Source organism: Cydia fagiglandana, chromosome 22 (genome assembly GCF_963556715.1).
Source record: "Cydia fagiglandana chromosome 22, ilCydFagi1.1, whole genome shotgun sequence".
NCBI classification, from domain to species: domain Eukaryota; kingdom Metazoa; phylum Arthropoda; class Insecta; order Lepidoptera; family Tortricidae; genus Cydia; species Cydia fagiglandana.
The window spans coordinates 10,644,542-10,904,188 of record NC_085953.1 but is presented as its reverse complement, the minus strand read 5'-3'; the positions used below and the strand labels follow the sequence as shown (position 1 = coordinate 10,904,188).

At 38.7% G+C, this 259,647-nt stretch overlaps 4 protein-coding genes across 4 annotated transcripts; 3 read left to right on the top strand and 1 right to left on the bottom strand.

Annotated features, from left to right (window-relative positions):
* The first annotated feature begins 31,036 nt into the window (after positions 1 to 31,036).
* LOC134675466 (lysine-specific demethylase phf2-like) lies at positions 31,037 to 87,934 on the top strand. The gene is made up of 24 exons (XM_063533736.1): positions 31,037 to 31,150; positions 33,264 to 33,349; positions 34,869 to 35,051; positions 36,252 to 36,364; positions 36,811 to 36,947; positions 38,042 to 38,237; positions 38,731 to 38,826; positions 55,256 to 55,401; positions 56,036 to 56,162; positions 57,156 to 57,275; positions 58,268 to 58,390; positions 60,947 to 61,148; positions 62,788 to 62,938; positions 63,323 to 63,546; positions 64,165 to 64,298; positions 65,372 to 65,473; positions 66,198 to 66,363; positions 68,841 to 68,952; positions 70,494 to 70,604; positions 78,614 to 78,720; positions 79,533 to 79,638; positions 80,039 to 80,216; positions 82,070 to 82,145; positions 83,192 to 87,934. The coding sequence occupies exons 1-24, from the start codon at positions 31,050 to 31,052 to the stop codon at positions 83,269 to 83,271; spliced, it is 3,177 nt and encodes a 1,058-aa protein (XP_063389806.1). The 5' UTR covers positions 31,037 to 31,049; the 3' UTR covers positions 83,272 to 87,934.
* A 7,326-nt stretch (positions 87,935 to 95,260) lies between these two features.
* LOC134675639 (facilitated trehalose transporter Tret1-like) lies at positions 95,261 to 97,277 on the top strand. The gene is made up of 3 exons (XM_063533968.1): positions 95,261 to 95,393; positions 95,620 to 95,765; positions 96,045 to 97,277. Exons 1-3 carry the CDS (start codon positions 95,288 to 95,290, stop codon positions 97,275 to 97,277), a joined length of 1,485 nt encoding a protein of 494 aa, XP_063390038.1. The 5' UTR covers positions 95,261 to 95,287.
* Positions 97,278 to 98,488: 1,211 nt separating this feature from the next.
* Positions 98,489 to 105,501, top strand: LOC134675668 (cathepsin K-like). The gene is made up of 8 exons (XM_063533998.1): positions 98,489 to 99,083; positions 100,292 to 100,444; positions 101,143 to 101,265; positions 101,861 to 101,994; positions 102,405 to 102,537; positions 103,399 to 103,559; positions 104,838 to 104,972; positions 105,441 to 105,501. Exons 1-8 carry the CDS (start codon positions 98,625 to 98,627, stop codon positions 105,499 to 105,501), a joined length of 1,359 nt encoding a protein of 452 aa, XP_063390068.1. The 5' UTR covers positions 98,489 to 98,624.
* Positions 105,502 to 109,829: 4,328 nt separating this feature from the next.
* On the bottom strand, positions 109,830 to 157,266 carry LOC134675506 (uncharacterized). Its single transcript, XM_063533770.1, has 6 exons — positions 156,712 to 157,266; positions 134,532 to 134,667; positions 117,349 to 117,494; positions 116,829 to 116,929; positions 116,246 to 116,350; positions 109,830 to 115,741 (listed from the first exon to the last, which is right to left on the bottom strand). Exons 1-6 carry the CDS (start codon positions 156,752 to 156,754, stop codon positions 113,237 to 113,239), a joined length of 3,036 nt encoding a protein of 1,011 aa, XP_063389840.1. The 5' UTR covers positions 156,755 to 157,266; the 3' UTR covers positions 109,830 to 113,236.
* Positions 157,267 to 259,647: the final 102,381 nt, after the last annotated feature.

Here is a 259,647-nt window from a genome sequence, read left to right as displayed (position 1 = left end):
TAAAAAGTTTTGCAATTTGCTTTTTCTACTAATATGATAATTATTTATTTTTTAAGGTACCTATGTACTTACTTCGAAAATTTTAGTGTAATACAGTAATTAATAAAAAAACCGGAAATATTGCTCATGATAATTTTCCTAAGACCGGGAATATTGCCAAACCTTATAACCTCAAAATAAATAACTCGATCACTCACAAATTGTCTCATCTGATTCACTTCCCTCACTGGAAACCACTGCACTACTAAACCAGAACAAACGGCTCGTTTCTGTTATAAACTTCTTCAGCCGAACTTGACCTTGGACGCTAGTCAAAACCACCTTGTCGTGACCTTTGTCTACCAATTATTCGCACGTAATTATAGCTCTAGTTAACCTGGTGGTAGACTGATAAGTTCAACAACCGTGACAATGATATCTTAGCCTTTCTTCGCTAATAGTTTGAACTCGTAGAAGGACCTAGATTTCCTGGTTGTTGTCTACAAAATAACATCACGTCGTGATTATGGGAAATGGACAAAACCTTTTATGTTTTTAAGGAAATAATTATTATAAGAGCAGGAAAGGTTTTGTTGCAAAAAGGTGGCAATTAATTAGATTTGCTTGGACTAATTTATTTTTTTGTATAAAGTTGTGCTCATGTATTAGGTATTTCCAATTTAAAAGGAGTTAACGATATAGTTAAGGCGTAGAAATTTCATTCCACGGGCTGTCCCGTACAAACGCATTGTATTTTCTGTGTTGCGACTTTTTTCTCGGCCTTTAAAGCAGGCGATTATTTTTCTGTGCATATTATTGTCATAGAAAAGGAAACTCTTATACCTTTAAATCTTCAGAAACTTCGCGTTTGTACGGGACGGTAGACAATTTCATGGAATGCTCCAGTAACACCAACCAAGCAATTGATTAAATATTATTTTAATAAATAATATGTAGAGAAGTGAGTATACGTCACAATGCTGTACAAAGTTGACGTTATCAAAAATAATTAGCTCTTAACTCTCTCCAGCACTAGGCAAATACATAATATACGTATATGCCTGTCTGTTAAACACAGACGCATCTGTTAACTGTGAAGAAAATTAGCGGTTTTAATTTCTTAGGCACTTGCACCATTCCACTAACCTGGAGTTAATCGGTTCAACCGTTAACCCAGTGTCAGATTGCACTGGTAACCATGGTAACTCCATGATTTAACCGGTTAACCCCGGGTTAGTGAATGGTGCAAGTGGCCCTTAGTGGGGCATAGGCATAGCACACTGCCGCCACTGCGAAGTGCGAAGCGACGCATTCGCATGTGGCGACGACGGTACGATGGTGCGATTTTCTCCGTACTTTCGTCCGAGGCTGCGACTGCGATGCGCGATGAATCGCGTCTACGTACAAAAATGCATACGGTACTATGGAGCTCAGTGTGGCATACCCTGCGGCGCACACCGCATCTTTGTACGAAAGCAGTGGGGAGACACTCCTGACTTCTGTTGAACTCGGCTCCGTTCGGCTCAGCATTGCTCCGAGCAATTATTAGGGTTGGCGCCACTTGACTTCCATGTGCATGCTCGACCACAGATAAGATAATCACTTGAATTTTGACAACCCTAAATAGCCGAAAGGGATAGTGCTATATATTACAAAGGGATAGCACGATTCGACCCTGAATCGCTGTCAAACTTCGGGTTTCTAGGAAGTGTCCTTTCTGCCGGCCTAGCCAAGGTTACAATCGCTATCGCTTCGACAGCGAAAAGCATTATGTCTCTCTATCACTCTTCCATACTAGCGCGACAGTGACAGTTGCGTTTCGATCGCTACGGAGCGTAAGCGATTGGCATCTTGGCTACGCGGCCTGTACAGTAGTACTATTATTTCTTCTGAGACGAAAGCACGAATCGTCACGCGATTCGCATCTTCGCACGGAGAGGCGGAGCCAATGTGTTAGTGTTAGACCTATGTTAGACTATGCGGTTATTGCATACAAATCGAGGTTCTACAGTACAAAGCTAAAAATCGCAGCACCTGACGTGCAGGGCAGTGTGATAAGGGTCATTACTTCTTCTCAGTCGTTAAGGCTTCTACAAACGTCGCCGATAATCGCATGCGATTTGCTATACAGGGAGAATCATAAGTCGTGAATTTTTTTGTCATTTATTTTACTTTTATAAGTGGATTTAGGATATTACAACGGCTTATTAAGATGTTTAAATTAGTAAATTGAATCGCCTCTTTGAATCGGAACTGTCATTGATATCAATTTTGTCATTTGTCCCAGTTAGAAAAAAAGTTTACTTAATTTTTTTTGAAATATCTTACAAAGCTGTTTAAATACCACATTGCCACTTGTAAAAGTAAAATAATTGACAAAAAATAAACAAAAAAAATTAAAAATCTTGTCTGATTTTAGTAAGAGTAGGGGCATTAAATTGCTCGTGTTTTATGGAGTTAGAAAAACATATTTCTATTCACGACTTTTGATTCACCCTGTATATTGCGGCATTTCACCAATGTCATTAAAAACAAATGAAGAAAAAGCCAAGTACATAACAAACTTGAAAGATAAATTGCAAAAGGAAATGATACAAGATTGTTATGACATACAGAGTTACTACGACAAGTTGGAAAATGTTATAACAAATAGTCTAAAAACCAACAACAGTGCGAGAAATGAACATCAAATACTAAAGAAATCAACAATTAACCTTATAAACAGCCGCACACAACTAATTCGAACTCCAAACAAAACAAAAGAAATGAAAGAAGAACTAAAAGCACTATTCAAACTATGTAACAAAGCTATAAAGAGAGACTACAACGAGCATAGGAAAAAAATTATTGAAAATAACCTAATAAAATATAGAAGCAGCAAAAGGGCTCAAAAAGAACTAACTACAAATAAAGAATGGATACAGAAACTCAAAAAAGGACAGACCGAAACCAAGACAAGAGATGACATCATAAATGTAGCTACGAAATTTTACAAGGAACTTTATAGTGACTATCCGGATATTAGACACAACGAAGAAGATGATTCCTGGGAAAATATACAAAGCAGTGACTTACAATCAATAAGTGAACAAGAAATAAGTGCACATATTAAAAAACTAAAAATGGAAAAAAGTCCTGGGCCCGATAACATCAGTAACGAAGTGTTAAAAATAGGTGCACCACTATTGCTTCCTTACCTGACACAAATGTTCAATGCGATATTTAGAGCAGAACAAGTTCCCAAACAATGGTGTATATCAGATATAGTTCTTCTCTATAAGAAAGGAGACCCACTAGACATTGGCAATTATAGGCCAATCAGCTTACTGTCTAGCATATACAAACTCTTCACATCAATACTGCTAAATCGCATAACACAGCAAATAGACAAAAATCAACCAGTTGAACAAGCCGGCTTCCGCAGTAGTTACTCCACTATAGACCATATACATACGCTACAACAAATTTTTGAAAAATACAGTGAGTTCAACCTTCCTCTGTATGTAGCCTTTGTTGACTATAAAAAGGCTTTTGATAGCATAACGCACAAGTCAATCTGGAAAGCACTTACATCCTGCGGAGTACACAAAACCTACATAAACATAATCAGAAACATCTACAATCAAAGCGTCAGCAGAGTAAGGTTGGAAAAAACTGGAGAGGAAATACCAATAAGAAAGGGAGTAAGACAAGGAGACCCCTTATCACCCAAACTTTTCATAGCAGTACTGGAAGAAGTCTTCAAAAAAATCGACTGGAGTAACCAAGGACTGTGGATACGGGGCAAATATCTCAGTCATCTCAGATTTGCAGACGACATTGTCATCTTTGCCGAGTCATCAAAGAAACTAGAAGAAATGATGCAATCTCTGGCAAATGAGAGCATGCGCGTCGGACTGTACATGAACATAGAAAAGACTAAAGTAATGACCAACTCTAAAACTTGGATAATAAAAGTGAATGGAAGCGAAGTGGAGTACGTAAATGACTATATTTATCTAGGCAAACAAGTGTCCTTCAATAAAAAACAAAATGAAGAAGAAGTCGACAGAAGAATAAACAACACATGGAGAAAATACTGGTCACAAAAAGAAGTACTTAAAGGCGACTACCATCCAAAGTTAAAAAAGATAATAATGGACACTTGCATACTACCTTGTCTGACATATGGTTGTCAAACATGGACATACACAAATACAATAAAAAATAAAATTTCCACATGTCAGCATGCCATGGAAAGGAGTATGTTGAAGTTAAGACGAATACATAAAGTCAGAAATGAAGAGATCAGGAAAAGAACTAAACTTGTGGATGCCCTAAAACAAACACTGCGTCTAAAATGGCAATGGGCTGGTCATGTGTCAAGATATACAGACAAAAGATGGACTAAGACTGTGACTGAATGGACAGGACCACCTGGAAAAAGACATCAAGGAAGGCCACAGAAGCGCTGGTCAGACGACATAGTTCAAATAGTTGGAAAAACAGGAATAAATTGGATGAAATTAGCTACAGATAGAGAACAATGGAAGGGACTCGAGGAGGCTTTTACCCAATAGGGATCAGTGAAAAGAATTAACAAATAATACAACAACATATAAACAAACATTATATTCGCTGAAATAAATAAAGCTGTAATAATAATAATAATAAATTGCGGCATTTCATCGATAGATTGAATTATTTGCACCTACTACTAGTCGGCAATTATCTAAAACTGGATACCATTCGTTGCAACGTTTGTAAATATTAAATACAACTAAGGTCCATAGGTACCTTCCAAACTAACATACTTACATACAATAATAAATATCTTAAAAGCTATTATTAGTAAATGTTTGCAGAGTACCTACTTTGTTATTGTACTTTATTTTAATTTTTTTATCAATGTTTTATATAAACTTATTTTATTTCGTAAATGTAATATGGATTTTTTAGACCTGATGACATGTTTTTTTATTATAAATAAAAATAATTTTGGCGACACATTCGACGCATGTTCAGGTGTAGGATTCGTGATAATAATTTTTGTGGAATATATTAATTAAGCTACATCCACGCTACATCTAAAAATTTTTGCCCCCGGACTATATTTATGTATATACAGGGTGTCCCAAGACTATGGGACATCAAGGGAAAGTACCTTAAATATCGTAGATAGGATATTTTGCTAAAAGACATTATTTTAATTTAAAAAAACAATTTAAATTGCATTCATAGATTTTTAAATAATTACATGGTTGAACCGGGAATCGAACCCGCTACACGAGAAAAAAAAATCATCCTGTAGTTTTATCATACCAATCGAAAGGCTTCATCATAAGGATTATTATTTTCTAAATAACATAGTGTCAGAAATAAAAGGAAGACCATTGGTTAAATACGTAGTATGTTGATAATGTGTTTACTATAGTTCGGTTTTTTTAGCATTAGAAATTAGGTAAACAATCTTGATGTGTCTTTTAATTGAAAAACACATTTTAAAAATAAGTTACGGCAAATATGTAAAAGTTATGAATCTAATACTATCATTTATATTCTTCTGCTTTCATATGTAATAGTTTTTGTATTTTAAAAAGCATTTTTCAATTAAAAGACTTGTCAAGATCGCTTACCTTCTTGCAAGTTCTTTCTAATGCTAAAAAAAACGAACTATAGCTGCAAAGATGCATTTTAATGGAACTTGTATATTTATCTTTCTTAAAAAATTAATTTCTTTCGTTTTAAGTACTTAATTATAAACCTTTTGCTCATATATCGTATAAAACCAAGGCTTTTTCTTATCAATTACTCAAACTCCTGTCAAACAAACGAATGATTAGATTGTTATTGCATTGGGCAACCAATATAATTTTAAAATAAAATCCAATCGTTGGTCCCATTTTCGTCACCAACGCTACGTACGTTTTTTTTTTAAATATAGGGTCATTGTGCTAGTTTTCGTCCGGTGTCAGTTTCCGTCCACTTGACGAAATTTGAGTATAAACCTTCATTGCTGCACACATTTGGACTTATTGCATCCTTAATATCTAAACAATTTATCTATCCACATAAAAAATATATTTCGCAAGTAGCAAATTATAAATCAAATGTGTTATTTACCAATCCGTCAAGTGGACGGAAACTGACACCGGACGGAAAACTGACGCAATTACCCTATATAAGTACCTAGTATAGTATTAGAGGACAATCCAATCCAACAATAAGTAATTCATATTAAAAGGGACTTTTGGTTCCAATAGCCGTTTGCAAAAACGTAAAAAAACGGCCAAAATAAGAATATTTCCGGTAATACTGCCTATGAAAATATTACCGAAAGGAAAAAATATGAAAATAGACCACCACTGCTTTTTATTCTTACTCTATTAGAAAAAAAGGTCTTATTAGGATGACATCTAGCAACATATCCCCTTTCTTCTTTCTATTTTGTATTTAAATAAAAATCATGCTTACAGTTAAAATCACGTAGTAATATAATCCATTGTTTGCGCGACACTACGAGCACTTTCAAAATTAATTATACAATAAAATTGGTCACTGAATCGATTTATTTTGATTCGCGACCACAGACAATCTTCGAATTCGCGCCAAAATAGTGAGGGGAAAGTAATCGAGTCGGTCGATTTCTCCCCGGCGTACTGACGACTGAGTCGGTGCATCGATGGTGGTTACGTAAAGCTAGTGATGTGACTTACGCGGTCATTTGTTCACGTGCTCTTTCTTCGTTCACTTTCCATTTTCTTCAAGGTCATTTTACTTACGGGTTTATAAGGGACGCAGTGGAGTTATTAAAGTATTATTTATTAATGTTAAGAATGACTGAGTAAAAAAATTCTGAAACAGGTTTACAGAGAACTGTAAAAAGTGGAGTAATGTGAGGTATCTTTAACAAGTAGGCAATGGATACGAAAACAAAAAAGTTTACGTACCAAATTAACGCCTTTCTTCTGTCAGATATATGCATAGTTAAGCGTTAAGAGGATTTAAATACATTTAGAAAATCTACTGAATATTTCGTTGTTACCCTAGCACTATCCTTATTTGACCATCAAAAACCCACTTGAAAAAAGTAAATACACGGAGACAGGTATTGTACAGTCGCCATCAGATATATCGGAGCGGCCAAGGTGCTCAAAAATATCTGAACACGCACTCTAACGCCTTGACAATAAAGGCGTGTTCAAATATTTGTGGACTCCTTGACCGCTTCGATATATCTGATGGCGACTGTACATCAAATTCGCATTTCTTGCGCAAACATTATGTCACCGTAACGCTGTTGTCACACTGATGCCTATCCGTATCCAGTTTAGGTGTAAGCAAGATAGAGCTATGCACGTATATAGAGTTGACCCGCTCGCACACCGGACCGGCGTACGGATCCGCATCCAGTGTGAAGTTCGCCTTAGTTGTTATGGCAATGTCTTCAACTTTGTTTGCTCTGTTGCCTCGAGGCGATGATTTCTAGCGGTCTGATCAATTATAACATACTCAATGTGCTCATAAAATATGGAGTATATTAAGCCTTACATCTTCTGTAGCCTTAGGCAGTGTTACAATAGACGTTTAAGTTACAGTGAAGTTACAACAGTACATAAAATCACTAATTTCATTAGGTACTTGGTCAGACAGTAAAGTTATTAAATTACCTACGATTTTTTTTTCCTGACGCATAAAACACAGGGATCGTTTTTATTTCATTGTATTTCTTATCATTTATTCATACAGTTTTGTCAGCCAATGCGTAAAACTACGAAACTATTGTATTTTGTAAGATTTTTCTAGCGAATAAGAAGTTAGTCGTATTCAATTTAGAGTAAGCTGTATATTTACAAAATTGTTAATTATCGATTACATGCAATTAATCCATTTTCCCATCACTACGGCTCTATTATGCACATTTTGTTTATCCGGCACGTCACGTCATTGCATTGTGCAACTAGCAGCGTCATATTTTTGCAACGACACTAGTGATATAACAGAACTATGAAATACTGCCTCTTTAGATGCGCAAACTTATAAAAAACTGTGGGTAAATCTGGAACTACACTAGCTTAACCTACTGGAGTAAAGTTACAAGTTATTTTCTAAATCTAAAATATCAATTACCCATTTGATACCTTGATCAAATACATAAGGTTTTTTTTTCATTATTTAATGAAACCCATTTGGGTTAAATTCATGAAACAAAATTACCAACTACGGTAAACCGCGCCAATTTTAACAGAAAATACAACTTTGTCTATGGATGGGCCGAGACATGTATTGACTGCTTTATGGGCGCGTCAGTCAAAATGTCGGTCAAGAACAAGACTGGTAAAGAATTAAAAATACCGGTTTACGTTTCCGCAGTTTGCAACTGTTGCTATCTGCGAAATCAATCGAATTTAAACCCTCGCGACTCTTGTGAGTCATATTAACAACATAATCATTTGACTGATTTAAAAATATGTGAGTAAAACCTGCAAAATTAAGTTTAAATAAACAGCTTGAGCTTGATCAATTACAATACGATAAACCTAGAGTCTGGCTAATGAAAGGTGAACCTGGAAAAAGCGCATCAAGTAAAAAAAACTGTTGCAGGCATTATTAAAAAAAATATTTAATCCTTGTAAGCAAAGAGATAGCTATATATTTTTTAAATTGCCGCGTTTTTGCAGGTTCAACTTTCATTAGCCAAACTCTACGAATGTTTACAACAACAATGGATGTTTGCCACAATCAAAATATTGTTCGGCAAAATTGATATTTTAGGAACAAACAAAAGGTTTCTCCCGGAAATATTGCCCGTGGGAATATTACCGAAAATTGGTAACGGTACGTCCCTAGAAGGACAGCAAAAGTCAAAAACCGAATGTCGTTATCTCCCTCTCTATCACTCTTGTGTATTCGAACAATCTTGTGTAATAGAGAGGCAAATAGCAAAAATCGATTTACGTCGTAAGCCTTCGGTTCGGGTCCTACTACCGACGAGTACTACTGAGAAACGCAAAAATTATCTGCCCCCTATACTTAACGCTGGCCTGCACATTGGAGCAAGAAGAAAATTACCAAATGAAGAATCACCATAGCCATGGTATAATAATATACTCCGCCTGGTACTCTCTTCCCGTCTTTTCTAGGTCACCTGACTGACACAAGCCTACGTCATCATGCGACAGCGCTATATATAGCGGCCATGTTATTGTGACGTAGGCTTGCGTCACTCTGGGAAGAGAAGACCATGTTTTATTAGACTATGACCATAGCCCTGGATGGAATCTAATTACCTAACTCGTGACCTAATTAAAAAACGGAAGCAAAGATATATTTCCGAATTTACAAGCTAAATGGTACGAAGGCCAAAGTCGGTCGTAGTCCGCGTCGCTTGACCGCCCGTGCTTGGCCCGTGCGTCTCCGATTGTGCCATTTACGGAAGTACCTTAAGGATGACTCACGCTAGACCGGGCCGGGGCCGGCAGCTTCCGTTTTCTATGGAAAGCACCACGTGATTACCGATCAGTCATAGAAAATGACATATCGGACGCCTCGGGCCGGTTTGTTGTGAGTCACCCTTAAAGTTGCCGTCCACTGAGGCAGAGTATAGCGGAGATTAGATAAATCTACCAAAACGCATTCTCTACCAGCCAACTAGTTATTGTACCGGGTTCAAACCCCGGCTCGTACCAATGAGTTTTTCGGAACATATGCACGAAATATCATTTGATATTTACCAGTCGCTTCGCAGAAAACATCGTGAGGAAACTGGACTAATCCCCATAAGACCTAGTTTCTCCTCTGGGTTGGAGGGTCAGATGGCATCAGTCGCTTTTGTAAACACTAGTGCCTACGTCAATTCTTGGGATTAGTTCTCAAGCGGACGCCAGTCTGCCATGAGCCGTGGGAAAATACCGGGATAACGCGGGGAAGAAGAAGATGAAGAAAGCTGTGTAAGTAATGCAGCGTATCATTTGGGCAGCCCTGAAGATCCAGCCGGCCTAGCCGATGTTACAATCGCTATCGCTTCGACAACGAAAACCATTATGTCTCTCTATCACACTTCCGTATTAGTGCGACAGTGACAGTTGCGTTTCGATCGCTACGGAGCGTAAGCGATCGGCATCTTGGCTACGCGGCCTGGTGATGACGCCGCCTCGCAGCAAGCCAGTTAATTCTCTCTCTGAGTTTCAGTGTTGCCAACTCGGATTTAAAAAAAATGCTAGACTAATGTCTATATTATGCCAAAATTATGCCAAAGTTTTTTGAAATTTATGCTGAAAAAGATGCTAAAATGTCACTTGAAATTAGACACTTAAAACACATACATTTTTCAAATTTGCTCTACTTTTTTCTACTGACAAGATTTGCTTGACCAACTTTATATAGTCCGTCGACGTCCATCCACAAAAGTCGAAATTCATATGAAATATGAACCACAAGGCGATGGCGCATATTGTTGCTGCCAAGTCGGTGCAAACTTGGCTTCGACTATATTATGCTAAAAAATATGCCAGATGCTAAATGGAAAATTTTGGTGCCAAAGCGAGTGAAAATATGCCAGATCTGGCATCATTTATGCCAAGTTGGCAACACTGCTGAGTTTGCCACCCCTGACTGCAGCAAGAAAGTGCAGCGCCATACTAGAAACCAGCGGTCGGCCAGCCAAGGGCCACATAGCCACAAAACAGATAAGTACAGAAGTCAATCACATGTATGTACTTCAGTTTTCATACCTACGCTCAGCGGTCGCTCTAGCTAGGGTAGTCAACTATGGCTTATGCACAAAAAACTATCGTGGTTGTGGCACTCATATCTATCGTGTCGAATCTCGTTCTAGTTGTTTGATTTATTGTTGAGGATTAAACGGGAATAATGGAAATATAAATTAATAATAACTAAAATATTTTTATTTTAATGTCATTGTTATATTTTTGTGCGTGTATTTTTGTGTTGTTAGGTACTTGTTATTTTATAATTTAATTTTATTTTTATTTTTATGTGCTCTTTCTCTCCTTACAAATAGACTAACATAGTTGTTAAGTTAAGAGTTACTAACCATATTATGGAACCTCTGTTATCTGAAATAAATGATTTTTTTTTATTATTATTTATTTATATTACAAATTTGTCACAGAATAATATCTTGCGACGATTTCGACATTGGCGAAATGCACCTCCCTACCTACCTGGAAAGTTATCAACGAAATAAAATAACCGATGTCAAGGTTATCACATTACTTAGTTACGATTACAATAAAATTCTTATAATGGTAAACGCTTGCGGTTGGTATGCGAATATTTGATCGATAACTCATACATTTACTTAGGTAAGTATGTTGGAATTCATCTCGCCATACTTCATATTTCGTACAAGATTTTTATTTGTATCAATGGTTATTTGTGCTAGCAAATATATGATTATAGATAGTATTTTCACGCACGTTAACGAAGTGGTCGCGGACCGCACTTTGTTAATATTTATGACTTTATCAGACATTGTCATTTGTCAATATTACATACAAAATAGCCAGGGAGCTCGCGGGCCGCAAGTGAGAGGTTCGCGGGCCGCTGGTTGCCGACCGCTGCTATAAACCTCACATTTTCATAATAACCCCACCACCCCACCCCACTATTAGCGTATTTTGAGCGTTGGCGTCTATACACGGTGGCCAAAAAATAAGTGCATTCCCGTTGCCATGGAGGTTTTGTTGGGATTATACTGAGCAACTATGGGACCAACCCCGAAATCGCAGAAAAAAATTTGGCTGTTTCATACATTTTGGCTGGTCCATTTTCTATGGGACGGTATTTCGGGGTTGCTCCCATAGTAAAAGTTGCTCAGTATAATCCCAAAACCTTCCTGGCAACGGGAATGCACTTACTTTTTGGCCATCCTGTATATTTAGGCCCCCCCCCCCACATCTAGCGTCTTTCGAGCGTCGGCGTCTACAACTCTATGGCCGCTGCTCGACGCAACGTCGACGCAACTGCGCAGCGACGTCATTTTCCATAGCGCTGACCAGACGCCGACGCTCGAAAGGCGCTAGATGTGGGGGGACCTTAGTCAGCGCTATGAAAATGGCGTCGCTGCGCAATTGCGCCAACAACGTTGCGTCGAGCAGCAGCCATAGAGTTGACTATACTTATAGACGCCGACGCTCAGGAGACGCTATAGTTCGTTTTTTTTAGCATTAGAAAGAACTTGCAAGAAGGTAAGCGATCTTGACAAGTCTTTTAATTGAAAAATGCTTTTTAAAATACAAAAACTATTACATATGAAAGCAGAAGAATATAAATGATAGTATTAGATTCATAACTTTTACATATTTGCCGTAACTTATTTTTAAAATGTGTTTTTCAATTAAAAGACACATCAAGATTGTTTACCTAATTTCTAATGCTAAAAAAACCGAACTATAGTGTGGGGTGGCCCATCCTCTCTTGCCAAATCATTGCATAGTATACTTATTCGCTTTTTAAGACGAAACAGGAGCTGAGTTTTAAATATTTTAGGTAAATATACCCGTCTCGCTAACGGAAGCGGCACTTAAAAGTAGTGCGATAAGGACAAGGCGAAAAATCCTGCGTAAAAATCTCAAAAATCGAGGTTTCGTACTCCTCAGTTTCCTCCTCCAAAACTTAACCAATCGTAACCAAATTTGGAAATCTAAATGATTATGAAATTATCTATGTCGGACCGTTTTGCTTTTTTGGCTAATTGATATAAGTTTTGAATGCCATGCCTCTCATTGCGGCATAGTCAATTAGGCCATTTTGGCCATTTTTGAAGGGCTCTAGCGCCTTAAAAAACAAAAATATCAAAAAAGCAAAACGGTCCGACACAGATATTGACAATATTAATCTGTGTTGAAAAAATCATTGCTCTAGCTTCAAAACCCACGAAGGAAAACGAGGAGTACGTTTGTATGGAGAAATGACCACTCCTGTTGGCTCTTAACGATATTTTAATAGGCTATTAGTCCAATTAGGTTAATTACTAATTAGTGCAGTCGGCTTTCTTATCCAGGTTAAACATGTGATTACCAACCTAGACCTACCTATACCATACCTAGAATTATGCTAGTTTGTACAGTCGCCATCAGATATATCGGAGCGGCCAAGGTGCTCACAAATATCTGAACACACCTCTATTGTCAAGGCGTTATGAGTGTGTGTTCAATGATTGTTCCAATAATATCTGTTCGCTTGTATCTATATCGCTTGTACTGTATTTTCCGGAAATTGCTTTTTGCAATCGATATCTGCCATTCGCAATTTTACCACTTTTTAGGGTTCCGTACCCAAAGGGTGAAACGGGACCCTATTACTAAGACTTCGCTGTCCGTCCGTCCGTCCGTCTGTCACCAGGCTGTACCTCACGAACCGTGATAGCTAGACAGTTGAAATTTTCACAGATGATGTATTTCTGTTGCCGCTATAACAACAAATAGTAAAAACAGAATAAAATAAAGATTTAAATGGGGCTCCCATACAGCAAACGTGATTTTTGACCAAAGTTAAGCAACGTCGGGAGTGGTCAGTACTTGGATGGGTGACCGTTTTTTTTTGCTTTTTATTTTGTATTTTTTTTTGCATTATGGTACGGAACCCTTCGTGCGCGAGTCCGACTCGCACTTGACCGGTTTTTTTCTCAATAGCTAAAGCATTTCTACATATAGCCACGTTTTTAACCATCATCTTCATCGCGTTATCCCGGCATTTTGCCACGGCCCATCTCGACAATTGGCGTAGGTACTAGTTTATACTAAAGCGACTGCACTGCCATCTGACCTTCCAACCCAGAGGGTAAACTAGACCTTGTTATTGGGATTAGTCCGGTTTCCTCACGATGTTTTCCTTTACCGAAAAGCGACTACTATTTAAATATGAAATTATACAGGGTGGTCCATACCTTGACGTCCAAAAATTTATTTTAGATTCCCCACGTCGTAGGCTATCAGAATATACCACATGTATGATAGCCTATTTTTCGTAGTTTTTCGAGTTATGATTTTTTTTAACTTTTAAATTTTGTTAAGACATTCCGGGGTGAAACAAAAACCTAATTTAATTTAAAAAAACAACGGGTTGCACTCCGGGAGTGCCGATAGAAGTGAAAACTCAATGACTATAGTCCCAAATGTCTGCATCACTATGTATAATTGACCCATCCTCCTTTCTTTTGAAAAACTTTAGTTCCGAAATTGCTGGCCAGTGAGCTTAAATTTGTAGCGTTAATTGTTTAAAATTCGAATAGAAATTGTAAAGTTACCTTGCAGACCTCGCGTCTAAATATATTTGATCATGATATTTTGAGTTTCATTCACCAGTACTAGTTCACTTTCATTAGTGATTTCATCAAGATGTAGCTTTATTGAATTATATTTGAGTGATATAAAGTTAAAATGTAACTGTGAGATCCTCCTAATTTCAGCCCTTGCAAGATTAGAACATCGAACTTTATTGCTTAGGGGTCATCCATTAATTACGTCACACGTTTAGGGGGAGGGAGGGGTTCAAGAAAATGTGACATATTGTGACATGGGGGAGGGGGGAGACACAAACTTTGTGACGTCACTTTAACTTCATCAGTAACCGAAAATTTATTTAAATTATTTAGTTCGCTGTACATTTAAATAACAAGTTTTTAAAACGAAAATAGTTTTTAATCGTTTAATTTTCTTTCCTAAGCAGTTTTGGGTTATAAAATTACTAATATTTATATCGTCAAAAATATTTTGATAAAATATTAATAATACTTAGGTACTTACTTAATTCGATTTGGCGATTTCGTAGAAAAAATGTGACGTCACACTAGGGGGCGAGGGGTTTGCCAAATGTGACCAAGTGTGACAAGGGGGGGGGAGGGGTCAAAAAACCTAGAAATTGGTGTGACGTAATTAATGGATGACCCCTTAATATAAAAGTCCAGTCCAAATAATTGACCTGATTATGATACGTTATGACTAAAGTTCTTTGGTGAATGACATTGTCCGTGACACATGACGTCAGCGTTACGTTACGCGTTACGCTGAATCGAGTTTATTAGTACATTGTGTATTAAGGGCGGGAAATAAGAAATTACGAACGAGTGTCAATTTTAAGCCCGACGCGAAGCGAGGGCTTAAAATGTTCACGAGTTCGGAATTTCTTTACCGCCCGTGGCACACACAATGTTTTTCATCACACTTGTAAGGAAAAAAAGGAGAATTAATAAAAACAAACTTCTGTATAAAACACTTTTCCGCCCTAGGGCGAAAATTTCAATTTCCCGCCCGCAAGCCCTACGTGTAAATAAGTGTTTTTCATCACACTTGCTCGGAAAAGATTTTTTCCGCCCTAGGGCGAAAATTTCAATTTCCCGCCCGCAAGCCCTACGTGTAAATACATCTTTTCCGAGCAAGTGTGATGAAAAACACTTATTTACACGTAGGGCTTGCGGGCGGGAAATTGAAATTTTCGCCCTAGGGCGGAAAAGTGTTTTATACAGAAGTTTGTTTTTATTAATTCTCCTTTTTTTCCTTACAAGTGTGATGAAAAACATTGTGTGTGCCACGGGCGGTAAAGAAATTCCGAACTCGTGAACATTTTAAGCCCTCGCTTCGCGTCGGGCTTAAAATTGACACTCGTTCGTAATTTCTTATTTCCCGCCCTTAATACACAATGTACTATTCCCCACTTCAAAAAGTGCTCAGTCAGCGCCGCTAAAGAAGTTTTCACTTCAAAAACTAGGTATTGAACTTTTATGAATGTTTCTTTTTGTAACATAATCTTTGACAAACGGCGCAGTTGCTAGAATATTATCAGTCTAATACAGCCATTCTCAAAGTGTGTTCAGCGGAACCCTAGGGTTCCGCAAAGCCTCTGTTGGGGTTCCGCGAAAATACTTCTAATAATAAGAAAAAAACAATAGGTATATCTGGTCAACAGTGACGGACGAAAATATTTAATTTGGGGTTCCATCTAATATTTCGTTTTCCAGAAGGGTTCCGTCACCAAAAAAGTTTGAGAACCGCTGGTCTAATATGACAGAGTCGCCGGTCAAACTTTCCACCTCGTTCCTTTGCAAAGGAACGAGGTGGAAAGTTTTCAAATTAGTAATTTCATTATAAAAAAAATCCTATTTTGTTATTCCTAACGTTAAACTAACAGAAATTATCACGAGAATTCAACATTGTGACATGTGATTGACCAAGCATCATTTTTCTTAACTTATTCAATTATTCATTATCTTAACTGGACCCGTGTCGCCGTCGCGGCGGGTTGTTATCTACAAAGGGTTCATTTTTACTTGCTCCTAATACCTACTGTTATATATTTTATGGGGTCACTTCCCCATCGCTATTTCGTTTTATCAGTGCGAATATCACAAACAATTAGGTATTAGTAGGTATAGGCATAAAAGCAAAGCAATGCTTCACCCCGGAATATCTTAACACAAGTTAAAAGTAAAAAAAATCGTAACTCAAAAACTACGAAAAATCGGCTAACATATATGGGGTATATTCTGATGATTCTGATAGCCCAAGACGTGAGTAATCTAAAAAAAATTTTTGGACATCAAGGTTTGGAGCACCCTGTATTTCGTACATAAGTGCCGAAAAAGTCATTGGTACGAACCGGGGTTCGAACCCTCAACCTCCGGATTGAAAGTCGCACGCTAGCACAGAAGAAATAATACCTACTAATAATAGTTAGGTACTACCGTACAGAAAGGACACTTCCTACAAACCCGAACTTTGACAGCGATTCAGGGTCGAATCATGCTATCCCTTTCTAACTTATGGCAGTATCCCTTTCGGGTATTTACATTTAGGGTTGTCAAAATTCATGTGATTATCATTTGGATATATGTAATTATAATTTTATAATAAATAGAGTTAGAGCACTTTATGGATTACAGGGAGGCCGAGTACACGAGAAAAAGAGCCCTAGAAATACTAACTAAAGTTGTATCCAGACGAGACAATTTTTCGCCAATCGGATAAATTCTCCGATCGAACAGGGCCGTACCAATACAGGTAGGGCAGGGCAGGGCAAATACCAATTTGATTCCCCGATCACATCAGCAGGTGCGCACAAAAATGCCAATTTTCATAGTAGAGTGCAAATTGGTGATTTAATTTGTGTACGTGTGGACGCTAGATGAGATTGACCAATTATTTTCCTGAACAAATCGACTGATTTCGTCAGTCCCGTTTGGATACCCCTTAACACGGATTTATAAAAGGACCCTTAATCTATCAACGCAAAACGAAACAAAGATAATATGTATGCGGAAACATCATATTATTGATACCTCAAGGTCATGTCAATCATTGGTGCAGATTGATTGTTTTTTTTTTTGTCATTCTGCTCTAACCGCGTGTTTTTTTAAATGCCTATTAATTTAATTGGCAATGTGAAGGGTTCAGTTTCAACCTGACATGCTATAACTAAACTGTAAGTCCCCGCGTACTTACAAATTAAATTCGAGTTTTGATTGTAAAACAATAGATCAACAATATGTTTCCCTTAGTGCAGTTTCAAATGGAATCCCGCCATGGTATATGAAATTAGGTATAGCCGGTATAGTCGCGGACGGTCTAGAACGCAAAATGACTAAAGTGTAATATTTTGCCTATATCGCTTTTAGACTACATCGCGAACGGTTTAAAACGCAAAATGACCACTTTTATATATCACACAGGTAGGTTAGGTTCGTTAGTTATCTTCAAATGGCCGAAGCTCAAACCGCACAGAATAGGAGCCCCGTGGTAGCGGCGCCCCGTCGACATCTTTAACGTAATATAAAGATAAAACGACGGAAAATGATGTTAGGTATTTTGCGTTCTGGACTGTTCGCGATGTAGACTATAAGAGCGATATAGGCAAAATGTTACACTAGTAATTTGGCGTTCTAATTTGGCGCGAATAACCCATATAGCCTATATAGTTCGTTTTTTTTAGCATTAGAAAGAACTTGCAAGAAGGTAAGCGATTTTGACATGACTTTTAATTGAAAAACGCTTTTTAAAAATCAATAACTATTACTCATGAAAGCAGAAGAATATAAATGATCATATTAGATTCATAATCGTTACATATTTGCCGTAACTTATTTTTAAAAATGAGAGAGGCTGTATCAGGGACACAGCCGCTATGGCTGACGTGAAACGTGGTGTGGACCGCCAATGCGAAGGCCGAAGGCTGAAGGCCCGAAGCGTCCAGGATTTAAGTGCTTAAACACATAACAATATTACAAGTGTCTAAATGCGAAGGCCGAAGGCCGAGCTCCGCGTAGGGCCGAAGGCCCGAAGCGTCCAGAATGTTAGTGCTTTAACACAGAACAATAGTACAAGTGTCTAAATGCGAAGGCCGAAGGCCGAGCTCTGCGTAGGGCCGAAGGCCCGAAGCGTCCAGGATTTAAGTGCTATAACACAGAACAATTGTACAAGTGTCTAAATGCGAAGGCCGAAGGCCGAGCTCCGCGTAGGGCCGAAGGCCCGAAGCGTCCAAGATGTCATTGCTTTAGCACAGAAAAATAGGCCGACTGCCCGAAGCGTCCAGGATTTAAGTGCTATAACACAGAACAATTGTACAAGTGTTTAAATGCGAAGGCCGAAGGCCGAGCTCCGCGTAGGGCCGAAGATCCGAAGCGTCCAGAATGTTAGTGCTTTAACACAGAACAATAGTACAAGTGTCTAAATGCGAAGGCCGAAGGCCGAGCTCCGCGTAGGGCCGAAGGCCCGAAGCATCCAGGATTTAAGTACTATAACACAAAACAATAGTACAAGTGTCTAAATGCGAGGCCGAACTCCGCGTAGGGCCGAAGGTCTGAAGCGTCCAGGACATCAGTGTTTTAGCACAGAACAATAATACAAGTGTCTAAATGCGGAGGTCGAAGGCCGAGCTCCGCGTAGGGCTGAAGACCCGAAGCGTCCAGGATGTTAGTGCTTTAACACAGAACAATAGTACAAGTGTCTAAATGCGAAGGCCGAAGGCCGAACTCCGCGTAGGGCCGACGGACCGAAGCGTCCAGTATTTAAGGGCTTTAACACAGAACAATAATACAAGTGTCTAAAAGTAAAGGCCGAAGGCCGAGCTCCGCGTAGGGCCGAAGGCCCGAAGCGTCCAGGACATTAGTGCTTTAGCAGAGAACAATAGTAAAAGTGTCAATGCGAAGGCCGAAGGCTGAACTCCGCGTAGGGCCGAAGGCCCGAAGCTTCCAGGATGTCAGTGGTTAAACACAGAACTGACAGACTGGACGCTTCGGGCCTTCGGCCCTACGCGGAGCTCGGCCTTCGGCCTTCGCATTTAGACACTTGTAATATTGTTCTGTGTTAAAAGCACTGACATCCTGGACGCTTCTTGCCTTCGGCCTTACGTAGAGCGCAGCCTTCGACCTTCGCATTTAGTTAGACTCTTGTACTATTGTTTTGTGTTTGAATACCGAAGTCGCGCATCTCGCGAATGCGTGATGTATTATAATAATTTTGAGTAATATCTAAATTTTATCTGTAAAGATTATTTGGGGTCATAATGATTCACTGTATCTAGATGAACTTCAATACAGCATTTGATGGGTAATTTTAAAATAATTAATTACAGCGTCACACCTATTTAAATAATTAAATGATCAATTTATTTTGGAGTAATGAATGTAACGATTAGGTACAATTTTTTTGTAAATAACACACCAAAATTACGAGAATAGATATTTTATACGGGTAATACACGTTTTATAGCAAACTCGTTCGTGTTTTTCCTGTAGCCATCGCATTCAAGGGAATCTAAAAGCAATTTTTTACGCAGCACCTTTACATGCAGAATATTTCATTCAGTACTTGAGACTCAAATGAGAAAAACGGGATATATGAACCACAGTCGTTACCTTTTATGGTACCTATTGTCCACAGAAGTGACCTTTTCTAAATTATGTTTTACCCATTACATCAGAAAGTACCTAACTAAGATTACTATATATATACTTACTAGCATTAGGAACTCGGGATTGTCAAGCAGCCGTCATACGACGTTATATGTGTTCTATCAAAGTAACTCGCGCCGCCGCGCCGCCATAGATTCCAATGCATTATTTGAGGAGATGAGCATGTATTACTGTGTTGAATGTGGCATTAAAAGAACCGTTATTGCTTTAACTTACTATTTCAGGTATATTTTGTCAGTTTTGCGCCCTTTTTTCGCACACGGTGGCCTCAAACAAGAGCAGTGATAAAAATTCTGTAAAAACTGACACATTTTTATTTTTGAACAGCTTATTATAATTCCACGTACTTTATTTTACTCATATTTCAATAAAATAAAGTAAGATCTATCAAATGACATGAATTTTACCGAAATCGGTTAATGGGCTGATGAGTCATTACTAAATGAACACTGAAAATAGGGGTCATTTTTGCTCCAAATACGTCGTGTCTAGCGCAGAATCAGCGCCATCTATGTCAGCGGCACGTGCTGTTCCGAGTAATGGCTACTTTCTTCTACACATCTGTATCAAAACTATGATCATAGGTATTATAGTTTCGGAGATATAAGCCGCCGCGCCATAACACTTTTTCGTTACATCGGTTTTTGATCCGAGCCCCTCTACGGGTTTTTAAAGACGTTTACCTACGTTTCACGTCAAAATGTGTTTTTAAATTAAAACACACATCAAGATTGTTTACCTTATTTCTAATGCTAAAAAAAAGAACTATAGGTAGGTACTTGAATATGAATGGGTCAGGCGCTGGTTTTATTATGTTATATGAAGATCCCTAAAAAATAAAAACATCTCCTATGAACATTTATGACATAATAGTATAAATATTACGTCGATCACGATCTATTCCTGTTAGTAATTAAATTATATTCAATGTTATTTAACAATTTATTGATATTCATATTTATAATCATCTAGACTAGATATGGCGGGCGTTAATTGTTTAAATCCCCCTCTCTACTACTCTACTACTACTACTCTGTTACTTCTCTACTCTTCTGGTACTTCTCTGTTGTGTCTACGCCTCGGCTAGTCTGTGGCCATGAGTAAACCCATGCATAATAAAAAAATAAAAAAAAATTCTAACTTAATTATAAAAACCAGTCTTGATTTTTATTAAATATTATTTATGTTACTTAAAGTAGGTATATACCTAGGTAAGAATAATAATAATAAAGAGAAGAGTCTCGACCAACACCTAGAGAGACTCTCGCTAGGTGGTTGGATCAAGGGTCAGATGCAGAAGGCGGTAATTTTGGACACGGCGCGTATAGTACGTCGATTCCTCTCTCTGCGGCCCTGACCACCGGCAGCTTGGGCCCTGCCCCACTGCCGGCGGCACCCTAGGTTAGGTTTTTTATAATGTGTTTATAAATTTTTTTTTATTGTTTGTAAGTGTTTTTATATTTTACTTTTATATACATATTATAATTAACCTAACTTAAGAAGAAAAATAAATAAAGAAGATAATAATAATACACTCTATTTTCTCTTCGCGCTACCATGCGCCTACATTTTTTCTATGCCGCCTTTTTCTATTGATGGAAATTGCTTGCCAAAGAATGATTGCTATAATTTATCAACAGGCAACATTATTAACGTTTTCTATTTTAACTCCATTACGTTGAAATAATATTTACTGCCTGTTCTTCGCCTAAGTAAATAAACAATAATTTTTATTGTAATAAATAACTATATCAACACACGTTCTTTCTATTTTTTTTCATTTAAGGTGGATGTCTAGGGATGGGATGCCGATTATCAGCCAAAAGATGGCGTCACTGTGCACGAATTGTGGATTTTCACTATTTCTCCCAAAATACAAAGTTTCATAAGATGTGTTGATATGTGCGAAAACTATAAAAAATACTACATCCAAATCGAGACATGTTCAACTCAACATTGTCTCATTTCGTTATTACCGGAATCCAACTGCAAAATATTGCAATTTCTTGCATTCACGCACACTTACGTACTTAAAGTCACCTTAAAGTCAGTGTCAAATGTCAGCAGATTCGTAATGTTACAGTAAAGTAACCTAGAGGGCGCAGCGGAGAAATGTTTATTGTTGAAAAAAGATTGGAAATTAAATAATAAATTCTTGTTTGAGCAACGATTAAGAATTACAAGGCATTCAGAAGCAACTAATGTTTTCGACCATCAACTGTCATGTGCTCGTGGCACCCGTAGCCTCTATTTTGAAAAAAATCAGATTGTAGCTAAGATACATGGTTCAAACCCCGACAATGCCAGTTTTTTTTTATTTTATAATTTTAGCATTCTCTTTTGAATTATTTTAAGCGTATGTTATTCTTCGAAACTAAACTTACGTGAGTAAAATATTTTCAGTATTTTAATTATTTTTTAATAATATTATGGGAAGATTTATAAAAGTATTTTTATTTTCCGGTTTTCAAAGGATATAAATAATGATTCATCATCATCATCAGCCTACTCTCGTCCACTGCTGGACATAGGCCTCTCCTATTGCACGCCATTGAGCACGATTTGCGGCAACTCTGATCCAGCTCTTGCCAGCCGCCTTGCGAAGGTCATCGCTCCATCTAGTCTGAGGGCGTCCTACGCTACGCTTTCCGATGCGCGGTCTCCACTCGAGAACTCGTCTACCCCAACGGTTATCGGTTCTACGGCTAATATGACCGGCCCACTGCCACTTCAGCTTGCTAATCCGGTGGGCTATGTCGACGACTTTAGTTCTCTGACGGATGACTTCATTTCGAATACGATCCCTCAGAGAGACTCCGAGCATAGCCCTTTCCATAGCTCGCTGAGCGACTTTGAATTTATGAACCAGTCCTACCGTGAGTGTCCACGTTTCGGCTCCGTATGTCATCACGGGCAGGACGCACTGATTGAAGACTTTTGTCTTCAGACTCTGTGGGATTGACGACGTGAAGACTCGACGCAGCTTCCCATATGCTGCCCAGCCCAGCTGTATCCTTCTATTCGACTCTTTCTCGAAGTTGTTCCGTCCTAACTGCAGTATTTGCCCGAGGTAGACGTATTCCTGAACAACCTCGAGAACAGCCCCTTGTACTGCAATAGGTCCCGGAGCAACACGTTCGTTGAACATAACTTTCGTTTTGTCCAAATTCATCCGGAGACCTATGCGTTGAGAAGAATCAGCTAGACCGGTCAGCATATGCTCTAAATCCTGCAACGTCTCAGCCATTATAACGATGTCGTCGGCAAATCGCAAGTGTGAGATGTATTCGCCATTAATGTTAATACCATGTTCCTTCCAGTCGAGCGTTTTAAACATATCCTCCAAAGCATTTGTGAACAATTTGGGGGATATCACATCCCCTTGTCTCACACCACGATGCATGGGGATAGGCTTAGTCTGCTGGTTTTGGACTTGGACGGCCATGGTAGCTGCGTTGTACAGACATCTCAACACTTGGATATATCGCCAGTCGACTTGGCATCGCTGCAGGGAATCCAGAACAGCCCAGATTTCAATGGAGTCAAAGGCTTTCTCATAGTCCACAAATGCTAAGCACAGGGGCCGATTATACTCTTCAGTCTTCTGTATGATCTGCCGCACTGTGAAGATGTGGTCTATGGTGCCGTATCCTCCTCGAAATCCGGCCTGCTCCGGTGGCTGAAATTCGTCGAGTCTTCGTGCTAGGCGGTTCGTGATGACCCTCGAAAACAGCTTGTAGATGTGGCTTAGGAGCGAAATAGGTCGGTAGTTCTTCAATAGGGACTTATTTCCCTTTTTGAAGAACAGCACGACAACACTCCTACTCCACACCTCTGGAGTTCTCCCATCGAAGAGAACGGCGTTAAAGATGTTCTGGAGCTCCTTCAGTGCAGGTTTGCCTCCCGCTTTCAGAAGCTCAGTTGTGACGCCGTCCTCGCCTGGGGCTCTTCCATTTTTAAGCTGTCTGAGGGCCATCTCGATTTCGTCAGTGCTGATTTCTGGCAAGTCTTCGGTAAAGTGGCGGATTAATGTGGCTCTCGAATCCTCATTTTCGGAATCTGGTTGAGATGCATGCGAAGCGTATAGCTGGCCATAGAAGGATTCGATTTCAGAGAGAATCCCCGACCGGGACGATACAACAGCCCCACCGGTTGTGGTCAGCTTCGTCAGGTGGCTTCTTCCAAGGGACTGGACAAAAACTTTTGACCCCCGATTCTGCTCAATCGCTTGCTCAATGAAGCGTGTATTGGCGCACCGGAGGTCACGTCGTACTAGTTTGCCAATCCTCTTGTTTAGAGCCCGTCGCTGTGACGAAGTGGCAGGTGGGTCTTCCCGTCGTACCTTCATAAGCCTGAGGGTTTCCTCCGAAAGCTTCGACCTCCCGGCTTTACGCCGTACTTCGCAAAATCTCGTACCTTCATCCCTGAGGATTCCAACCACATTTTTGAGGGTCTGGTTTATATCAACGGCATTTGTGCTTTCCACGGCAGCGAATCGGTTCTCCAGGTTTGACTGGAATGCTTCAGATCCTACCATGGTTTGGAGCAGGCTAGGTCGGAGCCTGGACTTCATCAAACGGACACGTTCGAGCTTATAATTGATATTCAGAGAGCCTCTAACAAGTCGGTGATCACTACCGGTGTTAAACCTGTTGATCACTGAGACGTCTCTGAATATATGCTTTTTGTCGGTTATGATGAAGTCGATCTCGTTTTTTGTCATAGTATCGGGGCTCCGCCATGTCCACTTCCTTTGGGACTTTTTCTTGAAGAACGAATTCATCAAGAAAAGCCCCTCTCTCTCGAGGAAGTTGACAAGCATTTGCCCCCTATGATTCCGGCTACCAAAACCATGGGATCCTACTACCGACTCGCTGCAATTCTGTACTCCCACTTTAGCGTTGAAATCACCCATGACAACGTTGAAGTGGGCCTTGGTGGTGCGATGTAGGGCCTTCGATATGTCATCGTACATATCTTCCACTTCTTCGTCCGTGTGTGTCGAGGTCGGTGCGTAAACCTGTACCACCTTGAGGCTGTATCTCTCATTGAGCTTAATTACGAGGTACGCAACCCTGCTCGACACACTCGACATTTCCACGACGTTGTCACAGAGGGCTTTGTTTACCAGAAACCCTACGCCACCTTGGGATAGCTGGTCTCCCTCTCGAAAGTACATAAGGTGACCCGATTCGAGGGTTACTGTGTCCTCCCCCTGTCTTCGGACTTCGCATAATCCCAGAATGTGCCACCTTATCCTTCCGAGTTCTTCTTCGAGTTGTGCCAGGTGCTCATCCAGCCGTAGCGTGCGTCCGTTGTACGTCGCCAAGGTCAGTTGTTTGTGGCGGCCTTCCGTCACCCGGCGATTCTTCGCACCCCCTACCCTACCGTTACCGAGACCGCCGCCGTGGTCCCGGACGACAGGGCGACCGGGAACTGGGGGCCGTGGTTTTTGGTGTGCTTCCATGGAGGCTTTGCCCATAATCGCCACGCTGGGCAGGCGGGTTGGCGATCGCAGAGCGTAACATATCGCACCAGTGTCGCTGCTGCCCGACACTGGTCTGTTGGATTTTGCTACGCTTGTTTACAAATGGTTATACCGCCATCAGTCGGTCCAGAGCCTCGTCTGTTGTCCGGCAGGATGCACCACGAGCAGGTGAGGTTGGTGGGAGCTCTGAGGTGATATTTGTTCTCCCTTACATCCCATAAATAATGATTAAAATAATTAAAAAAAAGTCATGCATGAGGCTAATTAGGATCGCGGAATAGGTACATAAGAAGTCAACTATCGACGAAGTATAGCTGGTCAAGCAGATCTTGTCAGTAGAAAAAGGCGGCAAATTTGAAAAATGTAGGCGCGAAGCCCGCGAAGGGATATCGTTCATAGAACATTTGGATTTCGCGCCTTTTTAGGGTTCCGTACCCAAAGGGTAAAACGGGACCCTATTACTAAGACTTCGCTGTCCGTCCGTCCGTCCGTCCGTCCGTCTGTCACCAGGCTGTATCTCACGAACCGTGATAGCTAGACAGTTGAAATTTTCACAGATGATGTATTTCTGTTGCCGCTATAACAACAAATACTAAAAACAGAATAAAATAAAGATTTAAATGGGGCTCCCATACAACAAACGTGATTTTTGACCAAAGTTTAGCAACGTCGGGAGTGGTCAGTACTTGGATGGGTGACCGTTTTTTTTTTGCATTATGGTACGGAACCCTTCGTGCGCGAGTCCGACTCGCACTTGCCCGGTTTTTTACTGACAAGATTTGCTTGACCAGGTATAAAATAAAAGTTTCCAAAATTTTATTGAAATGATATACCTACATGAAATAATCAAATACAACACATTTACTTAAAATAAATTTTAAAATAAGGCATATAAAATTACCAAAAAGATGAAACAAATTAAATAAATAAATACAAAAAGAAATGAGTCTTTGTTCGTGGTTTGAACCCTGTCATGCTATTCAACTTGTTAGACTTATACTCAGTAGCTAAAAGCCACTAGACCATTTGACCATAGTAGACTCGGGCGAAAAATGCCTTCTTATTTAAGTAACCCATTACTGTCAAAAATATCAAGTTTGAATTGATTTGAAATATAATTTTTCATTGTCGACTCATTGACATCCAAACGTTGCGAGCATGTTGTACTTTAAACCATTTGGCAACGTCGCACGGGGAATTCTTCTGAAAATGTATGTCCTTTTATATTTTGATATTTATGGATATATGAGGATTCTTCTACTTATGTTGCAAATTGATTAAATTTACTGGAATCAGTTATGTATCGCTGCCATACATGACCCAAAAATTTTTTATTAAGCTATGAGCTTCATCACATCTGATATTTGAGTAATTCTAAGCATTTCTAGCCTGGAGTGGGGGGGAGGGTGGGGTACAATGACGGCCGCCACCCGTCATCTTTAAAAAAAATCTATTCTGATCCTGGTCGGTACTAGGGCAAGTTTGGTATCATTTTCGTATAAACCAAAGACGTAGAATTCATTGCTGATATTTGTTTTTTTTTCAGTTTCATAGTAATTTTACAAGAAAAACGTAAAAAGGTGAAAAATTCGGTTGGAGATTTTTGCTACGCGGAGCCGAAACTACAAAAGATAGAAAGTTGAAATTTGCACACTAGATTACATTTATAAAGTGTACAAGAGATAAGAAGCGATTTTGAGAAATTCAACCCCTAAGGGGGTTAAAAAGGGGATGAAAGTTTGTATGGGGTTCAAGTTTTTTTTTAAGCTAGGAATTTGAAACTTCGTAAAACGATATATTATTAAAATACAAGAAAACTAATTTCAGCGTTTTTGAAAATTCATCCCCTAAGGTGGTGAAAAACGGGTTGTAAGTTTGTATGGTTATCAAAAAATTTTTCGAACGCGTGACTTGAATCTTTGTATTTGGGGATATTAAAAGACAGGAAAAGTAATTTCAGCGTTTTGTAAAATTCATCCCCTAACAGGGTTAAAAAGGGGTTGAAAGTTTGAATCCATTACAAATCCGAGTAGACACACATTTCTTATTGCCTCCCAGGCTTGAAATGCTTAGAATTACTCAAGGAACATATGTGATGAAGCTCATAGCTTAATAAAAAAATTTTGGGTCAACTTTATAACTGCTTCCGCTAAATTATCGAGAGAAAAATGCTAATGCAAAGAAAACAAGTAATATCCGTTTCATTTCTCATGCTATTGATTCGGTTAAATTGTGTTCTAATGTATGGGGAAGACAAACTAATTATAGCCAGCCTTTTATGAATGTAGTATGATACCATAGGGTATGGTGCTTTACGCACACTAGCGTCCCTTCCCCTCCCCCTGACGCAACCCCCCTTTTTTGCATGAAATATGTCCCGGTTCACAGTTTTTTACATTTTTTGAGGAAAGAATATATTTTAGGAAAAAAGTGTCAATGAAAGAAATAATCCTTAATAAATTCTTAATAAAAAAGGTCATATTGATTTTTTTACATGATGCACATTCATGTATTAGCTTGTTAAAATTCGAAATAACATAGTTTTTACTTAGGATTCCAAACTCATTTATTATACACGGTGTAACACGAGGAAACCGAATAATTTTGACAGCGTATTCCTGATCATATTTAGAGACAAAAATGTCCTATAAACTTTTTTGAAATGCGGCTAGTTTCAGAGTTAATACCAATTTAAAAAAATAAAACAAGTTTTTATTGTTACATAGTTCAAAACGCCTTTTTGATGGCGATGTTGTTACTATGGGATTTAGTCTAAATATCCTTATTGATATGTCAAAAAATGACAATTAAGTAACACGTTGCAAAAACTATGTTTTACGAAAAAAAAGTAAAAATCCATGTTAACTGACAAGTTTACCAATAACATTTACTTTTTATGTACATACATATATATTCAAAAAATTAAAAAATGGCGGCCAAGTGCGAGTCGGACTCGCGTTCCAAGGATTCCGTATATTACACAATTTTTAACAATGTATTTTTTATTTTATTTATTTATTTATTTAGATATTTAATTCAGGGAACAAGGCCCATATTACAAATTCCTTACAGACTAACATACATATGTATTTTATAAACTTAAAACTAAACATTATTTATGCGAAACGTGAGTGAAATCTTTAAAAAATCCGTAGGAGTCGGATCAAAAACTGTAATTAAGTCCGACTCACGCTTGACTGTACATTTGTAATAGGTTTTCCTGTCATCTATAGGTATAGACCTATTTTATGTATTTTTTCAAAATTTTAAACCTAGTAGTTTCGGAGATAAAGGGGGAGGGGGGAATAGTCATTTTTTGCCTACTTTCTTGAATAACTTCTAAACTGTTTATTCGAAAATTATAAAAAAATATATATTTGAGATCCTTACAATAAGCTCTTTCATTTGATATGTAACATGATATAGTTTGAAATTTTTTATTTTTTTATTTTTTCATTTACCCCCCAAAAGTGGCCCCCATGTTTAAAATTCATTTGTTTACAAACTTACATATGTGTACCAGATTTCAACTTGATTGGTCCAGTAGTTCCGGAGAAAATCGGCTGTGACAGACGGACAGACAGACAGACGCATGAGTGATCCTATAAGGGTTCCGCTTTTTCGTTTTGAGGTACGGAACCCTAAAAACAATAAAAAAAATTGTTTTCGGCGAAATTGACCTATACTCATACAAACATTTTTTCCTCCTTTTAATTTGACCTCAGAAATAAAATCTTTCGCATTTCTTATATAAAATGAATATAACCTTTTTTACTAAGAATTTAATAAGGAACTATTTCTTTCATTGACACTTTTATCCTAAAATGTATACATGAGGTCAAAAAAAAGGAAAAGATGTAATATGTGTTTAGGTCAATTTCGCCAAAAAAAAAATTTTCTTTGGTTTTTTTTTAATTTTATGAATGAATTTGTATATAAAAATTAAATGCTATTGGTAAACTTGTCACTTAAAATGGTTTTTTTTTCGTAAAACTTAGTTTTTGCAAAGTGTTACTTGTCACTTTTTGACATATCAATAAGGATATTTAGACTAAATCCCATAGTAGCAACATCGCCATCAAAAAGGCGTTTTGAACTATGTAACAATAGAAACTTGTTTTTTTTTATTGGTATTAACTCTGAAACTAGGCGAATTTCAAAAAAGTTTATAGGATATTTTTGTCTCTAAATGTGATTAGGAATACGCTGTTAAAATTATTCGGTTTCCTCATGTTACACCGTGTATAATAAATGAGTTTCGAACCCTAAGTAAAAACTATGTTATTTCGAATTTTGACAAGCTAATACATGATTTAGGTGCATCATATTAAAAAAATGAATATGACCTTTTTTATTAAGAATTTATTAAGGATTATTTCTTTCATTGACACTTTTTTCCTAAAATGTATACTTTCCTCAAAAAATGTAAAAAACTGTGAACCGGGACATATTTCATGCAAAAAGGGTGGGTTGTGTCAGGGGGAGGGGAAGGGACGCTAGTGTGCGTAAAGCACCATACCCTAAGGTATCATACTACATTCATAAAAGGCTGGCTATAATTAGTTTTTCAAAAAGCACAATTTGACCGAATATATGAAAGAGGGTCATTGTTGTTGTAAAAGGTGTGCAGGAAATGATACGTTTCTGCACTAGAGCAGTTTAGGTTCCAATTCCAAGTACGATTTTATTATTCTTTTTACAATAAGCAATTGAAATTTGGGTATAAATGGATTTGTTTCGGCGGCGGCGTGGAAACATCGTCGGCGGCGGCGGCGCGGCGGCGCGGCGCACATGTCTAGTCCCGTTTTACCCTTTGGGTACGGAACCCTAAAAATATCATCTACTAATGTTATTGTTATGCACAAGCAGAAGATATTATAGAATCTTGTTTATTTACAAGAAGATGAAATTTTTCTCCACATACCTATATATTTTTGAGAAAAATATAGCTAGGTATTTTAGTTTAAAAATCATTGTTACAATAAATATAGGCTTTTCCAGAGAACATTTACCGAAACGAAAGCAGAATTCACAAGGGTTTTCGGTGGGCGACCGTAACGCGAATGATTGTTTGGACTGACCTTTCTATAAATATATAAATGTATTTTATTGTGTAATAATCATAATAATTATTAAGTTATATTAAATCTGGGAATGAAATTTTATCAGAAAGGAGGTATACTCGTAACATGCTTTGTGCATTAAATATACCTCCCTCTATTGAGTGAAAATAAAACAAAATACACAGGTAATCTGTGTTGCGGTTTTAAAGTGCCATCTGTTACACCTTTGACAAATTAAAAATGATTACTTGTCAAATGAAGTCGCCATGTTAGAATTACACCGATACTATAAGCATCACTCACACAAACAAGCAATAAGGCAAAATTTTACCAATATTCAAAGGCTTTTTTCTTAATAATTTTAATCAAAATCTAGTATTTTTTTACGTTAAGCGAAGATAGAAATGTATATACTACCCAAACATTACATATACAAGTGAAGAAACCCTATATAATAGGAGCTAGGGTGCCAAGAAAGTTGTATGAAAATCGAGCAAGGAGAACCACCTTAAAGTATTGTCTATGGTTTAGATAGACTTATGTTTTGTATCATGGTCACCCGAAAGCGACGTGGAGAAAAAATTGCAATTCTTGTCTATTCGCCATCAAGATGGCGTCATCGAAGGAAACCTATTGTTTGTGTGGTCAACCATATAATATTGGACAATTTATGATAGAATGTGACTGCTGTCGTGAGTGGTTTCACGGCAGGTAATGTGAAAAAAATATAAATATCCTAGTGAAAACGTGCATGTGTGTTAAAAAAATTGTGTTTCGTTTGACAGTGCACCACAGTTCGGCCATCACACTTGTGATGTTTTAGTGAATTTTTCATGTTTAATTCGGCTTCACTAACTCCTTTGGTATTGGATGAACGATATACTGCACTAAGCTAAATATTCCGAGTTGTTTTTGCCCTGAACGTAGTGCATAACATTTGTTTACATGGCCCGTCGTCATGGGGCCTGCGTTCAGTGGAAGCTCTAGAGCCCGCATCGTATTCTTTGTGTTCAAATTAAGGCTTATTATTGACCTATGTTAGGTGCTCTGTTAGCCAGAAGTATTGTAGTCCTCAATAGTCGCTTTAATAGTTTTTTACAATTGAATCTGCCTTGTGATTTAAATGTAATCACCTGTTGAGACAGATAAATATTGTGATGAACATCCTATTCTCTTCTGCATACCGTATTCAAACTGTAATGCAAGGAAATGTCCACGAAAATCATTATTTTTTTTGTAGCAGTAACATATACTAAAAGTTCTGTCGAGATCAAAGTCTTTCAAATAAATATGAAGTTATCAGTACCAAAACTACCTATACTAATTGAATTCCTAATTTTAATTTGTTACTTAATTTGACTTTAGAAATAACTGTATATCTTGACATATTGCACAATCATTGAATTTAGTGTGATTAAGGCATTTTTTCTGTGGTAAAAAACTTGGAAACTAATGATGACCTTGGTCTAATGTGGAGGCAGTTTTTATGGTTGAAACATTGATTAACTAGTGGTTATTTTTTAGATATACCTGTGTCTTAATGTTACTAATACAGTGACTAACACAGTGACTAAAACTTGTCTAAAATTGTCTATTTGAAAAATGACTTGTGTTTGCAGAACTATGTCAACAAAAACTGTTGTACCTGTGAGAAACTGGCATTGCCTTGCTAAGACATTTACAATGCATCTTCAGCCATTTTAATATTTTTAATGCTTTAATCCTTTTTTCTTTTTAAGCATTTCCCATGCTTTACGCATACCACCCTGGTGCGGGGATGGGCCGGGATGATTATGTGGGACTCCCTGTTGTATATTAACTGCAAAAAACCTATGGCAAAGCCATGACGAGTGGCAAAAGACAGGGGACGCCTTTACCCAGCAGAGGGACAATATAGGCTCCTGTTCCCAGGAACAAAAATCCAATATTGTCAAATTATTATCAGCGGTGGATTTGCAGTCTTGGCCACCCTAGGCTCCAGGCCCTATAGAAACTACGAGCCGCTCCTGTTCTCAGCAACCATCATATAAAAACCTGCCTTGCTGCTGCCCCTAGTATCTTGCCACCCTATAGTCTGTATCTTTAGGTATTTAAATAAAAGTAAACAAACAATTTGTACATTTTCGGGTAGTTATAACATTTATTGGTTAACCGACTAATTACAAAACCGCCTGGATCAGTCACTGAACGACATGACTTTAACCTACATTATTTGATCATGTAATGTTTTCTTCTACCCTCAACTGGCTTAAGGAGCCATTTGAGGGTAGATTTTGTTTACTTTTATTTAAATTCCTAAAGATACAGAGTATAGGCCCGGGCTTACTGGGCCTTAAGGCAAATCCACCACTGATTATTATAGCATACTGATTTTCAGCAAAGGTTTCAAATTTATTAGGTGTGTTCTGCATAACTTGGTCATTGCTATATTAATTATAATGTGGGCCCTTCTTTCTTGTGATGGCCAACTTGAAGGCACTTTACCTCAAAGTTTATGTAAATCTGATTAAATGAGTTCACAAATGTAGTGCATAATTGTTTTCCGTCATATTTTCTCGGAAAGGTTCATATTTGTCATGCTACTTCAGTCAACCTCAGTACTTATTGTACCGACACTAACTGAAATAGTAAGACACGTTCGTACGTTTCCGTGAAAATACGAAGGAAAATAATTAAGCACTACATATCTGCCCTCCTAAGCTGAATAGCGCTATCTCAAAAACAAATGATTTTGAAAATGGAATTCTCTGTTATAGAAACTAAAGTATAAGTTAGCAATGAATTTTCTTTTGAGAAGTAAATAATTTGTTGTTTCTTGTTACAGCTGCGTTGACGTTAAGATATACCAATCAGATGACATAGACAAGTACCACTGTCCAAAATGTGCACAAACTTATGGACCGTCAGTTTGTAAGTACATTTTTTACAGTTAAACATTTAATCCATTCCAATCGGAACAAAGAAATTGTTGTTGGTCATATTTTAATATAGTGGAACCTGCTAAATATGATTTCCCATGAAATTTACAATTGCAACTAGTTTTTTTCTTATTCTTATAATACATTGTTTCACAGTCAATATAAATTCACATTTAAAGCACTTTTGTATTGTTAAATAAATTAATAAATCTTTCCTTTAGAATAATCTTAACCCTTTGTATGCCTTTGTGAATAATTTGCTACTGAATTAATAACTTTGATACTGTAAATCAGCAGTCGGCAACCTTTTAGCAGCCAAGGGCCACATAGCAGTTAACGAAGTGGACGCGGCCCGCACTTTGTTAATATTTATGATTTTATCAGACATTGTCATTTGTCAATATTACATACAAAACAGCCAGGGAGGCTCGCGGGCCGCAAGTGAAAGGGTCGCGGGCCGCTGGTTGCCGACCGCTGCTGTAAATTAAGTCCAAATTGTGTGGTACTTATATGGGACAAGGTTTTACTGTATATGATATGCATAGAAAATTTTAAACTACAGTTACTTCCAAACATGTTCAATACTTACCCAAATCTCCTTAGTAAGTAGTAACTCTACTGCATATGTTTAACCTTTGGTTACTTTTACTTGTCAACAATGTACTTCATGTTATTCTTTGAAGAAAACTGAATAAATTTCCATAATGTATAATTTGCTCTGAATGAGTGCATGACTAAACAGTTTCTATTTTTATTTGTGGGTAAGATGGTAGGAAATACATCATTATACTTTGCATAAGTCCCTACCAGGGGTGCGAAACTCCTGACTTCGGTCAAACTCGGCTCCGCTCGGCTCAGCATTGCTCCGAGCAATTATTAGGGTTGGCACCACTTGACTTCCTTTTGCGTGCACGACCACAGATAAGATAATCACTTGATTTTTGACAACCCTAAATAGCCGAAAGGGATAGTGCCATATATTAGAAAGGGACAGCATGATTCGACCCTGAACCGCTGTCAAACTTCGGTTTTGTAGGAAGTTTCCTTTCTGTACGGTAGTACTATTAATTATTCTGTGTCCTTACTATACGCTGATTTTCATTTGTATGTTTGGGAACCGAGGTGCTCCTTACCTACTCAATACTACTACATACTTCAATATTTTATTCCTTTTTACATACTGTCTAAGTAACTAAGAGTAGGTAAAAATTACTTTGGATAGTATAACTCTGTCCAATAATCGGTCTTGTAGATTTTTCATTCAGAACACCTTAAATGTGTATGATTAACATACATTGTCCTATGCAGAGACATTGTCATAAGCAGAGTCTAACCAATGTATTATGCTAATCACCAGTTTGTCACTATTAAGGTTCCGTCACACAGGCGCGTTTTCTGGGCGGGGCGTGAGCGTTTTATATGTAAAAGCAAGCAAAACGCGCCTGTATGACGGAGCCTTTACTACTCAGAAACCATACACAACAGCACCTAAAAACCAATTTAATTTCCAGTGAAAATCCCCACAAACAACCATCGAGCGGATCGCTACGAGCTCGGGGCCGAGACTCGGCCCTCGCAGACCGGGTCCCCGGCCTGGGTGCGCGCGCTGGCCGCGAGGCCGCTGCGGCCCGCCCCGCCGGCGCTGGCCCGGCTGCAACCCAGGCAGTTCACTGAGGAGTTCGTCCGCGATAATGGTGAGATTTTCTTTTCATCCTGTTACCACCACTGATCGGGTTTGAATCATATTCTTCCACTGATTCTGGTCCTGGGCAGCTTCGGTAACCTGCCACCCATCCCGATACAACCAACTCTTGCTGATATTGCTCCGTGAAACGGCGCTAGGCCTGCCCTAAATTTGGCAATCAGCCGAACATGTTTCCGTTGGCTAGACAATATAATCTCTAACATTGAGCAATCGAAATATATCTAAAGAAAGATTGGAAATTATTTTTAGGGTTGCCAGTGAAAACCTTTTTAATCCCTATGAGTTCCATACCTAACAAGAGAAATTCGAAAGATCCGACATGTTAGTCACGGTCAGTTTCAAGCTTCGAGCAACACCGGCTTCCGACACGTCGGAAGGGAGGGGCCCAAGCGATATCTCACCGCACAAATCTTTCTGCCATTTTTCGCGGGGGGAAGGTGCACACAGTCGCACGTCTCACACACTTACATACAAAATCCAATCAGAGGCCCTACCGCGAACCACGTTCGACGTGTTGCCTCTCTATGGCACTTGTAAATTCATACGTAAGTGTGACAGGGAGGCAACACGTCAAACGTGGTTCGCGGTAGGCCCTCTGTAATGACGACACGAATACATAGAAAATGACACACGTCAAAGACAAATCTTGCAAACCTCGTTCTCTTTTTGTGTACGGACGAGTGACTAGTGTCACAACACGCACACTAACACATTTTCGTTGAAGTATGTCATTGTATTCTGAGAGATGAGAAGTCGGATTTGTCGCTCGACCGATCCGCAATTTGTACTGAGCGAGCAAAATCGATAAATCCAACAATTACTTGAGACTAAAATATAATAATTGTATTTAAATGTAATTAAACGTATGATATGTAAAAAAAATATTACATGTGAAATGTAACACTTTCTTTTTGTAAATTTGATGTCCCCGACCTCTTTTTATAGCAAAAAACCGATCAAACAGGCATTTTTGTGCAGCAGTGTTCACGCGCGCGTCTGGACTCGGTCTAGTGAAAAATCCAAGTGCAACTACTTTTATTACCCGCGCTAGATTAGATTGACGCGCTAATCTTGTACCTCGGCAGAGGGGAAATAGTGCGAATGCCGCCTCCCTTCCGTGTTGCTCGAAGGTTTCAAGGAATCCTTGTATTTTTTTAAGCAGAGAATAAAACGTTTCTTTTGTTCACAGGCTTCACCCGGCCGATCTTGTTCACCACGTCCGAGGGTCTGGAGATGGAAACCCCCAACCCCGCTACGTTCAGCGCCCGTTCCGTGCTCCGGTTCTGCGGGAAGAACCATGAGGTAACACATTACGGCCGGCAGAGGCGTAGCTTGAACTAACTATCTGTGTGCGAAATCGCATCTGAGAGGCCCTTTTCTTTCAATTCACAATAAATTGAGAATTTCTTTCAATCCAATCAATCCAATATCGCCGACATAGCCCACCGGATTAGCAAGCGGCAGTGGGCCGATCATATTAGCCGTAGAACCGATAACCCTTGGGGTAGACTAGTTCTCGAGTGGAGACCGCGCATCGGCAAACGTAGCGTAGGACGCCCTCAGACTAAATGGAGCGATGACCTTCGCAAGGCGGCTGGCAAGAGCTGGATCATAGTTGCCGCAAATCGTGCTCACTGGCGTACAATAGGAGAGGCCTATGTCCAGCAGTGGTCGAGAGTAGGCTGATGATGATGATGGGAATCCAATTCACAATTTCCAAAGGTAAATAATCTTATCTTTTTTTATAGGTGGAAGTGATAGATGTCCGTCGGCAGACCACACTGAGGATGCCTTTGGGCGACTTCGTTGAGTATTTCGAGACCCCCCCGGACTTGAGGGGGGAGAGGGTGCTCAATGTACTCAGCCTAGAATTTAGTGATACCAAGTAAGTGGGAGTTATTTTAAATTCTTTATTTACTTTTGCCTCGAAGCGCCATTATCACCATTCCACTAACCTGGGGTTAGCCGGTTAAACCTGGAGCTATCATGGTTACCAGTACAATTTCACACTGGGTTAACGGTTTATTTATTAAATTATTATATAACGGTTTAACCGCTTAACCCCTGGTTAGTGGAATGGTGCAAGTGGCGTTAAGTGACTTCAGAGTTTATTTCGAGTTGCTGAACCCTTTAAAAAACCTAGAAAACCTCGAAACTTACTCGAAATTACCAAAATCACGAGTTGAGACATATAGAAAATGTAGAATTTGTCTTAGGGTGGTATTCCACCTATTCAATTTCTGTGTCCAATATTCATTGCGTCTCACATTTTGCTTAATGAGAGAGTGAGACGCAATGACATTGCACAAAGAAATTAGATCTGAATTATAGTAGTGTCCAATGTGTCCATATCAAGTTTAAGTATTTTCTCAAAAATGGACGGCAAAGTCGACTTTGTCGTCTAAAAAATAGGTCGCGAAGCGCGTAGTTTATGGTCAGTCAAAAATTAAAAAATTAAAAACATTGCAGTCTCGATTTTGGGACTGCAATGTTGCATACAAATTCCATTATTTGTCGTGTTCCAAACTTTTTTATATGCCTTCATTTGATATGGCCATATCAAATGAAGGCACAGGCCCATTAAACAGCCAAACAGATGATTAGTACCGCGACTATTTAGCTGTCTCAAACAGGTTGGCGTATTTTCGGCAGAAAAATACACTTCTATTTTATTTATTTTTTAAATAAAAAGGCGGCAAGTGCTTTTTTTCTGTGAAAATATATACGTAAGAACGTTGCTTTTGTAAAATATTTCCATGATATTTATATTTCTTGCACCATTTTTGAGAAAAGCACTATATATGACTCGGCTGGAAGGCTACTTGCTGGCTTCGGATTCAATTAAACGGACTCCCAAGGTCGTCCGTTTAAAACGAATCCTCAGCCTGCAAGTAGCTACTTCCGAGCCTCGACAATAATGTACTATTGATTTATTGCCATGAGACTGGGCAGACCTATAAACAATTAATGTTTTGACAGTATGGCGCCGCTAGTGGAGCCCCCCGCCACGATCCGCCGCCTGGACTGGGCGAGCAGCGTGTGGCCGTCAGCGGAGTCCCCGCCCCGCCCGGCCGTGCAGAAGTACTGTCTCATGTCGGCCGCCGGCTCCTATACAGACTTTCATGTGGATTTCGGAGGCACCGCCGTGTGGTACCACGTCATGCACGGGGGGAAGGTGCGTGTTATATCACACAAAAGTAAAGTTGTATAGGCTGTATCTTTAGGTATTTAAATAAAAGTAAACAAAATCTACCTTCAAATGGCTCATTAAGCCAGTTGAGGGTAGATGAAAACATTACATGATCAAATAATGTAGGTTAAAGTGAAGTCGTTCAGTGACTGATCCAGGTGGTTTTGTATTTGGTTGGTTAACCAATAAATCTTATTGGTTAACCCGAAAATGTACAAATTGTTTGTTTACTTTTATTTAAGTACCTAAAGATTAGAATTATCTCGTTGAGTATTCCAATGTCAGCGCGTCTCACTCTTTCATTAAACCAAAATGTGAGACGCAAGACGCAATACACATTGGACAAAGATATTCGATCGGTGCAACGCCACCCTTAGTTGCCTGTGGAAAAAAAAGTACTGTCAGCGATAAAAGCTTGTATCAAAAATGTACTTCTATTTCGGTATTACGATATTTTAACATGCCGTTTCTTTTTCAGATATTCTACCTAATACCTCCTACATCCACAAATCTGGCTCTCTATCAGCAGTGGAGCGCTTCCAACAATCAGAACGAAAGATTCTTTGGTGACATGGTAAGATTCATTTATGTCCAAATAAATACTTGTTAAAAGACGACCAATCTGGCCTAGTACCCACTAGCAGTAGTGACCCTACCTGTGAAGCCGATGATCCTGAGTTCAAACCCCGGTAAGGGCATTTATTTGTGTGATGAGCAAACATATTTCGTCAGGTGACAAGCAAAAGTCACTAACTAACACCATTGAAATTATTTGACAATAAACCGTGTTACAAGTGTAATAAAGTGCACTGTCACTTTAATTTTTTGATAGTACTTAGTGACTTTTACTTGTCACCCGACGATTTGTTCCTGAGTCATGGATGTTTTCTATGTATTTAAGTATTTGTATAAGTATTATACATATATAATCATTGTCTAGACCCACTTCCCAACTTCCAATGAAGCTGAAAATTTGCATTCATATATAAGTTGGGTGACAATGCAATATTATGGTACCGTCGAGCTGATCTGACGATGGAGACACGAGGTGGTCATAGGAACTCTGTGATTAAACAACGTTGCCTAATTGTGTTTAGGGTTTTAACAATTTTGAATTAAGAAAAGAAAAGTACAGTCAGCAATAAGTAAATCAAAAAATTTTTATTTTGTGAAAAACTTATTTTCTATAAGTTATAATATGTGACGTTATCTATGAAAAGGGACCTTATTGTCGATGCCCCTTACGCCATTATTAACGATGCTCCGATATAAATACAATGCCGCGCGACGCTAGTAGTGTGTTTATGCCGCTCCGAGATCAAAACTTTTCCGCCAGAGGGCGCCAGTATGTATGCGTAAGGTAGTGACAATTTAGTTCACCCTACTCCCCGCTAGATGGCGCCACTGTCTATGCGCAACGTTAGTTCCAAAGGTCTCCGCTAGATGGCGCCACTGGTTAGTTCACCCTACTCCCCGCTAGAGGCGCCACTGTCTATGCGCAACGTTAGTTCCGAAAATATCCGCCAGCCCCGCCGGAGGGCGACAGTATGTATGCGCCGCTGGTTAGTTCACTCTACTCCCCGCTAGAGGCGCCACTGTGTATGCGCAACGTTAGTTCCAAAAATCCCCACCAGCCCCGCTGGAGGGCGACAGTATGTATGCGCAAGGTTAGTTCTAAAAATCCCCGCCAGCCCTGCCTGGGGGCGACAGTATGTATGCGCAACGTTAGTTCCAAAAATCCCCACCAGCCCTGCCTGGGGGCGACAGTATGTATGCGCAAGGTTAGTTCTAAAAATCCCCACCAGCCCTGCCTGGGGGCGACAGTATGTATGCGCAACGTTAGTTCTAAAATTCTCCCGCCAGAGGGCGACAGTATGTATGCGCAACGTTAGTTCCAAAAATCCTCACCAGCCCTGCCTGGGGGCGACAGTATGTATGCGCAACGTTAGTTCCAAAAATCCCCACCAGCCCTGCCTGGGGGCGACAGTATGTATGAACAACGTTAGTTCCAAAATTATCCGCCAGCCCTGCCTGGGGGCGACAGTATGTATGCGCAACGTTAGTTCCAAAAATCCTCACCAGCCCTGCCTGGGGGCGACAGTATGTATGCGCAACGTTAGTTCCAAAAATCCCCACCAGCCCCGCCTGGGGGCGACAGTATGTATGCGCAACGTTAGTTCCTAAAATCCCCACCAGCCCTGCCTGGGGGCGACAGTATGTATGCGCAACGTTAGTTCCTAAAATTTCCGCCAGCCCGGCCAGAGGGCGACAGTATGTATGTACAACGTTAGTTCCAAAAATCCCCGCTAGCCCCGCCTGAGGGCGACAGTATGTATGCGCAACGTTAGTTCACTCTACTCCCCGCTAGAGGCGCCACTGTGTATGCGCAACGTTAGTTCCAAAAATATCCGCCAGCCCCGCCGGAGGGCGACAGTATGTATGCGCAACGTTAGTTTCAAAACCATCCGCTATGAAATGAATAGATGTCTCCACTTTGTATATGAGTTGTTGAATCGCTTAAATGAATAGATATCCCTAGTGGCGCCTTCGTCGGTGGACACCGCTAGTTAGTTCCAAAAATCCCCGCCAGGCCCGCCAGAGGGCGACAGTATGTATGCGCAACGTTAGTTCCAAAAATCCCCGCTAGCCCCGCCTGAGGGCGACAGTATGTATGCGCAACGTTAGTTCTAAACTTTCCCCGCCAGAGGGCGACTGTATGTATGCGCAACGTTAGTTCTAAAACCATCCGCTATGATATGTATAGATGAGCAGCCGTCTGAGTATTTCTAAAAAAGTCCGCAGAGTCAGAGGGGGTTCATGGTAAGTTAATTAATCTTGGTCAAGCAAATCTAGTCAGTAGAAAAAGGCGGCAAATTTGAAAAATCGTGGGCTAGCAACACTACGTTTGAATAGTTCGAAAATCGTGTGTCATTTATATCTTATCTGTGGAACTGTTTTGTTTACATTTCATCGCTGTTCGATGTACATTCCTTTGTTCGTTTCCTAGGGATACCATACTTTAGTTTGCTTTACATTGCTTCTGACATATCCGGCTTGACAGACTATCGATTCGCTTAACAATATAGATGTCGCTAGTGGCGCCTCGTCAGTGGACACCGCTAGTTAGTTCCAAAAACATCCGCTATGAAATTGCAAAAAGGCCCATCATGTTTGTTTTAAAATATGAGACATATATCGGCGTTTTTTGTTAATACCACGTCAGTGGCAAACAAGCAGACGACCCCGCCTGGCAGTAAGCAGTCACCGTAGCCTATGAACGCCTGCGAATTCTATAGTTTACACGGATGCACTTTTATTTGCGGTTGGTTTTGTCGCTTGTGCTTATCAAATGTATGGAGTTTGTAGTTTACCAACCGTAAAGGGGTTTTTCTTTTATTATACCACATTGGTGGCAAATAAGCATACAGTCCGTCTGATGGTAAGTTGTTACCGTAGCCTTTGGACGCCTGCAACTCCAGGGTGGATACAAGCGCGCTGCCGACTGCCCAAAGATTCAATAACTTTGTTTTAAAATATGAGGCTTATATCGGCGTTTTTTTTAATACCACGTCGGTGGCAAATAAGCAGACGACCTCGCCTGACAGTAAGCAGTCACCGTAGCCCATGGACGCCTACGAATTCAATAGTTTACACGGATGCACTTTTATTTGCGGTTGGTTTTGTCGCTTGTGCTTATCAAATGTATGGAGTTTCTAGTTTACCAACCGTAAAGGGGTTTTTCTTTTATTATACCACATTGGTGGCAAATAAGCATACAGTCCGTCTGATGGTAAGTTGTTACCGTAGCCTTTGGACGCCTGCAACTCCAGGGTGGATACAAGCGCGCTGCCGACTGCCCAAAGATTCAATAACTTTGTTTTAAAATATGAGGCTTATATCGGCGTTTTTTTTAATACCACGTCGGTGGCACATAAGCAGACGACCTCGCCTGACAGTAAGCAGTCACCGTAGCCCATGGACGCCTGCGAATTCTATTGTTACCACGGATGCATTTTTATTTGCGGTTGGTTTTGTCGCTTGTGCTTATCAAATGTATGGAGTTTGTAGTTTACCGACCGCAAAAAGATCCAGATTTTTTTTTTATATACTACGTCGGTGGCAAACAAGCATCCGGCTCACCTGATGGTAAGCAGCCACCGTAGCCTTTGGACGCTTGCAAGTTCAGACTTTTGAAACCTATACATCATCATCATCATCATCATCATTATTATCATTAGACCCTCAGGAAAACCTCGACAGGGGACACCTCCGGCCCCCCTGCTCATGTAGTATTTAGGGTTTCTAGCACACTTATTTACGGTTGATTTTGTCTCTTTTGGTTATCAAATGTAGTTTGTAGTTTGCAGACTGCAAAAAGGCCCAGACTTTTTTTTTTTTAATAATACGTCGGTGGCAAACAAGCATCCGGCTCACATGATGGTAAGCAGTCAACGTAGCCTATGGATGCCTGCAACTTTAGAGTTGTTACATGCGCGTTGCCGACTGCAAAAAGGTTCAATAAGTTTTTTTCTTTTTTTATATACCACGTCGGTGGCAAACAAGCACACGGCCCGTCTGGTAGTGAGCAGTCACCGTAGCCTATGGACGCCTGCAATTTCGAGATGTTACATGCGCGTTGCCGATCGTTGAGATGTAGACCGTGACGTTCGAAAACAAAAAGTCGTATGTGACTGTAAACTTCCATTCACCGTAGAATTTGACAGATAGAGAGAGTTTGATGTATTTGTATGAAATTATAAGCAAATATCAGCCGTCATGAATTAAGTATTGTAACCTTAGTCAGATAATGAAGCTTATTTGAAAGATTATTAAATCTAAGTACTAGAAATAAAGTAGATTTTACTAATGCTGTAATTCTGTAATGCGACATGGTCATGAAACTCGTGCGATGTTCTTCAATCTTTTCAATCGGAATGGTCAGAGGTCAGAGTTCAGAGGTCAGAAAGTCCGTGAGGGACAGAACATACGCAAAGTGAAGAAATTGAAAACACGTTTTAATATACCTGACAACATATCAAGCATAACCTACGTAACTTGGTCGGGTTATTTGTTACCTAACATAAACCATACTAAATTCACTGTGGGGAATTAAAAAAAAAATGTGAGAATGTGACAAGGACAAACAATAATAACGCTTTCTCTGCTACTCCTACTGAAAGATTACATAAGACTATCTCGTTTGGTCATTTCCCCCTCCCCCTCCCCCTCCCCCCACCAGTTCCAATTATAATATCATAAATGAGATCACAATACCTGCAACCTGTAACTGACGCATACGCTTTCTAAAATTAATTAAAAAATCAGAAAATAACAATGGAGTACGTCATTGAACTCGTTGCGAGGCTGTGGTTTAGTAACAAGGGGTTAGGGTACAATTATAAATGTGGAGATAGCGAAGAAACAAATATTGCATTCATCTCATCAATCGAGGCGCTGGCACCTGACGTGGACATTTACAAGTGGGAGGCGGCCCGGATCGATCTCAAGAAGCTGATCAAAGAACTTCTGGAGGAGAGGAGCATCCTTCAGTTACACTCGGGATACCATGCGGAGGGACTTTTGCTGGAGGTGCTAAGAAAACACAACATTAGATCATTCCTCTCCGTGCCTCTTAAACAGAAAACTTTAATCTGGAAAGACGCGGGGGTGTGGTTCGTAGAGGTGACCAACCCGAAAATCATCAAGAGAACTTATGTGTTTTTTGACTTCGAATAAGTGTACGTCTGTGTATGTCTGAAATAAAAAAATGTTTAAAAGTGAATGACTATTTATTTATTTACCAATCATTTAGGTATTTTATAATGTTCCCAATGCGAGTACAAAAAAAATGCAAAAGCTGGTTTTTCAAAATTCGTTGTTAAGGGGCTCCTTGGCGCTAATGACATTCGATCTGAATCCTTTAGTTTTCTAATGTTTTTAAAGTGAGAACTTCTTTAGCGGCGTTGGGCACTTTCTGAGACAGCGATCACGTGATCGTAACGTTTAGATGGCCACTCAAATAGATGGCAATTAAATCAATAAAGAAAAACTCAATGACATTACATGAAAAAGGTTCTAATCTTGTACGGGTTGAAATACGAGGATCTCACAGTTACATTCAAACTTTATATCACTCAAATATAATTCAATAAAGCTACATCTTGATGAAATCGCTAATAAAAGTGAACTCTAGTAATGGTGAATAAAACTCAAAATATCATGATCAAATATATTTAGATGCGAGATCTGCAAGGTAACTTTACAATTTCTATTCGAATTTTAAAGAATTAACTGTACAAATTTGAATTTTAAACAAGCTCACTGACCAGCAATTTCGGACTAAAGTTTTTCAATTGAAAGGAGGATACATAGTGCTGCAGACATTTTGGCCTAGTCATTGAGTTTTCACTTCTGTCGGCACTCCCGGAGTGCAATCCGTTGTTTTTTTGTAGCTATAATAGCAACGACTTTTAGCAATATAGTATGCCATATTTACTTCAAAGTTCATTGTCTTCGAGATATTCGACATCAAGTTGAACAATTTTAGGCCAATAACCTGGTTTTCTGGCCATAGCTTTTGTGTTAATTATTTTAAAATTGACATTTCTGACCAGTTTTTAGAGACGTCAAAGACGAACCCAAATATGCAGATTTCGTTCATGTAAGATCCTTCACAGCAATCCAGTTACGAAAAAAGTGTTATTTTTAGACAATGTTTAAAAAAATCATAAAAAAAATAGTATTCATTAGTTTCAAAATCCGGTAGACAAGAATGGAGATTAAAGATTGAAGAACAGATAGCCATTTGTCTTATAATTCTATCTGTAGTGTAAATGTAGAAGTAAAGGCTTAAAACTTGTCAAATATCGATGAAAACCGCGGGGAGCCCCTTAAGGTGAGGTTGTGTACTGGTAAAAGCTGATTACTGTGGATAATAGTATGTAGAGCAATGTCTCAGAGTTACTAAGCGTGTGTCATCATCGTCGTTAAAAATATATCAAGTCTCGATTTCAAACAAAAACAAGACCTAACCTAATCAAAGCAAGTGCTATACCATCTACATATTATGCATAGTAGGTTCTGCCATCTTGTGGGTCCCATTGGAAGCATAAACGTCACATTTACGTCTCACGCCAAAAATCAGATGGCTCCTATGCTGTATAGTTCATGCATGCTCCCTATTGTCAGTTCAGTACGGTGGCGCTTAAGCAATGTCAATGTGAAAACAAATCCGTTTAAAATTACAAGGAGGGATTTCATATCATCGCTAAGTAGGCGAAAGTGTGTCTGTCTGTCTGTCTGTCTGTCTGTTACCTCTTCACGCTTAAGCCGCTGAACCGATTTAGTTGAAATTTGGTATAGAGATAGTTCGAGTCCTGGAGAAAATCAGGGAAATCATTCCTGAAGAGAGTGCAAAGGCGGGTGGAATTGAAAGAGTTAATGAATTGCCTAATGATTGAAGTAAGCAATGAGCATATTGAATGATTGCTATTAGCATTATCCAGGCGCTATACCTACTTTAGCTGCTGTCACTAATTCCACGCAGACGAAGTCGCGGACAAAAGCTAGTATTTCAATATTTTCGCTAGGATTTTTTTTTATTGTTTAGTACAAAAATCAACTTTACTTAAATGTAATAAGGTTGACATCTATGTTGCGGGGTAGCAGAACTTCTGTGATTGTAGATCAACTATGCAACGCTGATGGGCTACTCGTATCTTCAAAAATAAAAATCGTAGATGCAATTTCGACATAATTTCCTTTACTGTAAAGTTCAAATTATTGTAATGGGCTAGGGCTCATAGGATAATCTCTTTCGAAATAAGAAAATATGGTCAATCATCCTTTAGATAGCGTTGCGTTTGTAGTAGTGTGCATGTTGACGACATAGGTTTCCAGACCGCAGGGAAGCATCATATATTTGTTAATGCCTGGAAGATTGAGGCCTGTCTGCCCATGCTGATGCTCTGAGCTTATTGAATTGCCTTTCTTGGAACTCTTCAACGTGCTTTCGGTCATTGGTTCATTTGTCTTAGAGTTTGGTAAAATGACATTCGGTGTATATGTTCAGTGGGCATGCTAAGGGTTATATTTGCAAAAACCCAGGCGTTGACTTTGGTTAATGCTTGAGAGCTCCATGCGCATTTGGCCTGTTTAGTGTCCATATTATACAGACGCACTGCTTGCCACCATTTGAATATTGTCTTTAGAGCTCTTTGCATTAGGTTGGATATCGTGTGGAAGAAGAAGTTTTGGGTAGAAACGATGTTAGACTAATAATGGACTGACGGATATAGGCTGTCAGTAGTCCTTTTTCCCTGCTTTTGCTATGCAGTTTACCTTGACCCGAGTCCAATTATCTGGTACGATTCACCACGTGAAACTTGCTCTGAATATTATGGCCAGATGCAGATTGCTGTAAAAGCGCCGCTGATTTAAATCAAAAAGTTTGGTCTAAAGATGTTTGTTGCTATATTCCAGTCGATATTGCGTGCCACTGTGGATTCGAGGATTCCTATGGGCGCAAAGCTGTGTTTATTACTGGTTGAGTATGAACCGGGGAAGTGGGTGTCTCTGAGCAAGTTCCTCTTCCGTGTTCATAAATGTGCCATCTAGTGTTTAAGGAGACCGAGATAGTTGGTTGGTGTCTTGGAGAGTATTATGTAAGTTCATGCTCCTTTATGAGTTTGGGCAATATCAGGAGGCACCCCGTACGATTGCCCTGTCTAGACGGAACCTTCTCCATTATCTTATTTTTGCCTCCCATATTTGTTTATTATATTCAGTCAATGCTCTATGATACGCGTAGTACCATACCCATTCTGTTAACAATTAAAACAGATCAATTCCAAAACCTGTTCTGTTGTGATCTGTTCTGTTCTATCTTGTTCTGTTCTGTTCTATCTTTTTCTGTTCTAACCTGTTCTGTTGAGAGCTGTTCTGTTGTGATCTGTTCTGTTCTAACCTGATCTGTTCTGTTGTGACCTGTTCTGTTGTGACTTGTTCTGTTGCCGCGCGCACCCGAGTTGCATACATTGCCATTGTTAGTAGCTCGGTACCACTTACAGGGCTAGCGGGTCTTATTTGAAATGTTCTTTGTCTTATGGGCAGTTGTGTTAAAGTCTGTCACAACCCTACTGTGTTCTTATGCGGTGTCTGCATTAACGCATATATCAAAGGCGTCGGTTCACTGTTACTTTTTATACTGTGGTTCCGTCTAGACAGGGCAATCGTACGGGGTGCCTCCTGATATTGCCCAAACTCATAAAGGAGCATGAACTTACATAATACTCTCCAAGACACCAACCAACTATCTCGGTCTCCTTAAACACTAGATGGCACATTTATGAACACGGAAGAGGAACTTGCTCAGAGACACCCACTTCCCCGGTTCATACTCAACCAGTAATAAACACAGCTTTGCGCCCATAGGAATCCTCGAATCCACAGTGGCACGCAATATCGACTGGAATATAGCAAGAAACATCTTTAGACCAAACTTTTTGATTTAAATCAGCGGCGCTTTTACAGCAATCTGCATCTGGCCATAATATTCAGAGCAAGTTTCGCGTGGTGAATCGTACCAGATAATTGGACTCGGGTCAAGGTAAACTTCATAGCAAAAGCAGGGAAAAAGGACTACTAACAGCCTATATCCGTCAGTCCATTATTAGTCTAACATCGTTTCTACCCAAAACTTCTTCTTCCACACGATATCCAACCTAATGCAAAGAGCTCTAAAGACAATATTCAAATGGTGGCAAGCAGTGCGTCTGCATAATATGGACACTAAACAGGCCAAATGCACATGGAGCTCTCAAGCATTAACCAAACTCAACACCTGGGTTTTTGCAAATATAACCCTTAGCATGCCCACTGAACATATACACCGAATGTCATTTTACCAAACTCTAAGACAAATGAACCAATGACCGAAAGTACGTTGAAGAGTTCCAAGAAAGGCAATTCAATAAGCTCAGAGCTAGCATCAGCATGGGCAGACAGGCCTCAATCTTCCAGGCATTAACAAATATATGATGCTTCCCTGCGGTCTGGAAACCTATGTCGTCAACATGCACACTACTACAAACGCAACGCTATCTAAAGGATGATTGACCATATTTTCTTATTTCGAAAGAGATTATCCTATGAGCCCTAGCCCATTACAATAATTTGAACTTTACAGTAAAGGAAATTATGTCGAAATTGCATCTACGATTTTTATTTTTGAAGATACGAGTAGCCCATCTAGCGTCGCATAGTTGAGCTACAATCACAGAAGTTCTGCTACCCCGCAACAGATGTCAACCTTATTACATTTAAGTAAAGTTGATTTTTGTACTAAACAATCAAAAAATCCTAGCGAAAATATTGAAATACTAGCTTTTGCCCGCGACTTCGTCTGCGTGGAATTAGTGACAGCAGCTAAAGTAGGTATAGCGCCTGGATAATGCTAATAGCAATCATTCAATATGCTCATTGCTTCCTTCAATTATTAGGCAATGCCATTAACCCTTTCAATTCCACCCGCCTTTGCACTCTCTTCAGGAATGATATCCCTGATTTTCCCCAGGACTCGAACTATCTCTATACCAAATTTCAACTAAATCGGTTCAGCGGCTTAAGCGTGAAGAGGTAACAGACAAACAGACAGACAGACACACTTTCGCCTACTTAGCGATGATATGAAATCCCTCCTTGTAATTTTAAACGGATTTGTTTTCACATTGACATTGCTTAAGCGCCACCGTACTGAACTGACAATAGGGAGCATGCATGAACTATACAGCATAGGAGCCATCTGATTTTTGGCGCGAGACGTAAATGTGACGTTTATACTTCCAATGGGACCCACAAGATGGCAGAACCTACTATGCATAATATGTAGATGGTATAGCACTTGCTTTGATTAGGTTAGGTCTTGTTTTTGTTTGAAATCGAACTTGATATATTTTTAACGACGATGATGATACACGCTTAGTAACTCTGAAACATTGCTCTACACAACCTCACCTTAAGGGGCTCCCCGCGGTTTTCATCGATATTTGACAAGGTTTGAGCCGTTACTTCTACATTTACACTTCAGATAGAATTATAAGACAAATGGCTACCGATTCTTCAATCTTTAATCTCCATTCTTGTCTACCGGATTTTGAAACTAATGAATACTTATTTTTTTATGATTTTTTTAAACATTGTCTAAAAATAACACTTTTTTCGTAGCTGGATTGCTGTGAAGGATCTTACATGTACGAAATCTGCATATTTGGGTTTGTCTTTGACGTCTCTAAAAACTGGTCAGAGATGTAAATTTTAAAATAATTAACACAAAAGCTATGGCCTGAAAACCAGGTTGTTGGCCTAAAATTGTTCAACTTGATGTCGAATATCTCGAAGACAATGAACTTTGAAGTAAATATGGCATACTATATTGCTAAAAGTCGTTGCTATTATAGCTACAAAAAAACAACGGATTGCACTCCGGGAGTGCCGACAGAAGTGAAAACTCAATGACTAGGCCAAAATGTCTGCAGCACTATGTATCCTCCTTTCTATTGAAAAACTTTAGTCCGAAATTGCTGGTCAGTGAGCTTGTTTAAAATTCAAATTTGTACAGTTAATTCTTTAAAATTCGAATAGAAATTGTAAAGTTACCTTGCAGATCTCGCATCTAAATATATTTGATCATGATATTTTGAGTTTTATTCACCATTACTAGAGTTCACTTTTATTAGCGATTTCATCAAGATGTAGCTTTATTGAATTATATTTGAGTGATATAAAGTTTGAATGTAACTGTGAGATCCTCGTATTTCAACCCGTACAAGATTAGAATCTTTTTCATGTAATGTCATTGAGTTTTTCTTTATTGATTTAATTGCCATCTATTTGAGTGGCCATCTAAACGTTACGATCACGTGATCGCTGTCTCAGAAAGTGCCCAACGCCGCTAAAGAAGTTCTCACTTTAAAAACATTAGAAAACTAAAGGATTCAGATCGAATGTCATTAGCGCCAAGGAGCCCCTTAACAACGAATTTTGAAAAACCAGCTTTTGCATTTTTTTTGTACTCGCATTTGGAACATTATAAAATACCTAAATGATTGGTAAATAAATAAATAGTCATTCACTTTTAAACATTTTTTTATTTCAGACATACACAGACGTACACTTATTCGAAGTCAAAAAACACATAAGTTCTCTTGATGATTTTCGGGTTGGTCACCTCTACGAACCACACCCCCGCGTCTTTCCAGATTAAAGTTTTCTGTTTAAGAGGCACGGAGAGGAATGATCTAATGTTGTGTTTTCTTAGCACCTCCAGCAAAAGCCCCTCCGCATGGTATCCCGAGTGTAACTGAAGGATGCTCCTCTCCTCCAGAAGTTCTTTGATCAGCTTCTTGAGATCGATCCGGGCCGCCTCCCACTTGTAAATGTCCACGTCAGGTGCCAGCGCCTCGATTGATGAGATGAATGCAATATTTGTTTCTTCGCTATCTCCACATTTATAATTGTACCCTAACCCCTTGTTACTAAACCACAGCCTCGCAACGAGTTCAATGACGTACTCCATTGTTATTTTCTGATTTTTTAATTAATTTTAGAAAGCGTATGCGTCAGTTACAGGTTGCAGGTATTGTGATCTCATTTATGATATTATAATTGGAACTGGTGGGGGGAGGGGGAGGGGGAGGGGGAAATGACCAAACGAGATAGTCTTATGTAATCTTTCAGTAGGAGTAGCAGAGAAAGCGTTATTATTGTTTGTCCTTGTCACATTCTCACATTTTTTTTTTAATTCCCCACAGTGAATTTAGTATGGTTTATGTTAGGTAACAAATAACCCGACCAAGTTACGTAGGTTATGCTTGATATGTTGTCAGGTATATTAAAACGTGTTTTCAATTTCTTCACTTTGCGTATGTTCTGTCCCTCACGGACTTTCTGACCTCTGAACTCTGACCTCTGACCATTCCGATTGAAAAGATTGAAGAGTATACCCCCAACATCGCACGAGTTTCATGACCATGTCGCATTACAGAATTACAGCATTAGTAAAATCTACTTTATTTCTAGTACTTAGATTTAATAATCTTTCAAATAAGCTTCATTATCTGACTAAGGTTACAATACTTAATTCATGACGGCTGATATTTGCTTATAATTTCATACAAATACATCAAACTCTCTCTATCTGTCAAATTCTACGGTGAATGGAAGTTTACAGTCACATACGACTTTTTGTTTTCGAACGTCACGGTCTACATCTCAACGATCGGCAACGCGCATGTAACATCTCGAAATTGCAGGCGTCCATAGGCTACGGTGACTGCTCACTACCAGACGGGCCGTGTGCTTGTTTGCCACCGACGTGGTATATAAAAAAAGAAAAAAACTTATTGAACCTTTTTGCAGTCGGCAACGCGCATGTAACAACTCTAAAGTTGCAGGCATCCATAGGCTACGTTGACTGCTTACCATCATGTGAGCCGGATGCTTGTTTGCCACCGACGTATTATTAAAAAAAAAAAAAGTCGGCCTTTTTGCAGTCTGCAAACTACAAACTACATTTGATAACCAAAAGAGACAAAATCAACCGTAAATAAGTGTGCTAGAAACCCTAAATACTACATGAGCAGGGGGGCCGGAGGTGTCCCCTGTCGAGGTTTTCCTGAGGGTCTAATGATAATAATGATGATGATGATGATGATGATGTATAGGTTTCAAAAGTCTGAACTTGCAAGCGTCCAAAGGCTACGGTGGCTGCTTACCATCAGGTGAGCCGGATGCTTGTTTGCCACCGACGTAGTATATAAAAAAAAAAATCTGGATCTTTTTGCGGTCGGTAAACTACAAACTCCATACATTTGATAAGCACAAGCGACAAAACCAACCGCAAATAAAAATGCATCCGTGGTAACAATAGAATTCGCAGGCGTCCATGGGCTACGGTGACTGCTTACTGTCAGGCGAGGTCGTCTGCTTATGTGCCACCGACGTGGTATTAAAAAAAACGCCGATATAAGCCTCATATTTTAAAACAAAGTTATTGAATCTTTGGGCAGTCGGCAGCGCGCTTGTATCCACCCTGGAGTTGCAGGCGTCCAAAGGCTACGGTAACAACTTACCATCAGACGGACTGTATGCTTATTTGCCACCAATGTGGTATAATAAAAGAAAAACCCCTTTACGGTTGGTAAACTACAAACTCCATACATTTGATAAGCACAAGCGACAAAACCAACCGCAAATAAAAGTGCATCCGTGTAAACTATTGAATTCGCAGGCGTCCATGGGCTACGGTGACTGCTTACTGTCAGGTGGGGTCGTTTGCTTGTTTGCCACTGACGTGGTATTAAAAAAAACGCCGATATAAGCCTCATATTTTAAAACAAAGTTATTGAATCTTTGGGCAGTCGGCAGCGCGCTTGTATCCACCCTGGAGTTGCAGGCGTCCAAAGGCTACGGTAACAACTTACCATCAGACGGACTGTATGCTTATTTGCCACCAATGTGGTATAATAAAAGAAAAACCCCTTTACGGTTGGTAAACTACAAACTCCATACATTTGATAAGCACAAGCGACAAAACCAACCGCAAATAAAAGTGCATCCGTGTAAACTATAGAATTCGCAGGCGTTCATAGGCTACGGTGACTGCTTACTGCCAGGCGGGGTCGTCTGCTTGTTTGCCACTGACGTGGTATTAACAAAAAACGCCGATATATGTCTCATATTTTAAAACAAACATGTTGGGCCTTTTTGCAATTTCATAGCGGATGTTTTTGGAACTAACTAGCGGTGTCCACTGACGAGGCGCCACTAGCGACATCTATATTGTTAAGCGAATCGATAGTCTGTCAAGCCGGATATGTCAGAAGCAATGTAAAGCAAACTAAAGTATGGTAACCCTAGGAAACGAACAAAAGGCAGGAATGTACATCGAACAGCGATGAAATGTAAACAAAACAGTTCCACAGATAAGATATAAATGACACACGATTTTCGAACTATTCAAACGTAGTGTTGGTAGCCCACGATTTTTCAAATTTGCCGCCTTTTTCTACTGACTAGATTTGCTTGACCAAGATTAATTAACTTACCATGAACCCCCTCTGACTCTGCGGACTTTTTTAGAAATACTCAGACGGCTGCTCATCTATACATATCATAGCGGATGGTTTTAGAACTAACGTTGCGCATACATACAGTCGCCCTCTGGCGGGGAAAGTTTAGAACTAACGTTGCGCATACATACTGTCGCCCTCAGGCGGGGCTAGCGGGGATTTTTGGAACTAACGTTGCGCATACATACTGTCGCCCTCTGGCGGGCCTGGCGGGGATTTTTGGAACTAACTAGCGGTGTCCACCGACGAAGGCGCCACTAGGGATATCTATTCATTTAAGCGATTCAACAACTCACATACAAAGTGGAGACATCTATTCATTTCATAGCGGATGGTTTTGAAACTAACGTTGCGCATACATACTGTCGCCCTCTGGCAGGAGAATTTTAGAACTAACGTTGCGCATACACAGTGGCGCCTCTAGCGGGGAGTAGAGTGAACTAACCTTGCGCATACATACTGTAGCCCTCCAGCGGGGCTGGCGGAAATTTTAGGAACTAACGTTGCGCTTACATACTGTCGCCCCCAGGCAGGGCTGGTGGGGATTTTTGGAACTAACGTTGCGCATACATACTGTCGCCCTCAGGCAGGGCTGGTGGGGATTTTTAGAACTAACTAGCGGTGTCCACCGACGAAGGCGCCACTAGGGATATCTATTCATTTAAGCGATTCAACAACTCACATACAAAGTGGAGACATCTATTCATTTCATAGCGGATGGTTTTGAAACTAACGTTGCGCATACATACTGTCGCCCTCAGGCAGGGCTGGTGGGGATTTTTGGAACTAACGTTGCGCATACATACTGTCGCCCTCTGGCGGGGGCTTTTTAGAACTAACCTTGCGCATACATACTGTCGCCCTCCAGCGGGGCTGGCGGAAATTTTAGGAACTAACGTTGCGCATACATACTGTCGCCCCCAGGCAGGGCTGGTGGGGATTTTTGGAACTAACGTTGCGCATACATACTGTCGCCCTCAGGCAGGGCTGGCGGGGATTTTTAGAACTAACGTTGCGCATACATACTGTCGCCCCCAGGCAGGGCTGGCGGATAATTTTGGAACTAACGTTACGCATACATACTGTCGCCCTCAGGCAGGGCTGGCGGGGATTTTTGGAACTAACGTTGTGCATACATACTGTCGCCCCCAGGCAGGGCTGGTGAGGATTTTTGGAACTAACGTTGCGCATACATACTGTCGCCCTCTGGCGGGAGAATTTTAGAACTAACGTTGCGCATACATACTGTCGCCCCCAGGCAGGGCTGGCGGATAATTTTGGAACTAACGTTACGCAAACATACTGTCGCCCCCAGGCAGGGCTGGTGGGGATTTTAGGAACTAACCTTGCGCATACATACTGTCGCCCCCAGGCAGGGCTGGTGGAGATTTTTAGAACTAACGTTGCGCATACATACTGTCGCCCCCAGGCAGGGCTGGTGGGGATTTTTGGAACTAACGTTACGCATACACAGTGGCGCCTCTAGCGGGGAGTAGAGTGAACTAACCAGCGGCGCATACATACTGTCGCCCTCCGGCGGGGCTGGCGGATATTTTCGGAACTAACGTTGCGCATAGACAGTGGCGCCTCTAGCGGGGAGTAGAGTGAACTAACCAGTGGCGCCATCTAGCGGCGACCTTTGGAACTAACGTTGCGCATACACAGTGGCGCCATCTAGCGGGGAGTAGGGTGAACTAAATTGTCACTACCTTGCGCATACATACTGGCGCCCTCTGGCGGAAAAGTTTTGATCTCGGAGCGGCATAAACACACTACTGACGCTGTGCGGCGTAAGCGCCATCGACAATAAGGTCCCTTTTCATAAATAATGCCCCACATTACAAGAGATAATATAGTAGGACATGTTGTTCTCAGGTGGAATGGTACGGCACGGCGGAGCTGTGCGCCGGGCAGACGCTCTGCATCCCCGGCGGGTGGATCCACGCCGTTCTGACCCCGCAGGACACCTTAGTGTTTGGGGGCAATATGCTCCACTCTTACAGCATCGAGATGCAGCTGCAGTGAGTACAAAAAACCGGACAAGTGCGAGTCGGACTCGCGCACGAAGGGTTACTTACTATTTACGCAAAAAAACGGCTAAAAACATTACGTTTGTACGACAGACAGACAGACGGACAGCGGAGTCTTAGTAATAGGGTCCCGTATTTACTCTTTGGGTACGGAACCCTTAAAATCAAGTTATTGCCGTGGAATATCCTAATAAAATAAAAGTACGCTAGTAGCCTACTTTTTTTATTTCAAACGGACCATACATTTTGGGGACATGTTTTTCCTTAGTAACAATGGAATAAGCTCGTGATTCCGAGTAGAAATAATATAAAAATTCCCAATTCTAACACAAAAAATGTCGGTACAACTTTAAATAGAACTAACAAGTCAAGTTGACCCGGACCCGGGTATGTCCTTAAACTACGTCCAAGACCACCGGTGGACGGGCAGCAGCGTCCCTCAAATTCGGTGTACTCGACTGCGATCGCCAACCCGCTTGCCAAGCGTGGCGATTATGGCATTCACCCCCCAAAAAAGGGGGAGGCCTATGTTCAGCAGTGGACGTCTTATGGCTGAGATGATGATGATGAACAAGTCAAGTTTAGTACAACAATCAATTCAATCTCAACTTATATTTGTGTTCAGGATATACGAGATCGAGAGGCGAGTGGAGACGCCGATAATGCTCCGGTATCCATTATTCGAGGCGATGCATTGGTACGCGGGAGCGCATCTTCTCACCATGTTACGGAGACACAATGAGGAGACGCAGGTATTTACTTTATCAACTTTACCTGGGTCTAAATTATTGTCTTGTTTTTTGACCCCAAAATATGTGACGGAGTGTAGGTTTTTGTATGAGATGAAATTTAGTTTTTAATTTTTCTCATGTAAAATATAATCTACAGAAAGACATGCGATAGCACTCGACTTTTTTATTTCTTTGATAGAAGAAAATACAAGCGTGACAGAGTGGTGGTGGAATGGTTTTTATCTCTGTGATGAAGCAACGCAAGCTGATTGTGTTTGGGATTGTTAGAATTGTCTCGATGACTATTAGTTGCCTGTGGAAAGAAATACAGTCAGCGATAAAAGCTTGTACCACAATAAATAATAGTACTACCGTACAGAAAAGACATTTCCTACAAAACCGAAGTTTGCCAGCGATTCAGGGACGAATTATGCTGTCCCTTTCTAATGTATGGCACTATCTCTTTCGGCTATATAGGACAGTTAAGTCATTATCATTACCTTGCCTGTGGTTGTGCACGCAAAGGGAAGTCAAGTTGTGCCAACCCTAATAATTGCTCGGAGCAATGCTGAGCCGAGCGGAGCTGAGGATGCTCGAAAGGAGAAAAAAGACATTTTTGCCACAGACTTTTATTATGAATAAAAATAATTATGAATTAGGGCGTTTTCTAAAATAAATATTGAAAACCTGATTCTTTCAGATCTGGTCGTTCTTATGCTCATTCTACTCAGAATCGACAGCATTCTCCATCCACCATTAGAAAAAACGTCCCAAAATGTCCATTCCATTACGTCACGTTTTAGTATGAAAAAGTTTTTCACTTGTATGTGCGTGACGTAGTGGAACGTACAATTTTCATACAAATTTTGGGACATTTTATTTTATCATAAAATTGAATATGCTAGTGATTCTGAGTTGAAAGAACTCAAAAAAACAACGATCTGTGAGAATCATGTTTTCGATATTTATTTTAGAAAACGCCCATTAATGAAATATTAATGAATTGTCCGTCAGGATGAAGATTTCACTCTCCACGAGGTGGGTGCGCGCACGCCGGCCCCCCTCCCCCCGCTGCTGCTGCGCGGGGTGAGGATCCTCGCCACCGCGCTCAAGGAGTGGCACGCGCTTAAGAGCGTAAGTATCATGACATGACATGTATATGACTTGACGCCCCGTCTGGCCTAGTGGTGGCCTTTAACTAGTTAGGGTTCCGTACCCAAAGGGTAAAACGGGACCCTATTACTAAGACTCTGCTGTCCGTCCGTCCGTCCGTCCGTCTGTCTGTCACCAGGCTGTATCTCACGAACCGTGATAGCTAGACAGTTGAAATTTTCACAGATGATGTAATTCGGTTGCCGCTATAACAACAAATACTAAAAACAGAAAAAAATAAAGATTTAACACATTCAACACCAAGAACCCGACTGTCGGGTACACTGTTCGTAGCGACTACGCGCTACATACGGCGAACCCGTGGCTACGCGCTACGAGCGTAACCCGTAGCACTTAGTGGTAATGAATGTGTTAAGTGGGGCTCCCATACAACAAACGTGATTTTTGACCGAAGTTAAGCAACGTCGGGCGGGGTCAGTACTTGGATGGGTGACCGCTTTTTTTTTGTATTATGGTACGGAACCCTTCGTGCGCGAGTCCGACTCGCACTTGCCCGGTTTTTAAGTTTGCCCAGACAAACAAACAAACATCAACATTTATTCAGCAAATAGGCCACAAGGGCACTTTTACACGTCAACATTGAATTTACATACAAGCAAAAATAATAACATCAACAATTTTATAAAATACAACTAACAATTCAAATTAACGTATTACAATTACTTAGAGATGTATATGGTCTCTTAATGTCGAATTACATAAAAAATACAGATACAAAACACAAAAAACATCTATAATATTTAGTACGTTCGTACCAATAGTGAGACACTAAGGGCCACTTGCACCATTCACTAACCCGGAGTTAACCGGTTAAACCTGGAGTTACCATGGTTACCAGTACAATTTGACACTGGGTTAACGGTTTAACCGGTTAACTCCGGGTTAGTGGAATGGTGCAAGTGGCGCTTAGTGTGTTAAAAAACTAGTTGAATCAAAAATTAATTTACTTTCAGACCGACTCCGCGAAGCGCGACAACGTGCCCAAGTGCCTCAATTCCGGTCAACTGGTTAGAGAGCTGTGCAAAGAACTACGGACTCTAGAGAAACGGTCAGCCAGCGCGGCCAACAAAGATAAGGTACTACCTAGTATTCAGTCTGTATATTACAAACCCAATAAAAGAAAATAAAGGCACACTCCACAACACATACCCATCATTAGCGATATACTAGGGGTGTGAATAAACGTACCCAAGTGCCTCTATTCCGGTCAGCTGGTTAGAGAGCTGTGCAAAGAACTACGGACTCTAGAGAAACGGTCAGCCAGCGTGGCTAACAAAGATAAGGTAAGGATAATGAAATAATAACTACATGTTTGTTAGAATCAACATCATTTCTGCCAATTTTCAAAAGAGCGTAAATTGGTATTTTGAAGAAACAACTCATAATGCAAAATGTCTGTGACGAAGACGTTTGTTACGATGAAATATCGTGTCACGTGTCACTCACACGTGTAACATTATCTGTCACGTGTCACTCACACGTGTAACATTATCTAAGGGTGGTATTTCATCTGTCCGTTGTCCAATGTGTATCGCGTCACATTTTGCTTAATGAGAGAGTGAGACACAATGACATTGAACAAAGAAATTGGGCAGGTGGACCCTAACACACAGCTTTAGACAATATTGAGTATACGGTAATAGTCTCTTAACTCTATAGATTCATGATATATACCATAGACTGTTTGCTTCCTTTCAAAAAAGATTCCGTCTGCTGCTCCTGAAATACTTAATAAAGTTAAAAAAACTCATTGAATGATCCCGTCTGTTTTTAACCTCCCAAACTTCGCTTCCCATTATAAAAATGTATCAATTTAAAAGTAGAAAAATTACTGCCTTGCGTGAGAGTTGAACTCACGGCCTCTAGGTCGATGGGCGTTTTCACAAATCGTTGTTCATACGAAAAAGTCGTGTCCCATGACTTCCTTAGCTATTTTCTTGAATATTACCCAGACGTATGATAAAATGTTATACTTTTCAATTAAACAACTCATTAGGCTTTTTATTGGTCCTAAAATAACGCATTTAGTATTGCAAAATTTTAAATAAAACCGAAAAACCTTAAAAAAGTAGTCCAATTTTGACGTGTCCCATACTACCCAGGCAAAGATCAGAGTAAGAAAAAAAATATTATTCCAAGACTATTTCAAAGTAACGGCTATTTTTCTGATCAACAATAAACTAATCCTCAATTCTAAACCTTAAACTCGAGTAGTACAGTACAAATTTAATTAAAAACAACGTATTTTGTCCTGTCCTGCAGAATAGCGTACAGCGGAATTTCCATACTACGCCACCGCAGTTTTAAAGGATTGGCAACATTTTGTTAAACAAATACGATGTGATTTTGAATTAAGGCAACATTTCAAGGCAATAGCAGCCGCCATTTTGTTGAAAACTACGGCAGTTGATGCGCATTATGAGTTTAGAGTGGTCGCGTGGCATTCAGTCAAAAACAAAACTTCCAATACGACGCCTGATTTTAATAAGGTAAGATAATCCTCTACTTAAAACTTTTTAATTTGTTGAACTTGTTATTTATTCGTTATTCCGAATAAATAACACATTCAATTGAAGATCTAATAGATAATTTGCAATTTACATTTTAATATTGCGTTGTCGTTAATACGTTACCTCCATTACGCCACCATAGCGTGAACGGAAATAAAAAGTGACGTAATGGAATTCTTAGGGTCGTTTCATAACGAAGCTAATTTGCTAAAGGTAATAAATTTATATATTGTGTGCGTATTATAACCTCGTCAGACCCACTGTACAATGTAAAATTACAAGATGTACAGTCACCATCATAACATCGGAGCTGTGGAGGTGGTCACAAATAAAATAATTCTGGTAGTTTACTTTATTTTTTGAAAATGCAAAGCAGTATGAACATTGCCTTATAGTTCCTAAACGCCATTTTGTGTTCTAGCTTACGCCACTGGGCCGACTGGCCTAATATGTCCTGCTATGGCTGTGATGTATTTCTTAAGATATTATATACAATATTCTAACGATTTTAAGATGTTAATTTGTAAAAGTTATTTAACTTTATTATGTATCAGAGATTTATTAATATTTCATTAAAATATTAGTCATTTGTCAAGCTGTAGACAATAATATATAGTAAAAAGTACTGAAAAGTAGCGTAAGGGAAAGTTTTTTGATAAAAACGGGGTTGTTTTGTTTTATTTAGAAGACGTTTATATTTTTTTTTTAAAGATTCTTTTGTTTATATTTTGATGAATAAAAATTAAAACACTTTAACCCTTCCTGTATTTTTTTTATCAATCGCAAAATCAGTGACGTAATGGAACCTTTACCTAGCCTGACACGAGATTAATTGCGATTATTTACTGGAATTGTTAATATATCTCAATAAATTTAGTATTTTTATGCACCTCAAACAATAAACTATCTAATTAGCTACACCACTAAATAATTTAAAATATTTCCCAAAGTGGAATTCCACATACGTCACCAACAACGATTTGTGAAAACGCTCCGATACTCTAGCGCTCTGCCATCTGAGCCACCAAGACCTCATTTTCAAGGCAGTAATTAAGGTAAAAAATAAAAATTAAGAATTTATCATTTATAAAACATAGGTAGTAATGGAAACTTATTTTTCAGGACTTCAAAATGAAGAACCACATTTCGCCCAACAAAGCGATGGCCAAAAAGCAGCCGGCGCCGAAGAAATCGCTGAAACTGACACTGCCCAAACCGATCATGCACATGACACAGCCAGACGAGTTTGTCGAGGAGAAGATATACGCGGACAAGTTCTATATAGAGAATAAAGAAGTTGTCTATGATAGCAGGTACCCGCAAGGTAAGCAGAATTATCACTACAGCTTATAAAACAAAGTCGACACAAACCCAAAAAAAGTAATTAACTTTAGATATTGTGTTGTAAGTACCTGAATAAATAAATAAGTCCCCCGCCGCGTCTGTCTGTTTGTACAGTCAACAACAGAGCTATGAATACAGGCAAAGTGTCAAAAATATGTATACAGTACTTTATTGCCTGTACATTAAGGTCGTGTATACATATTTTTGGCACTTTGCCTGTATTCATAGCTCTGTCGTTGACTGTATGTACGCGATAAACTCAAACTGGACTGACCCCAATAAGGCCTAGTTTCCCCTCTGGGTTGGAAGGTCAGATGATCATGCACTGGCATAGCCAGACGAGTTTGTGGAAGAGATAGAGAAATACGCGGACAAGTTCTATATAGAGAGTAAAGAAGTTGTCTATGATAGCAGGTATCCACAAGGTGAGCAGATTAACCATATTACGTTTATGCGAATCAAACATGTAATAAGTAGCTTATTAATCGCTTTATTATTACTTAGGTACTTAATTTTACAGTGCGTTGTTGTTAGCTGTAATGCTGTAAAATTTGATTTCAATAAATATCAATATCAATATGTTGCAATGGGGTTGGCAACTGTCAAAGGTTTGCATAGATGGCGCCACCACAGCTTGCCCCTTTTTCTGAGATTTGGCTTAAAGGGCAGGCATCCAGGGTGTTAAAAAAACAAAAAAATGACAGGGCAAGCTATGATGGCGCCATCTGCTAAAAACTTCGATCGGCCAACCCCATTATAGTACAAAATATTGTGTAAAGTATTCATCTTTACTTGTCCTATGTAAAATTGTAAACGAACACTTCTCGAAGACATTATCACACTTTTCTCTGGAATTACACAATAATCATCACTTAAGATGTTGTTGTATACTTAAAGAAACTCGCAAAGTATTGAAATCAACCAAATAACCACTGAAAAATATCATTTGTAATAAGATTTTCATCAATAATCGCAGTAACGCACGGATCACCTCAAAAACATCCGACGTTACGATGTCTAGATTGTCTATGTATCGTATTGTTGGAATGACACTTTGAAGTTACGTACGTTTACACACACACACACACACACACACAACACAAAGATGAATTCAGTTTTCTCATTTAAACTAAATGGCATCGTATGCGCCATAACTTTGATAACTGAATTTGCCAAAAAGCTTGAGAAGTGACAGCATATATTACGTAAGAAGGACCTTGTATTTATGACACCTCTTTTAAAGTAAAAGCTTGAAGTCCTAGTAATATTGTTAATAGACTTTGCAAGACGAAGTCTTTTTTAACTAAAATAAACAACGGGTTGCAGTCCGGGAGTGTCGGCAGAAGTGAAAACTCAATGACATTGTAACAGTTTTTCGATCCGGTCACGTGTCCGTCTTACGTCTTACGAATCTTACGGTTACGTGACCTGTCGCAAGTTTAACATTTTTTCCCCATCACAAAAAGTGCACAGCGCCGCTAAAGAAGTTTTTACTTCAAAAACGTAAATGTTTTAATAAGGAAATAATTAAAATAATAAACTTTTTGGTTTTTCCAATGGTATATCTATTGTTTTGGTTCTATTTTCTTATGTAGTTGAAAAAAAAAAATATTTCTCAGGTATAAAATACGCCAACGGTCTCCAAGACACGAAGTACATCGTGGAGAGCAAGGAACCCCTGCCCGAGAAATACACCTTCCAACACTATGAGGAACCCGTTTACCACGACCCGGCTTACGACAGGCAAGATAAGAAGATGATGAAGATCAGGTACCAGTCCTACTCCACATTTGATTCTCTTAGTGTAAGGCCTGAGTGGACGCTCAGAGCGGAGCGTTCGGCGGGGCGTGCAGCGTGGTGTCGGGCTCACAAGTGATGTGAGCAGCGTGCACTAAGGCCGCTCCTATACGTTTGCATTTAACATGCACGACGCACGCCCCGCCCCACTGCACGCCCAACTCGAGCGTCCGAATAATATATTAATACTTAAATACATAGAAAACAACCATGACGCAGGAACTAATATCTGGATCATCACAAATAAATGCCCTTACTGGGATTCGAACCCAGGTCCATCGGCTTCTCAGGCAGGGTCACTACCCACTAGGCCAGATCGGTCGTCCAAAATAAACTTAACAAATTTAAATTTTACAGTGCCTCCCCACCCCGCGAGGAGCAGCCCCCTCCCCCCTACAGCCTCCCTGAACACTCCATCCTCAAGTCACACCTTGTACGGACGGACAGACCGGCGCTCAAGCCCATACACCAGTGGACCATCTCCAAGAAGGACCTGGGCTACCAGGAGGAGCAGATACTCTTCACTAACGAGAACCTGCAGGCTAATATGAGGGTTGAGCAGGATATCAATTATGGACCTGGTAAGTTATACCAACACCTTGTAAATCGAAGTGGAACAAACGTTAGCGCGATGTACTCGTAGGATTCTCGCTGGTTGTAACAGCGCCATCCAACGGGATATCGGGTAAATCAATCAAGTCACGTACGGACGGACCGACCCGCGCTCAAACCCATACACCAGTGGACCATCTCCAAGAAGGACCTGAGCTATCAGGAGGAGCAGACATCTTTCCCTGTCACTCTAATTACGCCTTAATTGTAGTGAATGAGAAAGATGCCCGAACGGGCGAACTTCGCTGTTCGCGGTAGCTCAGCAGAGCACTCCATACAAGTCCTCAAAAAATACAAAAGGCTTTAAAACCTGACGTTTACCTACACAAATTGGACTTGGCCGTTTTTTGCAAATTATTCTGTGTTCCCATAGAACCTTATCACAAATAAATAAAGTTCACTGCTCATGAAAGGGGCCCATTTGTGGCTTTCCATCACAGAAAGGTCCTTATGGTTCAAATGCAATAATGACCTTTTTATATGAAATCCCAACAGAAATTCTGACAGAATGTTCCTTATTGCACATGAAGCATAAGGAACCTTCTCTAATGGAAAGCCACATTTGTGAACTAAACCATTGTTCACAGGCATGTATTCTGCAGAGGACATCCAACAAGACTACCAATACTCGGAGGCGGCTAAACCAGGGTCTTACCAGCCGGAGTATGGATACCCCACCGCGGCTTATTCAAGGCTCGAAGCTCCTATGCAGACAGTGCAGGTACGTTCATATCTAGAAGCTGAATTGTATATTTAAATTCTTAAGAGCTTTTGTCATTTATAGTTAGTTTTTTTAGCATTAGAAATAAGGTAAACAATCTTGATGTGTCTTTTAATTGAAAAACACATTTAAAAAATAAGTTACGGCAAATATGTAACAATTATGAATCTAATACGATCATTTATATTCTTCTGCTTTCATAAGTAATAGTTTTTGATTTTTAAAAAGCGAAGATCGCTTAGCTTCTTTCAAGTTCTTTCTAATGCTAAAAAAACGAACTATAGTATTTAGAGTATGCCAAACTTCGATAAATGTTGATGTTTAACTAGTATCAACGTGCTACGGGTAAAAACTAAGTTAAAATTAAAAACATTGTAGAATCCGACTAACTTTGTTTCCAGTACTCTTATGTAGTACGTCAGTATTTATGTTAAATTGATTGACTATACCTAATAGTCAATCAATTTAACATAAATACTGTAACATAAGTACGTCAGTATTTATGTTAAATTGATTGACTATACCTAATAGTCAATCAATTTAACATAAATACTGACGGTCAGGTAAGTTTCACTATAATCCTTTTCAAATAGCTTGAGTTCTGTGACAGCTGTCGTCTCCATACATTTTATAACCTTAAAACGAAAAATTGTATTGAGGTCACAGAACTCAAGCTATCTGAAAAGGATTATAGTGGCCAACATAATTAGTGGATTACCGCAAATGTTCACAATTGAACCAAAGAACAAAACCGGGGAAAAAACTACCGGTTTTTCTCCATTTTGTGTTGTGTATAATCATTATAATTAATCATAGACTAGGAATCCTCTAGACCGAGTTTAGAGCAATTATTTCATGCAACCGATGATGCCGAAAATGCGGGGGTGCGTGGGACGAGGTGAGCGAAGTCCCGTGCCGTGATTGGCCCGTTCAAAAACAGGGACGTCACACAAAAGCACTTTCGACTCAAACATGGAGTAAAATTACCGTATGCGTGGCAGAGGGGATAGCGCAACTATGCTCAGTATGGAAGATTTGTCTGTGTAATTAATTAACGAAATATAAATTTCTAGCAGGCGGCGAGCTACGCGCCCATGGTACCTGACATGAATGGGTACCACGCGCTACCCTCATACGACGCAGCTATAGCGCAGCAGTATCCCGCCAATAACTATGTAAGTGAAGTCTTACTTATTTTTTCTACTCCCGTAGATTTATTTGTCATTTAAAGGGTCGTGCACACACCTTTAAAATCCTACCTTATAGTTGTCAAGACAAGTCTTTAGTCTATTCCCCAAAAAAGAATTTGTGCATACACGCATTATCTTTTTGGCGATGTACTTAAAATAAACAATGATACAATGGTTCATAATTATTGATGAAACTATATATTATACAGTGTGGAAAGATAAGTCGGGCCCTGGAGAGAAACTACCTTAAATCCTTAAGCTGGCTCATTTTACTTTAAGGAGACATTCCTTTATTTTTTAAAAAGAAACAAAACTGCATTTAATTTATTTTCTTTTTTTCTTCAATTTGGCTTGTCTAAAAAAATCTTGAGTACTAAATATTATATATATTTTATGAATATTTTATACGACAGACGAGTGTAAAACCTTATGTTTCTTGGAGAAATGTTATCATTAACATTAACTGTATCGACTAGTAGAATAAAATAGCGAGTGTTTATTTTTTGGCACTTTTAGTCGGTTCGAGTCCCAGGCGAGGCAAGCGAGTTTTAGAAAACCTTTGAATGCAGTTTTGTTTCTTTTTAAAAATAAAGGAATGTCTCCTTTACGTAAAATGAGCTAGCTTAAGGATTTAAGGTAGTTTCCCACCAGGGCCCGACTTATCTTTCCACACTGTATTTTTTTTTTTTCAATTGACATCCATGTGCAGGTGATAGAAGAGCAAAAGCCCGCCGCCCCGACGCCCGTGCGGCGCTCGGAGCGGCCCGTGCGGCGCCGCGTGTCGCACACGTACGACTACGAGGACGGCGACCTGTACGTCGACGAGACGCCCGCGCCGCGCCGCCGCAAGCACCGCCCCAAACCTTACAACCAACGTGAGTTTATACTATGAATAATCCCAGGTGATTATTTCGGGCTCGGACCCTAATCTGTTAAACAAAATATATTGTTTCCTTTATGCAGTGGTACTGCTAATAGCCCCGACGTAAGTAACGGGAACAAACCCATTTAAAAAGCAATTTTACCATTCTATTTATATGGTTCAAATTCTTGAATCACGTAGACATGTGTAAGTAATGCTCGTAATATCACAAATGAGATATCTCTCGAACACGTAATATGGCATTACGTATCTCTCCGCGAAATCAACCAGTACTTCAAACATCACGCATCACGCGAGCCGCACCGAGCGCGCGAGCGCCAACGACCGGCCGAGGCGCGCGAAATGGATTCAATTCCAAATACATTGACTCGCCGATATGAACGGTCAGTTCAAGTCTACGCACGGAGCGCGTCATGTGTAATGTCACTTGTGATAGTGTCATGTTTGTTCGCCATGCCATGCCATCATTGCTTTGTTGTCTCGCTCGCACTCGCACTCAGTGCTCGCTCGCTCTCACTCTGCGATGCTTTCGGCTATCTTCGGAACCACTCGGATAGGTCCGCTCGGCCGATCGCCGCGGTTTAAGTTGTCACTCACTAATATTTTTACGAATATGATTTTCTGCAATAGATTTAAAACTCTAATGCGTCCGCGTAGAGCTTAAAATGTTTTCTTATAATACAAGAAGGACGCGGTCAAATGGAGTAATTTATTTGCGATTTTGAATTTGACGAAAAGAAAACCGTTTATTTATATTGTTGTGAAATGTTTGATAGTTCGCTTGACTTTCGCGGTTCGCGGCAAACTAAGTACGAGTTAATACTTGTTGATCCTTTAATTTAATTGTGAATTAGTGCATATCGAGACTGACTGTATAGAAATTCGAGTTGTTTAAGTATAAAGACTGATTGAACTAAATTGCAAATACTAGTATAGTTAAATTAAATTGTGAAAAGTGTAAATAATAGTTTCGTTATGGCAATATTCTGATAATGTATTAGTGCTGGTGAGTAATCGCTTTATTACGGACTATTGGTGACTTTAACGTGATTGACCTATTAAAAAAAAATGGCTATAAACGAACCACTTTACGGAGACAGAACCAAAGCGAGCAAAATGTACGCATTGTTATAGAATACTCGCACTATCGGGAAGCTCCATAGGCAATTATCTACCTCCGAAACTTACATACATATTACATAATTACATTATTTTATATTTTATAAGAACTAACAAAAAATCTTTCACATAAAGGTGACAAAACGCAACGCGTAATAAATAGATCGATCGCCGATACGGATCCGAGACGCCCTAGAATCACTAGAGTGCTGTATGCGCTGCGTAATTGTAAGAGATAGCTGTAACGTGGCCGTCTCGCGCGCGCCCGAGCGCTGTTTCACGTTCGGGTCATGTTTCGAGTGATGAGTGATGTGATATCTCAGTGTACCATTACGTGTTCGGAAAAGTGATGTGATATAGCATCACTTTTCGAAGCACTGTTTCGCGCATCGCAGAGTGAGAGCGAGCGAGCACTGAGTGCGAGTGCGAGCGAGATAACAAAGCAATGATGGCATGGCATGGCGAACAAACATGACACTATCACAAGTGACATTACACATGACGCGCTCCGTGCGTAGACTTGAACTGACCGTTCATATCGGCGAGTCAATGTATTTGGAATTGAATCCATTTCGCGCGCCTCGGCCGGTCGTTGGCGCTCGCGCGCTCGGTGCGGCTCGCGTGATGCGTGATGTTTGAAGTACTGGTTGATTTCGCGGAGAGATACGTAATGCCATATTACGTGTTCGAGAGATATCTCATTTGTGATATTACGAGCATTACTTACACATGTCTAGTTATTATTATTGTACTTTTAGGATTTATTTTCAGACTTGTAGCATAAGATCTGATTCTATGCTAAAAATCAAGGCTTTAGGTCTTTTGGAAGTACCCAGGAATTTTGATGACTACAGTTAGTGAGTCAGGATAAAATTATCGCCCCAAACCGTACCAACGTAAGTATAGTAAGGACAGCAGCGCTGCACATGGGTAGGATACTGGCGAATTTCTCACTTATAGTTCGTTTTTTTAGCATTAGAAAGAACTTGCAAGAAGGTAAGCGATCTTGACATGTCTTTTAATTGAAAAAGGCTTTTTAAAAATCAAAAACTGTTACTTATGAAAGCAGAAGAATATAAAAGATCGTATTAGATTCATTATTGTTACATATTTTCCGTAACTTATTTTTAAAATGTGTTTTTCAATTAAAAGACACATCAAGATTGTTTACCCTATTTCTAATGCTAAAAAAAACGAACTACAGGTTGTGTGCTAAATAGATGTCATGTTTATGGGTGATATTCCACCTTTCCAATGTGTATTTTGTCTCATTTTGCTTAATGAGGACGCAAAGACATTAGAAAAAGATGGACAAATGGAATACCACCCTAAAATAACTTTTATTTACAGAATCCAACTCATACCGAGCACCAGCCGTAGCGCCTCCACGGCCCGCCAACGGCATCGAGTCTCTCATCCAGGCCTCCGTACTAGCTGAAGAGGACCCTCCCGACCACACTACGTAAGTTTTAGCAGGCGTGGCTCACTCTGCGATTTCGTGCCGCGCTACAAGTACATGCGGGCCACACCAATTTTGTTGTTTAGCAGTAGTAGTTTAACACTTTAAACTAGTGATGTACCGACTATTGATTTGGCCGACTAGCCGACTAATCGGCGCTCGGATGGCCGATTAGTCGGCCGACTAGTCGGCTAGTCGGCCGTATCATTAGTTTCGTCTAAGTTCGGTTCAGATGCACTTAAAAACAACCGTTTTATCCCTTTCTATTCGTCATATTATAAATATACATATAGTAACGCTGAAAAATGAAATGAATAAAAAAATCCTAAGGCTGTCATGCGACAATTCGAACAAAAGTTTTCGTAAGCACCCTAAATAGGAATGTGGGTAAAATAGGTGAAAAGCTTATGGTAAATATTTGCTGTTTATATCTTTTTTCCCTGTTTTTCTGTCATTTATAAAGTGCCGACTAATCGGCCATTTTTGCCGACTAGTCGCCGACTAATCGCCGACTACAAATGAGGCCGGATAGTCTGCTTTCCCGACTAGTCGGCGACTAGTCGGTACATCCTTACTTTAAACTCTCGCGTTTTGTACACATATTCAATTACACAAACGGGTCTACCGCGATATAATTTCATTGTTTTTACCTTTAATTCCGACGTTTCAGCTGAGTTGCACCAGCTGTGGTCACACAATGAAAACAATGAAATTATATCGTGGTAGACCCGTTTGTGTAATTGAATACGTAGCAGTAGTAGTTGCCGCGCACCGCTACGGAACGGAAGCCTGCTCGCGCTTGCACCACCTTGCGGTCATGTTTGTCGTAATAGACGCGTTTTGTTAGAGTGAAACTTCTGTACCTAATACTATAATATTATTTATTCTGTGGTATTAGTAGAAATAACGTAACATCTTCCAAATTTAACAGGGGTTGGATATAAAATGTTATCCTGCTGAGAGCTGAGAGTCTTAAGTGATTGACACATTTTTATCAGGTCGATTCACAAGAACTGGCACGAATGGAATGAACGAGTGAATGAAAATATTTGTGTGTATCACATTAATCAATAATACCCTGCCAAGTGCGAGTCGGACTCGCGCACGAAAGGTTCCGTACCATTGCGCAAAACACGGCAAAAAATTTACCCTCCCATAGAAAATGTACCAGCCAAAATGTATGAAACAGCCAAATTTTTTTACGCGATTTGGGATTGGCCCCATAGTAAAAGTTGCTCAGTATAAGGGCTCATTTAGACGATGCGAGAACTCGCATGTCAGTTTCATTACATTGCGGGTTTTGATTGGTCGGTTGAATTGGACGTCATCAACAGTCCGCAATGTAACTAAAATCGTATGCGAGTTCGCGCGTCGTCTAAATCAGCCTTAATCCTAAAACCTCCTTGGCAACGGGAATGCACTTATTTTTTGGCCACCCTGTGTAGATTAATAACTATGTACATCTTTAAGTCGCCGACACTTGACTTTTTTGAAAGTCTCATTAATCAATATAGTTTCAGTATGACAAAAACAATATGTTTCAGGGAGGACGCGGCAGTAGCAGTAGCGGGGATGCTAAGTATTAGCGAGCGATACGAAGCGCCGCCTCGGACGTTCGGGCTGGCCAGTGACGAACCGGAGGCACCCACGGAGAGGTACTCATAATAACGTAACCTATACTCTGTATCTTTAAGACTGCATCGAGCAAAATCAGCGAAAAAGGCAGTCACCGTTTAGTCGCTAGCGTCCACATCTCTTGATAAAAAAAATTATAATAAATATCATTATTATCCCAAAGAGTGTGTTTACAACGAATCACCCTTGAAAATTTGAAATCTTTTACAATATAATAAATACACTCATGCAAAGTTGTACCTAAAACGTGATGAACGAGTGTCAGCGTTTAGTAAAATTTGTATAAAAAAATCGATGCTCATGTTATAAAATCGAGTGATTTCGAAAGCCAGATAACTGGACTACAACGAATCAGGCTTTTCCTATTTTTCCTCTTAAAGGATACAGAGAAATTCAATCGTAAACGTAAACTTTCGTAAAATTTCCATACATCCGCCATATCTGTCAAATTCTCCTTCTCGTCAGATGCCCGCTGTGGGCCGTTGGAAGCGGACGCGTACTTGCTCTTCCCAAGTTGACAGTTCAATTTGGCATATATATTGACAGAAATTCATGTCTGTATACGAATGATGATACCAGTGAAAAACTGTGTTCAAAATAAATAGGGTAAATGAATAATGTCACACGGAGATCCAGAGTCATTAAAATTTTGATTTGTTTTTATTCATAAGTCATAATACTTTAAAAATATAACAAATTATTTAAAAAATATCCGAACACAACCAAATCAGTGTAATTAGTTTCTTCCTAATTCACTAAAAATGAAAAAAGTTTGAAGATTTGTTTTATCTTATTGGAATAAATTTTCATTGTGCTGGCATTCATATTACGTCATTTTAAAAACATATATGACATAATGTCAATATACTAGATAGACAATTTATCAACAAATTTCTTCACATTTTAACGTAAACAATATAAATTATTAAAATTTTATTTATGAAGACGAAGCAATGTTGTTCACATAATATTAGCAATAAAATTCTTAGTTTCAACCAGTTTTGTTGCTATTCTGAGAGCTATCACGTGCTTTGAAAGTTAATTTAATGATATATCATCAAGAAATTGAAATCAAGACTCGACCTGCAGTCTCAGCGAGTTTTTGTGGCTATATTATCAGTTGAAAGAACGATATTTCCATCGCAATGGTCTGGTTTACGAGTACCTATATTGGTTTCATGTGACGATGTTTATATAAATGTATCTATCAAATAACAACGTGCTTTTATTTCATTGATATTCGTTGCAAAACGATAACTCAGTTAAAATTATCAGAAATGCCTTTGGTTTTTTTCAGTGAACGTTTATATTTATGAGGTCTTGTCTTACGGCGCGATTCGGAAAATGAATTAGAGACTAACTAGATACGATATAGTAAAGATATGTGACGTCCCACGGAAAAAGGTACCTTATGGTGGTTGGCGCTTACGCTATTATTAACGCCGCTCCAATATTATTGCTGCGCTATGCGTAAGCGCCAACCGCCATAAGGTACCTTTTCCCGTGGAACGTCAGAACGTCACATATCTTCACTATTTCATATCTAGTGAATCTCTAATTCATTTCTCGAATCGCGGCGCCAGCCACCATAAGGTACCTTTTGCAGTGGAACGTCACATATCTTTACTATTTCATATCTAGTGAGTTTCTAATTCATTTCCCGAATCGAGCCGTTATTCAGTACAAATTGGGTGAGATATTTCCGACATAAAACCTAAAGGTAAAAATACAATTTGCTAAGTAAACTGTCAATCTACATTAATTATAATAGATAGACTCTTAGAGGTCAACTTACTGAAGATTATGAACAACATATAGGTACTTTCTAAATAAAAAACAATTTGTTTTTCCATGACTCATGTAGGCCTAATTTTACTATAGACCATTTTAAATTGAAGATGAAATTAATTCATGATAAAAGGTAATAAGGCCCGGTAATATTTTCTGTTATTCTTGAACTTGTACTATAACTAAGAAGGCCCACTGACAGTGCAAGTAACAATGCCCGGTTCCGAACCAACATGGTATGGTTTATTTATAAAACGTGTATTTTTCAAAAGCGACGGAATATTTTTATAACTATTTTGGTATATGAAGAAACATGAACAAATGAGAAATCTATATTGAATTGAATTGGTAATAATATCCTGATTTTATTTTAGTTAAAATAAAGGTGGGCCTTATATGCTCACCTGACCTTATTCGTTCACATTTAGATTCTATAGCTATATTTGGTCACTTTGGCCGTCACTATCTATTTGATGCCGATTGTACTAACAATTAAAAGTACAGCTCATATGTACTTTTTCCTGTACTGAAACTTAAGCATTTGAGCGTAATTAATGATGTTCACTGATTATTAACATTACGTGTTAAAGAACCGAGTCCCGATTTGGGCCATGGTGCGTCCATTAATGAATTGCATACTAACGGATAGAGGTTTACGAGTATATTCACGGAAAAATAGTTTCATTATTAATTGAAGTGGGCATATGATTTATATGCAACTCAATACTGGTGGCTTAATTGCCGTTTATAAATCTGAAGATTCTTCATGGATACCATATCATCATCATCATCATTTCAGCCTATGTACGTCCCACTGCTGAGCACAGGCCTCCTCTCATGCGCGAGAGGGCTTGGGCTATAGTCACCACGCTAGCCCAATGCGGATTGGGGACTTCACACACACCTACGAATTTCTTCGCAGATGTATGCAGGTTTCCTCACGATGTTTTCCTTCACCGAAAAGCTAGTGGTAAATATTAAATGATATTTCGTACATAAGTTCCGAAAAACTCATTGGTACGAGCCAGGATTTGAACCCGCGACCTCCGGATTGAAAGTCGGGCGTCATATCCACTCGGCCACCACTGCTTCCATATAGATACCATATAGATACTGTCAAATCTTATAAAATATATAAATATGTCTCCCATTTCTGTTCATAAAATAAAATAAATATTAAAAAAATAAATAAATATTATAGGACAATTTTTACACAAATCAATCTAGTCCCACGGTAAGCTCAACAAGCTTGTGTTGTGGGTACTAGACGACGATATATATAATATATAAATACTTATATACATAGAAAACATCCATAACTCAGGAACAAATATTTGTGATAAACACACAAATAAATGCCCTTACCAGGATTCAAACCCGGGACCTCCTGCTTCGTAGGCAGGGTCACTACCGACTAGGCTAGGAGGCCGTTAAATGAGGCCGTTCATGGAGGTTTTATTAGTTGTGTTAGATGCCTTGCGTGTCTTTATTAGCAAATAATGGGCTGATTTGGCCCGGTAGCAACGTGATCGTACCGTGTACCAAAAAGAAGGGAAGAGGGGAAATGGTCGGCTCCCCAGGTCCAATCTATGCTATATTTCTTCATGCTCTTAGCAACTAGGGCAAGTTGTATATTATTTTTGTATAATTTAGGGACGGGGAATCCAGTTTTTAAATAATCATTATACCTTTTCATACAAACAAACTGATTTTTGCACAGTAAATGAAAATTATATGTATCTTTTTAGGACAATTTTGGTCTTTACAATCACAGTGTGGCGATTTGTACTAAATAAAAAATTGTAAAAAGTTGCTCATTTATTTCTCATTCTAAAAAGTATCAGTTAAAAATAGGCACTCATATATTTTTTGTGAATAATAATTAATAGCGCGTGGCGTTGATGAATGTGATGATTTCTATTTAAATTGAATTATGGGCAAAGTCAAACATTAAAAATGTTGAAAAAAAACTGAATCTGGCATTTGAAAAGTGTGAATATAATGTTTTAATATTTTACAGATAAATTACAGGCGATAATTTTACAAATGAAATGGGTTTCTGCCAGCAGTGCCAGCCTATTATAAAGCGGTATATTTTTTTGCTAACAAGGTATGCCCACCAAATACGCTCATAAGAACGATATATTCTATCGATATAGGCTATGAACTATCTAATGATATACAGGAAAGTTGTTAATGTAATTTTACTCATTGGGTAACGCACTTTCGATATCAATTTGAAGTTTTCTGATATCAGTTGTATTTACGGAATTATAGCCTGGCTACACTTAACGATTACACCCTGTATAAGTTACTACGGGACGCGTCATGGTCATGGCCCAGAACCCATACTATCCGGGACACAGTTCTTTAATATTATGTAGGGCTAAAAAGGCCCTCTGTCAGTGCAGGTGACAAGGCCCGGTCCCGGGCCTTATTGAACGCATGAGATGGAATAGTAAATTTAAATATTTTAGTATAGGTATGGGTTTATGAGTTCTTTGATTTCCCAATAAGTTTTAAGTAAGCATCACTTACTGACTTACAAAAGTATAAGCGTAGTACCTGAATTTTATTAGATGTTTTTAAAGTCTTATTATCAATAGAGCTTTAAAAATTAATTTATAAGTAAAATATAATAAGCGTCTTTAGTTGTAAAAAACATGTTACAAGACCTATAACTAATGAAGGGATAATTTTAGATATAGTCCACTTTTTTCGAGTAGGTAAAATAGACGATTTATTATATCTTTAATAAAAAAACTCCTAGGTTTAATTCGGTCTATGTTTACAAACCGCATACCATCGCCCACCACCACACTGTTAACTGACAGTTCGTAAACCTTATTAAAAAAGGCATAAGGTCCACCGATGGACAGTTAAAAGCGCCGCCGTTTGTACCAATCTTAATACAAAAGTCAACAACTAAAATAAATAATTACCTAATACGTCACATACCTATGACATGGCATGAACAAACAAGGAAAGCTATATATAAAAAATGTTATTTCTCTGTCTTCTCACAAAGGAAAGCTTTGACAGTTTAAATTCCTCAAAGAAGGTCAGTAGTTAACACTAAACTCGAAACAGCACCTTTAAAAAAACATTAGGGGTCACTGACCTGTCCCAGTAAATTGAAGTAGTGTGCGTGAGCTGCGTTTGTGTGTGAAATGGGGTAATTTGACAGAATCTGAAAATTTACCCTCCTCTACGCCCTCTTAAGTATTTAAATAAAAGTAAACATATAAGTATATAAGCGCTGGTGGCCTAGCGGTAAGAGCGTGCGACTTTCAATCCGGAGGTCGCGGGTTCAAACCCCGGCTCGTACCAATGCGTTTTTCGGAACGACGTACGAAACGTTATGTACGAAATATCATTTCATATTTGCCAGTCGCTTTTCGGTGATGGAAAACATCGTGAGGAAACCGGACTAATCCCAATAAGGCCTAGTTTCCCCTTTGGGTTGGAAGGTCAGATGGCAGTCGCTTTCGTAAAAACTAGTGCCTACGTCAAATCATGGGATTAGTTGTCAAGCGGACCCCAGGTTCCCATGAGCCGTGGCAAAATGCCGGGATAACGCCAGGAAGAAGATATAAGTATATAAGTATTGGCTTAAAGCGCTGGCATCCAGGGCATACAATTCCATTTAAAAAAATTATTGACACAATAATTCTAGGGATCGACAGGGCAAGTAATCATAATTTGTTGCGAAACAGAATCAGTATGTTGTTAAGGTGCTTGAGGGGATGGGATTGCTCGCTCCGGCGCCGAGGACGAGCGTATTAGACGCCAGTGAGGGCGGCGCACTTTCATTCTCTTTGGACACTTGGACACGTTTCTCGACGTGGAGATGTATCCATAGAGCGACTGGTGGTGCAGGGCAGAGTAGAAGGTACCCGAGCGCGAGGAAGGTCGCCCATGAGGTGGACGGACCAAATAAAGGCACCAATGGACGGCCCCTTGCACGAATGCGCTAAACGCGCAGTCGTCAGGGAGCAGTGGAGGCGAGCCGTCAAACGTGTCACAAAGGGAGACCTCCAATGATGACCACGACCGCTCTGTCAAGAGTGACGGGACTCCCTTTGGTCGCATAACAACTTTTGTCATATTTTTAATTGTCATAACACTTTATGCATAAAATTGTAAGTCATAAAAATCTTTAGTCAGAATTATTCCTGAGCATAACTGGGTTTTTGTCATAAATGAGTTGTGTCATAATTTTTATAGTCATTAATTTAATTCGCATACAATTTTAAGTCATCCGCTTGATATCGATAACTGTTTTTCGTTCGAAGTATTGCAGTGCATAGTATTAATATAGACATAAAAAATTAAGTCATATATTTAGTGGTCATAATACCACACAAAAACCGTATAAAAGAGGAGATCGAAGGAGAGGAGCCCCTCCAGTAGGAAAAACGGTTTTATAAAAGAAACTAATCATAATAGGTAGGTTAGGTTCGTTAGGTTTCTTTAGATGCCCGAAGGGCAAACTACGCAGAAATAGGAGCCCCGCGTGAGCGGGGCTCCGTCGAATTAAGTGTTTGTACGAAGATTAGGGAAAAAGGTTTTTTTCGAGGAGTTGCTGAGAGGCTAAAATTAGTTTCTTAAATTATGTATGTAAACCATTATGGTTGAAAATTATTATGCTACAAAACGTTATACGTAAAAACATTAGAAGTATCGATAAATATGCTTTTAGCTGGTATGACATTTGATTAATTATAATCAAAACCTATATGCACAAAAAAAAAAAAATATATTTTTATTGACAAAAACAAGTTACAGGTAGGTGTTGAAGTCCCTGACTTCTGAGCTAGGTAAAGACCTGTGTTACAGTGTCCTCTCCCAGACAATAGAAACAGAATGAAGATTATCAAATCTTATTATTAACTACTAAATTTATGTTTTTAATTTTATATTTAAAGAAATTAATTATATTTATTTATAGGGCTTGTTTTGATACCAGAAAACAATGCCATTCTAGTAAGATTACATAGCAATTACATTATATATATATGTATATATTTATTTATTGTGTGTGTGTGTGTGTGTGTGTGTGTGTGTGTGTGTGTGTGTATGTGTGTGTGTGTGTGTGTGTATATGAGTATATTAATGTAGGATGCTTTCAGTTTGATCATAATCTAATGACAGCAACCAAGACTTAAGTTTTCTGTTACACTCATATTTAGTTAGGGGATAGATATTTAGAGTTTTGTTAATTTTATTATATATAAAGATGCTCATAAAACCCTGTTGCCGTCTGGCAGTAGCCAGTCTGCATTTATATGGTGCACATACATTTGTCATTGTTCGCTTACTTGTAATTTTATTTTGATCATAGGGGGTAAGCTTATGCTGTTTTAACGTTAACAGTAATAAATATAGTTGCTGACAGATAGCAATTGACATTGTTTATATAATAGAGTCGTTGGATATCTATATGGTCTACATGTCATGACCTTCAACAGGGATCTCTGAGCTCTTTCTAATTTTATCATATGGGTTTTACAAGCGCCACCCCATACAACATTGCAATAACCAATGACTGGCTGCGCCAAAGCAACATACACAGTTTTTAATAAATCTAGTTCAGATACAGATCTTAATTTCTTAAAAATATAAACTAGTTTTCTTATTCGTGTTGAGGTTAGTTCTAAATGTGGCTGCCAACTCAGTCTATCATCAAGCAGTACTCCTAGATACTTAATGCAATCAGATTTAGCAATGACAGTACAAGTACAATCAGTTCCTGTCTGAAAACTACATGTGTGAACCTTAAGTTCTCTATTTTGCATAAATGATTTATTTAAAGAAAATTGTAAATATGTGGTCTTACTTAAGTTTAGGGTAAGTAGATTTAGAAAAATATATGACAACTGCTGAGTATGTCATCAAATATTATGGCTAAAAATGTATGACACAATATAATATGACTTTTCATTTGTATGCGCAATGATGATTATGACACAAGTTGATATGCGCATCAAAGATATGTCCTAAACTTGTATGCAACCCAATATGGACCCAAGAGTGACCCGATCAAGAAAAGGGCGGCGCTCTGCCGCCTCGACGTCTCACCAGGCTTGTTTTCCACAGCTCTATATGTGTTTTTAAGTGATTGTACCTAGTTTATGAATAAATAATAAACAAATAATAAGTAATGCTGGCGCCATCTGCTAAATATTTCGACCGGCCCCCATTTTGCAAACCCAAAAAATAAAACCTTCATTGTCAGCAGTGCAAGCGCGCGTGGCAACAAGCGAGTCCGCAAGCCCGCGCCGCGCGTCGAAGACCCCCTGGAGGACGAAGACGTCATCAAGGAGGTGCATCGAGACGAGGAATACGGTAAGCGTATTGGCTCTTTAGAGTTCCGGACCCGAAGGGTAACAACGGGACCCAATTACTAAGACTGGCAACAAGCGAGTCCGCAAGCCCCCCCTGTCGAAGACCCCCTGGACGTCGAAGACGTCATCAAGGAGGTGCATCGAGACGAGGAATATTGAGTGGGAGGGATATTGCCTCTTTTATTTGCAGTGCCGTCATAATATATCAGTATCACCTTCAGATGTCTGCGCCACACCATTTTTGGGTTCCTTACTTGACTACGAAACCTGAAAGAAAGCTTGAAATTATATAAAGTGTATTCATCCTTACTTGTCCTTGTGTTGTGTGTTGTAATGTAAACAAACACTTCTCGAAGACATTATTGCACTTTTCTCTCGAATTACTCAATAATCATCACTAAAATGTTGTATACTTAAAGAAACTCACAAAGTATTGAAATCAACCAAATAACCACTATAAAATATCATTTCTATTAAGATTTTCATCAATAATCGCAGTAACGAACGGGTCACCTTAAAAACATCAGACATTACGATGTCTAGATTGTCTATGAATCGTATTGTTGGAATGACACTTGGACGTCACGTTTGTTTACTAGATAGACAGGTAAGGATGAATACACTTTAGTTGTTGACATGACTGATACTGACATTTTATTTGACTATACATGACGTACGTATATTACTGCCATATGCACGCTGTTTCTAGCGACATTATTCCCTACTTACTTCAGGGCCAAATATAATTTTGTAAGGCTTATAAATTAGTGAAATAATTAGGAAACTTTGATCAAACGTGTGTATTGTTTGCAGTGTACCCATCGTTGGAGATGAGTTCCGACGAAGACGAGGACTGGACGTCGTCTCGGCGGCGGCGGAACTCCAGGAACAGGGTGGATTCTAGGTCTAAGGGGGATAAGTGAGTACATAAGATAAGATTCATTACACGCAAGATAAATATTACGATCCAGGATCTAGGATCAGATCACAAGGATTTCCAGAAATCTAGCGAAATATTGCGATCCGTCAATACACTACCCTACACGTCAATAAATATCGTAATCTGACAGTTTATATTGACGGATCACAATATGGATCTTGCGTGTAGGGTTCTTCTAATAAGTGTAAGGCCCGAGTGGGCGCTCGAGTTGGGCGTGCAGCGGGGCGGGGCGTGCGGCGTGCATGTTAAACAAATGCAAACGTATAGGAGCGGCCTCAGTGCACGCTGCTCACATCACTCGTGAGCCGGACGCCACGCTGCACGCCCCGCCGAACGTTTCGTTCCGAGGGTTACACTAAACGCTTTCTTGTTTATACAGGGACGAGTCGTGGTCACCACGTGCGCGGCTCGGGCGGCTGGTGCCGCGCCTGCGCGGGCCGGCGCGCGCGGGCGTGCGGCGCGAGTGCGTGCGCGCCGCGCTGCACGCCGCCGCGCACCAGCCCGCGCCCGCCCCCGCCCAGCAGCGGAGAGACCAGGTACACTCAACAATATCCCAGGCACGGGTCGTGGTCGCTGGGGCGGCTGGTGCCGCGCCTGCGCGGGCCGGCGCGCGCGGGCGTGCGGCGCGAGTGCGTGCGCGCCGCGCTGCACGCCGCCGCGCACCAGCCCGCGCCCGCCCCCGCCCAGCAGCGGAGAGACCAGGTACACTCAACAATATCCCAGGCACGGGTCGTGGTCGCTGGGGCGGCTGGTGCCGCGCCTGCGCGGGCCGGCGCGCGCGGGCGTGCGGCGCGAGTGCGTGCGCGCCGCGCTGCACGCCGCCGCGCACCAGCCCGCGCCCGCCCCCGCCCAGCAGCGGAGAGACCAGGTACACTCAACAATATCCCAGGCACGGGTCGTGGTCGCTGGGGCGGCTGGTGCCGCGCCTGCGCGGGCCGGCGCGCGCGGGCGTGCGGCGCGAGTGCGTGCGCGCCGCGCTGCACGCCGCCGCGCACCAGCCCGCGCCCGCCCCCGCCCAGCAGCGGAGAGACCAGGTACACTCAACAATATCCCAGGCACGGGTCGTGGTCGCTGGGGCGGCTGGTGCCGCGCCTGCGCGGGCCGGCGCGCGCGGGCGTGCGGCGCGAGTGCGTGCGCGCCGCGCTGCACGCCGCCGCGCACCAGCCCGCGCCCGCCCCCGCCCAGCAGCGGAGAGACCAGGTACACTCAACAATATCCCAGGCACGGGTCGTGGTCGCTGGGGCGGCTGGTGCCGCGCCTGCGCGGGCCGGCGCGCGCGGGCGTGCGGCGCGAGTGCGTGCGCGCCGCGCTGCACGCCGCCGCGCACCAGCCCGCGCCCGCCCCCGCCCAGCAGCGGAGAGACCAGGTACACTCAACAATATCCCAGGCACGGGTCGTGGTCGCTGGGGCGGCTGGTGCCGCGCCTGCGCGGGCCGGCGCGCGCGGGCGTGCGGCGCGAGTGCGTGCGCGCCGCGCTGCACGCCGCCGCGCACCAGCCCGCGCCCGCCCCCGCCCAGCAGCGGAGAGACCAGGTACACTCAACAATATCCCAGGCACGGGTCGTGGTCGCTGGGGCGGCTGGTGCCGCGCCTGCGCGGGCCGGCGCGCGCGGGCGTGCGGCGCGAGTGCGTGCGCGCCGCGCTGCACGCCGCCGCGCACCAGCCCGCGCCCGCCCCCGCCCAGCAGCGGAGAGACCAGGTACACTCAACAATATCCCAGGCACGGGTCGTGGTCGCTGGGGCGGCTGGTGCCGCGCCTGCGCGGGCCGGCGCGCGCGGGCGTGCGGCGCGAGTGCGTGCGCGCCGCGCTGCACGCCGCCGCGCACCAGCCCGCGCCCGCCCCCGCCCAGCAGCGGAGAGACCAGGTACACTCAACAATATCCCAGGCACGGGTCGTGGTCGCTGGGGCGGCTGGTGCCGCGCCTGCGCGGGCCGGCGCGCGCGGGCGTGCGGCGCGAGTGCGTGCGCGCCGCGCTGCACGCCGCCGCGCACCAGCCCGCGCCCGCCCCCGCCCAGCAGCGGAGAGACCAGGTACAGACACCCCTACTACTCGCTTAGAACCATTGCATACAAACTTCAATGCACACAGGGTACAATCAGCTGCTGAGAAAAGTGGGGGGGGGGGGAATAATACAAATATTTAATCTAGAGTAATTCGCCAGTAACTGGCCACCTGTTAGTAACTGGCCACCCTAAACTAAAAATGAATTCTATTCATCTATAAACAGAATTCATTTTAGTATAACGTAGCTAGTTATTGAAGGCTGGCCAGTTATTGAAACCTTATACTAAAATTAATTCTGTTTATAGTTGAATATAATTCATTTTTAATTTAGGGTGGCCAGTTTTTGGACGGTGACCAGTTACTGACGAATTACCCTAAATTGAATTTCACCGAATTATTGTTTCAGAACGCGAAACGAGCGGTGCTCGCCACAAAAAGTAGGCGGCCCCCGCCGCCAGTACACAATACGCCAAATAACAAGAGTAAGTAATTAAGTACTTATATCATTTTTAGGGTTCCGTACCCAAAGGGTAAAACGGGACCCTATTACTAAGACTTCGCTGTCCGTCCGTCCGTCCGTCTGTCACCAGGCTGTATCTCACGAACCGTGATAGACAGTTGAAATTTTCACAGATGATGTATTTCTGTTGCCGCTATAACAACAAATACTAAAAACAGAATAAAATAAAGATTTAAATGGGACTCCCATACAACAAACGTGATTTTTGACCAAAGTTAAGCAACGTCGGGAGTGGTCAGTACTTGGATGGGTGACCGATTTTTTTTTTTGCTTTTTTTTGTTTTTTTTTTGCATTATGGTACGGAACCCTTCGTGCGCGAGTCCGACTCGCACTTGCCCGGTTTTTTGACGTGATAACGTCTTATAAATCGATGAACACCGGTAGCATGCACGAAAAAGTGTCACGTTGTGGACGGATCTCCATGGTAACGTTGTGGACAGATCTCCATGGTAACGTTGTGGATAGATCTCCATGGTAACGTTACGTAATGTAATGGTAATGTAAACAGACAACCATATTTTTTTCGTAATCATGAATAAATACGCTGAAGGTAGGTATTGAATATTTTGAACTACCGACCCCCTTTAGTCGTTCCTTTGATTAGAATATTATAAATGCATAACCACGCTTTTGTCCCGGTTGACTAAGTACTACAAATAATTGTTTAAATTTATAGTCACTCACAATTATCATCATCATCTCAGCCATAAGACGTCCACTGCTGAACATAGGCCTCCCCCTTTTTTGGGGGGTGAATGCCATAATCGCCACGCTTGGCAGGCGGGTTGGCGATCGCAGTTGCGTACACCGAATTTGAGGGACGCTGCTGCCCGTCCACCGGTGGTCTTGGACGTGGTTTAAGGACATACCCGGGTCCTGGACGTAGTTTAAGGACATACCCGGGCTCACAATTATAGATGGATTTATATTTGGGTTAGACCCGTCTGTGTATATGTGTTCAAAACGCGGAGGTTTAAAATATTAAATTTATATTGTTTTTTTTATAGATTCAAGACTGAAAAAGGGTATGAAGACGGCGAAGCAGCGCCTAGGCAAGATCCTCAAGATACACAAAATGATATATTAGCTTATAGCTCTAGCCACAGCGACGTCGGCGATCGGTATGATGCACAAATATATATACCGGTTTTCATTTCATGCCAATCTTACAAGTTTTCGTACTTTTTGTGTCAACTTTGCCTATGTCTATAATGTATGAAAGTCGAACCAAATTAACTCACAGACTTTGCAGTAACAGAATGTAGGAGTATCATGATTCGTCAAATTTATAACCATGAAAATATGACGGTTATAATGGCACTCACATTTTGTTTTTCGGTGTAAAGTTAGCTAAGATTGATTGTAATCATTAAATTTTTTGTTATTTTTTTTCTATGTTAAATGTTAATATTTGTCGTCAGCTCTGCCCACCAAAGTGCCAGATGGAGTGCATAATTATTTTTCATCATATTTTCACGAACGTGTTTTGCTATTTCAGTCAATTCAAACTAAAATATTACTTTGCTAATCCGCGAAAAGATAACGTGCTAGTCAATCAGTTCTAACCCGTTATACTTACTTGCGTATTTTTACATGCAATTAATATTCCCACCCTCCCACCGCAAAAATAAATACGCAAATAAATATAACAAACCACCACCAAAAGAATAATACTCGACACGTGTTTCGCCTCTCTACGAGGCATCCTCAGGAGTTGTTGATTTCAGTCAGTTTTAGACAAAAAGTAGGTACTGAGTTTGACTGAACTAGCATTCTGACAAATACGAAGGTTTCCGATAAAATACGATGGATAACAATTATGCCATACAATTCACTACATCGTATACGGTTTAGAAAGAATGACTATAATTATATCGTAACCCCATTATGACAGACGTACAAAGCATCTCTCTTTCTAATATAGAATTTTCTATCTCGTTGACACATTTATGTTAAAATTGTATTTTATTAAAGTTTGAGTGGGCAAAGTTAAAACAAGTGAGCAATGTTGTCGGTGACGTACGAGTACGTACATTTATTTTTACATTTTTTATAAACTTAATTTAAAAATAAGTCTGGCCGGGACAATGCAAAACCGCATAATAAATAAACTCCATCCACCAATTTTGATGTATTCATTTCGAAAAGTATTTTTTTTTCTATGATACGTAATACATTTTTCGTATTTCCGCTTATGCAAGGCATAATATTATTTTTTACAAAACTTTACAATTGAAATTAGATTTAGTAAGTAGGGTACTTCGCCAGTAACTGGCCACTGTTAGTAATTGGCCACCCTAAACTAAAAACGATGTCTATTCACCTATAAACAGCATTTTAGTATAAGGTTTCAATAACTGGCCAGCCTTCAATAACTAGCCCCCTTATACTAAAATGAATTCTGTTTAGAGGTGAATATAATTCATTTTTAGTTTAGGGTGGCCAATTACTAACAGTGGCCAGGTACTGGCGAATTACCCTATACTGATAAACTAGAATACATCATCAAAATATATTTGTGCAATATACTGTGGTAGACGGACTATTAGATGTATATTTTATATATAAAGTATGTAGCACGGACCAATATGTGTTGTGGGTGTGTGGGTTTCTGTCTTGTCTATGTGATACCACACTATAGTATTTTTCATATAGCTTGGATACGGTGACAGCCGTCGTTTCCATACAATTTACAACCTTAATACTTAAATATGGCTAAAATATGTTGTCTGGAAGAGATCGCTTTTTAAGTTTTTAGCGATAAGGTCGCCTATTGTCTGCCCCTATCTTTAATGTTTTTCATTAAGCTGTGCCTTTTTCTGAGGTGTGGCACAGAAGAGTATTCTATCTATCTATCTGCAAAATATGTATTGAGTTGAGAGCTGACACAGTGCTCAAGCTATTTGAAAAATCCTATAAAGTTAGACAAGAAAAGTCTGCAACGATTTTGACGGCATATACAGTGCAAGTGTTATTTATACGTCATATTTCATAGAAGTTTTACGTTTAAAATAACACTTGCACTGCGTGTGCTATTAAAATCGTTGCACACTTGTCTTGGTCTAACTATATCATTCTTCTTATACTTTTAAGGATATTTTTGACTTTAATACTTAATTATGCAGCGTTTCTGTTATTGGTTGTTCCAGAATAGTATTAATGTGTGGAATTAAATGTTCTAGGGTAACTCGCCAGTAACTGTACCTGTTAGTAACTGGCCACCCTAAACTAAAAATCACTTCTATTGACCTATAAACAGAATTCATTTTAGTATGTTTCAATAACTGGCCAGCCTTCAATAATTAGCCACGTTATACTAATATGAATTATGTTTATAGGTGAATAGAATTTATTTTTAGTATGGGGTGGCCAGTTACTAACAGGTGGCCAGTTACTGGCGAATTGCCCTATTCGCAATTTTTATGTTTTGAATCTATAAGGACCTTGTGGCCTTTATGTAGGTATATTTCGCTGTGGTACGATTATAAAATTATGTTGATAAACTAATATAATTATAGCTTATTCTTTAATTACCTGTCATTAAATAGGTATATCAGACTACATTAATTATAATATAATAGGGCAATTTGCCAGTAACTGGCCACTGTTAGTAATTGGCCACCCTAAACTAAAAATGAATTCTATTCACCTATAAACAAAATTCATTTTATTATAAGGTTTCAATAGCTGGCCAGCCTTCAATAACTAACCGCTTTATACTAAAATGAATTATATTTATAGGTGAAAAGAATTCATTTTTAGTTTAGGGTGGCCAATTACTAACAGTGGCCAGTTACTGGCGAATTGCCCTAGTCATTTGTGTCGTTTCCAAGCAAACATCTTACTTTTTCGTTTGCCATAAGGACGCTTTGACCGGTTTTTTCGTATAAACAAGCAAATCTCATCCTTATGGTAAGCACAAAGTGGGACCTTTTGACTAGGCTCGACACATTTTGGCCAAGTTAAAGTGCAACCAGATTTTTCATTACAACAAAAAATATATAAACATACTGACTAAAAAAATATAAAAATATGAAAATTGACATAAATAAACATTGACATTTTATACGAATTCTAGGAAATTATATTTTTTCTATTATAATTAGATCTGATTCGTTTTGTAATTCGCTTTTCTACTTATAAATGTGTTAAGTCTAAATTATAAATTGTTATTTTAGTCTGACAGATTTACTCGAATTTACAACTACCCGCATTTTTGAAATGAATTGTAACACTATGTGTATAGTTCGTAGCTTTGTAACAGAGCCCGGCGGCTAATCCTATTGTCTATTGTTAAGTAAAACCGCACGTGCTACTTACCTGCAAAAAAGGGTCATACTTATTCTATTTCGCACCTGAGCGCGGGCTAGTCCAACGCTCAAAAAACCAGTGTAGGTGCGCTCTCCGATAACGCGCCTTTGTTACGCATCTCGATGACAAAATTTAGACTGGTTCTGTAGTGTTCGACTCGCCGGCACTCAGTAACCGAAGTACGCAGTTTTTTAAGCAGGTGGTTGTGGCACGTGGCACGAGCGGTTTTACTTAACAATAGGCAATAGGATTAGCTCGGGCTCTATTACAAACATACGGACTATACTCAACCACTTTGCTTCCTACGCCACTGTAGAACCATGTGATATTGAATCAATTGCTTATTGACCTGTCATGCAGGGTCTGCCATCTTGTGGCCTGAATCGGAAACATAAACATGTACCTTGTCAAAGCAAGTGCTACCATCTACCGTTCTCGTACGTTTTCTTGGTATCGTCTTGAGTCGTCCCATTCGTTTTTCGTCAAGTTCTTAAATTAGTCCTATTCTGCTTTCGTCACCCATTCTACATTCGTCACAATCGTCGGTGGCTTTCAATGTAGAATGAGTGTCGAAAGCAGAATAGAACTAATTTAAGAACTTGACGAAAAACGAATGGGACGACCCAAGACGATACCGTTTTCTTGTGCATAGTAGGTTCTGCCATTTTGTGGACATCGGAAGCATAAACTTTACTTATATATATCATATGAGCCGTCAGATTTTTGGCGCGAGGCATATAAGTTATATGCCTCCTTTAGTTCATGCATGCTCCCTATTGAGTGATGTACAGATGTAGTGAATAATTGTTTTCCGTCGTATTTTCTCGGAAACGTTCATATTTGTCATGCTACATCAGTCAACGTCAGTACTTTTTGTTCAGAGACTGACTCAAATAGCAAGACACGTTCGTACGTTTCCGTGAAAATACGATGGAAAATAATCATGCACTTTATCTATATGTCATTCTCATGTATCTAGTAATTAAAGCAACAAGATGGTTATCGGAATGAAATAAAATCTGTCAGGCTAAGAATTGTATACTTAAGGTTTTTGACAGCTATGTCATTTTCGCCTTTAAAATCCACATGCATCAATTTTCAAACAGTTTTAATGTACTATATAATTGGATGTTAATATAGGTCAGTATGGCGAAGATTGTCTATAAGTCTATACACTACAACAAGAGTCCTATGACCGTCTTTTATAATACATTTTATATTTATATCTTTCCCTAAATTGACTTTATTTTGATTTTAATGCCTTAAAATATATCTCTACCAATTATATAGTCCATTAAAACATCATTCATTCAAAAGACATTATATTTTCACACCAGTCCCACCTTGGAATCACTGTAAATAGGCTAAATTACGAATAAATTTAAAAAAAGATAAAATTTATAAAAAATGTAGATCGTAATAAAGTCAAATAATACTTATTGAAGTTTTTATGTTACCCTTTAACCCGTTTCCAGGCCGCATCTTTAGGTATTTAAATAAAAGTAAACAAAATCTACCCTCAATTGGCTCCTTAAGCCAGTTGAGGGTAGTTGAAAACATTACGTGATCAAATAATGTTGGTTAAAGTCAGGTCGCTCAGGCGGTTTTGTATTTGGTTGGTTAACCAATAAATGTTGTAACTACCCGAAAATGTACATATTATTTGTTTACTTTTATTTAAATATACGTACCTAAAGATACAGAGTATAAAGTCTGGCCAGTAATATATGATCATTGTCAAGAGGGCGCTGTTATTCTCATGTATAGGGTGACAGTTCAGTATAGTATGAAAAAATAGTTACAGTGAAATTCCGCAAAATGGCGCGTGATCATAATTATATTCCTGGCCAGGTTGTTCCAAATATCCACACGTATTCCAATTAATCCAGCTTTGATGATTCGTTTGAAAACAAGTCACATTTCCCTAAAGATCTATTTTAAACCTTAAATCGTATTGCTAAGGTTAAAACTCAATTGGCGCGTTTATTTTAGTATAATATGTTGTAGAATACAACTTAGTTGTGATGCTCGAACTCGAATTGTAGCATTTTATTAAGTAAATTCGCACCTATAGTTCGTTTTTTAGCATTAGAAAGAACTTGCAAGAAGGTAAGCGATCATGACATATCTGTTAATTGAAAAATGCTTTTTAAAAATCAAAAACTATTACTTATGAAAGAAGAAGACTATAAATGATCATATTAAATTCATAATTGTTACATATTTGCCGTAACTTATTTTTAAAATGTGTTTTTCAATTAAATGACACATCAAGATTATTTCCTTTATTTCTAATGCTAAAAAAACGAACTATAGTGGTAACTTCGAGCTCTTTGTAAACGACGTCTGTGCTATGTACAGTCGCCATCAGATATATCGGAGCGGTCAAGGTGCTCACAATCATCTGAACACGCCTCTATTGTCAAGGCGTTAGAGTGCGTGTTCAGATATTGTGAACACCTTGGCCGCTCCAATATATCTGATGGCGACTGTACATGTCTGTGTAATGCCAAAGAGAATTGATTGTAATAGAGGTAAAGGCTAAGGAAAAAACGCGCCCCTTAGTTTGACATCCAAAACAGATGGCGCTGTGCTGCGCCACATCTTTTGCGGCCACTGAATTTTCAAACGTCAACTTTTGACAATCAGAGTTACCGCAAAATGTATGGAGACGTACAGCGCCATCTCGTTTAATTGTCAAACTTGAAGCACGAAATTGTCTTAGATTTTTACGCATCTTAATCAATGTATCTTTGGTAATGCTATCAACCAGAGATACAGCCAAGGTTGCTGTGTATCTAACAGATCTATCTAAAGAACTGTTATCTACTCTCAATATTTATACTTACTTCATTATACTATAGTTAAAGTATGTATAAGTGAGTGAGTTGTATTTATAATATTAAAATAATAATGTGTATTTGAAGAATTACGAGTGCATATTGGAAAAAACGGAAAATTTCAAAATGACGGACGGAAAAAGTATATCTACTCCATTTATGAAACAAGTAAGGTTTTATTACCATACATATGCATTAAAACAGTGGTTTGAATCTCACGTTTGTGTGACTCTTAAATCATATAAACAAACCCATGTAGGGTCAAGGGGGGAACAGTGGCTCGGTAAAAAGGCCGGGTCAGTGGCTCACTCAACCTAATTTCAACCCGAAATGAAATATCGCCAATTTGGGTGACTTAGCCATTGTTTCCGCCTTGACCATGCCTTTTTAGGGTTCCGTACCCAAAGGGTAAAAATGGGACCCTATTACTAAGACTCCACTGTACGACTGTCTGACAATAGAAATTTTCACAGATGAGGTGGGTACATATTTCTGTTGCTGCTATAACAACATATACAACAAATACTAAAAAGTACGGAACCCTCCACCCATATAACCATTCCAGTCGCAGAATCATCAAAGTGGTAACTAAATGTCAGATGTGTCGTAACAGAGTCCACACAATGTGTCTAGAATTGTTTCGAAACAAAGTGTCGTCGCCGTGTGTACACTTTTCCGTAACAAGGTGTCGACAAATTTGTGTGCACTTTGCGTGCGGTTTGCGACTAAATCTGACAGCAAATTTGTGACAGCAAATGTCAATATAAAATACCTCTTGAAAACCAAGGTTTGTCAAACTACTATTAGTGTCTCGTGTGCTCGTAAGTAATTCTAGTAAGTCATCATGGGCGATGCAAATGATAATAATCGACCAAAACCATATAAACACCCAACACCCGTCAACCTTTTACAGAAAAGTTTTTAAAGAAATGCAATAAGCTACTTAGGTCAGCCAACGAATGCTCAAAAAAGTTGTAGAGGGAAATGCTCGGAACACAATTTTTGACTCTGTAACTTGGTTTGGGCAAGTTAGGAGGTGAACATATCAAAAGTCCCCGGCCGTAGCCCTTGAGCGGGGGGAAGAGAGGGGGCTTTGAATGTCCCATTTTCCGGTTTTTCGATTATATCTCGGAAACTATGCATCTTAGCGACATGGCCACTTATACAAAATGAAAGTTAATTTAATTTGTTACAAGTTTATTCAGTCAATTTTTTCGATATGTTGAATAGTTTTTGAGATATCCGCTTTTGAAAGTTTATTTAGGGCTCTAAATTTTATCTTGATATATCTACATCAGTGAAGGTGCTAGGCCGTGTATGGTATCGTTTTCGTTTAAATCTGGGTTGCTGAATCCATTTAAGGTATCACATTGAAACCATTCCACAAAATTAAAAAAATCTTTTTAGGGTTCCGTACCTCAAAAGCAAAAAACGGAATCTTTATAGGATCACTCGTGCGTCTGTATGTCTGTCTGTCTGAATACACAAAATAGTTCTTTACCTATAGATGACAGGAAAACCTATTAGAAATGTGCAGTCAAGCGCGAGTCGGACTTAATGTACGGAACCCTTAATACGCGAGGCCGACTCGCACTTGGTCGGTTTTTTTTTAAACTCCTCTTGACGCTTAACCGCTGAACCGATTTCGTTGAAATTTGGTATAGAAATAGTTTGCGTCCCGGAACAGGACATAGGATAGATCTTATAACCAAAATCATCTTTTGAAGGTGTGAAAAGTGGCGTGGAAATTTGTACGGGAAATCAATAACCGCTGAACCGATTTATATTAAATTTGGGATGGTCTACATCTTTGATTTAGTTAAAAATGATAAAAAAAACATGACTTCAAACCTAAACTTAAACAGTATTAACTTCAAGAAGTCAATTCTGAATTCCTCCCTACACGTCATTTCACACCTTTGAAGGATGATTTTTGAGATAACTTATTATGTCCTGTCTCGAGACTCAAAATATATGTGTACTAAATTTAAATTAAAACTGTTCAGCAGTTTAAGCGTGAAGAGGAGTTTAAAAGAAAGTAAGTTTATATGTTTTTACTTTGGAATGGTGTCAATGTGATACCATAACTAAATTTGGTACTGCGAATTTATACGAAAACGATACCAAACATGGCCTCGTAGCTTTACTGTTGTAGAAGTCAAAATAAAATTGAGAGCCCTAAATTCTTATTACTTGACCAAACTTGTGTAGAAGGAAAAGGAAAAATAAAAGTCTTCGGCAGGAATGCAAGACACAAATATAATTTTTTTTTGCGTTACTATTTCAATCATCAAATATAAACACTTTCACACACGTGAAAAATAAAAACTTTTATGACAAAAAAATCTGGACACAATTTAAGAAGCATCCTATTGCGTCGAGGAATCATCTGTATTTTTGCTTGTTTCATTACCTCCTCGCTTCTTTTTTTGTCCTTTGTATTCTGTAGCAATTTGTTAGATCTGAAAATAAAGATAACTTGCGTCGTCACGGATGTCGATTTATAGGTTTTAGGGAGTGCAGAATTCGAAAACGATGATCATTTTATAATCCAAGATGGCCGCTACGTATTTTGTCATAAAAGTCGTCATGAATATCGTTTTATAGGTTTTAGGAAGTGCCGATTTCGAAAATGATGACCAGTTTGGAATCCAAGATGTGTGCCGTGCACTTTGTCATAAAAGTCGTCATGGATATCGTTTTGTAGGTTTTAGGGAGTGCAGAATTCGAAAATGATGACCATTTTGGATTCCAAAATGGTGGCCATGCATTATGTCATAAAAGTCGTCATGGGTGTCGTTTTATAGGTTTTAAGGGGCGCAGATTTCGAAAACGATGACCATTTTGGATTCCAAAATGGCGGCCACCATAACCATTTGGTTATCGTTTTCGAAATCTGCGCCCCCTAAAACCTATAAAACGACACCCATGACGACTTTTATGACATAGTGCATGGCCACCATTTTGGAATCCAAAATGGTCATCATTTTCTAAATCTGCGCCCCCCAAAACCTATAAAACGACATCCATGACGACTTTTATGACATAGTGCATGGCCGCCATTTTGGAATCGAAAATGGTTATCGTTTTCGAAATCTGCGCCCCCCCAAAACCTATAAAACGACACCCATGACGACTTTTATGACATAGTCATGGCCGCCATTCTGGATTCCAAAATGGTCATCATTTTCGAAAGCGGGGCCCCCTAAAACCTATAAAACGACATCCATGACGACTTTTATGACATAGTGCATGGCCGCCATCTTGGAATCCAAATTGGTCATCGTTTTCGAAATCTGCGCCCCTTAAAACCTATAAAACGACACCCATGACGACTTTTATGACATAGTGCATGGCCACCATTTTGGAATCCAAAATGGTCATCATTTTCTAAATCCGCGCCCCCCCAAAACCTATAAAACGACATCCATGACGACTTTTATGACATAGTGCATGGCCGCCATTTTGGAATCGAAAATGGTTATCGTTTTCGAAATCTGCGCCCCCCAAAACCTATAAAACGACACCCATGACGACTTTTATGACATAGTCATGGCCGCCATTCTGGATTCCAAAATGGTCATCATTTTCGAAAGCGGGGCCCCCTAAAACCTATAAAACGACATCCATGACGACTTTTATGACATAGTGCATGGCCGCCATTTTGGAATCGAAAATGGTTATCGTTTTCGAAATCTGCGCCCCCCCAAAACCTATAAAACGACACCCATGACGACTTTTATGACATAGTCATGGCCGCCATTCTGGATTCCAAAATGGTCATCATTTTCGAAAGCGGGGCCCCCTAAAACCTATAAAACGACATCCATGACGACTTTTATGACATAGTGCATGGCCGCCATCTTGGAATCCAAATTGGTCATCGTTTTCGAAATCTGCGCCCCTTAAAACCTATAAAACGACACCCATGACGACTTTTATGACATAGTGCATGGCCACCATTTTGGAATCCAAAATGGTCATCATTTTCTAAATCCGCGCCCCCCCAAAACCTATAAAACGACATCCATGACGACTTTTATGACATAGTGCATGGCCGCCATTTTGGAATCGAAAATGGTTATCGTTTTCGAAATCTGCGCCCCCCAAAACCTATAAAACGACACCCATGACGACTTTTATGACATAGTCATGGCCGCCATTCTGGATTCCAAAATGGTCATCATTTTCGAAAGCGGGGCCCCCTAAAACCTATAAAACGACATCCATGACGACTTTTATGACATAGTGCATGGCCGCCATCTTGGAATCCAAATTGGTCATCGTTTTCGAAATCTGCGCCCCTTAAAACCTATAAAACGACACCCATGACGACTTTTATGACATAGTGCATGGCCACCATTTTGGAATCCAAAATGGTCATCATTTTCTAAATCCGCGCCCCCCAAAACCTATAAAACGACACCCATGACGACTTTTATTACATAGTGCATGGCCGCCATTTTGGATTTCAAAATGGTCATCATTTTCTAAATCGGGGCCCCCTAAAACCTATAAAACGACACCCATGACGACTTTTATGACATAGTGCATGGCCGCCATCTTGGAATCCAAAATGGTCATCATTTTTGAAATCTGCGCCTCCTAAAACCTATAAAACGACACCCCTGACGACTTTTATGGCATAGTGCATGGCCGCCATTTTGGATTCCAAAATGGTCATCATTTTCAAAATTGGGGCCCCCTAAAACGTATAAAACGACATCCATGACGACTTTTATGACACAGTGCATGGCCGCCATTTTGGATTCCAAAATGGTCATCATTTTCGAAATCGGCACTCCCTAAAACCTATAAATCGACACCCATCTCGACTTTTATGACAAAGTGTTTGGCTACCATCTGCATGCAAGACATTTCTATTATTTTTACGTACTAAAATGGCCCCCTGTCAACTTCCAACCGAGATTTAATCGATAATTTATTCGATTAATGTTCAGATTAATTCAATTTCAATCTATGTTAGGTCGACTAAACTAATCGTGATTAAAATTTGAGGATTAACTTTTTTTATTCCATTAATTAGTCGAATAAACAGTTAATCTATTAAGTCCCATCTCTGACCACGTCATTTTTACACTTTGAGAATATCTGAAAACAAATGAACACAAGGAGCCATTTTGCAAATCCAGTAACTTTGTTATTACTTTTGACAGCGCGTGTCATGTGTCTACACAGAGTCGACACAAAGTCGAAACATTTGCGACTACTTTGTGACTGCAATATTTCTCAGCCTTAAACCATATTTATACATCATAATTAACAAGTTTCGTAGTATGTAAAGCGTTATTTCTGTTATTTAAGTATAGTATACGCATCGAAGTACTAAAAATGCATCAAATAATATATTTATGAACACAAGCACTGAGAAGTAAACAATTTCATTTCCGGCTAAACTAAAACAATGTGGTGGCGCGTTGATTATATTACACTTAGTTTATCAAATCACTCGAGCAGTTTAATTCCCCATAATAATTTAAGTCCTATTGTAATATAAATGCAAACAATATATAATTACGTCTTGTAATCCGTTTTAGAGATGGCGTATTAATGTCACTTATTTTTATTTAACTATTTTTCCATCTGACAGTTTCCATTTGACAGGAACAAAATGAACGAATGATTTTGGCATAAAGTAGTCGCAAACCCGAAACAATGTGTGCACACGGCGACCACACTTTATGTCACTTTGTGTCATGTGTCGACCCTTCCCCATTTCTGGTAACTGTGTCGACACGGCGACGACTCTGCGACTGGAATTGTGACCGAAACAGACGGTGTCGACACAAGATGTGTCTACACCGCGTCGTAACGGCGACTGGAATTGGTTGTATGGGCACCGACTAGCACTTGTGCGGTTTTTACGCAGTACACATTTTAGAACAACAATCCGTTTCTCAGTGCCTGGTGACTGCAGGAGTCAGTATCAACATGATCGGCTGCGGCGCCTTCTTCGGTTTCCCAGGGATCCTGTTACCACAGCTGCAGGGCCCAGGGTCGCTCATCAGCATGACTGAGAACCAGGCATCTTGGCTAGGTAGGTGGCGACCCAAAATGAATCTTGGCCTCCAACACGAGTACACGTGACCCCGCCCCCCCCCCCTCTCCGCATATACTGATTGTATGTCGGGAGAGAAGGGGGGAACCTCTTTCTTCAGCTACAGCTACACTGATACATATACCACAGGTCATATAATACTAGTACAGATACCCAATCCCATACCATAATACCGATTTGACTTTTAGTTTTTCCAACTTTTCAGCTTCTGTGGGATCAATTCCTATGATCGTCGGAAACTTCTTGGTCCCATCGATTATGACGCGCGCAGGACGCAAAGTGGCAATCTACTGTGTGATCCTGATCCTGATTCTGAGCTGGTTCACCCTCAGTCTCGCTACTAGCTATGAGGTATGCACGGGGAATGGCTATCCCTGACATTATGTTTCCACGTCTGCCAAGGGCGTCGCCTCCTAGAGGATAAAATTTGTAACTAAATGTATGGTCCCTCCGGTCATCGGCCATATTAACTACCCCCACCCCCCTAGCACATCAGCTGGCGACACCCTTAACGTCAGCCCTCGATAACGCAACTCGCAACTTCTGGTCAAAAACATAATTTGTCTTACGCTTGTGGTAAATTAGTATGAGAATTGTAACCAATTTTACAATCAGCTTAATCTTTTCCAGTGTCTGCTAATAGGCAGGATGCTCCAAGGCTTCTCGTTTGGCATGTACATGCCGGTCCGTTCCATCTTCATCGGCGAGTGCTCCAGCCCACTCTACCGAGCTGGGTTCCTTTCCACCACCACCCTCGCACTAGCCGTTGGTTTATGCTTCGTCCATCTCACCGGATCACTCCTCAGCTACCAAGCAACTGCTCTCTGTTGCTTATCCTTCCCTTTCATCAGCCTTCTCTTGACCATTTATTCACCAGAGTCTCCAAGTTGGCTGGCTACTCGAGGACAATACGAGAAATGCAGAAAGAACTTCATATGGTTGAGAGGAGAGGATGAAATACCGGAACTAGACAAGATCATACAAACAGTAAAGCATTTAGATGCCCAAGAAACTAATCAGAACAATAAATTCAGACAAATTATCACGGTTGTAAAGAAAAAAGAATTCTTCAAGCCAGTTTTTCTAGTGTCTGCCTTATTTATTATGCAGAATTTATCCGGAGGACCAATTATGGGGGTATACGCGGTAACGGTTCTAGGATTGCTGATGGGTCCCGAAGTTAACGCCAATTTCTGGATGGTGGCTTTAGACTTCCTGAGACTGTTTGCAGGTGGTGCGGCTATTTATCTAATTAACAAAGTAAGGAGAAGAAAACTGCTGTTTATTATAGGAGCTCTAAATGGCGGTAGCCAGCTGTTGATGGGTGTTTACGTGTTCGTTAGAACATACGGTTATTTGCCCTTCGATTCCTTGTGGATTCCTGGTATATTGGTCAGCGTTCAAATGATGGCTCTGTCGTTGGGAATGCAGCCGCTGCCGGCCGTGATCGCTGGGGAGGTATTCCCATTGCAGAACAGGGGTCTAGCAGGAAGTATTGGTTTAGTAACGCAGTGTCTGTCTGTACTTATAGTTCTGAAGGCATTTCCTGGTCTGCTATCTACCATGGGACTGGAAGGAACATACGCGGTGTACTCTGGGGTTATAGCGGCGTGTCTGGCTGTGGCGTGGGTATTGCTGCCGGAGACTAGCGGCCGGACTTTGCAGCAGATTGAGGAACACTTCAGGGGGGCTCCGCTCCCGGACCTAGAGGCATATATTAGGGAGTTAACGCCTTTGAATGAGAAGCCGAATGGTGTAGATAAAAACACCGTACAGCTCACAGACACTGAAGATAATGTTACGAAAAAGGAACCGTTAAAAGAATTTGATGATAATTTGTCGAATGGGAAACCAGTTGAGTAAAACTAGTCGGAAACAAAACGCTGACATACAATGGAGAGGCTAAAACAACGTGTGCCAACTGACCTCACTGAGGAACATAATTGTTTCCAAAGAGCGATGCCGCGCATCATTATTAGAGGAAGCTAGGTATCTACTGAGCGAGACTTTGCGATTGTAAATCGGCTGAATCAAGTTTTTCTTGGCACTCGTTGCCATGGTTATATACTGTCGCTAATAAAATTTGAAAAACCAATACAATTGTGAATAAAAATCAAATAACTATATTACTAGGTATTTATTTAGAATCAGAGGCAACCGACCATTCAACCAAATCAAAGGTAGGTAACCATCCTAACCAATGAAAGATACCTATATCAATGAAACAACAAGGATTAAAGTCTAATGGCGTTCTAAAAGTTTTAATCGTGTGTCGAAAGATGGCAGTAATTTTACTATGCCTACAAAATTTACTTTTGACACTACGCCTCTATACTAAATTCTCTTTGGCATAATGTAAGGAGGCACAGCGCCATCTACATTTAGCTGTGAGCATAGAGCACTGATTTTACACATCTAATACGATAATTCATTTTTGCAAAAGGGTTAATACCTACACATGTTTGCCTCATTGAATATATCAACAAGGCATTGATATATTGCCGTCGGAATGCTTCCAAAATTGCGGAATTTCCATACACTGAAAAATATCGGAACCTCTCATATTTTTGTACGGGGGTCGAAATTTAGCGTTTTCAATATGAAAGTTTCCTTAATTACGAAATTTTCCTGAAATACCCGATATATTTTCCAACTATTAGTTAAATCATTTATTTACAAACAATATATATACAGTGATACAACTAAACGAAATTAATAACTAGCTTAAATCTAAAAAATAGGCCCCTGAGGCATTGTACCAAGGATGCTGGCGGCATTTCCCCGCTGTATCGCAATACTGATACGTTGCGTTGTGCGAGGTAGCCGCCAGCTCTTCGGTCACCAGGCCCCGTAGACAACATGCCAATCGCTTACGCTCCGTAGCGAACGAAACGCAACTGTCACTGTCACACCAATATGGAAGAGTGATAGAGAGACACAAAGCGATTCGATGGCGAAGCGATAGCGATTGTCACCTTGGCTAGGGCGGCAGTTACGTCAACCAGACGCTTCGCGATTTCTGCGAACAATTTAGAAACTTTCCGCAAACTTGCAGCTCATGACCGGCTCATGTGTCCTCTGCAAATGCAAGATATCTTGGCGGGAATGGCGGTTAGTGCACTTGGTAGCCACCATCGTGAGTAATAAACATAGTAATGTAATTTATATTCTACGTAAACGGTAAGTTAGACCTGACACGTGAATAACCTTATGCTGTCTCAAGCATTATCAAATTACACTTGGTTGTACAAATTCATTACATATCTTGCATATTCATTGAGACAACTATATTTTAAGTTTAATTTAAATATACCTGTTCAACTCGTACTTAGATTAAAAATAAATATGTACAATTTGCGTATAAATCTTATAATGGTACTTCAGCTATCTTTAATTCAATCAGAACTACATTTAAACGAAACAGTACAAAAAATAAAATTCATACTCAAGAATAGACACAAGAAATGTGTGGATAGTGGTACGGATGAAATTTTAAACAATGCTATAAGTTTTCTTCATAGGACGGACAGTTATGGAGAATTCTTGAAGACTGTCAATGTGAGTGGGTGTCGAGATGGAGACTACAGTTCTAGTTACGTTCGTGAACATATTGTGGATGGTCTTTTGACAAGCCACGAAATACCTGAATCACATTGGCATGAATACAAGGTAAGCCATGCTTTAGAGCGTACTGCCAAAGTTTTTACACGAGTGGTCTATGGGTCAGCTTTACGAAGCGGGCGTACAATGCACTAAGAGTGCAATACAATAACGCATTCAGGGCCCTGTTGCGGCTCCCTCGCTATTGCAGCGCGTCGGGCATGTTTGCCGACGCGGCCGTCGACGATTTTTATGCGATAATACGCAAAAAGTCGGCGTCCGTCATACGACGTGTGCGAGGGAGCGGCAACAGCATCCTGCAGATGATCGCGGACAGGTTGGATTCGCCCGTCCTCGGCCGCTTCATGGATCTGCATGTTATGAGGAGGCCATGGGATGCATGAGGCGACAGAGGGGGGTGGTCGCGTGTATTTTTGTGTTGTTAGGTACTTGTTATTTTATAATTTAATTTTAGTTCTATTTTATGTGCTCTTTCTCTCCCGTCTTTTTACAAATAAACTAACATAGTTGTTTTCTGAAATAAATGATTTTTATTTTTATTTATTATTTTTTTTATTTTTTTAATGGCTCCTCACACGATGAGCCAGCGCCGGCCACTCCAAGGGACGCAGCCATGCGGTAGAATGAGATACTAGAGCATAAATGCCTAGTAGAGCCTTGGAGTGGTCAGCGTTAGCCCATCGTGTAGAGGAGCCAGGCTGTAAATCCAATCAGCGAGGAGGGAGTAGCGAATATTTATCTAGTACACAGATAGTGTGTACCTAATGACTTAATAAATAGTTATTTGTTTTACAAGGGGGCAAAGTTGTTGTTTAACCGCTCGTGCTACTATTGATACCCGAGCAAGCGAAAGATTCCAAAATTGAACCACGAGCGTAGCGAGTGGTTCGAAAATGGAATCTTGAGCGTTGCGAGGGTTTCAAAGCACGAGGGTTAAACAAAATTTGCCCCCGAGTGAAACACAACATTTTTCACCACACCAATCCAAAGCAAATATTAATAAACGTAAAATATCAAACAAAATCAAATCAAATCCAAATTAATGTTATTAAATATTTATCATCCAAAATCATCATTCATAAGTCAATTTTACCAGCTAACATAAGAAAACAACTCAAAATTTGCATTTGTTTACTTTGCCTCACATGTGGATAAAATGCAACTTTGCTATCAGTTTTTGAAGTGCAAAGTAAGCCTTTCCGAGCTGGTGTGGTGAAAACGCAATTGTTTTGCACATTAGCCGTATTACATTGCAGGCAGTATACAATAAGGAGTTTGAGTCCCCCCACCACGAGATGGCGGCACTACAGAAATGGCGGCAGAATTTACGAAGAGTCGTTTCGCATAATCAAGGATATATCTCTGGAAAACATAGTTATTCATTGCATTTAAATCATTTTGGAGATTTTGTGAGTACCGATACCATATACATATATGTATCTACCCTCTATAAGTTAGGTATATACCCCTTGACTTCTCTGGTTCTCAAAATTCGTCGGGGTATTTTTATAATTATTCGCGACTAATATACTCTGTATCTTAGTCACTTACAACAGATACGATACAGACAGACTAATTATTTGTTTTTTTGTTTGCAATTAATGAATTTTTGCGGTATTTATCTTGTATTTAAAGAATATTATAGGCACGAAATACCATCTAAGAAAACACCGCAAGTACTCCCAAGTAATAATAAAAGTGATAAGGTGAGAAGGGTAAGGAAAGTGACAAACACCAGGGAATCGTTGGGCCCCGAGCACGATAAAAATAGGTATGTCTACCCAATCTCATTTTAAAAAAAACTTGTTGTAATATAAGTTGAGGCCCGTGGCCAGCAGGGGGCCTGCTGATGATGATATTATCCCTTAGAGGATATAACCAACGGAGACGCCATGTGTATAATTTTCGGTATAAAATAGTTTTTTGCGGGGGAGGGGCACATCAAATGTATACGTAACGTAAACATAGCCATGTCAGATAAACGTCAGTCCATACATGTGGTTGACATATCGTTGACCATTGGCCGCCTATTTTCGACAGAGGGGAACGCCTGTTAATGACCACTCCTTTGGTTATATTCTCTAAGTATTATCCACTGTAATTCCAGGCTCCAGTGGAATACGCTACAAAGATCCTGAAACTGAAAAAGACTCCGCACCTCTTCGATCCTGCGCACGACCCTTTCATGCGAGATTTCCATAAACATGCCCACATGAGAGCGCCCAGGAAGGTATGTTAACCGTTTAACAGACAAAGCATTCCACTAAAATTAACAAGCAGATACGTCTGCAAACGATACTACAAAATTTTCAACCTGGCGTTTTCCCGGCCTAGCGCCAGGGTCCGCTTTCCTGCTCTATCTTCTCCACTTTGCCCGGTCTTCGGCATCCTCAGGTGTGAGATTATTCTCTTCCATGTCCGCTGTCACTACGTCCAGCCAGCGCTTCTTAGGCCTACCGCGGCCGCGTGATCTAAAATTTTCAATAAAAAAGAAAAAAATTGGCCATGTTTCGAATTTTTGACCTTTTGGAAACACCGCTGCTAACCAATCCTGTCGCCTAATAATCGCCTATCGAATCTTAACAGTGCGGTAACGGTGGTGCGACATGGTGGAGGCGGACCTGCGCGACCTTCGAGTCAACAATTGGCGAGAGGTCGCACAGGACCGAGAAAAGTGGCGCCAAGTGTCATTTTGGATCGCTGAGCCAACAGAGTAAGTAGTAAGTAAGTGGAATCCTAACGGCAACAAATCAGACGCGAACTAAACTCGCAGGCAAAGACAATCTTAAGGAGTCTGAACACAATTATTTATGATTGATTGGCAGGTTGACTGGCGAGCGGCGGGCTTTAAGCCTGCGCGGGAGCAGCAGCACGCGTGCGGCGCGTGCTACGCGTTTGCTGTCGCGCATGCGCTGCAAGCGCAACTTTACAAGCGGCATGGTGACTGGAGCGAGCTGAGGTGAGCCGTGATTGGTTGGTTAGTAGGGCATGGAGTTGAAGTCAGTTGTGATTGGTCGGCTGGATTTCAAGTCCTCGGTCTCTTGCCAGTTCCATTCAATGTAGTACCCATATTGCTTCATTAGGTTCAAGTGAATACGTACAATTTGAAAAACCCTTTGTAGACACTACCCTACAAAAACCTATAATGGTCATGTCAGGCGTGGCTCACTCGCGATTTCGTCGCGTCGCTACTAGTACATGCGGCCCACACCAATTTTGGTGTCTAGCAGTAGTTGCCGCGCACCGCTACGGAACGGACGCCTGCTGCCTCCTTGCGTTCATTGTCGTAATAGACTCGTTTTTTCGTCGTTTTCGAGAGTGAACCTTCTGTAACTATTATTTATTCTGTGGTCATGTGTTTATTTTCAGCCCCCAACAAATAATCGACTGCAGCTACCCTGATGGCAACGAGGGCTGCGACGGGGGTTCCCTGAACGCGGCCATGCGATACGTCGCCAGAGAAGGACTGATCATGGAGAAGTACTACCCTTATAAGGGAAAGGTTTGTGCTCTAATGGCAAAGGTGCTTAACTCATCTACTACATCTACAGTAGGGATGTTGCGGATGCAGATTTTTGGACATCCGCGGATGCGCGGATTATTCCCACTAGTTACCGGCAAGTTGTTACCAGTGGTAACTATCTACTGGGATTTTTTTCCCCAGTAGTTACTACCAAACCGAGGTGATGGTGGTTGGTGGTGGTGGTGGTTGGTGGTTGGAGGTTTTTGTGAGGGACCTGGGAAAACGCTTGCGGGATAGGGGTTGCGAATGTTGCGATCCTAGATCTGGTTCGTACCTGGTCCAGCGTATATCGTTGGCTATTCAGCGCGGGAACGCCGCCGCAGGTATTTTCGGGACGTTTGTGCCCGGATTAGGATAGGTTTATCGCTTATTATTATGTGTTTTGTAATGACCAATTTTCTTTTAAATTTCACGATGCGTGTTGCGGATGACATTATGTACGTTTTATTTTGACGAAACCTGAGGAGCTATCTTTATGATGACGAAGCCTGCGCTGTGGATCTGAAGGTACAGTCAACAACAGAGCTATGAGTACAGGCAAAGTGCCAAAAATATGTATACACGACCTTAATGTACAGGCAATAAAGTACTGTATACATATTTTTGACACTTGTATTGTCATTCTGTCTGTATTCATAGCTCTGTTGTTGACTGTACCTATGCTGTTATTTTTTTTTCTGGGCAACAAAAAATCATTCTCGTGATGCAGTTTTCTGTTGCGGCCTGCTCTGGTGTAGGATTCGGCATCATTGGGAATCTTCCCACGGAACCACCGAAATATCACACCCTTCGGCCAGAAGTCCGAAGTATGAACGTCTCTAAGATCTAATTCTGTTCCAGAAAGGCCGCTGCCACTACAGCAGACTGCTCGTGCGGGCCAGACCGCGGAGGTGGGCTCTCCTGCCGGCCGGCGACGAAGACGCGATGGAACTGGCCCTGGCTGCCATCGGGCCCCTTGCCGTTGCTGTCAATGCTGCGCCGTTCACGTTCCAGCTTTATAAGTATGGCTGACTGTGTGCTGTAATCTTCTCTTCTTCCTGGCGTTATCCCGGCATTTTGCCACGGCTCATGGGAGCCTGGGGTCCGCTTGACCAGTAATCCCATGATTTGACGTAGGCATTAGTTTTTACGAAAGCGACTGCCATCGGACCTTCCAACCCAGAGGGGAAGCTAGACCTTATTGGGATTAGTCCGGTTTCCTCACGCTGCTGCTGCTGGACTGTGTGCTGTAATGTGTGTTAGAAACTGTAGAAGCGCTGGTGGCTTAGCTGTAAGAGCGTCCGCCTTTCAATCCGGAGGTCCCGGGCTCAGACCCCGGCTCGTACCAATGAGTTTTTCGGAACTTATGTACGAAATATCATTTGATATTTCTTTTTGGTGAAGGAAAACATCGTGAGGTAACCGGACTAATCCCAATAAAGCCTAGTTTCCCCTCGGCGTTGGAAGGTCAGATGGCAGTCGCTTTCGTAAAAACTAGCGCCTACGTCAATTAAAAGTAGTCTAACGGCGCGATTCGAACTTTAAGATATCGCGCCGTTAGACATTCACTAGATATGAAATAGTAAAGATATGTGACGTTCCACGGCAAAAGGTACCTTATGGCAGCTGGCGCTTACGCTTATTATTAACGCCGCTCCAATATTCAGTCGGGGTAATGGTACCTTTCGCCGTGGAACGACACATATCTTTACTATATCTTATCTAGTGCATCTCTAATTCATTTCCCGAATCGCGCCGTAAATCTGTGTAAAGAAAATTTCAGGCTTAAGCTCAAATTAGGTATCGGACGCGGCTGACGGACGCGGCTCACAGCCGCGACTTATAGGTATCTAGATAATGAATATACACTGAACTGTGCAAACTATCGGAGGTAAGCCGTGGACGTAACCTTGTGCTGACCTTGAGCCTTCGGACATCCGACAGAAATCTGGCGCGCTGGATGTTCCTGTCAGCCGAAAACGTCCGCGGACGGTATGCAGTAGTATGCACGGGGTGCGGGACGCGTCACTGCGCTGCGCCAGAAGGACGCGGACTACGCGGAGTACGGTAAAAATGGAGGAAAGAATTATCGGATGTGTTCGCAACAAGGAATTACTGTATAATCTCAAATTAAAGGATTACAAAAATGCATGTTTCTTCGTCTACAGTTCTTTGTGGACTAAGCGTTGTTGCGCGTCTGCAAGCCGCGTCCCGAACACTGTGCACACTTTTATGTCGCGCCCGTCAGCCGCGTCCGATAATTTGTTTCCAGCTTAATCAAAATCTGGTTTATTCCACAGGGGTGGCGTATACGACGATCTGTTCTGTACGTCGTGGCAACTCAACCATGCCATGTTGCTCGTTGGCTACACCCAAGAGTACTGGATACTGCTCAACTGGTGGGGGAAAAATTGGGGGGAGGATGGGTATATGAGGTGAGGTATCTTTTAACCTCGTAAGACACAATTTTTAATTTAAATTTAAACCTTATTCTATAAATAAATTGGAACGAATTTCGTTTGTTTTAAACAGGAATGAAATAAAAGAAATGCAATGCAATGAAAGAATTATTTGGTTAATGAAAGGTTCAAATTAGATTGCAACGAATAGTTATGTACAGTCGCCATCATATATATCGGAGCGGCCAAGGTGTTCACAATATCTGAACAAGCGCTCTAACGCCTTGACAATAGAGGCGTGGTCAGATATTTGTGAGCACCTTGGCCGCTCCGATATATATGATGGCGACTGTACATACCTATTCGTTGCAATCTAATTTGAATCTTTCATTAACCAAATAATTCTGATGTTATCGCATAAGCACTCACCATCAATTCAGTATGAAAAATAACTACGAAACTATTTAAATAAAATAATCATCTTTATTATTTTCATATTTTCAGGATACGGAGGGGCTTCAACAGGTGTGGCGTCGCCAATATGGCTGCCTATGTGCAGTTATGAAAACAATGAAAATATATAAAGTTGCGCTATACATAGAAGACCTTTTATTTCAACTTAATTGAGCTTGTATTATGAACGCTTAAACCGTTAATCGATTTTGTATGGAGATTGCTTGAGTCTTGGGAAAGGATAGTATAGTTTTTATCTCGGAGATCGAGTAATCTTTTTAACTCTCGATCTCTTTTACTGTGGAAACGAGTGTGAGACGACGAGTGTGTTTCTTGGAAAAATGTTATCATTAACATTAACTGCATCGACTAGTAGAATAAAATTGCGAGTGTTTATTTTTTGGAATTTTTAGTCGGTTCGAGTCCCGGGCGATGCAAGCGAGTTTTTGAGCGAGCGTCATATATAATTTCATAGAAGTTTGAGGTTAAAATTAACACTGCGTGTGCTATCATAATCGTTGCAGACTTTATTTGGTCTAACTCTATCTACTTCAGCTTTCAAATTCAAGGCATGATTTTACAAGCTTTTATTTAGTTTCACCTGACCGTTGTCTGTCTGTCTGTCTGTCTATCTGTAATCAAATCTTGCAAGTTAAATTTGATCCACTTCCCGGTTTCCGATTGAGCTGAAATTTTGCATACATACGTAAGTCGGGTGACAATGCATTATTATGGTGTCATGGAGCTGATCTGATGGTGGAGACCGGAGGTGGCCATAGGAACTGTGATAAAACAACGAAACCTAATTGTGTTTGGGGTTTTTAGAATTGTCTCGATGAGTTAATAAAGAAAAGTACAAAGTAGTAAGTAGTAAGTAGTTTCTGTGGAAAGAAAAGTACAGTCAGCGATAAAAGCTTGTACGAAAAATGTAATTTATGCCAAAAACTTATTTTTCTTAGACTTTGATTGTAATATCAATAACTCTTTGCTACCTTACCTAGGTACCCAATAAATAAAGCAAAACAGTTTTCTGTCTATAAAGTTGCGTCCGTAATGATGGTACTGTTACATACTGAATAACTCAATTCTAAAATCAGGTCTTCATAAAAAATTCATAAACCAAGTCTAGACTTCATGATTACTGTGTAATGAGATAATATGTGTTTAGGCAAAACGTGTCGGTTGTGACCTTTTGTGCAATAACATATCGGGGTCGGATTTAATCCAGTAGAGTTAATATTAATACTAGGTAATGTGACTGGTGACGGAGCTTTTAAGGCGAAGCAGTTGAAAAAGTTTTACAACCGTACTTCTTCTTCTTCGTTACACTCTTGACAGAGTGGTCGTGGCCATTATGTAGACTTTTGAGCGACTTGTTTAACGACATGTCGCCATTCCTCCCGTAGAGCTGCTTTCCGTGAGCATTCGCTTACTGTGGCCGACACACTGGCTTTGATTTGGTCGGTCCATCTCATTGGCGATCTTCCTTTAAGAAAAGTTCTTTAATGCCAAGCTCCTCAAGAATTGATGCGTTGGTCCGGAACTCAGTCCATATTTATAACTATACCCCGTTATTTTAATTTTTAACAAGCAGAAACGTCTGCGAACGATGCTATTAAGCTTAGAATAAACTTTAATACTTTTAAATTTATTCTAAGTTTATACCCCGTTATCTAATGCTCAGTTTGGGGGCAAATAGTGATGTTGCTTCACATTATTAGTCGATTCATATTTATCTATAAAGGGTTGTTTGTCAAAATAAAATTCTTATTTTGTGAATGCTCTAGACATTCATTCCAGTCATTGATTATCACAACTGCCCCATCACTTGCCCCCAAACTGAGCATTAGATAACGGGGTGTATTTATAACCAGTACTTATTAGTACGGTTATGGAATACTTTCCCCATCTGCAGGCACTCTAGTGCCAGTTTCTCCCTCTGGACCGCATCCAACGAGCGACTCGAATTGTCGGCTACCAGCGTATTTCGATTCACTCTGGCGCTGTGTAGAGATAGGCTGCCGCAAAAACCGAACTTCGCAAATTGCGGGGATCTTTCTCTTTTGCTCCAATGAAGGCGTAATTAGAGTGACAGAGAAAAATGCCCGCAATTTGCGAACTTCGATGTTCGCGGTTATAGGCCAGGCCGCGTAGCCAATATTCCAGTCGCTTACGCTCCGTAGCGATCGAAACACAACTGTCACTTTCCCACTAATATGGAAGAGTGATAGAGCGTTTCGAGGTGATAGCGATTGTAAGCGGCTAGGCCGGCAGCCACGCATTCTATCGTATGTATAACGGGGAGTGCTCTGATGAATTGTTCGGTTACCCTTGCCGCTTCTTTCTGCCATAACTCTACGCGACCACATTTCTATCTTCACCACTTACATGGTTGGCAGTCCTCAACTGTGCGTTTCTCCAGATACTTCCTGCCTCGCACAGTCTCTGCTAATAAAAATATTACAATATCTATTTCTCTTGTCTATTGTTGTTGTTGTATTGTTTATTGTTGTGTATTTTTCTTGTCTTCTTATAAAATCTGTAACAATTTCGCACTTCCCCTTAACCAGAAGCGTCAGAATCATAGAATGCAGTTAGCGCGAGTTTTGACGTTTGCCGCTACACCGGAAAGCACTCAGACCGTCTGCCAACCTTCCAATTATGAATTTTAGCTGCATTGTGATTGGTTCATTTATTTAACTTGAACTAATTAAGTATAAAATAAACTAAGTATTTAAAATGCATTTCGCCCGTCCCTGTCATATAATAGGTTTGGTAGCCCCACACCACCACAACACATTTTAATCCTGAATAGGGTTTCCTCCTATGAAGCGCTGGTGGCCTAGCGGTAAGTGCGTGCGATTTTCATTCCGGAGGTACTTACCCTGCTCGTACCAATGCGTTTTTCGGAACTTACGAAAATATCATTTGATATTTACCAGTTGCTTTTCGGTGAAGCAAAACATCGTGAGGCCTAGGTTCCGTTCTAGGTCAGATGACAGTCGCTTTCGTAAAAACTAGTGCCTACGTCAATTCTAGTGATTAGTTAAGCGGACCCCAGATTCCCATGAGCCGTGGCAAAATGCCGGGATACCTAAAGCGAGCAAGAAGAAGGCTTTCGTTTTTCAGAGTTTCCAGGGTATGATAAAAAGTGATACCTAATGAAAAAAAACACCCTACATTAATGACATGACTCTTAAGGGGCTCCCCTACGCCAATGACCTTCGATCTGAATCCCTTATTTATCTAATGTTTTTTGTAGCTTATCATATTAACAGAAACGGCTTTAAGCAATATAGTATCCCATATTTTCTTTAAAGTTCGAGAATAAGTCTTCGAGATATTTGGCATCAAAGTTGAACAATTTTAGACTAAATAACTGATTTTCTGGCCATAACTTTTGTGTTATGGCCAGAAAAGTGTTTTATGAAAAAAGTGTTTTTTTAGACAATGTTTAAAAAATTCATAAAAAAATAAGTATTCATTGTTTTCAAAATCCGATGGACAAAACCGGAGATAAACGATTGAAGAACCGATAACCGTTTGTCTTATAATTCTATCTGTAGTGCAAAAAAAGGAGATACGATTCAAAACTTGTCAAAAATCCGACGAAAACCACGGGTGGCCCTTAAAGATGAGAATGTTCTTGAGAAAGGCACAACTCAAGTTGAACTTTTGTGAACCATAAGTAGTTGTAGTTTGTAGTATTGGACTTTAGGGCCACCCCACATCTAGCGTCTTTCGAGCGTCGGCGTCTGGTTAGCGCTATGGAAAATAACGTCGCTGCGCAGTTGCGTCGAGCAGCGGCCATAGAGTTGTAGACGCCGACGCTCGAAAGACGCTAGATGTGGGGTGGCCCTTAGTTGGACACAGTCTTTAAAACAATAGTCATTCGACGAAGCCGTCTAGATAGGGCAATCGTGCGGGGTGAGTCGCGCGCACCACATCGCCATTGTTAGTAGCACGGTACTACTCAGGGCCAGCGTATCTTATTAATTGTCAATTTGTCACATATTATTTTGGGTAGCTGTGTAAAAGTCTGTGACAACTACACTGTGTTCTTGTGCGGTATCGGCATTTACGCCAACATCAAAGGGACTGTTACTGTTTACACTGTGGTTTTACTGTGTGTGAAAATTGAAATGCACTTCGTCGTGACATTTCGTCGGGTGACAAGCAAAAGTCACTAAGTACCACCACAAGTTCATAGCCATAGTAAACCATATTAGTACTAAAGGAAGGTCGATTTTTGTTTAATTTTTTTAGTAATTAGTGACTTGCTTGTCACCTGACGATTTATTTCCTAAGTTGTTACTAGTGGTAACAGGTGGGAATGTCTTGTACATTCTTCAAATATTTGGGTTATTCCCACTGGTAACAACTGAGAAAATAAAAATTCAATAACTTCCATCATCATAATTAATAAATAAAACAAACAAATGCAATACCGTTTTTATTTATTTATACATAGTAATATGTCAGTTGTCATTTTGTTAAATGATAAAGTACAGTCTTGGAAATATTAAAAAAAAATTATATAAATTTACAACAAGTCGAACGCGATGGTTCCGTAATGGGTACTTTAGAGTATCCCGTAATATGTACAGGCTTAAGATAAAAATAATAGAATTAGTGGCATTCGCGGCAGGCGTGTAGCCATACCATATTTGCACAGAATAATTAGTTCAGTCAGCATACTTGAATAAGCATCAGAATTACAAATACACAGTATAAAGGTGCATCCACACCACAGTTACGTATTTAAGGGCCACCCCATACTAGCGTCTCTCGAGCGTCGGCGTCTAGTCAACTCTATGGCTGCGCTCGACGCAACTTCGACGTAAGTGCGCAGCGACGCCACGCAGTCTAGACGCTGACGCTCAAAAGACGCTATGGGGTGGCTCTAACTGTGAAGCGACTGTGAAAAATTGGAACTCCTCATTTGATCTAATTTGAACAACAAAGACTTGACGACAAAGTTTCCAAAATTGCTATTTTTCCACATTTTCCATGGAAGTTTGTTTGCAGGGGTGGTGCCTTTTCTCTGCAGCTGACTGTACAAAATGACCTTGAATTTTTGAAAAAAAATCCAAATATTTAAGCCATTTTCTAAGTTTTTGGAAATTTTCCGCAACTTATATAATTTGACATTCTCGATTTTTTTACTAAATATTTACTAATTTTTACTATGGATTTGGTAGTGTTTTAAAATATAAAATTTGTTTCATACTGCTTGTATGTGTACAGTCAGCGTCATATAGTAGGTAGCATCTAAAGTATTCAAATAGTTCTGTACACCATGTACCATGCACCATGTTGTATGGCGTACCGAACTACTTGAATTTGTACCTTATTGACGCTGGTACAGTAAGTACTCAACCTCGCAAGGCCCACGGTCCTATCAGTAGTACCTACTAATTGCTTCACTGAAGTTAGGACCATTATGAATAACTGGAAAAGGGTTCTATTCTTTTGTTTCGTTCGATTACAAATCAAAAGAAATTCGACCATATTTCCTTCACTATTGATTTCAAATTCACTTAACAATTTTTTTTGTGTGGGCTTTAGAAGGATATGTACCCACGTCGCCATACTAGCTGTATATAAAAGTGGATACTTATGTCTATATAGTCGTTCGACGAATGGGGCTTCATGCGCACCCGAGCTGCATACATCGCTGTCATCGCATTGTCATCGCCTCGGTACACGTCAAAGGCCGTCGGACCACTGTTACTTTTTACACTGTGCTTACGTTAGGGCACCGACTTTAGCAAGTCAAGTAACTGACTGAAATAATCCCTCTGTGATACTTATTTAAGATCTATATACATAGGAATTATATTATATGAGCACGGTTAAGTATCGCCACGTACGAACACCACAAAACGTATAATGATGGTACCGATTATAAATATTCTTTAGTATTTTTCTAATTTTTACAATTATTTTAATTTTACCTATCTATTTATAGTGCCAACATCGAGTTAATTATATAATATTTGTGACGTTGTCTATGAAAAGGGACCTTATTGTCGATGGCGCTTACGCCATTATTAACGACGCTCCGATAGAAATACAATGGCACGTAACGCTGTACGGCGTAAGCGCCATCGACAATAAGGTCCCTTTTCACAGATAATGCCCCATTTATGTTCAACATACATTTATTGTAGATAACATATAGTTTTGTGTTCGTGTATCAACTCCTTATATATTCTGGTAGCCTAAACAGTCACTACATTTGAAACGCACTATATTATACTGCAATTATATTTCTCTCAATTTTTTTTACATTCAGTTCGCCATGTGCACGATTGTGGCGCCGCCTGGCGGCTATGAGCTACATTACTCATTTGACAGTTAATATATGTCAAATTGAGCCTATACGTGGGCCATACTGAGGGTTTCTGGATTCTGATATATAAGACAACTTATTTTTTGTGGCCAGTCCAGGAATTTTCAGTGTGCCCTAAGTATTAGTTTTCACGACGCACTTAGTGTATAGCGAATAGTAATAAAATCGTCATATAATTCGGTGCGTGTCGAATATAGGTGTATGATTAAAAATGGCAGCATATTATATGGTAGTTCTGTCGTGCTGACTAGGCAAAATGCTATTTCACAAAAAACATTTTTTTTTCTATTTGCCGTGGATCTAAATATACGAAGAGTACTAAAGTGGTAACACTTTTATAGGACATTCAGATATTGTTACTGCTCTACAATCGGTATTTAGACACAAATTGACAATTGGGGATAATATTTTAATCAACAAAGAATTGAATAAAAAATTCTGATTAACATTGTAGGATGATTGAAAAAATATTTGTAATTAATAATTATCAACCAGCAGTTTATATCCTTGTTGATTTAATTTAACGGACGTAACAAAACAAATAAATATTTATTCATGATTAAATTACTTGGACTGTAAATATGGACACGATTATACCAGTTAACACATGTGACGTTCCACGGGTAAAGGTACCTTACGGCGGTCGGCGCTTACGCTGTTAAGACACTCCAATACTAATGCGGTGCTGCAGCTGTAAGGTACCTTTACCTGTGGAACGTCACATATAAATGTTTTTTTAACATTAAATATGTCGCCTGGATTCCCTTATCTATGGACAGATTTGTTTGAAACAAAATATTTATAACGATATCACATATAGTTAAAATTGTCGTTAACTTACAACTAATTGGGTATTATACACATACCTTTATGGTACTAAACCTATAACAAATGGCAAATCCAAGGGGGTCTATGTTACTGAATTTTCAGTCGATCCAAGGATATATAAAATATCCCAAAATGTCAGGAGCTGATTCTAAAAAGTAGTTAAATTGCGTAAATTTTGACTTTTTTATTGCCCCTAAACCTTGCGAGGTATACACGAACGGAATCATACAAAATATTTTTGATTATCAATTATAAGTTTTCGGAGTTTCGTTATAATCATTTTGCAATTAGGCTGTACTGTTGGCAAACCTTCAATAAAAATTACGCTCAGTTTTCATTTATACTTGCAGGAAAAGTTAATTTTCTCAAGACTTTCCCTCATCAAGATAAATGCAAAAATAGTAAAACTATCGCTAGTTCGTCACAGGGTCATAAAAAAATCACGATTTCTTATAAAAAAGGCCGTAAACTTAAAAAAACGCGTATGTACATGAGGCCGTTATGATACTTAAATAATACCGCATTAAACCTAACTCATTTACAATTTACATGATCGGAGAGTCAAAGACTCGAGGCTCGGCAGCTCAGAAAAAAAAGAGCGTTCAAAATCAGCCTTTATTCTTCAGAAGCTAAGGTTCTCTGCCAGCGGCAGATTTATGGTGAATCAAGTTTGCGACGGACCGTCTTCCAAAGGTCGGAACCTCACGAAGCCGTCCTGAGCTACCAGCATACTGTTCCCCTCAGCTTCGTTAGGGTTTATTTCGTCCTGAGGCTGGGAGTACGACGCTTCATACCCGCAATTCCTCGGCGCCGGTTGAGGGGCTAACGCGCAAGGGTAGCTCCTCTCGTTAGGGTCTTCGGAAAACCCGTACAAGTCTGTGGACTTAGGCCTATCAGGGAATCCATTGTTCTTCCCCCTTTTCTGACTCCCGCTGGAGTTAGCGGCGGACGTAGATGGGGAATTCCGTCGTTGCGAACTCCGTTGGCAACCGTCCCCGTAACTCCTGTTAGGGTTAAGGGTTTGGATGCCCGAGGCGTGGTAGGACGCGTTCTCTGTATTATAATTCCCGTATTCATCAGGCATATGGGGCTGGTGGTAATGATGCGCCATTGAAGCGTCGTAACCCATAGTCATACAGTTCTGGACATTCTTGTTCTTCGCTCTATGCTTCTTTCGAGGATTGCTGTTCGTTCTAGAGGATACCCTATCGTACGACATGTGTTTGAAGTTGTGCGAACTTCTGTTTGAACCGCCGTTGTAGTTCTGGTTTTTGATGTCACGAATGAAATCGCTGTTGCTGCCGTACTGTATGACGTTATATTCGTGGTCTAATGGGTCGTCTCCTTGTAAGGATTGGATGGCGGGGTCGCAGTTGGAATAGTGGTCGTCAGACGCGGATTCTATGCCGTTGTAACCGGCTATGTTTGGATGGTGTTTGATCAAATGATTGGTCACACCTTGGCTGGACGTAGCGTTGCTGGATTCCGTTGAGCTGCTATGACCAGCGTTGGCTATGGAACTGTGTCCGGAATAGTTTTCAGTTCCAGAATTATTGTCGCAAGCGCCCCCAATAGTGTTAAGAAACCTCGGGTGTTCCATTGCTGGTCCCCCGCAGCAAGGATCGGGCAGGTTCGGATGATGGCCCGCTGATTCATAGATCGGCTTGCCAGTTCTTAAAGTATACGTATGTAGATTCGTATTGGTGTTACAAATGGCGGGATAGTCTGATTCGAACTGCTCGTTGCTAGACCCAGCCGTGCAAGGGAACAAGCCTAAGCCAGATATTTTCTGCCCGTCAGCCTTCTCATGCTGCAGAGAAGCCACGATACCGACTTTGAGACTTATGACCCAGGAGATAAGGGCTACGATGCAAATCTCGATAAGACGCAAGGAGAATTGGTAGCCCCATTGAAGCCAGTTGAATTTCGTCATATTGACTTGACTTATTCCGAAGATACCGTATATTTGAAGAGTGGCCATTAGAACGAACAGCAATGCCGTCGCCAGATTTATATGAATAGCTTGGTATAAATTCTGGAAGCCGTGTATATACGTGTGGCTTTTCTTTTGAAGAATCGACTTGAGCATTTTATATACATAGAGATAGCACAGACCTAGCGTCAGGCATGCCATGATAAATATTATTTGACAAGTTAGACCTAATACCCTTTTTTCTACTCCCTGTGGAGTCCTATAAATTGTATTACTATTTTCAAAGATATGCAACATCAGACACGAGAGGAGGTGGAGACCACCTCCGACGATGATTGTTCTTGAACGGAACAGGAAAGAACAGCAAGTGTTCTTGAAGTTGATGCTATTGGTTAATAGGAACAGGATGGTGCAAGAGAAAGCAATGCTCAGGAATATCTCTGGGACATGTAACAGGATCTCACTAAGAAAAACTGGCAACGAATTGTTGATATTATAAGGATCGTAGCACATGTAGAATATCCTCATTAGACATACAAACACTAAGATTAAGTGTAGTATAATAAAGTAGTACTGGGTGAAGAGGTGCGTGAACTTATTATAGCATATGATCTTAAATATAGAGAATACGGCTAGGATTGTAAAAATAACTGTCGCTAAATATATATGTACGTTCCAGGCGAAAGGCCAGGTGACTCCCGCTCTTTGCACCGGTCCATTCTTCGAGTCCTGCTTAAGATTCTTCTTATCCAAATTGACGTTGGCTAAATTATGGTATCTTTCCGTGGACATTTCTGGATCTTTGAGATCGAAATGCACAGTTGTCGCTGGTGTGAATTCGTCGTTTCTGCTCTCGTTTCTATCTTTATTAGTCGAGTATTGGAGGTTTCTTCTAGTATTCGTTTCTCCATTTTGGTCGACGATTAGAGGTCTATCTAGGTTGTTCATTTCTGGGTCCAAGACGGCGAGGACTGATCCTTCAGTGGAGCTGTCTCTGTTGGCGTCGCTGAGAGTGACACCTTCTTTGGTGACGTAGATGTCACTCTTGGAGGTTTTCTCGGTGTGTTGAGGTTTGGCGGTGACGGTCCTAAGGAGGACGTCGGGGATGTCCTCTTTGCGTCCGTTGGAGCCGGAGAGGATGCGGGAGATGGTTGGGATATTGAGCGAGTTTGGCACGAAGTCTGTGAAGTTGGCCTGGTCCGAGCCATGCTTTATGTCGCTGTCTAGTTCTTCAGGCTGAAAGAAGAGGAAAATCAAGTTAATTTATGTAATATCACGAGTGTAAGAAAATTTTTGATGTAGTAAATATTTGGAAATATTGCTAATAATTTGTCTGGACCTTCTACTAATTTAAGACTATTTTTGTTGTTTTGAGTAAGTAAGTCAATCCTTATACATAATATAGTCTACAGCCAATTCGCCTATTTGAATTTTCCACTTCCGTAAACATATGGCTCTATATTTGGCATAAATACCAATCCATTTCCGAATTTACGGCTTCGTAAAAACTCAAACTATCAAATCAAACTTGCAAATCGATCTTAATACGAACTTATCTGGCTTCAGTAAAACGTTTCTATACCCCAAGCAACTAGTATGTTAACCCCAAGATCCTTCTTTATATGGCTTGAGTCAATCACCTGACCCTTACCAATGGGAAAACAACTTTACGGTAAAGCCACTGGGTCTTATTTGCGTTAAACTAGAGACACCAGTATAGTCTGTCAAGGGAATTCATACCTTATGGCTAGGGGTGTTGAGTGGTTTTTTCTTCTGCGGTTCGATGCCGGCCGGCGGTAGGGGCGGCGCGGGCGGGGGCGCTGGTACTTGAGGCGCCGAGGTCTCCTGCAATGATGATTGATTTGTAAGGGTTTGTAGCAGATTTGGAGTAATGGTTTTGGGATAAAGACGTCGTAGTAATGCCGTTTTGGGGAGACATTTGCATCTTACGTGCGCTTGAAGAAAAGGGTATGATGTATGACGAATGTTTCTTTTTATTGATATTCTTCAGTGAAACGAAAGTTATGCACTGTTTCATAACGGCGGCAAAGGAGGAATGAAGCAATTGAAACTAAGTTTTATACAGACTACTTTTGTTATCACTGACCAAACTCTGAGGGTTGAATATGTAGGTCATACTGAACAACTTTTACTATGGGGCCAACCCCAAAAAAATCTGCTGTTTTATTAGATTAACTGAAATTTACGAAACCGCAGAATACAATACCGCCATACAATCCGGCCCGCGAAAAGAAAGCTGAATGGTCGGGCTGTGACCTCTAGGTTAAAGTTTGGAGATCTCTTACGGTTGTTATAGTCTTACCTGTCCTGGAGGCCTGATTGGTATCCTCTCGTGGCCTGGCCCGAGAGACGGAGGGGGGATAGGCCTCCGGTTAAGGTAGTTGTTCCCGTCTGTGTTTGTGCCTGGAATTCAGAAATATGTCATGTTAGTACAAATTTAAATAGTTGTTTCTGAAGTAGACTTAAAGCACATATTTCAATGCTCTGTAACCTACGTGATGGCCTAAAACTGAATAACATAATCTAGACAAGCAAACGACGCATTGCCATTTAGTGGATGATATCCAATCATAGCTCTATAGGTAACTCCACCTGTGGACAGATTGTATGCGTTTAGCACGGCAGATATTAATGATGATATTGCGAAGACTACCTCCTCAAGAGTAGCCATGCGGTAGAATAAGACAGCAATATCACTTACTCCCTCTAACCCATAAATGCGTCCCTTGGAGTGGCGGCGCTGGCCCATCGTGTAGAGGAGCCATTAGGGTTCGGCCCGACGTCGTCTTTATATAAGTTAAGGAATCGAAGACAGCACTTACCTCTAAGTGTAGGCTTGTCAGCGAACGGGTTCCTGTACTCAGGGGGCAGCGGGGGGGTGAAGAAGGCCCGGTTGGGGGGCGCGTAGGAGGGCACCGCCCCGTCCCCCACCCGCGCCAGCACCGCCGCGCCGTAGTTCTGTGGCGGCCTGTGAACAAAACAACGGAGTGGTTAGTCTATGGTACACTAAAAATACAGGGGTAATATATAGGGTTCTTCAAAAAAGAAGGGTGAAGAGTTTTAAACGCCACACATGGAGATATAATCTCCTGCAGTTATGATATGTTTGCTTGCTCGCCACCATGACATGGCAATTTTTCATCATGTTTTCTTATGACGTTATCACAAAACATTATCGTTTGTAAAACGACTTTACAGAAAACCATTTTTTTTTATTTCCATTTAATTTTAAAAAGGCACCCAAGCGCTCCATAAATAATGCTCCACTCAATCCGAGTTAATAAAACACGAAAAGAACCAGCCAAATGGTATTTTAAAGTGGAATCCATCACGTCCGAATTAAACCGATCGCCAGATCCTACGGATAAGGTCTTCACAGTACAAGCGAGACATCGCTATATATGAGCATACCGCCGTCTCGCTCACATGGCGTGCGGAAACCACATTAGTGTGATAACCGCGTAACTGGCCTTGTATTCCGCATCTGAGGTCGCGAATCGATTCGGACGCCACCACCAACGTAACTTGGCCTAGAGATCCGATAAAAACTATGCATTACAGAGGTATGCTTATACTGGTTTTGAGCAAGTAAAAAGTTTGTTTAGCGATCAGATAGACCAAACAGGTATGCTTATACTGGTTTTGAGCAAGTAAAAAGTTTGTTTAGTAACCGATTGGATACCAAACAGAATGATTGATGTTAGATGGCCTCGGCAATTGCCATCTTGCAGGTGAGCCAATTTACTGGCTTTTTACGCTAAAATCATGATCCTGGCCTGACGTAAATAGGTTAAGTATAGGTACGGAGAGAGTATTAAACCTCGAGTCAATCTTCAGGGTAGAAAAAGTTTGCGACGTTGAGGAATCCATTTAAACTGAGAAATGAGTTGAATTTTAGTCGATCTACTGATTAGGTACTATTCTACATATATAGTCTCGTTACTTCAGATATTCATAACATAACGCACGGCCTAACCTAAACCTAGGGAAATAGGTATCTATGTCAAACGGTATCTGAGAAAAACGCATTAACTGATTTGCAAGACCGAAGTGATCCCATAAGTGTTCCGGGAACAAAGTTTTGCACAGAATAATAAAAATTTGATTGTTATATGACACTATTTCAGTTTATATTTTTTGAAGGTTGGAATTTGAAAGACATGTTCTTCAAAATATTGAGAAAGGAATTAAAATTTAACCCCTAAGAAGGTGAATAAGTTGAAAGTTTTACGACTTTTCCGTGATGAGATTGCGGGCGGAGTGTAGTTAAGCTATTAAAGACCTAACTTTCAAGTATGTAGGCCGTCTCTAAAGTAAGTACTCTCTCGATAGGTTAAACATGAAGCCAAGTTTCGTTTGGCAAGCCAACTTAGATTACACCGGTCTGATGTTGGTAATGATCCGCAAATGCCAAGACTTGGCCATAAAAGGCTTATACGTACAAATGTATTTACTCGTAGGCTTACGTGTACCAAGGTGTTCAGAAATATGTGAATAATGTCTCTATTATCACATTATTTATTTATCTATCCACAAACACAAGCCTGAGCTTACTGCACTAAAAAAAAACCAACGGGTTGCACTCCGGGAGAGCCGGCAGAAGTGAAAACTCAATGACATTGTAACAGTTTTTCGATCAGGTCACGTGTCCGTCTTACGAATTTTCAATCTGTCGAATCTGTCGGTCACGTGACCTGTCGGAAGTTTAACATTTTTTTCCCCATCACAAAAAGTGCACAGCGCCGCTAGAGAAGTTTTCACTTCAAAAATATGATCTATCGAGCACACATTAAAGTGATTACATTAAGATTAACTGCTATATACAATATCAACTAATGTACGTACGTACGTAACGTACAAACAGTAAAGTTTATTGCTTGTTTCGATAGGCTCATATGGAACTGTTTAAATCATTAAACGTTAATGCAATTTCAATTGTTTTAAACATTTTTTTTCTCAGTGTGTGGAACTAAATCTGTAGGATAATGCAAATGCATACTTATTTAGAACACGTGATTGTCGTGATAGAATACAGAATATTAGCTGAGTTGCGTCAAGACATCACGAAACCACAGACAATATTGTGGTGACATGAACCACAAGATCTAGATTACAGACGTTGTGACATATACCCGTCATAACACTAATATGACTTTTCCCTGCGGTTTGTAAGAAACTTAAGCTTTAGTTTTTGACATCGCAAATTAATTATGTAACATAGAACTAAGATGTTATAAATTCTAATGTAAATGTAAGTTTCTAGAGTTAGACCAAGAAAAGTCTGCAACGATTTTGATAGCACACGCAGTGCTGCGAGTGTCATTTTAAACATCAAACTTCTATGAAATTATGACGCATTAAATAACACTTGCACTGCGTATGCTATCAAAGTCGCTGCAGACTTTTCTTAGTCTAACTCTACCCCTTTTAATCAAGTAGGTTAAAATGTTACCTACATTTAATAATGTTTTTTTTTGAGTTATACTAAACTACCACATGGTTGGCTCAAAAGTAACATATGGCTAAAGAGCTTGAAAGTACATACATACTAACCATAACCATTGATGGGGTGTCAATAATAGGGTAGAGTTACCCTATCGCTAGTTTTAGCTCAGTGTAGTTAAATGAGCAAGGTACTTATATAAACTGATTCCTTGTAGGTATGTACATATACAGTGGAACCTGGATAATTGCAATCTCAAGGGACCGGCCAGTTTTTGTCAATTAACCAGGTTTTTCATTTAAGCAGGTCGTGTCAATTAACGAGGTTCAAAAAATCGTTGTGTCAATTATAGAGGTTTTCATTAATAGAGGTTGCGTTCTGACAAATTTCTTTTATGGAGGTGCAAATAACCCTTTAAACTAGATTTACACGCTTACGTTCTGGGTTTCTGGTCTATATATTGCTTCTGTCTATACTTGCACTTTTACACTACATTAATTACCACTTTATTTTCTTTTCATTTGGGTTTAAATAAATTCCCTTGAATTGTAGAAGAAAGTTTTATTAGAATGTAAAAAGCATACTTTGTTTTTTATTGATCAAAACTATTTCACCTACTACAGGCTGTGATAGATACCCAATAAATAAATTGAATTCTGGATGGAGATATAAATAAAATGATCATTGCTATTAAAATATTGTTTCTGCTGTTTACAACTACATTATTTCAATTACAGAGGTAATAAGTAAGACTTGTTTCAATAATAGAGGTAAAAACAAGAGCAGAAATAACGGATTTTTAGCACAGTGTCAATTATAGAGGTCTTAAGTTGCGATGTGGTCAATTACAGAGGCAAAATTACGAAAAGCACTAAAATCTAAATTGCAATTATAGAGGTTCCAAAATTTCAATTATAGAGGCCTTTTGGTCTCAAGGGACCGGGACCGGACTTTTGGTTGCAATTATTGAGGTTTTCCATTTATCCAGGTGCCAATTAACCAGGTTTCACTGTATACCGTGCCCCTCTGTTTTGTACAGAAAATTACAGACAATGCGTCTCGCATTTAGTTATATCCTCCAAGGACAAAAATGATAGAAATTAGCTTATTTTTAATTTTGCTCACGAAAAGTTTGGCATCAAAAGGAAAAAAACCTAATCAGTTCACGTCTCAAATAACCTTTTCGCCCTTAAAGTATAAAATTCCAAAAGAAATCTAAAATCATTATAATATTAAATCCAAAAATAACGAGAAAGAAGCCAATTCAATTGAAAGCGAAACCAATATGCAAGATTGTTTTCCTTTGATGAAACTTTAATATCTTGTGATGGGATCTCTTTGTACTTTCAACACTGGTTTGGGTCAATGACCTGCGGTATTAGAAGTTTAGAAAACTTATCTTGATATGACATTAATTGTATCTCGCTCGTACTTTTGTTACATAACTATTATCCGCTCGCGACTTTTGTTAGCGTAGAAATTGTTAAATACATTCAATCCAATTTTCATATCTAAAAATCTTTTTTTTTGTAGAGCTGTACAACTTTTGAACAATTTCTTAGACCCTTTACTTCGCTGGTTTAGCCTATTCATTACGTTTTAGAATGTCATTACCATCATTATAGCCTGTAGCATAGGCCTCATCTCTTCGTGTACCCCACTTATCCCGGTCCTGGCCCAGGACCGGGATCCCAGGACTCCTGGGCTAGTCTCGTCCAGAAGTGCCCCGCTCTTTCGAATGTCGTCCACCCAACGAGCTACCTTTAGCTCCCTTACTTCCTTACGCCAGTATATCCTCTAGCCGCCCATACGTCAAACCTTGCCAAGCAAAATGAGATGTTATTTTGTCAATACAAAGTTCAAATTAGAATGAAACAGGAGACCTTTTTATAGGTCTTTGGGCGGCTAGAGGTTAAATGTCGGCGGCCGATCGTAATGTTCCTGTGTAATGTTCTGACGGCAGTGGCGGAGCGTCCTTAGAACTCGATTCCCATTCAGGCTCTTGGGCCATTCTCTTTAAACTTATGAAGAAGAGGAAGGGCAACCTAGCTACGGCTTGCCTACGAACAATCTAGACGCGCCGCCACTGGACGGTAGTCACATTAAATAGAATAAACCAATAGATAGGTAGGAAAGGTTCGTTAGGTTGCTTCAGATGTCCAAAGGGCAAACCGTCCAGAAATAGAGTTAGACCTAAAACATCTGCAACGATTTTGATAGAACACGCAGTGCAAGTGTTATTTTAAACGTCGAACTTCTTCGAATATGACGTATTGAATAACACTTTACTTGCACTGCGTATGCTATCAAAATCGCTGCAGACTTTTCTTGGTCTAACTCAGCCCGTCGACTCAGGGAATCAAACATTTTCACGTAGGTATATACTCGTACTTAGAGTGGTGCATGTAATGTCAAATCAAGTTAAAATGTTTTAAACGTCGAATGCACTGCATCTGCATGTTAAATCTGCATACGTTCTCGCATTGTTGTTGTAGTGCAATGTTATTGCATGTTATGCATTCTAGATAGACAGAGCTAAGAACGCTCTAAGTGATTGCACTGAAGGAGAACATTATTTGTATGTCGTTCAGGGCACCAGTGTAAGACCGTTTTCACATTGTCCGATCCGATAACGGATCCTACATTCGCTTTCGCAGTACCACAGTATTTCGCAGTATCGGCACGCGTGGCTCACTCCGCGATTTCGTCGCTTTGCAACAGGTAGCTACGAGTACATCCGTTTCACACCAATTTTGGTGGCTAGCCATAAGCCCGACGTGGCGCTGTTGCCACCTTAGCGTCCATATCTGTCCTGATCGTAACAGACGCGTTTTGTTAGAGAGTGAGTCTTCTGTACATAGTACTATTATTTATTCTGTGGTATCGGATGTTGGATCCGACATCCGATAATGTCGGTCCGATAGTCGACGGGGGTCCGACATGCCTAAAATCGGATGTCGCATGATGTTTATAAGAAACAGCTGCTAGAGAGTGCCTTATGGCATCAAGTCCGCCTTTTTTGCATTAAGATTTTTTTTTATCAATAAAGATTTCTTATATGAATAAATAAACACGTATAGATTTTACTTCTAATCTGAGATACGATCGTATTCGAAATGAAGTCATCCGTCAGAGAACTAAAGTCGTCGACATAGCCCACCGGATTAGCAAGCTGAAGTGGCAGTGGGCCGGTCATATTAGCCGTAGAACCGATAACCGTTGGGGTAGACGAGTTCTCGAGTGGAGACCGCGCATCGGCAAGCGTAGCGTAGGACGCCCTCAAACTAGATGAAGCGATGACCTTCGCAAGGCGGCTGGCAAGAGCTGGATCAGAGTTGCCGCAAATCGTGCTCAATGGCGTGCAATAGGAGAGGCCTATGTCCAGCAGTGGACGAGAGTAGGCTGATGATGATGATGATGATGGCTGAGATACGATATCGGTAAGGACGATGTGAAAATGCTCTAAAGTTGCCTTTCCACTAAGCGCCACTTGCACCATCCCACTAACCCGGGGTCAACCGGTTAAACCGTTAACCCAGTGTCAAACTGTACTGGTAACCATGGTAACTCCAGGTTTAACCGGCTAACCCCGGGTTCGTGAATGGTGAAAGTGGCTCTAAGGCGGAGTTGAGCATGTGCGTGTGTGCGTGGAGACACGTTTCAATTATCTTTGAGCGTAAGCGTCATTGTAGATGTGACGCTTAAGGATGACTCTCGTTAGTCCGGGACGTGTCCGGGCCGGTTTTCTATAGAAAGTATCACGTGATCGCCTGTCATGTCATAGAAAAGTAAGTGCCGGAAGCTCCGGCCCGGACACGGCCCGGTCTAACGTGAGTCATCCTTTATACGGTTGCAAAAATCTGTCGCTCTCATTTGGCCCAGCCATAACAAAAGTTCTACAAATGATAGACGTCTGACCAGACATATACAAATAGAACCATAAAACTACCTACATCTAGAGCCAATGACCTTTAAAACAGCCATAACTAGGTCTACAACGCCTACATTCTATTACATCTTCACCAATATACCTTGACACCCGAATTCAAGTAAATTGTATGAATAGAAAGTTCACCACGGTTGTATGGAAATGTCAAAAATTGGCATACTGCCCGCGGCCATTCAGTGAGTTTATTTTCGAGATGTACACAGCATTTTAATGAATCCTTTCATGCATAAATATGTATACTATTTTTAACCTTATACCCTTGATATAACGCTTAACGTATACATGTAGGCACAAAAAGACGTACGTTCAGACAAGCGATGCGAATGGAATGCCTAGGGTTTAACTATAGGGCTTTAAAGCCCTGGTCTTAAGGGTTATTTTGAAATGACTGGTAATGGATACGGCTTTGTATGAAGTGTTTATATTAGCGTATCCGTTTAGCTTAAATTGTTAATGCACATTTGCATGGGACGCGTGTGTAATTTCAATATTGTTTTTAGAAATGTGCTAGTAAGTAAATTGTGTAAATAAACTTAATCATTTACTTTAAAAAAATGATTACTACTTATACGTATATACAATTTGCATATATAAGTAATATGTAATCAATGTAATTTTGTAAAAAAAACTGCCCAATTTTTAGTAAATAATCGACCACTTATCTTTGGTAAAAATTTAAAATCCCATAAAAAACTACAAATGAAAATACGAAAAAATTCAAATCAATCTCAACAATAAAAACTGAAACTAGGTTTTGCATAGTAACAAAATAAAATCACTAATGTTATTTTTTCTATCAAATCTAAAATAATACCTTACATTAGTTTCGCTACTCGCCGAGCGATGGCGCTACGAGTATATCGCATCCGCGTTGCGACACATTCTAATAAGGGGCGTCTATTATTTGATCTAAGAGATATATTTTCCAATGACACGGAATGTCGTAAAATCTGTCAATAATAAACGAAGTAAAGGACTGCGCGAGTCCATATAAAAGCGCGACATTACATATTGACTATATTTTGAGTCATGACAATTTTACTGTTTCATACGTAATTAATATCTGTACTATCACAGACACAGACAGTCCTCTATGCCGTGGATGCATGGAGAAGGAAGAAACAGCCTCTCACGTGGTGTTGGAATGCAGCGGAGTGGCCCCATACAGGCCAAAACATCTCGGATTTCCGAGAGACCTCCCCGAGGTCCTACTCTACATCAAATGTTTGGTGGGATTCCTCGAGGAGCTGGGCTGGCAGGACTAGCCAACCCCATATCACGCAAAATAGGCGCTAGACGTCGAGTTGCGGAAAATCGCCCGTACTACAATTTGAACCATCAAAAGCACCTGTAGGACGCGGTTCTGAAAACATAGCTTGTTATAACCGTATCAGGTGTTAATTCGCCGCTGTAATTATACATTTACGACCCGCAATCCCTAACCCACATGCCTATTGTAACAAAAAAACAAATTTCACAGGCTTAGCCAGTTTTTTGTTATGACAGCAGATTTAGAGTTTCATTTCCAAGTAAGCCCACGTGTCAGTGATTGAAAAATGACGTCGTTTTATTGGTTTTGTTTCGCCGAATTATATGGAAATGACGGAGGGTAGTTTTAAATTGTTTTTCTTTTAACAGGGGAGCTCATTTTGGGGCTGTGACAAATTGTTTTAGGAAGGAAAATGTAGATTTTAAGAGTTATACTTGGGAAGGAGGAAGCTTAGTTGATAATTTTAGCAAAATGTATATTTACAAGATTTTATTACTGACATTATTTGCTCGCTTTTTCCTGAGTTAAAATTTTATTTGCACCAGTTTACGAAGTCCGATCCGTCTGTCTGACACTAGGCTGTATCTCATGAACCGTGATAGCTACGACGGTTGAAATTTTCACAGATGATGTATTTCTGTTGCCGCTATAACAACAAATACTAAAAACAAAATAAAATAAATATTTCAGTGGGGCTTCCATACAACTAATGTAATTTATTTGCCGTTTTTTGCGCAATGGTACGGAACCCTTCGTGCGCGAGTCCGACTTGCACTTGGCCGGTGTTTTTATTTACATAATTAAATATACAGAGGTACTACAATACAAATATTAAAATAATAACTAGCTTAAATACCTATTTACATAGATACCTACTTAATTATGATGATGAACCCAGATGAACCTAATTACTTCAAAGTACACAGCCATAACTCCTAAGTACATGTTATAATTCACGTAACTCCTGTACTTGAAGCTCACAAAGTTCCGTGAAATCGTTCTTATTGGGATTATGCTAATTGCCGGCGTCGAGTGAATACTTTCCGGGTACCCGTGGTAACGCTGACAGTTTAATCTTTTGAGGTTATGTTTACTAAGTCCGGCGGACTGATGAGATCAAGGTGTGAACACGTAAAAAGTGAGCTAACTTTCAGCCACAGACTATACAGGGTGTTTGGTATATCGTTTGCCAAATTAAAACGGCAGATAGGTTGAGTCATTTGCTATCTTCTCAGGCCTAGAAAAACAAAATTGGTCATGTTTTTTTTTACTACTACGCAAGTATATTACTAACTACTACACCTTACTACCCTGTATATACTACACCTTATAAAACAAAGTCAGTCAGTCTGTCTGTGTGCATGTATGTTCGCGATAATCTCAAAAACTACTGAACGGATGTTCATGCGGTTTTCACCTATCAATAGAGTGATTCTTGAGGAAGGTTTTGGTGTATAATTTGTTAAGGTTTTGTGTAACCCGTGCGGGGCGGGTCGCTAGTATATGTATGTAGGCGGCCGATCGTAAGATCAGGCATATCGTGAAATTCCTAGGCATATCGTGAAACGTCAAAATCTTTGACTCGTTCCCTGGGTCGACGGAGTCCCGCGTCTATTTCTAGGCAGTTTGCCCTTCGGGCATCTGAAGCAACCTAACGAACCTATCCTAACTCTATATTGGTTTAATGTGACTATCGTCAAAACATTAGGTACACAGGAACATTACGATCTGCCTGATCTTACGAACGGCCGCCGACATGTATAAACGAAACTCTAGGTACATTTTGGATTTCGAAAAACGGCACATATGGCTGACACTTATCACTGAAATTTATCCCTTCTTGAACTGAGAGAAAAGTACAACAAAAATATACTTAGAATTACAAAAATAAACTTAATCCGGGGACAAGGAGAGTTTACTAATAGGAACAAATTGACTTTTGCAATTTCTATTAGTTCTTGCAATTTCTATTATCTGTTTGTTGAAATTATATTTGGGATTACTGAGCTGTTTGTAGAAATAAATAAACTTTACAGAAATAGTGAAACGTCCATAATTATTACTAAAACTTCATATTTTCCCCCAGTACAGAACTGTTTTTTAATTCCTGGTGATGATTTTTTCTCTCAGTGTGAAAAGTATGCCCCGCCCGCAGCTTGACTCGTATATACACAATATACACAACTTCCCGCTATAAAAAAAGTTGTGATTGGCCATTAAAGGCCTGTGCACACCGGCTGCGTGTATGTGACGTACGTCCACGTGCGCGTGCGGCGTTGTAGTATACAGATCTATATGAGAGACGGCACACCGCTTGCGTGACGTGTGCGTGTGCGGCTCTAACATTTTAGCGCACGCACACGCACACGTCACGCACACGCAAGCCGGTGTGGCTCGGCCTTAAAAGTTTTGATTGGCTAAAATGAAATTCTGTCTTTTGTCTTCTATAAATACCTAGGCCCCGGTATTGGGATACATATTCACACGTAACTCAAATACCGGGGCATTCCATAACAAAGCAATCCGTCATATTAGGTAAACAAAGGCACGTTTTGTTTAATCCCAATTAGCTTTGAAACCCGACACCATAACTTCCCTATTATAAAAATGCCATAAATTATCTTAAAAACCGGCCAAGCGCGAGACGGACTCGCGCACCAAGGGTTCCGTACCATTACGCAAAAACGGCAAAAAATTTCGTTTATTGTATGAGAGCCCCACTTAAATATTTATTTTAGGTTGTTTTTAGTATTTGTTGTTATAGCGGCAACAGAAATACCTACATCGTCTGTGAAAATTTCAACTGCCTAGCTATCACGGTTCATGAGATACAGTCTGGTGACAGACAGACAGACGGAGTCTTAGTAATAGGTTCCCGTTTTTACCCTTTGCGTACGGAACCCTAAAAACATGGCGGTTACGTCTAAAACTCGGTATTGAGATGTTTTCCCTTCTATTAAAATAATCAATCAGGTTTGGACAATTTGACGTACTTAATTGAATGTCCCTAAATCGAGGCCTAATCGATTACAAGATAAATAGGTACATATTACCAGAGACTGTACTACGGTAAACGGTAATGAAGACTGACAATCAAATACAAAGCCATTAATACTGTAAACTCGGGTTACTTTGATCCAATGGAGGGTAACTTATACCCACATGAAAACCTCATTTAAAAGGTCTAATAAAAACATAAAAATGTCAAAGATTAGCTTAAACCAACCTTATGGCATATTTCCATAGTTATAGTGCAATAATAATAACCTGGACCGAGTAAATCTCAATGGCCAAAGTTGCCCTCCAGGGCTAAAGTAACCCGACTTTAAGGTATGTGATAATGTCCCATAAATTGAAACGAGTATTACATGTCAAGTACAGCCGCACCCTCTGTTCTTTCTGGCCTGATTTGGTTAAATTACATTTTATTGTTTATTGTCATTTATTGCATACATGTACATTGATGCATAGAAATACATGATGTTAAATACAATGTTAGGAAGCGTACATGTTACCCTGTGAGGGTGTTACAATATGATTGTAGCTGTCTTACATTTACTTAAAAACTTAATTTTTACTTAATTCTCTAATAATTTTATCTCTTTCTTACAAATACATAAGTCAAAACGACAGATAAGGATAAACCATTATTAGCAAATTGAGGCTTGTAGCGCGTTTATGAATAAGGGAGTTAGGCACTAATAAAAGACGCATTAAAAAGTCTCTGACGGCCATTTGCTACAACTTTCTTCAAAATCACAACTTTTCCATACAATATATAATGCAGTTGCAATTGTTAAGTCTATGCCTTTTAAGCAAATTTGAAAGAAAAGAACAGGCGGTGGGGCAAAGTTTCACAGCTACTTCCAAAAGGACTTATGCATATTGAATTTCAAACAGACTTACGTCGTTTTGGAATAAGCAGGATGCCGAAAGTTCCTATTGTGTCCAATCTATTGTCCCGATTGTTATTGAATTTGTGAGGTTGAAAAGCGGCAACTTGCTTTCATTTGAGTAAAAAGTGCAAGAGGGAAATATAAGGGAATAGTGTTCAAGCAATCAATTTTATATAACACTCCCTCAGGAGTTTCCCGTATAGGGTGTTTCCAGCTTCATGCATGCGCTAGAGTGTTGGAGCCGCGCACGCACACGTCACGCAAGCGGTATGCCATCTCTCATAAGGATCTGTATACTACAACGCCGCACGCGCACGTGCACGTCACGCACACGCGGCCTGTGTGCACAGGCCATTATTCGGTGTGCCCGCTACTGTACATGAACATTTCAGAACGTGACGCTATACGTACACCGTCAAAAAGACGCGCATCTCTTGCGTTACGACGCCGTGCTGAGGGCTGAGATGACTATGCGGCCATGGAAAAAAGGTCAAAGTTTTCTGATCGAATTCGCTTGACGCTGACGGCATCGTTATGAGCCAATCGCTCTGAGCGTTTTTCGTGGCAAGCATAGTAAAATGATTTAAGACTTACTACTAGCAAAAAGAATAGATAGTATAGAGGGGTCCTGTCATAGTAAATGTTGTAGTCACTGTAAATTTACTGCCACCTATCGACACACGACTATAACTCAAAATAAACACGTATAAAATTATCAAAAATATGAATATACGTATATGGATAAATTATTTTATTATTTTTATATCATTTTGACCCATGTTCATTCACTGATATCTATGTGTTAAAATTGTTAAATATGAAACGGTGTCGTCACGCCATCTAGCCGAGAATAGGCCAAAGGTGTGTGCGCCATCTATCCGAGAATGACTTTCTTGATTTCCGAGGCACGTTTTTTTTTCTTAGACTTTATTTATTCATCTTATACGAAGTTACATATGTCTTTGCTACTAGGGACATTTCACATTATGACCAAGTATTATTGTTTTAATAACGTTTAAAAACAACACTAAAATTACAAAGTCTATTATCAAAATAGCATTAACTGTTATTGCTATTTTATGAAGTCCTGCAACAAAAGTAACTTGTAATTTAATGGACACTCAGTTTGTTAATCTCGAAATTAGCTCATTAACTTAAAACGTTAATAGTCCCCGTTAAAGTTAAATACCGTTTATGAGGCACGTAAAAAGTTTTCCGAGCGATTTATCTTATGGACTCGTAAAATTCGCATAAAATATTATCATTATACGATTAGTCGCGTAACTGGGGCAAGCGAGTTGAAGAAATCGCAGGAAATAGGTCATAAGTACGTGTACTTTTTTATATTATAAATCTTAGGGTGCCTAGCTAGGCGTGGCTCACTCCGCGATTTCGTCGCTTTGCTACAGGTAGCTAAAAGTCCATCCGTTCGACCCCAATTTTGGGGTTTGCCATAAGCCGCGCGTGGCGCTGTCGCCACCTAGCGGCCATATCTGTGCTGTGACAGACGCGTTTTGTTAGAGAGTGAGTCTTCTGTACCTAGTACTATTATTTATTCTGTGGCCTAGCCAAGCTGCCAAGAGTAATCATACATCCATAAACGCCAAACGAAAAAAAAATGTATCTGACAGATGACCACGTCAAAAACGCATCTTAAGTAGGTATTGACCATAAAAATAAAATTCAAAACACTGTAAAGTTTTCAGGGACCAGTACTCATATTGTAAATTTCATTCGATAGCGAATGTGACGTACGCGTTTGTATTAAGTGTCATTTTGTATGGGATTTTGAGTTTCCAAAACGTCCCGCTTGGCACGCTGTTCAAAATCCCATACAAAAATAGACATAACGCAAACGCGAACGCTTGTCACGCTATCGAATGAAGGTGTTCGATACGAAATGACATCATTCAGGCCTTTAGCATCTTGACAGATGATTTATGCAGCGTCTGTAAGCGAGGAACAACGTCTCTCGTGGCTGTATAAGCCAATGCGGGACCGGCATTTGCGACCGCATTTGTGGCAGGTGAAGCTGGGAGCCATGTCGGCATCATCAGGTGGATTGTGCCTCTTTGCGCGTTTTCGGGCAAGGTCTTGGAACCATGCGTTGTCGTGGATTTCGCCACCTTTCGCGATGGCACCCCTCCATCCATCGCGATCTGACGCGAGCTCCTCCCAAGTGTCCCTATCGATATCAAAAGCGACCATGTCGCGTTTCTCGCAGTCCTTAAAGCGCAGCAAGGGACGTCCAATGCGGCGCTTTTGAAATGCTATCTGGCTCAACATAATCTGCCTAGGCAGACGAGACGATACGAAATGACATATTACGCGGGATATCGTATAATATTTATACGTTATCGTATTAAACGGGTTATGCAACTTGTGCTATAGTTTGTATAGTTACATTAATGGTTATTATAATTTCTTAACCATTTTATTACCCAATTTAACAAAACACGCACCCGTGGGTGGTTAATGATCAAGCTCAGATCTACACTAACTTGATATAGTGTGAAACCGGGTTATCTTAAAATCTCGATATCGCAAGCTTATTAATCTTATTATCTATGCGGGACTTCGCTCTTACGGAGACCAGTAAAAAAAAAGACAGTCAATCACTAATAGACATTCAAAAATTTTTTTGGGGAAAATTCTCCCCTCGCGCGAGATTTGATCTGATAGCTCAGGGACACTAAACTGGCCTAAAATGCCTAATCGCGGCAAATATTTCCATAGTATACTTTGTTTTTACTACAGAATATTTGCAGTATAATTTCTCTGAAACTTTTAATTTGCTATGAACATACGTGGGGGTAAAATTGGTAGCCGAGCTCTTCGTTTGAAGTACGGAACGTAACACTGTATACTAACACTAACAGCTCTTTCCCACTGACGTCTAGTTTTTTGCGGGTACGGTTTTATGCAGGATCCCGTTTTCTGTAGTATAGGGGCTATTCATAAATTACGTCATTTCAAATTAGGGGGGGGGGGGGTCTGGACATCGGATGACGGTAGCATGAAGTAGGAGGAAATGGGGTCATTTGAAGCATGATTTTTGGATGATTATAGGGGGGGGGGGTCAAAAATCGTCAAAACCGTACCCGCAAAAAACTGGACGGCAGTGGGAAAGAGCTCCAACAGTGGTATTTGCTTGGTAACAAGTCTTTGTTATTTAAGTGTCTCTGTTTGTAATCTATTGAAATAAAAAAAGACTTCACTTTTGAGAAATCTCAAAGACATTTCGGTCGTTTTTTATTGGCTAGGTAATAATTTAATAAGAATATGTTTAGACGTTAACGCCTACGTCAGGATTTATTGGGTGTATAGTTTTTACAACCTGTTTTTGAATATCGTAATTTTTTATATTTCACATATTTTATTGCTTCAAGTGATAAATGTTAAATATAGATATATAAACATCAAATATTAAGTATATTTTTTATTGTTAGTTTAATAATACGGCTCGGAACCGGTTTTTTTGAAAAACCCGAAACAGGCCGATATTTTTAACTAATTATTTTATGGTGTTTACGTAGGACTGAATCATGTATTTAGATAACAACTTAATAGTATTAGATTTTCCCGTTAAAAATGAAATAATAAACCAAATAACGAAATAATACCGGTATTTTTTGTATGAAGAAAAAAACCGGTTCCGAGCCGTGGTTAATACAACGGCGATATTATTGTGCTTCGAAGCCTAAATAACCTGAATAACCATTAAAATAAAAGCTACAAGTATTCGTCCTTCTCAGTTAATAAACTTATTAATTCTATAAAAAAATATATAAGACATTTTAGGAGAGACACTTAACAGACATAAAGTAGCATCATAAATATATAAAAAAACCGGATGTTACCATAAATTACAATTACAATTTCAAATTCACCATCAATATCAATATTTCACCAACAAAAGTAACTAAATATTTTGATCGCAATTAATTAATCAAAACGTTTCTAACCGCAATTTGTCAGAATTGTCAACAAGACAAAGGTATAATAAATAATTTATTAGTATTACATTTAAATGGCGGTTTTGTATCGCCATTATTGCACAAGTATTTAATGGTTATTGATTGACCTGGTTATAAAGTCAATATGCTTTTATTAGGCTTTTAGTTATTATGCTTGTTTGGTATAATTATGCCTTTTGAAATTTATACAGTACGTAACTGAACGTAACAATAATTGCTCAAACCCGTTAATGTTTAGGTCATACTGAGCAACTTTTACTATGGGGCCAACCCCGAAATCGCATCAACGGAAAGCTCACAAGGGCGCTCCTTCAACTAGGAAAGCTCCGACTGAGCATGGTAATGGTAACCAGTATCATAACAGGTCATGGACTATTTAACAAACATCTTTTTATAACAGGTGTCACAGACAGTCCCTAATATGCATGGAGATAGAAGAAACAGCCTCTCACGTGGTGTTGGAATGCAGCGGAGTGGCTCCACATGGCTCCTCTATACGCTGGGCCAACGCCAGCCACTCCAAGGGACGCAGCCATGCGGTAGAATCAGATAGCAATATCACTTGCTCCCTCTAACGCATAAATGCGTCCCTTGGAGTGGCCGGCGTTGGTCCATCGTGTAGAGGAGCCAATACATGCAGCGCAATACATCTCTTGTTTGATAGGATTCCTCGAGGAGCTGGGCTGGCAGGACTATGTCTTTGTTGTTTGATGTTTAGCGTCCTCTGGCGTGTTTATGTTGTTCAACAAGTTTTTAGCGTTATTTAGACTTGCTTGTGGTGGGGTTTCTATTGGACATGGGCAACAAGTAAGTTGTTGGGGTTTTTAGGATACGTTTATCGTAATTTAGACTCACCTAGGCTTGTGATAAGTGGGGTTGCTGTTGGTCTTGAGTATGTCCTAGTTCTGCACGGACAACAAGCTATTGCCACTTAATTAATATGTAGTTTAGGGTACTTTTAGCCTGATTTAGACTCACCTAGGCTTGTGATAAGTGGGGTTGCTGTTGGTCTTGAGAATGTCCTAGTTCTGCACGGACAACAAGCTATTGCCACTTAATTAAAATGTAGTCTAGGATACTTTTAGCCTGATTTAGACTTACCTAGGCTTGTGATAAGTGGGGTTGCTGTTGGTCTTGAGAATGTCCTAGTTCTGCACGGACAACAAGCTATTGCCACTTAATTAAAATGTAGTCTAGGATACTTTTAGCCTGATTTAGACTCACCTAGGCTTGTGATAAGTGGGGTTGCTGTTGGTCTTGAGTATGTCCTAGTTCTGCACGGACAACAAGCTATTGACACTTAATTAAAATGTAGTCTAGGATACTTTTAGCCTGATTTAGACTTACCTAGGCTTGTGATAAGTGGGGTTGCTGTTGGTCTTGAGAATGTCCTAGTTCTGCACGGACAACAAGCTATTGCCACTTAATTAAAATGTAGTCTAGGATACTTTTAGCCTGATTTAGACTTACCTAGGCTTGTGATAAGTGGGGTTACTGTTGGTCTTGAGTATGTCCGCATTTGGCACGGATGTGGGGAGCGCGTGCTCGCGCTCAAGCTCGCTCTCATAGCTCTCCAGCGGCACGTGCTTGCCTGGCAACGGGTCCGCTGTAACAAACAGACAAACATACATTAAAAAAATATATATTAGCCTATGGGTGTGTCCCACTGCTGGGCAAAGGCCACCCCTCTCCCTTTACATTAATACAAAAAATATGTAAAGTCTGTTTACGGACGATAATTTTGTGTGATAACGTCATAAGAAAACGTGGCCGTAATATTACCATGGAGATCTATCCACAACGTTACCATGGATATCTGTCCACAACGTGACATTTTTTCGTGCATGCTACCGGTGTTCATCGATTTATAAGACGTTATCATTATCACGTCAAAGATTAAATGAGGCAAGACTTTACAATGTAAACGATATCCATGTCAAAATTGTAGATTCAATTTATTTCTTTGAAGTTCTTTAAAAAAACAATAATTTAAAAATCCGAATATGATTTACTGCACCGAAAGGCATTAAACAAGAGAATTCAGTTCAAAGAACTGTAACCAAAACTTCGTAATAAATATTTTCAGACTTCCTAAAAACAATAAACAAAACTAGTACACCACAAATGCCAAAAATTTGTCAACACTTTTCGCCGTATTACAATGCAGTAAGATACAAAAGCGTAAACAAATCTTTGACAAGCATAAACAAACTGTGCTAGTTTCATATTTCAACCGCTTGGCAAGCGAGGGCAAGTTACCCGGTAGGTAGTAGGAACCAGTATAAAAATAGTTCACTATAACGAATAGTTCCTACGGATCTCGAGGTCAAGATAAGCTGGTTAGGTTTTAATAGGTCGAATAGCTCGCGTGTCCTATAATAACAATACTGGTTCCAAATTCAAATTAGCCACTAGGAACAATTATCACCGGCCAGTATCTTATTTCATCAAACGGCAATTTCAGAAAATAACGCTCGCAACCTCATAACTGACTGCACCGAAACAATGAAATTCGATCTCTGTTTACTAACAAATAAGGTCGTGTTTGCACGTTGATTGGAATTTTAGATTGTAGTTAGTACGAATTACAATGCTTGTTTGCGCTTCCCACGCCGATATCCAATTCGGACTTCAATGGAATTTCATCGTTTTTGTTCTAAATTTGAAACTGTTGATAGCGTTGTCATATCAAGGCATTGTTTAACCCATGTTTAACCGTTCAATTTAGTGATGCGTTTCTAGAAATGTAACTTTATTATTTTGAATGATGATTTGGTAATAATTTCAATATTATCACTACACCTTATAAAACAAAGTCCCCCGCCGTGTCTGCCTGTTTGTGTGCTTGTATGTTCGCGATAAACTCATATTTGCCGCTGTCATTGTATAACGACTTGTGACAGTAAAACCCGTAAGGAATATATTGCGTCACATGTATATTTATATCGTTTTATCTCCAGGTATGGTCGATAGTATATCTCTGTTCATAGTTTGCCCCAGAAACTTTTATCAGCTTCCATTGCATTGTATGCAAGTCGCTTTGCGTTTCAAATAGAGTTTTAGTTCTATTTCATTGTTTTCTCATAGGTAGTCGCTATCTCCTCAAACTTTTGTTACTGTGACAAAGTACGAAATTGTAATACTGAAATTACTTGTCCGTATTAATTAGTTGTCTGTTATAGAAAAAAAACCTAGAATATGTCTAAATAAAGATATCTGCAATAGCACTTTAACATCTTAACAACAGGCTGTGTCTATATACATATTTGTGAACACCTTGCCCGCTCTGATATATCTGATGGCACCTGTACTAACGCTGTATTTAAATATTTAATAAGGAGTTTTATATTAACCAGAAACTATGTAGGTATATTACCTTAAATGTTCTAATGCACTTTAAAATCATAAACTCGTTATGTAACTCATAAAAAATGTATTTAATAATTATAAATTTACATGTTTTTTTAATTTATTTTTAAAGTCATTAACCCGTTATTGTTTATCTACAGTTCATTGGCCTTAGATTTTATAACGATAAGCGTTATCTATTCAAATATAAATAGTTAATTAAACAATAAAGTGAGTTTTCCGGTTTCTTTAATATTTCAACATATGTACAAATTTGTTGATGATCATCATTAATATTAATGATAATAAAATTAAAAACTAGATTCAGCGTTAGCTGTTAAAAAAGTTGTAAAAAACGGAAAAAAGTAGATTTCTGGCGCATGTAATTAATATACCTAAATAATTATAACTAGAGATGGGCCGAATTCGGTAATTATTCTTCGGCATAATCGGCAGGTTTTCCAATGTTCGCAATGCGCCGAATTGTTCGGTTAAAGTGTCGAATATTCAGTAATTATTCGGTATTCGGCAAGTTTTCCAATGTTCGTGTTCGGCCAAATTGTTCGGTTAAAGTGCCGAATATTCGGCAAATATTTTTAATCTTGTTTGCCACTGTAAAATGTAAGTTTCTCCCGAAGAAGAAGTACTCTCTTACTTTACGTTTATATATTATCCCGTTTTGTTATTAAACCATTTTGAATCCATTAGGATGTTTTGATTATAGGTAGTGTTGAAAATAATGAAAATATATTACCGAGTGTCCCTTGCCTTTTGACCTGTTTGATTCTAGAGAATTGCCTAGAAAGCCATTTATCTGTAGCTGCTAATGTGATTGAATCAAATCGTTTTCAAATATTTTATTAAAATAATACAGATATACCGAATAATTCGGCCGAATATTCGGTTCGGTAATATCTCAAAACCTTCGGCCGAATATCCGTATTCGGCACACTATATCGGCCCTTCTCTAATTATAACTATCGCCTTCAATCAACATTAATTACTATTAATTTCCAAGTTAAATTGAATATAACCACCGTGGGAAGCTGTAAAACTGAAGTTAATAGTTCACAAAAAACTTGGGAGCGGCGTAATGAAATTAACGAAAAAGTGCTGACCGAAGGAATTTAATTAATAACCCGATAAAACGTGACTGACGCCGGGCACGGGCGTAAAAAAGGTGCATTTTATCTACTGGAGTGCAACCAATGAACTCCAACTCCCTGGAATGAACTATAAGCGTTTTTTTAGCATTAGAAAAAGGGTAAGGGGTTTTTAATGGAAAACACTTTTGAAAAATATGTTGCAGCTAAAATGTTACAATTATATTAGCATATAATGTTCATTTACATTCTCTTGGTTTCATAAGTATGTACATAATAATAAATAAATATTATAGGACGTTTTTAGGGTTCCGTACCCAAAGGGTAAAACGGGACCCTATTACTAAGACTTCGCTGTCCGTCCGTCCGTCCGTCTGTCTGTCACCAGGCTGTATCTCACGAACCGTGATAGCTAGTGACAGTTGAAATTTTCACAGATGATGTATTTCTGTTGCCGCTATAACAACAAATACTAAGTGGGGCTCCTATACAGCAAACGTGATTTTTGACCAAAGTTAAGCAACGTCGGGCGTGGTCAGTACTTGGATGGGTGACCGTTTTCTTTTTGCATTTTTTTCCGTTTTTTTTTTTTGCTTTATGGTACGGAACCCTTCGTGCGCGAGTCCGACTCGCACTTGCCCGGTTTTTTTACACGAATTGACTAAGCCCCACGGTAAGCCCATGAAGGCTTGTGTTGTGGGTACTTAGACATAATAGTTAATATTTTTAAAAAGACAGCTCAACATTGTTTACCCTTAGTCTAATACAAAAAAACTAAGTATAAGTATAGTTGAAGGAATATTATAAAGACCGATGAACGTTATCAGAGATTTTGACAAAGTGGCGTGCTCTTGTGTTGGAGGCCAAGACTTGCGAGTATATTGGGTCATCGCGCCCAGTGTTGCCAACTCGGATTTTGAAAATATGCTAGACCAATGTTCTAGATTATGCCAAAATTATGCCAAAGATTTTTGAAACACCTATGCTAAAAAAATGCTATTATATCACTTGAAATTAGACACTTAAAACACATACATTTTTCAAAATTACCGCCTTTTTCTACTGACAAGATCTGCTTGACCAACTTTATATAGTCCGTTGACGTCCATCCGTCCACAAAAATCAAAATTCATATGAAAATATGAACCACATAAGGCGATGGCGCATGTTGTTGCTGCCAAGTTGGTGCAAATTTGGCTTAGACTAAATTATGCTAAAAAATATGCCAGATGCTAAATGTAAAATTTTGGTGCCAAAGCGGGTGAACATATGCCAGATCTGGCATCATTTATGCCAAGTTGGCAACACTGATCGCGCCAGCCAAGTACCTAATAAGTAAGTAAATAACTTCGATGTTATGGGAAGCTGTAGGAAAATTGATTTTCTAGGGAAGAATAAAATTATTTTTAGGCCCTATAAATTATAGTTACTCAACTGAGCTGATATGGTAAGCGCGCAAAGAGTTTGCGTGATCTTATTATATGTCTGCGTAACTGCGAATACCTGCATTACAGGTTTCCGAGAAGGCTTTATTACAAAAGGAAGCGTAACAATGGAGGTGTCTAACGTCTGCTGCTCTGGTATTATTTCATCGGTTTCGAGAGCTTGAGGGAATTGTTCCCAAAAAAAAACCAGTGTAAAATGATGTACAAAGGTTCTGTACCCCTGGTGTAAATTTCATTTGATAGCGTGAAGTCGAACCGTAAAATTATAAAACTTTGCCCTTTAACATAACTTTGCCCACCGCGTCACATTTCAGTAAAAGCGGAATAATTTAAAAGTAGTTACAAATACACCTTCCAACTAACAACTTTTAAGTTACAGTATTTCTCTTTTACTGAATTGTGACGCGGTGGGCAAAGTTATGTTAAATAGCAAAGTTTTGTACTTGAACGGTACGCGTTTGCGTTAAATGTAATTGGAAACTCAATCGAATATGTCCCGCTTGGCGCGCTTTTCAAAATCCCATATAAAAATAGAAATATCTTCTAGCCGCCCAGAGACCTATAAAAAGGTCTCCTTTTCCATTCTAATTTGAACTCTGTGTCGACAATATAAAATTTCATTTTGCTTGGCATTGTTTGACGTATGGGCGGCTAGAGGATAACGCAAACGCGAACGCTCGTCACGATATCGAATGAAAAGGGGTTCTCTAAGACCAAATTAGTAGAGTAGAGGCTACGCGCAAAATTAACAAACCTTAAGTCTAATCTCTGTTTCTTTGGTATTCTTGATGGTTTGGTGAGTTCGAATAAGTACGAGTATGGTATTAAAACTGCCGTGAGTCATAATAACCAAAAAATAATTCGGTTCAACTCACGGAATTCTACCGGCAATCCAAAGATGTGGGTTCGAATCCCACGTTAGCCAGAGTTGATCATCGTTAATGTTTTCATTGTGGTTTTCATCCACTACTTTTGGTAGTGGTTTTTTTTTGCCTATGTATTTTCGAGGTGGGGCGGAAAAGAAAATACGCAAGTACATATGACGGGTTACGACTGATTTTTGTTGTTTTGATTGAGAGAGAGGTCTTCAAATTTCTGGTCCGCTCAAGAATCAGTCGGTCTTAAAAATCGTTTGGAATGTGTGTAAGCGATGCCGATACATTTTAGCTAATGGAATCACGCTCCGTGGCAGAAATAAGATGAGATTCCATTTCAATCCACGTGGAAATGTAATTAGGAGTGTTCCATTATTATCCCTTATTCCGTTTCGGAACAGGAATATGTTTTGTTTTATTTTGAGCACAAAAACATTGAAATGTTCCATGAAAAGCTTTGAGTGCTCCTCAAATATGATGGGAAAACGTTACGGTCATGAGTTTTTTCTATATTATCAACATATGACCAAGGCTCGGAACCGGTTTTATCTTCATACAAAAAATACCGGTATTACTAAGTTCGTTTTCGTTCTTTGGTTTATTATTCCATTTTTAATGGGACAATCTAATAATACGAAGCTGTTACCTAAATACATGATTCAGTCCTACGTAAAAAGCATAAAATAATAAAAAATATGGTGCTATTTCGGGATTTAAAAAAAAAAAAACCGGTTCCGAGCCTTGCATACGACAATAGTATCTAACACTCTTGGTTAATCTGAACGAGGGTAAAGGAGATGGCATTATGACCTGACTAGCTTAGTTTTGCGGCAAGTTATAGGTATCTTAGTTTTACAAAGGGTTCATGTTCTCGCTTACTATACAAAAGTATCTTTGTGGGAAACCTCCTTTGTGCTAGAAACCCGTTTCTCCGTAAATTCCCTGCTAATGTAGGTAGCAGGTAAAAACTCAATTCGCAGGCCCGTCAATATGACTCAGGTATAAATCTGCGGTTAGCATCGATTTGTGTTCCTCCGAATGCATACAGAGTCGAATACTCTAACCACCTAGTACAATAAGAGGGCATCATTAATTACATCACACGATTTTTTAGGTTTTTTGACCCCTCTCCCTTTCATTGTCACACTTGGTCACATTTGGCAAACCCCTCCCCTGGTGTGACGTCACATTTTTTCCCTATTATTAATATTTTTGAAAGTACCTATTATTAATATTTTTGAAAAAAGAAATATTAGTAATTTTATAACCCAAAACTGATTAGGGAAGCAAATTAAACGAATAAAAATGATAATCCTTCGAAAAAAATGTTATTTCACTGTATGTACAGCGAATTAAATAATTTCAAATAAGTTAAAGTGACGTCACAAAGTTTGTGACGCCCCCCTCCCCGTGTCACAACATGTCACATTTTCTTGACGGTAACTCCAAGTTATTTGGCTAACCCTGGATCGCGCAAGTGGCCCTAAGAAGCGCCCCACTAACTCGGGGTTAAGCGGTTAAACCGTTAATCCAGTGACTAATTGTACTGGAAACCATGGCAACTCCAGGTTTAACCGGTTAACCCCGGGTTAGTGGAATGGTGCAAGTGGGCCTAAGTGTGATAACACCATGATAGTTCGACTCATCAGCGGTAGGTAGGAGCTTTAGTAATCAGCCATCGGTGAATCATCAATACCTCGATTTGTGGTTTCAGTAATAAAACGAAGTTAGACACTTTTTTAGGGTTCCGTACCCAAAGGGTAAAACGGGACCCTATTACTAAGACTTCGCTGTCCGTCCGTCCGTCCGTCCGTCTGTCTGTCACCAGGCTGTATCTCACGAACCGTGATAGCTAGACAGTTGAAATTTTCACAGATGATGTATTTCTGTTGCCGCTATAACAACAAATACTAAAAACAGAATAAAATAAAGATTTAAGTGGGGCTCCCATACAGCAAACGTGATTTTTGACCAAAGTTAAGCAACGTCGGGCGTGGTCAGTACTTGGATGGGTGACCGTTTTCATTTTGCATTTTTCCTTTTTTTTTTTTGCTTTATGGTACGGAACCCTTCGTGCGCGAGTCCGACTCGCACTTTCCCGGTTTTTTTAATTCTCTGGTTTTATAAACTAGAAATTGTATAGAAAAAGGCAAAGTTACTGTACTGTCATTACCTATCATATAACCAGTTTTATTAAAAATCTAGCGACCAGCACATCTTGTACTTCGTTTTTTTTAGCATTAGAAATAAGGTAAACAATCTTGATGTGTCTTTTAATTGAAAAACACATTTTAAAAATGAGTTACGGCAAATTTTAACAATTATGAAATCTAATACGATCATATATATTGTTCTGCTTTCATAAGTAATAGTTTTTGATTTTTAAATAGCGTTTTTCAATTAAAAGACATGTCAAGATCGCTTACCTTCTTGCAAATTCTTTCTAATGCTAAAAAAACGAACTATAGAAAAACGCAGACTATATATAATTTTTAAACAAAACATAAATTTTCCCTCAATTGCTCAAAGGTTAACTGGAAGAGATCCCTTAAAGGGATAAGTTCGCCTTTGTACTAATGATGAATGTTATTTTTCCTGTTTTGTTTTGTTTTTTGTACAATAAAGTGTTTTACTACTACTACTACTACTACTACTACTACTACTACTACTACTACTACTACTAATTTTACTTACGCCTGAGCTGCATACCCCTAATTTAGATATATGTACTTAAGTACCTACTTGTCGTGGTAACGTTACCCAATAAGGGTTCCTAAAGTATTTTTTTATTATTTTTTAAATATGATACAAAATTACACTGTACGCAACATTAAATGAATACCAAGGGCTCACAATGTTTAAAACGAAGAAAGCAAAGTTCACGGTCCACCATTCATTTTCAATTATGTCAATTGCAAGTCTGGCCACACTAATTGAGGAGTTCCGTTTTTTTTCTCCCCTATTCAATCAGCCGTTTGCCGACTGATGATGTAAGGGTTATGTTTTAGTCCCAGGCCGCGTAGCCAACATGCCAATCGCTTACGCTACGTCTTACGTAGGCGAACAAAGCGCGAACGCGGCGCGGCGCGGCGCGGCGAAAGCGGCCGCCGCCGCGCCGCGCCGCGCCGCGCCGCCTGACATTCGCGTGCAAATCGCGCCGCACCGCGTTCGCAACGAGATCGCTTACGTAGGACACTTCTATGGGCATCAAAGGATTGATTTCGCCGCGCCGCGCCGCGCCGCGTTCGCGCGTTGTTCGCCTACGTAAGACGTAGCGTTACACTCCGTAGCGATCGAAACGCAACTGTCACTGCCACACTAATAAGGAAGAGAGATAGCGATCGTCACCTTGGCTAAGCCGGCAGGGCCGTCTTATTGTTAGACTATGCTGGGGCCCTTGAGAACATAAGAATTTGGGGCCCTTTTAGAAAGTAAAGGCAGCTAATTAAACAAATTTTTTTTTATATGATCTATTTATATATGATGGGCAATCAAATATTACTGTCTGTTCTTCGGGGCCCCCTGACGATGGGGCCCTGGGCACGGGCCCCCTGACGATGGGGCCCTGGGCACGGGCCCCGTGTGCCCTTATGGTAAAGACGGTACTTAAAGATTCCCCAGCAAGCTCGGCCGAATTTCACCTTCCCATACAAACTAAGTTACGGTCTCATTTTGACTACGTGTTGGATTGTAATAAACTTTGCACATACAGTGACATGAGGTATATCAAGTTCTGTAATTAGTTTATAAAGCTCCAGTTTATAAAACAAACGAAATAGAGCAAAAACAAGTTTTGTATGAAAAACCGAAATTCGCTGTATTTTTTTAACTATGGTATCTGAAGCTACATTGACTAATTACAGGTCTAGCTATACCTTATCCTATTGTAAATACAAAGTTTCAGAGCAATCTAGCTAGTCATATCAAAATGAGAGCATAAAGGATGATTCACGTTAGACCGGACCGTGTCCAGGCCGGAGCTTCCGACGCATCATTTTCTATGGAAAGCATCACGTGATCGCCTGTCATGTCATAGAAAAGTAAGCTCCGAAAGGCCCGGACACGGCTTAGTCTTACGTGAGTCATCCTTAACTACGTTTGTATGGAGAACCGAGCTTGGGCGGGACTCTTAAGGCTTCGTCACACAGGCGCGTTTTCCGAGCAGGACGTGAACAGGGCTCGCCGCTTTTATGGCTCCTCTACACGTTGGGCCAGCGCCGGCCACTCCAAGGGACGCAGCCATGCGGTAGAATGAGATAGCAATATCACTTGCTCCCTCTAACGAATAAATGCGTCCCTTGGAGTGGCCGGCGTTGGCCCATCGTGTAGAAGAGCCATTACATATAAAACGCTCACGTCCTGCCCGGAAAACGCGCCTGTGTGACGGAACCCTTATACTAGTCGATGTGTGGTCCTATTTAGTGTCAGGTTACGGATACTTTATTAACTGGACTTGTTAAAAGTGACCCATTTTCTGGGAACACCGTAGGCGAAACATAATATCTTTGCTGCATAATTTACGTAGCCAAGGGACAGCGACATAATTATGTTTTTGAGATTGTTTCTGTCGCTATTTTCGTTTATCACAGTCTTTAACCTCTTAACCGCCGCGAACTGATAAATAAAAACTTTGTGGAGAATTACTCGAGGAAAAATTCTATTGCGGTTAGAGTGTCGGGAGGTTTCTCACTTATCCAGGTCCCACTTAACCAAGTTTCACTGTATTAGATTGTCCCATTAAAAACGAAATAATAAACCAAAGAACGAAAAAGAACGTAATAATACCGGTATTTTTGTATGAAGAAAAAACCGGTTCCGAGCCTTTCGAGAGTTCTCGAATTTCAAAGGGTTAATTCAAGACTGTTTCAAATACCAGAAACAAAACGTGCAAAGGCCAAAGTGCTTTCATACGCAAAATCTCAAGCAATAAAAAACCAAGACATTCTTATAAAGATTTCCGTATGTCATTCCATTCGCTTACAAAACTAGCGCGAGTCATAGACTCAGTCACTACAGAAGTAGTGCATAAATATTTTCTATCGTATTTTCCCGGATACGTACGAAAGTGTCTTGCTATATCAGTCAGTCTCGGTGACACTGAAGTAGCATGACAAATACGAACGAAAAATTTAAAACATGACAATTTCACTGGTTCGAATTCATCTTGTCATCCGGTATTGAGGGCCAATGTCGGTTCGGATCAATACCGGGATTTAAGATTCGTCCGATGTTGGATGTTCTAGTCCGATGTGAAGAGTATGATTACAGATGTAGTGCATAATTTGTATATTTTCTCGGATACGTTCGTATTTGTCATGCTATTTCAGTCGACCTCAGTACTTTTTGTACCAAGACTGACTGTAGACAAGACACGTTCGTACGTTTTCGTGAAAAGACGATGGAAAATAATTATGGACGACATCTGTGGGTCAATTCAAAATGGCGGCTGGCTACACTATTACGGGGTCTGGCTCCTTTGGCAATACATTGGCAGTTTTTCCACCTTTTTTCGTCTCTTACTTTCCTATAAATATTTAATGGCTTCGGAGACGCATATCCTTCGTAAAGGATATATGAGTTTAAGGGTTTCGTGGCTCTTAAGCCCTTTCGAGATGGGATAGGTCAAGGGCAGAGCTTAGTTTAGCTATTTATGAGTCCTTATGAGGCGTGGTTCAACTGTTTTATTCATGTCTTGGAATCTAAATCGATTTTGAGAGTAGGGTGTTTATAGGGTAAGTATTATCTCATTGTATATCCCCACTGATATTATAAATGCAAAACTGTGTCTGCCTGGTTACCACTTCACACTTAGACCGCTAAAACAATTGAGATGAAACATTTTTCGACCAAAACCGACCCTTCAGCCGGACACTACCGAAAATACAGTTTCGGCGTGATCGAAAGGTTCGGCAGTTTTTTTGCCGAAACCGATTAACCGAACCTTCGGCCGCAACATGATTTTTGCTGAAACCGGAACTTCAGTCAAATACTATTTTTGACCTTTTCGATACAAACCCTAAAAAGAAGTAGTAAACGAAAGCATGTAGCTAAATAACACTAACTTAAACACTGACGACTAAAGTCGTCGTCAACAAGCGTTGTTGGACGTTTAAACGGTCAAGCGGTCGATAACGCCAGGGCACTTTTCGACCTCAAAACACGGTTCTTGTCAAACATAAAGGGCCCTTTTTTCTCTAAATGGGCAACTTAAGTGGCACTCGGAGAAAGAATGACAATTATCTTTAAGAATATAAGGAAAAGGTTATTTTTAAGGGCACGTAATGTATTAGGTACTTAATGGTAGGACTTGGTATATACCTACTTGCCCGTTGTCTGCCTCTATCTTTAATCAATTCTTTTGTCCAGAAACTGTATCTTTTATTGAAGTGTGCAATAAAGAGTTTACAGTACATATGGTCCTATTTTTCCGCACTAGTGCGTAAAATAGCACTTTTCGTGCGTTCTCAAAAGTTTAAAGGGCCATATGTACTGTAAAACGTTGTACGATACACGTGTGAATAGGTAATTCGCAACTCGTGTCGAATTAAAACACTCCCTTCGGTCGTGTTTGAATTTATCGCTACTCGTTTCGAATTTCCTATTTTTCGCACTTGTATCGTAAATAACTATTTCTATCTATCTATACTAAACTCGTAGGTACATCCAGGGTGAAATTATTGTGAGAAGTTTGGTGATTGGTTTTTAAATATCTTACTTTAAGCGAAACCGTTTATAAATTTTTAGAACATCACTTAAATTAAATGTATTATTTCTTAGCGCCTTTTTAAAGAAAATACTTTACATAAAATTATATTTCTTAATGTCATGTTTTTTTAATATGCAACGAAAAAGCTTCATTCCTATTCAGTAAACATACAACAACTTGTTGACAGCAAACGCCATCTGTCGTCGAGTAGCGAAATACTAGGTTACTAACTTCCTATCAAGCGGTAAAATATTCTGTTTCTCCGTTTTTTGAAATACAAGTTTTTTTAATATGATTTATTGAGTGTCATTGACCGGTTTTTGATCGGTCGGTTGAATTAGACGTAACCAACAGTCCGCAATGTATCTAAAATCGCATGCGATTACGCGCACCGTCTAAATCAGCCCAGAGCGTCATGTTATTCCTGAATGCCGTTTTAAAATGAGTGTATGGTGGCGGCGTACGTTGCCCATTAACTAAGGCAGGCATTCGCATCGCATTACTATTGCATCTTCCTATCTCATGATCAAACCATATATGAACAATACAGTTCAAAAGCTATTATCTCCCTAAAAAGCCTTTTATGCACTGCCAGCTCAGAACCTAAGCTTAAGTACCTAAGTCTAGATTATTGTTTGAGTGTTAATAAACTCCACACTCCATAGAGGGAGTCGGGAAGATAGCGCTAATGGCTCCGTCCCGCTCACACACATACGGTCTTAAGCGACAGTAGTTTTCGAATAAAACGGGCTGTTTTGAGAAAAGGGCCCGGTTAAGTGCGGTAGATAACTAGAATGTGGTTTCAAACGGAACGTAGTAAGTTCGTAATGGATCAGGATAACGGAAATAAAATTCGTTTTTAAAATGGCGGTCAGTGATAGTTTAAGTAGGGTGACCAACTGACCAGGTGTGTTGCATTTTTCGGGACGTTCCGATTTTTAGCTGTTGAATTTACCCTTGTTGCGAAGAAAATCAAATTTAGAACAGGACTAACTAACTATTTTGGCTCAGCGATCCAAAGAGAATCTTGGCCTCCGAAACGAGAGCGTGCCACCTGTCCCGATCCTGCGCAACAGAACACTTTGGAACAGAACATTTTTATTATTCAATATCATAAAAATAGGATGAAATACTGCCATGAATTCCTAAAACAAGTTAAAAATGTTAATTATTGGTAATTATACTAATTATATTAATGAATACGTGCTGTTAGCAAATTTTATTTTTATATCTCGTCAAATATGTTTAAATTAAGCCACTTAAAGGATTAATTTTATAATTAGCTACTTATTTTGTAGGTTTAAAACTGTATTTCCCAATTCAAATATAACGATAAGTACATAGTTACAACATTCTGAATCCGTCTTGATTGGCAAATGCTATCATACTCGTACCATTGTCATATCACGTCCGAATACAATATTACACGCATGTGACCCTTTGTGGCCTTAATCAAAATACCCTGAATCTTATCAGCGGGGTCCTATTATGAACTTAGTAATTTCGGAGTTTCGTCAACTCCGCGAGTTCCAATTTGATGATAACCCAATGTTCTGGAGTATTCCAAATGAATGTTCAGTCGGGAAAATACCATCGGACAGGCGGTGTGATTGTTTGCCATCAAAATTTAAATTAAAAAAATAACTCCATTATATCGCTAATAAATAAGTACCTACTTATTTTGCGAAGCTAATGACAACTCAGACAACTGTCACAAGAAACACGACAATAGTCACGAAATTCCGACGCAGAACTCATTTCCTGTCAATAATTACAATTCTTTTAAATATTGTGACAATTGTCATCATCATAAACTTTTTCCGTCAAAATAAAATTTATTTAATAATACAATGATGGTGGCAAACAGGAATACGCGTCGCTCGATGGAATTATGGTGTACAATAACAATAGAAATATGAGATATTAAAGAAATCAACGTTGTTTGTATAAGTATTATACTAGATTTATGATTTATTTATTTTGTTATTTAATATCTGTTTTAATAAATGTCTAGAGTATTATACTTCTGGCCTGGGATCAAAATTAATTATTTCGAGCGTTCAACTCGCCTCTCTCTGACCTCTCTGTGAGCAATTGGAATCCGTCTTGACTACACAATGGTTCAACTTTGGGCATTTCCCCCTTAGAGAGGGTTGATATTTTTTGTCGAGAATATTTCGTTAATACGAGAAAGTTTTAAAGGTATAACTTTTGATGATCACAAATATTTATACGAGAGATATTGAGCTACAACAATGATTCAATATACAATCGCCGTATGTTGATATGTTTGAGAGGTCTAAACAGAATTATACGAATATTAATATTAAAATAAAACCTCTTAAACTAATAAAATTATAGTATGGATTAGATAAGTACCTATATATTTAATGTGGTACAAAAAGCATGTTCGTCAATGCGGGCTTTTAAAATACAATATCTCTAAAAAAATTGCGTCTCAGCAACAAAAATATTGCAATAATATTTTTATTAAATTCAAGCTTTCTTTGTTGTCATCATAATTAAATCTTCTGTTATTTTAATAAAATCCTAAACAATATAATCGCATATCACATTGATATCTTATCCGTTTGTACTTGTAAATAATACAATGTTTATGCAGGGCATTATGTCTAAGGATTTTCCAAGTTCCTTTGAATGTGCTTTGAGCGAGCAAATATTATTTTACTAGCAAAGATAAATAAAAAAAAACTAAAAACATAATATTTCTCTATACCAAAGAAACACGAATAAATCCGTTTCTCAGAACTTCACGGGATTTAAAACATGTAACATAACATACTAAAAGCGGTATGAAACGGTTAAAATGATCGTAAAGTGCAATAAACATTCGAAGAGGCGATAAAAATATTTTGGCATGCAGGCCAGGAAAGTGGTTTTAAAGAGTTATAAATGGCCTCAGTGTACCGGTGACGTATTGTTAGGGTGGATATCGCTTCCGTTACTATATGAGGAATATTAAATGAAACATGTCACGAATATATTTTAGGCCGCTATAAACAAGACTAAGTTTAACTGATTCGGTGAAAGAGTGATAAAATACAATATGAAAGTACTAACAACCGTCTAGTTAGTACTTTTATATTATATTTTAACTTTTAATACTATAAAACGGTCGGTTTAACACTATATAAGAATGTTCAATATAGCGTTTACTAGTTAAATCGTTTTTTAAACGTTTATACGAGTATTATATCAAGGGTGTCTAATCAAGGCTACTAGATGAGGATATGCCTAGAATTACCTACATATACCTACCTATATGTACTTTCAAATAAAGTTGAACACAATTCCTGACTCATTCTTACAATAAGTATTTTATTTATCAATTATAGGTCATATACCGATAAATCTGGCAAATAAGGAGATTTGGTCAAGAGCATATTTTCGAACGATACTAATTAATATACCTACTTATAATATAAAAGTTAAAATATGTGACGTTCCACGGTAAAAGGTACCTTGTAGCGGATGGCGCTTACGTCGCATAGCGCCGCAAAAATATTGGAGCGGCGTTAATAATAGCGTAAGCGCCAACCGCCATAAGGTACCTTTACCCGTGGGACGTCACATATTATTCATTAATGTACTTGTAAGTATTCCTATAAGTTATATTTGAACATTTCATTCCACACACGTCTAAGTGTGTATAGACACACAATAAATTACAAATAATTAAAAGTAAAAGCGAACCCTACAGTAAACCCAACTATTTTCGGAGCGGAAGCGTTTTTTCGGCCTAGACCGGTAAGTGTCGGTTTATTTAACCGATGTTTATTTGAAAGTTGTAAGGTTAGGTTAAACAAGCCACGTTTAACGGCTCAACTAGGGTTAACTGTAAACAGCTCGTTAACGTTAAACAATAAACAGACACGGAATCTATCACGGGAAGGTAAACTATAAACTTCTCGGAAATGCGTAACACAGAACTATAACACTGTAGGTTGAAGAATAACAACACAAAAGCATACCTTGCATACATTATTGAAGGTCGATAAAACAATATAAATAATTGTATTTTATAAATACTGAAACTTTAACAGACTATTGTTTAATAGTTTCGCTACTCGCCAATAGGTGGCGCCACAATGCAACGGTTAATAATTCACACACAAAACAATACAATGCACAGCCATAATAATATCAATCGTTAGTAAAACGCAAACGGTCAAAAGGCTAATAAATGCACAGCTAAATTGGCTGTAAAAAAATACAGCCATGCCCATAAAAAACTTAAAACGTGCCGATATAAAACTGAGAAATATCAGCGGTAATTAAATTTTTACGATGAAGCAAGTAGTTGTTACTCATCTTAATTCAATTTGGTGGCCTGTAACAGTAGAAAAACTTTACGACACTGGCGTTGATTTGATTATTACACAAATCGACTGTTTTGGAGTTTTTTCTTCACTAGTTTTTTATTACTTTAAAACGGCCTGTGCTATAAAAAAAAGTTGGGATTTAATACATGAAAGGTACCTGTGTGTATTGTACTACTTTGGTTCTTAAATAATATTCCACATTGTGGAAAGTATTAAGTAGGTACTTGATGTCAATTTCTTGGAACGTTTAAAATAGTGGTAGGTATTTGATTCTCGAAAACGGTAAGTAAATGTAACATTAGACGCCTATGTTGTAGTCATTTGTGCCGTTTTGTTTGTAACCTCTTTTTTTCTACTATAGTTCAAAATTCGATTTGAATTGCCCCTTTAATAAGGAGGTTAAATAACAGGATTATAGGTTTTATTATTCAGTTACATTTATTACCAAATAAAAGTTGATTTCACAAGGACATAGGTATCAAAAGTCTCATAAAACTAAACATTTGTCCGTTTTCACGACACCCGTCCAAACTTTCCAAATATGCCCGTCATGTTTTTTCAAACAAGTATAAAACGTTAACTCCCGATAAACCCTACAACAATGTCAACAAAGTTCCACCATATGGCGGCAAAAAAAAACTTTTGACAGCCACATTAACATGCCTGTCCCTTGTCCTGGGGGAGAAGAGTTTCCCGTTTTTTACCAAATTAGCATTTTTCAGAAAAATACGGTACATTTTTAACCGTGGGTATTTGAAGTATTAAAGTCCGAAGTTTAACTTCGATTTTTTATGATCTACTTACAAATTCCCATTTTTACATAAGGTAGTACAGGGGGCCGAATTTTGAATTTCGAGCGTTCGATTTCGTCACTCAAAAATCGGTGGAAAACAGCGAAATGGTAATTGTTGAAATACGAGCGATAAAAATTTGGAATCGAGTGGTATGGCCACTCGTTTTCAATTCTATTAGTAGAATTGAAATGCCGGGTACTGGAGATATTATTGAACGAAATACACGAAATCGAGCGGTCAAAAATCGGCCCCCTGGGTGAAGTATAATAAACACGGTGGCCGACAAATAAGTGCTTTCTCGTTGCCAGTGATGTTTTGGGATTATTCTGAGCAACTTTTACAATGACACCAACCCCGAAATCGCGGAAAAATAATTTCTCTCCCGTAGAAAATGGAACGGCCAAAATGTATGAAACTTTTTTGGCCACCCTGTATACCTACCTCCTCTAAGCGGCCACATAACTTCAATCAATGTCTGAATACATCACTTCGCAATCATTAATAACACATGCTATAGCAATATCAGACAAAGAACTGACATTTGAATTCATTTAAAAAACTCAAAACCATAAAAAAGATTTCAACTCCTTAAGAGAAATTTAATAATCCATCACGAACAGAAAACTTCAAGAGGCATATTAAAGGGAATTTTATTTAAAAGGACTTAATCAAGCAAAGCATCAAAAAGGTCAAGTATTTCTTAAAGGTTCATTGAAGACGCGGTTGTTACGGGCGGGAAGTTTCGCTACTCGCCGACAGATGGCGCTAGCAGTCGCGTGAATGCAACTAAGTTACATCTTTGAATCGTGTTAATCGTCTTACATAAAATACGTAATGCGCTCAGTGTTTTTTTTATTGTATAATCTCATTTAATAGAGTACTATTGATACATTATGAAATTTAAAATGCTATTAAGCGAACAAAATAAAACGATGCAGTTATAATTTCAAGGGTTTTGAAATCAACTGGATTTCACGAAAGATACAAATCGTTTTAGAAAAGTAGCAATGAATACTTACATAACAACTGACAAACGAAAAATGCCAGATCATTTTCAAAGGCAAAGCAAAAACCGCATACCTATTTAAAAATACTTTGACAAAAACATGAGACGGTAAAAAAAAGAAGCTCCAAAATCGTGTGGTGCGGTCACGTTTTCTTCGGACGGCCTCGGATCGGGCACTTTCTAAACACAAACTCGGCCCAAAAGGGATTAAAAATGTGCTCCATTGATTTATTATCGGTCCAAGATAACATATTTTGCGTCGCTGGTTTTTGACTCGATCATAATTTTACTCGTTTCGAAGCACGCCCCGGTAATAAAATTAAGATAGTGCTTTGACTTTATGCATTTAGCTTTTATGAGCATAAAACAATCATTTTAAAGCTTATAAAAACTTACTTGATAAGCGCTAATACGATTGTTGTGCTTTTAAATGCAGAAAAGTGAATTTTATAATAATGTCGAGCGAATTTTTATCAATGTCACAGTTAAATAAATTATAGGGTTACAAATCGTTCTTTTTTTATAAATCTAATCTCTTTAAGTCGGGCTGTCTAAAAGCTGTCTAAAGATAGACATGGGTTAGAAATATTGCAACTCATATATTTTATCTAAATAGATAAGAAAATCTTACTTACTATTCGGCAAAAGCTTACTAAAAGATAAATTCGATTTTGAATAACTTTTTATTTGAATAATTTGTAATTTAGTTTATTGTTGTACGTAAGATATGTATAGGTTGGGTAGATAAGTAGGTATTTAGGGATTGATTTACTAAGTACCCTACTAAACTAATACCTATTATAAATGAGAAAATAACTCTGTCTTGTTTGATTTAGTTGAAATCGAGTAAGTATAGGCATAGTTTGAGGCCCGGGAAAGGATATAGGATAGTTTTTATAATCATCATCATCATTTCACTAAGTAGCGGACAAAAGCAAAATAAACATGACGTCATTTTTCTATAGATATATGTAGATATTAATTTGCTACCCCAAAACATAAAACATTAAAACACTGCGATATTTTCAATCCAGTATTTACCTTAAAACTACGTTTATTAACTCAGTATCGCGAATTTAATTTTTATTTTGTTTTATGTATTTATTTTCATGATAGACCCGTCTATAAATGTGAGTTAATACGAGTATGTGTTCAAAATGCGAAAGTTTAAATATTATATATAAAACGTTATTTACGCAAGTTGTAAATATAAACGTTATTCGGTAAACGAAATAACACGGTCTGGTTACGTTCTCCATATCGTATCCATATTGCCAATTACGGTCTCGGGTTCACTGTTTCCAGAGATACGGCTTCGATGTAAATAAGATTGACATATTCCACGATTCTATTTCTAAGTCGGGCAAGGGCAGACTGAAAGTTTTTGGAATAGAGAAAATTTTACAAATTACGTAGTCAATGCGTGCAACCTTTAATGTGATCAGAAATCGTGTGATCATATTTCGTTTACGCTGTAGAGAGCAGGAAAAATTGTACTGGAAAATGCAAAAAGATTAAAGGAAATTCGGTCAGGATCCTTATCATTCTTATCAAAGACTGACAAGAGGATAAATTCTTTCCGATCGCACGTATAAATGATCTTTAGAATTATACTTAGGTGATATTTTTACTTTGAAAAGTTTAACCATTTTAAAATGCTTTAGATAATAACCCTCACTTTACTGAAGAGAAATATATAAGCTGACATTTTCGCAAAGGCGCTTTCGCATTTTTCCCGTGGAAAAGGTAGCCGTGTTTGCCTTACTTCTAAACTAGCTTATTACCGAAGTTTTAAAATTAATCTTAGAAAAGAATTTACTTATTAAGTTAAGACGTAAATAATTTCATTATGAGATTAAGAAAATTGTCACAAGTCGCTAAAAAAATTTAGTCAAAAGTCGACAGAAAAATACGTAGATATGCAATGATGAAGATGAATATCGTTTAGTTTTATATTATTGAATTGTTTTTTTAAATCTTATAAGAATAACATTCTCGACACAGTTTTCTATATAATTAATGTATTCAAACAAAAACCGTTTGCGACATTCCTGACAGCCACTATGAATTCTCCGAGACTTCCAGCGTACCATGCAAATGCCATGCAAAATAAATCATGTAAAAACGTTTCCTCCACATTTATCATTAGGGCAATTCATAAATTGTACGTTCCGCTAAAACTTACAGCGTTGTCTAGGAATGTCCGTATTTTTGGCTTCTGTCCAGTAAATTAAAGGAAATAGTGAATTTACGAGGATGAGATTACGAACGATCTCCGGCGGCAAAACATCGAAACGTGATGTTTATTACTAAAAATATTTCTTATCAAGTATTAGGATTTTTTAAAACTCTACCTATGTTACTTAATATCAGATTATTCTTTAAATCTCTGTAACTTAAGTGTCTTGGCTGTAGCTGTAAACTTATACTTTGTGTTTTCCTGAATAAAGAATAAAGAATCAATATAGGTTGTCTAGAAACTCCAGAAGATATCACTCTTTAGCGAGAATATAGCCTGTTGTCTACCTCTATGTTTAAATAATAGGGTATTTGACTACTAGTCAAATCAGTTTCTCTTTTCGAACTGTCAAAACGATATTGCTACTATGGAATTTATAATCACTAGCATGTGACGTCACAATCAAATTACCTACTCTTTATAGTATTATACAGGCTTAAAAATAGAAATTGTGTCTATATATAACTGTCTACGTTTCTCTATTAATCCTGTGGTGCTTTGTATCATGCATGGTGAAAATTAATTTATTTTCAATACAGTCAAAGTCAGTTTTTTTTTCTGAAATTGTTGCGGTGTCACGGTGTGCGATATTATTATTATTTTGGTTTATTTCGTCTAATTATTTTTAGGACTATTAGAAAGGTAAAAAATAAAATTGAGTCTTACAACTCTCTAGTTTAAGGGGTTGTTAGTTTTTACAGTGTTTTTAAACTAGAGGTTTACGTTATGTTTTAACTATACAAATTTTTGTTTTGCTGTGCAAATTTAATGAAATTTTATATTTCTGAGAAGCCTGGAAACTCGTGACATGAATAAACTATGAAATTAGATAGAATGTTCGCAATTATACTTATCTCTTTAAATATCATAGAAAGGTGAAGAAGCTTAGAATGTCTTGATTTAAAAAAAAAAAGATTTCTTGTGTTGATTTAATATTAAAACAGGTATGATAAAGTAAAAATAAATCTCTGTTTTTATAACATTTTCCGTAAAAATGAGCCAAGTTCCGTAATTCTATAATGATATTACACTTTCCTCGTTAAAGAAATTCGCCGGAGTGATGATTATATTAAGTAGGTGCGCTCCTAAAATTTCTGTCACAAATCAGTTAACATTACATAAAATTCGAAATTTAAAATAGCGGCGATTTACGACTCAAACTTAAAGTCGACTTTGAGTCGTTAATTGGTGTATCTATTTTAAATTTGGAATGCGTGTGGTCCGTGACATCTAATACCGTTCCTAATTAACATGGATTTGACGGGGCCCATAAAGTCGAATTACTTGTGTCGGGGCGGGACTGATAGTTTATGGTAAGTTCAACCGTCGGGGGAACAGTTATTTGAGTTAGCGTTTAGTTTAGGAGACGAAAGTGATTTTCGTGTAAAGCAAGCGTGCAAGCTTTATATTATATTCTTGTTTAGTTAATTATGTTTGAGATTATTATCTACTTATCTTTAGAAAAGTAATTTTTTTTATCGTAAAAAAATTGCTAAACATTACTAGTGATCGATTTTTTTTTAAACTTTTCATCAACAATTTTATTATTCACTTGACTTTTTTTACAAAGTTTACGAAGTCCTACGTTTTATTCCATCTTTGTAAATTTATTTCGGTTTAAAAAATACTTTTATTTTACAAATAAATAGCCGTAATAACAATTATTCATCGTCCGTTGATTTAATAGGCCAATTACGTACTCTTGCATAAATTAATAATTAATCAAAACCGCACATAACTCAAGTGTCAGTTGCATTCATCACAATAACTATTATTCATGAATAAACTTACCTAAAACTATCAATATGAAACACAGGCTAATGTATAAGATCATCAGGATTCTTTGGTAACTAATAAACTAAATATATCACACACACAGACAATCATCTACGTGACTGTCGAATTTTTTTATCACAGTTCACATCACTAACTACACAGATTCGGCCACACTGCGATCCCATCAGGCCATCACTACGAGCATTTTTTGTGCTCAACAGGACCACAACTTTTTTCGGTCGTCCAACTTAAACTTTCGGTCATCGTACGTCGTCGTAATCCATGCACTGGTCACTTCCCATCACTAATAAGCACTGTGTTTAATTGAGATTCGAATTTGGAATCTTTTAACACACTTTGAGTTTGTTTCTGTTTTATTGTACGATAGTTTTGCCGGAGCGAGCGGCAGCAGTCCTACGTCGGTGGCGGTCGGGACCCAACTGGCGTGAAGTTCGTCGGGATTGGTGTGGAATGCGCTGCGCATGGTTGCCACACCGACTCCGCTCGGGTGAACCCGGCCGAAGCGAAAAGGCTCGCATTAAGATTACACCCCAAATAGCCCGTGTAGTTTTAATTCGGCCGGTTCATAGAACCAGTAACAGTCGTGCATTGTTGGTGGCGTCGCCCTCGGTATGGCATCGCTCGTTTTCATAACATGACAGAGATTCTACTTTCCGAATCTTCCGTCTCTGTCGCTCGGGCGTTCCAAATTTAAGTTATAAAAAAAACAGGTAAACGCATCGGGCTTACGGTCCCGAGGCCTATTATTATTATGAATATCGAAGTTTGGTACAATCTTCAATTAACGCTTTTGTGTAGGGATAGGGATCAAGTTTCAAACGTGGTTTAAGCTTTTGTATAAACAGATTTGTCTTAAACTCACCTAACAAACTTGACAAACATTAACTCATCTCATAAATATGGCTGGTGCATCACCAGTTTTTTTTGTGACTTGGCTTGCTACACTACCGAGTATCTATAATACCTATTTCAGGATTTTGGTATTTTCTGGCACAGAAGTATGACTGTTTTTTTTGGATCGATATCGATACTCAAAACAAACTTAATCACCGGAAAATCGACTTAAATAAGTAGTAAAATAATTCTAATCTTTATAAATTCTTCAATAGATTTCCGATACGATCAATAAGCAAAAAAGCCACGAAGTAAATTAACTCCTGGCAAAATCGTTATCTTTATTAGGCGTCCGATTTTATATGATTAGCTAGCGGTACGTACGATTTCAATTATACGTCTTATCTTCCATCTGAGCTTTAAGCGAGTTCCATAATGTCGTAAGAGCATTAATATATGAAGCTCATACAACTTTTTAGTATAAGTAAGGAGCATAGACGGGGCCCACACTACGTTTCTTAATGTAGCCATGATCTTTAAATGTTTTTAATGGGGTTGTGAAATTGATATTAGATAAATTAGTCATGACATTGTGTTATAAAAACAGCTTTGATAATACTTAAGCTTTTTAATTTCCTAAACAGTATCTACCTGCTTTGAGCTTGTATGTAAACAAATATGATTTAAATGGACTTGACTGATCTTACATTAAGGTATGGTAAAACTGCACTTTTCGTCGAATATTTGCGAAAAAAATTTTTATTCCGTATAATACAATACATATTTTTCGAGCGTTTATTTTGTTATGTAGGTATGTTCTATGTTGTGTTGTTGTATGTTGATCAAGTTTACTCAATATTTTTAATTCTCATAATTCATAGAAAACAAAAGAAAACTAGTTATATTTGTAAGGTATTTTAAAAATAATATTGTACCTGATAATAATAAGAAACATAATTTACATAACGATTTACACATTCTTCGTTTGTTTGATGACATATCCACATAACTACAACCACATATCTTTGTTTGAGCATGGTTAATGTCGTGGTTGACAACGAAACTCAACCGTCTGTTGTCTAAAAAACACCCCCAAAAAACTACCCCGTAGTGTAAAAACTAAAGGTCGCTATCAGTCAGTAAATCGAACCTAAAGCGGGAAAAAAACAAAAAAAAATAGCTCGTTAACATCTATGGTCACCAGCTTTAAAAAAAAATCTAACGGTTAAGCAGCCTTATGTTGAAGCTACTATAGCTTAAAATAAAATGAATGATTTTGGAAATAATGGTCAGCCAAACTGCGTTTTGGTGAGAACACAAAAGACCATGTAAGTGATATTGGACACCACAGATAAATTGCCAGCAAAAAGCTCTCTTTTTTAAAATTAGATAAAATTAACGGGACAGAAATGGGGTAGGTATAAATCGAATTTAGTTACTTATTTTTTTATTTAAAGTAGGATATTTGATTTAATTCTGTATTAAAATAACCTTGTTCACATCAAGTACCTCTAAATATAAATGTGTTTTTTTATGAACTTGGCTATTGCACTAACAGTAATAAAAAATGTTCTTCCCAAACAAGGGGTCATCCATTAATTACGTCACACGAATTTCTAGGTTTTTTGACCCCTCCCCCCCTCCTTGTCACACTTGGTCACATTTGGCAAACCCCTCCCCCCTGGTGTGACGTCACATTTTTTAAATCGCCTAATCGAATTAAGTAAGTACTTAAGTATTATTAATATTTTATCAAAATATTTTTGACGATATAAATATTACTAATTTTATAACCCAAAACTGCTTAGGAGAGAAAATAAAGGAATAAAAACGATTATCATTTTAAAAACTTGTTATTTAAATGTACAGCGAATAAAATAATTTAAAATTTTTTTCGGTTACTGATGAAGTTAAAGTGACGTCACAAACTTTGTGTCTCCCCCCTCCCCCATGTCACAATATGTCACATTTTCTTGACCCCCTCCCTCCCCCTAAACGTGTGATGTAATTAATGGATGACCCCCAAAAACTATTCCAAGTACGTTCCAATGCAATGTTATTAACTTATTATATTATGATATCTCCAACCGCAGAATAATAAATGATAAATAGCACAATTCGACTTAACTGTAAAAATCGAAATTGAAATAGTTCAGCATATTAAAGCGTAAACAATTTCGTCAAAATTTCACGGCACAAACCCAAAATCGTGTGCTATTAGTAAAAACGCCTCTGCGTTTGAAAAAAAAAACAAAAAACCAGGTAAGGTCCGGGCTCTATAGAATTATAAGGTACAAAGTTATTTGAGGGGACCTCAGATCGGCGCTGTTTTCGTATTATGAAAGGCGAAGATACTCTAAAACCTTTAGTTACAAATTTATCCACTGGCAAAAATAAATTTGTGGTTCTGTAACATGCATAAAATTTCTATCTGTCATGGTGTATACGAATCCGAATAAACGAGCGAATTTCCATTCTATCTATGCAAACGAAATATTGTCGCTACATATTTAAATATCGAATGCTTCTGACAGTTTGTTTGATTGCGTTTATTTCATTTTGTTTCCGTTCTGTGGTGACAATTTATTTTGTCCCGTAGTAATTTAATTAAGCGTTTACCGTATTATCGAGATAATTAAATTTGAGTGTTATCAACCTACTTATTTTCATTTCATAAACTGCATGTTAAAGCTATAGATAATGTTAATTTCGAAAATGTTCTCTATTCCAAAAACTTTCAGTTTGCCCTTAACCGACTGAGCCACTTGCACCCCGATTAACCCGGGGTTAAGCGGTTAAACCGTCAACCCGGTGTCTAATTGTAATAGTAACCATGGTAACTCCAGGTTTAACCGGTTAACCCCGGGTTAGAGGGATGGTGCAAAGGCCCTAAGTAAGAGTAATGTAGAATTGACTTAATTTAAGTAAAAATACTTTTTTTTTTTAATTTCTTTTCGTCTTTTCTGGTGATGAATAATACGAGTAAGTTATTCTATTGTGTGTTAGTCATGACTAGCGCTTTTCGTTTTGAAAGTGGACTAGTTTTTATTTACATTGTATGACTCAGTGAACTTTCGGCGCGTACGCATCGAAAGTAAACATGGCCGACTGACAAGCTTAGGGCGCGTTCACATTAGGCGTACAATAGTTGTTTTTTGCTCGCTGTCATCAAATCTACGAACAAAACCAATTATTTTAATTTTTTAAATCGAGTTGATGTTTTTTATAAGTACCTAGTTTAATTTATTGTTAATTAATTATACACCTAACGATGTTGTCCGACGACCGGATTCCGCGAAACGTGGAACGGAAAGTTTTCAGCGAAAGGATTAGGAACTTTTTACATATAGGTAGGTATCCGAACGCTGGATTATTTCTACTATCTTGCTGCTACGAGTGACAGGGAAATAACATAACGTAGAGGCTCCAGTGCCCGACACAGCTCTAATACTCGACATTTTCAATCATAATATCATAGCAATACTCGTAAAGTTGACAACAGGGTGTCGAATTTTGGGTCTTAACTTGTCGATTATTGGGATATTTACGCTATACCTTTATGCCCCTCTAGGAAAACAATGAAATACACCCTTAAAAGCCGACTGTACGCATAATGTGACCGTACATTTGGGCGTGACGTCTCACATGCGTTTTTATGGTGTGGTACGTCTTATGTAAACACACACACCTTTGGCCACCTGGCGGAATGTTCACAGAACATCACTATCTTCAACACTGTTTAAAGTACACGATCCTAGTCGCCGCCCAATCAAAATATGTTAAATGTCGTAAATACGGGCACTACCAAGGTATTACAGGACATTTTTACACAAATTGACTGAGCCCCACGGTAAGCTCAAGAAAGCTTGTGTTGTGGGTACTCAGACAACGATATATATAATATATAAATACTTAAATACATAGAAAACAACCATGACTCAGGAACCAATATCTGTATCATCATACAAATAAATGCCCTTACCATATATATCACTCTATTGATTGGTGAAAACTGCATGAAAATCCGTTCAGTAGTTTTTGAGTTTATCGCGACACACAAACACACACACACACACACACACGCGGCAGGGACTTTGTTTTATAAGGTGTGGTGTAGTATACTAAATTATGACGGCCCCTTGGCCTTGCGCTATTACTGTAACTTTGATTTCTTTGTCAATCAAAATACGCAATTGAATTAAGAGCCAACTTATTACCAAAAACTAATTAGCTAATTACGTTTCGGTATCCGTCGATTGTGGGAGGTCGCCGGTTCGACGCTCGACTCGGCCCGGACACAATGGGGTTTCGCTCTGTTAGTGTTTGTAAATAGCGGCACTAATCGAATTTAGTCTTAGACGGGAAATATTATATGAGGACTTGAGGATAAGGGATAGGTTAAATGATATCTATTATTATCACAGAATAAATAATAGTACTAAGTACAGAAGACTCACTCTCTAACAAAACGCGTCTGTTACGATCAGCACAGATATGGCCGCTAGGTGGCGACAGCGCCACGCGCGGCTTATGGCAAACCCCACAATTGGGGCCGAACGGATGCACTTTTATCTACCTGTAGCAAAGCGACGAAATCGCGGAGTGAGACACGCCTGCAACGAAGGTTATTCTAATCTTCGGTTACCGCGACAGTTACTTATGAAACATAACTATTAAACGGATTATATCGCGTGTAATGCATATGTAATAGAGATGCACCGGATATTCGGTTACTATCCGGTATCCGGCCTAACTGCCCAATATTTAATATCCGGCCGGATACCGGATTGTGACCTACTATCCGGCCGGATACCGGATAGTAAAATTGCTTGATTTCGGAGTAAACTAATTGGATTTAAGAAACAGTCTTGATCTTAATCGTACTTGCATGTTTATTAGGTTAAAACAATTTAATCATTCCACTGACTTGCACGCGCACTCATTTCGAACCTAGAAATGTGTCCGCGCGAACGTTCACTAGTAAACAGGTCAAACCTGCAGAATGCGCACCTGTAAAACCGAAATGTAGGTATAGTTCCGCTGGCCGAATATTCCGCGGCCGGATACCGGATATTCGGGCGATGGTCAGGCCGAGTATCCGGTATCCGATATCCGGCCAAACAACTATCCGTTGCATCTCTAATATGTAATCTGTATGTGTACCGACCGATGTTTCGATGTACCCCTAGTGAAAATTTGATTCGATAGCGTGACGTGACGTGACGTACGTTTGCGTTAAGTGAAAATTTGTATGGGATTTTGAGTTTCCAAAACATCCCGCTAGGCGCACTGTTCACGCGGGGTTTTGTTGTTAACTAAGCTCAAAAGAAAGAAAAAAAAAACCAAACTACATACGTTAAAAGCAGGTAACATGTACCTAAGTATGTAACAGTTGATTATATTATATATATGTCGCAGTAAGATAGATAAAGCCGTGATATAGTTATAACCCTAGGGATATAATTATATGTCGTAACATAGTTATACGAAAGCGGTGCATTACTATCTTACTAGGAATATAACTATAATACGTCTTTAGTTTAGTGATATAGTTATATTACTGGATTAAGTTTAGTGAAATAATTGTAGGTACCTCACGAGTGCGGCGGTACGGTGGAGGTATAGTTATATCCCTAGGGATATAGTTATATGCCGTACCTATAGTACGTATTATAATCATATTCCTAGTGAGATAGTAATATAATAATATATTATATTTTACGTAATATTGCTAAAAAGTATTATAACTAATTGCAACCAACAAAGTTGATTTTGTAATAAAAATAAAAACGAATAGGTATACTTACTGTTTTCTTTGATTCCCTGGCAGATTTATAACCATTTAACCACATTAGTTTAGTCAAATACCATAACCTAGTAAGATATTACTATCTTACTAGGAATATGATTATAATACGTATTATAAGGCATATAACTATATCCCTAGGGATATAACTAATTAACTATACCTCCGCACCGCCGCACTCCTACCTACAATTATTTCACTAAACTTAATCCAGTAATATAACCATATCACTAAACTAAAGACGTATTATAGTTATATTCCTAGTAAGATAGTAATGAATCGCTTTCGTATAACTATGTTACGACATATAATTATATCCCTAGGGTTATAACTATATAACGGCTTTATCTATCTTACTGCGACATATATATGAAGATGTATGTATTATTTGAAAAAGTCCCGTCGAGTGTCTTGCACCGGTATCTTCTCGGGGCTGTGGTTACGTTAGAATTAGAACCTTCGAGCCAATTCGAACGTAGGTACTACATTTTGACATCAAAATTATATCTAAATGATGTCATGTCGCTCATTTTGTCCGTACAATCTATTGGCGCGAGTGTGAATGTAAGTTCTGGGATAGTTTTTGACATTATTCACAACACAAGCGCATTGTGGCATGCCTAAATTAAAGAAAAACTATTTTAATTACGTTTCATTTATAAATTTAAAATCTTAAATCTAAATTTATAAAGATTTCTACACATCTGTAATCCAGAAATCAAATAAAAGACATTTATTCGACAAATACACCTCCACTTCTAGCTCAGACTTCGCCCCGGGAAATAGGACACCTGAAGAGATCAGAAGCTGATTCGGCAAACACTTTACAGGTAAAACAGAGATAAGACCCGAACAGGTAGTAGGTACTACAGATTCCGCCATCTTTGAAATTTCTATTTCTGGATGGTAAAACAAGCGAAAAACGCTTTTCAATTATCCGTAATAAAATTGGAAACATAGATAATTTGGTACGGTAATTTATGTAGTCCCTATATTATATTAGACATGATCTTCCATGTTTTTTTCCACGATTACGATACGTTGAGAAGGTTGGAATACCTACTATACATCGTCAACACTCACCATTCGTGACCTTAATGTATATACAGATACATATATGGTTCCCGATGTCCAGTTAAGAGTGTTTACAATAAAAAACTTTCGGTCGTTATCAAAATATTGTAGCCACTCGACACGAAATTCTAAAATCAAACAATGCACCCGGCCCAGTTGCACATGCACAGATAATGAGCCTAATAACGTAGCTGCATTTAATTTAGAAACGCGAGGGTCGCGACCCCTCCATATTTGGCTATTGAATGCACAAATCGTCCAGTATAACTTGGCCTTCGGTTTAGTAATGAGTTCAAGTAGTCAGGGATCTGATTTATACTGGTTTTTTGAGTTGTGTGGATGCTGCTATCAACTCAATGTGCATTTTAACCCCGATGTGATATCGTTTGAGAATGTTCTAGAAACCGTGTGTTCTGTTTATTGAAATCAACATTTTTAGCAAAACATGTCATGTGCTAAGAGTTTAATATTATTTTTGAATTTTATTTCAGGTTTTAATAAATAACATACGTACATTAAAGAGCATAACTCTGATGTATGTTAATGAGTGAAAGAAGGCTAACAAAGAGAGTGTATAAGAGAGAAGTGGAAGTTGGAGTTGGAAGGGGTAGACCTCGGCGGACTTTCTCTGATCAGATCGGGGAAATCCTGAAGAAAGGCCAGGTCAAGAGCACCCTAAACCGGCAAGCGTGTATGAGGAATGTTATGAAAGTGAAGTAAGCGAAAGAGGTATGTCAGGATCGTAGCAAGTGGAAATCCGTGGTCTCTGCCTACAGTGCCTATTACCCCTCCGGGAAATAGGCGTGATTATAAAATATGTATGTACCTAGGTACTATGTTATTTTAAACCCGATGTGGCAATGGCATGTAGGAAACTTAAGCCCTAGGGAAGTTTCAAAATTTTCACTTTTTGACGATGGGTTTAACCCCTTGGGGCTGATTGTTAACCGGCACTTGCACCATCCTACTAACCCGGAGTTAACCGGTTAAACCGTTAACCCAGAGTCAAATTGTACTGGTAACCATGATAACTCCAGGTTTAAGTATGTATGTATACACTTTATTGCACATAAGACAGGTTTAACCGCTTAACCCCGGGTTAGTGGGACGGTGCAAGTGGGCCTAAGAAGTCGAGCTAGATAACTGAAAAAATGGCGCTGTGAGGAGTGTTAGGTGCCATACCAAATTCAAAAGTTCCTACCCACATAAGCATATATTATAATATAATAACCCTTTTATTGCTTCGCTGGGGTTTACAAACTCACTGACACAGTTGTTTAATAAACATGACAAACATTTTGTTAATTTATTTAACTAAATATTCTATCGGACGCACCTGCATTAAAGTGACGTGTTATTACGATAAACACACGGAGGGAAATTACATACGAGACTGCGTGATTAGTTTATTTTGCTTAGGTGACGCAAGGTGCACGCTAAAAGTAACTAGAAGAAAACATCTACAACTAATATCAGGCGTGGCTCACTCCGCGATTTCGTCGCTTTGCTACAGGTAGCTAAAAGTACATCCGTTCCACACCAATTTTGGTAGCTAGTCATAAGCCACGCGTGGTTCTGTCGCCACCTAGCGGCCATATCTGTCCTGATCGTAACAGACGCGTTTTGTTAGAGTGTGAGTCTTCTGTACCTAGTACTATTATTTATTCTGTGCTAATATATTAAACAAGGATTTTTTTAAAGTCGTTCAAAAACAAACACTATGAAAAAAACTATTAACCTTCCAACCCACACATAACCAAGGGCTTAAAAAATATCTTCTTTATTATTCTTTTTTTTTTCTCTTGTTAATTTTAAATATCTTACTTTTTTTAAATTATTCCAGTATTCTCACGCTATTTTCCTTAACCAAAGGCCACTTGATAATCATTGATACTATTTTATTTAAGTAAGTTATTTTCAAAAAAGTTATTGAAACCCGGTTTGGAAGTGGGGCAAGCGGCCCTAAGCCTACCTGCTATGCCTACAAATTTGTATTCTACATATGTAGTAAATTGACAATAGGTACTAACTTTATTTTTTTCTGCCCCGTCCGAATTAACACCCCGTATATCCCCCCGCAATCAGCCTACGTACTCGTTACGCAATTTCACACTTTATGACTCAAATTTGACAGCTGCATGCAAATCCGTAGGAATTAGCATTAGGGGTCCGACCGTACATACAGGTACGGAACCCTTTGTACGGAACCCTTCCGTGATCTTGACAGTTATGGACCTTGCGGCGAGTTTGTGAATTGTTTATTTTGAATATTATATCAACCTACGAAGCAGGAGGTCCCGGGTTCTAAACCTGGTAATATTTATTTGTGTGTTCATCACAAATATTTGTTCCTCAGTTATGGATGTTATTTATGTATTTAAGTATTTAGCTATATCTATCTATTTAGTAAAACAAGTTGAAAATACTCCTCCTGTCGAAATCTTTTACTAAAATGTGTCAGGGCTATGTCTGCCATTTTTTTTCATCTTTTTCATTACTTTTGTTAAGCGATGATACATTAATTGTATATTAAAATTGGCTACGATCATTAAGAAAGAGGCGATGACAGTTAAAAGTAATAAAATATCTAAATTATTACGTTTTAACTTTTAAAATAAACTGACATAGTTTATAGACGAGACGTCGTAAATTTTTATAACTTTAATAATTGTATCATAATTTAGAAAACAAATATTTGTCCATGAATAATTTTAGCGTGTTAGTTAATCAAATATTATAATGTAGAAATCGAATGATTGTGCTTATTGGCTGATTGATTTAGATTCGTGAAATATCGGTCTTCTAGTCAAATTAAGCTATATAAATAAAATGATAGAATATTATTTTTTATTCTTAATTATAAAAAGTCAATGTTAACATTCCTTAATGTTCTAATTATGATTAAATTGTTCATTTTACTAAATTTGAAATAACATAAAATTTACACGTAACGTAATAGCTTTATTTTTAACTAGCGTCCCGCCCCGGCTTCTCACGGGTTGACAAATTATACACCTAAACCTTCCTCAAGAATCACTCTATTGATAGATGAAAACCGTATGAAGATCCGTTCATGAGTTTTTAAGTTTTTCGCGAACATACAAGCACAGAAACAGACAGACGCGCCGGGGGACTTTGTTTTATAAGGTGTATATATATTTTGCTTAGAACCAAAGCCACCTGTCGCATTCCACGCAAAAAATGGAACAGGGTCGAGAAAATAAGCTATTACACTAAAAAAACGCAAATTGCTACCTCCACGCATCCCACGACTAAAGGAGGTAAGGCCCTTTTCGCACTCGCATACATTTCAGACTGGATAAATAATATTTGTTGGAATACAGGGCCATTTTTGGACCGTTAGCCATATTGTGCGAGGTGATTAGGTAAGTCATACTGAACAACTTATTCTATGCGACCAACCAATAAATCCGAAAAAAAAATTTGGCCTTCCCATAGAAAACGTGTACCACTCGACCAAAATGTATGAAACGGCCAAGAAAAATTTTGTGATTTCGGAGTTGGTCCCATAGAAAAAGTTGTTCAGTATGGCCTACCTATCACCTCGCACAATAAGGCTAATAACGGTCCAAAAATGACCCTGTGTGTATTGATTTACGAGCAGGGTTTGCACGACGGATCTGAAATGTATGGAAAGATCCGCGGATCCGGATCTAGATCCGGATAATTTCATACATTTCGGATCCGGATTGCAAACCCTATTTACGAGTATTACTGTTTATCGTTTCAGTTTTCGGTAGTCACATTGGTGATACAAATCCTCTCTACTTAAGGCAATATAATAAAGGCATGAAATTTTATGAATCAATCAGCCTTCTGAAGGTGGCTTACAGACTTAAATGTAACAAGAATCGTCCTTAATGAACACTAGTTCGTTTTGCCTGAAAACTGGGGGACATAGATATTAGATACTGCCTATACCTAGGTATTTAGTGTCGTCACCGCAGCTTAAGCCTGTCAGGTCTTCGCACCGAGCCCGATAGGTCACGTGACGTTAATCCCTCATCTGTCCACCACTAGCTGCTTCGAGCCTTGTCACATCTAGAGCGACAACGATGTGACAGCATTAAAGACATGTCATTGACTACAATTAAATTCGTCGGTCAAGTATCAGATTTATTGAGTTTTATCAAAATTACTTAGTTACTGGTGCAACAAGAGAGAGCAATGAATAAATCTTGAGCGTACCGAGATACTAAATGCGATATGGAAAATATTTCTGAAAATTTGTATCAGAACCCCATTGCATGTGAAATGACAAGCAATGTTAGAAAAAATGCGGTTTTGCTTACAATAATGCTGCTTTTATGTCTAATACCGTTCTCCAATTCTCACTCAACTGCTCAAGGGTTAACTGGAAGAGATCCCTGAAAGGGATAAGTTCGCCTTTGTACTAATGATGTGTGTTCTTTTATGTTTTATGTTCCTTTTTGTACAATAAAGTATTTTACTCTACTACTACTAACAAAAATAAAATAAAGGATGACTCTCGCTAGATCGGGCCGGAGCCCGGGTTTTCTCCGGAAAGCACCACGTGATCACCGGTCAACCGTCATAGAAAATGTTATGTCGGACGCCTCAGCCCGGGCCCGGCCCGGTCTAGCGTGAGTCACAGAGGAAAAGTTTGAGCTGCTATTGCCTATTTTCCACAAAAACACGTGTTATATCTGTCGGCGGCCGATCGTAAGATCAGGCAGATCGTAATGTTCCTGTGTAATGTTTTGACGATAGTCACATTAAACCAATATATAGGTAGGATAGGTTCGTTAGGTTGCTTCAGACGCCCGAAGGGCAAACTGCCCAGAAATAGGAGCCCCGCTAGCGGGGCTCCGTCGACTCAGGGAACGAGTCGAAGATTTTTACGTTTCACGATATTTATTTATTTATTTACATAAGGAGATCCAACAGCTAACTAAATGACAATGGAATCTTAAATAGATATATGCCTAGGAATTTCAAGATATACCTGATCTTACGATCGCCCGCCGACATATCATATGCTGATGCAGAAATGCAACACTCATTGCCCATAACTTAATGTTATCAATAAATTGACTACCAACTTCACAGTACAGTGTTATCAACTGTAAGTAGGCCGACCTGAGTCAGAGGCCGAGCTTTGCTGATAACGCGTCAATGAGATCCCTCACTGATACGGGTTTCAAGAAGTTATGGGTTTAATGTTAATGTGGTGACGCATCTACCTGATGTAGGTAAAGAGGGGTTTTAGGGTCGACTATAGGAACCCTTTTTAGGCCCCCCCCTCTCGAGCGTCTTTCGAGCGTCGGCGTCTGTCGGCGTCTGGTCAGCGCTATGGAAAATGACGTCGCTGCGCAGTTGCGTCGACGTTGCGTCGAGCAGCGGCCATAGAGTTGTAGACGCCGACGCTCGAAAGACGCTAGATGTGGGGGGGGGGCTTAAAGTTATTTAACGGCCTCCTAGCTTATCGCTATCGTTTGATTTATTTCGATATTTTGATTGTTGTAAAGGGGCCCACTGATTAACGGTCCGCCGGATGGTATCGGCCTGTCAGAACAAAATTTTGACAGTTCCGAACAACTGACAGGCCGATACCGTCCGGCGGACTGTTAATCAGTGGAACCCTTAAGAATTGGAGCGAGAAACAAATTTCATACAACGGGCTCCTAGCCTAAGTAGTCGGTAGTGACACTGCCTACGAAGCAGGAGCTCCCGGGTTCGAATCCTGGTAAGGGCATTTATTTGAATATTCATCACAAATATTTATTCCTGAGTTATGGATGTTTTCTTTGTATTTTAGTATTTATAGTTATTATATATGTATATCTTCATATTATAAAACCCACAACATAAGCCTTATTGAGCTTACTGTGGGACTAGGTCGATCTGCGTCAAATTGTCCAATGATATTTATTTAGATCAAAAAATGTTTATTAGAACAAAAAATAACATAAAGAAGAATACGAACGATGTATCTGTAACGATATCTCAACAAATCATTGCTCTTATGACTTTTGTTCATAAATTAACGAAAGCCTACTAAACTCGTTCACGTCATTAAGCCATCAGTTTTTGTATGTATGTAAGAATCCAATCTCGACGATTCGTTGCGCTCTCCCTACAATTTCCGTGTAGGTACTTAATATTTATTAACGTAGATAAGAGCTGCTGATAACGCAACGACTTATGAGAATTTCAACCTGGTTATTATGGTACGTGAAATGGGGTGAATTCGGTCAATTTCGTAATAAGATTGATAATGGCGGCATGTGTGATGTTTTTAAACAAGAGGTCGAGAGGTTTTTATCGATAAAGATGATTTCGAAGTGAATCTTTGTATCTGTACTCTGTAATACCTTCATTTTACAAATACAAAATAGAAATAAATACAAATGTTTTATTCCGGAAATAAAATTATAACAATATTACATTTATGCTGGCTCCTACACTATGTCTGTATCTTTAGGTTATAAAAAAAATTTAGGTATTTAATTTAGATGAAAACATTACATCATCAAATAATGTAGGTTCAAGTCAGGTCGTTCAGTGACAGATCCATGTGGTTTTGTATTTGGTTGGTTAATCAATAAATGTTATAACTACCCGAAAATGTACAAATTATTTAAATACCTAAAGATACAGAATACAGAGTATAGGTATATAAGTTTAGTTCTATGATTAAAGTTATGTGCTGCTCTGGAAACCATATATTTCGAGTACTTTGGAGGATTTAGGTAGGTACGTGAGCAAAAAAATCGTTTTTGGATTTTCCTATCCAGAACTGCCTTTTTTAAATAAATATAAGATTATATTATTGTTTTCCTTTTATTTATCCGTCAATCAACTGTGAACGTAACGGATACGCGAGTCGCGTACCTAATTGGTCGAGTTCACCCTAACGGAGGAATCGCTTAAGACGAAAGTGGAGGACCGAAACCGCCTTTCCATACAAACGTAGTCCCCATTTTCCTCTCTGCATATTAACATTATTCAAAATACATACATATATTGTTAGATTTTTCGAATTTTTAAATATTATAACAGGAAGGAGCATTAAAACATTTGTATAAATAAATAGATATTACTTATAAGTAAATTTTACACAGATCGACCTAGTCCCACAGTAAGCTCAAGCTCGATAAGGCTTGTGTTGTAGGTACCAGCCCATCGACACCCCATACTTTGATAAATTAAGAACGTACTTGTTACCAACATTGAGGCATAAAAATAATCATATCGAATTAAAATGACTGCTGTTGCATTTTGGTGGCACATACCATACTTGCTTTTAACATAGACGTATTATACTTACTTTTGTTTAGGTTGGTATGATTGGTAGTAAAACGTCAAACGTCATTTGAATTGTCGTGAACGTGGAAATACGTGGTTATATTTTATTGTAATTGGTAAAATAACTTTAGCTGTTATTTAAATGGGGGCCAAATCTTTAAGGAAATGTGAAGTTTGTAGTGGGTGTGTAAGAAGACTAACTATAATACTGACGCATTTTTGGCCAAATTTCCACTTGATCCGAACAGGTCGGTAAACTGATGTTTGTATGCAATATTTTCATTTTTTACTTTGAGTCGTTAACAGTTACTAATTTAATTAGTTTTAGTCGTGTACAATCCATGATTAACACGAAAATATTTTGTAAATAAAGTATTTTTAAGTAAAAAACTAAGTAACCTATGACACGAATAGTGTACGATCAATTTATCGATAATCTCTTTATTTCAGATGTCGATTATGGGCAAAGCTGAGGAAAAGGAAATGAGGATTTGGCGTATTTATTTATTCTTAACAACAATCAAAATATCAATCCAAAATATAGAAATAAATCAAACGATGGGGCATAGCTATGGTTAATACACATCAAATTGCATAAAAATAATTTCAACAACGTTAATAATATTAACGTTATGTTAAGGGATAAGTTCGCCTTTGTACTAATGATGTGTGTTCTTTCATGTTTTATGTTTCTTTTTGTACAATAAAGTATTTTACTACTACTACTAATATTAACTTAATATCGAGGGAGGAAAATGCGCACTACGTTTGTATGGAGAGGCGGTTGTCCCCATTCCTCTTAACCATGCCATGAAGGTCGTACTAAGACTATCAAGTGTCTTGCAATTTTTGATTCTCTATGGTATGTACATTTTTTGTTTCGTAACAAAAGATAGATACTAGTAGCACAATTGTATTGCGTTGCAATATAGTCGGTAATTTGCAACGTCACAATTAAAGTTTCATTATTTATAGCTTATATAGTCTACATAAGTTTGCATGAAATAGAAATAATTTATTCGCTAGCACACACATAGCATAACGCTTCGCGATTGTTGCGCCATTCCTAGTCCTAGCTAAATTGGTTGTTCAATACTTACGCTATATAATTTCCAATTAAAGTTCGTTTTTTAGGGTTCCGTACCCAAAGGGTAAAACGGGACCCTATTACTAAGACTTCGCTGTCCGTCCGTCCGTCCGTCCGTCCCTCTGTCACCAGGCTGTATCTCACGAACCGTGATAGCTAGACAGTTGAAATTTTCACAGATGATGTATTTCTGTTGCCGCTATAACAACAAATACTAAAAACAGAATAAAATAAAGATTTAAATGGGGCTCCCATACAACAAACGTGATTTTTGACCAAAGTTAAGCAACGTCGGGAGTGGTCAGTACTTGGATGGGTGACCGTTTTTTTTTTTGCTTTTTTTTTGTTTTTTTTTTTTGCATTATGGTACGGAACCCTTCATGCGCGAGTCCGACTCGCACTTGCCCGGTTTTTTAGCATTAGAAATAATTTGCAAGAATGTAAGCGATCTTGACATGTCTTATAATTGAAAAAACGCTTTTTAAAAATCAAAAACTATTACTTATGAAAGCAGCAGAATATAAATGATCGTATTTACGTACATATATTCATTATTGTTACATATTTGCGCGTAACTTATTTTTAAAATGTGTTTTTTAATTAACAGACATATCAAGATTGTTTACCTTATTTCTAATGCTAAAAAAAACGATACAGCAAGAACCCTAAATGGCATAACAATCACGGAGCGTGACTGTAGGTACCTGACACTTTTCTGGAATGCCCCATTTCATAAAGAGTAGCTAATTTGACTTCACATTTAAGTGGTCCATTAAAAAATCGTTCAAATTGATTTAGTTTCCATTATTTGGCAGTAGGTGTGATTTTGCACCAGCCCCTATTTTCTCAGAAACCAATCTGTTGACTTAGGACGCCATTAGTCACCCCTTTTATATAGTTTTGTGTATTTAGTAGGCAGGTATACCTACCTATCCGCTTTTAAATAAGGTAGTTTAGTGTTTGGGTTATTTTTGATAGTTCTGTAATAGTAATTAAATAAAAATACGCTCTTTATGTGATTCATTTCTCAGACATGAATACAGAATACCTACAAGTAGATGGGTACTTATACATATAATTAAATTTAAAACTTTTAAGTAAGAAGTAAATAATGCATTAAAAAATCCCTTGAACAATTTGTTTGAAAATAATTATCTTTTTTACGTTTGAAACATCGCCACCGTTTCACAAGGTCACCTACAAGAGCAATAAAATAGTGTCACTTTGTCCTCCGCTTTCTATAAAAAGTGACCCATTTTCATTGATTTAAACTATTAATCTCAATATCTGTCATCCAGAAAGGTGCCTATACAAAGCCCATACTATTGAAGTGATTATATGGTATTTGCTTGAATGCACAAGTTTTTCTAGACGGCAGGTGTGAAGTATAAACTCCTGCGCAACCACGTGCTTCGATCGATATTCGAAAATCATATCTTCTCTCTGTCACCCTTGTTTGGAGTGACAAAGATGGAGTTAGAACAGCGGTTCTTAACCTTTTTTTATCCACGGACTCCTAGGAAATAAAGCACAAGTCCAAGGACCCCTTAATAAAAAAATCTGCAATATACTTCACACCGGTGAGAACAGGTGAGACTGCGACGGACCCCCGTACATATACTCGCGGACGGACCCCCAGGGGTCCGTGGACCACAGGTTAAGAAACACTGAGTTAGAAGAAGCAAGTTACAAGATGCCGAGTTTCGTGAGTTTATACAAGTTTCATTGAATATACAAAAAAAATTAGGGCTTTTGTAAAATGTGTCGCCCGAGTTAAAAGCAAGAGGCAAAGCAATTTTCAAATACTTTCTTGAGGGTAGAAATTTTATTTGAACAATGTGAAAAATTATAAGCCTAAGACTTTAACCTTTTCGACGCCGTGTCAATCACAAAAGCTGTCACGCGGACGCCACGTCACCGAAGTGTCAAAACTGAAATTGAACTTTATGCATATGCACGTAGGTCTATGTTGCTCTGTAGTCTGTGACCGATTAATAAGTCTTTGGCGTAGAACCTGCGGTGCGGATATATCGGTCATTGGCGTCCAAAAGGTAAAAAAATACACGTACCTAATATAGAAAGGGTGTAAAGTAGGAAAATAAATTCAAAATATTAGAACACATTAATTCTTAAGAATCTATCCTTTCCAAACTGCTTGTGATCTCGAGTAGTAATATCACAAAATTATTAATAATTCTCTTTAAAATGCCCCTTTGAAATGTCGCGCATGTTTTTACAGCGCACAGCGCAGGCGCAGGTGTGAAGTGTGGACGCCGCCTGCGCAGTGTCGCGTGCGTTTAATCTCTGCGCAAATTGCGCGAGTGGATATTGAACGCCATATGGGTGTCTGGGACGATATTACGGCTATTTCAATGTGTATCAACTGGAAATAAGACTGAACTATTTAGAAAAAAAAAACCAATATTAGCAGAAGTTCTAAGGTCCTGTTTTCTAAGGGGACCTTGCATTTTGGAGACAAAGCAAACCGCTTGGAACAGGTGTTTCTGGGGGTGATCTGAGCCGATTAAGCCCGGTTGCCAAGAGGTTCCACCCAGCAGGTGGGCAGGGGAGGGGGGGCAAAAGTGGCTCCGGCGCGCCTCACTCTAAGCTATATATCTGCATACATCTAGCAACTATATCAAGTTTGGTGTCTTTTTCGTGTAATTCGAGGATGAAGAATTCATTTCTGTGACTAAATTTTCACTCTTCCATACAAAAAAATCGAGAAATTAAAAATTCCAAAAAATCTTTTCACTTCTTTTTTCGAAAATCTTCTACAAAATTAAAACTATGAGGATTTGCTCTAGAAAAAAAATACCTGTGAATAGCCCAGTTATCCTACTATATAGAATAGTAAACTTGTTAAACATTTTTTTTTCATAACTCTGATAAAAAAAATGTTTTGTGTCGCGCGGCGTACCTGCATTGTAAGAGCGGTATGCAGCGTTTAGGATTTTTAAGTATGTTTCGATGGTTTCTGATAAGTTGTTATCTATCTGGTTGTAGAAAATTACTTCTGGACGTGATATATATACAAATATAAATTAAACGTATAAATATAGATGTTGGGAAAACTTTCGCCAATAGAGTTATTATAAATGTGATAAAATTAACAAAGCAGATGTTTGATTAAAATGCGGGTTAAGATATATATTGTTCGCAATTGCCACTACATGCCCATGGGTCCGTGCATTTTAGTTTTTTCTTAACGCAGTTGCACCTCCCTGCCCATTTTGTTTTGCAGCGGCAACGAATAAGCTCTAAACAAGCAGCAGCCGCCGCAGGTAGGCTTGTACATATGGGCTCCCAATAACCATTTTGTTTGGACCAGCTCCAGTCAGCAGGACATGGAAGCTGTTGCTGAGGGGCTATAATCTGTCCCCAAACATAGCCTCCTTGGTAAACTGCACGGAGAAATATGTTTACGTGGGTAGGGCATCTTCCATTGGATGCAGATTCTCTAACTGAAGATTTTTTTTTGTAAAAAGTACTTTTCGGCACTCTTTTGCACTCGTACTTGTACCTGATGTACTCGTAAAATCAGTAACAAAATACTATGCATTTTGTTAAAATAACGTCTAGGGGCCAATTCACACCTCGTAATTCAAATCTGTCCATACTTACTATTGTAAGACTCTTACTTGCCATACAAGACAATAACAATTTTTATCAATATTGGCAATGCCTGCTCAATATTGCCTTGTTTGCCGTATTTAAACCCCTCCGTTACGGCAGGATATGCGCTCCAAGCTTGAAATACGCTTTTTTCCCTGTCCATACAAAAAAGAAACAGTGTCGCAACCTGAAAAGGTGTGGAAGAATGACAAGACTTCTGACCTTTCTGGTCCTGTAAAATAAATTATATATCTATGCGTTACAAATAAAATCATATATTTAAAGAAAGTTTGCAGCAGAATAGAGAAGAATGGCGCAAAATGATACGGAGAGCCGACCCCAAACCCTAGGATATGGGATAAAGGCTAAGATGATGATGATGAAAGAAAGTTTGCAGCACTTGACCAATTGCCCTGGTGAGCTGTCTCGTATACTGCGGTGACATATTTATTTTATTTACAATTAATGGAGGATTGGCACAGGAAAGAATCACCTGTTCCTCTTGTGCCATGCTATTGCATTTTCTTAAGCTAACGTTTGTAGTTCTTCCATTAATTGTAAATAAAATAAATAAATATGTCACCGCAATAAGAGACAGGTCAACTGGGCTAATGGTCACGTGCTGCAAACTATTTTTAAATATATGATTTTATTTGTAACTCATAGATATATGATTTATTTTACAGGACCAGAAAGGATAGTAGTCTTGCCATTCTTCCACGCCTTTTCAGTTTACAACACAGTTTCTTTTGTGTGTGGAAAGGGAAAAAAAGCGTATTTCAAGCTTAAAGCGCATATCCTGCTGTAACGGAGGGCCTTCTTCTTCGTTACACTCTTGATAGAGTGGTCGTGGCCATTATGAAAACTTTTGAGCGACTCATTTAACGACACGTCGCCATTCCTCCCGTAGAGCTGCTTTCCGTAAGCATTCGCTTACTGTGACCGACACACTGATTTGGTTTGGTCAGTACATCTCATTAGAGATCTTCCCCTAGCCCTGTCACCTCCTACTCTTTCTTGCACAACTAGACGTTCTGTAGATGTTCCGTCTCGACGAGACACGTGTCGAAAGAAGTTGAGTACCGAGTTTTGCCCGTAGAAAGCAACCGCTCTTTAATGCCAAGCTCCTCAATAATTGATGCTCAGTCCATGATATGCCCAGCATTCGTCTCCAGCACCACATCTCTAGTGCATTCACTTTCTGTTTTTCGGATGCCCTTAGTGTCCATGTGAGACATACAGCATACAGAAAAGTAGGAAATATGAGGGATCTGACAATCCTGGTTTTAGTGGTCCTTGTAATGTTCCGGAGGGATTTAAATACGGTAAACAAAACAACATTGAGCAGCCAATTTTGGAAAAAAATGTTATTGTCTTGTATGACAAGTAAGAGTCTTACAATATTAAATCTGAACAGATTTGAATTACGAGATGTGAATTGGTCCTTAGACATTATTTTGATACTATGCATTGTGTTACAGTGTTCGGATCAGGTACAAGTACAAGTGTAAAAGAGTGCCGAAAAGTACTTTTTACAAAAAATAATCTTCAGTTAGAGAATCTGCCTCCAATGGAAGATGCGCTACCTACGTAAACATATTCTCCGTGCAGTTTACCAAGGAGGCTATGTTTGGGGACAGATTATAGCCCCTCAGCAACAGCTTCCATGTCCTGCTGACTGGAGCTGGTCCAAACAAAATGGTTATTGGGAGCCCATATGTACAAGCCTACCTGCGGCGGCTGCTGCTTGTTTAGAGCTTATTCGTTGCCGCTGCAAAACAAAATGCGCAGGGAGGTGCAACTGCGTTAAGAAAAAACTAAAATGCACGGACCCATGGGCATATAGTGGCAATTGCGAACAATATATATCTTACTCGTATTTTAACCCGCATTTTAATCAAACATCTGCTTTGTTAATTTTATCACATTTATAATAACTCTATTGGCGAAAGTTTTCCCAACATCTATATTTATACATTTAATTTATATTTGTATATATATCACGTCCAGAAGTAATTTTCTACAACCAGAAGAATAGAGTCTGTGCGGAAAGAGAAGAGTCGTGGCAGAAACGGGAACTAACATTTTAAATTTTATATGGCAATCAAACCTTTGACACCTGTCTTGTAAAAAGTAAACAAACTTCTGTCAATGTATATTTTTATTAACAAAAACCGCAAGTTTTATGTATAAAATATTTTCAAAACACGATAAAACCGTACATAAAACCACAAGGAAAATTATATTTAACATTGTTCGGTTTTGTCAGCGGGAAGAAAACGGCTAAAAGCCGACTATCGACTACAAAAAGTCGCGGAACGTGTTTTTGCTATTCGCGGGTATTGATGTTGGATTTAATATTAAATAATTACCTACTTAATAAGCCCCCTAAGTAACTTGTCTCCGGTACATAATCGGTAAGCATATTCATTCAAAATATATTAATTTTCATAAATATGCAGGTCATTCATGATCTTTAAAATAACTGACAAATAGTCTTGATACTTGCCATTTTATGCATATTTGTATGTAATTTCGTTTTCAGGATTGTGTAAAAGTACCTACGGTATCTCGAATAAAAGACCGCTAAGTAGGTGATATGCAAGAATTCGTAATCTACGTGCCGGATTCAAGCACATCCAGTTCAGATGAAGATAGTTCTATGAGTGTCCCTGGTTGTTTTGAAGCTAGCTTAAACATAAGTGACATTGAATATTTTAATTCAGACTTCGATTACAAAGAATAAAACGTTTTCTAATAAAATATTTCTTTATTTGTAAGTTCGTTTACTAGGTTCTGAATAAAACTTTTTCTAATAAAATATTTCTTTATTTGTAGGTTCTGTTAGTTACGAAATTATATTTCATATTTAGCAGTGACTTTTCGGCGAAGTAAAATATCGTGAGATGAGAGAACCGGACATATCCCAATAAGGCCTACCTACTTAGGCACTATTTTTATTCATATTCATATTTATTATTAATAATGTACACATACATTACAAGTCAAGTTTACAATGGGTGAAATATATCCCAGATAAAATTACAGTTCTATTGCCCAATTTCTACCCGATCTACCCGGTTTTAATAACTGTTGGACTGCACAGATTAGGCAGTACATAAATGAGACTCGTATCTTGTTTGGTACTAAAATTACAGTTGTATTGGGCAGATTCTTAAATAGTTTTAGCAGTTTTGTCAATCGCAGTGACTTTTTAGTATCTGAGATATAAAAACAAGTGTGTTTTAAAAAGAAAACTAGTGCCTGCGCTAAATCAGAGGATTGAGTTGACGAGCCGACACCACCACCAGGCTCCGTTTAGTAAGCCGTGGTAAAAAACCGGAACAAAAGGGATTCAAGTATCATGACCTTTAGTGTCGTACTATAATCACGTGACCAGTGTTGTCAGCATAGCAAAAACCATAAAATAGCACTGGCGCGCCCTCAAATCCCACGACTCTTCTCTTTCCGCACAGACTCTAACAACTTATCAGAAACCATCGAAACATACTTAAAAATCCTAAACGCTGCATACCGCTCTTACAATGCAGGTACGCCGCGCGACACAAAACATTTTTTTTATCAGAGTTATGAAAAAAAAATGTTTAACAAGTTTACTATTCTATATAGTAGGATAACTGGGCTATTCACAGGTATTTTTTTTCTAGAGCAAATCCTCATAGTTTTAATTTTGTAGAGGATTTTCGAAAACAAAAATGTAAAGATTTTTTTGGAATTTTTAATTTCTCGATTTTTTTGTATGGAAGAGTGAAAATTTAGTCACAGAAATGAATTCTTCATCCTCGAATTACACGAAAAAGACACCAAACTTGATATACTTGCTAGATGTATGCAGATATATAGCTTAGAGTGAGGCGCGCCAGAGCCACTTTTGCCCCCCCTCCCCTGCCCACCTGCTGGGTGGAACCTCTTGGCAACCGGGCTTAATCGGCTCAGATCATCCCCAGGAACACCTTTTTTTTTTTTTTTTTGTAGGGGGGAAAATGCATTCCGCATACCACCCGGGTGCGGGGGGTGACCCGAGTGGTTATGTGGGACTCCCGTCTAGGCTAATGAGGCCCACGGTATACCCACTAAAAACCCCCCATATACCGCCTCGCCGCCCTATTGGTGGGGTTACGGGGACGCTTGCGTACTCATCCGCGACCCCACCGGCGGCAGCCGCCCACGAGCGGCTCCTTCGCAAATGCCCGAAGGCCCTTCACGCTAGGCGCGCCAGATGGTTCGACGCGCCTTCCTCCTCCGCCTCCGTTCTGCACTGTAGCGGACCCCCCCGAGCCCGCCACAAGGAAGCTACGGGCGCCAGAAAGTTCTCCGGTGCCCGGCGACAGATCAGGTCTATGGGTCTGTCGCAAAACCACAATTCGGCTGCAGAGGACAGGGAGAACGGCACATCGTAACACCGACACTCCTCTTCCTCTGCAGCCCCACCAACGCCGCTACAGCGGAACGGCACCGCCAAGTTCGCAGGGGATAGGGCGAGTGGCGATCGTAATACCATCACGCCTCTTCCCCTGCGATCCCACCTCGGCCGCCGAGGATAGGGAGAACGGCTCACCGCAATACCGACACTCCTCTTCCTCGACGGTCCACCTCCAACGCGTCACAAGCGGGCTTAACAAGCCCACTTGGAGCGTCCTCCTCGGGCCAGCCCGACCGTCAAACAGGCCGGCCCTGGTTGCCGCTTCGCTTCACCGTGGGTGACCAAGCCACGATTACTAAGCCCCTCCACCACGACAAGGTGAGCAACCCGCGGGGGGATCCCCAGGAACACCTGTTCCAAGCGGTTTGCTTTGTCTCCAAAATGCAAGGTGGTGGACCTTAGAACCCCAGCTATATGTTTCGAAGTTCGAAACATATTGGTTTTTTTTTTTCTAAATAGTTCAGTCTTAAGATCCTCCTGATTTACATTGAATTAAATACTTACTATATACCTACTGTAGCAGTACTTAGTTCGAACGAACTAAGTACTGCTACAGTAGCTACAGTAGGTATATAGTAAGTATTTAATTCAATGTAAATCAGTAGGATCTAGGTAAAATTCAGAATCATTCTTTGTCGTTAAAAGCCGGACATTTCCATTTTCCACAGAAACTGATCTTTTTCATTGCTCTTAAGTTTAAGAGCCCAAATATAGAGCTGCTAAATAATCGTGATTATTTAAATTTAACGACAGATATTTAAAAAACCGGGCAAGTGCGAGTCGGACTCGCGCACGAAGGGTTCCGTACCATAATGCAAAAAAAAACCAAAAAAAGCAAAAAAAAACGGTCACCCATCCACAGTGGCGTGCACTTCATAAAGGCAAAAAGGCACTGCCTACTCTACTATAATTCCGATGTCTATCCTCTAAACTACTTAATTTAATTTATACTTGATCGTACTATCAGTAATCGATATAACTTAAAACATTCTAAAAATTAATAAGCGCTCCATCTACCGGATAAGCATTGTCATCAAGTCATCATCTATAATTCTACGCGACGACGTTTACACCACGCGGCACTAGCGCCGCTATGTGCCTTGCACGGCAAAGACAAAAAACATTTCCGTCTAAATCTTTCTATGTGTGCCTCTCCGTCAGTCGTCGTTACGCGGTTACAGTGTAGTGGGCCTTCCTATAAGTACGAGCACACAATTATACAAGTAACGCACACACTTAGACGCAATAGGCAGTGCCTTTCGTGCCAAACCTAAACGAATGACGCCCGAAAGTTTCCGAATAGTTCCGATGTTTACGTGACTATTTTAAAAAGTAGCATTTGCTATGATAATTTAGTGCAAATACGAGACTATTTTTTTATTCGTTTACAGTATTTGGTTAAGTTTATTTACATTTTTTATTCGGTCGCCATTGTTTGTTTGTTTTGGTGAGTTTATGAGATTAAAGTTGCCGGAAATTATAAAGTGCGATTAGTGAAAAAATGGATAATTTTAACTGTGAAAGTTGTACGGTGGGTGTGTGTGTGTGGAAACTATTAAAAATGATGCGTTTTCAAAGCTTTCGTTTAGCCTTGACTTGAAAAGACTTGACAACAAAATGAAAACCATCACGCAATTTTTTTGGTGAGTTAGTAGCTCTCATTTTAGGGTTCCGTACCCAAAGGGTAAAACGGGACTCTATTACTAAGACTCTGCTGTCCGTCCGTCCGTCTGTCATCAGGCTGTATCTCACGAACCGTGATAGCTAGACAGTTGAAATTTTCACAGATGTATTTCTGTCGCCGCTATAACAACAAACACTAAAAACAGAATAAAATAAAGATTTAAGTGGGGCTCCCATACAACAAACGTGATTTTTGACCGAAGTTAAGCAACGTCGGGCGGGGTCAGTACTTGGATGGGTGACCGTTTTTTTTTTGCATTATGGTACGGAACCCTTCGTGCGCGAGTCCGACTCGCACTTGCCCGGTTTTCTGATATAATTTTGCCTACCCAGTCTCAAATCTCTGTGCACGCGACTGCCCATCCAAGTACTGACCTAGCGGCAACAGAAATACATCATCTGTGAAAATTTCAACTGTCTAGCTATCACGGTTCGTGAGATACAGCCTGGTGACAGACGGACGGACGGACGGACAGCGAAGTCTTAGTAATAGGATCCCGTTTTACCCTTTGGGTACGGAACCCTAAAAAGGGGGCTGCTACCTGTCATTAACTTTAAGTAATCACGATTATTCACCAATGGCGCTAGTGTGCACGTTGGTGGGTTCTTACTAAGTACATCCCTACTATACTTTTTTCAATAGGTATACAATTTTATTGAATCTAAGAATTCACTAAGGTTACAGACACGCTGATACAGCAAATTGTACGAAATTTTGACCGAAAATGTAGTTTAAGGAAACGATATTTTTTTGCAACACTCAGTTTATGGGCCGGAAAGTGTCATGGCTGACTTTTTGTCTGAAAAACTGTAGACATCCCAAGGGGTAATCAAAAGCAAACGAGTGCAAAGCAGCGGGAGAAACCTAATTGAATAAAAATGTTAATTTAGAATGCCTAAGTTCAGTTAGTAATGTTATATTACACCCTACTACTTAATTCTAAGTTTTTTTGCAAACCCCTTGATCCGGAGGCTTAGCCAAGATGACAATGGTACATAGACAAACGCCAAACGAAACGAAAAATAAAATTCCGGACTGACAGATGCTACGAAAAGTCACGCGACAATTTCTATACTAGTTTACTACACTACATAAGATAATGACAGTGACAGGTGTCATTGAAATTGTCACTATCGCGCTGCGTTGTCTCTTTTGTCGCGCCGATAAAAAAAGAAGATTTCTCTGACACCTCATAATATAATTACAGTAATACCTCAATTTTTTATCAATAGCCACCTCCGACCTCTATTATTAAGTAAAAAAACTTCAATTTTTGTAAAAAAGAAGTGTACAGCCAACAGCATAAGTTGCTAAGCGGGCAAGGTGTTCAAAATGATCTTGACGCGACTTTATTGTTGAGAGAATAAGAGCGTGTCAAGGTAATTTTGAACACCTCGCCCGCTTAGCAACTTCTGCTGGTGAATGTATAATTTAAAACCACAGGCGTATGGCATATGCTAGGCGGATCTGCCACTAACAAAGCTAAATAACACCATTAAATGCGATGTGTAGTCCAGTCAAAGAGGTGGCTGGTTAACCAGTGGAACGCCCCACTTTTATGTCTGTGATATATTATCGTCGGGTGACAAGCAACAGTCACTAAGTGCTATCAAAAAATTTAAGTAACAATGCACTTTATTACACTTGTAACACGGTTTATTGCCCAATAATTTTAATGGTCTTAGTTAGTGACTTTTGCTTGTCACCCGACGTTATGAAATATTTATTTAGAACTACGCTTGAAGCGTATACCTATATTGAGAGACGTTACTTATTGAATGACATCCTAAAATTGTACTACATATAAAGAACCATTTTTCCGCCTAATGCTATTCGGAAAGGATTAAGTATATGTGAATTTTACTATCTGAATCAGTGTTGCCAACTCGGATTTTGAAAAAATGCTAGACTAATGTCCAGATTATACCAAAATTATGCCAAAGCTTTTTGAAATACCTATGCTAAAAAAAACGAAAATATGACTTGAAATTAGACACTTAAAACACATACATTTTTCATATTTGCCGCCTTCTTCTATTGACACGATCTGCTTGACCAACTTTATATAGTCCGTTGACGTCCATCCGTCCACTAAAGTCAAAATTCATATGAAAATATGAACCACATAAGGCGATGGCGCATATTGTTGCTGCCAAGTCGGTGCAAATTTGGCTTAGACTAAATTATGCTAAAAAATATGCCAGATGCTAAATGGAAAGTTTTGGTGCCAAAGCGAGTGAAAATATGCCAGATCTGGCATCATTTATGCCAAGTTGGCAACACTGATGTGAATATCTAAGAATACTACTGACTATAATAATATGTCCGCAGTGCATATTGGGCCAAGGTGGGGTAGGTGGATAAAAGTCAAACCTTTTTTTCAGTTAGGTACAGTGATAAGAAGCACCCACATACGCCTAGAATTGAAACTATTGTACCTACGAGTGAGAACGTATTACACAGCTTTCGGCTTTCATTGCCAAAACGTTCAAATCCCACTAAGGGTATTTATTTTTTGTTTATAGGTAGCAAATATTTGTTCACGAGTTATATACGGATGTCTTCTATGTACATTGTGTATGTATTTATCGATATAAGCATGTATATATCGTCGCATAGTACTCATAAAAGCTTTGCTTAGTTTGATAGTTAAGTAGGTCTATCTGTACAAGATTGTCTCTAAATATTTATTATAAACACATCCTTGTGTTATTTATTAAAACCATAAACAGTAATATCAAACTTACAATAAAAAGTAAAAAAAAAACAAATATTAAATCCTCGTTGACTAGACTACAAACCGCCAAATACCGCCATTAAGTGCCGCAAGACTGCTATACGCGCCTTAAACGAACGCATAATCGCCTTAAATGTACGTAATTATACTCGTACAAGCGAGAACCGAGTAATTTCATATTTCGTATGAAGAAATAGCGTTGCCTGCATGTGTTCTTAACTTCTTACAAAGAGCATCGGCCCAATTCGAACTTTAAGATACGACAAATATTACGTCTAGATACGATATGGATTAGATATGTCAGTGTCAAAAGTGACGTTTTTCCAAAAATGCCTTTTTGACACTGACACATATAATTCATATCGTTACTAGATCTATTAATTGACGTATCTTAAAGTTCAAATCGGCAATGTGACGTTCCACAGCAAAAGGTACCTTATTGCGGCTGGCGCTTACCTCGCATAGCACCGCACTAATATTGAAGCGGCGTTAATAAAAGCGTAAGCGCCAACCGCCATAAGGTACCTTTACCCGTGGGACGTCACATATGATCGTGATAAGTATAAACTTTTCACTTGTTCCAAGGAACTGTGAAATCCTTGAGAAACAGTGCTAGTTCTGAAGTGTTCTATGGGACTATTCGTGAGTAGGGGAGACGGGAGCAAAATGAGGTTAGGGGAAAGACGATAAAGGTGGCACCATTGATACAAGTTACAGTCGTCTTGCCACTGAAACAGAATTTCGGTTTTTTTTCAACTCTCACCCTGTTGCCTAAGTTTGCGGTTGCACCTTAAATGATGTGTATATTACCTGGAACATAAGAAAATAAAATAAATTATTGGATGTTTTTTTTCAGTTGTGTAAGTACCTAAATTATTTTAGCGTTGATTGTTGACATTATAAAACCATATTCATTTATGATTTAAATGTGATAAAATGGGTAATAAACATAAATTACCCATCTAAAATATTATAACAGCTTCATTTAAAAATAAATAAATGAGTAGGTATTACTTAAAGTATCATAATAAATTATCTTAATAAAAATAATAAGGGTTTGTACGATTTTGCGGCATGGTACTGCAGATTTTTCAAAAATATCTAAATAAATTACCTAACCGTATAATAATGAACCGGTGGGGCAACTCAAGACTTCATACAAATGTTTATTAAGTATTATAATAAGTTACAGTTGAGTGGCAAGCTAAGCGAATATAGCATTACATAGCATCGCTCCCACCCTCATACCGTCCCAAACCCAACTGAATTCAAATCAAGACTGAACAAACGCGATAACCTCACAAGTAATGAAGCTTCCACCAGAAAAATTAAACACCAAAACTCCACCTTATTCATTTAGCAATAAAGTACAAATTTCAATGAGTTTCTGGTTAAAATATTTATTAACCCTAAAAATTAATTTGTACCTTGTTGCTAAAGAAATAGGGTTCAGATTTGAATGATTACAGGTTGACACACCAGTCAACTGTCCTTTTAAGTTCGGGTGAAAATATTTCTTGTAAGGATTAAATTTGAAGAAGCCTTGTGACTTTGGAGTGGTTCGCAATGATAAGGTGCGATGAATTATATGTTTTTTTTTTATATAGCATTGATTTTCAACATTTTTCATGAAGAATGTAGCGACGGAAAATAAAAAGACGCAATAGTCAATTTTTAGGGTTCCGTACCGAAAAGGTAAAACGGGACCCTATTACTAAGACTTCGCTGTCCGTCCGTCCGTCCGTCCGTCCGTCCGTCCGTCTGTCCGTCTGTCTGTCACCAGGCTGTATCTCACGAACCGTGATAGCTAGACAGTTGAAATTTTCACAGATGATGTATTTCTGTTGCCGCTATAACAACAAATACTAAAAACAGAATAAAATAAAGATTTAAATGGGGCTCCCATACAACAAACGTGATTTTTGACCAATGTTAAGCAACGTCGGGCGTGGTCAGTACTTGGATGGGTGACCGTTTCTTTTTGCATTTTTTTTCCGTTTTTTATTCATTGTGGTACGGAACCCTACGTGCGCGAGTCCGACTCGCACTTGCCCGGTTTTTGACTTCAGTATCGGTTCAAATGATTGTCACTTATCTGATGGCTCCTCTACACGATGGGCCATCATACTGGCCTACTAAGATGGACTTAGCTAGAGTATAGAGTTAGACCAAGAAAAGTCTGCAGCGATTTTGATAGCCGTGGTATTTTAACTCTAATATCTTAACGTGTTAGGGCCACTCGCACCATCCCACTAATCCGAGGTTAAGTGGTTAAACCGTTAAACCAGTGTCAAATTGTACTGGTAACCATGATAACTCCAGGAACCTCTAGCGGCCCACCATAGAAGGAAAATTGGCAATCGAATTTGAATCAACGGTATTAGAAAATAGAGTTGAATTTGTTTTGTTTTAAAATCGAACGAAACAAAAAAAAAGAAACTCTATTCCATTTCATTAAGATTTAAATTTCATTGGAGGTAATTTGTACTAGTATTAGGACATTGAACCTCAAGAGGTTAACCGGTTAACCCCGGGTTAGTCGAATGGTGCAAGTGGCGCTTGAAGAACATCCAGATAGTCAAAGGTCTCAAACTTGCGAATGGCAACCAACCGAAGCAAATAAGACAACTATTTAACTACCAACTTGCCCATACTTCGCCATACTTTGGCAAGTTTTGGTTGAATTTAACAGCCATTGGATTACCCATCTAAAACCTGATTACTTACTATAGATTGCACACAGTCAAGTACCTGGCCCGTCTCACTACCGTGACAATTGTCGCCTGACATTGATAATTCACCGTACTTACATTGCACAACATTGGTAAAACAGAAGTGACCCCCATGCATACAAATTTGGTTGCATGGCGGTCACTTAACACTGCGCTTACTATACAGTCACATTTTTAAAGTAAAGGAAAAATATCAAAAAAAACACCGCTTTGCGCAAGATTCGAATTCGGCCTTTCTTGACATTCTTACGGTAGACGTCGCTATGAGCCTCCCTAAAGCGAGTAAAGGAATGAATGTAGAAATAGAAATTCGCACGCTTAAGCTCAATAAGCTCCGGTACCTCAGTTCGTTTGCAGAAGTAACTGCTTAGTATTAAAAATAACTATGTATGTACTGTTGTTACATACTTTATTACCTACACAGAAATGTACAGGAAATAGTCAGAAGTGTCAAGTTAGTGAAACACGGGCCTGACCGTTACTACAAAATAGGGTATTACGCTGCTAGCCTCACTAGTTCGCCACTCAGTTGTACCCTATCTAATCTTTTACGGATCTAGATTATTTTAATGTTTAAAAAAATACACGAGTACACAAATTAAACACTTTTCTCTTTCTGTACAATACGTCAATGCTGTCGAGAAAATATTTGCCGCAAAGTGATTGACGGGAGGCCTAAACTTCTTAAATTCTCAAGGAGGTTTGAAGTGATACGCTCCATCTATCAGGTGAGTATCTGTGTGCGGATAGTTGAATGTTAACTTGACCCCAGCTCGGTTGCAAATGAATTAAATAAATAGATCCCAAGTTTGGGCACAAATATTAACAATTTCCATCGAGGGAGCGGACTAGGTACAGTCGCCATCAGATATATCGGAGCGGCCAAGGCGCTCACAAATATCTGAACACGCCTCTATTGCCAGGGCGTTAGAGCGCGTGTTCAGATATTGTGAACACGTCGGCCGCTCCGATATATCTGATGGCGACTGTACGAAGTTTATTAAACGTTAACAGTTATTTGAGTTATTACTTTAAGTTCAAAGCCATCATTAAATTATTTAAATTTCTAAGCTTAAACATTAAATGATTAATATAATATTATGAATAATGCAGTAAATGTCCAAAAATTGTTAATATTTAGTAGCTATGTTTTCTGAAAACTTTCCTACTGCAACCACATCAGAATTTTTCTGTTTTGCTTTTTGGTTGACTAGCAAAGAATGCCTTAAGGTATTAATTAACACCGCCACTTGTAATTTTTATAATTAAGTTAAATAATTATAGTTTAAATAATTCAATAATCTACAAAACATGGTCGGACAGACAGACAGAGACGCACGAGTGATCCTCTTAAGGGTTAAAATCTTTTGGGAATCTTTTGAGTCTTTTTGAGGTAGGGAACCCTAAAAAATAAATAAAAAACCGGCCAAGTGCGAGTAGGACTCGCGTTTCTAGGGTTCCGTACATAAGTCCGACTCACGCTTGACTGCACATTTCTAATAGGTTTTCCTGTCATCTACAGGTAAAGTATTTTGTGTATTTTTTTCAAAATTTTTACACCCAGTAGTTTTGGAGATAAAGAGGGGGGGGGGGGGGGGGAATAGTCATTTTTAGCTAGTTACTTATATAACTTCGAACCTATGTATTTTAAAAATTATAAAAAAAGCATGTGCATCTTTGGGTCACTAATTTACATATGTGTACCAAATTTCAACTTAATTGGTCTAGTAAGTTTCCGAGAAAACAGGCTGTGACAGACGGACAGACAGACAGACACACGAGTGATCCTATAAGGGTTCCGTGTTTTCCTTTTGAGGTACGGAACCCTAAAAATCGTGAAAGTATACTTTAATCAGTGTTTTACAATGAAAGTAATACGCATGTATGTATTGTTTCAACAGTTCGTTCCCTTTTGGATGCCTGACACATTGTTAGGCAGTTTTGCCAGCGTTTGCCAAATATTGCCAATTGGGCCCTTGGCCCGTTTTGAAAATCTTCTAATGTTTCGATTTACGGCTCATTTAGACAGTGCGAGAACTCGCATGCGAGTTTCATTACATTGCGGTATTTGATTGGTCGCCTGAATTGGATGTAACCATAACCAATAGTCCTCAGGAAAGCTACAAAGACCCAAGATGTGGTGCTAAAACTAAGAACACTTAAGTGGAAATGGGCTGGCCATGTAATTAGAGGAGAAGACAAATGGAATAAATCAGCAACACTATGGTACCCAAGAGAGGGCAAGAGAAAGAGAGGAAAACCTTTCAGAAGATGGGAGGATGATCTGGTAAAAACAGCTGGCAAATCCTGGAACAGACTGGCACAGAAGAGAGAAGATTGGAAAGTGTCGGGGGAGGCCTTTGCCAAAGGGCACACAGAATAATTACCAATGGAAAATAATTAAACAAACAATACGTCACATATTCTGATACAAGGCTATAAATAAATAAATAAATATATAAATAGTCCTCAATGTAACTAAAATCACATACGAGTTCGCGCTCCGTCTAAATCAGCCCTTTATTCACGATACAGGTAGGTACAGTCGCTATCAGATACAGTACCGGTCAAAAGTTTAAGTTCACTCTGCGAAATAAGGTTATCATATTTAATTATGTTCAAATATAGAATATGTTTTGAATTTCAAACGTTTAATTGTTTCCACGACTACCAAATAACAATAAAAATACCTCTTGGAGGAATCGTTTTATGTTATTCGGAAAATTTGATCCATTTAATATTTTTGTTCCGTATTTCCTATGAGATTTCGTGAAGTTAGAAATCATTTAAAATGGGTCGCAAAGCCGATTTTAGTGTCGAAACTCGTGCTGTTATTGTAACTCTGTCAAATGAGGGCTACACGACGCGGAAAATCGCTGAAAAAATGAAGGTTTCACAAACCGCTGTCGTGAGTACTTTGAAACGAAAACAAAAAACCGGTCTTAATTGCAGTCGATCTCGATCAGGTAGGCCAAAAGTCACGTCTAAAAGCGAAGACCAATTTATTTGCGTGCAGAGCAAACGCCAACGTACTCTAACTGCTCCAGAAATTTGCGAAGAACTCAACGCCACCCTAGAACAGCGAGTATCGGTTTCGACAGTGCAACGGCGTCTGCGAAACTATGGTCTAAAAGGTCGTATTGCTGCCAAAAAACCCTTGTTACGTAGTCAGAATAAAGTTAAGAGGCTGAAATGGGCCCAGAAACACAAAAACTGGACGTCTGAACAGTGGTCTAAAGTTTTATTTTCTGACGAATCGAAGTTTGAAATTTTTGGAGGGAGACGTCGTCAATATGTTCGACGACAAGTAGGCGAACGAATGATAAAGCAATGCGTGATGCCAACAGTGAAGCACGGTGGAGGATCAGTTATGGTCTGGGGATGCTTTGCGGGTGATAAAGTTGGTGATCTCGTGAGAGTCAATGGCATAATGGATAAGAAAATGTATCATAACATTTTGCAACGTCACGCTTTTCCATCTGGAAAACGGATTGTAGGCAGAGGTTTTGTTTTCCAACAAGACAACGATCCCAAGCATACGTCGAAGTTGTGCAAAAACTACATTTCATCCAAAGAGAACCAAAAAGAATTAAAATATATGGATTGGCCTCCTCAATCGCCCGACCTCAATCCGATTGAGTTGTTATGGGATGAATTTAGCAAGGGGTGTGAGAAAAATGCGGCCAACTAATAAAGAACAGCTTTGGGAATACCTATACATTTGTTGGAATAAAATTTCGACATCAACACTGCAAAAACTAATTACGCGAATGCCGAAAGTGTGTATGGCAGCATTGAAAGCAAAAGGCGGATATTTTGAAGAGTCTAAAGTTGGCAAAAACTGATCTTTTTTATTTAATTGTGGTTTTAAATTAGAGAATTACCTTTAATTTATTATGTAATAAAAGATTATTAAACACTTTTATTAGTACATTGTGTTATAGCTTCATTTAACCGAATTTACAGAGTGAACTTAAACTTTTGACCGGTACTGTATATCGGAGCGGCCAAGGTGTTCACAATATCTGAACATGCACTCTAACGCCTTGACAATAGAGGCGTGCTCAGATATTTGTGAGCACCTTGGCCGCTCCGATATATATCTGATGGCGACTGTACAAACAGATACACTCTTAACTGTACATCGGTGGACCTTATTGCAAAAGGCATAAGGTCCACCGATGGACCATTCGTAAACTTTATTACAAAAGGCATAAGGTCATACTTAGCTAACTAATAAAATTATTTGTGACGTCCCATTAGTAAAGGTACCTTATGGCGGTTGGCGCTTACGCTTTTATTAACGTCACTTGTTCGAGCCGATATAGTTTAATGTCTTAATTTCACCAAAGATGGCGCTGTTACAGTCGCAAACTAGGTAACAGTAGTTCATCATGGAATGTACATACAGTAGAACCCGCTTAATACGATCACGTTTAATACGATTTCCCGCATTATACGCCATTTTACGCCGGTCCCTGCAACTTTAGGCCTGGTTTCATACATTTTTTCACGGTTAATACGACTCTCTTCCCGCTTAATACGCCATCTAAAATTCCCGTTACGCACCATCTGCACGTTTGTGTTATTGACATAACCGTCGTACGGCCGTATTGTTATGCAATACGCCGTTAGCCAACATTTTTTAATGTGTTTATATATTACCTACCTTAAGTTTTTTGTTTTACTAATATCTTTTGTCGGGTCATTATCAGAGAATACTATGCCATCTGCTTGACGGTTATGGACCACGGAGTGCAAGCTATCGCTTCCAGATTTTTATTTGCAATTACTTACTCCTACTCCACGACTTTCTAGTTGAGCCTATCGTTACTGTTCCTAGATTAATAACCGCGTGTGAACTTATATCTACCTACACTTACCTAGATATCATTCGCTCATTATCACCGCTATGGTGTTTGACATGAAATAGTACTAGTTTTTTTTCACGTTTAATACGATTTCCCGTTTAAGACGCTTTTTTTGCTAGGTCCCCTCAGAATCGTCTTAAGCGGGTTCTACTGTATATAATGTCAAATATGTAAATAAAAGATTGGTAATTGGTATTGGTAACTAGGCAACTTATTCAAACAAAGTGGTCCTTCGAGTTGAGAAGTGAAACGACTTAAGTGACATAGACAGTGCATTCAAAAGTTAACTTTAATCACAGGACAATCGAATCTAAAATCGAACTTTAGTGTCAGTGAGTTAGAACATTTAGAAATATTTCAAGAAGCCGTCAGTCAAAATTGTCATCAAAATTACAAAATTAAAATTAAAGATTTCGGGAAGATAAGATAAATAAAATATATGTTAAGGCCTACGAGTAAACTCAGAAAATTCGCCGCTATAAATCAGTGCTATTTACAAGATAAGAATTTGTTGAGTTGGAAAAAACAAGATTTCAGAAATAGAACTATAGAACACGTCAAAATTTTTTCCATGTCAAACAAAACAATCATGATTTCGGTGTGAATTTTCATTTTCAAAGAATAGTTATCTCAAAATGTCTCAAGAATTACCGAGTTTGTTAGCCAAGCAAGAGAATGTTTGTGAATTAATCCTAGAAGCGCAAATGAGTTAGGCACCTACCAAGTTCTTGTTCAAGTTTCAGATATCTATTTCAAGTTGAGATTTCAGTTAGTTTTTAAAAGCTAAACATCAAGATGTCTGAAGTATTGCAAGATTTAATCGTGGAACAAGAATTTACGTATGATAGAATATTAAAAGCTAGAGAAAAAATCATAAATTTATCAAACAAGAAACTTACGATCGGTCACATCAAAACCAGACTAGAATCTTTGCAAGAATACTGGAGCAGATTCTCGGCAAACCATAGATTAATAGTGAAGCAAGTGAAGCTGGCGGAACAAGACGCTTTACAGTATTTTAAGAAAAACATCTATTTCGAGTGCGAGGAAGTGTATATTGGGTTGACAGCTGATATGACAGATATCCTAGAGCAATGGGAAGAAGAAGCAAAGACCTTAAGTATTTTCAATTTACCACCCATGTTAGAAACAACCCAATCATTCGAGCCTACAAATACGTACACAAAAGAGGAAGTCGATGTTCAATCACAAGTCACAGTAAAGTCACAGCCACTTCACACAATACCAGTAGATAAACCAGAATTATGCGAGCAGAATCATTCACTAAGCCTAAAAAAAGAGTTTCAAGAAGTAACAAGCAAAAGCCATCATTCGTTGTTGCGGAGAGAATACCAAAGTACACCTTACCAATCCAAAGAGTCACAAACCATAAACTACGAGATAGAAAACAAGCAAGCGTTCAAGCAAGATATAGAAACGAGAGCAAAATCGAAGCACAAACCTAAAATAGCTACAGAGATGAGAAGAGATTTCAAACCAGAGTATAAACGAGAGATAATAGAAGAGATTAACGAAGACGTACAAAGAGAAGATTTATACGAGAAAGGAGTCATAAAAAAAGAGATGGAGTCAAACCGCTGGAGGTCTACTGAGATAGTTATGTGCGAGAGAAAACAAAGAGTGAGACAAAGAGAGAAGATTCGAAGTTCATCTAACATCCGATCCATGGTCATTAGACAATCCCCTAATAGCTTCCACCTTCCAAATTTGAGAGTTTGTCTCTGGAAGCCCTGGCAGTCCAAATTTCTAAATCGAGTAAAAGAAAGGTGGAAGTGAAGACAGTATACACACGAGCTATGAAGGTGGAAGTGAAGACAGCATACACAAGAGCTATCGAAGAGAAGATTTTTTGTTTTAGTAACTTTAATAATGTTTATTTTATTAAGAAATGACATTCTGTCATTTAGGCGGGAGTATGTTCGAGCCAATATTATTGTTGCGCTATGCGACGTAAGCGCCAGCCGCCATAAGGTAGCTTTTGTCGTGGAACGTCACATTTACATTTAAAATACACTGTAAGTACTTTATTCTATTACTTCTTCATTGTTTAAACTACGTATGAAGGTTATTAATTGTTATAAATGTAATAAAATATTAGTCTTCAGTTTTTTACGTAACTCAAAAATCCTCCAAATCAAAGAAGTCTTTTAAATAATACTGTTTAATTCGAACACAATCGTATAAAAACTGCCGATGATAATCTGATCGTTTTTTGCGACCAACAAAAAACATAGACAAATTATGTTTTTGCCAACTACGACCTAATTTCGTAACAGTCATTGACATTGTTTGCTATTAATTTGACAGGTAAAAAACATTAGTGTAGGTATGCAAAATGTTCCGTTCCGGTAGTTATCCGCCATATCGTGACCGACGGTGTTATGATTTTAGGGTTCCGTCTCCGAAAGATTGTAACGTTTAGATAAAAAAAAATACGGATAAAATAAACTTTACCGAGCTTTATTGATTTTTATAACTTAAATACTGTAAATTGACATGTAAATAAATACACAGATCCCTACTCCTTAGAGCCCCCCCCACATCTAGCGTCTTTCGAGCGTCGGCGTCTGGTCAGCGCTATGGACGTCGCTGCGCAGTTGCGTCGACGTTGCGTCGAGCCGTGGCCATAGAGTTGTAGACGCCGACGCTCGAAAGACGCTAGATGTGGGGGGAGGGGGGGTTAAGCTAAGAGCCGTATCTTCTCATATTCGAACTTAAAAATGATATTTAGTTGAAATATATGTTGTTTTCGTCGTACAAATATTCGTCGCTGGAAAGCAATAAGGCTGTAACCTGCAATACAATTATTGTAGTGCGGGTTACATCATTATTGCTTTCTAGCGATGATATGGACCTATGCTCGATCTATGAACCTATACTCGACACCATATGTCCTTCGTACCATTAGAAAGCTAATTTTAAAAGGTAGTCTTAGCAATATTTATTAATATTATGCTACGCTAAATATAACAGTATATTTATCTGTATTTTTTATTTTTGACCCTTGACTGGACGCTGGCACGGAACCTGAGGCGAGCGATTCTGACTCGCACTTGCCAGTTTCGTTTTTTTTTAAATTCCATGGCGTTTGGCGACGAAGGCAACTTGTTCAGCCATTGCGACTGGCCGGTAGAAAGTTAGATTGGATTCTAGACCCGAGTGCTTTTTGATTTTCGAACGGACGGTGAAAATTGCTTAAGTTATCAATTCGACTTTATTTTTTTCTATGTACGTTACCACAGAACTCCGTGTCACTTTTTGTAGAGACTCTTCATCTAAGCGCTTCGGTTGCATCCTAATAAGGAGCCTGGGGCTCTACCGCGAAAATCGAAAATCAATATTCCTACATATAGATGGTCAAGCAAATCTTGTCAGTAGAAAAAGGCGCGAAATTCAAATTTTCTATGAGACGACATCCCTTTGCGCCTACATTTTTCAAATTTGCCGCCTTTTTCTACTGACAAGATCTGCTTGACCACGTATATATCTAGAACGTCGATCATTCGGTCACCCATTCATTCATTCAGATTACATTGGGACCGGATTGGACATTGCATCGGAACTGAAATAGATTATTATTTTTATTCGATTTTCCCATTCGTTCGCATTTCGCCTAAAGGTAATATTATTTTTTAATATTCCGCTTGTAGGTATTCGGAATGAATTAATAGCAATAAGTTTTTGGCAAAAATTTCATTTTTGGGACAAGCTTTTATCGCTGACTGTACTTTTCTTACGACAGACAACTAATGCTCATCGAGACAATTCTAAAAACCCCTAACACTAGGTTGCGTTGTTTCATCACAAAGTTTCTATGGCCACCTCCTGTCTCCATCATCAGATCAGCTCGATGATACCATAATATTGCATTGTCATCCGATTTATACATGCATGCAAAATTTCAGCTCAATCGGAAACCGGGAAGTGGATCAAATTTAACTTGCAAGATTTAATTACAGACAGACAGACAACGGTCAGGTAAAACTAAATAAAAGCTTGTAAAAAAAAGTTGTTACTTGATGATCTTAAGATGAATATAGTTGGTCAAACCAATTTGTCAGTCAGTAAGAACCAGGAAATAGTACTAGTGTAAGACAAAGATAGTATGATTATCTCTGTCTATATATGATTGAAATGAGTCACAGCCGTATTCGAACAATGAGATACGTCAAAAACTAGATATTGAAACGATATGGATTAGATATGCCAGTGTCAAACAAGTGTCAAAATTGACATTTCTTCAAACAAAAACGTCACTTTTGACACTTGTTTGACACTGACATATCTATTCCATATCTTTTCAATATCTAGTATTTGACGTATCTCATTGTTCGAATACGGCTGTCAGTCCTTTGACAAACTATAGTTAGTAAATAATATAAGGATTTGAGCTAGTAACAAACTATAAACTTACTATTTAATTTCAAATAAGTGGCAACCCGCACCCATATGTGTAACTTCGTACCTCAAGTTAAAGCAAACCATTAGTCGCACTTATTAAATAATACCCTTTCTTCCAAACACATCCAAAATTCAACCATAAATACCACCATTAAGATTCATATTCAATTGAAAGCGAATTGAAATAAAATGTGGTCAATAGTTAAAACCATTGATTCATTAGCATGAAACATTCTGAATTCGACTGTAAGTTGTAGGTAGTAAGGTCGATGATGGATTGTATGTGGGAAACAATGGACCAGCAAATCATTGGCAAATAGACAAAATGTTCGTTTTACCTATGGAGGAACGAATTGTAGATGCATTTATTATATTCCCGGGGTAGATGCGTCACTTTAAGGATATTGTATACCTACAGGTCAGTTCACAAACATTTCTGGATGGTGTTTAGCAAAAACCGGGCAAGTGCGAGTCGGACTCGCGCACGAAGGGTTCCGTACCACAATGCAAAAAAAAACAAAAAAAAACGGTCACCCATCCAAGTACTGACCACTCCCGACGTTGCTTAACTTTGGTCAAAAATCACGTTTGTTGTATGGGAGCCCCATTTAAATCTTTATTTTATTCTGTTTTTAGTATTTGTTGTTATAGCGGCAACAGAAATACATCATCTGTGAAAATTTCAACTGTCTAGCTATCACGGTTCGTGAGATACAGCCTGGTGACAGACGGACGGACGGACGGACAGCGAAGTCTTAGTAATAGGGTCCCGTTTTACCCTTTGGGTACGGAACCCTAAAAATGAGTCATCCCACATCCATTTTGCAATAAAATTTCAACTTTAAGCGACAATATTTTGAGTTGACATGTTATTGAAAAATTAATGTGGGTTGACACATTACTGCGAATCAGCATCCCTATACAAGTCAACTCTTCGTCTTCCTCGCGTTGTCCCGGCATTTTGCCACAGCTCATGGGAGCCTGGGGTCCGCTTGACAACTAATCCCAAGAATTGGCATAAGCACTAGCACATAAACGACTGGTAAATGTCAAAATTATATTTCATATTACATAGTTCCGAAAAACTCATTGGTACGAGCCGGGGTTAGAACCCGCGACGTCCAGATTGCAAGTCGCACGCTCTTACCGCAAGGCCACCAGCACTCCTTTTCAAGTCAACGTTCCAAAAATATTTACACGCCTCTAAGAACTGACAAGACAATAAAGTCGAGTAAACATATTTTGGAACGTTAACTTGTAAAGATGTTTGTGAACTCGACTGTACATTAGGTTCTCTCCTTGTAGGTAAAGTCACCGGCAATAAAAATATGTTACACAGCGAAGGCCGTAAAAATATCTGACACGATCTTATTTGTAGAGCCATAAGAGCGTGTCACATATTTTTGCGGCCTTCGAAGAGTAACATTAATTGCATGTGACTGTACACAGTGTTTGCCTAGGTAGGTATCTACGTATACCCAAATCGGCTAAACTATCACATGGTGGAACATATGGCGTAAACAATTAGACATATCCACATACATACAGTATACAAAAGGTGTTAAAATGTGTTTTGATAGAGGTTATCAATAAAAGCATACGAGTTTACGCGTCTATACATTTTGCTATTCGATTTACAGAATGACACGACGTTTTCAAAGGCCCTTTTCAACTGTCATTTCACCCATATGTCTTATATACCTATGTGTAGTCAGCATTAAAATAAAACTAGTTTTTTAATGAAATTATGACCTAGGAATAGGAGGCAAATGAGCAGACGATTCCAACACCAGAGGGCCTACCACGAAACACGTTCGACGTGTTGTCACTCTGTCGCACTTGTAAATACGTACGAAAGTGTAACAGGGACACACATCGAACGTGGTTCGCGGTAGGCCCCCAGACACCCGTTAAACCCGCAACACCAGGGAGTTGTTAGTGCGTTGCCGATATTTAAGATGGGAGGTACCGCCTATGTACAAAGTATTCACATCACAGAAGGGTGGGTCCGTATGGTTCAAGTGCAATAAGGTCCTTTTTATCTGAAATTTCAACAGAAATTCTCTTAGAATGGTCCTGGAAGCAATAGGACCCTTCTCTGATGAAAAGCCACAAATTATTTGTAGGTACATATGTGTATTGTATAGGTACAATATCATTATTTTTAGTGGCGTATCTGATGTGTATACGTGACATTCCACGGAAAAAGTTACCTTACAGCGGCTGGCGCTTAAGTCGCATAGCGCCGCAATAATATTGGAGCGACGTTAATAATGGCGTAAGCGCCAACCGCTATAAGGTACCTTTACCGGCCTCACATATATTCAATTTAGAAAGAAAAATGACAGGAAAACCAAAACAATAATAAGATAAAGAACTATTCACAATGTCAGTCACATTCAATTGTCAATAAACAGATAATTATGTCATTTCTAACTACACATTTTTCCGGTACATACGTGGTCATAAATATATATCCACATTTTCACGTTATTCCAGAGATATAAGGGAAAAAATTGTGTACATGTTTGTGACTATATTGTACGCTATACATGGATTACTTATAGTAGATGCAGCAACGGCATGGAAGACGAACCGCGCTCACTTTTACAGGAGATCATTGCGTGGGCCGAATTCTGCCCAAAGTGCAAAATTGCATCGTATTTCGGTGTTTCCATTCCAAAACCTATACAAAATTAGATCTGTAACGGAGCTACGCTATTATAATAGTCTAAATAAAATTAGTAGGTACTTACGTTATGATTTTATTTATATTTATATGTATTTTGCAAGTTTGTTTCCTGTACGAGCCTTTGTTGTCTGAAGTAAATGATTCCAATTCGTTTAAAGAAATACAAGAGCCAGAGCCCGTAGACAACATGCCAAATGCCAATTGCTAAGGCTCCGTAGCGATCGAAACGCAACTGTCACTGTCGCACTAATGTGGAAGAGATAGAGAGACACAAAGCGTTTCGTTGTTTAGTCTCTTCTCAACCCAAGCCGAAACGTACTCCTGACATAGCGTTCTCGCACGCGACTCTATACATCTAGCGCGACTTAAATAGGACTCGCGCGCGAGAACGCAATTCATGCTAGCCGGTCTGATATTAGTTCTACTGTGCTACGTGCATCACTGATTTAAAGTAATTTAAACATTCACGATTTTCGTACATTATTATTTACTTTAACGTGACTTAACATTATTAAAAACAATATTACATCATATAATAACTTGGAATCTATGGAAAGTGATCTCTGACTCTTCAAGATTATTGCTAAATGGGTGTATTGCTCGAAACTTAACGACGTAACCGCCAAAGTTTTTCTAATAAATTACGTCATTTTGTACAAGTATTCGTGTCATTCATGTCAGAAAAGCCATCAATGGGGCTCCTTAGGATAAAGTCGAGCATTTCCTTGTTTATTGTATTGTTAATACATATGTAACGTTACGCGGAAAAGGTACCTTATAGCGGCTGGCGCTTAGTATTCAGTATTCAGTATATTTATTGCATCAACATGTTGTTTTACAAGGTATTCAGGTATTTTATTTCTGTATCAAACATGAACCCTGTTAGGGCATAGCAATCTTATAACTATATCTTATATCTAATAATTTACATAATACAATTCTTGCATATAAAAAAAAAAACAACATATAGCATTAAAAATTGGTGCAGTCGCTTAAGTCGCATAGCGCCGCAATAATATTGGAGCGACGTTAATAATGGCGTAAGCGCCAACCGCCATAAGGTACCTTTATCCGTGGGACGTCACAATATACTTGGTTAACTTACCTGTAGCTCCTTTTTGCAAGACTTGAAAATAAAATACAAAAATTAGACCATTATCAGAATATAAGCTTAGGTATATGTATATAGGTTCACCATTTAATTACTACGCGGGAATAAAGATTTTATTTAAAATAAAAAAGTACAAACATTTGAAATTATGAGTAATAGGTATCCATATTAGTTTATTTTAACTACAAAATGTTTAAATACATATTTTAGACCGCCTCAAAATTTTATATCATAATAGCTAAAGTTCAAGCGTGTCTTGTAATATATTTTGCTATGAGAAAAACTTTTTGTAATAAAAACATTTCCTTTGGTAAGTTCTAAATATAAACATACTTAATTTACTCCATCTGATCTATAAATAAATAAATCTTCCTTCATTATTGTGCCCATAGCAACGTTATAAGTCCACGAGAAATTACAAAATAATTACAAACTGTATTACAGGGTTAAAACAGCCCTTAAAATTGAAAATTAATAATGGATAGGAGTCACCCTTTGAAAGGGTTCAGACCCTACTTGATACCTGACTAGAGTAATCTATGCTTACAACTTACAGATCGCTCCCTGGTAGATGGAGCATACAGGATTTTTTCAAAAAAATTCCATAGTCTGCATACTATTACTTTTACTATGGGACCAACTTCGAAATAAAAAAATCATGGTTGTTCCTATGGTAAAAGTAACAATAACTTAATCGCCTAGTACCGATAGGACAGGTAAACGTTGACAAATAAATACACAAATAAAACTGGAATTCACTATTTATTCGCGCGTACGAATTTTGGTATAGCCACTAATTGTGTCGAAGTCTTTGCCGCTTAACATAAGGGCGAGATTTGCTTGTATCTTTATTCGAATAACCTGTCTAAGCGTCCTTATGGCAAGCAACAAAATGGGGCTCTTTGCCAGGAAATGACACAATTTTTGTTGCGTCCACGTTTACGACCTATGATGTAAATTGAAAATACCAACAAAAACTGAGTTTCACTAGACTTATATCGACCGGGATATGAACCGTGATTACCTAATAGTGATTACCTTTTGTTATGTTCTCGAACACATAACAAAAAGTAAATCACGGTTTATGAACCGTTGTTATGTGTTTTGTTATGTGTGTGTTATCCCGGTCGATATGTCTAGTGAAACTAACCGTGAATCATTCAAAACTGTTAAAAATTGAGTTTATTTCATAAACGGCCTCGTTTAGTGAACAATGTAGTGCGGATGATAATATAAAAGTTATAAGTTTGACACTTGCTTAGGGTGCGATAATAAGTATGCATATGTGTACCTAGTAAACCGCGCATAGTCGCAAGTATTTACTAAAGCGTTGTCTACAGGGAGTAATCTATGCTCACGACAAAATTACTGGGTGGGGTAAGCAGGCTACTACATTATTCATGAACACTATAATGTTATAATTAAACATTTGCACACTGCAACGAAACTATTAGCTTTTTAAAGGCGCGGCAACTCGCGTGTGACATCATGTACTGTGTACCTACAGCCACCTACTGCCTTCATCATCATGGTATCATAATATTGCATTGTCACCCAACTTACATACTCGTACAGTCAGCAGCAGAAGTTGCTAAGCGGGCACGGTGTTCAAAATTACCTTGACACGCTCTTACTATCTTAACCATAACGTCGCGTCAAGATCATTTTGAGCACGTCGGCCGCTTAGCAACTTCTGCTGCTGACTGTATGTAGGCAGATGGAAATCGGGAAGTGGGTCAAATTGAGCTCCCAAGATTTGACCCACACTAACAAACTTACACACTAACAGGGCAAATTAAATAGCTTGCGAAAAACAAAGAGCTCATTAAGTATTGGAGCAACTAATAAAATTGCTAATTTCTATGGATTCATTGATTGCCTGATTTCTATGCGGCGCGGTGTTTTGGCAAGTTAAATATTTGGGCCAAGTCAAAAGGTCCCCCTGGAGTTTGTTTTAAGAGCCCGTTTGGATGCTCGCCTGGATTACTAAGACGACAGTTACTGGCGTCTTTGAACTTGAACAAGATTTTGACAAGTGTTGTGAATGTGACGGGTGATATGCGAGTACGTTAACGATTATTAGGGTTCTGTACCCAAAGGGTAAAAACGGGACCCTATTACTAAGTCTCCGCTGTCCGTCTGTCTGTCACCAGGCTGTATCTCATGACATGAACGGTGATAACTAGACAGTTGAAATTTTCAAAGATGATGTATTTCTGTTGCCGCTATAACAACAAATACTAAAAAGTACGGAACCCTCGGTGGGCGAGACCGGCTCGCACTTGTCCGGTTTTTTATACCTATTAAAGGAAAAATTCACCGGCTCCGGCAAGACTCGAACTTGCGACCCACCGGAACACCGGTCCAATCGCTCTTAACTAACTGAGCTACCGAAGCTTAAAAGAAGCGTGCGAGTCTTGTCCAAAGCTGTGAATTTTCCATTTTTATATATAATATTTTGTAAGACGTATCTCCTTAATAAAAATTAGTTAACGCCGACGAGATTTATAAAGATGTAAAGTAAAAATTGAACAGCGATGGGAGGTGTCACATACTCAACAGGTGCCTTTGTAAAAATAATAAAACTATCGTTTGATTATTAAAATAACCATTTTATAAGTCCACCTACTGAAATATTAGCTTAAATACGAAACACCAATTTGATTTATAACAAATAAGTCTTAAATATCTGAATGAAGCTATTGAGAACGGGATAGAAAAATACCTACAGTTAATGTTTTAAGTTTTATTTAAACTGATTAAACTGGATCGTTTAAATGAATGAAATAAATTGATTAAATTGAATTCTAAAATAAACCTTTTTGGATTTTAAATTTAAATGTGGACAAAAGCGAATTCTATTTTATAGACTGACGGATTCAATTTATGTTGAAAAAGCTTTTGATGGAATTTAGCGAAAAATCTAAAAAAGCTGTGATTATTTATTTGTGTTAATTTTACTGATATCACATGATTTTAAAATTATCATCGCCACTTAAGTGTGATCTACATCTCACTTAGTATAATAATTATACTATAGTGTAGGTATTCCATTTAATAATTAACTGTAGGTGTATTAAGTAAATTTTTAACACTCAGTTAATTTTTGTGGAGTAACATTTTAGATACCTAGTTACTGTTGCACAGTTTTCAATAAATAAATAAATATTACAGGACATTATTACACAAATTAACTGGCCCATAGTAAGTTCAATAAGGCTTGTATAAGTGTAGTGTTATTCCAGAGTTCCTCCACAAAAGTTTTTTTTTTTTCAATTTATTTAGGTACACATCACAAAAACAATAAGAACTTAAAACTAAGATGCGCCACAGAAACTTATGAAAGTTTATGCGCGGTGCAAATGCATCACTACGCTCAAACTGCATGTGTAATGTCTATGCATATACCTATACATTTTTTGTATCTGATACTTATATACTAGATACAATAAGGAAAAAATAAGGTAGTAAGTAAAGTTATCAAGTAACAAGTACGGTGCACCTTTTAGTAGAAATATTGTACTAAATCCAGCTAAACGAAGCACCGAGACGGTCCAAAGTGTCCGCTCCGGAGTTGAACAAATTTGAGCGTCCCCACCTTAGCCCGGACATTTCCTTCGGGCCTTATAAGTCGGGTGGCTTAAGGGACGTTGGGTGCAAGTAGCTTATGGACATACAACACAACATACATGTACAACGAAAGGGGATATGTATTATTGGATCAAAGGTGGAACAGTGGAACGTGTGATTGGACATAATAATTTTATCTTTTTTGACGATAACTTTTAATTGTCTTAACAAAAATCTATTAAAGTTAGTAAGGATTATGTGAAGATCCGCATCTCCATCCGCATAAAATCGATGCGAAGCTTATGCGGATGCGGATGTCGAACAAGTTGGTACAGGAACGTCTTAGCGGCGGCGTAAGTGCTAGGCAATTTCGTCATTACCTATAACGAAATCGTCTAGATCTAGAAAAGTTGGCCAAGTTACTGTTTATTAATTATAAGGCTCCTATATTCTTGCTAAAATACTAATCGTTTCGTTTTTTTTTAAATAATAATTCCTAAAAATGTAATAATTGACATTTTTTAAGAACCTAATCTTGACATCCGCATCCGCATCCGCGGATGTGAGCCTTTAAATATCCGCATCCGCCTCCGCGGATGTCAAAAAATCTGCATCCGCAACATCCCTGGACGTTTTCCATTTCTACACGCGTGCCCTGAGCACATTATTTAAGCTTTTATATGTCGAGCACTAGATACTTAAACTTCATTAGGGGTCATCCATTAATTACGTCACACCAATTTCTTGTCACACTTGGTCACATTTGGCAAACCCCTCCCCCCTAGTGTGACGTCACATTTTTTCTACGAAATCGCCAAATCAAATTAAGTAAGTACCTAAGTATTATTAATATTTTATCAAAATATTTTTGACGATATAAATATTAGTAATTTTATAACCCAAAACTGCTGAGGAAAGAAAATTAAACAAATAAAAACGATTATCGTTTTAAAAACTTGTTATTTAAATGTACAGCGAATAAAATAATTTAAATAAATTTTCGGTTACTGATGAAGTTAAAGTGACGTCACAAAGTTTGTGTCTCCGCCCTCCCCCATGTCACAATATGTCACATTTTCTTGACCCCCTCCCTCCCCCTAAACGTGTGACGTAATTAATGGATGACCCCTTAGGGAAAATAATCAGCAATTAAAAATAACGAATGAAACGAGACCTAAAACCGCAATACAAACCGAGGCACTTCATTAAGAGCCCGGATCGCTGAAATATTCAAATTTCACTTAACAACTTAACTAAATGACTGGGGAGTTAGATTTCGCTAAGCACTGAAACTAGGACACAGGTAATGTTGTAAACAGTAGCGTGACTTGGTGATGTTGGTTAAGTAGTAGTAGTAGTAGTAAATTCTTTATTGTACAAAAAGACATTAAAATAACATACAATTAGTAAGAAGTACAAAGGCGAACTTATCCCTTTGAGGGATCTCTTCCAGTTAACCTTTGAGTAGATGAGAGAAGAGAGTGAAAAGAGGGTGACAAATGCAGCAAAATGTACAACAAGGTACCAGAAAGATAAAGGAAGCACCGAGGTAAGTTTCTCGTGTTTTTACGATTTTGGTACTGTTTTACCACATAGATATAACTATAGATAGAATATTCTGTTGGCACACCAAAGTAAAAGATAGGGTAATTCGCCAGTAATTGGCCACCGGCCAATAACTGGCCACCCTAAACTAAAAATGAATTCTAATCACCTATAAACAGAATTCATTTTAGTATAAAGGTTTCAATAACTGGCCATCGTTCAATAACTAGCCACCTTATATGTACTTTTTAAAATTAATTCTGTTTATAGGTGAATAGAATTCATTTTTAGTTTAGGGTGGCCAGTTACTAACAGGTGGCCAGTTACTGGCGAATTACCCTATGCTAATTCAGCCATACAACCAACAAGGTCATTTGTTTTACCTAAGATGCACCATTTATTTTATTTGGAAGTAAGTATCTGATCTCTGATCTGAAGGTACCAACCTGGACCTTAAAGTAAAATTAATTTAGTTGATTTTTATTATTAAATTATATCTATTTTGTACAAATTAGGGAAGATTCTCATTGGTTAGCTAAAGACAAGTGATAACGAGGTTATTTACTTAGGTAGTTATTTAGTTACTAAATTTTCAAGTCAAGATACTGCTTCAAAAACCGCACTGCCACTAAAACTCTAACAGGGCCACTATCGGTTCTCGAACATAATTCGATTGAATCTCGATTGACATTTAGCCTATCCCCACCAAAACTTCGTAACAACCACCGGCGTCCTATCCAGCGACGCCATTTTGGAAAACGCATTTGAGATTAAGCACTCCGTGCCCACAACGTCGTAAGTACCACTATTTGTGTATGACAGCGCCGCCATTTTACATTTGGCACACCGCGCAAAACGACGTAAGTACCACTAGTTGGGTATGACCGTGACGCCGTTTTTAAAAATGGCGGCCAAGTTCCGCGTTGAATAATTTCTAGGTGTAATGGTTTAGCAATTATTGACACTCAATCTATTGTAGATAAGATATTAGTAAGTTTGTGGGTTGAAGAACTTCAAGATTGACTTAAGTAGTTTTAAAAGACTGGTGGACTCGAAACTTAAGTGCTTTTAAAGACTTTAATATAACATCGTTCAATATCTAATAATCTTGTTAAGGTCGATTTGTGGTGTAACATTTGCGTGAAAATAACATTTTAAATGAACACACATACGTGTTCTTGGCAGTGAAAGTGTTAATGAATGTAAAATCAATTCAATACTGTAACATCTAGGTATATTTGAGGTCATATTACAATACATTAATTTTTACTAACATTGAATGAAGAGTTCTTTTAATAATTAATCAAATCATTTGCTATGGCAAATGTGACAAATTTTATGACACCCCAATTTGTAAAACACGGACCCTAGGTTTAAATCCCTTGAGAAATTAAGCCGGATTAAAATAACTTTTTACAATGAAAGCTAAATAGTTAAAATAGGTATACAATAATTGCTATCGTACCTATTACCTATATATAGAGTAAAAGAGTTTTACATGACTAATTATAAAAAAGCAGATATTATTATGCATCTCAAAAACACACTACTTAAACAAATCCTCAAATTTGCAGATACTACAATCTCACAATTCTATCAATAAAAAAAAAAGTTTCCAAATGTAAAAATATCCAAAACCAAAAAAACATTGCCTTGCGTTTTACTGAAGTGTAAGAAATTCAACTTATGTCCCTTACGCTCTTACGACAAATTATTCCTATACGTACATTACAAATGTTCAAAACAAGAAGATCGTAAGAACCAAACTCGCAAGACACGTTCGATCTCAATTACATGTACACATTATTCGTACTTATTACAATGGAGTAAAGTACTCAAATGTATAGATATATTTGACGTGTGATCGAGAATCGCTGTTATCTCCTCGATCGCAAATCTCCTTACATGGAGTTAAGCTTTTTTTGTTGCTCATTTAGGGGCGGTTCGCATTAGTGCAATTATTTTAGGGTTCCGTTTCGTTGTCGCGGATGGATTATTTCCCTATAACCTTACTACGAAAGTTAATGGTTTCAGAATTATGACTAATGATAATCTGACAATCATTATGATTATGACTTTCAATAATTATCTCAATCAAAAGGACCAGATTTTAAGAATTGTGAACATACATTAAAATTTAAAGTACAAAAAAACCGGGCAAGTGCGAGTCGGACTCGCGCACGAAGGGTTCCGTACCATAATGCAAAAAAAAAACAAAAAAAAGCAAAAAGAAAACGGTCACCCATCCAAGTACTGACCCCTCCCGACGTTGTTTAACTTTGGTCAAAAATCACGTTTGTTGTATGGGAGCCCCATTTAAATCTTTATTTTATTCTGTTTTTAGTATTTGTTGTTATAGCGGCAACAGAAATACATCATCTGTGAAAATTTCAACTGTCTAGCTATCACGGTTCGTGAGATACAGCCTGGTGACAGACGGACGGACGGACGGACGGACGGACGGACAGCGAAGTCTTAGTAATAGGGTCCCGTTTTACCCTTTGGGTACGGAACCCTAAAAATTACAAAAAACCGGCCAAGTGCGAGTCGGTAGGTACCATTACGCAAAAAACCACAAAAAATCACGTTTGTTATATGGGAGCCCCACTTAAATATTTATTTCATTTTGTTTTCGTATTTTTTTATAGCGGCAACAGAAATACCTACATCATCTGTGAAAATTTCAACTGTCTAGCTATCCGCAGGGTTCATGAATTACAGCCTGGTGATAGACAGACAGATGGACAGCGGAGCCTTAGTAATAGGGTCCCGTTTTTACTCTTTGGCTACGGAACTCTAAAAAATAAGTTTTAAAATTTACAGAACCCAGCAGCTTAAACTAAATTCCTTTCTCCCTCAAAAGCTCCAACACTAAGCTTCACACTAATGGCCTTCTTGCAGCTTATCCTATTAGGCATATTACAAGGGAATTAAAAACACGCCGGGGGGTAGAAATGAGAGTTTTTACTGTTACATGCTCTTATTCTAATAGAGGGAATTACCACAGAATAGGCGCAAGTACCTCATATGCAGGGGTCGTACAAAAAGTGCGGATGACGTCAAACCACTTATAGGATGATTTCAAATAGTATTTTTGATTTTCATAAACAATTATCACTTATCATTTATCAACCTCTTTATTAAACGATATCGCCACTGTAAATGAGTAAGTACGTTTTTGACTGACACATTGTCAATCAGATGAACAATAAATTGACTTCGTTATTGTTTAGCTATTGTATCTTCACGATTATATTTAGCTAAAATTTATATTTACTAATGTATAACAAAACGCTCTAAAATGTCATCTTTACTCGAATATTGTGGCAATTTTCCGTTTTTGGAGGTACGTGACACGGAAGTTTAAATACAAACTCAAACATCATCCTGTGTGCAAGATTACGTCATTTTTACGTCATCCGCACTTTTTGTCCGACCCCTGCTCATATGTATTTTATAAACGTGGCTCCGTTGAATCGGCTGTTATTGTGTACCTACTCATATAGGTATACCGGGTGTGGCCTGTGACATGAGCAAATAATTAAAACATAGATTGTACTCCTCAAACGGTGACACTTTTTTCAACAACTTTTAAAAATTATGAAGTATTTAGACTCCCTATTTTTCATATAAAATAAATATTATCTTCAATGGACGCCATCGCCACGCCATTATCATTGTGATTGAGGTCGCTTGTCACGCCTTAAACATAACAAAATTCGCAATACATTGCGTCTTAGAATAAACTTCAAAGTGTATTAAAAATCAAACCACAAGTAATTTTTAAGAGTCGCTGAACAAATGTTGGTCAATATGAGGAGTACAGCCAACGGTTTAATTTATTGCTCATATTACAGGCCACACCCGGTATAGGTACCTATAGGTACTTATCGGCTACAATTGTCATCCTCTTCTCTGAAACTATTTAACCATAACACCTACATTACTGAAAATAATAACATTATTAACTAAAATATTACATCCCACACACATGACTATCTTTGCACCAAATTATAATTAGACACACGCGAAAATAAACCCTATTAGCATAGCAATAAGACAAAGATTAAATTATTTCTTTATCTGAACCAAGAACTTATTTCTTTTGAAATTAGATGTTATTCTTGTAATTCAAATCTACCTGAGACCATTAATCAGCGGTCCTCAACCTTCTCAGAACAAACCAGGATGGAAGACAGCCTTTTCATTAATATAAGTACCTCATCTGCATTGCTTTAGTCGTTTCAAGTTCTGTATTCTTCAATTTGAGCACTAACATAATATTTGACATGAATGTCAAAAAAGTAGGTATTTTGTACAAAAAAAATCAATTCATATTGAAATGTTACTATATATTATTTAACGCTATATTGTTTGTTTTAAGTTACTTAATCTATTTTTTTTGTTTAATGCATCTACTACCGTTTCTTTTGTTCTTTATGGTTGACTGGTAGATAATACATTTATGTATTAAGTCGACAATTGGCACTATAAAGTTAAAATAAATAATAAATTACAACATGTTTTTTTTTCGGACCACAGGTTGGCAACCACTGCCGTAGATAAACGTTATTCGGTTTCGTTTAACCGATTACGTCAATATTTATGTTTATTTAACCGATTATGTTTATGTTTATTATATTTGATTGCGTGCATTCCTGGGTGACGAAGTCGGTTTGGAATAAAGTGACTCAATAGTCACTTGATACGGTTTTTTATACAGGAGACCATTCGACTTGAAGCGAAAAAAAAATTTTTGCAAGCTTTTTTTAACTTGCACTGCATGTACTTATGTATGTATGCATGTTCGGGTCAAATCTTGCAAGCTAAATTAGACCCACTTCTCATTATTTGATTGAGCTGAACCCATAACTCCATATAATAGTACCTACATAATGTAATTGGGTGACAATGCAATATTATGGTACCATCGTGCTGATAGTGTGACAGGAGGTGGCCATGGGAACTCTGTGATAAAACAACGCAACCTAATTGTGTTTCGGTTTGTTAGAAGTGGCCTTGCAAAAGAAAAGTACAGTCAGCGATAAAAACTTACGTCAAATATGAAATATTTGACAAAAAAAGTATTTTCTGTTTAATATAATACGAGTATGTAATAAGAAACCAGAAACCCACACACGTTTTAATCAATATAATCACGTTCGCAATATCACCCTGTATGTCTAGGCAGTGACCAAATTGTTTATGATTCTGTTTGTCGGCGGCGGTGAGGCAGCCGCCTCGCGTCAGCGGTCTGAGGTGCCCAAATATTTGAATACACAAGCCTTGGATAGGGTTGTCACTAGGGTTGGCTTCCGTACGTATAGTCAAACCCCTTTATTTATAAAACTTTTCGGGCCTGATTTAGTTAAATTATGTTTTATCCCTTTCTTACAAATACATAAGTTAAGATGACAGATAAAGACAAACGATTATTACTAATCGAGGTTTGTAGCGCGTTTATGAATAAAGAATTTAATATCCGTAACATTTCGTATCTTGTCACAGTGACAATCAATATGAATATCGCTAGGGACCTCATATTATTGCCACTGTGACAAGGTGCAAAATCGTCATCATCATCATCATCTCAGCCATAAGACGTCCACTGCTGAACATAGCTCCCCCCCCCCCCTTGGACCTCCATTCGACTTCCATTGGTGCTAGAGTGGAGACCACGGACTAGCAAGCGCAGCGTAGGACGTCCACCCACATGGAAGGACGCCTTGTTGAGGTCGCGGGAAGACGCTGAATGCGGGTCGCTTCCAACCGGTACAAAATCGTAGTGAAATTGAATTCTTTGACTGTACATTTTAGTCTAATATTTTGGTCTGAAGTACAGTTAGAAATATATGTAGTAAGCAGGAATACTATATTTCTCTAGGGTCTCTCTAGTTCTCTCTCTCTCTGTTTCTCTTATGATATAAGAGGCAAATGCGCAGACTAATCGCCTAAAAGCATAATCTGTCGTATATATTCCATCCTCGTCGTATATTCTTAGTTATGAAAGGGATAAATCTTTTTAAAATAAATTAGCCATTCTCCATTTCTACTATAGCCTCCGAAGTCCCCGTCATTATTGCAGTTTTGAATTTGAAACCTTCTTGTATTCAAAATTCGATTTGGATTAAATCTTTATAAGGGCCTCAGGGATTCAGGAGGATAGGTACCTACTTACAGCTTAAGTTTTCTACAATTTCTACATACCAAGTTTCATCAAAATCCGCCAAAAAAGAAATCATCATCTCAGCCTATATACGTCCCACTGCTGGGCACAAGCCTCCTCTCGAGCGCGAGAGGGCTTGGCCTATAGTCCCCACGCTAGCCCAATGCGGATTGGGGACTTCACATACACCTTTGAATTTCTTCGCAGATGTATGCAGGTTTCCTCACGATGTTTTCCTTCACCGAAAAGCGACTGGTAAATATCAAATGATATTTCGTACATAAGTTCCGAAAAACTCATTGGTACGAGCCGGGGTTTGAACCCGCTACCTCCGGATTGCAAGTCGCACGCTCTTACCGCTAGGCCACCACCAAAAAAAATACAAAAAGAAATAACTACAGAGCGACATGAAAGAGTAGAAATCAAATACAATGGAACTAAACAATTTCCATACATAATTGCTGCCATGTTTTAGCATTTTACGTCAAAAATTTGACAGTTACGAAGAAAGTGGCGCCCTCCTTTATTTTCTACTATTTTAGTCGCACTGCACTTTCACATTTTAAATACAATTGGTATGGATACCTACAGTCAAGCGAAGTGAATTATAAAGTAATGTTAAACTTGTAATAACTTTAAAGTGGCTTGCAATTGCAAACTTTAAAGTTATAATATAATTTGTTTTCAAACTTTATAATAGGAAATAGTTTGACGTTTCATAGAGAGTTTTTCCTCAAGCTTGGAACACTCTTAGGTATATTAATAGGTACGATTTAGCGTTAGCAAAACTTATAAACAAACTTTAATAAGAATTGGTAAACATTATGTAGGCAAACGATCAAGGTACAGCACTCAGATTTATTTCAAATTTAATTTTCATTATGTACGTAAACACCGCATGTTTATTATTTTATTAACGTAAAATGCAAGTGGCAGCCCTGATTTCGCCACACCTTATTTGATATTCTCTTTTAATTTTCTACTGATTTTAAATTTCCGTCAAAGGGATTTAGGGATGTAATGTTGCCGAATTCTTTGTTTTTTTCGTACCTAAAGGGTAAAAACGGGATCTTAATACTAAGACTCCGCTGTCCATCTGTCAGTCTGTCAGTCTGTCTGTCACCAGGCTGTATCTCATGAACCGTGATAGCTAGACTGTTGAAATTTTCACCGATGATATATTTCTGCTGCAATAACAACAAATACTATAAAGTACGGAACCGTCGGTGGGCGAGTACGACTCGCACTTGCCCGGTTTTTTATAACCACTGCTATTCCGATTCTCGTAATACAAAATATTATTGGATAATATTATTTTTTCTCTCAGTATTTAAGCAAAGTTAACAACACAGAAATCAGAGTCTCGGTCCAGTCCAATGGGATTAATTTTATTCAATTTTTTGTTGACAATAACGGTCGTTTGAATTTTCGGGTGTTTTTCTACATTTTATTTTTACTCAGTGGTGCCATTATCTCTTGAGGGTTGAAATTTTAGGTTTATTTCAAGTGTTTGTTAGCATTTATTAATTTTATTTTGGTTGGAGATTGTCAATTGACGATAGGGTAGACAGAGGCAAATCGGATGACATGGTAAATAGGAACAAAATAAAATAATAAGGGTCGCGGTGCAATATTAGAATATATAGAAACGATTTTCTTGCTTGATCCGATTCGCATCAGTATACCCAATAATTATTAAAACGAAATAAAATACCGGCGACTCTTCATGTTAAACTGAATGTGCCATTTCGTATTAAGAGGGATGTTAAGACTTAGTGCAATTAAAAACACGCTGCGAGAACAATACGATACTTCTAAAAGTTCTAATCGTCTTTGCAGTCCCTTTTTATACAGATTCACACATTTCAATAACAAAAACGCGAAAAATCCAACAAAACTTGGCAAATTCAGGTGCAAATTCATGTAACTTTAATGTACCTGTTTCCTCCCGTCATAGATAGATTTAGTTTATACGAGAAAATACAATAAACGCACCTTCTACGTGCTTATTTTCGCCATACTCCACCCCTAATTTAAAAAAGCCTATAAAAACACAAAAAAACACGTCGCTTACGACTTTAGCGTAACCGCCATTTTGTTTTACAAAAACAAAAGGAAGCGCACCTGTCAAGCCTGACACGTTGAGAAGGTGCCTGTAAAACGGGCTGTCATACATACAATGATAAATATAAGGAAAAATCCTTGAGGGAAACTTTGTTTGCGGGCTGAGAGGTCTTGTCAGACTCCATTCCCTTGGCTGAGATATGAGCCGAACCGTTTAAGCAACCAGTGTAACAAAACTAGATCTTTGAAGAGATTATCATCATCATCATCATCATCTCAGCCATAAGACGCCCACTGCTGAACATAGGCCTTCCCCTTATGAATGGGTGGTGAATGCCATAATCGCCACGCTTGGCAAACGGGTTGGCGATCGCAGTCGAGTACACCGAATTTGAGGGACGTTGCTGCCCGTCCACCGGTGGTCTTGGACGTAGTTTAAGGACATACCCGGGTCCTTTGAAGAGATATCTTATCGTTTTCGGGGGCCCTTGCTGACCTATAGGGATATTTTGTGCAATTACCCCCTAGAAAAGATCCGTCAACTACTCAAGAGCTTTTCCCACTATCTCCATGTAAAGGAGTTCATGGGTAGCTTTTTAAAGTCCTTTGGTTCCAGATATCCTGCTCCAAAGTCCTTCATTCTTTGTTTGGCGGTGGCGTGACGTTCATACATTAGGTGTTTTACTGTCTCTTCCTCTTCGCCACACATACGACAATCGGTATTGTCAGTGTCCCATCTTGGCCAGAATTTTTTTAGTTAATTTTTAGGGTTCCGTACCCAAAGGGTAAAACGGGACCCTATTACTAAGACTTCGCTGTCCGTCCGTCCGTCCGTCCGTCCGTCTGTCACCAGGCTGTATCTCACGAACCGTGATAGCTAAACAGTTGAAATTTTCACAGATGACGTATTTCTGTTGCCGCTATAACAACAAATACTAAAAACAGAATAAAATAAAGATTTAAATGGGGCTCCCATACAACAAACGTGATTTTTGACCAAAGTTAAGCAACGTCGGGAGGGGTCAGTACTTGGATGGGTGACCGTTTTCTTTTTGCTTTTTTTTGTTTTTTTTTTGCGTTATGGTACGGAACCCTTCGTGCGCGAGTCCGACTCGCACTTGCCCGGTTTTTTAATTTCTATTCTAGTCTTTACGATAAGTTTCTTTTATTTTAGTATTAATTTTATTTTGTTTGTAGTTTTAGTTTATTTTAATAAGTTATTTTATATTCAATGTGGAAATGAATAAAGTGTCTGTCTTTACGATTGTGCGAAAATCTAAACAGTCTGTATTACACTGAGAGAAAAATCATCATCAGGAATTAAAAAACAGTTCTGTACTGGGGGAAAAAATGAAGTTTTAGTAATAATTATGGACGTTTCACTATTTCTGTAAAGTTTATTTATTTCTACAAACAGCTCAGTAATCCCAAATATAATTTGAACAAGCAGATAAGAGAAATTATAAGAACTAATAGAAATTGCAAAAGTCAATTTTGTTCCTATTAGTGGGAAGATGGCGCTGCTGTCAACTAGTACACATCGGCTCCTGGGAAGATGGCGCTGCTGTTAACTAGTACACATCGGCTCCTTGAATTTTTGTTGTTTATAAATATAAATCAGAATTAGTTAACTCTCCTTGTCCCCGGATTAAGTTTATTTTTGTAATTCTAAGTGTATTTTTGTTGTACTTTTCTCTCAGTGTAGCATCAGGTTCGACTCCTTCGCTAGTTGAGCGTTTTCAATAACATCCCAGGGTTGACTATTTGCCACCCTCGTTTAGGGGGATGTATTCAGGTCGTGGTTAACCTTGACAGTCAGGTTTTTGGCTATATAATATCACCTACTTATACACTATCTTATTCCTTTCTTCCTCGCGTTATCCCGGCATTTTGCCACGGCTCATGGGAGCCTGGGGTCCGCTTGACAACTAATCCCACGATTCGACGTAGGCACTAGTTTTTACGAAAGCGACTGCCATCTGACCTTCCAACCCAGAGGGGAAACTAGGCCTTATTGGGATTAGTCCGGTTTCCTCACGATGTTTTCCTTGACCGAAAAGCGAGTGGCAAATATCAAATGATATTTCGTACATAAGTTCCTAAAAACTCATTGTACGAGCCGGGATTTGTATGTGTTTGTGTTTGTAATAAATATTAAAGATAAATAGTCATTCTACCCTTGCCTTAAAGTTCAAACTTGAATAACAGTTGTTGCTGAGTTGCCATAATCGTGGCAATTAAACACGCCTCTGGGTTCCGTATATATTACCTGAAACAAACAAAACGTTAATTAATTAATGCATTATTTTTATTTATAAACACGTTATGTCTACAACTACAAGGTTATTCAAAAATCAAAAAAGCTGAAATATCTATAAGGTGAGGTGGAGTAAGACGGAAATAGTTTATTTTGCACGGGGCAAAACAAACTGTATGAGGATTCCATACAAGTAATAGTCTTACCCGGGTGATAGTCTTACCTCACCTTACCTTACTCAAATCATTTATTCGATAAATCACACACATACACAGGACAAAAACATGAAAAAAAAGGACAACAACAACAATAAAAACAGCAGACAAAATTATATACAGACAGACAGAAAAATACAAAAATATCAAAGAACTTGATATATTGTGGTAATTACATATCTGTTATTGCTTACAATTAATTTAAGCTGATAGTCTAAGTAAGGAAGATGTAAATAAAATTATACAAAATTATACATGCAGTTTTAAGTGTAATCTAATGGAATTCTGCAATTATGTTTAAGATATTGGCCATTTTGATAATTTAAGACCTCAATAATAAAGCTTAATCTTTAGCCTTTCCAAAGCACGGAAACTCAGAGCGAGTGAAACTGAGGTCATAGAGGTCCCGAGGGTCAAAGTTCAGGAAAGACAAGGGACATTCTCAAGTAACGACATTTTGACCATAGAAATACTTGCTTCTAATTGGATTTTATTGTACAATACCAGGCGTGGCTCACTCCGCGATTTCGTCGCTTTGCTACAGGTAGCTAAAAGTACATCCGTTCGACCCCAATTTTGGGGTTTGCCATAAGCCGCGCGTGGCGCTGTCGCCACCTAGCGGCCATATGTGTGCTGATCGTGACATACGTGCGTTTTGTTAGAGAGTGAGTCTTCTGTACCTAGTACTATTATTTATTCTGTGCCAATACCTACATCATCTGTGAACATTTCTAGAGACTGAGCTGAAAGTGATCTACAAACGGGTTTTTGTAAAGCTGGATTGAAAAGTAAAACAAAATCATTGAAATGAAATATTTTTATTAGTTACAACTCTACCACTAAAGTTATTTGTGACGTTCCACGGGAAAAGGTACCTTATGGCGGCAGTTGCTCACGTCGCATAGCACCGGAATAGTATTGGAGCGGCGTTAATAATAGCGTAAGAGCCAACCGCCTTTATGGCTCCTCTACACGATGGGTCAACGCCGGCCACTCCAAGGGACGCATTTATGCGTTAGATAGCCAGTGATATACTGCTATCTCATTCTACCGCATGGCTGCGTCCCTTGGAGTGGCCGGCGCTGGCCCATCGTGTAGAGGAGCCATTACCCATGGGACGTCACTGATGTATTTCTATTCAATGAGTTAGAAATCGTGCAAATCCGTAGGACGAAGCTTGTACATGGCTATGTAAGAATGTACGATAATTACTGGCATTGTTTCTCCTAATTAGCACTTAGTGGGGAGTAATTTATTAGTCCTCGGGAGAAAGGTACGTGAGCTCACAGTAAACAATACGATGTTTTTTTCTGTCAAGTGCAAGTCGGATTTCGCTCCACGGATAAAGATTATTTTTAAAAAACCGGCCAAGTGCGAGTCGGACTAGCGCACGAAGGGTTCCGTACCATAATGCAAAAAAAGGCAAAAAATAACGGTCACCCATCCAAGTACTGACCCCGCCCGACGTTGCTTAACTTCGGTCAAAAATCACGTTTGTTGTATGGGAGCCCCACTTAAATCTTTATTTTATTCTGTTTTTAGTGTTTTTTGTTATAACGGCAACAGAAATACATCATCTGTGAAAATTTCAACTGTCTAGCTATCACGGTTCGTGAGATACAGCCTGGTGACAGACGGACGGACGGACGGAGAGCAGAGTCTTAGTAATAGGGTCCCGTTTTACCCTTTGGGTACGGAACCCTAATGACACTATAGACGCTGTTTTACGTAGATTCGGACCAAGATAACGCTGCACAGACTTTGCAGGGACAAGGTGGAAGTGCCATCATAAATGTCAAACTATGTAAACTGACGTTTATAGTGAGACTGTTACACTTTGTCACAATCTCTGGAGAAAGCTTCGACGGGCTCTTTTTTGTATTTTTCTGTTGTTTGTAATTTGATTTATAACAAAAAATTGGTTCGTGATTTTCAGCGAATGTGAAAAAATTACTAATTAGGTATCTACTTATATGTAATGAATGATTCTAAATTAAATATAATAAGTCTTGTTAAGGTCGGGCAGACAGATAGCGCCGAATCAGTAAGGTTTATTTGGCAATTCAATGGAACCCTGTAGGTCAGAGGTAAAGGTCAACTATTTTTAGTCCTTTTGTATTATTGGTACTACATCTGAGCCGTATTTTCTATTAAAAGGTGGCTGAAGTTTAGAAGTAAACTAATTAATTTTACTAAAACTTAGTGATGTAATTGCCAATCAAAGCCCACTAAGACCTCTTTTTATATAGAGCGGCACAAATCGCAATAAAGGCCTGTGCATACGTGCGCATGCTCTAAAATGTTGGAGCCGCACACGTAACGCAAGCGGTGTGCCGTCTGTCATAAGGATCTGTATACTACAACACCGCACGCGGACGTGCACGTCACGCACGCGCAGCTGGTGTGCACAGGCCTTATGGCGGTCTAAATAGACGCACCGCACGCTGCGAGTGGGACATCACTACACACGTGCATAGCGCTGTTTCGCTCATACCCGGCCCTCAGCTCATTACCGTATTTTCTTTTCTATATTAATACCACAAAATAAATAATAGTACCTACTACTGTACAGAAAGGACACTTCCTACAAAACCGAAGTTTGACAGCGATTCAGGCACGAATCGTGCTGTCCCTTTCTAATGTATGGCACTATCCCTTTCGGCTATTTAGGGTTGTCAAAATTCAAGTGATCTTATCTGTGGTCGTGCACGCAAAAGGACGTCAAGTGGTGCCAACCCTAATAATTGCTCGGAGCAATGCTGAGCCGAGCGGAGCCGAGTTTGCCCGAAAAGAGGAGTGTCTCACTGACAATAGGATAGACACAAAGGGTCCGATAAACACTAGATCGGTTCCCACGGACCAATTAAGTGGTTATTTACATTTTTATTGCTTCGAGCCTTTATCGCGGTGATAACGGTGATTGAGTGGGATCTACTCGGCTGGAGAAAAGGGTTTAAATGATTAAATTGTCCGACCGAAACATGTTTTATTGTCGAAACCGAACGTTCGGCTTCCGACATGTCTTTACAAATCTTTCTGCCATTTTTCGCGGGGGGAAAGGTGCACACAGTCGCATTTCTCACACACTTACTTACAAAATCCAATCTGTAATGACGACACAAATACATAGAAAATGACACACGTCAAAGACAAATCTTGCAAACCTCGATCTCTTTTTGTGTACGGACGAGTGACTAGTGTCAGTAGTGTCACAACACGCACACTAACACATTTTCGTTGAAGTATGTCATTGTACTCTGAGAGATGAGAAGTCGGATTTGTCGCTCGACCGATCCGCAATTTGTACTGAGCGAGCAAAATCGATAAATCCAACAATTACTTGAGACTAAAATATAATAATTGTATTTAAATGTAATTTAACGTATGATATGTAACAAAAAATATTACATGTGAAATGTAACACTTTCTTTTTGTAAATTTGATGTCCCCGACCTCTTTTTATAACAAAAAACCGAGCAAACAGGCATTTTTGTGCAGCAGTGTTCACGCGCGCGTCTGGACTCGGTCTAGTGAAAAATCCAAGTGCAACTAGTTTTATTACCCGCGCTAGATTAAATTGACGCGCTTATCTTGTACCTCGGCAGAGGGGAAATAGTGCGAATGCCGCCTCCCTTCCGTGTTGCTCGAAGGCTTTGGCTCTAGTTTCGGCCGAAAACGAAACCGAAACTTTTGTAGGCTTGTTAAAATCGTGGAAAAATTGTTATAAAACCGCTACAGAATTGCGTATAATTTGAATACATGTCCATATATTCAAGAAATGCGTAATGGACCTGTAGCAGGCGTGGCTCACTTCGCGATTTCGTCGCTTTGCTACAGGTAGCTAAAAGTCCATCCGTTCGACCCCAATTTTGGGGTTTGCCATAAGCCGCGCGTGGCGCTGTCGCCACCTAGCGGCCATATCTGTGCTGATCGTGACAGACGCGTTTTGTTAGAGAGCGAGTCTTCTGTACGAGCATTATTATTTATTCTGTGCCTGTAGGTACCTACATTCAAATGATACGCAATTCTTTATAGTAACTACGCAAAGGAAACCGGCACTGGACGGTAAATTGACGCAATTACCCTATATTAACTTTCAAATATAAAATTTAAAATAAAAATAACAGTCATATAAAATTCCAACTGTCAGATGCAATCGTACTAAAATACAAAATGAACGATCACAATAGGCAATATTCGAAATCCGAATATGCAATTACTTAACCGTTTTACACTGTAACAAACCCAATCATGTAGATTTTATTACGTCGCACAAATTTCGCCACATTTATGTGTCCTTCCTATTAAAAAGGGATCCTTAATGATATGGCGGTTACATCACAAAGCATCGAAGTTATACGGAGTGATTTTATGTCTGATCATACTCTGAGGTGTGAAATATGTAAATCATCTGCAGTTATAGGAAATATTGACATGTGATATGTGATAGCCGAAATGTTTGAGACACCAGGTGATGTAAGCGCCAGTTACCCTTGGGTTCCTCTTTATATAGAAGGACACATGACAATCTGAATGAGTTGAAAACATTTTTGAAATTGGAACTTTTTATTCGAGTTATTTCACTGGACTGTTCCAATTTCAAACGCATTCCGAGCTATCGCCTCTAATGCACCAATGCACTTCTGTTCTACGATTATACATAAGATTATAAGAACAGGTACTTTTATTTATATTTTTGTATTTATATTATACATTTATTAATTTATGGAGCCGGGTATGTCCTTAAACCACGTCCAAGACCACCGGTGGACGGGCAGCAGTGTCCCTCAAATTCGGTGTACTCGACTGCGATCGCAAACCCGCCTGCCAAGCGTGGCGATTATGGTATTCAACCCCCAAAAAAGGAGGAGGCCTATGTTCAGCAGTGGGCGTCTTATGGCTGAGATGATGATGATGATGATGATTATGATTTATTAATTAGTTTGTACTTGAGGCAAATACTCGCGTGCATTGGAGCAACAACTGGCCACAAACAGATTTCGAACGTTTGCACGTAACTTTGAAAAGGTCTTATCAACCGTTTGTTGTTGTTGGAATATCAACTGTATTAAGTAGCCTCTTAGAGTAATGTTTTGAAAAAATAAAATCTGCAAGAGAGTTATAAAATTATCTTAAGAGCGCATTTTTAATAGTACATTAATATACAAGTGCCAAAAAGGAAACTGTCGATTTAAAACACTCCTTTCAGTAGTGTTTTAATTTATCGACACTCATTGCGAATTACCTGTTCGCACATGTATCGTACAACGTGTTACAGTACATATGGCCCTTAAAATTTTCGACTAAATTACGTAATGTGTAATGTGCTAATGGTCGCACTAGTGCGGTAAAGTAGTACCATATGTACTGTAAAACATATATGTATTTATAAACCCGACACATAAATTCGAAAAGCAAAATAACCGATAGGTATAATACTATATAATTATATGTAGGTACCTAATATCTACTGCAGCATATTTTGTGAATTCCATTTTGAAAACCGAAATAATAATTTTCACATTTTAAACTTTGTAATATTAATTTCACTCGAATATTTTGAGATATATTGGAAAACTCGTGTCTGGATTTCCAGTAGTATTTTATTAAAATATAAAATATCGGTAAGTACAGAGTTATTCATCAAAAATTGTTCACTCAGACAAACACAACTTACATTTGAATACATAAAACAATATTGAAATGTCATCAAATCACAAAATTGAAACTAAATACCTTAAATATGGAGCATTGTTTCCAATATATAGATATACAAAAACGATGGACAATTATTTCAGATTTAAAATGTATAAATCATTAGGTATTTTATCAACCGAAATACGCTATCACTTCTTGCATAAGTACACAATTATTATTTTCACATAATATAATAAATATAGAAAGTAAATTTTTACAACTTAAATCATGCTACAGTGCTAAACTATATTGCCACACCAAGTTTTTAAGAGTTTCGCATAATTTGAGTAGGTATAATTTGTAAATGCATATTCAATTGATTGCTTAAATCATGATTGTTTTTTGTAAACAACAACAGATTTTAGATCTCTTACATTAAAGTAATTCTTCGCCAGCGAATAAAAGTACCTACGTTATAATAATTATTACCTATCGATGCTTTTGATTAAAATCCTCGTCTAAACTTACGATAATTGCACAAAAAAGAATTTGCTAAGTACCTACCTATACTAAATATTGCTGCAGTGCGGTATTCGTTTTTATTTTACTTGAAAATACCGAGGCATTCGTCAGTAACAATAAGTCCATATTTTACATATCAATGCTTGTACTCGTATGACTGAATTTTCAGGTGAAAATGTACTTAAATAAAATATATTATTGGCCGATTGAATTTATAAAGAGCAAACTAATACAACAAGTTTTGGTTAATTATTAATAAAACGTTGCCTAGGGCTTTCAAGTTTAAACTCAATGTGCTTTTATACTATAAAGCCTTTATTAATTTATACAATATGTGACGTTCCATGGCAAAAGGTACCTTAAGGCGGCTGGCGCTTACGTCGCATAGCGTCGCAATAATATTGGAGCGGCGTTAATAATAGCGTAAGCGCCAACCACCATAAGGTACCTTTACCCGTGGGACGTCACAATTATAATATTATAGGTTTACATGTTTTAGACAAATATTTATTGCCTCTGATTGAGCCATTTGTGTAAAATTATTTGTAAGTGAATCATTTATAAGTACTTACTAATTATTGTTGAATCATTGCGATTTGTGTTTAAACTTTAATGTTAGTAGGTCAGTAAATGAATGCTCAAAAAACGTTGTAGAGGGAAATGATTGGAACACAATTTTTGACTCCGTAACTTTGTTTGGACTAGTTAAGAGGTGAACATATCAAAAGTCCCCGGTTGTAGCCCCGGTGCTAGGGGGTAGAGGGGGGTAAGAAGGTCGAATTTTTCGGTTTTTCATTGATATCTTGGAAACTTTGCGTCTTAGCGACATGACTACTAAGACAAACCGAAAGCTGATAAAATTAGTTACAAGTTTTATCCAGTCAAGTTTTTCGATATCTTGAATAGTTTTTGAGATACCCGCTCTTGAAAGTTTATTTAGGGATTTTAATTTTATCTTGATATCTACATCAGTGAAGCTGTTAGGCCATGTTTGGTATCATTTTCATACAAATCGGGGGTGCTGAATTCATTTATGGTATCACATTAACACTATTTCGAAGTAAAACCAAAATTTAAAAAAACATATTTTTTAAAATCCCTATTCAGGCTTAACCCGCTCAACCAATTTTGTTCAAACCCGGCTCGTACCAATGAGTTTTTCGGAACTTATGTACGAAATATCATTTGATATTTACCAGTCGCTTTTCGGTGAAGGAAAACATAGTGAGGAAACCGGACTAATCCCAATAAGGCATAGTTTTCCTTTGTGTTGGAAGGTCAGATGGTAGTCGCTTTCGTAAAAACTGGGGCCTACGCCAATGCCTGGGATTAGTTGCCAAGCGGACCCCAGGCAAAAAAAAGACAACACCAATGTAGGGAAATACGGCGGACTCTGCGCCTAAGTAATACATATAATTTTATTCTATTCGGCGTTGGGACCCTTGGTGCATGCTCTTCAAAAACCTGTCGAAGAGACTCGGTGACGCCATAGGAAACCGAAGAGCTGGCAGCTTCCTCGCTCAGCGTATTAGTTTAACAATCCAGCGAGGAAATGCTGCCAGCGTTTTCGGTACTATGCCGCATGGGCCTTTTTTAGATTTAAGATAGTTTTATATTAGCAGTGTTATTTTAATTTTAGTTTGGTTTTTAGTCATAGTTTTATTCATGTACCTTTACATTTCCAATAAATAAGTTCGCTTCTTCATATAAAAAAGTAGGTAACTAGGGATTTCTTGAAACATAAATAAGCAAATACTCGTATTCCTAACGGACAAAGAGTTTAACCGTCGGTACCGGCCAATCACTTAGCGGCGCCACGGGACTAGAGCAAACCGGATATAACCGGATCTATGCAGAGTAATGCAGAGCGAACCGGTTTCAGCTTCAGTTTTACCGGGAAATGTTAAAATAGCGTATTTGTTTGGAATAAGAACTTATTCTGGGAACAAATATAATAATTTGATTTACAACAACAATAAATTGGGAAATATAGTTACCTACACTTTTTAGGGTTCCGTAACCAAAGGGTAAAAGCGGGACTATATTACTAAGACTCCACTGTCCGTCTGTCTGTGATCAGGCTGTACCTCATGAACCGTGACAGATAAATTTTCACAATGTTGTATTTCGTTGCCGGCGTTGCTGCTATAACATCAAATACAATTTTTTTTTTCAAACTTTCATTTTTGATACAGGATTTTATCACTGACTCTACTTTTTATTCAACAGGCAACTATTAATCGAGACAATTAGGTGTCCATTAGAGTGACATTCCATTTCCAACTGCAGCTGCAATACTGTTCATTTTACAAACGCGTCGCTGTCATTGTCAATTGCCATAGAAAATGAACAGTATTGCAGCTGCAGTTGGAAATGGAATGTCACTTTTATCATAAATCAAAACAAAAGCTTTTAATAGCCGTAATATACTAATTGTGTATACCGAAAAACCGGGCAAGTGCGAGTCGGACTCGCGCACGAAGGGTTCCGTACCATAATGGAAAAAAAAAACAAAAAAAAAGCAAAAAGAAAACGGTCACCCATCCAAGTACTGACCCCTCCCGACGTTGCTTAACTTTGGTCAAAAATCACGTTTGTTGTATGGGAGCATTCTGTTTTTAGTATTTGTTGTTATAGCGGCAACAGAAATACATCATCTGTGAAAATTTCAACTGTCTAGCTATCACGGTTCGTGAGATACAGCCTGGTGACAGACGGATGGACGGACGGACGGACAGCGAAGTCTTAGTAATAGGGTCCCGTTTTACCCTTTGGGTACGGAACCCTAAAAATCAGGTAACATTGGTCTTGAATTTGGACCATAGTAAGTTGTGGACTAAAGTTACCTGATTTTACGGTATTGTTATTGGAGGTCCAATTACGAAAACGCGGGTAAATCTATCAAACGACCGGTGAATCGAGTGGTATCGGTAACATAATACAAGTGACTCGACCGGCTTCGCTTGCGGTCGCTTCGGATGGCAACGCCATAGACCTGTGTAGGTTTAGAAGCGACTCATTCAGAAGCTTTATTAAAAAAGGGTTTCTAAAAACATCTCAAAAATAACACAAAAGGTATAGTTTTGAAACTTTTGAACCTTGGGCAGAGCTAGGCTAGAATGTTTAGCATCATAAAATAATGCATTTAATTTCGGCTGTCAGATGACCGTCTAAAGGAAAGGGTTTAAGTTACCTACTTAAAAAACTTGTAGAGGTAAAATATGCACCTCCACTGCACTAATTCGCGCCACTCACACATCAATATAATCATAATGTATTATGATTATATTGATGTGTGAGTGGCGTGGTGTAGAATGTATTCTATATCACAATATATTCTATAACACATACATACATTGCGAAATACACCTGCATTTTTAACGTACAGTGGACTGTGATATTGCATGGAGAAATTATGAATGAATTCATTGATAATGCCATGCACTTTTGCGGCTGATGGTGATGGTACATCGCGTTGTAAATCGAGTCGAGTTTAAATTTGCCGTCGCGGGGTGAGGTCCCCATCTGGAGCTGGGCCGAGCGTGACCATTCTGTATGAAATAATATTATTCTAGGTCTTGTCTGTATCCAGTACCGTCATTACCATAAGGGCACACGGGGCCGTGCCCAGGGCCCCCATCGTCAAGGGGCCCCGAAGGACAGACAGTAACAGTATTTTTGATTACCCATAATAAATAAAAGATAATAGAAAATGTTAGTTTAAATCGCTTTCTTTACTATCCAAAAGGGCCCCAAATTCTTATGAGCCCCAGGGCCCCAGTATAGTTTAAGATGGCCCTGTCTGTATCTTCCAAAGCCCTGTCAGCCGCAAATTATCCAGCGTGCTTCGGTGTCGGCGCTCTATTGATTACGGCTTATAGGCCACTGCCATATTTCTACTAACTGTTAGTAAATTGACTCACGGCGCGATTCGGGAAATGAATTAGAGATTCAATAGATATGAAATAGTAGACATGTGACGTTCCACGGCAAAAGGTACCATTGCCCCGGCTGAATATTGGAGCGGCGTTAATAATAGCGCCAGCCGTCATAACGTACTTTTTTCCGTGGAACGTCGCATATCTTTACTATTTCATATCTAGTGCATCTCTAATTCATTTCTCGAATCGTCCCGTTATTCGATTCGTGAGATTCGTGAGTGATCGATGATATGATATGATTGGATGGCGTGACGTCATTATTTATATCGTTTTTATGATAGCGCGCTCAAAATTGTAACTCGCGCAAAATGGGAGATGTTATAAATCGGCTCAACACCCCAACATGAGTTAAAATAGTTTCTGAGATTGGGTTAGAAAATCACAGATAAATGAAAAAAAACTGCTACGTGCGAATCAGACTCGCGCTGTAGCAAATTGCCTGTGACAGACGGACAAACAGACACCTAGATAGTCAAAGAAATGCAATAGAGATCCTATAAAGCTTTTTTTCCCTTTCCAAGTTATTTTTAAAAGACGCTGAAAAAATGTTGGTCGGTATGAGGAATACAGCATATAGTTACATTTTTTGCTCGTATCAGAGAGGCTACCGTGAAAACCGATATTCGCAAATTGCGGGGGTTTTTCTCTATTACTCCGATGAAGGCTTAATTAGAGTAACAAAGAAAGACGCAATTTGCGAACTTCGATTTTCGCGGTAACAGCCCAAGCCACACCCGGCATGGTGTAAAAGGGTTTGAAAAGTCCAAGAGTACAATGGTACCCTTACCATTGTTGGGTAGTTAAACGACTTTTACACGGATCAAGTCGCAGGCAAAGCTAGTCTATCTTATCTTATTGTTTTCGGGGGCCCTTGCGGATACACTTCGACCCATAGGGACCTTTTGAGCAGTTACCCCCTAGAGAAGATCCGTCAGCTACTCAAGAGCTTTTCCCACCATATCCATGTGTCGGATGATGGAGCTCATGGGTAGCGTTTAAAAGTCCTTTGGTTCCAGATATCCTGCTCCAAAGTCCTTCATTCTTTGTCTGGCGAGGGCGTGACATTCACACATTAAGTGTTTCAAGCTAATCTAAGAATGAAATATCGATTCAAACGTCTTAATGAATGGCAGAGTTATTTCCAGGCTTGGATCTGAGTAATTCATTCGAAGCTCAGCCGTTACCTGTCTCTCATATACTGGTTTTGATAGTGATAGGTAGATTTAGGCGTCTAACCCCCTTATTTATTAAACTTAGGTATATTACGAGGTAGAAAACGAGGGGCATGGTTGAAGCCACACGGTTTAGCATTTTAAGCTTCATTTTTCTAAAATATTAATAATAATTCTGCGAGTAGGCCTCAAGGGTTCTTTCACAATTCAATAAAACATTTACATTAATATAATACAGTCAGCAGCAGAAGTTGCTAAGCAGGCGAGGTGTTCAAAATTACCTTGACACGCTCTTATTCTCATAATGATAAAGTCGCGTCAAAATCATTTTGAACACCTGGCCCGCTTAGCAACTTCTGCTGCTGACTGTAGGTTTAGCATTTTAAGCTTCATTTTTCTAAAATATTAATAATAATTCTGCGAGTAGGCCTCAAGGGTTCTTTCACAATTCAATAAAACATTTACATTAATATAATACAGTCAGCAGCAGAAGTTGCTAAGCAGGCGAGGTGTTCAAAATTACCTTGACACGCTCTTATTCTCATAATGATAAAGTCGCGTCAAAATCATTTTGAACACCTGGCCCGCTTAGCAACTTCTGCTGCTGACTGTAGTTGACATGAAAAATATCATCATCATCTCAGCCATAAGACGTCCACTGCTGAACATAGGCCTCCCCCTTGGATCTCCATACGTGCCGGTTGGAAGCGACCCGCATCCAGCGTCTTCCGGCGACCTTAACAAGGTCGTCTGTCCATTTTGTGGACGTCCTAGCACTTTAATGAAAAATATAATTATATATTATACATTTTCGGCCTCATGAGGATAACGATATAATTTGTCGCGTTTTATACACGAGAACCACTTAATACAGTAGTTACCCCACATTTTACTCGGCATCGTTAAAACTATCGCACTCGTAAACTTGACACTATAAGACTAGATGTGTCGTAAATTTCTCGCCATGAAGACATCGCTTTTAGACGATAAAACCGACGTTTAACTGGCAATATATGTCCTGCAGTTTTATTTGCTGTTTTCTTTTCCCACACGGATACTGTAGTTGTTATTAAGAAGTAATTGGAGCCATTGGAGGGAGGGAACAGTTTAATCTCTTGTCCGTATATGATAAGGATCCTGACCTGAATTAGTCACTTTTTTGCATTTCTTCAACACTAGGTATGTACTTGATATTAATTTGATATTGCTTGTATTGTGACATCATATTATTTTTTAAATTATCCTATTACGTAGTTTTATTATCAACAAAAATCAACTGGAAAATATCATACTATATTTACTTGTCTCTATAAAAATCCAAACATTGGTCGAGTCAAAGCTCTCATATGATTCTTCAAATCACAAAAGACGAAGCGACTAAACATTCCCCCACACTCGTATTTGCTTGAAATAGTGTACATTAAGATTCTTATCGCGGTACAGTCGGCCACGATTCGATTAGAAACGTAATATCGCTAGCAATATCGGACGCAAATTTGCTTTCTCGTTTCCATATCATAGTGCAAGAGCGGGGCTGGAAAATATGTCTATTTTTAAGATTTTATACAGATTGGATATCTTAGGTTTATGGGTTTTATGTTAGTGAAAATAAAATTGTGATTATGAATAAACGATGAATCACGTTAGACCGGGCCGTGTCCGGGCCCGGAGCTTCGGGTGCATCGTTTTCTATGGAAAGCATCACGTGATCGCCTGTCATGTCATAGAAGAGGGTTTCTTTTATGTTTTGCCATTTTTATATATTGTGACCTATTTTGCCACTTTTGTGTAATTTCTACTCAGAATCATGAGCTCTTTCGATCCTAAGGGGATAAGAAATTGTCCTAGAGTTCTTTTCCTATTGTGATACCATTTCCCGTCAAAAAATTATGCTACTCGTATTTTCTTAATTCAATATCCGGGAGACCGAGCTTTGCTCTGAAAACATATAAAAACTCAAAAATGCGCCTTTTCCCAGAGATAAGACCTAGCTAGATCGATTTATCGCCCCCGAAAACCCCCATATAGCAAATTTCACCGAAGTCGTTAGAGCCGTTTCCGAGATCCATAATAATATATACAAGAATTGCTCGTATACTTAAGCGCCACTTGTAACTCGGGGCTTGCCGGTTGAACCGTTAACCCAGTGTCAAATTGTACTGGCTGGTAACCATGGTAACTCCAGGCTTAACCAGTTAAGCCCGGGTTAGTGAATGGTGCAAGTGGGCCTAAAGGTATTAGATATCCTACGAGGTACGAATTAGAAGTAAGGTAGAAGTACTAGTGCTCGACGCTGCATGGAATGAGCACTTGTCGTAGTGACAACCGTGACAAGGATTAAAATTGAATAAAGAAAAATCTTCGCTGTTCAAATTGAACCTATATTAACCTACTACAAGATGACGCCAAACCTCGTCATCGCCTCTTAGACTATTACAGTAACACGAAATAACACAGCAGTTGTCACAGCATCGCTGTCCCGCACTATCGTTTACTTCTAGAGCGAGACAGACAATGGGATATCTCGGTTTTACGCCATTAGGATATGTGGTTATGTTCCAAGTATGTATCCTCATTTTTTATAAATTTTGAGTAATGCACGACTTGCACGAGCAGATGAATCGCCTAATGGACAATTGGACAGTGCAACTCCATAGCAAGCAGCAGCCTTTCGATCGAGACAATCAGATTTCCACAATTGCATTTTTGATCACGCTTTAAGTTTTAACAATTCAGAATCAGCGAATTGTGCAAGAAGCCTTCAAATGCATGTTTCATTACCAGTATTGTACCAAGGACGGAGTTCATTCCAACTTACAAATGTTATCATTTTGTTATCATCCGTTTCGCTCGCGCTAATACATTTACGAACAATACGAGCGAAAATCAACTGTTTCTGTCTGGCGGTGTAGAGAGCCATGACAGGCGTGTCTCACTCCGCGATTTCGTCGCTTTGCTACAGGTAGCTAAAAGTACATCCGTTCGGCCCCAATTTTGGGGTTTGCCATAAGCCGCGCGTGGCGCTGTCGCCACCTAGCGGCCATATCTGTGCTGATCGTAACAGACGCGTTTTGTTAGTGAGTCTTCTGTACTTAGTACTATTCACTGGCTGACTGGCTTCACGCTGAGGGTGCACCAGCTACAGTCGCGTCACTATGTGCACTTCAGTTCATTTGTGGTGCGCGTGCCGCGGTCGCTGCAGGACACCATCGCAAGCGCGGACTTCTGGCCGAAGGGTGTGGTGTTTCGGCGGTTCCGGGGCAACCTGCCGAACCCTACGCCGAGTCAGACGACGCTACGGAGCCACGCCGTTACGTCGTCGCCCAAATCTAATGTTTAGTTGATTTAATTTTTTATGTGTATTGTTTTTCTTTGTCTTTTCTTTTACTTTGTAGTTTCATAGTGCCTTGGTTTTATTATACTGTAATGCTGTGTTACTTATTTGATCAATAAAATAAAATAAATAAATAAAATAAAATTATTTATTCTGTGGCCATGAGAACTGTGGCGAACTTAGAGCATTTAGTAATTGGAGACGCCATGTCATTTTCTGTACAAAACAGTCTGCCGATTTTTGCGGGGGAGGGGACGTCAAACGTAACTATTTCTACATGATTGGTACGTAACGTACAAATATCAATGCCAGTCCATATAAAAGTTTGCACAATTGTGCAAGGTTTTCGGCAGAGGGGTAAGCTCTTTATAGCGACTTCGGTTAAATGCTCTAAGGTAACAAATGATATAATTTTAATATAAAAAAATCATCATCCTCTCCTAGCCGTTTTCGGCCACAGCGACTGCGTCACAGACTAAATAATAGTTCTAGGCACAGAAGACTCACTCTCTAACAAAACGCGTCTGTTACGATCAGCACAGATATGGCCGCTAGGTGGCGACAGCGCCACGCGCGGCTTATGGCTTTCCACAAAATTGGGGTGGAACGGATGTACTTTCAGCTACCTGTAGCAAAGCGACGAAATCGCGGAGTGAGCCACGCCTGACTGCGTTTCTTCACTGCGATCTGAAAGCGTCGTTGGTACGCTCTGGTGACTGACATTTCCCATAATAGAAGTGCATACAGGGTGTCCCAGAATTCGAAGTCAAGCCGTAAACGGATGATAGACCAAGTCATAACAGTTATCATAAAAATACAAAAAAAAATCCAACTCATGTTCTTTAAAAATTATGGTCACTTTAAAAATTCACTAAAAAATCCACAGCCTGTAATTATTCAAGATTACACAATAATAAAAAAATTAGAATAAATTATGGAATTTGTAGTAACAAGAGTTAAAGAACCATTACAGGGTGTGGATTTTTTAGTGAATTTTTAAAGTGACCATAATTTTTAAAGAACATGAGTTGGATTTCTTTTTTGTATTTTTATGATAACTGTTATGACTTGGTCTATCATCCGTTTACGGCTTGACGTCGAATTCTAAGACACCCTGTATATTATTATTCGTATACTTCTTCAACACATTTTTGAACCGAAGTCAAAATCAGAATTGCAGTTCGAATTGCCTCCTTGGCTCCATTTATCGGAGGTGATTTAAAATGAGAATATGCAATGAGCCGACCGGCGCTCCGTCGGTCTGAATAATTCCAGCTAAGACTGAGTGCCAGTAATGATCGAGCCAGGAACTATGTTGCCAATTCATTGTAGTTTAATACATGTTAGAATAGATGTGACGAAGTTTGAGGCGTAGGTACCTCAAATACACCGCAGTGTATTTTAAGGACAAAGCTAGGTCTCACAATACAGCCTACCCCTAGTGTAAATTTAATTCGATAGGGACTAGAGATGCACCGGATATCCGGTTACTATACGGTATCCGGCCTATCCGGCTATCGTTTTACTATCCTTTAGTGACCTACTATCCGGCCGGATACCGGATAGTAACATTGCTTGATTTCGGAGTAAACAAATTGGATTTAAGAAACAGACACGGTCATAATCGTACTTGTTTATTATTTTAAAACAATTTAATCATTCCACTGCAGTGGCGTAGCTAGAGGATATGGCGCCCGGGGCAGACACCAAATTTGCGCCCCCCCCCCCCCAACGAAATGAACGTAAGGTGGCCACTGACAAGCCTTCCAACAGTCCAAATAGCGTGGCTGCAATCCAAAATCGGTCCGTGAATGTCAAAAACGTACAATGTTTAATATTAGTTATGTAGTTATAATTGTACTTACACAGTTAACATAATTTATAATTTATGAACCTCCAGGTCTTTTTTATTGTATCTTTTGTTGCAGTACATCTTGTATTGTATTTTTGATATGTTTATATGACTGTTTGGTTTTCTCAATAAATTAAAAAAAAAATTAGGATGCCGTCCATTTGGATGAATCCATTGTAACGGCATCCATTTGGAAGGCTCATCAGTGGCCTGCTTAACGAAACGAAAGGGTTATTTTTTGCTTTAATAAGTTTACTTTTAATGTAGACAAATACAGTGTAGGTACCTATGTTTTTTTAGTACATCGGTGGCCAACAAGCTTACGACCCACCTGATGGTAAGCGGTCACCGCATCCTATGGACGTCTACACTCCAGGGGTGTTACATGCGCGTTGCCGACCGTTTTAAAACTTATAAACTTCTTTTTTGGAGATCTTATTCATAGGTACAGCGCGGCTTTGGACTGATTTGAAGGACCCAAGGTGGCATCCAGGTGCTCCTGTCCAAAGGTGACAGCAGTACTCAATATATGGGATCAGTCTACCCCAGAGTAAAGTATGGCGGTGGCCTCCCTTTATTGAGCACACCGAGTTTTTTTTGATACGAGCGCAGCCTACCCAGCAAGGTGGCTACGAAATTATTGGACGTCACTGATGGAGATGTCAACACCGATCGAGGCTCCCAATTAGGGTTTGCACGACGGATGTGAAATGTATGAGAAGATCCGTGGATCCGGATCCAGATCCGGATAATTTCATACATTTCGGATCCGGATTGCAAACCTTACTCCCAATACTCCCTGACATGGGAAGGGTTGTGCCTTGAAAAAAGTGGTTTTCTTAGCGGTAAACGCGTAAATTGGAGTCATGGTAGGATTGAATCGGATTAAATTTTCCTGATCCCACACCGAAACTCTGGATAGAATGCCTCGATACCTGACACAGTTATTTCTACTATTATTTTATGGGGTCACTTCCCCATCGCTATTTCAGTTCAGTCCAGTTCAGTTATCAGTGCAAATACCACGAACAATTATTAGAAGGCAGAAAAGCAAAGCAAAGCTTCACTCCAGAATTTCTTAACAAAAGTTATAAGTCTCGAAAACTACGAAAAATCGGCTAACATCTGGTACATGGGGTATATTCTGATAACTCACGACGAGGATTCTAAAAAAAAATTATGGGCGTCAAGGTTTGGACCAGCCTGTAGGTATACAGGGTGGCTAAAAAATAACTGCATTTTCGTTGCCAGGCAGGTTTTTGGATTATACTGAGCAACTTTTACTATTAGTCCAACCCCTAAGTCGCGAAAAAAAATTTGGCTGTTTCCTACATTTTGGCTGGTCCATTTTCTATGGGAGGGTAAACTTTTTTTTCGCGATTTCGGGGTTAGTCCCGTAGTAAAAGTTGCTCAGTCCCAAAACCCAAAACCTCCCTGGCAACGGGAATTTAGTTATTTTTTAGCCATCCTTGTATAGTACTGTCGTCCGCATATCGATGAATGTCGTCGATAGACAACATGTCACAGATATGCAGCAGCTATTGAAGCAGCCGGCCTAGCCAAGGTTACAATCGCTATCGCTTCGACAACGAAAAGCATTATGTCTCTCTATCACTCTTCCTTATTAGTGTGACAGTGACAGTTGCGTTTCGATCGCTACAGAGCGTAAGCGATTGGCATCTTGGCTACGCGGCCAGGTTCCGTCTACTACGGCTCATATGCGCCTGCCGGACAAAGGGCTAGCGATCCATTTGCATAGGTAGTCTCTTGGAGAGTCCATAAGATGGTAACTTCGACAGGAGACCCCTAACGGAAAAGACGCGCTAACACGGGACACAACTCTGAAGCACTCGGCCCGTTCGCCTTATAAAACGAAAGCATAGCAACTCCCGCCTTGATGGAAGTTTCTTGCATAGAGTATTCGCACTGCGGGATGGTGGGCGGTAGGGCGCTACCGTCGTCTGTCAAGGTCGAGTTCGAGGCAAAAAGAGTAAGAGTAAAAAATCGGCTTTCTCTTTTGCGCTGTGGGCCAGAATACCATCCGCATTTCACACTTCACAGTGGTGGTAAATATGACTGACAAAAGTTTCCCTGCTGCCTTTTAGCAAGGCGGAGAGGTACAGGTCTTTTGCACATTTTGGCGCCCCCCCCTTGGACGGCGCCCGGGGCACGTGCCCCCTCCAACCCCCCCTAGTTACGCCTCTGTTCCACTGACTTGCAAGCGCACTCTTTTCGAACCTAGAAATGTGTCCGCGCGAACGTTTACTAGAAAACAGGTCAAACCTGCAAAATGCGCACCTGAAAAACCGAAATGTAGGTATAGTTCCGCTGGCCGAATATTCGGCGGCCGGATACCGGATTTTCGGGGGCGAATCGGTATCCGGCCAAACAACTATCCGTTGCATCTCTAATAGGGACCGTGCGCGTTGGAGGGTATACTCTTGTGTCCTGGATCGGAAACATATATGCACCTGCACATGTATCTACATAGCCAAAGCAAGTGCTATCTACTGTTCTCGTCGATACGTTTCCTTGTGCATTAGGGTCTGTCATCTTGTGGGCTACATCGGAAGCATAAACGACACATTTACGCAAAAAGCTGACGGCTCCTAACTATGCTGCCCTCGATAGTTCATGCACGGGGCCTATAATAGCGTGACGTGTGTTCGCATTTGCGTTATGTCTATTTTTGTATGGGATTTTGAACAGCGCGCCAAGCGGGCCGTTTTGGAAACTCAAAATTCCATACAAAATGACACTTAACGCAAACGCGTAAGTCACGTCATTTACACTAGGGGTTCAGAGGGCCTACCGCGAATCATGTTCGACGTGTTGCCTCACTGTCACACTTACGTATGAAATTACACGTGCGACAGAGAGGCAACACGTCGAATGTGGTTCGCGGTAGGCCCTCAGGGTTGGTAAAACCTGCATCCTCATATAGTTTCCCGCCCTCTTGGCCAAATCGAAAATAAATGAAACACCGTTTTTCCAACAGCCATCGAATCCGGGACTAAAGCCCGTCACAGTCGGAGCGATAATATATCGGCAGATACCGGCAGACATCGGCAGATACCGACAAATATCTTAGAGTACATATCGCTAAGTAACACACACGCCAACGATACCAAAATATATATAGCTCTCTGTTTAGCACATACATTGTGAGAGAGACGAAATATACTTGGTGATATTTGGTGATTTTAACCTCCACCACAAACCTCCACGGATTATTTGACCTGATTACATTTTTGAGTAATATTGTTATTTTTAGCTTTGAAAAAAAAAATTACACGTGATATCTTCACTGACAAAATATATATTACAACTTCGTGTGTGGACTGTGTCAAATAGCACGTAAAAGATATCATAAGATGCGGTATCTTATGGTATCTGCCGATATATTATCGCTCCGTCTGGCACCACCTTAAAACAGAAAGCCATAGTTATTATCGTCACAGTAACCGCAAAATCAAACCGCCGCCGTAGCTGTATCCAATTTCAGCAAACAATATGAGAATGAAAGCCGGATAACAAGAAACGGAAAACTCACTATTTAAACCTGGACAAATTGGAAATCTGAAGCCGTCGGTGGTAAAGTAAGGCTTTGGTGTCCAGCGCGGTTTTGTGCCAGCGTTGTGACAAAATACAATAGGTCAATATAGCCGCCGTGCAGGTCAGGATCTCGATAACTCAAATAAAAAGCTGATTTGAAGGTAAACTATGTATTAAATCTTTCAAAGGTACTGATTTACAAGGGTTCTTAACTAAACGGTTAAATGCAGAAGCGGTGGTTATTGTATGGAGGCTGATGGTGATGGGTGATTTGCTATTATTTGATCAGTACAAAAGGCGGTTTAAACTTGGGTGCCTCTAATTGGCCGCGATACAGAGTATGTGGAGCGCCCCATTGGTGCTTTAGAAAAAACTTCCAAATACTAGCCGTGCCCGACGGCGTTTAGCTACTGCATTGGGAATGTATTAAGATTTTATAAAAATGAAAGCTTGCGTTCGCAACAATTAAAGTTTCCATTCGGATTCAGACTGCACAATATTCAAAAACAATGTTAATGCACGCATTTATGACATTTTCGACAGCAATGTCGCACCGCAATATTGCAAAAATAACGCTGGTGTAATCTGAATCCGAATGATATCTTTAATTTCAAGTGTACGTGGTCGTTGACATTACCAACAATTTGCATATATGTAGTTTTGTTTGAAGTTATTGATAATTTCAGCATTGTTGTAAAAATCATGAAGCTCCTGAACGGAAGAATAACCGCCGATTGCAATTTTGTTTTATTTTGACAAGCGGCTAAAAAGCAAATAGATTCAGTTTTTATTTAATTCTTCATCATCATCATCCTCCTAGCGTTTGTCCCGTACGGTGACGGGGTCCGCTTTCCTACTTTTCTCCTTCCACTACGCTCTATCCTGGCCTGGACATCAATATTTAATTATTAATCTTACATATTGCGAATAATCAACAAAACGCTAAGAAAAATCATTTCACAAAATTGTACGTGATGTAAACAAATCCGCATTTACTTAAACTTTCACTCAAACAACTAAGGATTACATTCAACCCGATACTGATAAAACATACCACAAATATTATCTTTAAACCCTCCATGTTACCCACAAGCTGTCACTGCTCAAACATATAAACTAGTTTTATGTATCTTTAAATTTAATCCGCCTAACAATGGCGGAATATCAAACTATATATTTATCTAGGCGATCCGGCACGAAGGACCAGCGGTCCATTTTACATAATCACATTTGCAATCTACACCGCGAATGTACATATTAATTCTAAACACTGACACTGGACCGTTCTTGATTATAATATGGGTTCTGTATTAATTTGTAGTTTGTTGATTGGATCAACTTTGTCTCCTGGGTCACTTATTAAGTAATAAAATATAATTATACAATACAATTTGTACAATCATACAATAGGTACTCTTTATTGCACACCTCAATAAAAGAAACACCAACACAAGCAGAGGTAAACCACAGGCGGTCTTATCGCTAGAAAGCGATATCTTCCAGATAACCGTGAGATTCACCTTTTAAATGCGTGTAACCGCTTTTGATGTACCTACATATTTACGGGTAATACATATTTAATAAGTATTCTTTAGAATTGACCGAAAAGCCAGTGTTCTTACCACTAAGAAGTAACATTTTTTAGAGAACCTTTGAATAGTGAAAATAGCTCAAAAAGAACCATGAACTCACAGGATTTTAAATTAATTCACCTAACTTTTTGGTTTACATGTTCATTCCACAATAAGCCTACTATTAGTTAAATGTTTTACATCTAAAAACGATTTTAATTTTGTGTAACGAAATAACTTAATTTTAAAATCGTTAGCAATAGCGATTGCATGCTAAATGAGTCCGCACTCCGCTTATACTTACATATTTGAAATTAGTCGTTTTATTTGTCAAATCAAATAAACAAAGGGTTAAAAATTAAACTTTATATGTTCATTTATTTGTGTGTTTTTTCACCTGTCAGAAAAAGTTCCTTGAATAACGACTACTAAGATTGTAGTAAAATATAATTCATATTTAAGTAAACTTGGTCATTTCAACTTACTCTCAATTAACCGCAAACCAAATTAACTCCACAATTCAAATAATGTACAGACCTTTTGATTAAAAGGCCGTTAAATAAATTCTCCAGAATCCATACTAAAATTAAATATTTAATTCATAAGGGTATAAATAATTAAGATTCGGGCTGCCGTTTTTCCGTGAACCCGAATAAACCAAGCCCTTAGACAAAGGAGGATGGATGACAGACGGCGAAAAAACTGATAGATGATAAAATATGATATTTGTAAGGCTTTCACGCGTTAAAAGCGAGGCGAAAGATATATTCTATAAGTTTTATAACATTATATGTATACGTAACTCAAAAGTAGTTACTAAGTGTCGATTGTAAAAATAAAGACGGTTTTGGTGCATTTTATCATAATTTAGTATTTTTGGAACATATTATTTTATTCAATATTCATTCTAAGCACGGACACTAATATGGAGGATTCTGTATTAATTTGTAGTTTGTTGATTCAACCAACTTTGTCTCCTGGGTCACTTTTTGATCTTCTTTAGAGACATCTAAGTATATTCAGCTGACACTACGAAGTCGAATGGAAGGGTTATGTTTTTACCAGTTTATTTTTGGACATTAGTGAGTCCTCGATGTTTAAGTAATGTGCTTCACGAATGTCGTGAAGCGTCGAAATACTTAGCCGGTTTTGATGGCTAGGAAAACAAAGGTTATTTATAATCGACTTCCATTCCAAATAGATCCACCTTCTCTGCAAAAAAAACCTGTATTTTCATTACAGTTTCATACTTTTAAATTTTCATAATTATTGTTACATGTTAGTTTCAACATAGCGTAGCTTACACAATATCACCTCCCTGCATTTACTCGGAACATCTCAGAGCCATCAAAAAATTAAATTGAAAGAATCACGGCGGCATTTCCAGACAGATTCTAAAGCTACCCCGACATCAAACCTTTTCAACATCATATCTCACACAATCTTATTGCTGCAAAATATACTTTAATATCTTCGAAATTCAGTTCAAATTTGAATGAGAAGAGAAAAGTTTGATAAGAGACGATTCGCTATTGTTTTTAAGGTATTCGTTGACAGTTCCTTTTCTTCTAAAAACCCCTGATTGATGTGATTGATAATGAAGTCGGTATGTCAAGTGGGCCCATTAGGTGGGCAGATATTGTTAGTAAAATTAAGTGCTTTTGGTTTTTTCCTATTCCATTGTTTGCTACTTTAGGAATTTATAAAAAAATGGCATGATATAACAAGAGGGTCAAACTATTTAATCACGTATAGGTACTATAGGTACTTTGTACGAAACTTAAGACAGTATTTTGATTTTTGAGTATCGTACGAATTTAATACTAGCGCGCATTTTTTTTTTATTTAAACAGGCTCAGCCATTAGTGACATTAAAACATGCTAGGTAATTTTGTTTATCTATAAATAAATTTGTTTATACATATTTGTACGAATGTAACAAAAGTTCCATTATATTGAATATAATTTTCTTTATTAATTAAGAAAATTCGGGATATTTTTTCTGTACTGTCAGCCAAGAAAGTGGTCTACCACTTTTCGACTCTATCATCTGTTTGATTGAATTTTTGTTTTTTATTATTCAATTCCTTGTAATTAATTGTTAATCGATTTGAATAATAAAAAACAAAAATTTAAAAAATATCTAAAAAATCTTTTTTGTGCAAGTTTGAGTACAGGTGACATAAAAATACGTAGATATAACAATACGTATCGTTTTAGTTAAATTATTGTAGTTTTAATTATTATTTACATTTTGTGAAAGACGTGTAAAAAAAAACTTTTTTCAATGTATTTTTTGCGCCATCTTGTAGGAACATACTTATAACCTAAACTCTGCTTCAAATGACGGAAACCACCCGAAAAGCCCTATCATGTCCATAAATCACGCGACCAGCAGGGCTTTGTTGAATAATGACTAATTGATTAAAAGTATACAGGATATATTTGAACCCGGGCGACGGCGGAGTCCTTTATTAGTGAATGACGAGCTAAATTCGACGCTCGATAATTAGGATGTCTGGCTATTGAGTTTAGGCTGGCCAATGTCGGCCGATTTGGGATTTAGCAGTGTTTTTATTAGTTATGTTTCACTTTTAACTATTTTTATAATTTAATTGTTAGGATTGTCTGATAAAGAAAAGAAATGAATCCACCATAATTTGAATATTTTGAATGATCAAAATGATTCCAAAAGTCTCACGGCCCGATTCCAACTTTAAGATATGTCAGTTAATAGATCTAGAAAAGATATGGATTAGATATGTCAGTGTCAAACAAGTGTCAAAATTGACGTTTCTTCAAACAAATACGTCACTTTTGACACTTGTTTGACACTGACATATCTAATCCATATCGTTTCAATATCTAGTATTTGACGTATCTCATTGTTCGAATACGGCTGTCATAACATAACAATACTCTTCAATATACGCTAAATTAGACACACCATATCCTTATTATTTTTTCACGTCAGCCAGTAGACAAGACAACAGTAATACAGTTTTTGAGAAAAAATATCGTGTAGCCTTCTACTATCTAACATATCTACTTAGTACTTGGCAAGGTATAAAAAATGATTCCACAAAAATGCACTTGGTAATATGCAATACAAAATTATCAAAGAGTGACCCAGGAGACATAACCAAGGTGTCCATGGTAACGAACGCAACAATCTAAACATACCGTAATGTCTGCATAATCACTCATTCAGTCAGGTGAACCACACAATAATTTACCTATAATTCAATCTCTGTACTGCTTCAAGAGCATAGAGACAGGTCAAAAAATTCTGACAATAATCCACTGATGCAAGTCGCATCATGCGACTGCTACCTGCGACTAGTATTTATACTAACTTTACTGGTATTCGTGTTTGTGGGCATTTTTTAATTTAGAGAATTTCACCATAAACCTAAAATTGCTGATTAAATTGGAGATTGACACCAATTTCTTTTCTGATCAAATCGGCCGATTTGATCGTCCCGTCTGTAGCTGTACCGAGACAAAGCGCCTACCGCGAACCACGTTCGATGTGTTGCCTATGTCACATTTACGTACGAATTTACAAGTGCGACAGAGGCATCGCGTCGAACGTGGTATCGACTATATTGCGACTGCTACCTGCGACTAGTCGCACGCCCGCCGCCGCCCCAAAATCTCAGCATGAGCCATGGCATCTAATTGGCCATTTTAGACTTAGTCATTTGCATTGCCGAATTGATTCCGAATGGCGACAGATTTGTGACGTCATCGCCCCGAAATCCTTTGACGGGCTTTATTAGAATCCGGATATTCGTCAATGCTAATGGTGGATATGATGCCTATTTTAAGACTCGTTTTGGCATCAAGCTGTCAATTTGAAGTGCTATTTGTAAATGATATTTTGAAATGGAACAATATTAATAGAAGTGACAAGGGGGGAAGGAGAAGATCACCGAAAGAGATGGTCTTATGGAACTATCAGTAGGAGTAGCGCTATTATTGCTTGTCATTCAGCGTCTGCCAGTCTGTCTGTCTGTTAACTACCTCTTTAAGCATAATGAACGATGTACGATGAAATTTGGTATATGGAGATATTTTGAGGTCCCGGGAAGGATATAGACTGTATGATTAATCATCATCATTCGATGCAGACGATTATATTATAGTCTGTCAAGCTATATATATCCGTCAGTAGAAAAAAGCGGCAATTATAAAAAATGTAGGCGCGACGGTTAACCTCCCATAGAAAATTTGAATTTCTACAAAGTTCTTTGACATAGGTACTTAAGAACAGTAAAACCGTGCAAGTGCAAGTCGGACTCGCGCACGAAGGGTTCCGTACCATAATGCAAAAAAAAAAACAAAAAAAAAACGGTCACCCATCCAAGTACTGACCACTCCCGACGTTGCTTAACTTTGGTCAAAAATCACGTTTGCTGTATGGGAGCCCCATTTAAATCTTTATTTTATTCTGTTTTTAGTATTTGTTGTTATAGCGGCAACAGAAATACATCATCTGTGAAAATTTCAACTGTCTAGCTATCACGGTTCGTGAGATACAGCCTGGTGACAGACGGACGGACGGACGGACGGACGGCGAAGTCTTAGTAATAGGGTCCCGTCCCTTTGGGTACGGAACCCTAAAAATACTCGTTTGATTCTTGCATATACAAAAAAACCCTTACAAGGAAAGTCCAGGGCTGTCCAAAATAGACTCGTGTCGATATTACATTCCCGCCAGGTACCGGAATGCGGCCCTGGCCCTTTACTAATTAAATTCCGAACCCTTTTAATTGTACGAATTTCGTAACAAAATGTAATAAATCTTATAAATATATGTGATGAATCAAAGTCCTTCGTACAATCAATTACTTTTATTTTACTCCAACTTCTTACTTCAACACTCTTTGACAATATTTAGTTAACAAGCCGTACCCTTCGTGCTACATGTTACTGGTTCAAGCGCCAAGCGAGAATGATCCCTCCATCCCATGGTAAGTTACATTTTATACTTTTCCCTCATTAGAATTGGCGGGTAGGAGAGTAGGGTCATTTTCGCGACTACCCACAGATTAATTAACAAATATTCGGGTAAACACAAATCACATTTTTAATCACTACCCACTGAATGCCATAAGTTTAACATAACTCACGCAAAATAATTATAATTTATTCTTGAAATCTTATGAAATATCACACTCGGCCATCCGACTGCGTGCTACCTCCGGTGCATGATCAACAATAATATCACACTCGGCCGTGTTGCCTATTGCCTTTTCAATCCTATTTTAGTTAAAAGTAGTCTATTTATACAATACCAATACTCTTCATTGTAATCATTGTACACCAGAATACAATAAAATAATACAAAGAATTACAGCAACTTAAGTAGAGGTAAACTTCAAATTATTTAATTTACTCATGGTAGCAGGTATTGCAGATGTAAACGGTATTTATTCTTCAGACTAGTATTATTGTTACATAAAAAGGGATATTTAAATACCTACTTATACTACTAATCATGTAAAGGTTCACGAAATACATCGTCCACACTGTCAAACCCTTTACTTTTACTAAAATTTACATCCCCATACGATAAGTTATTTTACCTAATTACACGCAGGGTTATAGACACATTATTATCGGCACGTGCTTATAGAATATAAGCCCAAATTTCATTGCATTGATTTTAGTACTGTAACATACTTATTTTCAATTAAGTTCTACTTATAACAAACATGACGCGAGCAATAAAATTTTGCCTGATATAAGAAGAAAGAAACAACTTCCACAGCATGAGCGATAATAATTGACATTAATAATCGAATTTTTAGACCTTCCATAGTAAATGTAGGAACTGTTTATGGAAATAATATTTTGGGGAAGCTACGTGATTACATTAACGGCTTAATCAGGTTTGTAATTAACAGATGCAATTATCTAATGATTTTTTTCTCTGAAATCAGATGTTTCTTTTTCAAATTACAATACTTTAGTTACAAACTTGATGACGTCCTCCACTGTAAGTCCCTCTTGAGCGTCGCCTTCTTCGTACTGGTCATCTGAGAGAGGCCCTGTCGTCAGCGCCTACTGTGGTGACGACATCTGTCTTCAGGCCCCTCACGCTCGGCTGTCGCAGTCCACAGCGTCCTCTGTGGTAGATTCACCGTCGCTGACTTTCAGCGTCTACCGCTCGCGACTCTGCATCCGTCGTGCTCGTGACGACAGTCTAGGTGATCTCGGGTGTCAATATCGGAATCCATTTTACCCTGTAATTAAATTTCAGTGCGCTGCATGATTGGTTGTTAAACTTTGTTATCACCCTACGCCAGCGAGTTGTTAAACTCTTTAAACTCAAAATAAACTGTTTAACTCAAAATAAAACTCTATTAACTCAAAATAAAACTCTATTAACTCAAAATAAAACTCTTTAAACTGTTTAACTCAAAATAAAACTCTTTAAACTGTTTAATTCAAAATAAAATTCTTTAAACTGTTTAACTCAAAATAAAACTCTTTAAACTGTTTAACTCAAAATAAAACTATACTGTTTTAACTCAAAACAAACCGTTTAACTCAAAACACACAGTTTAACTCAAAACACACAGTTTAACTCAAAACAAACAGTCCATTTCAAAACAAACAGTTTAACTCAAAACAAACAGTTTAACTCAAAACAAACAGTTTAACTCAAAACAAACAGTTTAACTCAAAATAAACAGTTTAACTCAAAATAAACTGTTTAACTCAAAACAAACAGTTTAACTCAAAACAAACAGTTTAACTCAAAACAAACAGTTTAACTCAAAACAAACTCTTTAACTCAAAACAAACTCCTTAACTCAAAACAAACTCTTTAGCTCAAAACAAACTCTAACTCAAAACGAACTCTCTAACTCAAAACGAACTCTGTAACTCAAAACGAACTTTGTAACTCAAAACGAACTCTCTAACTCAAAACGAATTCTCTAACTTAAAACGAACTCTTTAACTCAAAACGAACTCTTTAACTCAAAACGAACTCTTTAACTCGAAACGAACTCTTTAACTCGAAACGAACTCTTTAACTCGAAACTAACTCTTTAACTCAAAACTAACTCTTTAACTCAAAACTAACTCTTTAACTCAAAACTAACTCTTTAACTCAAAACTAACTCAAACTCAAAACTAACTCAAACTCAAAACTAACTCAAACTCAAAACTAACTCAAACTCAAAACTAACTCAAACTCAAAACTAACTCAAACTCAAAACTACCTCTTGAACTCAAAACTAACTCTTTAATTCAAAACTAACTCTTTAACTCAAAACTAACTCTAACTCAAAACTAACTCTTTAACTCAAAACTAACTCTTTAACTCAAAACTAACTCTTTAACTCAAAACTAACTCTTTAACTCAATTAACTCTTTAACTCAATTAACTCTTTAACTCAATTAACTCAATTAACTCTTTAACTCAATTAACTCTTTAACTCAATTAACTCTTTAACTCAATTAACTCTTTAACTCAATTAACTCTTTAACTCAATTAACTCTTTAACTCCATTAACTCTTTAACTCAATTAACTCTTTAACTCCATTAACTCTTTAACTCCATTAACTCTTTAACTCCATGAACTCTTTAACTCGATCCAACTCTTTAACTCGATACAACTCTTTAACTCGATCCAACTATTTAGGTCGATCCAACTCTAACTCGATTCAGCTCTAACTCGATTCAGCTCTCTAACTCGATTCAGCTCTCTAACTCGATTCACCTCTCTAACTCGATTCAGCTCTCTAACTCGATTCAACTCTCTAACTCGATTCAACTCTCTAACTCAATTCAACCCTCTAACTCAATTCAAGTCTCTAACTCAATTTAAGTCTCTAACTCAATTCAAGTCTCTAACTCAATTCAAGTCTCTAACTCAATTCAACTCTCTAACTCAATTCAACTCTCTAACTCAATTCAACCCTCTAACTCAATTCAACTCTCTAACTCAATTCAACTCTTTAACTCAATTCAACTCTTTATAACTTAATTCATCTTTAACTCTTTAACTCTTTACTCTTTAACTCTTCAGATCCTAACTCTGACTTTCGACCACATCTATAGACTCTCTGGCAGCACACTACGTGGCCACACTCATAAACAGCACAGCTTCATGGCTGTAGACTCTAGCAGCACACTACATAGCCGCACTCATAAACAACACATCTACATGGCCGTAGACTTTAGCAGCACACTACATGGCCGCACTCATAAACAGCACATCTACTTGACTGTAGACTCCAGCAGCACACTACATGGCCGCACTCATAAACAACACATCTACTTGGCTGTAGACTCCAGCAGCACACTACATGGCCGCACTCATAAACAACACATCTACATGGCTGTAGACTCGAGCAGCACACCTACATGGCCTCGCCCATGAACAGCACATCTACATGACTATCGACTTTCTAGCTGCGCACTACATAACCGCACTCATAAACAGCACATCTACATGGCTGTGGACTTTCTGGTAGCACACCTAATAGATGGCTGCACTCATAAACAGATGCACTCCTAAACAGCTCGCCTACATGGCTCAAAATAATTCAACAAAAAAATCAAAGCGATCACACATAACTGGCTCATTAGACGTTGGGTCTAGCTATAACATACCACCTCCAAACAAACCTAAATGGTACCCGTAATATAGTAGTCTTAATATCCATTTGCAGTGAACTCAATAACAGATCTCATGTGGTTTGTTTGTCTTGTACCCAATGATACTATCAAAAACATATATATTCAAACCACTAATCATAGGATCAAGCTCTTGTGTACGTAGTATAATATTAAATATATGTAGGTAATAACGTGGCAACTAGATCGTTCTTCCCGTACTCAGGTAATGGAACATCGGGTCCACGAGCAACATAGCACTTGTTATAGGGTACCGCCTATATGATATGTTACGATATATAGCTTCCCCATAGTTCAACAATTTATCAATCAGCGCCAGAGTTCTCATATTTAATAAAGCAGGAGCGATAACGGACCGCGCGCGCCGTGTGCATACCCCGCCATCAACTCAATATTCATTCAGCCGGTGACCGAAACAATAAAAATTATAAAACAACTCAAAAAATAAAATAAAAATAGTCTTGGAGTCGATGAAATCCCGCCCGTTCTTGTAAAGTTAGCACAGCCACTGACAAAACTGATTAACCAGTCATTTAATCAAGGAATATTCCCGGACTTACTTAATATCCATGAAATATCCATTATTAAACCCATATTTACAAACGGTGACGTAATCCATCCAAACCAATATCGACCTATCGCACTCTTACCCGATTTTATCTTAATAAATGGAGTCTAACACAACTTTTTCGTAAAGTACAGTATTTTATCATTTACATTTTATTAATACATATAGAACATCTTAGGTCATAAAGACAACAGAACACATAGTTTAGGATTTTTGGTGGACATGACAAAAGCGTATAAAAAAGTATCACACGAAATCTTACTCTGTAAATTGTACGGGATGGGAATACGCGGCACTCTGTATATTTGGTTCAAATCAAATCGTACCTCTGAGACCGTAAACAATGCGTACAAGTAGAACACTTAGATAAGGACCGCGAGGAACTAAAGACCGTGACATCAAAATCGCGTCATATTGTTTATTCCATTATGTCAATATTTCAGGGAAGCGTTTGTGGATGCCTACTATTTCTTGACCTGCCAAAGATACTTAACACAGACACAACCTGCGTTATGTTTGCTGACGAAGCCTTTCTTCAAGATCATGGACTAACACTTTGTAATTCAGTGCAGACTGACATAAAGGAATCAAAAAGTGACACAACATTCAACAAAAACTGAAATAATTACTTCTAGAACACGCTTATTACTCAATTGACGAATCTATATTATCTATGCAAAACGATTATTGATTCCAACACATCGTATTGAATAGGGTTCTAAGTCCTAACAGTTACCTCCCATTATTAATTACTTATTTACCTACTATAACATTTTCACTTATTATAATTAATAATTTTACTTGTAAAAATTGAATGACATGAAAAATTTACCAATAAAAATCTGTATAACAAAGACATTAGGGTCTGACCCGTCTGACTATGATGGTACACCACCTACATGGTGACTACACTGTTAATGACAACGTGTCATTAACCTAATGGAGCCCTTTATTCATTTCAGAAACCAATCAAAGGCGTTATCATGTATGACTTTACTTATTAGATAATTTAGCTCATACTATTTATTAGAATAGATTAAGATCAGTATTCGAAACTCACGTATATATTCAATATGCATGATGTAAATACTTTCATTTTAACGACAGCAAGTATTTAAACTAAATCTGCATGAAAACAGAGCACTTCACGCTGTATGTTTCTTCACAATATGGGCTATTTAAATTTAAAACCACTCTGTTAAATGAAATTGTTCCTTTAATGACAATAAACTTACCTACTTGCCTATAACCGTACACGTACAATTATACATGTTTGTATCTTAATTGCTAATGGATTCATTAAATATTTATCCAAATCGTATCCAATTTCACTATAATCGCGATCACGTATCGTATATGCCTATGCTCGGCTAAACATCGATATTACACAAAATAAGTGTTCCGTAAACAAAGTTTTGTACGGAACACTAAAAATAACATACTACTACACTGTACACACTAATCGTAAGTAAGTATTCAAATTCTAAGACAACTTGTAACCACGGTCTTATCTTAAACATGGCTCTTGTAAAAAAAATAAGGTTAACTCGCTCAATACCTGTACCGATTTTGATTACCAGCAGAATTCTAAATTATGTAATAAGTCTGCATTCGTTACTTCAACTTGACCATGATCGCGAATCTACATGTATTCTTAATCAGGTTTTGAGGTTACAAGCATTGCAACTTAAAACTTACTACCATAACGTCTGAGTATATAAAATATGTATATGTATACTAGGTACTCACACGTTCTAGTCCTTTTATGGGCGCCGTTGATCCCCGCTTCTGACTTGTGATGAATCAAAGTCCTTCGTACAATCAATTACTTTTATTTTACTCCAACTTCTTACTTCAACACTCTTTGACAATATTTAGTTAACAAGCCGTACCCTTCGTGCTACATGTTACTGGTTCAAGCGCCAAGCGAGAATGATCCCTCCATCCCATGGTAAGTTACATTTTATACTTTTCCCTCATTAGAATTGGCGGGTAGGAGAGTAGGGTCATTTTCGCGACTACCCACAGATTAATTAACAAATATTCGGGTAAACACAAATCACATTTTTAATCACTACCCACTGAATGCCATAAGTTTAACATAACTCACGCAAAATAATTATAATTTATTCTTGAAATCTTATGAAATATCACATATAGTATCTACTTATTAATGGGCGATTTTGTGTACATTTCGCTCATTTCTGTGGGTTTTGAGCGACAGAAATAGCATATGGGGACTTGGGGACTACATGAATATGTAATGGCTCTTCTACACGATGGGCCAACGCCGGCCACTCCAAGGGACGCAGCCATGCAGTAGAATGAGATAACAATATCACTTGCTCCCTATAGCCCCTCAACTGTGGGAGCGCCTTTCAGGCGGTCATAAAATTGGCGGTTTATCTGTGGCTCAACCTGCCAGGTTCGCATAATTTGCGCCTAAACTTAAGGTAAAATATCAGTGAAACATATGTTTAACTCGCTCTGACATATTTAATCGTGGAGTGAATGAAGCAAGACAGCTAGCAAGCGAACATTTGAATGATCAACGGTTGAAAAAGTCGTTAACTTTCGTCAGTCAAAAACAGCCACTGTGACGAGTAGGATGTTACGTGTTTTTATAGTAAAATTGTGGATTTTTATGGTGAAACCGTTAAAAAGCTGAGGAAATGTCAGTAAACTTTTGTTAATATTATGTTTGGGTGTGTTTTTAGAATAATATAAGTGCTAAAGGTGTGAAGAAATGACATGCCAAGTCATAGCCGAAATTTTCTTACTCGGTTTCTTATTACTTGTATAAGTTTTACTATGTCTCAAAACAATCATAATATGTCGTAGTTCATATAGATTATATTAAATACAATGAAATTAGTTTAAAATCTGTTTAAAGTGAATAATAGCTATCAAACTAAATAACGGTCGGCACATAACCTCTCGGGCTGTCGCAACAGACTGGACGAGCACCTGCCAGGCTGTCGCCACAGACGGCGCTGTCATGTTACTAACGCACGTTTGCATAGCATGGACATTCCACTTACTAACTAATTCTACGATACTTCTCTTTCCACATAGGCTATAATAACACAGCTCAGCGCAACTGTAATGAGTGAGAGCAAGGGCTGGACATTTAATTTGTAAGATTATAGTTTGGTCCATGAAGTCTTTATACTGAGATTGACGAGTATAAAAAATTTAATATAAATTAATTATGCAAGGGTTTTAATATGGGTACTAGGCGACAGTGATGATGATGGTGGTGGGGTTTGCTATTAAGATTTTAGGTGTTACTCTTCACACATTCTGAAATATCCCTTTATTGCTCTTACGGTCTAGGTATGTCCATATTAATCAAACCATATAGATGTGATTTGGTCTATATTTGTCTTGTTTTCAGATCAAGTTTTTAGATGTTTTTTGTTTAATAAGAACAAGTGCGATTATTTATTATTAAATATTGTTTCATTAATACCCTGAGAAACGGAATTTATTTGGATTAAGGTTGCTGGTTGCTGTGATTTTTCAACATTTTGTGGGCTATCAATGGTGCATGAATAAATAAAAGCATTTTTTAAACATTTCTTACCATATAACTACTGCACCTGCATTACTATTACTTTGGCCACAGATAGTTTACAACTTAAATTTCTTATTTATGTATAAAATTATTACATAGGGTGTGGTAGGACTCCACAATGCATGTAATTAGAAACTTATTTACGTGCGCCATTTCTAGGGCAGACATAATTTCAATAAAGTTTTCAAATGGTATATTTCATGTATTTAATAGATAAGCCTGACATTTTATGTTTTTTTGATGTGTATGATTACATTATGTACATTATTAGAGTAACAGATACGCCTAAAAACTGTTTATTTTTTTATTACAATAGAAAATGAAAGATACATTTCGGTACCTATAATTTGAATTCGACTGTACAGTTATTTTATGTTAGTTTAATGGTCGTAATTTTAAGTAGCAGTTAGATAATTAAATAAAGAGCAGAAAAAATACAAACTATAGACTGTATCATTGTAAATAACGGAATAAATCGCAATTTTCCACTTGCACGTGGACCTAGAAACCCTGTCTGTGGAGCAGACCCCTTAGGCTGCCACAGATGAGGGGGAGCGGCCATATTCATCTCCCACAGCTGAGGGGATAACGCATAAATGCGTCCCTTGGAGTGGCCGGCGTTGGCCCATCGTGTAGAGGAGCTATAAAATGATTAGTGTATCAAATATAAATTGACGTATTCTCAGATACCGAGGTCAAAACATAGGGTCAGTTTACGTCCACTTGACGGATTAGCAAATAATACATTTCATTTATAATTTGCTACTTGTGAAATATATTTTTTATGTAGATAAATTATTTAAATATTAAGGATATCAATAAGTCCAAATTTGTGCAGCAATGGAGGTTTATATTCAAATTTTGTCAAGTGGACGAAAACTAGCGCAATGACCCTAGTAAATAAAAAAAAAGGATTATTTAAAATATATTCTCGGTAAAAGTGGTGAAATATACTTGTTATCACCAATATAATAGAGGTACCTAACTCAAAGCTGAAGCTCTGGAGGAAGCATAGACTAGGAATCCTCTAGACCGAGTTTAGAACAATTATTTCATGCAACCGATGATGCCAAAAATGCGGGGGTGCGCGGGACGAGGTGAGAGAAGTGCCGTGCCGTGATTGGTCCGTTCAAAGACACGGACGTCACACAAAGACACTTTCGAGTCGAACATGGAGTAAAATTACCGTATGCGTGGCAGAGGGGGTAGCGCGACTATGCTCAGTCTGGAGGATGTTTTGTCTGTGGGTGGAAGTTACAAGCTATTTATAAACAGGGTCTCAAATAACCAAGTTTTACTGTATTGATTTATTACACACTTAATTTAATTATATTACACCACTTTTGAGTAAACTTTATCAAAAGACCTGTGCCTAAAACAAAGTTAGCAATTACTTAGTTAATTTTCATAAGTTCAGGTTAAACTCTACAATTGAGTAATACTTGTTATGTCAACAACGGCCAAAATCAATTAATTTCACAGTAAATAAATCTTGAACAACCAAGTTCTAAGGACTAATTTGTAATATTTCAAAATGTCTTCAACACCATTGAGCAGCAACTTTCGAATTTCGAACAAAAAAACGTTAATTTACAACACTTCCTCAAACACAAAACCTTTGCCACCAAATATGTAGAAAAGAAAAAAAAAACAATGTTACGCCGACCGTTCCGTTTTCGAAGTAATTATCACTGTTTTAATTTTCGAACGAAAAGAATTGCCTGCCAGTGACCTTCTTAGAAATTCGAATTTGGAACAATAACGTATTGTGCTTGCGGTGTCGCTGTTTTGGAAATAATGTGCCCAAAGCGTATTTAATGAATGAACCTGAATCTCTAACGTTGAAAAACAGACTTTACGCCTTGTTTATTAAGGTACAAATTTGCTTGTTGGACTTTTGAGTAAAATGTCCATTTCCGTAGGAGATACAAGCTGAAGAGCTGAACCGATTACTTTTGAAACCTTATATCTCATAGACGTGTATGTTCAAAGTGAACCTTAACTCGCTTAAAATAAGGTGCACTTTTAAATCACTATGTTAGAAATAGGAGGTTTATAAAGTTATATTAGTCACAGGACTAGGGCTTCATACGTTTATTGACGGTGTCCTCCATCTATCGTAGGCATTGTGCAAAAATTCGATGCTAAAATGTATTTTCGTATCTACTTGTAGCTTTTTGATTATTTACGGCACATTTAATTTGTTTTGAGGTTGCGTTACCCGTTCATTATGTTTATTTTCACCACACCAGCTCGGAAAGAATTACTTTGCACTTCAAAAACGAATAGCAAAGTTGCATTTTATCCACATGTGAGGCAAAGTAATCAAATGCAAATTTTGAGTTGTTTTCTTATGTTTGCTGGTATATATGACTTTTAAATGATGATTTTGGATGATAAATATTTAATAACATTCATTTGGATTTGATTTGGTTTGATTTTGTTTGATATTTTACATTAAATATTTGCAGAGATGTGAAAAATACTTTATAAAAAGTATTTAAATACAAAATACAAATACTTCCTTGATAATACTATTTCAAATGCAAAATACAAAATAGTTTTTGAATTTGTATTAATACAAAATACGAAATAGGTATTTTCAAAATACATTTTTAAAATACAAATACTTTGCGATAAAAGGTACTCTAGTAGTAGTAGTAGTAGTAGAGTAGTGAATACCTAGCCTGAATTAAAAAGTATTACTCGGAATTTCCGAGTTGAAAAGACTCTCTTTATTCTTTGAAATGAATCCTCTATCTAAAGTGCAAATTTCTAGTTGTTTGCTCATATTAACCGGTAGGATGTAGGTATGGATGATGGTTTTTAAAGGCCAACTTTTAAAGCATTAATTTGTAATGTTTTACAGCTATTATAATGCCTCTCGTTAGTGTGATAAAAACGTCTCGTTTGTGTTTCACCAGGGCAAAAAGTTTGTTCTCCTCTCGTGCCTTGAAACCCTCGCAACACTCAAGATTCCACTTTTTTAACCACTTGCTACGCTTGTGGTCATGTGCGACGTTACTAAACAGCAGACTCAACAGTTCCATGTTAAAAGAATGAGAGAGTTGCCAGGATTGTAACATCAGAAGAGATTGTAACTCCTACCTACATTACCTACCTACTATAAAGTATTTTGTATTTTGAAAATAGAAAATAGGTCCCAAAAACTATTTCAAATAAAATACAAAATAGTTTTCTTCAAAAGGTATTTAAATACAAAATAAAAAATAGGTATTTTGCATTTTGTATTTGCATTTTAAATACAAGTATTTCAAATAAGTCACATCTCTGAATATTTGCTTCGGGTTGGTGTGGTGAAAAATTTTGTGTTTCACTCGGGGGCAAATTTTGTTTAACCCTCGTGCTTTGAAACCCTCGCAACGCTCAAGATTCCATTTTTCGAACCACTCGCTACGCTCGTGGTTCAATTTTGGAATCTTTCGCTTGCTCGGGTTTCAATATTAGCACGAGCGGTTAAACAACAACTTTGCCCCCTTGTAAAACAAATAACTATTACCTGTTCTTATTTAAATTGTATCCAAAACTGTGACCTAAATTGAGTTAACTTCAAAATATTTCTGTCTGTCCGTTGTAATAAGGTAATTGCGTCAGTTTACCGTCCAATGTCAGTTTCCTTCCACTTGACGGATTTGCGGATTGACGGATTCATTTTTAATTTAGGTACTACTTGCGAAATATAATTTTATGTAAACAGGTAAATTATTTATATATTAAGGATTGCAATAAGTCCAAATTTGTGCAGCGATGAAGGTTTATATTAAAATTTCGTCATGTGGACGAAAACTAGAGCCGGACGAAAACTGGCGCAATGACCCTTTGTGAATGTACCAGTGTACACCGCAGACGCATATTTGATGAGTGTCTGAGTGATTACACTGTCAGTGGAGTAGTCAGGTCATTCATGATTGTAGCATACAACGTGGGGTTGGATAAACGGGCAATGTTTTAAGCATTATGTGTTGTTAATTTTGTTTTCACCTCTCATGCTCAAAAAGTGCACCTTTATGTCGTGCGTAGATGACATAAAATCGCATTTTATGCTCTAGAGCATAAAAGTAAAATTTTCTTCTAAGACTAAGGTAATCGGTCTCAACAGCCAAACAGTTAAAACATATTGCACAATTTTACTGAGCAATAAAATTGTGTAGATGACAAAACTTGTTATATTATTTTATTTTTGCTACAATTTATTAGAAATCCGTATTTTCTGTCATTAAATTTAGTAAATCACATAAAATAGGAGTCGATTATCGTTCAAAAATGCTTCGAAATGTTTGACTTGGCAGAAAACCAAGCGTCTGAAACTCTGATCACATGTTGAAAATTAAAAAGTTAGTTGGCGGGAATTAGTTATGTATTATGTTCTTTCACTTTACGACAATTTCGTGGTGTAAATTGCCGTGCAAATGTGTTTTATTTTCCTCACAATCAAAATGTAAATCAGAGTGTACAACAAGGGCATAAATGTCAATTTTTACCCTCGTCTACTTAAAGTCTACTAAAAATAACTTAAATAACAAACTTGGAGACAAACATCATTATAATATTGTGTATGTTATTTATAGTAACAGCACCAGTCATGGGACATTTAAGAGGGAATTTGAAGTATTTGTGATATTTCCCCAATACATGTAAATGGTCTACCGCTTAACGTATTAAAAGATGAAAGTCCTATCCGTCTTTCATGTTTCAGGCGTGTTGTATCAAAGATACTGCGATGAGTTTCCACGTACTTAACAAATTAAAACTATGCTTTTTTTCTCCAGTCATGGTCACCAACGCTCCAGTGATGGGCCCCCCAGTAATGGACACTGCTCTATCAGTATAAAATATTAAAATAGGTCATCAGATCTGGTCCATGTGATCATAATATTGCATTATCATCCGATTTGCATATTTAATTACGAATACAAAATTTCAACTCAATCGGAAAGTGGCTCAAATTCGGCTACCAAGATTTGACCCACACTAACTAACAGGGCAAGTTAAATGAAAGTTTGGAAAAACGATATTAATTTATCCGAAGTCCGAGCATATCTCCTGGTTGACATATTTCGTAACTACATTTTACTTCTGTATTGTTTAAATATGAAATGATGGCATGGCAAGCATCATTATGTAAATTGTCCCATTATAGGAGGTATGCAGTTTTACGGCTCCTATAATGGGATTGGGCCAAATACCACTATTTTTTTACATCTGTGGAGTCACAACATAGTATGTCGTATACCTTTATCTCATAGTAAATGCAACTAACAAAACACATTCTAGTTTTCATCAAGTATTAATTAATTAAAATTTAATAAATTAACTCACCTCTCTTAACGAAGTTGTTAAGAATTCGTAGTGGTATTTTTTTTCAGAGACACGACAACTTTTGGGTTGACGCCAATTTCTTAAAAAACAACCAAATTTAATAAAAATTCAAACTGAAACAGCTCTAGGGCTCTTATTTATGATAATATACAGGCAGTGTTTATAAACTACTTTTAGACACTTATTTTAGAGGATTTGTGGTTTTTTGTCCCATTACTGGTTCCACGCCCATTATAGGGTACACTACTATACTTGCTTCTATTTTTTTATACATATGTAATAATGTATAGTTACAAGTTAACAGTTGGGCATCGGAATCTACGGGCAATATTCGTTATTCTATGTTCAGCTATTTCGAGTCACGGAGTAGCAAAATGTAAAAAATCAACGAGAATGTTACCATCATATTTGTGAATTTAACACGTCCACCTCATCAAAAGTCATACAAAAATGTATAAAATCCGAGCATGTCCGATTTGCATGCCAGCGGTAAGGTTTCATGAATTAAATATGTCTTGCCTCCAGATAGCACCTATGCTAAGGGTGCATCCACACTGGCGTTTATAAACGCAGCGTTACTGAAATCGCTGCTGACGCGTTGCTGAGCGCTGTCTTGTGTCGGAGGCCAAGTCTCATTTGGGTCGCTGAGCCAACGGAGTAAGTAAGTGAGTAAGTATTGTATTGTATTGTACTTCATTCGTACACATATAAGTCTCTATAGCATACGCTAACACACTTTCATGCATCTAACTTAAATAGAAAATGGCTTCATTGTCATAACACAATGGAATCAATTACTTTAGACTAATTACAGGTGTACTATGTACAATTTCTCTGCAATTCACTCTAATGTTCGCATTTCATCACAGGTTTCTAGACTGACCAACGAATTGTGTCACAAAAAATTATTAATTCTTGTCTGGCAATAAAATTGCTATGAAATGAAATGACAGCCTATTTGACAATCGATAAGCTGACAATTTGTGACACAACTTGCTGGCCAAGATCCAAATGAATTGTGGTTCAAAAGTTTTTGCAATATTGACCAATTCCTTGGTCGAACTTGAATGATTCACTTACATACACGATTTGTGACTTGTACTACTTTGTTTTTACTGCCTTACCATAAAAAATAATTCCATGTTTACCTGAAAAATAAAAAGGATTTTATTAGTAAACGTTCAAACATACTAAAACAGAAGAAAAGTCATATCGATTACGATTACACACACACACATCCAAAACATTGTCGACTATTCAAACCAGTGTGTTAACACCTTTAAAGTTAACCAGATTAGCCATACAAATATAAATCTTAATACATTAGCTTAAGGTCCACATATCAAAATTCAGGGATATGTAACATTTGGTACACAAGATATCAGAATCGTACGGTATAGGGGAATATCTAATTTGGCGCAGCATATTTTTAAATTTGATCTTCTCGAGGAAAATATCGGAGATTGAAAATGTTGGGTTGATTTTATACTACGACGATGGTAAATTAACCTCCTGAGACCCAGAAGCAATTGTTTGGTTTTTGAAATTGGAACACTTAGTTACACAATAAAAGTTCAAAATAGATTTTGGAATATGTACAAAAAATTGTACGCAGGGACTTAGGAGGTTAAAAAATTTCATTCGATAGCGTGACGTGACGTACGCGTCTCCGTTTCTCATTTTGTATGGGATTTTGAGTTTCCAAAACGCCCCGCTTGGCGCGCTGTTCTAAATCGCATACAAAAATAGACAACGGCAAACGCGAACGCTCGCGTGTCGATGTAAACCACTCCCTTTCGTCGTGTTTTAATTTAACGCCACTCATTTCGAATTTCCTCTTTTCCGCACTTGTATCGTAAATAACTAATTATGTATTATTTAAAAGTGTGCGTGACAAAATATTTGTTTGTCAATAACTTTGAACCTCCTTAGTTGCGTTCTGGCGCGCAACTCCAATACATCAAGCGTACCTTCAAGTATTGACTCGCGCGCGAGAACTCAACTTATGCTAGACCGCCTGGTCTGAAATAAAGAATATTCATTCATTCATCCATCCATTCATTCATTCATTAATTCATTGTAATGTTAGCATAAGCTGTTATTTTAACGACTTTTACGCGGACGGCAGCTAGCAGCTAATAAGCATTAATGGCACTCGTGAAAATTAAAGTGTCTTCTACGATAAAACTACAACAATAGGCGTTTTCGTCCGGACACGGGGTAATTAAACTATTGCTGCTAGTGCTGACGCAGTTTAAATATTACCAGTACAAACTTAACTAATTAATCGCGCTGGTGGCCTAGCGGTGAGAGTGTGAGTTTCAATACGGAGGTCGCGGGTTCAAACCCCGGCTCGTACCGGTGAGTTTTTCGGAACTTATGTACGAATCATCATTTGATATTTACAAGTCGCTTTTCGGCGAAGGAAAACATCGTGAGGAAACAGGGTTTCCTGTCTGGGATTGGTCCGGACTAATCCCAATAAGGCCTAGTAATTACTCTCTGGGTTTTTTTTTTTCTTTATTAAGGGGCTTTTTCGATTGAACGAATATGTCACCCCACATACATACATACATACATATACATACATATGTTGTTTATATACATATATATGTAGTGTGTACATATACTGTGTATTCAATTCAAAGTTGTGCCAATAAAAGTATGTCAACGCACCTATACAGTTAAATAACTGGTGTTCCTGTTTACATTTTATTGCTACCATCTATTGTGCTTTAGTGGAGTAAGCAGGGTACAAGAATTATTGGTTTTGCAAGAGTAAATAACGGGGAGACAGCAAATATAGCTGCGTTTTCATTTTCCACGGTGTACACAACTAGTGATGTCACCTAGTTGGAAATTCGACCAAATTCGAGTAAATTCGACTTACTTACTGCTGTGGCGCACCGACCCGAAGCGAAGGAATGTCCCATACAAGGAAACTGGTACATGCGACTGTATAGGACAAAGATGCAGTGACAGATGT

What these genes read in the sequence shown, in the direction of transcription:
- LOC134675466 (XM_063533736.1), top strand. Translation starts at nt 31,050, where the DNA reads ATGGCGTCATCGAAGGAAACCTATTGTTTGTGTGGTCAACCATATAAT. An exon ending in GCGCGGCCAACAAAGATAAG is followed by an intron (nt 58,391 to 60,946) that starts GTACTACCTAGT and finishes CTTATTTTTCAG; the next exon opens with GACTTCAAAATGAAGAACCA. An exon ending in TCTAGGTCTAAGGGGGATAA is followed by an intron (nt 79,639 to 80,038) that starts GTGAGTACATAA and finishes TTGTTTATACAG; the next exon opens with GGACGAGTCGTGGTCACCAC.
- LOC134675639 (XM_063533968.1), top strand. Translation starts at nt 95,288, where the DNA reads ATGATCGGCTGCGGCGCCTTCTTCGGTTTCCCAGGGATCCTGTTACCA. An exon ending in GAACCAGGCATCTTGGCTAG is followed by an intron (nt 95,394 to 95,619) that starts GTAGGTGGCGAC and finishes CCAACTTTTCAG; the next exon opens with CTTCTGTGGGATCAATTCCT. An exon ending in GTCTCGCTACTAGCTATGAG is followed by an intron (nt 95,766 to 96,044) that starts GTATGCACGGGG and finishes AATCTTTTCCAG; the next exon opens with TGTCTGCTAATAGGCAGGAT.
- LOC134675668 (XM_063533998.1), top strand. Translation starts at nt 98,625, where the DNA reads ATGCTGTCTCAAGCATTATCAAATTACACTTGGTTGTACAAATTCATT. An exon ending in CACATTGGCATGAATACAAG is followed by an intron (nt 99,084 to 100,291) that starts GTAAGCCATGCT and finishes ATTACATTGCAG; the next exon opens with GCAGTATACAATAAGGAGTT. An exon ending in TTCACGTTCCAGCTTTATAA is followed by an intron (nt 103,560 to 104,837) that starts GTATGGCTGACT and finishes TTTATTCCACAG; the next exon opens with GGGTGGCGTATACGACGATC.
- LOC134675506 (XM_063533770.1), bottom strand. Translation starts at nt 156,754, where the DNA reads ATGATCTTATACATTAGCCTGTGTTTCATATTGATAGTTTTAG. An exon ending in CAATCAGGCCTCCAGGACAG is followed by an intron (nt 116,351 to 116,828) that starts GTAAGACTATAA and finishes TCATCATTGCAG; the next exon opens with GAGACCTCGGCGCCTCAAGT. An exon ending in TCAACACCCCTAGCCATAAG is followed by an intron (nt 115,742 to 116,245) that starts GTATGAATTCCC and finishes CTCTTCTTTCAG; the next exon opens with CCTGAAGAACTAGACAGCGA.